The sequence below is a fragment of the Anomaloglossus baeobatrachus genome, chromosome 10 (genome assembly GCF_048569485.1).
Source record: "Anomaloglossus baeobatrachus isolate aAnoBae1 chromosome 10, aAnoBae1.hap1, whole genome shotgun sequence".
In the NCBI taxonomy this organism is placed as follows: Eukaryota; Metazoa; Chordata; class Amphibia; order Anura; family Aromobatidae; genus Anomaloglossus; species Anomaloglossus baeobatrachus.
In genome coordinates, this window is record NC_134362.1 from 169,214,283 (window position 1) to 169,489,929 (window position 275,647).

General features: G+C 47.0%; 5 protein-coding genes across 7 annotated transcripts; 3 read left to right on the forward strand and 2 right to left on the reverse strand.

Annotated features, from left to right (window-relative positions):
- Nucleotides 1–28,609: 28,609 nt before the first annotated feature.
- Nucleotides 28,610–49,178, reverse strand: B3GNT9 (UDP-GlcNAc:betaGal beta-1,3-N-acetylglucosaminyltransferase 9). Its single transcript, XM_075325813.1, has 2 exons — nt 48,811–49,178; nt 28,610–32,708 (listed from the first exon to the last, which is right to left on the reverse strand). The coding sequence occupies exon 2, from the start codon at nt 32,646–32,648 to the stop codon at nt 31,392–31,394; it is 1,257 nt and encodes a 418-aa protein (XP_075181928.1). The 5' UTR covers nt 32,649–32,708; nt 48,811–49,178; the 3' UTR covers nt 28,610–31,391.
- A 10,193-nt stretch (nt 49,179–59,371) lies between these two features.
- TRADD (TNFRSF1A associated via death domain) lies at nt 59,372–81,899 on the reverse strand. The gene is made up of 5 exons (XM_075325814.1): nt 81,834–81,899; nt 70,587–70,725; nt 66,220–66,500; nt 64,551–64,746; nt 59,372–60,188 (listed from the first exon to the last, which is right to left on the reverse strand). Exons 2-5 carry the CDS (start codon nt 70,714–70,716, stop codon nt 59,884–59,886), a joined length of 912 nt encoding a protein of 303 aa, XP_075181929.1. The 5' UTR covers nt 70,717–70,725; nt 81,834–81,899; the 3' UTR covers nt 59,372–59,883.
- A 2,059-nt stretch (nt 81,900–83,958) lies between these two features.
- PDCD2L (programmed cell death 2 like) lies at nt 83,959–128,064 on the forward strand. Of its 2 annotated transcripts, none has more exons than XM_075325816.1 (8): nt 83,959–84,137; nt 91,463–91,585; nt 93,661–93,824; nt 107,031–107,100; nt 107,184–107,506; nt 107,773–107,886; nt 126,555–126,700; nt 126,778–128,064. In XM_075325816.1, exons 2-8 carry the CDS (start codon nt 91,481–91,483, stop codon nt 126,909–126,911), a joined length of 1,056 nt encoding a protein of 351 aa, XP_075181931.1. In that variant the 5' UTR covers nt 83,959–84,137; nt 91,463–91,480; the 3' UTR covers nt 126,912–128,064. The 2 variants fall into 2 exon arrangements, with proteins under 2 accessions (XP_075181931.1, XP_075181930.1); XM_075325815.1 differs by lacking the exon at nt 83,959–84,137 and adding an exon at nt 85,481–85,857.
- A 4,764-nt stretch (nt 128,065–132,828) lies between these two features.
- FBXL8 (F-box and leucine rich repeat protein 8) lies at nt 132,829–160,936 on the forward strand. Of its 2 annotated transcripts, none has more exons than XM_075325817.1 (3): nt 132,829–132,886; nt 146,379–146,550; nt 156,874–160,936. In XM_075325817.1, exons 2-3 carry the CDS (start codon nt 146,399–146,401, stop codon nt 157,880–157,882), a joined length of 1,161 nt encoding a protein of 386 aa, XP_075181932.1. In that variant the 5' UTR covers nt 132,829–132,886; nt 146,379–146,398; the 3' UTR covers nt 157,883–160,936. The 2 variants fall into 2 exon arrangements, with proteins under 2 accessions (XP_075181932.1, XP_075181933.1); XM_075325818.1 differs by lacking the exon at nt 132,829–132,886 and adding an exon at nt 135,026–135,074.
- Nucleotides 160,937–186,397: 25,461 nt separating this feature from the next.
- On the forward strand, nt 186,398–267,639 carry HSF4 (heat shock transcription factor 4). The gene is made up of 13 exons (XM_075326877.1): nt 186,398–186,520; nt 226,097–226,205; nt 229,692–229,819; nt 236,503–236,627; nt 239,721–239,796; nt 245,128–245,192; nt 247,371–247,470; nt 255,038–255,162; nt 261,899–262,123; nt 263,360–263,465; nt 263,563–263,628; nt 266,090–266,177; nt 267,464–267,639. The coding sequence occupies exons 1-13, from the start codon at nt 186,398–186,400 to the stop codon at nt 267,637–267,639; spliced, it is 1,512 nt and encodes a 503-aa protein (XP_075182992.1).
- The last annotated feature ends 8,008 nt before the right edge of the window (nt 267,640–275,647 follow it).

The window sequence follows — 275,647 nt, forward strand, 5'->3', positions numbered from 1 at the left end:
CCCTGTACTGTGACATCACTGTGTGCATTATCCCTGTACTGTGACATCACTGTGTTCATTACCCCTGTACTGTGATATCACTGTGTGTATTACCCCAGTACTGTGACATTACTGTGTGTATTACCCCTGTACTGTGACATCCCTGTGTGTAATATCCCTGTACTGTGACATCACTGTGTGTATTATCCCTGTACTGTGACATTGCTGTGTGTATTACCCCTGTACTGTGATATCGCTGTGTGTATTATCCCTGTACTGTGACATTGCTGTGTGTATTACCCCTGTACTGTGATATCGCTGTGTGTATTATCCCTGTACTGTGACATTGCTGTGTGTATTACCCCTGTACTGTGACATCACTGTGTGTATTATCCCTGTACTGTGACATCGCTGTGTGTATTACCCCTGTACTGTGACATCGCTGTGTGTATTACCCCTGTACTGTGACATCACTGTGTGTATTACCCCTGTACTGTGACATCACTGTGTGTATTATCCCTGTACTGTGACATCACTGTGTGTATTACCCCTGTATTGTGACATCACTGTGTATTATCCCAGTACTGTGACATCACTGTGTGTGTGTTATCCCTGTACTGTGACATCACTGTGTACATTATCCCTGTACTGTGACAAAACTGTGTGCATTATCCCTGTACTGTGACATCACTGTGTGTATTACCCCTGTACTGTGACATCACTGTGTGTATTATCCCTGTACTGTGACATCACTGTTTGTATTATACCAGTAAAGGACATCACTGTGTGTATTATCCCTATACTGTGACATCACTGTGTGCATTATCCCTGTATTGTGACATCACTGGGTGCATTATCCCTGTACTGTGACATCACTGTGTGCATTATCCCTGTACTGTGACATCACTGTGTTCATTACCCCTGTACTGTGATATCACTGTGTGTATTACCCCAGTACTGTGACATTACTGTGTGTATTACCCCTGTACTGTGACATCCCTGTGTGTATTATCCCTGTACTGTGACATCACTGTGTGTATTATCCCTGTACTGTGACATTGCTGTGTGTATTACCCCTGTACTGTGATATCGCTGTGTGTATTATCCCTGTACTGTGACATTGCTGTGTGTATTACCCCTGTACTGTGATATCGCTGTGTGTATTATCCCTGTACTGTGACATTGCTGTGTGTATTATCCCTGTACTGTGACATCGCTGTGTGTATTACCCCTGTACTGTGACATCACTGTGTGTATTATCCCTGTACTGTGACATCACTGTGTGTATTATCCTTGTCCTGGGACATTACTGTGTGTATTATTCCTGTACTGTGACATCACTGTGTGTATTATCCCTATACTGTGACATCACTGTGTGCATTATCCCTATACTGTGACATCACTGTGTGCATTATCCCTGTACTGTGACATCTCTGTGTGCATTATCCCTGTACTGTGACATCACTGGGTGTATTATCCCTGTACTGTGACATCACTGTGTGTATTACCCCTGTACTGTGACATGACTGTGTGTATTACCCCTGTACTGTGACATCACTGTGTGTATTATCCCTGTACTGTGACATCACTGTTTGTATTATACCAGTAAAGGACATCACTGTGTGTATTATCCCTGTACTGTGACATCACTGGGTGTATTATCCCTGTACTGTGACATCACTGTGTGTATTACCCCTGTACTGTGACATGACTGGGTGTATTACCCCTGTACTGTGACATCACTGTGTGTATTACCCCTGTACTGTGACATGACTGTGTGTATTACCTCTGTACTGTGACATCACTGTGTGTATTATCCCTGTACTGTGACATTACTGTGTGTATTATTCCTGTACTGTGACATCACTGTGTGTATTATCCCTATACTGTGACATCACTGTGTGCATTATCCCTGTATTGTGACATCACTGTGTGCATTATCCCTGTTTTGTGACATCACTGTGTGCATTATCCCTGTACTGTGACATCGCTGTGTGTATTACCCCTGTACTGTGACATCGCTGTGTGTATTATCCCTGTACTGTGACATCGCTGTGTGTATTACCCTTGTACTGTGATATCGCTGTGTGTATTATCCCTGTACTGTGACATCGCTGTGTGTATTATCCCTGTACTGTGACATCACTGTGTGTATTATCCCTGTACTGTGACATCACTGTGTGTATTATCCCTGTACTGTGACATCACTGTGTGTATTATCCCTGTACTGTGACATCACTGTGTGTATTACCCCTGTACTGTGACATCACTGTGTGTATTATCCCTGTACTGTGACATCACTGTGTGTATTATCCCTGTACTGTGACATCACTGTGTGCATTATCCCTATACTGTGACATCACTGTGTATTACCCCTGTCCTGTGACATCACTGTGTGTATTACCCCTGTACTGTGACATCACTGTGTGTATTATCCCTGTACTGTGACATCACTGTTTGTATTATACCAGTAAAGGACATCACTGTGTGTATTATCCCTATACTGTGACATCACTGTGTGCATTATCCCTGTATTGTGACATCACTGGGTGCATTATCCCTGTACTGTGACATCACTGTGTTCATTACCCCTGTACTGTGATATCACTGTGTGCATTACCCCAGTACTGTGACATTACTGTGTGTATTATCCCTGTACTGTGACATCACTGTGTGTATTACCCCTGTTGTTACGGGGGGCTGTCTGATAATAACCGAAAGAAGTATCAGACAGTCAGGGTCCACCGTGCAAAGACTTTGCTGCAGACTATGGCAGAGTGCAATACCTCTGTTAACTCACAGAAGGATATAATAAGTAAGTAAAGCAATTCCTCCCTTACTTGGAGGGTGTGTGGAATGATCTCTGTTAACAATCACAGAGACAAAGGCAATGTGTGCGAAATGGCACCTACCTAGGTCCGCTCTTCTAGTGGTGCAAAAGAGACGAACAGCAGCGTAAGCCGCACAAAGCTCCTACCTGCGTTCGCTCCACTAGTGTGCGAGGACACGAACCACTAGATATGGCACCTGCCTAGGTCCGCTCTTCTAGTGGTGCAAAAGAGACGAACAGCAGCGTAAGCCGCACAAAGCTCCTACCTCTGTTCGCTCCCCTAGTGTGCGAGGATACGAACAACTGCCAGACGCAGTATAAGGAACGTTACCCTAGCGGCAACGTCCACCTACGAGTAGAATCACAAGGCCCAGCCAGACCATGTGCCTCAGGCACCTGCCTATGTCCGCTCCCCTAAGAGGTAAGGATACGGACAGCAGCCGAAGCTGTAAGGTATAAGAACGCTACCCTGCCGGTAGCGCTCACCTAGCATAGACAGAGGAATGCCTAGAGGAACGCGCACAGAGCGTCTACTCATATGCATGAACCAAGAGGACTGAGCACCATGCGGCGTGTGTCAGGGTCTTATATAGACTCTGTGCCTCATCCAAGATGGAGGACACCAGAGCCAATCCGCTGCCAGAACGACAGGAGTGACGTCATGCTGGCCTATCACCGAGCAAGACGTCACAAGCACATGACCAGCGACCAATCGGCATAGAAGGTGTCAGAGACATGTGACCTCGTGTCAGCGATGATGTCACCCACACATGTGCAATGGCTCCAAGATTGGACTTAGTCTCCGGCGCTCGCACATGTGCAGTAGCAAGAAATCTGGACTTAGTCTCCAGCGCTCGCACATGTGCAGTAGCACGAAATCTGGACTTAGTCTCCAGCGCTCGCACATGTGCAGTAGCACGAAATCTGGACTTAGTCTCCAGCGCTCGCACATGTGCAGTAGCAAGAAATCTGGACTTAGTCTCCAGCGCTCGCACATGTGCAGTAGCAAGAAATCTGGACATAGTCTCCAGTGCTCGCAGCAACCGTAACAGTACCTCCCCCTCAAGGGCCCCCCTCCCGGCGACGCAGGTAATCGGCAACTAAGTCGGGAGCATGGACAGCCTCCTCAGGCTCCCAAGAGCGATGTTCCGGGCCATAGCCCTCCCAATCTATCAAGAAGAACCTGCGCCCTCTAACCATCTTAGAACCAACTATGGCTCGTACCTCATAGCTAGAGCGAGAGGAATCAGAGGCAGGAGAGTGCACTTCACGAGCGTGAGGTAAAATAGCCGGCTTTAGCAGTGAGACATGGAATTTGTCATGAATCCTAAGATGGACAGGTAACTTCAATTGATAGACTACAGGATTTACCTGTCGAAGAACCTCATAAGGACCCAGGAAGCGAGGAGCAAATTTGACAGAGCTCACTCTAAGTCTCACGTGTTTTGCAGAGAGCCACACAAAGTCCCCTGGAGAAAAGACAGGAGCCGGGCGACGAAACCTATCGGACACCGTCTTCATACGGTCCTTAGCTGCTTGGATCGACTCTTGAGTCCGATCCCAAACCTCTCTGGCATTAGTTGCCCAGTCGGCCACAAGAGGAGGAGGTGCAGCAGCGGGAAACGGTACCGGTACCCTAGGGTGTTGCCCATTATTGAGTACGAACGGTGTCTGCCCAGTGGCCTCAGCCAGCGAATTGTTAAGGGCAAATTCTGCCCAGGGTAGGAGGGAGGACCAGTTATCGTGGTTCTCAGCAACAAAGTGTCGAAGGTATATAATCATAGATTGATTGGTACGTTCAACCAAACCATTAGTCTCCGGATGGTATGCCGAAGAGAGATTCAACTCAATTTGCAGAAGGCTACAAAGATCTCGCCAGAAACGGGAAGTAAATTGCGGGCCTCTATCACAAATGATACGATCTGGCATCCCGTGAAGCCTAAAGACATGCTTGAGGAATAGTTTGGCTAGTACCCTGGAAGATGGGATTCTCGATAACGGTACGAGATGAACCATCCGGGAGAAATGGTCCGTAATGACCCACACAAATCTATGTCCCTGTGAACATGGAAGATCACCCACAAAGTCCATGCCTACCACCTCCCATGGTCTATCTGGCACTGGTAAAGGATGCAAGAGCCCAGCCGGTCTCTGCCGTAATGGACGGTTGCGAGCACACGAGTAGCAGGAACCGACATATCTCTTGACGTGGCTGGCTAAGTGTGGCCACCAATACCACCTCTCCAGTAACTCTCGTGTCCGCCTAATACCAAAATGCCCACCCACCTTTGAGGTGTGGGCCCATGACAGTATATCATTCTGTCGATCAGGCGGAACAAAGGTCTTGCCCGGTGGGATTTGGTCTAACGTCACAGGGGAGAGCGTATGAAAAACCCTGGAGGGAAGGATAAGACGAGGTTCGTCAATCTCTTCCTGGGTAGAAAGCATAGAGCGAGACAGGGCGTCTGCCTTGTTATTCTTACTCCCAGACAGATAGTTGATGGAGAAGTGAAAGCGGGAGAAAAACAAGGACCAGCGGGCTTGGCGAGGATTCAGACGCTGAGCGGTTTGTAAGTACGTCAGATTCTTATGGTCTGTATAGACCTGGAAAGGATGTTTCGCTCCTTCCAGCAAGTGACGCCACTCCTCCAAGGCTAATCTCAAGGCGAGCAGTTCCCTATCCCCAATGGTATAGTTTCTCTCTGCCGGTGAAAAGGTTTTAGCAAAGAAGAAACACGGCCTTTTTCTACCTGCACCGTTCTTTTGATACAAGACCGCACCAGCACCCACTGAAGAGGCATCAACCTCTAAGAGGAAGGGCTTATTCTCATCGGGTCTTTGAAGAACGGGAGCAGTTGAAAAGTGTCTTTTTACTGCCTCAAAAGCCTGAGATGTCTCAGTAGACCAGGCTTTGGGATTAGCACCTTTCTTAGTCAAGGCCACCAAAGGGGCCACCAAAGTAGAAAAATGGGGTATGAACTGCCTGTAATAATTTATGAATCCTAAGAAGCGTTGCACCGCCTTCAAGGAATGAGGTTCGGACCATTGCAGGACAGCAGAGAGCTTCGCAGGATCCATAGCCAGACCCTCTTGTGAGATAATGTAACCCAAAAAAGGCAATGAGGACTGCTCGAATACACATTTCTCGAGTTTAGCAAACAATGAGTGCTCCCTTAAACGGGAAAGGACACGAACGACATCCTGACGATGAGTCTCCAGATCAGGAGAAAAAATCAGGATGTCGTCCAGATACACCACTACTGAGGATAACAGTAAATCCCTGAACACATCGTTTACGAAGTCCTGAAATACTGCGGGTGCATTACATAACCCAAAAGGCATGACGAGGTATTCATAGTGACCGTCTCGGGTGTTAAAAGCGGTCTTCCATTCGTCACCCTTTCGAATTCGTACCAAGTTATACGCACCCCGCAGATCCAACTTCGTAAAAACTTGAGCTCCTCTCAGTCTGTCAAAGAGCTCCGAAATTAAAGGTAATGGGTATTTGTTCTTTATTGTGATTGCGTTGAGACCCCTGTAATCTATGCAGGGACGCAAATCACCCTCTTTCTTCCGAACAAAGAAAAACCCAGCTCCCGCGGGAGAGACAGACTTACGAATGAACCCCTTCTCTAAACTCTCTCTTATATAGGTCGACATGGCCTCCGACTCAGGTATCGACAGGGGGTAAACCCTGTCTTTAGGTGGAACCGAACCTGGGATAAGGTCTATGGCACAGTCATACGGCCTATGGGGTGGAAGAACCTCAGCACCCTGTTTGGAGAACACGTCAGCGAAATCCAAATAGGGTGTAGGTATGGGAGAGAGATCAGTTGATGCAACCGCAACGACCTTAGGTGGTAAGGGAAGACATCGGGACTGACATTTCGAACCCCAACTAATAATGCTGTCAGACTCCCAGTCAATGTGAGGAGCATGAGTCCGAAGCCATGGAAGACCCAGAAGGACGTCGTCTATACCCTCAGGCAAAACAAGAAAAGAAATCTCCTCTATGTGACCCTGAGACAGGGAAAGGCGCAAGGGAACTGTCCTCAATGTAATGGAGTCAGACAACATAGTTCCATTAACAACACGGACAGGAATAGGCGCCTCTAACATGATAGAGGGAATATTGTGTCCCTTTACAAATCCTGAGGACACAAAAATCCCGTCAGCTCCGGAATCCACAAAAGCCATAATAGGCCATGTATTCTCAGATAACGAGAGCTGACCTGGGATACAACACTTAGAGGGTGCAGAAGACGTCTCTAGTAACCCCCCTCTAATGGTTACTAGGCCAGGGAGTTTCCCTGACGACTAGGACACTTGTTGGCATAGTGCCCAGCCTGACGACATACGTAACATATAGGAGGACCAGACTTGCGTAGTCTGGAGAACGTATGACCTAACTCCATAGGAGTGGGAGATGTTTCAGATGCTGAGGAAGATGGTAGTGGACCCTCAACAACTGGAATAGCCCGATGCTTAGGGCGTGAGGAAGAGACCTCGAGTCTACGTTCCTTATGGCGTACATCGATCCTCGTTGCAACTGTGATCAAGTCCTCCAGAGAAGCAGGGACCTCACGAGTAGCAAGGGCATCCTTGACATAGCCTGCCAACCCTCTCCAGAAGATAGGAATCAACACCTTCTCTGGCCAATCTAGTTCTGCCACCAGAGTTCTAAAAGCAATGGCATAAGAACTAGTGGATAACGAACCCTGAGATAGATCTAACAGTCTCAGGGCCGCATCATGGGTAACCTGCGGACCCATGAATACCGCCTTAAGAGCATCAAGAAAGTCTTGATGTCTCAGAGTAACCACATCAGAGCGCTCCCATAGGGGAGTCGCCCATTCTAAGGCTTTGTCCTGAAGTAATGAGATGATAAAGCCTACTCTGGACCTCTCCGTAGAGAAGCGAGAAGAGTTGACCTCTAGGTGTATCTGACACTGACTAATGAAACCACGACATGATCTGGCATCGCCAGAATATCTGTTTGGCAGAGCAAGTCGAGGATCATGTGCAGATGTCACCATGGTCTGAGGTTTATCCTCTATACTCTTGAGCCGTGACTCAAGTACTTGTATGTAACGGTGTAACTGCTGATATTCTGCCATAACTGCCAGACCCTTGGCTCAGTCCTAATGTTACGGGGGGCTGTCTGATAATAACCGAAAGAAGTATCAGACAGTCAGGGTCCACCGTGCAAAGACTTTGCTGCAGACTATGGCAGAGTGCAATACCTCTGTTAACTCACAGAAGGATATAATAAGTAAGTAAAGCAATTCCTCCCTTACTTGGAGGGTGTGTGGAATGATCTCTGTTAACAATCACAGAGACAAAGGCAATGTGTGCGAAATGGCACCTACCTAGGTCCGCTCTTCTAGTGGTGCAAAAGAGACGAACAGCAGCGTAAGCCGCACAAAGCTCCTACCTGCGTTCGCTCCACTAGTGTGCGAGGACACGAACCACTAGATATGGCACCTGCCTAGGTCCGCTCTTCTAGTGGTGCAAAAGAGACGAACAGCAGCGTAAGCCGCACAAAGCTCCTACCTCTGTTCGCTCCCCTAGTGTGCGAGGATACGAACAACTGCCAGACGCAGTATAAGGAACGTTACCCTAGCGGCAACGTCCACCTACGAGTAGAATCACAAGGCCCAGCCAGACCATGTGCCTCAGGCACCTGCCTATGTCCGCTCCCCTAAGAGGTAAGGATACGGACAGCAGCCGAAGCTGTAAGGTATAAGAACGCTACCCTGCCGGTAGCGCTCACCTAGCATAGACAGAGGAATGCCTAGAGGAACGCGCACAGAGCGTCTACTCATATGCATGAACCAAGAGGACTGAGCACCATGCGGCGTGTGTCAGGGTCTTATATAGACTCTGTGCCTCATCCAAGATGGAGGACACCAGAGCCAATCCGCTGCCAGAACGACAGGAGTGACGTCATGCTGGCCTATCACCGAGCAAGACGTCACAAGCACATGACCAGCGACCAATCGGCATAGAAGGTGTCAGAGACATGTGACCTCGTGTCAGCGATGATGTCACCCACACATGTGCAATGGCTCCAAGATTGGACTTAGTCTCCAGCGCTCGCACATGTGCAGTAGCAAGAAATCTGGACTTAGTCTCCAGCGCTCGCACATGTGCAGTAGCAAGAAATCTGGACATAGTCTCCAGTGCTCGCAGCAACCGTAACACCTGTACTGTGATATCGCTGTGTGTATTATCCCTGTACTGTGACATTGCTGTGTGTATTACCCCTGTACTGTGATATCGCTGTGTGTATTATCCCTGTACTGTGACATTGCTGTGTGTATTATCCCTGTACTGTGACATCGCTGTGTGTATTACCCCTGTACTGTGACATCACTGTGTGTATTATCCCTGTACTGTGACATCACTGTGTGTATTATCCTTGTCCTGGGACATTACTGTGTGTATTATTCCTGTACTGTGACATCACTGTGTGTATTATCCCTATACTGTGACATCACTGTGTGCATTATCCCTATACTGTGACATCACTGTGTGCATTATCCCTATACTGTGACATCTCTGTGTGCATTATCACTGTACTGTGACATCACTGGGTGTATTATCCCTGTACTGTGACATCACTGGGTGTATTATCCCTGTACTGTGACATCACTGTGTGTATTACCCCTGTACTGTGACATGACTGGGTGTATTACCCCTGTACTGTGACATGACTGTGTGTATTACCCCTGTACTGTGACATGACTGTGTGTATTACCCCTGTACTGTGACATCACTGTGTGTATTATCCCTGTACTTTGACATCACTGTTTGTATTATACCAGTAAAGGACATCACTGTGTGTATTATCCCTGTACTGTGACATTACTGTGTGTATTATTCCTGTACTGTGACATCACTGTGTGTATTATCCCTGTACTGTGACATCACTGTGTGTATTACCCCTGTACTGTGACATCACTGTGTGTATTATTCCTGTACTGTGACATCACTGTGTGTATTATCCCTATACTGTGACATCACTGTGTGCATTATCCCTGTATTGTGACATCACTGTGTGCATTATCCCTGTTTTGTGACATCACTGTGTGCATTACCCCTGTACTGTGACATCGCTGTGTGTATTACCCCTGTACTGTGACATCGCTGTGTGTATTATCCCTGTACTGTGACATCGCTGTGTGTATTACCCCTGTACTGTGATATCGCTGTGTGTATTATCCCTGTACTGTGACATCGCTGTGTGTATTATCCCTGTACTGTGACATCACTGTGTGTATTATCCCTGTACTGTGACATCACTGTGTGCATTATCCCTGTATTGTGACATCACTGTGTGCATTATCCCTGTTTTGTGACATCACTGTGTGCATTATCCCTGTACTGTGACATCGCTGTGTGTATTACCCCTGTACTGTGACATCGCTGTGTGTATTATCCCTGTACTGTGACATCGCTGTGTGTATTATCCCTGTACTGTGAGATCACTGTGTGTATTATCCCTGTACTGTGACATCACTGTGTGTATTATCCCTGTACTGTGACATCACTGTGTGTATTACCCCTCTACTGTGATATCGCTGTGTGTATTATCCCTGTACTGTGACATCGCTGTGTGTATTATCCCTGTACTGTGACATCACTGTGTGTATTATCCCTGTACTGTGACATCACTGTGTGTATTATCCCTGTACTGTGACATCACTGTGTGTATTATCCCTGTACTGTGACATCACTGTGTGTATTACCCCTGTACTGTGACATCACTGTGTGTATTACCCCTGTACTGTGACATCACTGTGTGTATTACCCCTGTACTGTGACATCACTGTGTGTATTATCCCTGTATTGTGACATCACTGTTTGTATTATCCCTGTACTGTGACATCACTGTGTGTATTACCCCTTTACTTCATGCCCTTCAGTTTCATGCAGTGAAAATGTTAATGCTCTACCACTAGATGGCGCCACAATATAGTAAATAAATATGAGTCTGCACTATAGGACCCATTCGTACAATGCTGCACTATCTGAAAAATAAATAAAAAAATGTATACGTGGGTAAAGAATGTCCGTTCAGCGACTCAGGACAGAACATGGAACATTTGGCCGCATTTGTTACACATTTTGACTTTTTGGAACAACTTGACTTTTTTTTTTTAACAGTCATATAGGAGGGGAAAAAACAGATTTTAACATAATATGTACAACATCCTTCACTAATTTATTTTTTAATATCTATATAGCGATCAGAAGTTCATTTGTTTTTATATACAAGGATGTCAATTTTTACCATAGACTTAGAATAGTCTCTGTCTGCAGCTACCACTAGGGGGAGCTCAAGGTTTGCTGGATGAATTGACAACTGTGTGTTACCATTTCCTCGATGAATAGTGTTGGAGTGGGTGAGATCATACAAGTAACAGCCAATTGTCAATTTATTCACATAAATACACCGCCAGAGTACAACGTTCAGCTTTTTCCAGCAGTACCATAGACAATGAACGGATCAGTGATGCACATGCGCAGCCACCGCTACATTCGGATAAGGAGCTGTGTTCTAGGGAACAATGCCTATTGCAGCTGTCAGATCCTCATGATTTTAAGAAATGAGCAATAGCTGCACATGTGCGTTACGGCTCCATTCATTGTCTATGAGACTGCTGGATAAAAGCCGAGCACTCAGTTATTTCCAGTACTCTGCCAGGTAATGGATGGAGTGGTAATGCGCCTGAGCAGCCATTGACGGCTGCAATCAGCACCGGTTCCTAGAACAGAGCTCCTTGTCCGAATGTAGCTGTGGCTGCGCATGCGCATCACTGCTCCATTCATTGTCTATGATACTGCTGGAAATTGCCGAGCAATATACTATATATATACAGTACAGACCAAAAGTTTGGACACACCTTCTCATTCAAACAGTTTTCTTTATTTTCATGACTCTGAAAATTGTAGATTCACATTGAAGACATCAAAACTATAAATTAACACATGTGGAATGAAATACTTAACAAAAAAGTGTGAAATAACTGAAAATATGTCTTATATTCTAGGTTCTTCAAAGTAGCCACCATTTGCTTTGATTACTGCTTTGCACACTCTTGGCATTCTCTTGATGAGCTTCAAGACGTAGTCACCGGAAATGGTCTCCCAACAATCTCCAATTAGCTCCCAGAGATGCTTATCACTTGTTTGCCTTCACTCTGCGGTCCAGCTCACCCCAAACCATCTCGATTGGGTTCAGGTCTGGTGACTGTGGAGACCAGGTCTTCTGGCGCAGCACCCATCACTCTCTTTCTTAGTCATATAGCTGTTGTCATTGTGCTGTTGAAAAATAAATGATGGTCCATCTAAATGCAAAGCAGATGGAATAGCACGCCGCTGCAAGATGCTGTGGTAGCCATGCTGGTTCAGTATGCCTTCAATTTTGAATAAATCCCCAACAGTGTCACCAGCAAAGCACCCCCACACCATCACACCTCCTCCTCCATGCTGCACGGTGGGAACCAGGCATGTAGAGTCCATCCGTTCACCTTTTCTGCGTCGCACAAAGATACGGTGGTTGGATACAAAGATCTCAAATTTGGACTCATCAGACCAAAGCACAGATTTCCACTGGTCTAATGTCCATTCCTTGTGTTCTTTAGCCCAAACAAGTCTCTTCTGCTTGTTGCCTGTCCTTAGCAGGGGTTTCCTAGCAGCTATTTTACCATGAAGGCTGCTGCACAAAGTCTCCTCTTAACAGTTGTTCTAGAGATGTGTCTGCTGCTAGAACTCTGTGTGGCATTGACCTGGTCTCTAATCTGTGCTGCTGTTAACCTGTGATTTCTGGGGCTGGTGACTCGGATAAACTTATCCTCCGCAGAAGAGGTGACTCTTGGTCTTCCTTTCCTGGGGAGGTCCTCATGTGAGCCAGTTTCTTTGTAGCATTTGATGGTTTTTGCCACTGCACTTGGGGACACTTTCAATGTTTTCCCAATTTTTCAGACTGACTGACTTAATTTCTTAAAAGTAATGATGGCCACTCGTTTTTCTTTACTTAGCTGCTTTTTTCTTGCCATAATACAAATTCTAACAGTCTATTCAGTAGGACTATCAGCTGTGTATCTATCAGACTTCTGCACAACACAACTGATGGTCCCAACCCCATTTATAAGGCAAGAAATCCCATTTATTAAACCTGACAGGGCACACCTGTGAAGTGAAAACCATTTCCGGTGACTGCTTCTTGAAGCTCATCAAGAGAATGCCAAGAGTGTGCAAAGCAGTAATCAAAGCAAAAGGTGGCTACTCTGAAGAACCTAGAATATAAGACATATTTTCAGTTGTTTCACACTTTTTTAAGTATTTCATTCCACATGTGTTAATTCATAGTTTTGATGCCTTCAATGTGAATCTACAATTTTCAGAAGCATGAAAATAAAGAAAACTCTTTGAATGAGAAGGTGTGTCCAAACTTTTAGTCTGTACTGTGTACATAATATATATTATGTGTGTGTGTGTGTGTGTGTATACATTATAGCTGCCATTTCTGCGACTAATCTAAAAAGTGTATCTGTGTAGGTGCAATATTTTGATCCCATATGAAATGACTGTAACACTCAATACCCCATACGGTGACGTCTGAGGCAAGCATGACACTGCCCTCTGGGATGATGACTGCAGTCAGTGCCTAGATAATAGTAATAAAGTGTTGACATAAAAGAACTAGAAATACATCCAGAGCTGAGATGTTACTCCTTAGACCAGAGTCTGTAACCACTCTTCCAGCCAGACTTCGCGCTGATGATGAGCAAAGACGCTGGAACACGTGTCTGCTTTGGCATTTTACCCTAAGCCATGTGGTAAGGCTCGTTAAATGGTCCATGTTGACTTTTAGGATTGCAACTTCTAGTAGATGGTGTGGCGCCCCTGACCTGGTCAGGCACCACTGAGTACTGCACCCATGCTGGGGACAGTACAATACAGGTAATCCAGAAGGCTGACTGGGGTGTGGAACACAGGCGCATAGTGATCAGGTCTCACACATGTACCCATGAGAGGACCCCTGGGGATCCCAGGAGGGAGCAAGCCTTCACCTTCACTGGAATAGTGGAGGGGGTAGAGCCTCCATCTCCTCTCAAGGGGTGTGGTGGAGAGTCTGGTTGCTAGGTGGCGTAGGCAAGAACAGGAGAGGAGGAGCAGTGAGTCAGTTAGAGCAGAACTCCATAGGGCTCAGTGAGGAGCAGACCTGTGGGGCTGTTGCTGTCTAACAGCGCCCGCGCAGTGGCTACAGACGGGGGAGAACGGTCAACTAGGAGTGCTGCCTGAAAGCCAGCTTCAGCTAGAGAGTGCACGGAGTGGGAAGTAAGGAGACTGCTAGAGAGCACCAGGCCCAACCGGGCGGCAGATCCCGAAGCGAGGATAGATTCACCTTTCCCTGCTAAACCTGCCGGTGTGGGGCTCCTACAGCCCACACCACAACACCACAAAAGCCGCAGCCACGTAACCACAAGTTTGGGCCCATAGGTCATAGGAGGCAAGAGGCTGGAGTGGCCTGGTCCGGGGAACAAGCACACGGCAAACAACAAGGGGAGAGAGGCTGCAGCATCTTCCCTGGGTGACCCCCATAGGGACTCAAAGTCGGGGTCACCCCAAACCACCAAGGGCTAAGGAAGGCGAGTCGGTAGTCACCCTCATAAAGTCAGCCTGAAGGATACCTGGTTCCCATCTGGTTCATCCCAGCTACGCCCGGGCTACTCACCCTACCATCAAATGTGAGTAAAGCCCTTGAAAGACATTCCTGCCTGTGTGGTTATTCTGCGACTTGTGGTACTACAAACCTACACAGGGCCCTGGGGCTCGCCTCACTCTCAGGAGGCTCCTACATCTAACTGCACATATCATCAGCCCCAGGCGTCCCCTAACCTGCAGTGGCGGTCCCCACTGACCGCAATACTGAGAGTGGCGTCACGATCAAACAAGAAGATTTCCTACCAGTGACGGAGATCCAGCAACGTGGAGTCCCTGAAGGTAATGCACCGACACCGACACTGCACTTGTGGGGCTTCACATCTGGCGCTGTGAACAGGATAAGGACTAGACCTGTTCAGACAGGTGACCATGTGCCTAGGCGGTCCGCTTGAAAAATTGGAAGCGCCGCCATATTGCCACCATGAAAAGCGCGCTGAAAAACAACAGCAGCCCGCGCTGGAAGAAGTTACCGCCCACGAAGAGGTGTGGCTACCCAGAGATCCCCTGCAGAGTTCTGACCTTGCCAGCTATGAGAGTGGAAGCGTCGAGAAACGGCGGAACAGAAAGGGAGCCACAAGCCTGCTGCTGGGAGAGGAGCTGCTGAAAGAGGCAGAGCAGAAACTGGACAGCTTGTTACAGGAGGCAGCGAAGAGTCCACTGCTGGGAGATCGTGCAGAAGACGGCGCAGAAGAAATGGCGTCTGACCGCAGGAACCCAGAACCAGGCTCCGCTGCCTGGTGGTATCGGGAGCTGGCCCAGTTCTGTGACCGACTGGAGACCCGGGTCATAGAGCAGATCAGAGAAGAACGCACGGAGCTCCTGGAGATGGCTGCGGCGGTGCGGACCTACGAGGAGGGAGCCGCGCGACGCATGTCAGACCGAGCGGCGACGACGCAGACCCCGATGCTGCTACCGGTGGGTGAGTCGAGTGATGCCCCGGCCAGCGCAAGTGCCCCGACCCCTGCTGCCACGCCCGCGGTCCCAGAAGAGGCGCCCGGCGCGGCGACGCTGGACCAGGCCGCAGCCACGCTAGAAGCGGCCCGCCAAATCCAGGCTGCTGCAGCCATGCCCCGCCTGTCCCGCAGGGCTCCGACCACCACGGCAGTGCTCATCCGTGCTGCAGGTGTGACGCTGACCCAGGCTGCCACCCTGCTGAACCCGGTCCGCCAAGACCCCAACGCAGCAGCGACGCTCGTCCGCGCCGCAAGTGATATGCTGAACCAGGCCGCAGCCCCGCCGGGTGCGGCCCGCCAAGCTCCGATCACCGCAGCGACGCCCGACTCAGCCTGCACGGACCCCATCGAGGCTGCGACGCCAAGTGAGACCGCGGCTGCAGTGTCCAGTCCGGCCCGCCAGGAACCGGCCGCGACAGAAACGCCAATTCAGGCCGCCGCCATACAGGGCGCGGCCCGCCAAGACCAGGCCGCCGCCATGCCAGGCGCGGCCCGCCAAGACCAGGCCGCCGCCATACAGGGCGCGGCCCGCCAAGACCAGGCCGCCGCCATACAGGGCGCGGCCCGCCAAGAAAAGACTACCTCAACATTTACCCCGGCCTGTAAGGCCAGAGCAGACACCGCTCCCCGGTCCACAGAGGTTCCTGATAGGCAGCCCACGGTGGGTGAAGACCCTGCATATTGGCAGATGAGGGCTGACCTGGAGGCCAAATTTCCACAATGGTTGGTGAGCCAGTACATACCCCCTCCGCATACCCCAAAGAGTCTCCTGCTAACTCCTGCAGCAGCTACACCAAGGAGTCCCTCACCTGGGCCGGCTGAAGAGCATCCATCCCCGGCACTGCCACAGCCGGAGTGCCAAGAAGCACTAAGGGGGAGAGGAGGCCAGGAAGCAGAAGGGTTGACTCCGACTCCAGTGCCACCCGCAGCAGATGTGTATTCAGAGCCGGAAATGCTGCCATACTCTCGCTGGGATGAGGAAGACCTGACACCGTCTGTTGACGAAGATCAGCCCCAAGACCTCACCTGGGAGTTTGTGAGCTGCCCTCTACAGAACCCAGCCCGCAAGACACGGCGACACAGAACACAGTGTGCTCCAGCCCCACAGTCTCCAGAGCAGAAGGAAGTCACCGCCAGAGACCTACAGGAGAAACGGTCCCTGAGAAGGGCCAAAAGCCAGGCTAGAGGACCCCTGTGTTATGGCGTAGTGGAAGACTTTAATCTGAGAAGCGGCTATGGATTTATTGTAGCACCTGGCATCAAAAAGGGAATATTTGTTAACAGGAGAGATGTAAGCGCACACCTGCCTAGAGGACACCCTGGCAGAAATCTGAAAATGGGAGATTCGGTACAGTTTACCATGCACCAAGGTGAAAGGGGATTGTACGCACTTGATGTAGCCTTACGTACCAGCAAACCCTACAGCCATCCCATGCCACAAGAAAGACAAGAAAGACAAGACAGAGATAAAGAAACAGATACAGAAAAGGAATCAGATGCAGACCAAGAAAGGAAAGACACAGAACCTATAGATGAGGCAACCACAGATGAAGACAGAGACAAAGAGCAGGAAAGTCACAGGTGCCAGTGCCCAACGTGCCCTCGCCCTAGTGAAAAAGAGGAGTAAAGTAAAGTACAGAAAAGAAGTACAGAAGTTAAAGTTTTGAAAGTTTTGTTTGCAACGTTTAAGAAATGCGCCCACAAAAACTATTGTGAGAAATAAACTTTAAGGCTATGAACTTGCTATAGCCACAAACTCTCGCAGTGTAAATAGTTACACCAGTGGCACCACCACCAGGGCCAGCCTGTTTAGGGGCTTGGCTCGTCTGCAACCAGGGGGGCCCGTCCGTAGAAAAGGGCCTTGGCTCACCTGCGACCAGAGAGCACGCCTGTTTATGGGGCCTTGGCTCACCACCACAAAGAGGGTACCTGGCCAGCACCAACTGTGGAGGCCGCCTCTGCATCCTGCCAGAAGAGGCTGACGGCGCGGATCCACCAGGCCAGGTATACCCTGAAACCACCAGCCCATGAAAGCCGCCTCTACATCCTGCCAGAAGTGGCTGAAGTCGCGGCCAACGGGAGAGGAAGATTGGAGGAAAGGTCTGGGGAAACGGATGGCCCAGACCTGGTTACCAACAGGACCGGTGACCTGCCTCCTGAGAGGGTTTTGGGTGGGTTAACGGACTTGTGGGTGGAGGGTGGTGATGTACGATAACTGGTGATCTTAAAATGTTTTACCATGTTTTAATGTTTTATGCATTTTAAAATGTTGTCTTGCAGCCCGAGGACGTGCTGGTGATAACTAAGGGGGAATGTGGCGCCCCTGACCTGGTCAGGCACCACTGAGTACTGCACCCATGCTGGGGACAGTACAATACAGGTAATCCAGAAGGCTGACTGGGGTGTGGAACACAGGCGCATAGTGATCAGGTCTCACACATGTACCCATGAGAGGACCCCTGGGGATCCCAGGAGGGGGCAAGCCTTCACCTTCACTGGAATAGTGGAGGGGGTAGAGCCTCCATCTCCTCTCAAGGGGTGTGGTGGAGAGTCTGGTTGCTAGGTGGCGTAGGCAAGAACAGGAGAGGAGGAGCAGTGAGTCAGTTAGAGCAGAACTCCATAGGGCTCAGTGAGGAGCAGACCTGTGGGGCTGTTGCTGTCTAACAGCGCCCGCGCAGTGGCTACAGACGGGGGAGAACGGTCAACTAGGAGTGCTGCCTGAAAGCCAGCTTCAGCTAGAGAGTGCACGGAGTGGGAAGTAAGGAGACTGCTAGAGAGCACCAGGCCCAACCGGGCGGCAGATCCTGAAGCGAGGATAGATTCACCTTTCCCTGCTAAACCTGCCGGTGTGGGGCTCCTACAGCCCACACCACAACACCACAAAAGCCGCAGCCACGTAACCACAAGTTTGGGCCCATAGGTCATAGGAGGCAAGAGGCTGGAGTGGCCTGGTCCGGGGAACAAGCACACGGCAAACAACAAGGGGAGAGAGGCTGCAGCATCTTCCCTGGGTGACCCCCATAGGGACTCAAAGTCGGGGTCACCCCAAACCACCAAGGGCTAAGGAAGGCGAGTCGGTAGTCACCCTCATAAAGTCAGCCTGAAGGATACCTGGTTCCCATCTGGTTCATCCCAGCTACGCCCGGGCTACTCACCCTACCATCAAATGTGAGTAAAGCCCTTGAAAGACATTCCTGCCTGTGTGGTTATTCTGCGACTTGTGGTACTACAAACCTACACAGGGCCCTGGGGCTCGCCTCACTCTCAGGAGGCTCCTACATCTAACTGCACATATCATCAGCCCCAGGCGTCCCCTAACCTGCAGTGGCGGTCCCCACTGACCGCAATACTGAGAGTGGCGTCACGATCAAACAAGAAGATTTCCTACCAGTGACGGAGATCCAGCAACGTGGAGTCCCTGAAGGTAATGCACCGACACCGACACTGCACTTGTGGGGCTTCACAATGGCACTGGAGCACTTCCTCTCTGATAGGCAATTTGGATAATGCCTCCATGTTTGCAGTGTTCCTTAAAAAAAATATGGGGTCATAAGAGATTATCTAAAATTTACTTTAGTTAGTCGTATATTTGGCATACTAATGTGAAAATCTGGTAAAAAAGGAAAGTTTGAAATGATCTTTGACCAGTGGCATAACTAGAGTTTGATGGGCCCTGGTGCAAAGTTTGGACCTGGTAACCCCCCTCCCTTATGTTGCCTAGATGTATGTATACATTTAGCATTCTAAATCCTCTATAGCCATACGAGTTGCCCCCCCCTCCATTATGTAGTAATCCCCCCCACCCTGTTCTATTGTCCCCCATCCTGGCATGTCCCCTCATCCTGATATATAGGTCTCCCACCCTAGTATATATGATCCCCATTCTAGCCCACATCCTGGTGTATATACAACCCCAGACTGGTATATATGTCCCCATCTTGGGCCCCTCCTGGTACATAATTTTCCCCTCCTGGTATATACTGTCCTCTTCCTGGTATCTACTGTTCCTCTACTGGTATATAGAATAGAATTATATGGTGTGCACTCAGTTATAAATGGATTTGGAGGTGCTAGTGAGTGGACCAAGGTCCAGACTATCTTATACAATATAAACACTGCACTCTCTACTCAAACTGAGGTATATAAAGACCAACAAATTTGTTTTTTCAAAAAAAATTTTTGTATTTTTATTTTTCAGTGATTTTTCAATGCTATAGGCAGACGAAAAAAAGTAATAATAATACATATGGTGAGACGTTTCGGCCTTAACATCGGCCTTCTTCACGCCGTATTACACTGTAGAGAGGGCAAAATAAGATAAAATCAACATACATGAATGAAAAGACTTATTTACATATATTTACATTTATACATTAGAAATAAAAAAAAATTTTTCAGGAAAAAGAAAAAAATTTTTTTGGAAAGAGAGACTTTCTATATCAGGGAAGGAATTTTTCCATGTCTATATTGAAACCTTGGACATATGAAATGCAATGCAACATTATATAGTGAGTTACCGTAGCTGTATCATGTTAAAACAGGACAAGAGCGACAGTAGTAAGGACGAAGGATGTAACACCTACCTCCATAGAAGTGAGGGAACTAGTTTCCAATAGGTTAAAGGAGTGAGTGCGAAAAAGGAGTAGAGTAGAGGGAACACTCTGGGTATTGTTTTTTCTATTGGTCACAGAAAGCAATTCCTGTAAATAAAGGTAAGAGATTGAGTAGGATATAGGTATATGAAACCCATGGCGAAAAGTGAGTACATCTGGATTAGATTACCTGGTGGAAAAAGTATCTCAGGGTGCGTCTGCTCTGAAAAAGTCTAATGGGTATGTCCACAGAACATTTGGGGTTGTGGTCCCTATAGTATAGAATAAAGAGTCGTAATGGGTTTATTCAGAAAGAGTTTAAAATAAGTACCTTATAGGACATGTAGTGGATAAACCAGCTACCTTGTAGTATTGTATATCCTTATTCCGATAATAATGCAAGAAACGTAGAAACCTGTTCTGGATGTGATATTCTTGATTACAATGTCACGTTTTTTGTCCTATAGAACAAGGGACATGTATAATTAGACATTTATTGGAGCTATGGTGAGGGTTATATAGCAGCAGAAATACCTTTTTGGATTCCACAAATAAGGTATAGTTACTTGGATGTCCTGTGGAAATCCTTGCAAAATGTAGTTCCTTAAGGGAAACATGAGTAGAGCATATTTAGGATTATTATACATATATGTGATCATGAATGTACAATGTAGGACGACGGTACCTTGGAGCAGTCTAGATTATTCACCACCACTTGTGTCAGGGAGTAGTTTGCCAACAGAAGCTTGCTATAATCTAGGAGAGGTAGTACGTGTCAGGATTGGGAACAAGTACCAGGTCATATAGTGGAGCTACTCAGCATAGTGTGCATTACCTGTATTGTCCTTGCGTAGGAGGTGTAAATAGGAGAGTGTTAGGTGTCCCTCTATGGGATAAATGAATGAAGTTAGTAGGTTATACAGAAGGTGCTCCCAGATGGAGGGGTGTACTATCGCATCATACCTTTTGGACGCCGTCTTCCCAGACTGTGGCTGCTGCAATGGAGAACTGCGTTCACCGGCTATTTACCTCCGAAAACCGGAAGTCACGTCAGACGCCGGCGCATGCGCAGTAGCGCTATGCGTTCGTATTAGTGTGAATAAGGTACCGTTAGGTATGTAATAGAGGCACCGGCGCCTGCGCAGTTAGTGATTTTTAATACTTAGTAGAATAATTGTACTGGGAGGACGTTTTCCTAGTATGTAGGTGATTGTGTCAGTAGAAAAAGAGGTTAGATGTTAAAGGCTGAGGATAGGGAATCAGTAGTAAGCATTACGCAGAATAGTATGTAAGTATCACACTGCAGATGGCATATATACAATATATAGTACAGAAAACATGAATATATATATATAGACCCAATTTAACCATATTATAGCATGAACAGTGTATCATAATGGTTTAATGCCACATATACGTAATTCATATGACCTAAAAGGGAAAAGTTATTAATGCATATAACATAAGGGTCCCAATATACTACAAGGTGCGTAAATAGTATAGTGTACATAATGCTATGTGGTGGTGTCAGTATATACTTTACCATCTAACAGTGGGTGCGTAGTAGAAGCAGAAATGGTGGAAGAGGTTTTTCTTAATTTTTCTGTAAAGAATTACAAGAGGATTAGTACTCGGATATCCTATAGTTTAAGGTAAATAGATAAACACTTGAAAAAGCTATTCATAAATAATATTAAGTAGGCCAATCAATTTCTCTGTTAAGCCCTTTAGGTGTTAGGGTTTGGAGTTTATATATCCAAAAACTTTCTCGTTTTTTCAAGAGTTCTATGTGGTTACCACCACGTCGAGGCCTGTGTACCCTGTCTATAACTTGGAACCGCAATTGCGCCACACTATGTCTGGCCTCATGGAAATGATGAGGAATAGGAAGCCATAGCTTCCCACATCTAATGGTAGATTTGTGACTAGCAATTCTGTCACCCACATGTTGGATTGTTTCCCCTACATACAGTAGGCCGCAAGGACACTTAATTATATATACTACGAAATTGCTTTCGCAAGTAAAGTGTTCCTTAATATGAAAACTTTTTCCAGATCTGGGGTGCACAAAATGGTCACCCTTTATCACGTTCGAGCAGGAGGCACAACTGAGGCATGGAAAGGTGCCAGTTCGTTTAGGCGCTAGAAATGTTTGAGTATTAGATTTGTCACTTCCCAAATCGGCTTTGACCAGGGAATCTTTTATATTTTTTGGTCTCCTTTTACACATTAGTGGGGGAAGGGTAAATGGTCCCACATCTGGGTAAGCCTTTTTGAGGAGTGGCCAGTGGCGATGAATAATATTATATATTTTGGGCATAGAGGGGTGGTGTGTATGCACAAACGGAATTCTGTCATATTTGATAATCTCATTTTCCGTAGGGGTAGAGAGAAGTGCCCTTTCTTTTTCTGCTCTTAATAAGGTCTCAGGGTAGTTCCGTACGAGGAACCTCTCAGTCATCTCCTCCAGTCTCTGTTCCCTGATGGTGCCATCTGAAACTATGCGAGTAATCCTTTTAAACTGTGACCTTGGTAAGCTGTTCTTTGTGGATTTCGGGTGACAGCTGTTGTATAAAAGCATGCAATTGCGGTCGGTAGGTTTGCGGTAGAGGTCGGATGATAGAAGGCCAGTTACATCTTTTTTAATACACGTATCAAGGAAATTGATTTCCCTTGGGTGATGGTTAAGTGTAAATTTCAACTCCGGCCATATACTATTGATGTAGTTATCGAAGGAAAGAAGGCTTGCAATATCACCTTGCCATATGCAGAAAATATCATCGATGTAACGGACCCATACCAGGGCCAGTTCATCAAACGATGGGTAAGAGTAGATATACCGATTCTCAAAAAAATCCATAAAAAGGTTTGCATACGCGGGGGCTACATTTGATCCCATCGCGGTCCCGTGGCATTGGATATAGAAGTCATCTTTAAACAGGAAGTAATTCTCATTGAGGACTATTTCTAGAAGAGCCATGATAAAGTCGATTGAGTCTTGTTCTAGATTAGTGTCATCTAGTGCTAATTTGGTAGCTTTGATACCTTTTGTATGTGAAATAGAGGTATATAAGCTGGATACGTCCCATGTACAAAGGAGATTGTTGGGGGATACTGCACCTATACTTTTGATTTTTTGGAGAAAGCTATTGGTATCCAATATATAGGACCTGGTCTTTTTGGTAAGGGGGGTAAGAATCTTCTCGAGGTAGATGGATAGGGGTGAAAGAATGGACTCGGTAGAGGCTACAATAGGCCGACCGGGGGGATTTGTGAGTGATTTATGTATTTTGGGTAGTATATAGAAAACAGGTGTTATAGGGTGTGTTTTTGTTAGGAAGGAGCGAGTAGAGGAATCAATAGTGCCTTTGTCCTGATAAATAGTCAGTAGATTCTGAATCTTTTGTTGGATTCTAAATACTGGGTCAAATGATATTTTTTGGTAAGTGGTAGTATCGTCGAGTTGGCGTCTTATTTCTTTTATGTAATCATGTGTGTTCAGAATCACGATTGCCCCTCCTTTATCTGCCGGCTTGAGGGTTATCGTTTTGTTGTTCCTTAATGCGGTTATAGCTAGTCTTTCAGATCTGCTGATATTATTATGTGTCGAAAAGCAATTTCGAAAGCAAAATTTCGTAGTATATATAATTAAGTGTCCTTGCGGCCTACTGTATGTAGGGGAAACAATCCAACATGTGGGTGACAGAATTGCTAGTCACAAATCTACCATTAGATGTGGGAAGCTATGGCTTCCTATTCCTCATCATTTCCATGAGGCCAGACATAGTGTGGCGCAATTGCGGTTCCAAGTTATAGACAGGGTACACAGGCCTCGACGTGGTGGTAACCACATAGAACTCTTGAAAAAACGAGAAAGTTTTTGGATATATAAACTCCAAACCCTAACACCTAAAGGGCTTAACAGAGAAATTGATTGGCCTACTTAATATTATTTATGAATAGCTTTTTCAAGTGTTTATCTATTTACCTTAAACTATAGGATATCCGAGTACTAATCCTCTTGTAATTCTTTACAGAAAAATTAAGAAAAACCTCTTCCACCATTTCTGCTTCTACTACGCACCCACTGTTAGATGGTAAAGTATATACTGACACCACCACATAGCATTATGTACACTATACTATTTACGCACCTTGTAGTATATTGGGACCCTTATGTTATATGCATTAATAACTTTTCCCTTTTAGGTCATATGAATTACGTATATGTGGCATTAAACCATTATGATACACTGTTCATGCTATAATATGGTTAAATTGGGTCTATATATATATATTCATGTTTTTTGTACTATATATTGTATATATGCCATCTGCAGTGTGATACTTACATACTATTCTGCGTAATGCTTACTACTGATTCCCTATCCTCAGCCTTTAACATCTAACCTCTTTTTCTACTGACACAATCACCTACATACTAGGAAAACGTCCTCCCAGTACAATTATTCTACTAAGTATTAAAAATCACTAACTGCGCAGACGCCGGTGCCTCTATTACATACCTAACGGTACCTTATTCACACTAATACGAACGCATAGCGCTACTGCGCATGCGCCGGCGTCTGACGTGACTTCCGGTTTTCGGAGGTAAATAGCCGGTGAACGCAGTTCTCCATTGCAGCAGCCACAGTCTGGGAAGACGGCGTCCAAAAGGTATGATGCGATAGTACACCCCTCCATCTGGGAGCACCTTCTGTATAACCTACTAACTTCATTCATTTATCCCATAGAGGGACACCTAACACTCTCCTATTTACACCTCCTACGCAAGGACAATACAGGTAATGCACACTATGCTGAGTAGCTCCACTATATGACCTGGTACTTGTTCCCAATCCTGACACGTACTACCTCTCCTAGATTATAGCAAGCTTCTGTTGGCAAACTACTCCCTGCAACAAGTGGTGGTGAATAATCTAGACTGCTCCAAGGTACCGTCGTCCTACATTGTACATTCATGATCACATATATGTATAATAATCCTAAATATGCTCTACTCATGTTTCCCTTAAGGAACTACATTTTGCAAGGATTTCCACAGGACATCCAAGTAACTATACCTTATTTGTGGAATCCAAAAAGGTATTTCTGCTGCTATATAACCCTCACCATAGCTCCAATAAATGTCTAATTATACATGTCCCTTGTTCTATAGGACAAAAAACGTGACATTGTAATCAAGAATATCACATCCAGAACAGGTTTCTACGTTTCTTGCATTATTATCGGAATAAGGATATACAATACTACAAGGTAGCTGGTTTATCCACTACATGTCCTATAAGGTACTTATTTTAAACTCTTTCTGAATAAACCCATTACGACTCTTTATTCTATACTATAGGGACCACAACCCCAAATGTTCTGTGGACATACCCATTAGACTTTTTCAGAGCAGACGCACCCTGAGATACTTTTTCCACCAGGTAATCTAATCCAGATGTACTCACTTTTCGCCATGGGTTTCATATACCTATATCCTACTCAATCTCTTACCTTTATTTACAGGAATTGCTTTCTGTGACCAATAGAAAAAACAATACCCAGAGTGTTCCCTCTACTCTACTCCTTTTTCGCACTCACTCCTTTAACCTATTGGAAACTAGTTCCCTCACTTCTATGGAGGTAGGTGTTACATCCTTCGTCCTTACTACTGTCGCTCTTGTCCTGTTTTAACATGATACAGCTACGGTAACTCACTATATAATGTTGCATTGCATTTCATATGTCCAAGGTTTCAATATAGACATGGAAAAATTCCTTCCCTGATATAGAAAGTCTCTCTTTCCAAAAAAAAAATTTTCTTTTTCCTGAAAAAAATTTTTTTATTTCTAATGTATAAATGTAAATATATGTAAATAAGTCTTTTCATTCATGTATGTTGATTTTATCTTATTTTGCCCTCTCTACAGTGTAATACGGCCTCTACTGGTATATACAGTATAGGGTGCTTTACACGTTGCAACATCGCTAACGATATATCGTTGGAGTCACGTCGTTAGTGATGCACATAAGGTGCCGTTAGCGATGTCGCGGGCGGAGGAGGGGACGCTGCGCTCTCCCACTGCTCGGGTCCGGCTGCTGCTGCTGCTCGGTGGTGGCTCAAGCAGTGGGCCGGATCCCGGGGACTCGAGCGGCGTTCCTCACCTGTGAGTGAAAGGGGGTGGTTTGGTTTGGGGATATTGTCCGTGACGCCACCCACGGTTGTGGTGAGGTTGTGACACCACCGCTGCTCTGGATGGGGATCCCGGGAGCGATGACAGGGAGCAGCTTGGATGTTGTTTCTCCCCTCCGTGGGTAGGGGGGTAGGGGGGTTGGTTGTCCCGGGGCCCGGTGAGGGTTAGGGATGGCAGGCGGGTTACGGGGCCTGGTGAGGTGCAGGGTCGCGGGGGCAGCGCGGTGCCGCACGGCATGGTGGTACTCACTCAGCCAGTAATTTACACGGAGTCTCTGGTCAAACAAACGGCTGGATGGACGGGTCCCACAGGCGGCTGCAGTGTATTTCCCCTGACCCCAGGTTGGTAGTGTAAGTCCTTTCCTTCACCTTCTTGTACGCTCCTCCTGTGCTCCGGTTTCCAGCTGGCTCCCCGGTTCGGTACCGGACGGGCCACTACCCTGTCCCGGCTACCTACTGTTCCACCAAGACTGTCTTCCCGCCTCCTGCAGACGGCCACTACCGTCTGCCTCACTGGCTACACGAGGGACCTAGGCTCCAACCTAGGCCCCAGTCTGCGTCTGCCTCTCTGCACACCTCCTCTCTCTTCCTCTGCCTGGACTTGTCTGTTCTAATTTCCTGCCTCAGGCCAGCCAGACTCTTCGGTGGGCGTGCCTATCTGCTTGACTCCGTCCACCTAGTTTGTCTGTCTGAACCCGAGGGAAGGAATCAGGTCTCACTGGGGATGACTGCTGTGAACAGCTGGGGGTGGGGGTGTGTGTGTGTTGTTACCTGTGGCCCCTGGCTTGTCCAGGGCGCCACAGCGACATCGCAGCGTGTGACACCAAGGAGTGACGATCAACGATCACAAAAACGTCCAAAATCGTTGATCGTTGACACGTCGCTCCTTTTCATATTATCGTTGCTGCTGCAGGTACAATGTTGTTCGTCGTTCCTGTGGCATCGCACATCGCTGTGTGTGACACCGCAGGAACGAGGAAAATCTCCTTACCTGCGTCCACCGGCAATGAGGAAGGAAGGAGGTGGGCGGGATCTTCCGCCCGCTCATCTCCGCCCCTCAGTTTCTATTGGACGACTGCCATGTAATGTCGCTGTGACGCCGCACGAACCACCCCCTTATAAAGGAGGCGGTTCGCCGGCTAGAGCAACGTCGCAGGGAAGGTAAGTCCGTGTGATGGGTGTAAGCGATGTTGTGCGCCATGGTTTTGCCCGTGTTGCACAACCGAAGGGGGCGGGTACACTCGCTAGCGATCTCGCTAGCAAGATCGCAGCGTGTAAAGTGCCCTTATGTCCCCATCCTGGTAAATATGTCTCCGTTCTGTCTAATGCATAAAACAATATTGTACTCACCGTCCCTGACTCTCACATGACGCAGCCTCCTCCTGTGTATCCAGCACACAGTGGCCGTCAGCTTTCATCAGTACCGGTGCTATTGCAATGCATGATGTCATTGTCATGCGCGGCCCTCTGTCACTGCGTTATCCTTGAAAGCTGCTGGCATCTGTTTGGCCGACAGCATGTATTGCAGTACAGGTGTTGAGGAGAGCCATTAGATCAAATACTTGATTAACCTCTTGACGGGATTGTGGGAAGTATGTCAATTTGCCTTACATGAACCAGGTTTTGAGAGATAACTAAGATGGGCACCGATGACATCATAGACCATCCCATCAGCATGGATCCACCAGGTGACGACATAGACCCTCCCATCAGCATCACCACAGATCCGTCCAATGACGCCATAGACCTGCCTACGATGACGCCCACCAATCAGCTCCTGGGCTAACACATTGTTCAGCCCACTGACCAATGGACATATCCAAGTATGCCCCCTGTAGGGCTGACCATGCCCCTTTTCCTAGTTTTTTATAAAGGCATGTTCTTGAATAAATCTCTCAGTTTTGGGCCGACCTCCATTGAGGAAAGATGAACATCCGACTGGGTGTCTGATCTCATTTTTCAAGCATGCACTCGATCCACACCAATTAGAATCAGGCAGTAGGCAACATGAGTGAACCCTGGTTAAGTACTCACCCTAACACAGGGACCCAATGGGTCTCTGCACTGGAATGCATTTCAGCTGGATGTGTAGCCTCAGATGCGCATCTAGCTGAAGCTGGGGCCGGTGGGCCCCCTGCAACCCTACGACCGCGATCGTTCTGCCCCTGTCTTTGATGAATTCAGAGATTTTCCACCTACCTTCTTTTACTAAAGATTTTTTCAGCACCTGTTCCAATATGGGATTTGATCCCTGGGAGGGGAAGTTTAGCTGCAACTACCTGCTCCAAAACTATATGAAGGTGGTTACGGGAGTTGTGCATCCTTCTATAGGTCAATAGTGACTGTAAAAATGCTACAAAAAATAAGACAACTTGTGAAGCAGAAGAAAAAACATGTTTCAGTGCATTTATTTTACTGTTCAATGAGACACAAATCCATTATTGAAATTGTTGCGATATATTATGAAGCCTGTGTGTTAAGGGGGCTTTACACGCTGCGACATCGCTAATGCGGAGTCGTTGGTGTCACGGAATTTGTGACGCACATCCGGCCGCATTAGCGATGCCGTTGCATGTGACACCGATGAGCGATTTTGCATCGTTGCAAAAACGTGCAAAATCGCTCATCGGTGACATGGGGGTCCATTCTCGATTATCGTTACTGCAGCAGCAACGATGTAGTTCATCGCTCCTGCGGCAGCACACATCGGTATGTGTGACGCCGCAGGAACGAGGAAGCTCTCCTTACCTGCCTCCCGGCCGCTATGCGGAAGGAAGGAGGTGGGCGGGATGTTACGTCCTGCTCATCTCCACCCCTCCGCTGCTATTGGGCGGCCGCTCAGTGACGTCGCTGTGACGCCGCACGGACCGCCCCGTTAGAAAGGAGGCGGTTCGCCGGTCACAGCGACGTCGCCGGGCAGGTAAGTATGTGTGACGGGTCTGGGGGATGTTGTGCGGCACGGGCAGCGATTTGCCCGTGTCGCGCAACAGATGGGGGCGGCTACCCACACTAGCGATATCGGGATCGATATCGCAGTGTGTAAAGTAGCCTTAAGGCTCGAGCTACACCAAGCCTTTTTTCTTTTCTTTCATAGATTCATCAAAACCTTAACATTTATTTCAATGTACTTTTAGAGGAAATCCCTTTTGCTATTCCTATAGACAGCAACTTTTTTTCTAATGTGGAGACTAAAGGGGGTGTTACACGCAGCGATATCTCTGGTGAAAGCCCCCGCCCCTCGTCGTTTGTGCGTCACGGCAAATCGCTGCCCGTGGCGCACAACATCGTTAGGACCCGTCACACGGACTTACCTTCCCTGCGACGTCGCTATGGCCAGCAAACCGCCTCCTTTCTAAGGGGGCGGATCGTGCGGCGTCACAGCGACGTCATACGGCAGTCGTCCGATAGCGGAGGGGTGGAGATGAGCGGGCGGAATATCCCACCCACCTCCTTCCTTCCTCATTCCCGGTGGACGCAGGTAAGGAGATGTTCATCGTTCTTGCAGTGTCACACATAGCGATGTGTGATGCCGCAGGAACGACGAACAACCAGCGGCATGCACCACCAACGATATTATGAAAAGGAGCGACGTGTCAACGATCAACGATTTTTGCCTCTTTTGCGATCGTTGATCGTCGCTCCTAGCTGTCACACGCTGCGATGTCGCTACCGGCGCCGGATGTGCGTCACTAACAACGTGACCCCCGACGATATATCGTTAGCGATGTCGCAGCGTGTAAAGCACCCTTTAGTCCTCGACTATGCTTAGATGATATTATGATACAGTTTTTGGAACAAGTAAAAAAAAAAGTTTTCAAGTGGAAACGACTTCCCAAAACCTACTTTTTTTTTTGCATGAAGTTTTTCTTTTTCTAAAATTTTTACTGATTCAGTTTTGAAGTTTTTGAAGTGCATTTTTTCTTTGCAGTCTTTTGATTGAACATTGCCAGATTTTGAGCAAATTCCATTAAGAGCTGCATCAAAAAAAAGAAATGCACATATCTGCGAAACAAAACACTCAAAAAACGTCTCATATGAACAGCAAAGTGGCTAAAAAGCTGAAATAAGTAGGACATTTTTCAAGCATTTTTTAGAGCAGATCTGCTCAACAAAAAAATCTTCTGAAATAAATTCTGTGTGCACATAGTCTTAACGTACCTATGCAGAATGCAAACAAGTGTTGGTAATTGCCATACATCAAAGATCTGCACACAAACCCCCCCCCCATGATTTTATCATTAATTGCTGCAAGATCCAATGAGGCACAGGTTTTTCATGTGTTTTGGACCCCCTTCACACTAGTGTTCACCGCGTGCTATCAGTGATAGCACACGGAGATCAGGAACTTTTTTATTCACCTGTCTCCAGTGCTGCTGCCTCCGGCACTACTGCTGCTTCTGGATCTGCGGTGTAGTGAATATTCATGAGCATAATGAGCGGGCGTGACCGCAGCGCCGAAGACAGCAGCGCTGGAGACAGATGAGTATAGAAAATAATTTTATTTCAAAAACACATGTTTTCTCCAGTATGTGTCACACTGATGTCGCACGGATTAAATCAGTATGTGGTCCATGGGACGTCAGTGTTGACGGAGAAAAACGGACTTGTTTCTGGGTGGAACACACGGACACACATCCATGAGAAAACATGGATGTGTGCACAGGCCTATTGATTTTAATGGGTCTCCGCGTGTCCATGTCTGCAGTACGTATGAAAACAGACGTCATACGTACCGGAATCACCGACATTTGAAGGGGGCCTTACTTGTATTTGCTGCAAAACCACTGTACACCCCATTTACTTTTTGCAACATGGTTCTCATTTGCATGGGAATTACCGTGGTTCATCATTCTGTCTATAGGTCCTCATAAAGCTGTAGTAATTGTGTGTGATTATAGATACCTGTTTTTAAAACTAAAAAGTCTTTATTTTTACCCCGGTTCCTTGAGGGCTGAGCTACACTGACATTAAGTGCTATTGAATGATTTTTTTTTTAGATGTTTGCAGTCCAAAAATCGCCCAATAGACCTTGGATGATTTTTGGACAAACACTCATTCACTGTTCCCACTACCGCATACCCATGGTAAACCCAAGAAGATCCTTAACTTTTTCTATATTTCTGCTTTGTCTGGTTACTACTTTTTGTAGTTGATAGTTTTGCCTTCTTTTTTTTCCAATGGAAAGGTTTTTTAATCCTCTGCCTTTGAGAACACGGTGGTTGTTGGCTATGAAGAAGGTTCCACATCAGCCATATCTCTGCCGCCTTCAGGCTGTGCACCACCATTAAATCCCGGTAGAAGCAAGGATCAAAGGTCTGCAAATGGGGAGCAGCGGAGGGTTTCGTAATCCCGAATGTTTTAAACCCAGCATGAAGCACTGGTGTGAGGTTAATCCTTTGCAAGCACATGCCCAGAAACACATCATCTATCGGGAAAAGCTCCACTTCATTGCAGGACTTGGCCAGTTTTTTCATGGTGACACCTGACATTAAGAATCCTCCTCCACCAGCGTACGCCGGATACATTCCTAGCCCATACATTGTCTCGGGTATGTAGTATTTGCTTTTCTTCGATCGTATTGGTTTGGCATTGTTGATAATGTCCCCAACAAACAAGTCCGCGGCGGGGTCCTGAGACTGCAGGAAATTAATAAGATTCTCCACGTTGACAAACACGTCGGCGTCGCCTTTGAAGATAAATTTGACGTTGTTGCAATGCTCCTCTGCCCAGCTAAGGAAGTGGATTTCTTTCAAGGTTAAATTGAAGAAAGTATCAAGAAAATTCCATAGTAAAATATCTTTGTAGTAATGACTTTCCTGCTGCAGAAGAGATTCCCACATAGACACGGCCGTTTTATTCCTCGGGATCCCCAATAGGAAGACTCTTCGTACCCGTGCTCCATTGATGACCCCTTCTCTTCCCCAAGTCTTGCGAACACTTTCACGTCTGTCAAAATCTTCCACAATGGATTTCACAGCGATAAGAAGGAAAGAGTCTCCTGGGGACTTGTTGCATTTATTTGGCTGATTGATCAGCAGGGTGAAGTTGCGGTAATCTTTGTTCTTAAGATACTGCTGAAAGTCAAATGGTGGCACCGTGACCACAGAAGACGTGGAAGGTTTTACCTCTTCACTGGCCTCCTGGGCATTGTAAACATCTGAGATTAGTTTGGCTTTACTAGGATTCTCCTGAGACTCCAAGAAGGTCTTCGGCTTTACAGTCTTTGGTGAGACCTTTGGGTTCTTTGGCTTGGCGGGAGATGTTCTTTGTATTGGCCTCAACAAAGCGTAAAGTAACGTACAAAGGACAGTCAGCAGAAATAAGGTGCAGAAGACATCTCCCTTCAGTCGAACTCTCATCGTTGTCTCACCATCAAACCGTATTAGTTTCTCAGGTCAAGAAAAGTCATGTAAACCCATCTGGAAGAAAAGAAAAAAATATATTATATGGAGGATGATGGCTATGGACATGCAAAGCATTCTGTCTACAGATGTCCCACACATGGAGGGAACACGACTATATATTTTTTTGCCAGCAGAGATCATTCGGTGATCTGGTATGGCTGTTACATTGATGATCTAATTAAGATTTGGGGTACGGAAGTGATCGCTATACCAGACTTTGTAATATGAATGACAACATGCGTAATCTTAGTTTTAGCCATGAGGTCCAGGAGGAAAGAATAGTGTTTTTAGACTTTTATATTCACATCTGATTAAATGTACAATTAACATTACAAACACTACTTTTTGAAAGCCCATTGTTCATTGGTGGTCTGGTATGGCCGTTATATTGACGATCTAATTATGATTTGGAGCACAGACGTGATCGCCATGCCAGAATTCAATAGCTATAGTAATGACAACATGCTTAAACTTAGGTTTCCAAGAGAACAGAATAGTGTTTGAAGACTTTTACATTCACATCTGCCAAAATGTCCAATTATCATAACTAACACTACTTTTTGAAAACCCATAGCTAGGAATATTCTACTCCATGCACGATGTTGTCAACCCAAACATATGAGGATGGTGATACCAATAGGAAAATTGACACAAGCATGGAAAAGCTGTTTGTATAGTTCGTCATCATTCTATTACGTATCACTCAAATTGGTCCGCTCATTCGGATAAATGGACAAAATGGAGCATCATTACTTACTGTGAGATGGAAACAGTAGGTATCAAAATATGACACATTCCATCACTGAGAACTCCTCACTTGTTTTCAGTACACCATATCGCGAAATTACGGTAATATTTTTTGCACTATTTATCAATGTTACGAAGTATTGAGGAAATTCATAGAAATTGAGTAGAGATGACTCCCATTATGGTACCTAATATAATATATATATATATATATTTTTTTTTTTTTTTTGTTATGTAAAAGAAGGGAAGCTAGGCTGGATGCTTGAAATCAGGGGTGGGGAACCTTTTTTCTGCCGGGGGCTATTTGAAAATTTCTACCAACTTTCCGAAAAAAATATCAGCTTGAAATTTATCCTAGTATATTTGGTCAAACAATTAACTCACCCCAACACCCCTACTGTGGTGGTCGGAGCATCGTCTGTTTGGTGCGGCTGTGATGTTCGGTGATATTAATCATGTTGCTTCTCACAACTGATTTTCCAGGTTTGTCTCGGTCTGGACCGCAGGCAACAGATTGGCAAATCATATACATCACATCACATAGGAGACGCGGGGGCACATACATTACAGGAGGGGCTGGGGCACAGACATCACAGGAGATGCTGGGGCATATACATTACACGAGACACTGGGGCACATAAATTACTAGATATGCTGGGGTATATGCATCACAGCAGCGGCTGGGGCTCGGACATCATTGAGGTGGGGGCACAGATAGTACTGCCGGGCACAGTCAGCACTGGCAGCAGCACGAACACCACTGGGTGGCACGGACAGCACTAGAGGGGCACAGACAGTACTGGGGGAGCATAGACCTCACCAAGGGGGCAAGCACAGCACTTGGGTGGATGGCACACAGCACTGGGGGTGGGCACACAGAACTGGTAGGCGTACACAGTGCTAGGTGGGTACACAGCACTGGGTGGAGGGCTCACAACACTGGGTGGAGGCAGGAGTCACACAGTACCGGGAGGCATGTACAGCACTGAGGCCGGTAAACCTGCTACTCCTTTTCTTGTGTGAGACTGGAGCACATCTCACTCTTACCCCGCCCTTAGAGTATGTCCTCAGCTCGCTGGGACAGGCCAGTGTACTGGAGACCTAATGGTATGCTGCGCACACAGCGAATGATGCGTACGTGTCCTTGTATCAAACATTGTGATCTAAAGGCCGCGGCTGCCGCCTGAGCACTGCAGTCCCCGGGATTGTGGGGCCGCATAAAAAGTAATCGCGGGCCGCAAATGGCCTACAGGCTGGAGGTTTCCCACCCCTGAGCTAGGAGTTAGTTTCTCATGATAAACAATAGCAAATAGTTCAATTGTAGAGTTTAGTTGATTCTGTGTGATTACCGGCTCATAGTGATGTAAACTATAATTTTGGTTCAGAAGAGTTTACTTTTTATGCTCATGTATGATATTACAAGTTGGCCGCATCCCCCACAACCTTAAAGCAAACCTGTCAATCAAAATTTGCAACACTTTTTTTTATCCTTTATCCTTCGCAATGGAGATTATTTGGAAAACCAAAGAGTTACCCAGTGATGCCCCCTAGCTGCTAACAATTCAGAAGGAAATCAAGGATATATTTTGTTTTTTTGTTGTTTTTCAGTTATAAATTAATTTTTTCTCGCTCTTGATATCGAAACAAGATGGGACAAAACTCAAGAAGCCACCAGTATAGCAGTGTATAGTCTTTTATATATTTTATACTCATTAAATAAGTTTTAAGATGTTGAAAAATTCTAATAAAAAAACTTAAAAATAATAAGTTTTAAGAAATAATAAAACTTGATTGGTCTCTAAAGGGTGAATGTCTTATTTGACGGTTCTGGCTGAAACAGCTGGGAAGTCTCTCTGGAAGCCGGCCCGGTTATGGAAAGTTGACTTTCTAAGACCTCTAAGAACCTATTGCCAAAAACACAGATTTTGGCAAAGAAAATCTAATTTTCCAATGTTTAATATTTTTCTACAGTTATAAAATTCACAGGTTTCTGGAAAAAATAAATAAATACAGTTTTGGGGGCACAATTCATGGAACGTCAGAGTATTCCATGGTCAATGGAATATGATCTATGTAGAATATAAATTTACAGAAGTACAATGAACACTTATTTTCCAGGTTTCAGGGGATTAAAAACCAAAGTGTGAACTTTATGAATGTCTGAGAGCAGGAAGACATGGAGTCTGCCAATCCCCGCTTGTGTCTCCTGTAACCTGGATATGTATTACGATTGTCATTTCAGACTTGTCTCCTATGCCCAATAGACCTTTTCTATTGGATTTGGGGGGGGGGGGGGGGAAATCACTATAAAAACTGCATGACTGTTTTATGAAGAATTTGGTTATGGAGAAGATTACAATTCTGTGTGACTTTATTTTTTCTCCTGTCAGATGTTTCTCTCATGGGAGTGTCCCTCTCAGTAATACAGGCTGGATGTGAAATCTATGTCCTTCCAGGCTACTGCTGAATTTACTAGCCCTCGTGTATCAATATATTGTCACGGGTGACAGTAACCCTGTCTGTGGCGGCAGAATGTTGCTGTGTTTGGCTGCACAAACTGCTCCTTGATATTCCATACCTTTTTCTGTAGTGTGAATGGAGTTCTATGTATTTTCTCTGTCAGAGTTAACTCTTTCCCTTTTAGGACCCTGCGGATATTTTTACCTTTCAGCTGCTGATCATTATCCCCTCCCTGTGTCTTTATACAGTGTGTCCACCCATATCCTGTCCACCGCCATTAACTTGAGAACGGCGGCAGCTATAGGCATAGAAGTGGTGTCTAGGTATAGTAAAGTAGACATGCGCTATGCAATGAAACCACCTATAGCGCCACCTGGTGGAAAACAACAGAGTTAGCATTTTTATCTCGAAAACGGAACGAGATAGAGAAAAAAAGTGAACTACAAAGTTGTAGGGCATCATCAATTCAATACGAATCGACACCTTGCATACAGAAATGCTATGATATGAAACCCATGACCCCCCCAAAACATTGAATGCTGGTCACGCATATGGCGCTCATTTAACTTTGATGCTCAAAGTGCCCCCCGTCAGCTGCAATGCACATCTGGACTATGGACAGCATACTGTATCTTGCTGCACGTTGTGCAATATGGTAGATGACACGTTTGCACAAGCATCTGTGATACGTTGTCGTAGGTCCTGCAATGTTGGTGGAGGGGTCGCATACACCTGCTGTTTGATGTGACCTCACAGAAAGAAGTCCAATGGGGTCAGGTCAGGTGACCGGAGGCCACTCCACACAGCCACCATACCCAATGACTTGTAGGAAGGTCTCCATGAGGTATCGCTTCACGTCCGCAGCCTTGTGAGTTTTACACATTCTAATCATAGCATTTCTGTATGCAAGGTGTCGATTCGTATTGAATTGATGATGCCCTACAACTTTGTAATTCACTTTTTTTCTCTCTCGTTCCGTTTGAGATAAAAATGCCAACTCCATTGTTTTCCCACCAGGTGGCGCTATAGGTGGTTTCATTGCGTAGCGCATGGCTACTTTACTATACCTAGACACCATTTCTATGCCTATAACTGCCGCCGTTCTCAAGTTAATGGCAGTGGACAGGATATGGGAGGATACACTATATACCTGCATTATTCCTTAGTTGGTTGCTGGTGATAGTTTTCTATACGTTCCAGATTGCAAGCGGTTGGCTTGTAATCTTCAGGAAACACATTGTTCTGTGTTGCTGTCATTCTTCCAATCATCTTGCAAATAAGTTGTTTGTTGCCTTCCCCTGTTTGTTTTCCCTATGTGTACTTTAGGACTTAGTGGGGTTGACTAGTACTCATCCTGTCCAGTGATTACCTAGGGCCCAGTTCAGGGTCAGTCAAGGCCTAGGTATCCTGCTCGGCGCATAGGTGCGGAACCTATCGAGGGACGTCAGAGGAGCCAGGGGCCAGTGGAAGGTATAATCAGGGGTGACCATCTCCCCCTTACCTAGACACAAGGTTCCCCCACCCTTTTCGCCGTTCGCTCAGCATTTCCCCATATCTAGTGTGACACATATCTTCATTAACTTCCGATTTAAATATATTATTTAATTTAGGAGGCAAATGAACAAAAAATAATTTTATATGCAGGTACATACATTTTTTGTGGACATTTAACATCCATTATGGAAAAATTTTTTTCGATAAGGAGCAGTATTCTCATTATAGAAAGTTTTTACTGCAAATATAACCTCTTTGCATTATATTATGGATATATTGTACAGAGATACTTTGCAAAAGGCTTCTCATATATGAACACGACAAGTGCAACAAAACCTACACCCAATTTGCATTGTACTGTCACGGGCAGAGGAGAGAGACTATACTGGCAGTATAGAACAACACACAGGAATGGGGAAGGAATGTCCTATCTCTTTGGAAAGGGGGAAATGGTGACCCCTGACTACAACCTGCAGCTCACCCTCACTGCCCTCACTGACCCTGTACAGGTTCCACACCTGTCGCCAAGCTGGATACCTGGAGCCCTGTCTTTCCATGGCAAATGGACCCTAAGTAAGGATGGCGGGTATGAGAGCTAGTCAACACCACTAATACCAAAGGAAGACATAAGGAAACAATACAGGGGAAACACGACTGCAATCACCAGAGCCCTGGTAGATAGCAAAAGACAACACGTACCTGAGCTGCAGCAACCACAAAAATCTGGAGCAACAGGAGACGACCACTGCAGACAAAAGCCAGGAGAAAACTATAAACCACACCCAAACCACCCCAGGGTAAGGTTAATAAAGGAAGTCAGAGGATGGCAACTGCTGTGAAGGACTGACAGTTCCTCAGGATCATAGAGTCCGCAGCTGCAGAAACAGAGAACTGTCTGATATGAACACATGCTGCCAATCTATGTGATCTTCTAGCACACGCTGCCATTGGATTGTCAGGCAGCCGTAATACCTCCGTGACAGGCCGTGACACATCATTTTATCACAGCTGAGTTTGAATTTTAAAAATTGGACAGATTAGTTTTGATCCACATAAATACATAAAGTATAAAAAGCCACATACGACTTTATTACAGCCTTAAAAAAATATGTTTACCTTTTGGTGTAATTTTTTTTATGTCACTTAAATGTATGTAACTGTATACATACATGCATGGGAGGAGCACAGCAGCAGCTTATCTGTATAGCATGGGAGGAGCGCAGGGGCAGCTTATCTATAGCATGAGAGAAGCACAAGGGCAGCTTATCTATAGCATGGGAGGAGCGCAGGGGCAGCTTATCTATAGCATGGGAGGAGCACAGGGGCAGCTTATCTATAGTATGGGAGGAGCGCAGGGGCAGCTTATCTGTATTGCATGGGAGGAGCGCAGGGGCAGCTTATCTATAGTAGGGGAGGAGTGGAGGGGCAGTTTATCTGTATAGCATGGGAGGAGTGCAGTGGCAGCTTATCTCTATAGTATTGGAGGAGCGCAGGGGCAGCTTATCTATAGTATGGGAGGAGCGCAGGGGCAGTTTATAGCATAGGAGGAGCCCAGTGGCAGCTTATCTGTATAGCATAGGAGAAGCACAGTGGCAGATTATCTGTATAGCATGGGAGGAGCACAGGGGCAGTTTATCTATATAGCATGGGAGGAGCGCAGGGGCAGCTTATCTGTATAGCATGGGAGGAGCGCAGTGGTAGCTTATCTGTATAGCATGGGAGGAGCACAGGGGCAGCTTATCTATAGCATGGGAGGAGCACAGGGGAAGCTTATCTCTATAGCATGGGAGGAGCACAGGGGCAGCTTATCTATAGCATGGGAGGAGCGCAGGGGAAGCTTATCTATAGCATGGGAGGAGCGCAGGGGCAGCTTATCTATAGCATGGGAGAAGCGCAGGGGCAGCTTATCTATAGCATGGGAGGAGCGCAGGGGAAGCTTATCTATAGCATGGGAGGAGCGCAGGGGAAGCTTATCTATAGCATGGGAGGAGCGCAGGGGCACGTTATCTATAGCATGGGAGGAGCGCAGGGGAAGCTTATCTATAGCATGGGAGGAGCGCAGGGGCAGCTTATCTATAGCATGGGAGAAGCGCAGGGGCAGCTTATCTATAGCATGGGAGGAGCGCAGGGGAAGCTTATCTATAGCATGGGAGGAGCGCAGGGGCACGTTATCTATAGCATGGGAGGAGCGCAGGGGCAGCTTATCTATAGCATGGGAGAAGCGCAGGGGCAGCTTATCTATAGCATGGGAGGAGCGCAGGGGAAGCTTATCTATAGCATGGGAGGAGCGCAGGGGCAGCTTATCTATAGCATGGGAGGAGCGCAGGGGAAGCTTATCTATAGCATGGGAGAAGCGCAGGGGCAGCTTATCTATAGCATGGGAGGAGCGCAGGGGCACGTTATCTATAGCATGGGAGGAGCGCAGGGGAAGCTTATCTATAGCATGGGAGAAGCGCAGGGGCAGCTTATCTATAGCATGGGAGGAGCGCAGGGGCAGCTTATCTATAGCATGGGAGAAGCGCAGGGGCAGCTTATCTATAGCATGGGAGGAGCGCAGGGGAAGCTTATCTATAGCATGGGAGGAGCGCAGGGGAAGCTTATCTATAGCATGGGAGGAGCGCAGGGGCAGCTTATCTATAGCATGGGAGGAGCGCAGGGGAAGCTTATCTATAGCATGGGAGAAGCGCAGGGGCAGCTTATCTATAGCATGGGAGGAGCGCAGGGGAAGCTTATCTATAGCATGGGAGAAGCGCAGGGGCAGCTTATCTATAGCATGGGAGGAGCGCAGGGGAAGCTTATCTATAGCATGGGAGGAGCGCAGGGGAAGCTTATCTATAGCATGGGAGGAGCGCAGGGGCACGTTATCTATAGCATGGGAGGAGCGCAGGGGCAGCTTATCTATAGCATGGGAGGAGCGCAGGGGAAGCTTATCTATAGCATGGGAGAAGCGCAGGGGCAGCTTATCTATAGCATGGGAGGAGCGCAGGGGCAGCTTATCTATAGCATGGGAGAAGCGCAGGGGCAGCTTATCTATAGCATGGGAGGAGCGCAGGGGAAGCTTATCTATAGCATGGGAGGAGCGCAGGGGCAGTTTAACTCCACAGTTAAACAAGTTTAAGTGTAGAGTTTTTGCAAGGAATTTGCAATTTTTCCATTTAAGAACTTGAGACAACCTCTTTAAAGCAGATGTCTGTAACCTATGGTGTTCATGTAAATCTATGTCTCCCAGTTTATTAACAGCTGGAGAGCCGCAGGTTGCAAGCTATACCCCTAAGGAATAAGCCTCTGACTCGGGAGGACTGCTATTTCCTGTTGTCTTTTTTTTATATATATCACATATTTTACTAATAAAAGCAGCATCTGTCGGAGCATATCGTCCTTAAAATAGGTCAAGATTAAAAAAATAAAGAAGTGCACTGGAATATTTGTTGGGGTGAATCAGATATACAGAATAAAGGATGTGGCTGTAGATTATTCTTACTAAATAATATAAAAATAATAACTCAATTACTAAGTATTTTTAACATAGCTCTGTGTACGTATATGCATTCATGACCGAAAGTGTTGGCACCCTTGAAATCGTTCCAGAAAGGGAAGTATTTCTCACAGAAAATTAATGCAATTACACATGTTTATGTTTTTTTCTGTATAATGAAAAACACAAAAAAAAGAGAAAAAAAATCAAATTGGACCTAATTTCACAAAAAAAAACAAAATGAGAGACAAAATTGATGCCACCTTTCCAAAATTGTCGGTAAACTGGTTTGATTCAAGCATGTGATAGCTCATTCAAACTTATCTGTGGCAAATAACAGGTGTGGGCAATATGAAAATCACACTTGAAATCAGATTAAAAGGGGAGAAGTTGACTCGATCTTTGCTTTGTGTGTCCGTGTGTGCCACAGTAAGCATGGAGAACAGAAAGAAGAGAAGAGAACTGACTGAGGACTTGACAACCAAAACTGTTCAAAAATATCAAGAATCTCAAGGTTACAATTTCCTCTCCAGAGATCTTGATGTTCCTTTGTCCACGGTGTGCAACATAATCAGGAAGTTTACAACTCATTACATTGTAGCTAATCTCCCTGGACGAGAATAGCGGAGAAAACCTTATGAAAGGTTGCAATGTAGGATAGACCAGATGGTGGATATACAGCCTCAATCAAGTTCCAAAGAAATTCAAGCTGTCTTGCAGGCTCAGGGGGCATCAGTGTCAGTGAGAACTATTTGTCCACATTTGAATTAAGTGAAATATTATGGAGGAGGCCCAGGAGGACCCCACTGCTGACCCAGAGACATCAAAAAGCTTGACTACAGTTTGCCTAAATGTATGTGAGTAACCAAAATCTTTCTAGGAAAGCGTCTTGTGGAGAGATGAGACCAAGATAGACCTTTTTGGTGAAGCAAGTCATTCTACTGTTTACCGAAAACAGATTGAGGCCTTGAAAGAAAAGAACACAGTACCTACAGTTAAATATGGTGGAGGCTCAAAGATGTTTTGGGGTTGTTTTATTGTCTCTGGCACTGGGGTCCTTGACTGTGTGTAAGATATCATGAAATCTGAAGATTACCAAAGGATTTTGGGTGGCAATGTAGTGCCCAGTGTCAGAAAGCTGGGTTGCGTGCTAGGTTATGGGTCTTCCAGCAGGACAATGACCTCAAGCCTACAAGAAACCCCCAGAAATGGATAGAAACAAAACGCTGGACGGGTCTGAAGTGGTAGCAATGAGTCTGGATCTAAATCCCATTGACACCTGTGGAGAGATCTTAAAATTGCTGTTGGGAGAAGATTAGAGTTGAGCGGATCGGCTATCATCCGGGTCCTACGGATCCGGATCGGGTTGACGCCGAAGTCCGGATCCGATCCGGAATCCGCGGCTATGTAAATCAATGGGGTGTCGGATCCGGGAAGAGAAAGAGAGAGAGAGAGAGAAAGAGAGAGAGAAAAAAAAAACCAACGGATCCGGATCGTGCACCCCGGATCCCGGGTACTGGTCGGACTCGGATCGGAACCTCGAACCGTGCGGGTCCGGATTTTTCAGATCCGGGTCCGCTCAACACTAGAGAAGATGCCTTCAAATATGAGAGATCTGGAGCAGTTTAGTCCAAAATTCCAGGTAAGAGGTGGATGGTTATAGGAAGCAACTGATTGCAGGGTGTGCAACCAAATTTTAAGTTGAGTTGACGTGTCCTACGTCATCCACACAGCTGAGCCAGGCTCGATCCTGCGCAGGTATACTCCGCTCTGCTGCTAATGGCACCACAAAGTCCTGTAAGAGGTATTCGCTGGAAAAGGACAAAGCACGCCAATGACCTGGAATTAAAGTCTGCGTGTAAACATTATAGTACTTTGCCTTCAGCTGGGTAGAGCATGGTGCGCCTGCGCAGATCTGTGCAGTTGATGCTCTGGAGCAAGATTGGTGGTGCTGTGTGGATAACAGAGAACACATCATCCATATACCGCAAGGAAAAAGATGGCAATTGTGGGGATAAATGGAGGCACTGAGTAAGATGAGTGTCAGGGAGGGGGTCAGATCACACTGTATGGGGGGATTATATAAAGTATTTTTTTACATGTAAACAGCTTATTTACAGATGTCGGGTAAAAGAGGTGATAAAGGTGGTGGCTTTATTGGGGAAACCTGGTGAAAAAGGTTATAAATGTGACCTGTATCCTCACCCTGAGTTGTTCTAATATTTCACATTTAACATATTTTACCCCATACTAACCAGGATTTTCTGATTTTGATCTCCAAGGCCCCTATTCAAGACTTGCGCAAAAGTTGCAAATGCTTCGAAAAGTTGCCAAATTGCAAACTCTGTCAGAAACCTCACTCCGGTTAAGGACTGGAGTAAGCGGTGGCAAAAAAATATATAAAGAAATGCGAAATTTGGTAAGCATAGCATTTTGTACATCTGGCTAGGTGTGCAAAGATGTTGAAGGAGAAGCAAAAAGACTTAAAAATAAAAACAACTTAAAAAGTGTCGCAAAATGCACCGAGAATAAGGCGCAAATACTAAAAAAAGGAGGAAATTACTCCAGAAAAGTGGAGAGAAAGCAGCGATCTCTCTTGGAAGCGCGAGAAGGGAGATGTCCCCCGGGAGCAAAATGTTCTACTGGTTGACGAGACACAGACGGAGCCTCCAGGACTTTTTGGTAACTTTCCATATGCCGGGATAGTTGTATTAATACCAGCTTCTTTAAAGGGAACCAAACATCAGGATTTTGGTGTATAAGGTGCAGCCAGTGCAGCACTGGCACTATCAGGCACATTGTGTACATATTATTAGGGTGCAGCTCGGGTGTTTAGGCAGTGAAATCCAACTTTATAAAGTTTGAAAATTCAGGCACTTTTTGATTGACGTGTGCACCTCTGCTGCTAATGTCCGGGCGGGTTATGCACGTGTATCCCCACCCCCCCACCTGCCGCCTGTTCCTCCCTCCCTCTGGCCGTATGTAAATTTCTTATCTTCAGTTACACGGCGTCGGATTTAGCGCCTGCGCATAGCGCTCATCTCCGGCGCCATGTTTCTGAAGCCCACAGTATTATGGTGCATGAGAGGGCAGCGCATGCGCCCTTGCTTCTTCAGATCTGCTGTGATCGCGGGTCACAACAGGACTGGAGAACAGCTGATCTTACCAATTAGCTGTAGCAGACGATATCGTAGCAGATGTCTGCTGCAGCTAATCAGGGTAAGATCAGCTGTGACCCAGTCCTGTTGTGACCGCGCGCGCTCTTGCGGTCACAACAGATCTGAAGAAGGGAGAGCGCATGCGCCGCCCTCTCATGCACTGCCCTCTCATGCGCCGCCCTCTCATGCACCATAATACTGTGGGCTTCAGAAACATGGCGCCGGAGATGAGCGCTATGCGCAGGCGCTAACTCTGACGCCGTGTAACTAAAGATTAGAAATTTACATACAGCCAGAGGGTGGGAGGAACAGGCGGCGGAGACGGGTGGGGGGGCGGGAATCCACGTGCATAACCCGCCCGGACATTAGCAGCGGAGGTGCACACGTCAATCAAAAAGTGCATGAATTTTCAAACTTTATAAAGTTGGATTTTGCTGCCTAAACACCCACACTGCCCACTAATGATATGTACACAATGTGTCTCATAGTGCCAGGACTGCACTGGCTGCACCTTATACATGAAAATCCTGATGTTTGGTTCCCTTTAAAGGAAAATTAATGCTTGAAACCATGGCTAAAACTTTTTATAACTTTCTATAACTTTTTACTGTTATATGCAACTTTATTAGCTGTTTGTATTGTTGCACTGCATATAGAAACTATGCCTGTATATATATATATATATATATATATATATATATATATATATCTCCATATTTACTAATAAGTATCATCAAACCCAGAACCTGTGTGCTGTAATCCGACTGTCATGTCCTCTCCCTTCTGTCTTCTAAATCTGGATGACATACACTTGATTAGCAGAGTTAGGTATGTCTGCGGGATCAGACTGCAAGGTTTGATGTTTGTCGTTTGCAACTATGGACACAAAATAGGAGATTTTTCATCTACACTGTTGATATATTGGTGCAATTAAAAGAGTGAACATAATCTGTCACCAGGTTTTTCCCATCTAATCTGAGAACCCCTGATTCTAGCGATGTGTCACCTACTGAGCTGCTTGCTATAGTTTTGATATAATCACAGTTTTATCAGCAGGAGATTATCACTAGTGGACTAGTAAACCTGGTACCAGGTAGTCCAACTCCGCCCCCAACACTGATTGACAGTTTTCTGCTTATGCAAAGTGTACAAAGAAATCTGCCAATCAGTGGTGTGGTTGGGATTATACAGAGCTCAGAGAGTCCTGTGGTGTCTGGCTATAGAAGATCACAGCATTTGACTGTGCAAACTGCTCTCTTACCTTCTATTATTTCTTTTTGGTTTTCATCCTTTTCCCTTTAGGACCCTGCAGAGTTCCTCACCCTTTCAGCTGTTGTTCATCAGCACTTCCCTTGGTATCTTTATACACCCTCATTCCCCCTTACTCTGTGCTGGTGATAGGTCTAATACCCTTAACAAGTCTTCAGTGCAAGCAGTCGGCTTGCATACATCTGGAGAAATGTTGTCATTGTTGTAGTTCCTCTGTCTGAGTCATCTGGAGATAAGTTATTTGTTTACTTCCTCTCTGTTTTCCCTGTGTCTTCTTTAGAGCTTACTGGGATTGACTAAGTGCTCATCCCTTCTGCTCACTACCTAGGGCCTATTTCAGGGTCAGCAAGGGTCAGGTATCTGGCTCGGCGCATAGGTGCGGAACTTATCTAGGGTGGTGAGGCAAGCCAGGGGCAAGCGGTAGGGATACCTAGGGTCAGGTATCCAGCTCGGTGCATAGGTGTGGAACCTATCTAGGGTGGTGAGGGAAGCAAGGGGCAAGCAGTAGGGATACCTAGGGTCAGGTATCCACCTCGGTGCATAGGTGTGGAACGTATCTAGGGTGGTGAAGGAAGCAAGGGGCAAGCGGTAGGGATACCTAGGGTCAAGTATCCTGTTCGGCGCATAGCTGCGGAACCTATCTATGTTGGTGAAGGGAGCCAGGGGCCAGTGGTAGGCTTTGTCAGGGGTCACCATCTCCCCCTTCCCTAGACACAGGGTTTCCCTTCCCTTTCACCGTTCGCTTGGTACTTCCCGTTACCTAGCGTGACATCAGCATTTTGAGCTCTGTACTTGTACCTAGCATGAGATCAGCATTTTGAGCTCTGCTAGATCTGCAGCAGAAAAAACAGAGATTATATCAAAATGAGAGCAAGCAGCTTAGTAAGTGATACATCACCAGAATCAGGGTCTCAGCCCCTACATCATACAGCAAAATCCTGATGATAGATTCCCTTTAAATTCTATTTTTTTGTTAATTAAAATTTGAACATAAAAAGAATGTTGTCTTTTGAACTCCAGATTTGTTTTCCTTCTTTTTAACTGTAGAAAATGATGCAATTTGTATATAGCCGTCTTTCCGCACTGACATCATGGAGCTAATTTGTGACAACCTTCGCATCTGTGGAGCAGATATTCCTTCACAATCAACATGATACATGATATACAAGATACAAAGCCAAAAAAAAGACTTGAGTGAAGTGGAAATGATTCATCTGCTTAGTGAGTATAATAAGACTAAGCGCGGTTCAGGATTTATGCCGGATTTTTGGCAATGATAGAATTCCCTAACAGAAGGGGACACCGCAGTCAATAAAGCGCCCGAACCTGAAGACTTCACTCTGAATTGTTCCCGTCAATTCTCCTTTAGATGAGAGATACCTCGTACCTGGGGAGGACAAGGCACTGTTTGTTTGTTTTTTTTGGCAAAAATGTACTTAGTGCCTTTTTTTGTCGTTTTTGATATAAGGGAAAGATCTAACAATTCTTCAGAGCATTTGATCTTTCAAAAGTTTTGCCAAGTTTTTCTGGCTTGTATAAAGTTTGAGAGATGAAATGTAGAGCAAAAGTTAAAGCGCTTCATCTGGGGGTGCGGTTTTAAAGGGAACCTGTCATGTTAAAAAAATATTATCTCTGATCTGTAGGAAGGATGGTACAGAACAGGAAAGGATGATCAGAGTTATAGACCTTTTAGTGGGAAAAGTTTCATTGATCGTAGGGGCAGAAAAATTAAAATGGCCCCTGATGAACCCCAGTGACTTGTAATGGGGTCCATTTTTCTTAAAGGGGTATTTTTAAGTTTGAAAGTTGGATAGGGGATAACTTTCTGATTTCTGGGGTCTGACTGCTGGGACCCCACTGATATCAAGAATTGGGGCTCTGAAGGTCGATCATGTGCACTACTGCTCCATTCATTCCAATGGGAGTGGTGGAGACAGAGCTCAGCAATCTCTGGTGCTCTCATTGGACCTCCGCTCCATTCATTCCAATGGGAGTGGTGGAGAAAGAGCTCAGCAATCTCAGACACTCTCATTGGACCTCAGCTCTATTCATTCCAATGGGAGTGGTGGAGAAAGAGCTCAGCAATCTCAGACACTCTCATTGGATCGCTGCTCCATTCATTCCAATGGGAATGGTGGAGACAGAGCTCAGCAATCTTTGTCGCTCTTATTGGATCTTGCTCCATTCATTCCAATGGGATTGGATCTCACTCCATTCATTAAATGGGAGAGGTGGAGACAGAGCTCAGCAATCTCCGGTGCTCTCATTGGACCTTGCTCTATTCATTCCAATGGGAGTGGTGGAGACAGAGCTCAGCCATCTCCGGTGCTGTCATTGGACCGCCTCTCCATTCATTCCAATGGTAGTGGTGGAGACGGAGCTCAGCAATCTCTGGTGCTCTCACTAGACCTTGCTCTATTCATTCCAATGGGAGTGGTGGACACAGAGCTCAGCAATCTCCATTGCTCTCATTGGACCTCCGCTCCATTAATTCCAATGGGAGTGGTGGAGACAGAGCTCAGCAATCTCTGGTACTGTCATTGGACCTCCGCTCCATTCATTCCAATGGGATTGGTGGAGACAGAGCTCAGCAATCTCCGGCGCTCTCATTGGACCTCCGCTACATTCATTCCAATGGGACTGGTGGAGACAGAACTCAGCTGTCTCCGGTGCTCTCATTGGACCTCTGCTCCTTTCATTCCAATGGGAGTGGTGGAGACGGAGATCAGCAGTCTTTGTCGCTCTTATTGGATCTCACTCCATTCATTCCAATGGGAGAGGTGGAGACAGAGCTCAGCAATCTCCAGTGCTTTCATTGGAATGAACGGAGCTCCGTTCCATTCAGCCGGCCCTGTTTGGAGATCGTTGGGGGGCCTTAGCTGCTGGACCCCAACGATTAAAAACTTATGGGATAGGGGTTGACATTCAAACTTGAGAATACCCCTTGAAATGCAATATATAACCAGTGCCAATGAGGGTTCTAGAATTAGAAGCGCAGTAAAGATCTTGGGAAGGGTCCCCTTTGCCATCATACATGGTCAGGTTTGGACCGGCCCACCGGAGAGTGGGTAAATTCCCTGGTGGGCCCCTCTGAACAATTGTTGATGAGCAATTTTAATACACTTGATTCATTTACAAATAATCATTCTTTATACAAACTATATTGCTTAAAATTAAATAGACGCATAAGTAAATTTGTTTACAAGGGTAAGATTATTGTTACATGTAGCTGCACAGCGGACCCTTACCACCCCGGTCCGATACTGTATTAACTCTTTATTTTTTAATTATTGATGCCGATAATACCCTGAATTAGTGTTAGTAAGTGGCATAATGTACACCATGACTTACCAGGGAGGGGTAGTTTACTTTTTGCACCTATGGGAAGAATTATAGTGTGAACTCGGTCTTAGGAACTTCAGACTTTACTGACGTATTTGATGTTTGATATTTGATGTTGATGAGGACATATTTCCTCCCTATAGTTTTACCCGCCATCGGATATAGAACTTACCTTCTCACATTTCCCGGATCTTCTGCCAGAAGCTTCATGGACAATTAATACATCCCCAGGCGCTGAATCTTTATCCGTCCTGCACGAGGTTTAGTCTGTGATGTGGCAGAAAGAAGTTCTGTGCACTTTTTTATAGAGAGAAGAAAACTCAGGGTCTGCCGCCGCCGCCGCCCGCTGCCAGATCCCCCACAATGGGTCTGATTATCTGCCAGGCTGGACATGTCAGGGGAGGGGGGTGATGGGGAGGAGATGGGCACTTATGGTGGCAGATGTCCCATTGCTGCTCCATGCAGGACCCTTCTCGGGCTTTTGTTTCCTTTGTGTGAAGCCGTTTTCTCTGCGTTGCCAAATAAGCACATCTGGATTTCCTTCAATCTGTACATTCCGTAAAGCCTCTCCTCCGGAATAAGAGCCGAGGCTGAGCCAGACGGCCAGGGGCAGGACCGGACTTGCAGCCATGTGAGCTGACACTTTACATTTCTCCTATGAGTAGTGGCAGAATACATGACGCGAATTTCTATAGCTATAGGGGGTGCAGACGTAGCATTAGCGTCCTGACATGGGTGCCCATAGACGCCTAAGGTCCCTCTGCCACATAGGACACCAGCAGGGGCATAAACACAATAAGTGCAGGGGCTAAGGGGCCCAAAATCCCCTTGACCTATATAAAAAGACCAAGCTTAGCAAAAATTGGGGGCCCCATTGGAACTTTTGCATTGGGGCCCAGGAGCTTTAAAGGGAACCTGTCACCAGATTTGCCCCTATAAGCTGTGGCCACCACCAGTTTGCCTTTATATACAGCATTCCAGAATACTGTATATAAGAGGCCAGGCTGCTGTGTAGAACGTAAATAACACCTTTATTATATGCACCCGGGGGCGATCAGTTCCAATAGGCGTCACTGGTCTCGGGTCTCGCACCTCCTTCATCTTGTGCAGTCGCCGTCCTCCTTCCCTGCTCCGTGTGGATGACGTGTCCTAAGTCATCCTCACAGAGGCCTCAATGGCGGTCCTGCGCATGTGCACTTTGATTGGGGCAGATCAAAGTATTGTAGTGCGCATGCGCGGGCAGTCTTTGACCTTTTCTTGAGGCTGTGTATTACAGTACTTTGCTGTGGTCTCAGCAGAGCAGAGAGAAGTGCGCATGCACGGGCAGTCTTTGACCTTTCCTTTCTCCTGCGCATGTGCACTTCTCTCTGCCCTGCTGAGACCAGAGCAAAGTACTATGATGCGCAGGCGCGAGGAAAGGTCAAACACTGCCCGTGTATGCGCACTATAATACTTTGATCTGCCCTCAGTGGGACAGATCAAAGTGCTCATGCGCAGAAGCGCCTTTGAGGTCTCTAAGTGGATGCTGTAGAACACGTCATCCATACGGAGCTGAGAAGGAAGATGGCAATGGATGGAAGAGAGGAGGCGCCGGACCTGAGAGCAGCGATGCCCATCGGACCCAACCGCCACCTAGGTGAGAATAATAAAGGTCTTTTTTATGTTATACACAGCGGCCTGGGTTCTTATATACAGTATTCTAGAATGCTGTATATAAGGGGTGACTGGTGGGGGCTGCAGCTTATAAGTGAAAACCTGGTGACAGGTTCCCTTTAAGTTATGCCACTGAACACCAGGATTATAAATGGCACCTGATAGGGAATAACCATATTAAAAATTGTGCATTGGGATGTGGCACTTTAAGGGTTATTCCAGAAATTTAATTTTATCCCCTATCCATGGGATGGGGATAACTAACCGATTTCTGGGAGTCTGACTGCTGGGATCCCAAGACAACCCGAAAACGGGGCTATCTGAAGCTACCATGTTGAACACAGCGGTTGTTGAGCATGAGCGCCTCTGCTCCATCCAACTCCCAGGTTATAGATCCCCGTTCTCAGGATCACAGGAGTTCCCAGCAGTCAGACCCTCAGAGATCAGTTAGTTATCCCCCATATGAAGAATAGGGAATACCTTAGTATTTTGGAAATAATCCTTTAAAGCGCATCTGTCAGTGGATCAACCATTTTAAGCCATCTGTAGATTACAGGAAGTTGAATAAAATGACACCTTGATTCTGCAATCCGATGTCCTATTCCCAGGGAATCCACATTTTCTTAATATGAAAATGAGCTGTTAAGATCTATGGGCTAGACATAGATCTCCATGAGAATCTGCCTCCAAAGATTACTGTAAATGAATGGAGCCGTTACCAGTGTGATACATGTAATGACTGACAGTCTGCTCTCCTGATCTACATGTCTCACACTGGCAACACACCCATTGCTTTATAATATCTGGAGGCAAATATATGGAGCACCATGCAATTGGTACTATGGAGCTGTATGGGGCACCACGTACCAGAGCTATATAGCTGTATGGGGCACCACACATCTATGCTATGGAGCTGTATGGGGCACCATGCACCTGTGCTATGGAGGTATATGGGAAACCACGCACCTGTGCTATGAAGCTGTATGGGGAAACATGCACCTGTGCTATAGAGCTATATGGGGCACTACGCATTGGTGCTATGGAGCTATATGGGGCACTACACACTGGTGCTATGGAGCTATATGGGGCATTACGCACTCGTGCTATAGAGCTATATGGGGCATTACGCACTGGTGCTATAGAGCTATATGGGACACCATGCACTGGTGCTATAGAGCTGTATGGGGCAGCATGAACCTGTGCTATGGAGCTGTATGGGGCTCCACACACAGGTGCTATGGAGCTGTATGGGCTCCACACACTGGTTCTATGGGGCTGCACACACTGGTGCTATGGAGCTGTATGGGGCTCCACACACTGGTTCTATGGCGCTGAACACATCGGTGCTATGGAGCTGTATGGGGTTCCACACACTGGTGCTATGGAACTATATAGGGCTCCACACACTGGTTCTATGGGGCTGCACACACTGGTGCTATGGAGCTGTATGAGCCACCACACACTGGTGCTATGGAGCTGTATGGGGCTCCACACACTGGTGCTATGGAGCTGTATGGGGCTCCACACACTGGTTCTATGGAGCTGTATGGGGCTGCACACACTGGTTCTATGGAGCTGTATGGGGCTGCACACACTGGTTCTATGAAGCTGTATGGGGCTGCACACACTGGTTCTATGGAGCTGTATGGGGCTCCACACACTGGTGCTATGGAGCTGTATGGGGCTCCACACACTGGTGCTATGGAGCTATATGGGGCTGCACACACTGGTTCTATGGAGCTGTATGAGGCACCACACACCTGTGCTATGGAGCTGTATGGGGCTGCACACACTGGTTCTATGGAGCTGTATGAGGCACCACACGCTAGTGCTATAGAGCTGTATGGGGCTCCACACACTGGTGCTATGGAGCTGTATGGGGCTGCACACACTGGTTCTATGGAGCTGTATGGGGCTGCACACACTGGTGCTATGGAGCTGTATGAGGCACCACATACTAGTGCTATGGAGCTGTATGGGGCACACGCACCTGTGCTATGGAGCTGTATGGGGCACTACGCACCTGTGCTATGGAGCTGTATGGGAAGCATGTACTTATGCTGCAGCACATTCGTCTTTAGTACAGATGCCACATTTTACATCTCAAACTTTCGAGATGGGTGTATAAAGTTCCTTTTTCAGGATACTGTTTACGTAGGAAATGTTCCTAGACCGGCATCTACTGACACCTACAATCCGGTGCTCCCGGTAATCAATAATCCTAAATGTACAAGCTGTAAACATTGAAAAAACAATTTTCTAAAATCTTAGAAGGCAATTTTGTCACATGGGGTCACAAAGCAGTTACTTCTAAAGTAAAAGCGGGCCTAAAATCAGCTCCATAAAGTGGAAATGAGTGATATGAAGCAGACCACACACACAAGATCACTGTTGGCCATTTGCTAGTTTGGCTGACATCTATCTTTCCTGACCGTTGCATTCTTGGAGCAGCTGGGCGTCCATGTTTATATTAATGGGGAGAGGGAGACAAGCTGCTGCCAAACACTTTTGGCAAAAGCAAATGTCCAAAGACAACAAAGAATTAGACAAGTTCTTAGTTAAAGGGATCGGGTCCGGACGATTTTAACAACCAAACTAGTGATGCGGTTGTATAGGTCGCAGAACAACAATAAAAATGATACCTGTCTTGTTGTAATCCGATGTGCCATCGCGGAGAAATTAGAGCTTTTATATCACATGCAAAATAGCCTGTGAGAGCAATGTGGGCGTGTCTATTCACAAGAGTCAACACGCCCCCATGCACTTCCTGTTTAATTTGCATGGGACTTCAAAGCTCATTTTCTTCATGATGTAACATCGGATTATTACAAGAGAGGTGTCATTTTAATTGTTGTTCTATCACCTATACAGCCCTGCCACTAGTTTAGTAAAATTGTCCTGACATGTCATGAATTTTATGTATATTGTCACTATGATATTAGGATTAAGACACCGATGGAAAGTGAGAACAAAATCCTTTTTATTAGAAACAATTCTCTATTGAGTAATTCTATAAATTCCAGAAAAAAAAAATGTAATGTTTTCTTACTACAGCACCTTCTGTATACAGAACTGCGTGTATTAATGATACATCAAACATCAGAGGAAGCGTGGAGAACATAGCAGACGTTACTGGCCTTTTTTGTTTACTTTTTTGGGGGGGTTAAACCTTATTAACAGTTGTCAGAAAATTTTAAAAAATATGATACAAATGAAAAAAAAATATAAAAATTTCAGCCATTCACCAATTGACTTCTTTATGTTTGTAAACAAACCAGGATGTAATAGTGAGCTAGTGATACATTGCCATATGCAGAAATCATGAGCACAATACAAATACCCTATAGATGGATGACCCTGGATGTAGCAGCAAGACCACCCATATGGGTTACCAGTGGTCCCGAGTCTTTGTAGAACTACAACCCCCAGAATGTACTAAGAACTTCCTATATACCATCTGTCGCAGGGTACAAATAAGGAACGTGATGGTGTAATACAACATTAAGGACATAAATCAATATATCCACATATCATAAAAAAGAAACAATATGTTTTGATTAAAACTGGCTTCCTCCTTGCATTTGGGAACATATTATAAGGATTCTCCAAAATTTAAAAAAAAAAGTATAAAACAGTGCCACCTTCTATTTACAGGCTGAATGTGGTATTGCAGCTCAGCCCCATTAACCAAACTGTAATACCACACACAGCCCATGATCAGGAGTGGCGCTGTTTCTGTAAGAAGACGGCCATGTTTTTCTACCTGTAGAAAACTTTGTATGACAAAACTTTAATTGCCATTAACAGAATATAAATGCAGATGAAAGAAAAAATATACATACAGTGTGTCCACCCATATCCTGTCCACCGCCATTAACTTGAGAACGGCGGCAGCTATAGGCATAGAAGTGGTGTCTAGGTATAGTAAAGTAGCCATGCGCTGCGCAATGAAACCACCTATAGCACCACCTGGTGGAGAACAACGGAGATATCATTTTTATATCGAAAACGGGACAAGATAGAGAAAAAAAGTGAATTACAAAGTTGTAGGGCATCATCAATTCAATACGAATCGACACGTTGCATACAGTAATGCTAGGATATGAAACCCATGACCCCCCCAAAAACATTGAATGCTGGTCACGCATATAACGCTCATTTAACTTTGATGCTCAAAGTGGCCCCCGTCGGCTGCAATGCACATCTGGCCTCTGCACAGCATACTGTATCTTGCTGCACGTTGTGCAATATGGTAGGTGACACGTTTGCACAAGCATCTGTGATACGTCGTCGTAGGTCCTGCAATGTTGGTGGAGGGGTCGCATACACCTGCTGTTTGATGTGACCTCACAGAAAGAAGTCCAATGGGGTCAGGTCAGGTGAGCGGAGGCCACTCCACACAGCCACCATACCCAATGACTTGTAGGAAGGTCTCCATGAGGTATCGCTTCACGTCCGCAGCCTTGTGAGTTTTACACATTCTAATCATAGCATTTCTGTATGCAAGGTGTCGATTCGTATTGAATTGATGATGCCCTACAACTTTGTAATTCACTTTCTTTCTGTATCTCGTTCCGTTTTTTAAATAAAAATGCTAACTCCGTTATTTTCCACCAGGTGGCGCTATAGGTGGTTTCATCGTGTAGCGCATGGCTACTTTACTATACCTAGACACCACTTCTATGCCTATAGCTGCCGCTGTTCTCAAGTTAATGGCGGTGGACAGGATATGGGTTGACACACTGTATATACATCTGTATAATATATATATGTATATATATATATATATATACATATATATATATATATATATATATAGACACATATATATAGACACATATACTGTATATACATAAACATACACACATATATAGTGGAAACCAGATATGGAATAAATAAGAATAAATGTATATATATATATATATATATATATATATATATTATAGAAATATATATATATATATATATATATATATATATATATATATTTTTTTTTTTTTTTTTTAAATTACTCGATATCTGGATTCCACCTTTTCTTCCGAAAAAAAAAAATACATGGCTCAGAAATCAGACAGAACTGGAAAAAAAACACCTATAGCCGGCATTTTCTCCATTATTAGGATAAAATATGTATTCTACTATACTTCTCCAGTTTCTAAAACACAGTGCCCCCTAGAGGCAAAATTTCATGTAACGAAAAAAAAAAAATCCTTTTTATAACAAATTGCAAATTTGTAAATAAAAATCAAGAGAAATCATGTTTTACTTATATTTTAGATTTGGGACACGATTGTTTTAGTTTAGATCCTATCCAGGTGATTTATTATACTGAAGGCTATTTCTTGTAATAAAAATTAAAGGGAAATCTTAATGGGAGCTATTAAAGGGATTTTCCGGGATTTTATCGAAATTTAGCTAAGAGCAGGGAAGGGGTTAAATAAAAAAGACCATATTTACCTATTAATAGAGGTTTTATCAAAATGCCATCAATAGGGGGCCTAAAGAACATGTCAACCATTATCCCCGTTCCCCAGAATTATATTATTGTGTCATGCTCCACCCCATGAGAACTTTTTTTTTTTTTTTAATGCACAGCGCCTCCCTTTATAAAGTGGCTGTGCTTGGTATTGCAGCCCAATCTCATTTAAAGGGGTATTCTGGCTCCACTCATCAGGGGGTGAACAACATGGCCGGTGACGTCACGTCTTCTGATATCTGCTGAGCCGTAGAATAGCATACCTAACCCCGCCGATATCAGCAGATTGCTCCCTTCCTAATGCTGAAGGAAGAAAAAAAGCCAAAATAAATACCTCTTTAAAGAGTAACTAAACTACTTTCTTTTTATCAATAATTTTGTCCCCATTAGTGAATTCAATAATTACAGAGGAATACAATCTACCAGTTATTGCTGGATGCAGAAGGAGTTAACTGAGGATCCTTCAGTGAGCTCCTTTTGACAAAAACTTTATAACTCTTACCTTTTTCTGAGCTCCTCTCAGCTGGACTATAACCACATCAAACTGTGTGGTCAAAAATCAGCTGAGAGGGGCTCAGAAATAGACTGATAAAAGAGTTAAAGACTCCCTGTCTGAACAGCTCACTGAGTGAATCTCAATTAACTCAGTAGAAAAAAAAATACTAAAAAAAATAATAATTTATCTGCAAAGGTATCCATATCTGTAAATAATAATTGTTAGGAATGTAACAAGTGTAAATAGACGGTATATTTGTATATGGAAATAACAAGTTGTTAGATTGCCTGAGATCAGTTAGAGGATCTATCCATGGGCTCTTGAAAAGTTTTCTGGAATTTGCAAAGATTTATATAGGAACAAAGAATGGGTTAAATAATGATAAAATTATATATATAAATCAGTTCTCTATTGCTGCACCGCACTGGTGGTCCCACACAGTCTCTGCTTAGTTCCCACAGCAAACACATACAGCAGCATATATCATTTATGTGACCGCTGCAGCCAATCACTGGCCTCAGTAGTCACATATCGTACATATCAGCACCACTACAAAGGCTATTATATACATGAAGGGCTGCTGATAAGTCTTTGGCTTTGTGATTTTTTTTGTTTCTATGGTAATGAATGTTACATCACATGAAAGCCTTGTGTCTAATATATGTTTTCAAATTTTTGTGTTTGTTGCTTATGGCAACAGTGTTCTACGCACGCGGGAGAACAAAATGTCAAATTCTAATGCGATATTCACAGCAACTGAGAGCAGAGGAGGGATACAATTCTTGTTTTTGCAAGGAAAGTCCGTGAAGAATATTCATGGTGATATGTCGCAGACATTGGGGGATCAATGCCCTTCATATTCCACTGTTAAGAACTGGGTTGCCAAATTTAAAACGGGCCACTTCATCACCAATGATGAGGAACGCCCCAGACGACCAAGACTGGTTCTTGTTCCGGAGATCATCGATGCTGTGCACAACCTCATACTTGAGAATCCACGAATTTCAGCTAAAGCAATAGCAGACATCATGGGGATTTCCCGTGAACGTGTTTGTGTCATTTTCCATGAACATTTGGACATGAGGCAGCGATCTGCAAAGTGGGTCCCCAAATGTCTGACAACAGATCAGAGAAGCAGCAAGTGACAACTTCCCGGTCCATTTATCAGCGTTTCCGGACTGATAAGAACTTCCTGGATCGACTGGTCACTATGGATGAGACCTGGATTTATTTGTATGACCCTGAAGACAAGGAGCAGTCAAAAGAGTGGAGGCACAGTGGTTCTCCTCGTCCAAAGAAGTTCAGGGTGCAAAAATCAGCCACTAAGGTGATGGCATCTGTGTTCTGGGATAAGGAGCGTGTGCAGCTAGTGGACTACCTTCAAAAGGATTCCACCATCAATGCAAGGTATTACATTGAACTTTTGGACCAATTGAAGGCAGCTGTGAAGGTCAAAGGCCATGTGCGCACGTTGCGTTCAGTAGCTTGCAGAAATGAACGCATCCTCTGGCAGAATTTGTCATTGTCAAAATTGGTTTTGACCATATAAACGCAGGAAATACGCATGCGTTTTTGCCGCGTTTTGACCGCGTTTTATATGGCTTTTCAGTGCTTAAATTGAGATGCGTTTTCAATACAAATACACAACTAAATAAAGTTTGAACATTCAAACAGTAGGAAAAAATATATATATAAAAAAAAATATATAATAAACTTTAATTCATACACTATAATGATAATTTACCGCAAATAATGTGATTTATTAATTATGTTCATAATTAAGTAAAAGTATTGTTTGACTTATTTTTTGGAATTCGGAATGGATGTGAGGGCAAATGGAAACCTCTTGACCTCACTATAATGTCAGAAACGCATGCGTTTAGCATCGAAAAAGCATGTAAAACGCTAGAAATTTCTTTCAGGATGCGTTTTGATGATTCTCATTGACTTCAATGTTAGCAAAATGCTGCAAAAATGGCAAAAACAATTGACACGTTGCTTCTTCAAACGCAGAGGTTTTAAAAGCATCTTGCGCATAACAAAGCCCCTATTTCCCATAGACTTTGTCTGGAAATCAAAAGGCATGCAATTTTGCATTAAAACGCTGCAGCTGAAAACGCTGCAGAAACGCATGAAAAAACGCAACGTGCGCACATGGCCAAAGGAATCTTGTTCCTGCAAGACAATGCTTCCATTCACACTGCACAAGCGACCACTGTAAAACTGGCAGAGCTGGGCTTCAGGCTGGTTGACCACCCACCTTATTCACCAGATCTAGCTCCCTCCGACTATCATCTGTTTTCAAAATTGAAGAAACACCTCAAGGGTACCAAATTTCACACCATTTCTGATGCCATTGCTGCTACGGATGCCTGGTTTGAGGCACAACTTTTCTTTTTTTTCTTCTTTATTTTTTTTTATATAGCGCTAACATATTCCGCAGCGCTCTACATACATTAGGAACGCTGTCCCCATTGGGGCTCACAATCTAAATTCCCTATCTGTATGTCTTTGGAGTGTGGGAAGAAATCAGAGGAAAACCACGCAAACACGGGGAGAACATACAAACTCCTTGCAGATGTTGTCCTTGGTGGGATTCGAACCCAGGACACCAGCGTTGCAAGGCTGCAATGCTAAGCACTGAGCCACCTTGCTGCACAACCAAAATCCTTTCCTTTGCTAGGCTTAAAGAACTGGGAATATCAATGTAAGAAGTGTGTTGTCATCAGTGGAGAGTATGTGGAGTAAATGTAAAGTTTCATCATCCTATCTCGTTTCTTTCTGGGTAAAGCCAAAGACTTAGCAGCAGCCCCTCGTGTATATATATATATATATATATATATATATATATATATATATATATATATATATATATATATATATATATATATATATATATATATATATATATAATATATATATATATATATATATATATATATATATATATTATATATATATATATATAAAATATAAATACAAAAGTATGTATGTATGTATATGTATATATATATATATATATATATATATATATATATATAAAGAAAAAAATAAAATATGAATATATATACCGTATACAGTATATATATATATTTCAAAAAAACAGCTTTTCAGTCTAAAATGACAATATATATGTTATTTTTTTTTCTTTAATAAAAACAACTTTTTTTGAAAACTTTTTTCATTCTTTGTTGTGAATTTCCTTTTAGGGATCACTTGATCAGCTCCTCAGCACCTTAGGCCTCTCCATACCCTGGCAACCATCATGTGTATCATACATTGACAAGGGGTTAACCCACTCCCTGCCCTTGGCATCACTTTATAAATTCCAGAAAACCCCTTTAACCAAAAAAGAATGGTATACCTATAGCCGGTTTAATCAAAGAGTGTTGATGACACCAAAGTAGACTTTCTGAGATACTTTAGATAGATGATCCTGTTACAAGCCGAGAGTCCATTACTTACATTATTGACACCGGTCCTAAGCCCCCTGAACACTGCTAGGTGAGGTATGGCTTGTATTTGAGCAGCCGGTGAAGCCCAGATCTGACTCCAAATCACTAATTTGAAGGCATAAAGTGAATATAGATGATAAAAAAAGTCCTCCCCAACCCGGTTTATTAGTTCAGTCCATTTTCCTGCTCAGCTAGCAGTCTCTCAGCTATGCCGGTCAGTCCATTTTCCACCAGGGCATCCACAAGCCTCTGTAACGTGCCTTTCTTTCCTTCACAATCGATGAAACGTTGGAGCATCTGGTAGGCTTGTTCATACAGACCTTCGCTATGGTATTCGTAGGCCACGGTTTCTATGGCCGGGTCTTGTAAAGCACGGCAGGTCTCCTTCAATGTCCTGCCCACCTTTTTCCAAGATGTTCCTACCAACTTGGCAAAAGTCTGGTGATGCTCGGGGGTCAGGGGCCTGTCAACTGAAAGACACCATTGGATTAGCAAAAAAAGAGAACGGAACATGAAGAAACTCAAACTTCCATACCAATAAACCACTCAAAAGTCTTCTGAATCTAGGTGGTAGTCTTCTCAAACAAGATGGTCTCTTTGGAAAAGTTCCACTGCAATTGGTAAGATTGCAGTGTTCTGTCGTGAAGCTGTGCCTTCTTTTTCTCCCACCCATATCTTAGCTGCCTGTAAGATTATATCCATCAGCGAGCCATGACAAAGAACTCTGACAAGTGAAAGCATGGATCTACACGACCTCTGCAGGTGTTCTGTGGTATCAAGTGCCAAGACGTTAGTGGCAGATTTTTTTAAGTGATCCATGGATCAGACTTTTTTTCTTAGTGATTGGATTGATCTCTGTGGAATTAGGAAGTCAATGTCTTAGGCTATGTGCGCACTAGAAATGTGAAGTTTCTCAAGAAAATTTCTTGAGAAACTTCTGCCAGTGAAAGATTTCCGGACCTGCGGAAAAAATCCGCACCAAATCCGCATGCGGTTTTGCCGCGGATTTGCCGCGGATTTACCGCAGGTTTGTCCCTGCAATAAATAATAAAGATAATCGATAGACAGATAATGGATAGAGGGAAAGATGGATAGATGAATAGATGAATAGATAGATAGAGGGATAGATAGATAGATAGAGGGATAGATAGATAGATAGATAGATAGAGGGATAGATAGAGGGATAGATAGATAGATAGATAGATAGATAGATAGATGAGAAAAACCTATATAATGTTCCACCTCCCTGCATTTTCTAAGCTGGCACCCTTTAGTGACTTTCATGTGGCACTAAAGGGTGCTTAGCCTTGTATTTAGCCATAAAATAAATAAATAATTAAAAAAAAACGATGTGAGGTCCCCCCATTTTTTGTAGCCAGCTAGGGTAAAGCAGACGGCTGCAGCCTGCAGACCACCGCTGGCAGCTTCACCTTGGCTGATAATCCAAAACAGTGGGCACCCCACGCTGTTATTTTAAATTATATAAATAATTTAAAACAAAAAACGTGCGGTCCCCCCCATATTGGATCACCAGCCAAGGTAAAGCGGACAGCTGGGGTCTGATATTCTCAGACTAGGGAGGTCCACTGTTATTGGACACTCCCCAGCCTAAAAATAGCAGGCAGCAGCCGCCCCAGAAGTGGCGCATCCATTAGACGTGCCAATCCTGGCGCTTTGCCCCAGCTCATCCCGTGCCCTGGTGCGTTGGCAAACGGGGTAATATATGGGGTTGATGCCAGTTGTGTAATGTCACCTGGCATCAAGCCCTGGGGTTGGTGAGGTCAGGCGTCTATCAGATACCCAACATCACCAACCCAGTCAGTAATAATTAAAAAATAGACAACAAAAAAAGTTTTATTTCAAAAAACACTCCCCAAAACATTCCCTCTTTAACCAATTTATTGAAAAGAGCACAATCAATTCCACGTCCGGCATAATCCAATAAGGGGGGGGGCACGGCGATCCATACCACAGTCGCTGTCCCAGTCAATGAAGAACAGAATGTTCTCCATTGGCTGGGAGAGCAATGCAGTGACCTGAGCTAACATCAATAGGTCAGCTCAGGTCACTGCAGGGGATGACGAGCGCTGCCATCAGGAGCATAGATGAGATCATTACCTTCTGTGATCATCTCCTGTACTGCTGACGTCAGCGCTGTCACTGACTTCTATGCCCGCCGCGTTGTCAGAAGTATCGCGAGAGCCCGTGACGTCACCGCTAGTGACAGTCCCGGGCCGCTCGCGAGACGGGCATAGACAGCAGTGACCGCGGTGACGTCAGGAGGCAGGAGATCGTCACAGCAGGTAATGATCTCACCTCCTGACAGCAGCGATCGTCATCCCCGCGGCTCCCAGCACTGCAGGGTGTCAGTGTCTGCCTGCGCTGCTGCGTGACAAGCTGCTGACACTGTGGGCAGACACTGACACGCTGCAGGGCAGGCAGCCGCGAGGCTGGAGCAGGACACAGACTGCACGGGCACCTGGAGGTCGCACGGAAGTGCTTTTGTGCGGCGTCCAGGGAGTGTGACGTGTGTTTACTCTGCTCCGCTTCCTCTTCCTGGCATAATGACATCGCTTCCTGCAAAACCGCAGGCAGCGATGAGCATTACCGCAGGTAATTCGCGGCTATTCCGGTGGTATACCGCACATCATTGCTACCTGCGGAATACCCCCGGAATACCGCAGGTACCTGCGGAAATTAATGGACATGCACATTTTCTCAAGAAAGTTTCTCGAGAAAATTTTCTCAAGAAATTTTCTTGAGAAAAATCCGCACAGTGCGCACAGCTATTTTTTTTTCTCATTGAATTTCATGGGAAATGTCTGCACAAAGATTGCAGACATTTCTCAAGAAATTTCTGAGGCAAATCCGCGGGTAAATCCGCAGGTAAAAAGCTCTAGTGCGCACATAGCCTTAAAGTGTTTTTGCAATTTCGGAAAAATTTAGAAAAATCAGAAATGTGAATTGTTAAGTCCCAGAGCTGAGACACTTACACATTTCTAGAATATAGGAACAGAAGTACTCAGAAGTACTAGGGGCTGCTCTTCTCGGAGACCCAAGATGGGCTCAGTAGAAAGGCTACGGAGAGAAATTCAGTCCTTAGCTAAGAGATTCTTCTCATGCATTTTTAGTGATCAGTAAGGGTCTCCACTCCCAGATGCCCACCAATCAAATCTTCTGACATCTCCACAAAATGTCTAAAGGTTTCTGAAACTGCAATGAGACATTTTGCCACATTCCTCAAACCATTCCTGAACATTTATTTGAAGAGACCACTACCAGTAGATCACCTTAAGTGTTTGCTTGGACCCAAAGCTTCTGAGCAGAATATTATTGGCACAATGTGACTGTAGGATAGCAAGGGACAGGGGGCTCCTATACTATTTCTCATGCTAGCGGACCGTAGGCTATCCCTGAAATCCGGATTACTCATAATGTTAGAGATGCCGGAGTCTTGTGCCTGACACTTCTCCTGACCAGAACTAATCTGTTCACCCCCAGAGAAGGAAGGGGCAGGAATGTGATGGCAATACAGATAAAGACAGATAAAGACATAAAGGGAAAAAACAAAAACTCAGAGACACCGCAAACTCACAGGAACAAACAGTAAGAAACTAAGGAGAAAAGCAAGAGAAGTAAGGCAGCAACAAAAGGACAACAAAGGTTAACTCCACAACCACTCACCAATGAATTACTAAAAACAACAGTAAATCTTTATCACAACAGCTCACCAGACCAGTATAGAAAAGCTATAGCTGGCATTAAAGGAAGAGGCCAGCCAGCATGTGATTAAAGAGACTAACAAGCAGCCCAGTAGAAATTAAAGGGCACTTTACATGCTGCTATATCGGTACCGATATTGCTAGCGAGCGTACCCGCCCCCGTCAGTTGTGTGTCACGGGAAAATCGCTGCCCGTGGTGCACAACATTGTTTACACCTGTCACACGGACTTACCTTCCCTGCGACGTCGCTGTGGCCGGTGATCTGCCGCCTTTCTAAGGGGGCGGTTCGTGCGGCGTCACAGCGGCGTCACTAAGCGGCCGCCAATAGCAGAGGAGGGGCGGAGATGAGCGGCCGGAACATGCCGCCCACCTCCTTCCTTCCTCATTGCCGATGGTCGCAGGTAAGGAGATGTTTGTCGTTCCTGCGGTGTCACACACAGCGATGTGTGATGCCGCGGGAACGACGAACAACCAGCGGCATGCACCACCAACGATATTATGAAAAGGAGCGACGTGTCAACGATCAACGATTTTTGCCGTTTTTGCGATCGTTGATCGTTGCTCCTAGCTGTCACACGCTGCGATGTCTCTAACGACGCCGGATGTGCGTCACTAATGACGTGACCCCGACGATATATCGTTAGCGATGTCGCAGCGTGTAAAGCACCCTTAACTCCTGCTCGCCTGCCCATGAGCTACAAGTCTGTTGGTTGATGCTCGAGTCTGCCTGTGCTGATCACAGACATCAGAGAAGTTAGCAGCCAGAGTGCAAGAATCTGTAGTGTCCACAGATCCTGACATGCCATGACAAACGCAAATGAAAACACTGCTAAAATGAACCAAAAATGTGTCAAAAATCCACAAATTTAACCCAACATTTTCCGAGCCAACAATCTGTTTTTGTGATGCAGGAAAAAAATGCCATGTGTGAATGTACCCTTAGGTGTCACCATGGGTGCTCTGGTCTTTCTGCAGCAGCACAGACCCATTTACAGCAACTAGCAATCCTTTGTGTGCTCCAACACCTTTCTATGGTCCAGGGGGGGTTATCCCTTATTTCCCACTTTACACGGTGGATTCACCTACATTTGATGATGGACATAACTTACTAATGTCTTTTCCCTGGAATTTGAAAGTGCTTTCTTCCGATGATATTGTTCGGAGAGTGTGCGGTGGAGATCCCTGCTTAGAGTCCTCTGCAGTCGATGGAGGAGGCGAATTAATGTTTTCCGGAGGTGAAGCCAATGAAACACTCATAAAAAGTCTGTCCAGGTCTGCAAGTTCATCATCCTTCTGATAACAGGGCTAAAGTAGAAGACAAAGTATTACTTACCACCACTTCATAGGAAATGTGCAGGACTTCCCTTTCCCCTAAGAACTGCATTATTAGCAAACATTGGATGAGAAGAAAAACTAAGCACCAAACCCTCTACCCTACATGAAAAAATGGCACCATAATGAGGGGTTCATTTTGATGTTTGCTATTGGACACTACAGGTGACTGTTTGCTGCACTATATATCCCGGGTGTGCTGAGCTGTCATGTTGATTGACAGCTCAGTTGTCCAATCTGGTGCAGGGGCGTGCTGAGCTGTTGAAGTCTTCAGTGACAGCTAAGCCGTCCAATCTGACACTTGTTCCGTTTCATTGCCCAGCTATTTAGCTCAGCAGTCAGTTTCAGAAGACTGCCAGTCTTAAGGCTACTTTACACGCAGCAATATCGGTATCGATATCGCTAGTGAGTGTACCCGCCCCCGTCAGTTGTGCGTCACGGGCAAATCGCTTCCCGTGGTGCACAACATCGCTTACACCCGTCACACTATACTTACCTGCCTAGCGACGTCACTGTGGCCGGCGAACCGCCTCCTTTCTAAGGGGGCGGTTCGTGCGGCGTCACAGTGACGTCATACGGCAGCCGTCCAATAGAAGCGGAGGGGCGGAGATGAGCGGGCGGAATATCCTGCCCACCTCCTTCCTTCCTCATTGCCGGCGGCCACAAGTAAGGTGAGGCTCCTCGTTCCTGCAGTGTCACACATAGCGATGTGAACTGCCACAGGAACGACGAACAACACCGTACACGCAGCAGCAACGATATTCGGGAAAGGAACGACGCGTCAACGATCAACGATTAGGTGAGTAATTTTGATCGTTAACGGTCGTTCCTGCATTTCACACGCAACGACGTCGCTAACGAGGCCAGATGTGCGTCACGAATTCCGGGACTCCAACGACATCTCGTTAGCGATGTCGTTGCGTGTAAAGCGGCCTTTAGTCTTCTGCTCAGTGGTGCTTATTGGACTCTTGTATTTGTGGTCTGGGAATTAATATTTTGCTGCCAGACCTCTGACTTTGTTTGACCTTCCTCTTGCCTTGTCCCTCTGCTCTGATCTACCACCCTCCAGGTATTCTGACTCCGAACCATGATCTGACTACGCCTCTACCTAGCCCCTTAATCTTGACGTGATCTCCTGGTATCTGACCCCGTGACGTTTGACTATCCTGCCTCTCGACTTGCCTGTATAGAGACTAGCCTCATCCTTTGTTCCCTTGCAAAAATTCACTTTGATGTTGTCTGTGGGCATAAATCGGGGGAGTGGAGCTGGAAAAAAGACAGAAACTCTCCCATAGGATTGTCGATAGCCATTGATAGACAAAAAAAACTTCGCAAAACCCAATTGCAAAAATTATATATTTTTTGGCCTAAAATATAGTCATCCTCTTAAAAAAAAAAGCCGAAAAACACAAGTTTACATTTTTTTTAGAAATAAACTGTAGTTACCTTTAAAGAGGAAATATACTTCAAACATTTCTCCTCTTCATCCAGTTCGGGGTCAAGACTCTCCGTGTCCGTCTTAAGCTCAAGACAAACTTCTAGGCACTCCAGATTAAGGCATTGACTGAGTTGATTTTCTAGGTGTCGATGAACCTTCTTCTCCTTGTATCCCTGAAGAAATCTCTCGCAGGCCGACTTTCCATAGAATTTCAGGTGAGGTATTAGTTGGAGGTCACTTTTTACAATTTTGAGGATCTCAATAAAGTTTGAGGATTCTCTGTAAAATTCTGCATGTCATAGAAAGAATAGAAACAAAGGTGACCCTTCAGAGGGATCTTTTAAAGGGAGTCTTAGTGGTTGGACCCCATCGTTTAGTAAATAGCCCCCAATAGCTTGTGCACACTGGCAGAATTTAAGCATCAAATACACTCTATAAAATGTACACCAAAAATGTCACGTGTGAACATACCCCTGGAGTGTCAAGGCTGAAAAACTTTTAAGGGTATTCCTTAGGAGGGTCTTAGAATGTCTTGATAATGATAGCTAGAGTCCTAACTAGAGTTGAGCGGATCGGCAATAATCCGGGTCCGACGGATCCGGATCGGGTTGCCGCCGAAGTCTGGATTCGATCCGGAATCTGCAGCCATGTAAATGGTCAATGGGAAGTCGGATCCGGGACGAGAGAGCGAGCGAGAGCGAGAGCGAGAGAGAGAGAGAGACTCCCGGGTAGTGGTCGGACTCGGATCGAGCCCTCAAACCGTGCGGATCCGGATTTTGCGGATTCGGGTCCGCTCAACCCTAGTCCTAACTGATAATCCCCTCCCCTAAAAGAATAAAAAATTCTGCAGAGTAGCGACAGTCACAGAAGAGCATACCTTCTCCCGACAGCAACAATTATTGTGCCACTTTCAGTATTGCTTTGCCTCCACTGGAGCCCCTTACTGTCCTTTCCCACAACAATATCCCTTTCATGGCCCCCATAGAGTATGATTCCCGCCTCCATAATTATAATATCCCACAATGATTTCCTCTACAATAATTTATCACACGAGTACTTCCATACACAAAATATGAAGACCCAACAAAGCCCTTCACACAGTATAATGTCCCCAAAGCTCCCCTACACACACTATAAGGCTGGAAACACCCCCACATGCTGCTGAAAAAGTATAATGCCCCCACAGGCTTCCTCCAACACAGTAAAAAAAGCTCCCATAGCCCCCCTTAAAGTATGATGACTTTCCCAGCCCTCCCCTACACACACAGTATGATGTCCCTAAAGTTCCCCTACACACATTATGAGGATACCACTGTGAAACCCCACATAGATTGATGGTCCTGAAAGAGTATAATGCCCCCACAGCTCTCCCCCCACACAGTAAAAAGGTCCCACAGCCCCCCATAAAGTATGACGGCTTCTCCAGCTCCCACATACACACAGACTGATGTCCCCAAAGTTCCCCTACACACATTATGAGGCTACCAGAGTGACACCCCCACATAGAATGATGCTCCCAAAAGAGTATACTCTCCCACAAGCCTCCCCCCCACACAGTGAAAAGCTCAGAGTCCCCCATAAAGTATGATGGCTTCCCCCCCCACACACAGTATGATGTTCCCAAAGCTACCCTACACAAATTATGAGGATACCATGGTGACACCCCCACACAGAATGATGCTCCTAAAAGAGTATAATGCACCCATAGCCCTCCCCCACACAGTAAAAAGCTCAAACAGCCCCCCATAATGTATGGTGGCTTAAGAAGTCCCCCCCCCCACACACACACAGGATGGTGCCCTCATAGATCTTCTCTATAAAGTATGAAGCCCCCACTAACCCCTATAATGTATTATAGCCACACTATCCCCACAGAGTATGATACTATTACAAAATATCCTAAACACAGTCCTCCCACAAGGTATGATACCTACACTGTGCCTCACACACAGTATAATGGCCCCAACAAGCATACAGAAGTACTTACTGACCAAAAACTACTCCCCTCACCCCATTCTTCCAATGCACTCCTCAAGTCTGTGCTGTTTATGTGGTGCCCTGGACAAGCCAGGGGCCACAGAGCACAACACCCACACACCCCACACTCCCAGCAGGCACACCAAAGCCAGAACACAAGACCCTTGTTGCCTTCCTCCAGGGGCTGATGTCCACACCAGGGGTGGAGCCAGGCGGTTGGTCCCGCCCACCGAGGAGTTCACAGTCCTGGAGGAGGGAAAACAGTCAGTCTAGTTTGAGAGGTGAAAGTGGAAGGAGGAAAAGTGACAGCTAAGCAGCCTGAAGTTGGTCCGGGTGTGTGGCCCGGACAGATCAGCAAGGTTGGCAGATGGTGGTGACCGTCTGCAGGAGTGGCCAATTGGAGTCTACCGTAAGGACCGTGGACGGGCGGTGGCCCGGCGGTACCAGACCGGTACACAAAGAGGAGCCAGCACCATCTGGCAGGGGCTTTTCGGACCCCGGCAAGGCTAGGAGTCGCCGTGAATTCGCCAAATCCGTTAGTGAAGGGGACCTCCTGGGTTTCCAAACAGTCAAGTCCCGACAGAAGGCAACCGTCCAACCGAGTGAGAGAGACACCGCCACCGCCAAGGCAACCGTTTTTCAGGGCCAGCACCTGCGGGCAAAAGGGGCTCCTCCGGCCCATATCCAAGGCGGGGAGCAGGTTACCGGTGGGAACCCATTGGAACCGTACAGACATCTTAGGTGCAGGGAAAGGCAGTCACCACCAACCTGCCGGGAGCAACAACACCGCAGCCGTCTGTGGGACCTGTCCATCCAGCAGTGTGTTTTACCGAGACTGTGTCTTCATCATTGGGCTGAGTGAGCCCCTGCGACCCTGCTCCTCGCCAGGCCCCGTAGCCCGCCTGCCATCAATCCCTACCCCATCACCGGGCCCCGGGACAACCAACCCCCTACCCACGGAGGGGAGAAATAACAACCAAGCTGCTCCCTGTCACCGCTCCCGGGATCCCCGTCCAGAGCAGCGGTGGTGTCACCATTATCACCACAACCGTGGGTGGCGTCACGGACAATAAATCCCCACAATCAAATCCCCTTTTCACTCACGGGCGAGGAACGCCGCTCGAATCCCCGGGATCCGGCCCACCGCTCGAGCCACCACCGAGCAGCAGCCGCAGAGCAGCAGCACCAGCGGCGGGGCCCGAGCAGTGGGAGAGCGCAGCGTCCCCTCCTCCGCCCGCGACAACTATGTGGACTGAGACTCAGATACGCAGACTGAATGGTAGAAGAGGGAGCCGGCGGCTCTCTGTTCCACCATTATACTCAACTAAATCTGCATGCTCAGGAACGTTGAAAGTAAGACAATGAGTGGGGAATTTTGGCCCCTGGACCTCCCAACTCACGAGTCCCATAGCAGTAGGGTGGTCTGACACTGTTATAGTAACAGGTCTTATTTTCTATCAGAAAAAAAATGTACTAAAGGTATATAGCTCAAATGCAGAGTAACTATTTGTTGATATAAAAGAACTGATCCAGTGCCGGGTACAGCTGCCATGTTAATTTTAGAAAGAAGAGGTTTTTATCCTGGTAACCCTTCCAACAAGCCAAACTTGTTCAGTCATTTTCTTATTGTAATGTCACCAAAATTAACATTTAACAAGGTAACATAGGCCTTTAGTGTCTGAGCTGTAGACCTTTTTTTGTTTGTTTTAATTTCAATGTACATTATAATCTGACCTTGTGGTGATTTGGCTTGGATGTCCACGTCTGGAAAGATTGTCACCTGTTTTAAATGTTTTCCACTTGTGAATAATCAATAATGGACTCCGAATACTTTGGATATGGTCTAAAAACCCTTCCCAGATTGAGGGGCAGCATTCCTTCTCTAAGATCATTTCTGATGCATTTTCTCCATGGCATTGTGTTAACATACACAGAAATGGGTGGCACGGTGGCTCAGTGGTTAGCACTGCAGCCTTGCAGCGCTGGGGTCCTGGGTTCAAATCCTACCAAGGACACCATCTGCAAGGAGTTTGTATGTTCTCCCCGTGTTTGCGTGGGTTTCCTCCGGGCACTCCGGTTTCCTCCCACACTCCAAAGACATACAGATAGGGACTCTAGATTGTGAGCCCCAATGGGGACAGTGTTGCCAATGTATGTAAAGCGCTGTGGAATTAATAGCGCTATATAAATGAATAAAATGAATTATTATTATTAATTATTATTATTAAATGTTCCAGACCAGCAAACTATCAAAACTTCTGCTCTTATAGATCTATTTTTTTTTAATGTCTTATGCGTAAAACTATAAAATTGAAAGAGGGTGTACGTTTTTTCATTAATGTATAAATATGTACCTATACATTTCACTTCTAACAGTGGATATGAACAGGAGTCTTACCTGAAATTACATTCCTGAGTACATTGTACACCAAGGATTTGTGCTTAACGTACAGATCGGGTAAAGAGGTGGGATCTGAGCGGATGAAGAGGTAAACGCTCCCAATCCAATCACTTGGATAGGAATTCATCTTTGGGGTCTGAAAATCAAAAGATCATTGTAGTAAAAAGGTATGGACACCACGATATGGGTTATATACAGATATGAACTACATAAAAAGCTGAGTCGCTTCCATAACTTATCTCGCACTGATCCTATATCCTTTACTGCCTGTGGGATCACGCTCCTCCACACCTGACTTCAGGAGTTTGACACATGCTATTGAGGTCAGCTTGACGTCACCGGCCAGCAGCCCATGTTACTAATCTAACATGGGCTGCTGGGCGGTGAAGTCAGGCTGACTTCAAAAGGACATGGCAAAATCCTATGCCATGCACCATCCATAGGTCAAATTGAGAACTTCCAAGACGCCCTGAATGTTCAGTTCTAAGCGTTTTCTGTGTTGACACATCATCAGCGCTGCAAGTAAAGGGGGCTGGCTGGTTTCAATATCCAAGCCAGCCCCCTTCTGTCTATATACATTAGCCCATCACACACAGCTGCTTACATAGGAACGCACGCTTTTTATTTTGGGTGCACACTGGTTAGTGACCGAATGCTTAATCTGCTTTCTTCAGCAAAAGGTGAAATTTCATAATCGTCCTCTGTAAACTTTGAAAGCTGTTCATTTTTTATCTTATACACTTTATAAAAAAGTAGGTAAAATTTGAGGAAATAGTCGTCCATGCAGCTGACATGGCTTTTTTCGTTAAGGAGCGTAATATGTACTTGCACTGTCTTCTCCTTACACAATACATCAAACATAGCACCACAACAACCAGCCAGCATATTCTTACCAAAAACAAGAATTGTTTCCACACTATTCTGTACCGTGAGAAATACTCATCCGTACTGCCCAAGCATATGGAAAAGGACACTTAATGGACGCAAATTCCAGCAAAACCATGGGTCTGATTCATGGGTTTAGAAATGCACCTGCATTGTGGCTACAAATTCCAGACCAACCATGGGTGCAGACATACACATGCATATTAGTTGCAAATCTCCGCCCAATCTTCTGCTTAGAAATGTACCATCAAATCCCAGTGTAACCATGGGTTTAGAAACGTACCATCAAATCCAGCCCAACAGTGGGTTTAGACATGTACCATCAAATCCCAGTCCAGCCTTGGGATTAGAAAGCTACCATCAAATCCCAACCCAAACATGGGTGTGCTTCATGGGTTTAGAGATGAAACTGTTTTATGCCTGAAAATCCCAGTCCAACCTCGGGCTTAGAAATGTACCATCAAATCCCAGACCAACCTTGGGCTTAATCATATGTACCATGAAAGCCCAGCCCAAACATGGGTCTACTTCCTGGGCTTGGAGATGAACCTGTCTTATGGCTGCAAATCCCAGCCCAACCTTGGACTTAGAAATGTACCATAAAAATCAAGTCTAAATACAGGTTTGCTTCATGGGCTTATAGATGAACCTACATTACAACTTCAAATTCCAGCCTAACCTTGGGCTTAGAAATGTACCATCAAATCCTAGCCCAACCTTGGGCTTAGAAATGTACCATCAAATCCCAGCCCAACCTTGGGCTTAGAAGTGTACCATCAAATCCCAGACCAACCTTGGGCTTAATCATATGTACCATGAAAGCCCAGCCCAAACATGGGTCTACTTCCTGGGCTTGGAGATGAACCTGTCTTATGGCTGCAAATCCCAGCCCAACCTTGGACTTAGAAATGTACCATAAAAATCAAGTCTAAATACAGGTTTGCTTCATGGGCTTATAGATGAACCTACATTACAACTTCAAATTCCAGCCTAACCTTGGGCTTAGAAATGTACCATCAAATCCCAGCCCAACCTTGGGCTTAGAAATGTACCATCAAATCCCAGCCCAACCTTGGGCTTAGAAGTGTACCATCAAATCCCAGCCCAACCTTGGGCTTAGAAATTTGTCATCAAAACCCAGCATAACCTTGCGCTTAGAAATGTACCATCAAATCCCAGCCCAACCTTGGGTTCAAAAATGTACCATCAAACCCCAGCCCAACCTTGGGCTTAGACATATGTACCATCAAATCCCAGACCAACCTTGGGCTTAAACATATGTACCATGAAAGCCCCCAGCCCAAACATGGGTCTACTTCATGGGCTTTGAGATGAACCTGCCTTAAGGCTGCAAATCCCAGCCCAACCTTGGGCTAAGAAATCTACCATCAAATCCCAGCCCAACCTTGGGTTTAAAAATGTACCATAAAAATCCAGCCTAAACACGGGTTTGCTTCATGGGCTTAGAGATGAACCTACCTTACGACTGCAAATCCCAGCCCAACCTTGGGCTTAGAAATGTACCTTCAAAACCTAGCCTAACCTTGGGCTTAGAAATGTACCATCAAATCCCAGAACAACCTAGGGCTTAGAAATGTACCATCAAATCCCAGCCCAACCTTGGGCTTAGAAATGTACCATCAAAACCTAGCCTAACCTTGGGCTTATAAATGTACCATCAAATCCCAGCCCAACCTTGGGCTTAGAAATGTGCCATCAAAACCCAGCATAATATTGGGCTTAGACATGTACCATCAAATCCAGCCCCACCTTGGGCTTAGAAATGTACAATCAAATCCCAACCTAACCTTGGGTTTACAAATGTACCATCAAATCCCAGAACAACCTTGGGCTTAGAAATGTGCCATCAAAACCCAGCATAACCTTGGGCTTAGAAATGTACCATAAAATCCCAACCTAACCTTGAGCTTAGAAATGTACCATCAAATACCAGCCCAAGCTTGGGCTTAGAAATGTAGCATCAAATCCCAGTCAAACATTGGGCTTAGAAATGTTCCAGCAAATCCCAGCCCAATGTTGGGTTTAGGAATGTAGCTTCAAATCCCAGCCCATCCTGGGGCTTAGAAATGTACCACCAAATCCCAGCCCAAACATGGGTCTGCTTCATGGGTTTAGAGATGAACCTACCTTATGTCTGCAAATCTCAGCTCAATCTTGGGCTTAGAAATGTATCATCCAAACCCAGTCTAAACATGGTTTTTCTTCATGGGCTTAGAGATGAACCTTCCTTATGGCCACAAATCCCAGCCTAACAGTGGTTCTGAACCAAGAGGTTAAAAATGCACCTCGATTTTGGCCACAATCCCAGCCATGGGCGCCTCCATTACTTTTTTGTAAAATTTGGCATAGCTCAGCTTTTCGCGGACCGTGAATTTCACAATACTACCCAGAGCTAGCTTCTCTTCCTCCCCTTTCTCTGTCTTGTCCCCAGTATGTCTGTACTCGTTTTCCCTCCTTAAGGGCCGCAGAGTAAAGACGAAACACATTCTTAGCTAAAGAGTGAACCAGTTTTTGCAATTCATTTGTTTGTTGGTAAAGAATGAAAATCTCGTGTCTCTAGATGATCAGGTTTCTTCAGACTCGTTTCTCCTCCGCAGAAGACTGTCTAGAAGTAGAAGATGGTAAATGAGGAGTTAAATTTTGCAGCGAGCGATCACACAAGGAAGTCTCTCCGTTAAATACCTAGAATCGGCCTGTGTCATCTCACGACCTAAATTACCTAGTATTTACCTTGTATTCGCAACCACAGCTACTATTCACCACCGCTACTACACCGGACATGTGGGCCTGACAACATCATATATTAGATAACGACATGACGTGGTAAATATGGCAGAGCAAAAACAAGGGCATCATTATAGATGGGGATTTCGGCACTACTCATCAACTATTGATGTCTACCATGTCTGGTACTAAGCTTTCCCTTCAAAGGAAGCCATGACCATATCTCCAACGTTCATGTTCAGACCTTCACTTGTTGCCTTCTTGATTGTCCAGCTGCACGGAAAAACCATAGTCCAGATATGCTCCTTGATTTCAAGGTTTTTTTAAGGTCCCCCATATACACATCAGATAAAAGTAGGCCAAACCTGCCAATGTCAGAGGGATGCCAGCATCTGACGTGTTTGAGGGCCTCTCAACTCTCCCTTGACAGTAGGAATGTCAACACCTGATCCTTTCTGCTTTCATGGTAGTGTCATGCAGCCTTTTTTTCCCTTTCCCCTTGATTATAAGACATGAGCACTCCCCAAGCTGTTCGCTCAGGTGTATGAAGGAGTTGGGAGAGATAGATTCGTTCAGAAGACACCTAACAGCAATCTCATGTGTATGGTCAACTTAAAGGGCATCCATCATTTGCCATAAATATGTTGTTTCTCTATCAGGTGTAAATTCCCCTTTTCTCCTGAATCCGGCGTTGTTTTTCTTTTGTTCCTATGCCTTTCCGTTCTTGAGATACGACCCCTTCTTTCCTGTATAAATATCCAGTCTTCAAGCCGAGTGGGCGTGGTCATTGAGAAGACTCCTAAAGAGAAGTGTTCACGACCACGCCCCCTTCAATAACAAGTCTAGATTTATATACAGGGAACAAATGCCTATATCTCAGGAACGGAGAGGCGCAGAAACAAAAGAAAAGCAACGCTGAATTCAGGAAAACTGCAGCATTTACATCACGTTAAAAAAAATTATGGATTTGTGGCACATGACGGGTCCTTCTTAAGTCTTTTTTTGTTTCCTTGCCAAGGCTTAAAGGGATATTCTCATCCCCAAGATCCTATCCCAATATATAATAGATATAATAATATTAGGAAATACTTCCAATTAGAAATGTAGTATAGTTCTCCTGAAATAGCCATGTCTCTTACCTCATGTGCAGGGCATTGCAGGACCTTAGGCATCCATGGCTATGACCACAAACAACTAACTGTCAGTATATGAGGGGACGTCCATGGCTATGACCACAAACAACTAACTGTCAGTATGTGAGAGGATGTAACCATGGACACCTAAGCTGCAATGCCCTGCACATGAGGTAAGAGACATAGCTAATCAGGAAAACTATACTGCATTTCTAATTGGAAGTATTTGCTAATATTATTATTATTACACCTACTACATACTGAGTTAGGATGTGAGTGGAAGTAACCATGGATATCTAAGCTGCTGCAATAATGCCCTGTACACGAGGTAAGAGACATGGCTATATCAGAAGAACAATACTACATTTCTAATTGGAGGTATTTGCTATTATTATTATTATTATTATTATATTACACCTACTACATACTGAGTTAGGATGTGAGTGGATGTAACCATGGATACCTAAGCTGCAATGCCCCGCACATGAGGTAAAAGACATAGCTAATCAGGAGAACTATACTACATTTCTAGTTGGAGGTATTTGCTATTATTGTTATTAATACACCTACTACATACTGAGTTAGTATGTGAGTGGGCGTAACCATGGATACCTAAGCTGCTGCAATGCCCCGCACATGAGGTAAGAGACATGGCTATATCAGAAGAACAATACTACATTTCTAATTGAAGGTATTTGCTAATATTATTATTATTATTATTATTATTACACCTACTACATACTGAGTTAGGATGTGAATGGATGTAACCATGGATACCTAAGCTGCTGCAATGTCCTGCACATGAGGTAAGAGACATAGCTAATCAGGAAAACTATACTACATTTCTAATTGGAGGTATTTGCTAATATTATTATTACACCTACTACATACTGAGTTAGGATGTGAGTGGACGTAATCATGAATACCTAAGCTGCTGCAATGCCCTGCACATTAGGTAAGTGACATAGCTATATCAGAAGAACTATATAACATTTCTAATTGGAGGCATTTGCTATTATTAATTATTATTATTATTATTATTATTATTATTATTGCACCTGCTACATACTGAGTTAGGATTTGAGTGGATGTAACCATGGATACCTAAGCTGCTACAATGCCCTGCACATGAGGTTAGAGACATGACTATATCAGGAGAACTATACTACATTTATAATAGGTATTTGCTAATATTATTAGTATTATGCTTACTACATCTTGGGATAGGATCTTGGAGATGGGAATTTCCCTTTAACCTTAACTGAAGGCACAAACTACATGTATTGTGACATATGATATCTTACGGGAAGACGCACCTGTACACAGGGAGTGGTTGTTCTTCTGGGAATCATCCTGATTATTTATGGGAAATGGGAGTAAATTATTAATTATGCAAGGCATGCTGGCTATATATAGTGGGTAGCTGACCATAGGCAAGAGATGATTACCCATGTGTTTTCAATAAGAGGAGAAAGCAGCTACCAGACTCCTCCAACAGCAACTTACCTCCCTGAAAGCGAAAAGATCGGACTCTGAAACTCTTCACTGCCCCAATACCATGTGTTGGTGGAGAGCCGGAAGGGCCTCATAAATCCCATTAAATTATTATTGTCCCTTCACTGCCCCATGTTCTCAGAAATATTTCATTAGAAATCTGTGACCCTTCACTTCTAAAGTCCCTGATTTACTGGTGATTCCGGGATCCTACGGTAGCAATTTATCTATGCTGAAAACAAAAAGATCGGATGCTGAAAGTCCAACTGCCCGATTCTTCACTCCCCAATATCAAGTGTTGGCGGAGAGCCGGAAGGGCCTCATACATGCTTTTAAATTATTACTGGCCCTTCAATGCTGCATGTTCTCAGAAATATTTCATTAGGAATCTGTGGGCCTTCACCTCTAAAGTCCCCAATTTACTGGTGATTCCCGGATCCTCTGGCAGCAACTTATCTACTCTGAAAACAAAAAGATCGGACGCTGAAAGTCCAGCTGCCCAATTCTTCACTGCCTCAATATCAAGTGTTGGCGGAGAGCCGGAAGGGCCTCATACATGCTTTTAAATTATTACTGGCCCTTCAATGCAACATGTTCTCAGATATATTTCATAAGGAATCTGTGGCCCTTCACCTCTAAAGCCACTGATTTACTGATGACCCCGGGATTAGACCTTTTTAAAAATATTTTAGGAAGTATTTGACCCCATTCGTAGTATTATTTATACTACGACCTAGTAAGCCTGCATGAGTCATGCCATGCCTGCAAACGTGAAATTCTTGTAAAATGACTCAGGTGGATATTCAAAGAGTGCGAGGAGCAGATCAAGTAACCGAACACAAAGTGCAAAGTCACAGCACAAACAGCAGCAGTCCAGAGAGAAGGAGGTACAAAAGGAGGAATGCCTTAGGAACACAATGAACAAACTAATACATAAATATATTGATTGTTTTTTGTTTCTCAGCCAGTCCAGAGCAGTCAAGAATTCCCTTATGTGTGTAAACATGATTGATATAGTCTAAAAACAGCGCCACCCCTGCTGACAGGCTGAATGCGGTATTGCAGGCCAGTCCTATGTTTCATGGGAGCAAAGCTGTAATAGCAGACACGACCCGTGGAGAGGTGTGATGTTATAAAAAGAAAGTAGTCTTGTTTTTCCAATCTTGTGCAACCCCTTTAATAAGGTGGGCACGCCCCTTTAATAAATATAAATTATAATGGAAATAAATAAATCGTCAAAAATTAGTCTTGGTATTTTCTTCTTCTGTAAAAGAGTACAGATGATAAATGTATGATCGCGGGGGGGGCAATCCCATGATCACTAGAATGGGGGTCCCTGACACTCCTGTATGTATTCACCTCCTATATGTTCATTGACTACTGGACTGATGGAAATCTCAGTACTATAGTAAAGCTCACGAATGGGCACTATTGCTCCATGGGGGGACTTAGTGATTGTGGGCCTCCTCCTAGTGATTGTGGGCCGCCTCCTAGTGATTGTGGGCCGCCTCCTAGTGATTGTGGGCATCCTCCCGGGCAGAACCCCAGTGATCATACATTGATGACCAGTCCTGTGAATATGTAATAAATATTCTTAATGAGCCAGCCCCGTGATCACTAGAATGAGGGTCTCTGGATGCATGAACCTTCTCTATATTCATTGTCTATTGGACTAGTGGAAATCATAGTACTATAGTAGAGCTTAGAAATGGGCATTATTGCTCCATGCAGGAACTTAGTGATTGTGGGCATCCTCCCAGTTGGACCCCCGGTGATCGTACATCTATGACCAGTCCTGTGAATAAGTAATAAATATTCCTAATGAGCCAGCTCCATGATCATTAGAATAGAGGTCCCCTGGTATATGAACCTTCTCTATATTCATTGTCTATTGGACTGGTGGAAATCACAGTACTATAGTAGAGCTTAGAAATGTACATTATTGCTCCATGCAGGAACTTAGTGATTGTGGGCATTCTCCTAGTGATTTTTGGCATGTCGGACCCGCAGTGATCATACATTTATGACCTGTGCTGTGAATAACCCCGTGATCACTAGAATGGGGGTCTCCGGATGTATGAACCTTCTCTATAATCATTGTCTACTGGACTGGTCGAAATCTCAGTACTATGGTAGAGCTCACGAATGGGGACTATTGCAGGCACTTATTGATTGTGGGCATCCTGCCAGTCGAACTCCCAGTGATCATACATTTATAACCTGTCCGGTAAAAAAAATAATAAATATTCTTAATGAGCCAGCCCCGTGATCATTTAAATGGGAGTCCCCGGGTGTGTGATCCTTCTCTATATTCACTGTCTATAGGACTGGTGGAAATTTCAGTACTATAGTAGAGCTTACAAATGGGTCCTATTGCTCCATGCAAGAAGTTAGTGATTGTGGGTATCCCACTGGTTGGACCCCGGTGATCGTACATTTATGACCTGTCCTGTGAATAAGTAATAAATATTCCTAATGAGCCAGCCCTATGACCATTAGAATGGGGGTCTCCGAGTCTCCTGTGTGCATAAACCTTCTCTATATTCATTGTCTATAGGACTGATGGAAATCTCAGTACTATAGTAGAGCTCACGCAATCACAGATCAAAAAATCCCAAACAAGTGTGCGACTGTGAAACTCACGGACAGCGCACAGACACCTCCACATGCAATATTGTAATGGATAGAAGTAATTATTTCTTTTTCTTGCATATAAGAAAATCATTCAATGTAAAAACAATCACACAGATGACAATCATTCCAGGTTTTTGTTTTTTTTTCATGTATGCGAAAAAGAAAACCTTAGAAGTCTGAATGAGGCCTTAAAGAGGAAAGTCGGCTCTGCTCACTTCCGCATGGGTGGGTGAGTGGGGCCAGTGATGAGATGTCTATAGATTGGGAAAATGGATTGTTAGCAATGATGGGGGTGGGAAATTGGCCCAAGGGTCATTGTAAAGACAATCAGGCATGAAGCTATCAAAGCCGGGCATCTGAAGAGACCAGTTAGAGAATGATTGTAGCAGACGACAGGATCTGGAGCTCTACACAAACCCTGTGCATGAGATCTGTGGGGGTCCCAGTGGTTGGATCCGCAACGTTAGGAATTCATCTATCCACAGGATAATTAATAACGGTGGCTCAGTGGTTAGCACTGTATACGATGGCTCAGTGGTTGGCACTGTACATGGTGGCTCAGTAGTTGGCATTGTACACGGTGGCTCAGTGGTTGTACACAGTGGCTCAGTGGTTAGCACTGTGCACGGTGGCTCAGTGGTTAACACTGTACACAGTGGCTCAGTGGTTAGCACTGTACACGGTGGCTCAGTTGTTAACACTGTACACAGTGGTTAACACTGTACACAGTGGCTCAGTGGTTAACACTGTACACAGTGGCTCAGTGGTTAGCACTGTACACGGTGGCTCAGTTGTTAACACTGTATACAGTGGTTAACACTGTACACAGTGGCTCAGTGGTTAACACTGTACACAGTGGCTCAGTGGTTAACACTGTACATAGTGGCTCAGTTGTTAACACTTTACACAGTGGTTAACACTGTACACAGTGGCTCAGTGGTTAACATTGTACACGGTGGCTCAGTGGTTAGCACTGTACACGGTGGCTCAGTTGTTAACACTGTACACAGTGGTTAACACTCTACACAGTGGCTCAGTGGTTAACACTCTACACAGTGGCTCAGTGGTTAACACTGTACACAGTGGCTCAGTGGTTAGCACTGTACACGGTGTCTCAGTGGTTAGCACTGTACACGGTGGCTCAGTGGTTAGCACTGTACACGGTGGCTCAGTGGTTAGCACTGTACATGGTGGCTCAGTGGTTAGCACTGTACATGGTGGCTCAGTGGTTAACACTACAGTATTGCAACACTGGGGTCCTGGGTTCAAATCCCACTAAGGACAGCAGGAAGGAGTTTGTATGTCCTCCCCGTGTTTGTGCGGGTTTCGTTCTCCAGTTTCCTCCCACACTCTGAAGACATCCTGATAGGGAACTTAGATTGTTGTGAGCCCCAATGGGGACAGTGATGATCACATCTGTAAAGCGCTTCGAAAGCACTACTTTAGTGAGTTAAATAAGTAAATAAATTTGGCCACAACACTTTACAGAGATGCCGTCAGTGCATTATGGGTGTGTAGATAATTGTCCCCCGATAAAAACGATACCTTTTTTCTAGCGCTCCGATGTGCCAGTCATGAGAAATCTAGTGTAGAAGCCATATGTAAATCCGGCTGGAGGTGCACTGGGGGCGTGTCAGAGCGCCTGAAAGCTGCAGCCCAAGTGCTCGGACACGCCCCCAGTGCACCTCCAGCCAGATTTACATATGGCTTCTACACTAGATTTCTCATGACTGACACATCGGATCTCTACAAACAAGGTATCATTTTTATTGGGGAACAGTGCTCTTCACAGGCATACCACTACTGCGATACGTGATCGCTCCCCTTTAAGCTTTAATCCTAAAAATATAAACTGATGGGGGCGAATTACCTTTAATTATTTGTTCTTCTATATATAAGCAGCTATCAGACAAATATCCTCTATATATATCCAGCGAATGCGAGTCTTTCAGTCTGGTCCCCCCCCTTGCGATACTGACAGGCCCGGACTGGCCACAGGAGGACCGGAGAATTCCCCGGTGGGCCCTTCTACGGTAGTATGTCACATCCCAGTATATTATAGAAGAATTGGGAATGGGATATTTGCATGTAGTTGATCAGTGGCCCCCAGAGTTAATATTCCCAGTCTGTCACATATATGGCGGCACTTTTGCTCAGAGTCCATGTTTGGTCCCCGGCATGGCACCTCACAAGTGGAGCCACACAGTAATGGCTTCTCATTACCGTCCCCACGTTCTGTGTCCCCAGTGCAGGTGAATACGCCACGTCTTCAGGTCTCGTCCGCCACACTTAAGACGTTCATACCCCAGAGCTCAATCCAGATCACAAAAAGGACAAAACTTCCATTATTTACCTGTTTTCCCAGCAGAATACCAGCTCTTCCGAAATCTGGTGCAGCTCACACCCCGTCCTGTGACACCACGGCTTCCCCACACCCACTTAACACTTCATCTGCCAAAGGAAACCCGGAAACTGCAAGAAAAAAAATCCGAAACCGAAAATAAACTTTATATATGCGACCAACATTGCGACACCAGAACTCACTGACGTGGGCGCTGAGATTCCTGTTTGGGCTTTTTTTTTTTTTTTTTGCAAAAATAAATAGGAAAAAAAAAATCTGTGTAGTGAAATCCGTAAGGCTCCGTTCACATTATGCTTTTTTTTTTCTCCTATTGCAGTCTACAATGGCGGTCAGGGGGGAGGAAGCAAAACCCATGGAAGTGATCAGGGCTTGTAACTCAACTTTTTTTTATATAGAGGCAATAAAACGGATGTGAACAAAGCTTCGTACACATTGGGGGACTTTTTAAATTATTATTATTATAATATTAATAATAATAATAATAATAATAGTTGTTTAATTATTATTTTATTATTTTTTTATTGTATTATTTTTTTTATCTAAACACATAATCATTTTTTGCAATACTTTTTATTATTATTATTATTATTATTATTATTATTATTGTAAAAATGATTATGTGCTTAGATAAAAAAAATAATAAAATAAAAAAATAATAAAATAATAATTAAACAACTAATAATAATAAGTATTGCAAAAAATGATTATGTGTTTAGATAAAAAAAATAAAAAAATAATAAAATAATGGTTTAATTATTATTTTATTATTTTTTTTTTATCTAAACATAATCATTTTTTTTGCAGTACTTTTTTATTATTATTATTGCAAAAAATGATTATGTGCTTAGATAAAAAAAAATAATAAAATAAAAAATAATATAATAATTAAACAACTACTAATAATAATAATAAGTATTGCAAAAAATGATTATGTGTTTAGATAAAAAAAATAATAAAATAAAAAAATAATAAAATAATAATTAAACTAATAATAATACTTATTATTATTATTAGTTGTTTAATTATTATTTTATTATTTTTTTATTTTATTTATTTTTTTATCTAAACATAATCATTTTTTTTACAATACTTATTATTATTATTATTATTATGTATTGCAAAAAATGATTATGTGTTTAGATAAAAAAAATAAAAAATAAAAAATAATAAAATAATAATTATTATTATATGAATAATATTATATTATATTAATATTATTATTATTAGTTGTTATTATTATTATTGCAAAAAATGATTATGTGCTTACATAAAAAAATAATAAAATAAAAAAATAATAAAATAATAATTAAACAACTAATAATAATAAGTATTGCAAAAAATGAGTATGTGTTTAGATAAAATAATAATAAAATGAAAAAATAATAAAAATAATAATTAAACTAATAATAATACTTATTATTATTAGTTGTTTAATTATTATTATTTTTTTTTTATCTAAACATAATCATTTTTTGCAATACTCATTATTATTATTATTATTTTTTTATTATTATTATTATTATTATGTATTGCAAAAAATGATTGTGTTTAGATAAAAGAAATAAAAAATAATAAAATAATAATTAAACAACTAATAATAATAAGTATTATTATTATTAGTTGTTTAATTATTATTATTATTTTTTTTTAATCTAAACACATAATCATTTTTTGCAATTTGGTACATTTTGCATTTCCAGGCCCTTTTGTTTCACTTCACTTTCAGTTTTAATGTGATCTGTGGTCATAAATCAGAAAAAGAGCCCCAAAAATTACACACTAATCAAATACTGAAAATGAGCTCACTGACAGATTCCCAGTTATTCTGCAGCCAGTGCAAAACAGAGGCTATAAACAAATGGTGCAATATTTTTTAAATGTCCTCAAAGGTCAGGAAGATATCCAGACAGCTATGTCTGTCCAGCAGCAAAAGTGTTAAAGAAACGCCCCGCCTACTTATCTATGTCATTGGTTGGTAGTTTCCCAATAAATCTGATTGGCTGCGGTGCTGTCAGTAAAGGGGTCAGCTGATCCCAGCTGTCAGCGCGGCTAAATTAATGATTGGCTGTTGCGCGCCCAGGCTGTAGCAGGTTAGGTTGTCATGTGTTTGTGTGACTTGCGGCACGCAGCACGTGTTATTATGGCGAGTCCTCGTGTAGTGTCGGTCTGGACGTGAGCTGGGGCAGCGGGTGACCGGATCTCGGGGCCGTCCAGGCCGGACAGGAAGTGAGCCCGTTACAAAACCCCGGAAATAGGGACTTGTAATGTACACAACTGCGTACAGTTCTCTGCAAGGTGATGGTTGTCGTATAACAGCTGAGTTACTAGAAATGGCACTGAATTGGTGAATAGATTTGCGCTGCAGTGTAAAGCATGATGTCCACCATGCTTTACACTGCAGCTTTGCTTGTTTTGATAGATTATTGCATATAAGCACAAGCATAGTGCACTGGAGTCATAATCCACCCCCCCCACACGCACGCACGCACGCGTTTTCCGAGTTTTACATATATTTAATTTTCTTCGGCGCTCTATTGGGAGACCCAGACGATTGGGTGTATAGCACTGCCTCCGGAGGCCACACAAAGTATTACACTAAAAAGTGTAAGGCCCCTCCCCTTCTGGCTATACACCCCCAGTGGGATCACTGGCTCACCAGTAGTGATGGGTAAAATGCGATTTTTTGGTGAGCCGGCTCTTTTGGATCGGCTCACCAAAAAGAGTCGGCTCTTTTGGCTCCGAAAACGGCTCTTCATTTCCTATTACCTTTGGCTTTAAATTTGAAGCCCAATTCTGGTATGTTTTAACCCATGATTGTATACCTTTTAGTAAAAATCTACACATGTGCCAATTTATGACATAAAACAGAATAGTTTCCAGAATAACCAGATTTTATATTATTTGCTGTAAAAACTTTAACAAACACAATGTTTGATAAAAAAAAAATGCAGAAATCAAACAAGTGCAATTCAATTAGCTCAACACTACTGGCAATTGTATGCAAAATCGGATGTGATGTGAGAGGCTGCACTGCCTGGTATAGGACTAGTTCTGTGCATGAAGGTGGTCCCTCAGATTGGCACTGCGATCATGTAACAGGGGCTGCTGGGAGGTCATTCACCAGAAACAACAGAACCATTCCAAGTTGCACTAGCTAATGGTGCATTTACACAGTCGCTGCAGCCCCCGAGCCTGCGATCCAGTGATGCTCAATCCAGCATCGCGGATCATTTGTTCTCTTCCATTCAAGTGAATGGGAGAGAACAAGGGACGCACATTTACATCCGCTGTTTCTCCCTCGCTCAGCGAGGATTTACAAACTGGCGGTAAATAACTATAATCAGGCTAAATCCAGATGTCAGTGCTCCTTTAATAAAGTGCCTGACTGCTGCTTGCTTGTCACAGATTGGAGGGGGCGGGGCTGTGAGTCAGTGCTATGTGCGGCAGCAGGAGGAGCATTCTCAGTCTCCTGGATAAGATCAGAGTGACTACTGCCGGGAGGGAGGGGCCGAGAGCGGCGGGGCAAGAGGGGACTGACTGTGGAACGGAGCTGGCAAAGAGCCGTTTACATTTCAATTGGCTCCCTGCCAGGAGCCGACTCATATGATTCACTATGAAGAGCCGGCTCTTAGAGCCGGCTCGTTCAGGAGCTACCCATCACTACTCACCAGTTTTCTGCTTTGTGCGAAGGAGGTCAGACATCCACGCATAGCTCCACTGTTTGTAGTCAGCAGTAGCTGCTGGCTCTATCGGATGGAAGAAAAGAGGGCCCATATGGGGCCCCCAGCATGCTCCCTTCTCACCCGCGGTGGTGCTTGTAAGGTTGAGGTACCTATTGCTGGTACAGAGGCTGGAGCCCACATGCTGTTTTCCTTCCACATCCCCCTGAGGGGCTCTGTGGAAGTGGGATCTTGCCAGCCCCCAAGCCCTGGGGCCGGGCTCCATCCACAGACCCATAGAACCTGCTGGATTGGGAGCGGGAGTGCCGTTCAGGGACATGGCCCTGCAACTTCAGGTACTCTGTGTCCCCGGCAGGCACGGACACTCTCAGGGCTTGCTGAGCGTTATAGTGCGCCGGGGACAGTGGCGCTGTACGCTGGGGGTTAGGTCACTGCAGCTTTGCTGAGTGACGATTGTGTGTTGGGAACTACTGCGCCGACCGCTCCTGGAGCGGCGGCGCAGCTGCGACTTGTAGTGCGCCGGGGGCTTGGCGCCGACCGCGCTTGTACGGCGGCGGCGTTTTTAACTTTAGCCCCCGGCTTCTGCGGCCTAGCGCCGCTTCGTTCCCGCCCCCACCCTGTCAATCAGGGTAGGGGAGAGACGCTGCTCAATGGCTGCGCCGAGGGCTGGAGCCTTATTTACATGCTCCAGCCCTCTCACTAGGCACAAGGGGAAGCAGACTTCCCGCTCTTCGTCTGTATACGCCCAGGGCCCGCCCCCCCCCCTCTCCACAAGGACGCCGGCAGCCATTACACATGCGATCTGGCTGGGGAGAGGCAGCAGGCTCTGGGAGACCCAGACTAGAGGGATTTCTGGCGACCACACACCGCTCCTAAGCGGGTGGTAAGCTGCACAGTAGTGCAGGCCCCACTAGTGCCTCAGTGATATATTAGTGTACTTCTTTATTGGTACCATATATATATATATATATATATTTATATAGTGCACTGTAAGGTCGCTTCTGGCTGGACACTCTGTACTGCTCTGAGGACGCAGCAACATGTCATCCGCAAAACGCAAGGCTGCCAAGGCACGGGCTGTGTGCACTGTTTGTACTGCATGTGGGGCTAATCTACCAGCAGGCTCCAATGATTCACATTGTGTGCAATGTTCAGTCCCAGTGGCACTTCGCCAGCCAGAGCCTATTGTGGTGGTAGCCCAGGCAGAGACGCCTGTGAACCCTGCCCCGGTGACGGGGACAGACTTTGCAGTGTTTGCTGATAAAATGTCTGAGGCTATGACAAGGGTCCTGGAGACCTTGCAGGCCAGGCCAGTTCCTCAGACTATGGACACTGCTGTGGCTATGCTCACTGGTCCCCCTCAGTTGGAACTAATCCGTACTTCAAGGGGGTCTCAAGCATCACAGGCTGAAGTCTCTGACTCAGATGACAGTCCCAGGCAGCCTAAGCGAGCTCGCTGGGAAAGACCCTCCACGTCATCACACTGCTCAGGGTCTAAGCGAGAAGAGTCTCTCTGTGATGAGACTGAGGACGGTGATCAGGAGTCTAATCCTGAGGCCCCTCTCAATCTGGATGCCCCTGATGGTGACGCCATGGTTAATGACCTTATATCGGCGATTAATAGGCTGTTGGATATTTCTCCCCCAGCCCCTTCTGCAGAGGAGGCAGCTGCACAGCAGGAGAAGTTCCATTTCCTGTATCCCAAGCGTAAATTAAGTGCTTTTTTGGACCACTCTGACTTCAGAGAATCAATCCAAAAGCACGACGCTCATCCAGACAAGCGTTTCTCTAAACGTTCTAAGGATACCCGTTATCCTTTTCCCCCTGAAGTGGCCAAACGCTGGACCCAGTGCCCAAAGGTGGATCCCCCAATTTCCAAGCTGGCGGCTAGATCCATAGTTGCAGTAGAAGATGGCGCTTCACTTAAAGATGCCAACGACAGACAGATGGACCTTTGGTTGAAATCTGTCTATGAAGCTATCGGCGCGTCGTTTGCTCCAGCATTCGCGGCCGTGTGGGCACTACAGGCTATTTCAGCGGGTTTAGCACAGGTGGATGCTATCATGCATCCAGCAGTGCCACAGGTGGCGTCCCTAACTTCGCAAATGTCTGCGTTTGCGACCTATGCTATCAATGCTGTCCTAGAGTCTACGAGCCGTACCTCTATGGCGGCCGCCAATTCTGTGGTTTTGCGCAGAGCCTTATGGTTAAAGGACTGGAAAGCAGATGCTGGTTCCAAAAAATGCTTAACCAGCTTGCCATTATCTAGAGACAGACTGTTTGGTGAGCCATTGGCTGAAATCATAAAACAGTCCAAGGGTAAGGACTCTTCCTTACCACAGCCCAGAGCAAGTAAACCTCAACAGAAAAAGTGGCAGTCGAGGTTTCAGTCCTTTCGAGGCTCGGGCAAGCCCCAATTCTCCTCGTCCAAAGGGACTCAGAAAGGACAAGGGAGCTCAGATTCCTGGCGGGCTCACTCACGCCCCAGGAAAGCAAATGGAGGAACCGCTTCCAAGGCGGCTACCTCATGACTTTCGGCCTCCTCCCTCCGCATCCTCGGTCGGTGGCAGGCTCTCCCGCTTTTGCGACATTTGGCTGTCACAGGTCAAGGACCGGTGGGTAACAGACATTTTGTCTCGCGGGTACAGAATCGAGTTCAGTTCTCGGCCTCCACTTCGGTTCTTCAGAACCTCCCCACACACCAACCGAGCAGATGCCCTGCTGCAGGCGGTGGACTCTCTAAGAGCAGAAGGAGTCGTGATCCCTGTCCCCCCTCTGGAACGGGGCCGAGGATTTTACTCCAACCTCTTTGTGGTTCCAAAAAAGGACGGCTCCTTCCGTCCCGTTCTGGACCTAAAACTGCTCAACAAGCATGTGAACGCCAGGCGGTTCCGGATGGAATCCCTCCGCTCAGTCATTGCCTCAATGTCCCAAGGAGATTTCCTAGCGTCAATAGACATCAAAGATGCTTATCTTCACGTGCCGATTGCTACGGAGCACCAACGCTTTCTGCGCTTCGTGATAGGAGACGAACATCTTCAGTTCGTGGCTCTGCCATTTGGTCTGGCGACAGCCCCCCGGGTGTTCACCAAGATCATGGCGGCAGTGGTAGCAGTCTTGCACTCTCACGGACACTCTGTGATCCCTTACTTGGACGATCTATTGGTCAAGGCACCCTCTCAGGAGGCATGCCAACTCAGCCTGAATTTTGCACTGGAGACTCTCCAGGCGTTCGGGTGGATCATCAACTTCCCAAAGTCAAATCACCCAATCACTAACGTATCTTGGCATGGAGTTTCATACTCTCTCAGCGATAGTGAAGCTTCCGCTGAGCAAGCAGAGGTCACTACAGACGGGGGTGCAGGCTCTCCTTCAGAGTCAGTCGCACTCCTTAAGACGCCTCATGCACTTCCTCGGGAAGATGGTGGCGGCAATGGAGGCGGTTCCGTTTGCGCAGTTTCATCTGCGTCCACTTCAATGGGACATTCTCCGCCAATGGGACGGGAAGTCAAAATCCCTGGACAGGAAAGTCTCCCTTTCCCAGACGGCCAAGGACTCTCTGCAGTGGTGGCTTCTTCCCACCTCATTATCACAGGGAAGATCCTTCCTACCACCGTCCTGGGCGGTGGTCACGACAGACGCGAGTCTGTCAGGGTGGGGAGCAGTGTTTCTTCACCACAGGGCTCAGGGTACGTGGACTCAGCAGGAGTCCAGCCTTCAGATCAATGTTCTGGAAATCAGAGCGGTGTTTCTTGCCCTGCTAGCCTTCCAGCAGTGGCTGGAAGGGAAGCAGATCCGAATTCAATCGGACAACTCCACAGCGGTGGCATACATCAATCACCAGGGCGGGACTCGCAGTCGGCAAGCCTTCCAGGAAGTCCGGCGCATTATGATGTGGGTGGAAGCCACGGCCTCCACCATATCCGCAGTTCACATCCCCGGCGTAGAAAACTGGGAAGCAGACTTCCTCAGTCGCCAGGGCATGGACGCAGGGGAATGGTCCCTTCACCCGGACGTGTTTCAGGAAATCTGTCGCCGATGGGGAAGGCCGGACGTCGATCTAATGGCGTCTCGGCACAACAACAAGGTCCCAACCTTCATGGCACGGTCTCGCGATCAAAGAGCTCTATCAGCAGACGCCCTAGTGCAAGATTGGTCGCAGTTCCGGCTCCCTTATGTGTTTCCACCTCTGGCACTCTTGCCCAGAGTGCTACGCAAGATCAGATCCGACTGCAGCCGCGTCATACTCGTCGCTCCAGACTGGCCGAGGAGGGCGTGGTATCCGGATCTGTGGCATCTCACGGTCGGCCAACCGTGGGCGCTGCCAGACCGACCAGACTTACTGTCCCAAGGGCCGTTTTTCCATCGGAATTCTGCGGCCCTCAACCTGACTGCGTGGCCATTGAGTCCTGGATCCTAGAGTCTTCAGGCTTATCCCAAGGGGTCGTTGCCACCATGAGACAGGCTAGGAAGCCCACGTCTGCTAAGATCTACCACAGAACGTGGAGGATATTCTTATCCTGGTGCTCTGCTCAGGGAGTGTCTCCCTGGCCATTTGCATTACCTATCCTTCTTTCTTTCCTCCAATCTGGGTTAGAAAAAGGTTTGTCGCTCGGCTCCCTTAAAGGGCAAGTCTCGGCGCTATCTGTCTTTTTTCAGAAGCGTCTAGCACGACTTTCCAAGGTGCGCACGTTCCTGCAGGGGGTTTGTCATATCGTACCCCCGTACAAGCGACCGTTAGATCCATGGGATCTGAACAGGGTACTAGTTGCCCTCCAGAAGCCGCCCTTCGAGCCTCTGAGGGAGGTTTCACTTTCTAGGCTTTCACAGAAAGTGGCTTTTCTGGTAGCGATCACATCTCTTCGGAGAGTGTCTGAGCTGGCAGCGCTGTCATCCAAGGCTCCCTTCTTGGTCTTCCACCAGGACAAGGTAGTGCTGCGCCCCATTCAGGAGTTTCTCCCGAAGGTGGTATCCTCTTTTCATCTTAATCAGGATATCTCTTTGCCTTCGTTTTGTCCTCATGCAGTTCATCGGTATGAGAAGGATTTACATTTGTTAGATCTGGTGAGAGCACTCAGAATCTACATTTCCCGCACAGCGCCCCTGCGCCGTTCGGATGCACTCTTTGTCCTTGTCGCTGGTAAGCGCAAGGGGTCGCAGGCTTCTAAGGCCACCCTGGCTCGATGGATCAAAGAACCAATTCTTGAAGCCTACCGTTCTGCGGGGCTTCAGGTTCCGTCAGGGCTAAAGGCCCATTCTACCAGAGCCGTGGGTGCGTCCTGGGCATTGCGACACCAGGCTACGGCTCAACAGGTGTGCCAGGCAGCTACCTGGTCGAGTCTGCACACTTTCACCAAACATTATCAGGTGCATACCTATGCTTCGGCGGACGCCAGCCTAGGTAGAAGAGTCCTGCAGGCGGCAGTTGCCTCCCCGTAGGGGAGGGCTGTCTTGCAGCTCTAACATGAGGTATTTCTTTACCCACCCAGGGACAGCTTTTGGACGTCCCAATCGTCTGGGTCTCCCAATGGAGCGCCGAAGAAGAAGGGAATTTTGTTACTTACCGTAAATTCCTTTTCTTCTAGCTCTTATTGGGAGACCCAGCACCCGCCCTGTTGTCCTTCGGGATTTTTGGTTGTTTTTCGGGTACACATGTTGTTCATGTTGAACGGTTTTCAGTTCTCCGATGTTTCTCGGAGTGAATTTGTTTAAACCAGTTATTGGCTTTCCTCCTTCTTGCTTTAGCACTAAAACTGGTGAGCCAGTGATCCCACTGGGGGTGTATAGCCAGAAGGGGAGGGGCCTTACACTTTTTAGTGTAATTGCTTTGTGTGGCCTCCGGAGGCAGTGCTATACACCCAATCGTCTGGGTCTCCCAATAAGAGCTAGAAGAAAAGGAATTTACGGTAAGTAACAAAATTCCCTTCTTTTTTCCTACAGGTGCTTATATCGAAGGTGATGGCACAGTCTTCTCAAGAGCACCGAGTGCTGTTGGGGTTTAAAGATGCAGCACTGGAAGGCAACGCTGCATGCTGGGATGTCAGCAAGATCGGTGGTCTGCCGGTAAGCTCTGCTGGGGGTTGTAGTGCCAGGAGTATGTCCTAATAGGGAGGGGGGATTTGAGTAGATGAAGTGGGTGTGTCTCAGTGCTGCACAATGTCAGAATTGGAGGATTGAAGACCGAGCATGGTAGTGCCCGCTCATCACTAGTTACGAGTACAGAGCACCCGAGCATGGTAGTGCCCGCTCATCACTAGTTACGAGTACTGAGCACCCGAGCATGGTAGTGCCCGCTCATCACTAGTTACGAGTACTGAGCACCCGAGCATGGTAGTGCCCGCTCATCACTAGTTACGAGTACTGAGCACCCGAGCATGGTAGTGCCCGCTCATCACTAGTTACGAGCACCCGAGCATGGTAGTGCCCGCTCATCACTAGTTACGAGTACTGAGCATGGTAGTGCCCGCTCATCACTAGTTACAAGTACAGAGCACCCGAGCATGGTAGTGCCCGCTCATCACTAGTTACGAGTACCGAGCACCCGAGCATGGTAGTGCCCGCTCATCACTAGTTACGAGTACTGAGCACCTGAGCATGGTAGTGCCCGCTCATCACTAGTTACGAGTACTGAGCACCTGAGCATGGTAGTGCCCGCTCATCACTAGTTACGAGTACTGAGCACCTGAGCATGGTAGTGCCCGCTCATCACTAGTTACGAGTACCGAGCACCCGAGCATGGTAGTGCTTGCTCATCACTAGTTACGAGTACTGAGCACCCGAGCATGGTAGTGCCCGCTCATCACTAGTTACGGGTACTGAGCACCGGAGCATGGTAGTGCCCGCTCATCACTAGTTACGAGTACCGAGCACCTGAGCATGGTAGTGCCCGCTCATCACTAGTTACGAGTACTGAGCACCTGAGCATGGTAGTGCCCGCTCATCACTAGTTACGAGTACCGAGCACCCGAGCATGGTAGTGCTTGCTCATCACTAGTTACGAGTACTGAGCACCCGAGCATGGTAGTGCCCGCTCATCACTAGTTACGGGTACTGAGCACCGGAGCATGGTAGTGCCCGCTCATCACTAGTTACGAGTACCGAGCACCTGAGCATGGTAGTGCCCGCTCATCACTAGTTACGAGTACAGAGCACCTGAGCATGGTAGTGCCCGCTCATCACTAGTTACGAGTACCGAGCACCTGAGCATGGTAGTGCCCGCTCATCACTAGTTACGAGTACCGAGCACCTGAGCATGGTAGTGCCCGCTCATCACTAGTTACGAGTACTGAGCACCCGAGCATGGTAGTGCCCGCTCATCACTAGTTACGAGTACTGAGCACCCGAGCATGGTAGTGCCCGCTCATCACTAGTTACGAGTACTGAGCACCTGAGCATGGTAGTGCCCGCTCATCACTAGTTACCAGTACTGAGCACCTGAGCATGGTAGTGCCCGCTCATCACTAGTTACCAGTACTGAGCACCCGAGCATGGTAGTGCCCGCTCATCACTAGTTACGGGTACCGAGCACCCGAGCATGGTAGTGCCCGCTCATCACTAGTTACAAGTACTGAGCACCCGAGCATGGTAGTGCCCGCTCATTACTAGTTACGAGTACTGAGCACCTGAGCATGGTAGTGCCCGCTCATCACTAGTTACCAGTACTGAGCACCTGAGCATGGTAGTGCCCGCTCATCACTAGTTACCAGTACTGAGCACCCGAGCATGGTAGTGCCCGCTCATCACTAGTTACGGGTACCGAGCACCTGAGCATGGTAGTGCCCGCTCATCACTAGTTACAAGTACTGAGCACCCGAGCATGGTAGTGCTCACTCATCACTAGATACAAGTACTGAGCACCTGAGCATGGTAGTGCCCGCTCATCACTAGTTACTAGTACTGAGCACCCGAGCATGGTAGTGCCCGCTCATCACTAGTTACGGGTACCGAGCACCCGAGCATGGTAGTGCCCGCTCATCACTAGTAATATGCAATTCTTCTTTAACCCTTGAAGGACCCTCGTACTCCACCTTCTTGCCACTATCTTGATATTTCATAACTTTGAAAACCCAACATTGCAGCTGTTTTTGATTCGGTTGATGATCCCTTTCCTGCCGTCACTTCTGTTTTTCTTTTCTCAGGACCCAGTGCCACAGGTGACGCTTTCTTTGCCTTCGTGTCCTGTGTGTTCATCAGTCTTCTGCCATGTTGTCCAGGTGTACTGCCCCCTGGAGGGCTCGCGGTACCATCGCATAATCCATGTGTTTGCGTGCAGTACAAGGTCATGTTGGGGAAAACCTCAAAGGTAATTATTTTTGTTTTCCGCTGTGTCCACGTACGGGCAATCTCCTACATACCGCTGCCCATTGCAGATGAAGCATTTGTCACACTTTAAAATTTGAGGCAATTGGTCTTTAAAGTTGCTCTGTTTGTGCAGAATGGTCCCTTGATGATGATGATGATGATGATTATGAAATTTTCATCATCATCATCATCATCATCAACATCATCATTGCTTGTCACTTCTCAATCTTCTACAGGTCACTGATTAGTCAATGACCTGACTCCGTTCTAAAATTTAGCACCACCGCCATGATTGTGGTGGGCAACGCGTGCATAGTGTGATTCTGCAGGTCTTCAATAAAATGGCGACGGTGCAGACCGAGAATTTGGCTCAATAACTGCTTCATCAGGTCAAAACCTCGATTGGCGCATCCGGTGCCGTTTTATTGACAACTGTCTGTAGAATCGCACTCCAAACGGTATTCAGTGAAATGGCGGTGGCACAGCTCAAGATTTTTGCTTAATAAAGAGGTTGAGCTAAAATCTCGGTCTTTGCATATGCAGTATCCGGCGCCATTTTATTGAAGACCTGCAGAATCTCACGCACGCATTGCCCTCCACAATCATGGCGGAGGTGCGTAATTTCAAAAAGGAGGCCGGTCACTGATTAATCAGTGACCTATAGAAAAAAGAGGACGCAGGTAGGAAAAGACCCCCAGCCCCTCAAATCCCACCCTAATACATGGATGCTGTCATCATCAAACTTTAGCGAAAGTTTTACGTGACCAAACATTGGATTTCTTCTCTGTAGGTATCAATTTATTCCACATTACCGCAATAATATTGGCATGGCGTTACTTGATAGTGCAAAGTCTTGCTTATGGGAGCTCTTTAAGGGGGTTTCCAGAATTGTAACATAACCTATCCACTAGATGGGTGATCAATGTCTCCTCACTGCGGACCTCCACTGATCATGAGGTCTGGGGGTTTGCAGGGTGCGGATCCATTTCTTGGGCTGATGGAGATGGCTGAACACAGTAGTGCTGAGCGTGTGACTTCCCTGTCCCTGCATCACGTTGTCCATCTTTGTGAATATCGCCTCCTGCTGGATTTCTAGAATAATGCTATATTGTGGATTGTGTTACATCTCCTTGATCAAACCTACCGTATTTTTCGACCATAAGGCTACATGCGCACGCTGCTTTTTTTTTTTTTTTTTTTTTTGCTGCTTTTTTGCTGCTTTTTTGGCTGCAGTTTTGTCAGCTGAACTTTCTGACATCTGACTTCCCAGCAAAGTCTATGAGAAGTCAGATTTGTCATGCACACATTGCAGTTTATTTGTCAGCGTTTTTTTTTTTGTCAAAAGTTTGTGACAAAAAAAATGCAGCATGTTCATTCTTCCTGCGTTTTTGTCAACGTTTGTCACCCGTTGAAATCAATGAGGGCATCAAAAACGCAGGAAAAATGCATGCTAATCACAAGTGGTGCATTTTACCTGCCTTTTACCTGCGTTTTTGCTAGCAAAAACGCAGGTAATTTGTCAGGAAGTGAGGTCAGGCAAGTGGTCCCGTCCCGTCCTCCACGTGTTCCCCGAAGTACCGCTGTCCCCAGGGGAGATGATGTGGAGGACGGGGACTATCAGCAGCGGCAGCGAGAGGGGGATGGACGTTGGCAGCTGAAAACATTGATTTTTCCCTCTCGCTGCTGTCGCCGCTGATAGTCCCGTCCTCCACGTGTTCCCCGAAGTACCACTGTCCCCAGCGTGCACGCACAGGGGAGATGATGGACCCCTCTCACCGCCGCCGCCGCTGAAAGTCCCGGGCTCCGCGCTCCTGCCGGCTCCGCGCTCCTGCCGGCTCCGCGCTCCTGCCGGCTCCGCGCTCCTGCCGGCTCCGCGCTCCTGCCGGCTCCACGCAGTAGCGCGATCAGCTGAGCTGTCACTGAGGTTACCCGCGGCCACCGCTGCATCCACCGCTGGATCCAGTGACAGCGGGTAACCTCAGTGACAGCTCAGCTGATTGCGCGGCTGTCTTCATTAGCTGCATGGAGGTGACCGGAGCGGCGGTGTCTGCTGCTTCTCCGGGCACCTCCATGCAGCAGAGCTGGACGCGACGCTGGAGCATGCTGGATTACGCCGGACATGGAGGGCTTTGTCGGGGTTAATAAATTGGTTATGAGGGAATGTGTTTGTGTTTTTTATTTCTTTTTTTTTTTTTATCATAAAAGTTTTTATTGAGTTTTCAGAAAAATACAAACTTCTCATACAACAACATCAAGAACAGGAGCATTGAGTAGCAAGAGGTGGAATAGCCTCGAGCCATTATCAGAATATCAATCTGGGACATTAAATACCCCTTACAACAACAACCTGAACATAGGAGCAGGGAGGGAGGGGGGAAAGAGAGGGGGTGGGGGAAGCAGCTCTACAAGACATTCTTAGGCATAATCAATTTATTTATGGTGTAGGTGTCGGTATCTGGGGGAGGGCCGTTGCATAAAGGGAAGTGGCCCACGGGTGCCATTGTTTAAGTCTCGCCGTTCTCTTCTCTAGGTTGGGGGCCAAGTTGGTTTCGTATAGCCAGTGTAGGTTGATCCTCTCAATTAGATCTCTTTTTGTAGGGGGACTCACCGACCTCCACTTGTATGCCACACAGTACCTGCCAGCTATGAGAATGTGAGAAATGATGTTTTTTAAAAGATCCGGGATCCCATCTAAGCCAATGTGTAGCACCGCTAAGGTTGGGTTTGGAGAAAGGCGGAGACTAGTAACCTCATGGATTAGATTGAACACCTCCTGCCAGAAGTTAGATAACTTAGGGCAAAACCACCACATATGACATAAGGTGCCCCTGTGGTTGCAGCCCCTCCAGCACAGTGGTGACACATGTGGGGAAAAGGAAGCCAGTTTAGTAGGGGAGTTGTACCACCTCAGATGAACCTTTTTTTAATTGCTCTATATGATTGAGACAAGAAGAGAACTTGTGGATCCATTTTGAGGCCGCGAACCATTCTTGCGGCGGAAGCGGAGAAGCTAGATCTTTTTCCCATTTGAGCATATACGGCAATTGTTTGTCCGGTTGTGGGGAGTTTAGCATATTATGGATATATGAAAGGCCTTTGATTTTGCTATTTTGAAAGAATTTTTTAATTGAGGCGTGGTCAGCTGTCGTGGGAGCCGGGAGATGAGGAGCGGACTGAAGAAAGTGACGTATTTGAAAAAACTGGAATAGACTGTGTCGGGGAAGGTTAAATTTATCACACATTTCTGAGTACGGGAGTAGGACGCCTTCTCTATAGAGATCTGCTAGGGTGATTGGACCTCCACGTGTCCAGGCGGCAAGATTCAAGTTCGGAATGAAGGCTTCTAGCGATCTAAGGGGAATGCTGGGACCTAAAGCATGTGACACTGGCTTGCTCCACAAGGACCAAGCTTTCTTTAGAGCTGCTGTGGTGGGTAGAAGATCGCCGGGGGGCGAAGGGGTTAGGAGCAGGGAGTCTATGAATTGTTTAGGGGAGTGGACCTGTGCCCAGGTGTACTCAATCTGTAACCATCTTAAGTCTGAATCATTCCTCCACCAATCTCGAGCCGGTTCCAGGATAGCGGCTCTGTGGTATGTTAGAATATTAGGAATACCCATTCCTCCACCACTTAACGGGGCATGCATGCATCTCAGGGCTATTCTAGGTTTTTTCCCAGCCCATATAAATTTACTCATTAGCGAATGAATTTTGGTGAGATACCGTTGCGGAATTGTTAGGGGCAGGCACCGAAGTAAGTAGATAATTTTTGGGAGGCAGATCATTTTAAAGGTCTGCATTCTCGCCACCCAAGAGAGCGGGAGAAGAGAAAGGCGAGTAAGTTCTCTATCCAGTGAGGTGTGCAGGGTCAGCAGATTTTTCCGGATCACGGAGTGTAGCGGGGCCAGTATAATACCCAGGTAGGGGATACCCTCGTCTTCCCATTTGAAAGGGTAAAGATGAGAAAGAGTGGCTCTAGTTGAGGCGGGCAGGAAGAGCGGAAAAATTAAGGACTTGGTAATATTAAGCTTGTAATACGAGACTTGAGCGAAGGAGGACAGGATCTCCATTACGTGTTTTAGGGACACCTCTACATTAGTGCAGGATAAAATCACATCATCCGCATATAGACTGATCACATGGTTTGTACTCCCCACTCGAATCCCCGAGATCCGAGGGCATTCACGGATAGTCTGCGCCAGAGGCTCTATAGCAAGGGCATAGATGATAGGGGAGAGCGGACACCCCTGGCGTGTCCCATTGGATAATTCAAAACTCCGAGATATAAATCCGGATGCCAGAACTTTGGCGTTAGGGTTAGAGTATAGTGCCATTATGGCGGTAAGTATGGGGCCTTCAAATCCAAACTTGGCCAGTACAGATTTCAGATATCCCCAGTGCACCCTGTCAAACGCCTTCTCTGCGTCCAAGGACAGGAATACACTGGGGATTTTCCTCCCCTCAGCCACCGCAATCAGGTCCAGCATACGTCTCGTCCCATCTTTCGCCTGCCTCCCCGCCACAAACCCCACTTGATCCGGGGAAATCAGTGATGGAAGGACTTTATGTATTCTAGCTGAGATTATTTTGGCGTATAATTTTAAGTCGCAGTTTAGGAGGGATATTGGCCTGAAGTTTCCTGGTGATGTAGGGGGTTTTCCTGGCTTTGGCAGGGTAGTTATAATGGCCTCTAGATTATTTGGTGAAATATCTGCTGTGGTTCGCCAAGAGGAGAAAAGTCTCAGGAGGAAAGGAGACAGGGTTTCAGTGAATTGCCTATAATAGGAGTTAGTGAGGCCGTCTGGGCCTGGAGCTGAATTTCTTTTGGCTGTGATCACCGCCTGGCGAACCTCTTCCAGGGAGAAAGGGGAATTTAGTTGCTCTAGATGTACTGTAGATAACCGAGGAAGATTATATTGTTTAAGAAGGAATTAATTGCCGATTGGGTAGGCTTTGGGGCAGTGGGGTCATTTTTAAGGTTGTAGAGAGACTGATAAAAATCAGCGAATGCATTGGCTATTTCCGTTGGGTTGCGTATTGTGGCATTAGAACCCGTCACGAGGTATTCAATTTTGTTTTGCATTTCTCGTTTTTTAACCCTCCTGGCTAGTAAGGCACCCGCCCTGTCACCCATCATATAGTACCGCTGTTTGAGGGATCTTAAATTTTTCTCATAGTCTACCATCAGCAATTGGCGGAGCTATGTTCTTAGTTTCCTGAGTTCGTCAGATGTTGACATGTTTGGGGCAGATTTATTGTGGGCTTCTAAAAGCGCTATGTGGGACAGTAGAGCTTTGGAAGTTGCCTGACGCCTCCTTTTCTCCCTAGTGGCAATTTTGATGAATGACCCCCTAATAAAGGCCTTGTGTGCAGACCATAGCGTTTCCTCTGTCACCTCCTTGTTGTCATTAAATTTAAAAAACTCTGCGAGGTCGGCCTGCAACTCCTCAGAGAGTTGTCTACAGGCTAGGAGGGAGTCATTCATGCGCCACCGGGTAAAAACGGGCGTGCGGCTTTGCTCCTGGACTGTCAGGTATATGGGGGCATGGTCCGACCAAGCTATAAGTCCAATTTTTGAATCTGAGCAGTCCAAAATAAGTGAGCTTTCAACCAGAAAGTAGTCCAATCTGCTGTATGAGGTGAACCGAGGTGAGAAGAATGTGTAGTCCCTCTCATTTGCATGTTGGTATCTCCATATATCATGGAGATGCCTTTCTGAAATTATTGTGCTCATTTCCTTCCTCTTTACAGCAGTATTGGAGCAATCCAGAGTGCTGGACATTAACATGTTAAAATCCCCGCAGATTATTTGCTTACCCTCTGTAACGGATGAAAGCTTGGAAAGAAACCTCCGCAGAAAGCTGATCTGACCAGAGTTGGGGGCGTAAAGGGTTGCAATAGTATACTTCGATCCATTTATGGAGCAATTAATAATGGCGTATCTACCTTCAGGGTCTAAATGTTGGGAATGTAGTGTGAACGCAACAGTATTTTTTACACAAATGAATACTCCAGCCTTTTTTTTTTTTCCCACAAGCCAGCAGTATGAAAGGAAATTTAGCATTATTTAACCTGTGCGAGTCCCCCTGGAGGAGATGAGACTCTTGACCACAAATCACGTCACATTTGGATTTAACCACTTCCCGCCAAAACATGGATCTCTTGGCCGGCGAGTTCAGGCCCCTAACATTTATAGACATACAGTTCAATACCATTGTACATGAAAAAAAGTCTCTTGCCTAGAGCTGCGGGGGGAGAAAGGAAGGTTAGGCAGGAAAGAGATAACACTGACAACATTAACATCACTAACATTACTGATGTAGGGAGCATCAGTCCACATAGAAAAAAGCCCAAAAAGGGGGCCTGCGGTATGGTGGAAATGTACTGCCATGGGGGCTCAGGGTCCTGGTTGAACAGAACCAGCGGACCTTAAAAGTAGCAACTAAGTCTCAGCCGCGACTCAGACATATACCATAACTCACGCGACGGACCAATCTTCATTCACTTTATCCCTTTGGGATGATCCTGTGGCTCTTGGAGATCTGGCCGGGAGATTTGCCATGTTCCATGAGGATAGGAGCTTTGCCAACTGTTGTGGGGAATGGCAGACGTGGGTGTTTCCTGCACGGAAAAGCAGGATCTTTACAGGGAAACCCCATCTATAGGATATAGCTTCATCCCTGAGAATTTTGGTATAAGGGGCAAATTCCCTCCTTTTTGCCAGGGTTCCTGCAGACAGATCCGGAAAAATGGACAGGTGCTGGAATTGCTCAGACAGAGGCGGCCTCCTTCTCAGGGCTCGCAGCAGGGCTTCTTTGGTCTTTTAAAAGTGCAGGCGAGCCAAAGTGTCCCGGGGGGCATCAGCACTGAGGGATTTAGGCTTAGGGACTCTGTGTATTCTGTCCACCAGGAAATCAGTTGCAGACAGGTCTGGGAGCAGCTCCTGCAGCAAGGAGCCTAGAAAGCTCTGCAGCCCCTTGTCTGGTATGGCCTCTGGAATTCCTCTGATTCTTATGTTGTTTCTGCGGGACCTGTCCTCTAAATCCAAGACCTTGGTATGGAGCTTTTGCACTTGTTCCTCCAGTGCTGCATTGGCATCAATTAGGCTATTGTGTGACTTTGTCAGCTCCTGCATTTTAGTTTCAATGTGTGCTGTGCGACTGCCTATGGCAGTGATATCTCCCCTCAGCTCAGCCACCATATCTTTCCAATCCTGCTGCAGTGATGAGCGGAGGGCACTGAGCAGTTTCTGCATGGTACCTTTGGTAAGCGGTATATCTGCAGCGTCTGTGTCCAAGTCTGGGCCCGCTGTGGATCCCCTCCTGGATGAGCGTGAGGAAGCTGTGGAGGAGGATGCTGCTGCCATTTTCCCTCGTCCCGTGCTGGAGAAGAAGTCTGTAACTTTCGCCGGGGACGGCTTCTTCTGGGACTTTCCCCTTGGCATGCCACGTTCCTGGGTACCTTCCCCCCGTGTGCAGAGAGATTGGTGCCACTGGTGAGCCGCAGTGAGCCGGTTAGGAGTCGAGGTGGCTGGAGCTCAGCAGCTAGGTGACCGGTGCCATTAGCAAGCAGGCCACGCCCCCCGTGTTTTTTATTTCTAATAAAGGATTTTTTCGTGTGTGTGTGTGTGTGTGTGTGTGTGTGTGTGTGTGTGTGTTTATTTACTGTAATTTACAGATTAATCATGGAGGGTGTCTCATAGACGCCTGACATGATTAATCTAGGACTTATTGGCAGCTATGGGCTGCCAATAACTCCTTATTACCCCGATTTGCCAACGCACCAGGGCAAATCGGGAAGAGCCGGGTACAGCCCCAGAACTGTCGCATCTAATGGATGCGGCCATTCTGGGCAGCTGCTGGCTGATATTGTTAGGCTGGGGGGCTCCCCATAACGTTGAGCTCCCCATCCTGAGAATACCAGCCTTCAGCCGTATGGCTTTATCTGGCTGGCATTAAAATTGGGGGGGACCGCACGCCAGTTTTTTTTAATTATTTATTTTTCTTTTTCGCTCCTAATTGGGAGACCCAGACAGTGGGTGTATAGCTACTGCCCTCTGGAGGCCGCACAAAGAACTACACTTAAAAGTGTAAGGCCCCTCCCCTTCTGGCTATACACCCTCCCGTAGGAGTACAGATTCCTCAGTTTTAGCTTTGTGCGCAAGGAGGTCAGACACGCAAAAAAAGGACGGATCGTATCGGCCCGTCCTGGATCTAAAGTTGCTCAACAGACACGTAAAAGTCAGGAGGTTCCGGATGGAATCCCTACGCTCCGTCATAGCCTCAATGTCTCAAGGAGATTTTCTAGCATCAATAGATATCAAAGATGCGTATCTCCACGTGCCGATCGCACCAGAGCATCAGCGTTTCCTACGCTTCGTCATACACGACGAACACCTGCAGTTCGTAGCGTTACCTTTCGGTCTGGCAACAGCCCCCCGGGTCTTCACCAAGGTCATGGCAGCAGTAGTAGCTGTTCTGCACTCGCAGGGTCACTCGGTCATCCCGTATCTAGACGACCTGCTTATAAAGGCACCCTCTCAAGAGGCATGCCAACACAGTCTGAAGGTGGCACTAGACACTCTCCAGAGTTTCGGGTGGATTATCAACTTTCCAAAGTCTCATCTAACCCCGACCCAATCTCTGACTTATCTTGGCATGGAGTTTCATACTCTCTCAGCGATAGTGAAGCTTCCACTGGACAAGCAGTGCTCGCTACGGACTGGAGTGCAATCTCTCCTTCAGAGCCAGTCGCACTCACTGAGGCGCCTCATGCATTTCCTAGGAAAGATGGTAGCAGCAATGGAGGCAGTCCCGTTCGCGCAGTTTCATCTGCGTCCTCTACAATGGGACATTCTACGCCAATGGGACGGGAAATCGACGTCCCTCGACAGGACTGTCTCCCTCTCTCAGACTGCCAAGGACTCTCTGCGTTGGTGGCTTCTCCCCACCTCATTGTCACAGGGAAAGTCGTTCCTTCCCCCGTCCTGGGCAGTGGTCACGACGGATGCGAGCCTATCAGGGTGGGGAGCGGTGTATCTCCACCACAGGGCTCAGGGGATGTGGACTCTGGAAGAGTCCACCCTGCAGATCAATGTTCTGGAAATCAGAGCAATCTATCTTGCCCTGCGAGCCTTCCAACAATGGCTGGAAGGCAAGCAGATTCGGATTCAGTCGGACAATTCCACGGCGGTGGCGTACATCAACCACCAAGGGGGAACACGCAGTCGCCAAGCTTTTCAAGAAGTCCAACGGATTTTGACGTGGGTGGAAAGCAGAGCGTCCACCATATCCGCAGTTCACATCCCAGGCGTGGAAAACTGGGAAGCAGACTTTCTCAGTCGCCAGGGCATGGACGCAGGAGAATGGTCCCTTCACCCGGACGTGTTTCAGCAGATCTGTTGCCGCTGGGGGACGCCGGACGTCGATCTGATGGCGTCACGGCACAACAACAAGGTCCCAGTTTTCATGGCACGGTCTCACGATCACCGAGCACTGGCGGCAGACGCCTTGGTTCAGGATTGGTCGCAATTCCGACTCCCCTATGTGTTCCCACCTCTAGCATTGTTACCCAGAGTTCTCCGGAAAATCAGGTCCGACTGCCATCGAGCCATACTCGTCGCTCCAGATTGGCCAAGAAGGTCGTGGTACCCGGATCTGTGGCATCTCACGGTAGGCCAACCGTGGACACTACCAGACCGTCCAGATTTGCTGTCTCAAGGGCCGTTTTTCCATCTGAATTCTGCGGCCCTGAACCTGACTGTGTGGCCATTGAGTCCTGGATCCTAGCGGCCTCAGGTTTATCTCATGAAGTTGTTGCCACAATGAGACAGGCTAGAAAACCATCCTCAGCTAAGATCTATCACAGAACGTGGAAGATATTCTTAGCGTGGTGCTTGGCTCAAGGGTTTTCTCCCTGGCCATTTGCATTGCCAATTTTTCTTTCCTTCCTGCAGTCTGGGTTGGAAAAAGGTTTGTCGCTTAGCTCTCTTAAGGGTCAAGTCTCCGCGCTATCCGTATTCTTTCAGAAGCGCTTGGCACAGCTTTCTAAAGTACGCACGTTTCTCCAAGGAGTTTGTCATATCGTTCCTCCTTACAGACGGCCATTGGAACCCTGGGATCTGAACAAGGTTCTCATTGCTCTCCAGAAGCCGCCTTTCGAGCCTTTGAAAGAGGTTCCCCTTTCTCGGCTTTCACAAAAGGTAGTTTTTCTTGTGGCGGTCACGTCTCTTCGAAGAGTGTCCGAGCTAGCGGCGTTATCTTGCAAATCTCCCTTCCTGGTGTTTCACCAAGACAAGGTAGTACTGCGTCCAATTCCAGAGTTTTCTCCCAAGGTGGTTTCTTCCTTTCATCTCAATCAGGATATCACTTTACCATCTTTGTGTCCGCATCCAGTTCACCAATTTGAAAAGGGTTTACATCTGTTGGACCTGGTGAGAGCACTCAGGATTTACATTTCTCGCACGGCGGCTCTACGCCGTTCTGATGCGCTCTTTGTCCTAGTCGCTGGTCAGCATAAGGGATCGCAAGCTTCCAAATCCACCCTGGCGCGGTGGATCAAGGAACCAATTCTTCACACATACCGTTCTGCTGGGCTTCCGATTCCATCTGGACTGAAGGCCCATTCTACCAGAGCCGTGGGTGCGTCCTGGGCATTGCGGCATCAGGCTACGGCTCAGCAAGTGTGCCAAGCGGCTACCTGGTCGAGTCTGCACACGTTTACCAAACACTATCAAGTGCATACCTACGCTTCGGCAGATGCCAGCCTAGGTAGACAGGTCCTTCAGGCGGCGGTGGCCCACCTGTAGGAAGAGGCTGTCTGACAGCCCGTTCATGTGGTATCTTTTTACCCACCCAGGGACTGCTTTTGGACGTCCCACTGTCTGGGTCTCCCAATTAGGAGCGAAAAAGAAGAAGGGAATTTTGTTTACTTACCGTAAATTCCTTTTCTTCTAGCTCCAATTGGGAGACCCAGCACCCGCCCTATTTGTTCTTAGGGTTTCGTTTTTCGGGTGCACATGTTGTTCATGTTGTTTCTTAAGTTCTCCGATCGTGTTATCGGATTGAATTTGTTTTTGAAACTGTTATTGGCTTTCCTCCTTCTTGCTTTGGTACTAAAACTGAGGAATCTGTACTCCTACGGGAGGGTGTATAGCCAGAAGGGGAGGGGCCTTACACTTTTAAGTGTAGTTCTTTGTGCGGCCTCCAGAGGGCAGTAGCTATACACCCACTGTCTGGGTCTCCCAATTGGAGCTAGAAGAAAAGGAATTTACGGTAAGTAAACAAAATTCCCTTCATTTCTAATTTTTTTTTTTTTCAATTCAACAAGCTTTATGGGCTTGTTTGAACTGAAAAATACATGAAACAATTGTTGACAAAACTGCAGCCAAAAAACGCACCAAAAAAGCAGCAAAAATGCACCAAAAAAGCACCTTCATTTTTTGTGACATTTCCAGGCTCTCTGACAAGGTGCAGTTTTGGCTGCAGTTTGTGAACACGAAAAAGAAGCAGCGTGCGCATGTAGCCTCAGACGCACTTTTTTTTTTTCCCCTCGAATGTTGGGGGAAAGTGGGGGGGGGGGTGCGTGTTTATAGTCTGAATGTAAGGCTGCGGGGAATGAGGGTGCTGCAGTGGAGCGGGTCATCGGGGGCATGAGCAGGCTGTAGCAGCACCTGCCGTGACCACGTGGCCCCGCTCATTTCATATGCACGCCCATCCTCCCACCTATCATCCCTCAGCGCTGAAGCCGGCGCTGACAGGTGGGCGGGAAGATGGGTGGGGGTGCACGTATAATTAACAGCCGGCCCGCATGATCACCCCTGGCAACTACAACCTGGAGTGATCATGTGCGGCTGCATTCACTGCCCCCCGCGCATCATCATCATCATCATCATCAGTGCGGGGGACAGTGAATAAGTATACGCACCCGTCACTGTTTTCTGCAGCATCGCGATGTCTCCCTGTCTGCCGGCCGCTGATCTGTGTAGAGAGCGGTGAGCACAGGTATGACGCCATCCCTGTGCGCACCGCTCGTCTCCACACAGGTCAGCTGACAGGCAGACAGGAGGAGATTGTGGTGCTGCAGACAACGGTGACTGCTCCACACAGATCAGCGGCGCTGCTGCCGACACTTACAGGAGGAAAGGTGAGTATAAACGTTTATTTTTATTGTGTGCCACAAGATGCAGACCATAGGGCAGGATGGATGGGGGGGCATAGGGCAGGATGGATGGGGGGCATAGGGCAGGATGGATGGGGGGCATAGGGCAGGATGGATGGGGGGCATAGGGCAGGATGGATGGGGGCCCATACAAGGATGGCGGTATATAGCAGGATGGGGGCTATACCAGGACGGCGGTATATAGCAGGATGGGGGCTATACCAGGATGAGGAACATGTATACAAGGATGGGGATCATACAAAAGGCAGGAGGATCAGTACCAGGATGGGGTACCTTTTTTAGTAGAGAATTTGGGGACATTAGTCCCATAACAGTGTCAGCAACATATCCTCGCCCCATAAGTGTGTCATGATCACATTTTTTTTGCTTAAAATTTTATTTTCCTATTTTCCTCCTCTAAAACCAGGGTGCGTCTTATAGTCCGATGCGTCTTATAGTCCGAAAAATACGGTATATAGTGACTCTATGGATAAGGTTAAGGCCATGTTCCCATTACATCCACTTTGCTTGAACTGTTAAATACAGCAAATTTTCTGCACCAAAATTACAGCAGGCAAAAATCAGCGTGTACACCATGTAGGTACATGGCCTAAAACCAAAAGCGATCAGCTCTTAACCCTATGTGTCCCAACCAGGACTTTAGATGTCGGCGCAGGGCGTGTGATGTAATTGGGCATCTCTCCGCTTCCGTTTTGGCCTAATATTCATGTTGGCCCTTGGTTGGGGTCTTTACCGCGTTACCCTGTGCATTAACGGAACCCTCTACAGGCAATACATGGGTATCCCTGCATAATATTATGTATGTATTTGCATAATATTGATAATTTATATAAATCATTTAAACGATTAGATATAATTATTAAAATATATCAAAATATATGTAAGTTTTTAATTTGAATCTATAGGTTGTTTTTTTTTAAAACATTATATTTAAATTTATTAATAAAATATAATTTTAATAAAATTATTATTTTTTTTTTTTTTTTTTTTTTTTTGCTGTTGTGTGATTTAATTTGTGTCTCTTGTACAGTTGGGTGGCGTTGCGATCGCAGTGCCTGGAGACCCATCACCCAGCGGTCACACAGGCCATACCGAAACAGGTATATAAACAGCTCTTCATCTATATCCGTTGCATGACATTCCCACGAGTCCACCGTTGTTAATTTGTTTTTTTTCTACACAGGAAGACAAGATGGCAGCTGCAGACTGGTGTGAAAATGCTGATGATTGGGGGTTTGATGAGGAAGAAGTAAAATGTCCCCCTAATGAGTCTCAGGCTTCCTGCTGCCCGGTGGTCCCAGTGCCCACAGACTGGACGGCACAGCTCCAGAACCTCTCCCTCGCTGACCCGGCAGAGACATTACAGCCTGGTGACTCCATCTTCAGACCTTATTACATAGCCGTAGCTGAGGAGGAGGATTGTGCCTGGGACGTGGATCTGCATCATGCACGTCGCCTCCTTAAAGATTACGAGAAACAAGAGGCTGTAATGGCGGACCTGGAGAGGTGAGAAGAAATTATAGGCACCATAATCCAATCCTCCCTAACAGTGAGCGTGTCTGTCTTTACAGATCTGAGGAATGGGAGCTATATTGGCGGCCATCTTGGTTGTCATGGTCACAGGACACCTCACCATGTCTATACAGTATACTCCTTATTTGTTAATTTCCTTAATAAAACCCAACACTTGAGGAATTTTCTTTGCTGTGGCGTGTCTATAGATGTGTCTAGAGTTTATACATTTATCTAAGACAAATCCTTTTCTTTTCCAGCTGTGACGGAGGAGGAGAAGGCGAAAAATATGAGAAGTGTGACCGGCTGAGGCAAGACATTGTGTTTCACAAGTTTTTGAAGAAGATCTCGCAGTGCCACCAGCAAATCCTTAGGTTGGTAAACTCCGTTTATATTGAAAAGAATTTTTTTGCTTTAAATATTTTTTTTTTTTTCCTTTCTTTTGTCGGGGGGGGGGGACCAAGGAAAAAAAATTGATGTGTGCTTCCAGCCTAAGGGGAATGTTGTCTTTGGACGATCCTCTTTTGTAGCAAATAATAATAAAATGCATTAATAATAATATTATTAATATAATATTTATTATTATTATATTTTATTTTCTGTCCATGACCCTCTGTGCTCTATCAATCTCCATTTTTCTGCAGCGCCTCCACAGGGGAAATGAAGCATTACATCTATACAATTCTAATCTATAGGCTGTCTGTGTAATGCATGGCCATGGAGGTTTGTTCAGAGGGGGATGCGCTCTATGGAGTTGCGCTGCTCAGCTCCATTCAGTGTGTAGAGGCCACTGCCTGCTGCTGCAGAACCTCTTGTAAAGGTGCTGATCCACAGTACTCTGCAGCGTCTGCTACACATTGAGCAGTGCAGTTTAATGTAATGTGTTTTTAGATCTGACCACCAACGTAGCCTAGAAAAAGTACCCGGTTTTTCCAAAAATAAGCCCCCCCCCCCTCCCCCCCAAAAAAAAAGCACTAGCAGGAATTTTCAGCATTTACGATGTAAGTCTTAAATATAAGCCCTAATATGAACCCCAAAAATAATCCCTAGTCGTGGTTCAATAATGAAGTGTCGGTGCCTTCATTAAAGAAACCAGATACCCCTAAAAGAGAGAAGACAACACCCCGCAATCATACTCACCAGATGCTGAATAGGAGTACTTGCAGTAGAACGCACAGCCACACACAGCAGATCGCACACACCACATCCTGCAATACCGATTGCTTCTGACCGGCAGGGGAAGATGGGACACGGTGAGATGAAACGCATCGCGAACCTGCAGTGGAACGCATCAATGCATTCCACCGTAGAGTCTGTGTGCTCCACTGCACTGCGTCCCATCTTACCCTACTGACCGGAAGTGTGTGTGTGTGTGTGTGTGTGTGTGTGTGTGTCCAAAGAAAACTCCTAAAATCAATATTTATTAATATACAATATTAAAAATACTTTTTATCATAAACGCATAATAACTTTTAAATAACTAGATTGTAGACTGGTCACATGAGGCGAGTGTGAAGAAATGGTAGAGCCAACTAGTGAAAAGGAGTGCTGATTGTCTCTACACTCTGGGTAAAGCAACTATAGTCGTTGTAGTTTTTACCAGGTAGTTGCCCTATAATTATAGGGAAAGAATATTCTGTCCCTCCCTTTCACCTACCTACCAACGGAGGTGCACCGTAAGGTATTGGGTACCCCCCGCTCCACGTCGGCTCTCCCTATTCTATCCCTGCGACCCGTAAGTCACAAGGAAAGCACCCACCACCAAGAAATAGGTTAGTGCAAGTAGTCACAGGTCATTACCATGATCTGGCTGCCATAAAAATGACACCCAAAATATAACCGCGCAGTTATGTATTTTCCTGCACAGTCAAAAGAAAAATGATGCTTATTAATATAATCACATCAGACCTGGAAATACATAGATAGTAAATCTTTACTAGAGTCTGGTTGTCATAAATATGACAGCCGTGATGAAACTGTACGTATGTATGTTCCTGCACAGTCATACGCAAAGTGATATTAATTAACATGGACTCTAACATAGATAATAGTAGAGAATCCCAGCATGGATGACTTATCTGCTAGGATCAACCAATAGCAAGTCCCGACGCGTTTCCCCCCTATATTTATCTTAGGGGTTCATCAGGGGAAGAACTAAAGATTTCATGTCCGATCCATCAGATTTCTTTCTTAGTTAATTTAGCATTCCTAGTGACATCAGAGCGACATCAGTGGCCTTTAGTAGGGGGCAAGTCGTCTGACATGCGATGACCGCTGGCGGTACAGGCACAGTGACCCCAAAGCACCATCTACAGAGCGGTACCTGTATTATCTATCTTAGATTCCATGTTATTATACTAACTAATATCACCTTGTGTATGACTGTGCAGGAACATACATATGTACAGTTTCATCATGGCTGTCATATTTATGACAACCAGACTCTAGTAAAGATTTACTATCCATTTATTTCCAGGTCTGATGTGATTATATTAATAAGCATCATTTTTTGTATGTCTGTGCAGGAAAATATATACCGTATATACTGGCGTATAAGACGACTTTTTACCCCCTTAAAATAACGGCTACAGTGGGGGGTCGTCTTATACGCCGGATATACATTCCCCGAAAGTAGGACCCCCCCGAAAGTAAGGCAGGGTGGGGGTTTCGCCAATGTAGGGCACCCCCCGATTGTAAGGCAGGGTAGCGGGGAGGCCCGGGGAATGTAAGGCCGCATATGAGTGGGGTCACTGGGGACAGTATGGCCGCATATGGGTGGGGTCCCTGGGGAAAGTACAGGAACTTACCGCTGCCGCTGTTCCCTCGCTCCATCAACGCTCTTCCTGCTCGATGCTGATTGGCCGATCAGCCTGTTCGTCACAGGCTCCCTGCTGGCCATCAGCTCGAGCTGTGATTGGCCAGTCAGCCGGCTCGCAGCTGATTGGCCGAATCAGCCGCGACGTCACCGCCTGCAGGCTCGCTCCGATTGGTCCAGCGTCCCCGGCATCTGAATCGTCAGCCCGGCACCGCAGAGGAGATCGAAACAGAAGGAAAGTAACGGTAAGTTCCGAAACTCTGTGTGTGTGTGTGTGTGTGTACGGTATGTGTACGGTATGTGTATGGGTGCCGTATGGGGCTGTATGTGTCAGTGTGTGTGTGTGTGTGTGTGTGTGTGTGTGTGTGTGTGTGTGTACGGTACCGGTACGATATGTGTGTGGGTGCCGTGTGGGGCTGTACCGGTACCATATGTGTCAGTGTGTGTGGTGGCAGAGTGGGGGGCAGAACCACTGTATGGGGAGGCTGCAGGGGGGAGGATGGGGTGGATGCCGGACTGTGAAACAATGGGGAGGCTGCAGGGGGGAGGATGGGGTGGATGCCGGACTGTGAAACAATAGGGAGGCTGCAGGGGGGAGGATGGGGTGGATGCCGGACTGTGAAACAATGGGGAGGCTGCAGGGGATGTTGTTGAAATTTTTTTTTTCTCCAATGTAAGGCCTCCCCCGAAAGTAAGGCAGGGTGGGACTTTGGAGCGGGGTAGTCTTATACAGTGAGTTTATCCCAAATTCTATATTTTTAGGGCAGAAGTTGGGGGTCGTCTTATACGCCCAGTCGTCTTATACGCCGGCATATACGGTAATTGTACGGTTACATTTTGGGTGCCATTTTCTATGGCAGCCAGATCTTGGTAATGACCTGTGACTACTTGCACTAATCTATTTCTTTTTCGCTCCTAATTGGGAGACCCAGACAGTGGGTGTATAGCTACTGCCCTCTGGAGGCCGCACAAAGAACTACACTTAAAAGTGTAAGGCCCCTCCCCTTCTGGCTATACACCCTCCCGTAGGAGTACGGATTCCTCAGTTTTAGCTTTGTGCGCAAGGAGGTCAGACACGCACGCATAGCTCCATTGTTTTTAGTCAGCAGCAGCTGCTGACTATGTCGGATGGAAGAAAAGAGGGCCCATACAGGGCTCCCAGCATGCTCCCTTCTCACCCCACTGTATGTCGGAGGTGTTTGTAAGGTTGAGGTACCCATTGCGGGTACGGCGGCAGGAGCCCACATGCTGATTCCTTCCCCATCCCTTTTTACAGGGCTCTGGGTGAAGTGGGATTTACTGGTCTCCAGGCACTGAGACCGTGCTCCATCTACAGCCCCTGGAGAAGATGCTGGATGGAGCGGAGTACATCAGGGACATGGCCCTGCTTCCTCAAGGTACTCTGTGTCCCCGTGCATTTGGCGCTCACACCGCAGCATGCTGGGTGTTGTAGTGCGCCGGGGGACATCAGCGCTACGGCGCTTGTGCCATGGCCTCATTCAGCTTCGCCGAAGCAGGCACACTTCTAGGAATCGGTCGCGCCGGCCGCTGGGACTGCGGCGCGGCTGGCACTTGTGGTGCGCCGGGGACTTCAGCGCGGCCCGCGCTTTTACGGCGGCCGCGCTGATAACTCGAGTCCCCGGCTTTTGCGGCCTGCTTCCGTTCGTTCCCGCCCCCGGACCTGCCAGTCAGGAGAGGGGCGGGACGCTGGCCACGTCTAGGAATCGGTCATGCCGGCCGCTGGGACTGCGGCGCGGCTGGCACTTGTGGTGCGCCGGGGACTTCAGCGCGGCCCGCGCTTTTACGGCGGCCGCGCTGATAACTCGAGTCCCCGGCTTTTGCGGCCTGCTTCCGTTCGTTCCCGCCCCCAGACCTGCCAGTCAGGAGAGGGGCGGGACGCTGGCCAGTGCATCAGCGCTGAGGGCTGGAGTCGTTTTTACATACTCCAGCCCTCACAATCGGCACAGAGGGGACACTGTTTCCCGCACTTTTGTTTGGGAACTCCCACGGACCGCCCCTCTCCACAGACGCCGGCAGCCATTCCTGCTGACACGCTGAGCTGCAGAGGGGAGCCGGGGAGACCCAGACAAGGAATTCTGCAGCCTCTTACCCGCTATTCAGCGGGCGGTAAGCAGCCCTCAGGGCTCACCCCCTCTTGTGCCAGTAGTATTCTTAGTATTTTGTTTCTACAAATACTTTGTATTGCATAGCGCTGGTCGCCCTTTGGCTATAGACTCTCTCACATTGCAGAGAGCCAGCAGCATGTCGTCCGTAAAACGCAAGGGTGCCAAGGCACAGACATTATATGCTTCCTGCACCGCATGTGGGACTTTTCTACCGGCAGGCTCCACGGACCCCCATTGTGTGCAGTGCTCGGCCCCTGCGGCGCTTGCACAGTCGGGACCTCTGCTGGACGTGACCCAGGGTGTACCACCTGTGAATGCTGTCCAGGTGACAGGAACTGAGTTTGCAGCTTTTGCTGACAGAATGTCTCTCACTATGTCACAAATTCTTGACACATTGCGAGCTAGGCCTGTACTTCAGGCCACGGACACTGTGCAATCATTGCCCCCTGGTCCCCCTCAGCTCCAAGCTCCGGGACGGGCATATACACCTCAGGGTGAAGACTCTGACTCGGACGATGGCCCCGGGCAGCCTAAGCGGGCTCGCTATGACGGGCCTTCACATTCATCTCAATGGTCAGGATCCCAGCGAGATGAATCTATGGGTGATGAGGCGGACGTAACTGATCAGGATTCTGATCCTGGGACCGCTCTCAATCTAGATACACCAGATGGTGACGCCATAGTTAATGATCTTATATTTAACATCAATAAGATGTTAAATATTTCCCCACCAGCTCCTCTTGTGGAGGAGTCAGCTTCGCAGCACGAGAGAATCCATTTCAGATACCCTAAGCGTACTTTAAGCACTTTTCTGGACCACGCTGACTTTAGAGACGCAATCCAGAAACCCCACGCTTATCCTGAAAGGCGTTTTCCTAAACGGCTTAAAGATACACGCTATCCTTTTCCCCCTGAGGTGGTCAAGGGTTGGACCCAGTGTCCAAAAGTGGATCCTCCAATTTCCAGGCTTGCAGCTAGATCCTTGGTTGCAGTTGAAGATGGAGCGGCACTTAAAGATGCCACTGACAGGCAGATGGAGCTCTGGCTGAAATCCATCTATGAAGCGATTGGAGCGTCATTAGCGCCTTCTTTTGCAGCCGTATGGGCACTCCAAGCTATCTCAGCCGGGCTTGCGCGAGTTGACTCCGTCACACGTGCATTTGCCCCGCAGGTAGCACCATTGACCTCGCAAATGGCGGCATTCGCGTCGTACGCGATTAATGCTGTTCTTGACGCTACAAGCCGCACGGCAGTGGCGTCAGCCAACTCCGTTGTTTTGCGTAGGGCCCTGTGGTTGAGACATTGGAAAGCAGATTCTCATTCCAAGAAGTGCTTAACCAATTTGCCTTTTTCTCGTGACCGATTGTTTGGAGAGCGTTTGGATGAAATCATCAAACACTCCAAGGGTAAGGACTCATCCTTACCGCAACACAGACAAAACAGACCCCAACAGAGGAAGGGTCAGTCTGGTTATCGGTCCTTTCGAGGACCGGGCAGGTCCCAATTCGCCTCGTCAAAAAAGACTCAAAAAGACCAGAGACGCTCAGATTCTTGGAGGTCTCAGTCACGCCCAAAAAGGACAGCCGGAGGAACCGTTGCCAAGACGGCGTCCTCCTGACTTGCGGTCTCCGATTCCCACACCCGCGGTCGGTGGGAGGCTTTCCCACTTTGGCGACATCTGGCTGTCACACGTCAAAGACCGTTGGGTGAGGGATATTCTGTCTCACGGGTACAGGATAGAGTTCAGTTCTCGTCCGCCAACTCGTTTCTTCAGAACTTCTCCACCACCAGACCGAGCCGATGCTCTGTTGCAGGCGGTGGCCGCTCTAAAGGCGGAAGGAGTGGTGACCTCCGTCCCTCTTCAGGAACAAGGTCACGGTTTTTACTCCAATCTGTTTGTGGTCCCAAAAAAAGGACGGATCGTATCGGCCCGTCCTGGATCTAAAGTTGCTCAACAGACACGTAAAAGTCAGGAGGTTCCGGATGGAATCCCTACGCTCCGTCATAGCCTCAATGTCTCAAGGAGATTTTCTAGCATCAATAGATATCAAAGATGCGTATCTCCACGTGCCGATCGCACCAGAGCATCAGCGTTTCCTACGCTTCGTCATACACGACGAACACCTGCAGTTCGTAGCGTTACCTTTCGGTCTGGCAACAGCCCCCCGGGTCTTCACCAAGGTCATGGCAGCAGTAGTAGCTGTTCTGCACTCGCAGGGTCACTCGGTCATCCCGTATCTAGACGACCTGCTTATAAAGGCACCCTCTCAAGAGGCATGCCAACACAGTCTGAAGGTGGCACTAGACACTCTCCAGAGTTTCGGGTGGATTATCAACTTTCCAAAGTCTCATCTAACCTCGACCCAATCTCTGACTTATCTTGGCATGGAGTTTCATACTCTCTCAGCGATAGTGAAGCTTCCACTGGACAAGCAGTGCTCGCTACGGACTGGAGTGCAATCTCTCCTTCAGAGCCAGTCGCACTCACTGAGGCGCCTCATGCATTTCCTAGGAAAGATGGTAGCAGCAATGGAGGCAGTCCCGTTCGCGCAGTTTCATCTGCGCCCTCTACAATGGGACATTCTACGCCAATGGGACGGGAAATCGACGTCCCTCGACAGGACTGTCTCCCTCTCTCAGACTGCCAAGGACTCTCTGCGTTGGTGGCTTCTCCCCACCTCATTGTCACAGGGAAAGTCGTTCCTTCCCCCGTCCTGGGCAGTGGTCACGACGGATGCGAGCCTATCAGGGTGGGGAGCGGTGTATCTCCACCACAGGGCTCAGGGGATGTGGACTCTGGAAGAGTCCACCCTGCAGATCAATGTTCTGGAAATCAGAGCAATCTATCTTGCCCTGCGAGCCTTCCAACAATGGCTGGAAGGCAAGCAGATTCGGATTCAGTCGGACAATTCCACGGCGGTGGCGTACATCAACCACCAAGGGGGAACACGCAGTCGCCAAGCTTTTCAAGAAGTCCAACGGATTTTGACGTGGGTGGAAAGCAGAGCGTCCACCATATCCGCAGTTCACATCCCAGGCGTGGAAAACTGGGAAGCAGACTTTCTCAGTCGCCAGGGCATGGACGCAGGAGAATGGTCCCTTCACCCGGACGTGTTTCAGCAGATCTGTTGCCGCTGGGGGACGCCGGACGTCGATCTGATGGCGTCACGGCACAACAACAAGGTCCCAGTTTTCATGGCACGGTCTCACGATCACCGAGCACTGGCGGCAGACGCCTTGGTTCAGGATTGGTCGCAATTCCGACTCCCCTATGTGTTCCCACCTCTAGCATTGTTACCCAGAGTTCTCCGGAAAATCAGGTCCGACTGCCATCGAGCCATACTCGTCGCTCCAGATTGGCCAAGAAGGTCGTGGTACCCGGATCTGTGGCATCTCACGGTAGGCCAACCGTGGACACTACCAGACCGTCCAGATTTGCTGTCTCAAGGGCCGTTTTTCCATCTGAATTCTGCGGCCCTGAACCTGACTGTGTGGCCATTGAGTCCTGGATCCTAGCGGCCTCAGGTTTATCTCATGAAGTTGTTGCCACAATGAGACAGGCTAGAAAACCATCCTCAGCTAAGATCTATCACAGAACGTGGAAGATATTCTTAGCGTGGTGCTTGGCTCAAGGGTTTTCTCCCTGGCCATTTGCATTGCCAATTTTTCTTTCCTTCCTGCAGTCTGGGTTGGAAAAAGGTTTGTCGCTTAGCTCTCTTAAGGGTCAAGTCTCCGCGCTATCCGTATTCTTTCAGAAGCGCTTGGCACAGCTTTCTAAAGTACGCACGTTTCTCCAAGGAGTTTGTCATATCGTTCCTCCTTACAGACGGCCATTGGAACCCTGGGATCTGAACAAGGTTCTCATTGCTCTCCAGAAGCCGCCTTTCGAGCCTTTGAAAGAGGTTCCCCTTTCTCGGCTTTCACAAAAGGTAGTTTTTCTTGTGGCGGTCACGTCTCTTCGAAGAGTGTCCGAGCTAGCGGCGTTATCTTGCAAATCTCCCTTCCTGGTGTTTCACCAAGACAAGGTAGTACTGCGTCCAATTCCAGAGTTTTCTCCCAAGGTGGTTTCTTCCTTTCATCTCAATCAGGATATCACTTTACCATCTTTGTGTCCGCATCCAGTTCACCAATTTGAAAAGGGTTTACATCTGTTGGACCTGGTGAGAGCACTCAGGATTTACATTTCTCGCACGGCGGCTCTACGCCGTTCTGATGCGCTCTTTGTCCTAGTCGCTGGTCAGCATAAGGGATCGCAAGCTTCCAAATCCACCCTGGCGCGGTGGATCAAGGAACCAATTCTTCACACATACCGTTCTGCTGGGCTTCCGATTCCATCTGGACTGAAGGCCCATTCTACCAGAGCCGTGGGTGCGTCCTGGGCATTGCGGCATCAGGCTACGGCTCAGCAAGTGTGCCAAGCGGCTACCTGGTCGAGTCTGCACACGTTTACCAAACACTATCAAGTGCATACCTACGCTTCGGCAGATGCCAGCCTTGGTAGACAGGTCCTTCAGGCGGCGGTGGCCCACCTGTAGGAAGAGGCTGTCTGACAGCCCGTTCATGTGGTATCTTTTTACCCACCCAGGGACTGCTTTTGGACGTCCCACTGTCTGGGTCTCCCAATTAGGAGCGAAAAAGAAGAAGGGAATTTTGTTTACTTACCGTAAATTCCTTTTCTTCTAGCTCCAATTGGGAGACCCAGCACCCGCCCTATTTGTTCTTAGGGTTTCGTTTTTCGGGTGCACATGTTGTTCATGTTGTTTCTTAAGTTCTCCGATCGTGTTATCGGATTGAATTTGTTTTTGAAACTGTTATTGGCTTTCCTCCTTCTTGCTTTGGTACTAAAACTGAGGAATCTGTACTCCTACGGGAGGGTGTATAGCCAGAAGGGGAGGGGCCTTACACTTTTAAGTGTAGTTCTTTGTGCGGCCTCCAGAGGGCAGTAGCTATACACCCACTGTCTGGGTCTCCCAATTGGAGCTAGAAGAAAAGGAATTTACGGTAAGTAAACAAAATTCCCTTCTTCTTGGTGGTGGGTGCTTTCCTTGCGACTTACGGGTCGCAGGGATAGAATAGGGAGAGCCAACGTGGAGCGGGGGTACCCAATACCTTACGGTGCACCTCCGTTGGTAGGTAGGTGAAAGGGAGGGACAGAATATTCTTTCCCTATATTCCCCATAATTATAGGGCAACTACCTGGTAAAAATCACAACGACTAAAGTTGCTTTACCCAGAGTGTAGAGACAATCAGCACTCCTTTTCACTAGTCGGCTCTACCATTTCTTCACACTCTCCTCACGTGACCAGTCTAAAATCTAGTTATTTAAAAGTTATTATGCTTTTATGATAAGTATTTTTAATATTGCACATGAATAAATATTGATTTTAGGAGTTTTTCTTTGGTTTTCTGCACTAGTACTCCTATTTTTCTAGTGTGTGTGTGTGTGTGTGTGTGTGTGTGTGTGTGTGTCAAAGATCACAGGAGGTCCTGGGAGAGGGGGGGAAGGGGGTTACCTGCTTTTTTTGGGGGGGGGGGTGTAAACTTACCCTCAACCGTGTTTCCTTAAAACTAAAGGGGGCCGTACACGCAACAACACTGCTAACGAGATGTCGTTGGGGGTCACGGAATTCGTGACGCACATCCGGCCTCGTTAGTGACGTTGTTGCGTGTGAAACGTACGAACGACCGCTAACTATCAAGAATACTCACTTGATTGTTGACACGTCGTTCTAATACCAAATATCGTTGCTCATGCAGGACGCAGGTTGTTCGTTGTTCCTGAGGCAGCACACATCGCTATGTGTGACACACCAGGAACGAGGAACATCACCGTACCTGCCTCCTCTGGCAAAGAGGTGGGTGTGTCTTTCCTTCGGCTGGTCTCCGCCCCTCCGCTTCTATTGGCCGCCTGCCGTGTGACATTGCTGTGACGCTGCACGAACCGCCCCCTTAGAGAAGAGGCGGTTCGCCGGCCACAGCGACGTCGCTAGGCAGGTAAGTCCATGTCACGGGGGACTAATGATGTTGTGCGCCATGGGCAACGATTTGCCTGTGACGCACAAACGATGGGTGCGGGTGCTTTCACCAGCGACATCGATAGCGATGTCGTTGCGTATAAAGCAGCCTTTAGATGTTCTTGAAAATAAGCCCTAGCTCTTTTTTTGGGGGCAAAAAGGGGTGTAAGACAGTGTCTTATTTTTGGGGAAAAAAAACAAATTCTTCTTCCTCCTTTTTTCTTCCTCCTTTTTTTCTTCCTCCTTTTTTTCTTCCTCCTTTTTTTCTTCCTCCTTTTTTTCTTCCTCCTTTTTTTCTTCCTCCTTTTTTTTCTTCCTCCTTTTTTTTTCTTCCTCCTTTTTTTTCTTCCTCCTTTTTTTTCTTCCTCCTTTTTTTTCTTCCTCCTTTTTTTTCTTCCTCCTTTTTTTTCTTCCTCCTTTTTTTCTTCCTCCTTTTTTTCTTCCTCCTTTTTTTCTTCCTCCTTTTTTTCTTCCTCCTTTTTTTCTTCCTCCTTTTTTTCTTCCTCCTTTTTTTCTTCCTCCTTTTTTTCTTCCTCCTTTTTTTCTTCCTCCTTTTTTTCTTCCTCCTTTTTTTCTTCCTCCTTTTTTTCTTCCTCCTTTTTTTCTTCCTCCTTTTTTTCTTCCTCCTTTTTTTCTTCCTCCTTTTTTTCTTCCTCCTTTTTTTCTTCCTCCTTTTTTTCTTCCTCCTTTTTTTCTTCCTCCTTTTTTTCTTCCTCCTTTTTTTCTTCCTCCTTTTTTTCTTCCTCCTTTTTTTCTTCCTCCTTTTCTTTTTCGCTCCTAATTGGGAGACCCAGACAGTGGGTGTATAGCTACTGCCCTCTGGAGGCCGCACAAAGAACTACACTTAAAAGTGTAAGGCCCCTCCCCTTCTGGCTATACACCCTCCCGTAGGAGTACAGATTCCTCAGTTTTAGCTTTGTGCGCAAGGAGGTCAGACACGCACGCATAGCTCCATTGTTTTTAGTCAGCAGCAGCTGCTGACTATGTCGGATGGAAGAAAAGAGGACACATATAGTGTCCCCAGCATGCTCCCTTCTCACCCCACTGTATGTCGGAGGTGTTTGTAAGGTTGAGGTACCCATTGCGGGTACGGCGGCAGGAGCCCACATGCTGATTCCTTCCCCATCCCTTTTTACAGGGCTCTGGGTGAAGTGGGATTTACTGGTCTCCAGGCACTGAGACCGGGCTCCATCTACAGCCCCTGGAGAAGATGCTGGATGGAGCGGAGTACATCAGGGACATGGCCCTGCTTCCTCAAGGTACTCTGTGTCCCCGTGCATTTGGCGCTCACACCGCAGCATGCTGGGTGTTGTAGTGCGCCGGGGGACATCTGCGCTACGGCGCTTGTGCCATGGCCTCATTCAGCTTAGCTGAAGCAGGCACACTTCCAGGAATCGGTCGCGCCGGCCGCTGGGACTGCGGCGCGGCTGGCACTTGTGGTGCGCCGGGGACTTCAGCGCGGCCCGCGCTTTTACGGCGGCCGCGCTGATAACTCGAGTCCCCGGCTTTTGCGGCCTGCTTCCGTTCGTTCCCGCCCCCGGACCTGCCAGTCAGGAGAGGGGCGGGACGCTGGCCACGTTTAGGAATCGGTCATGCCGGCCGCTGGGACTGCGGCGCGGCTGGCACTTGTGGTGCGCCGGGGACTTCAGCGCGGCCCGCGCTTTTACGGCGGCCGCGCTGATAACTCGAGTCCCCGGCTTTTGCGGCCTGCTTCCGTCCGTTCCCGCCCCCAGACCTGCCAGTCAGGAGAGGGGCGGGACGCTGGCCAGTGCATCAGCGCTGAGGGCTGGAGTCGTTTTTACATACTCCAGCCCTCCCAATCGGCACAGAGGGGACACTGTTTCCCGCACTTTTGTTTGGGAACTCCCACGGACCGCCCCTCTCCACAGTCGCCGGCAGCCATTCCTGCTGACACGCTGAGCTGCAGAGGGGAGCCGGGGAGACCCAGACAAGGAATTCTGCAGCCTCTTACCCGCTATTCAGCGGGCGGTAAGCAGCCCTCAGGGCTCACCCCCTCTTGTGCCAGTACTATTCTTAGTATTTTGTTGCTACAAATACTTTGTATTGCATAGCGCTGGTCGCCCTTTGGCTATAGACTCTCTCACATTGCAGAGAGCCAGCAGCATGTCGTCCGCAAAACGCAAGGGTGCCAAAGCACAGACATTATATGCTTCCTGCACCGCATGTGGGACTTTTCTACCGGCAGGCTCCACGGACCCCCATTGTGTGCAGTGCTCGGCCCCTGCGGCGCTTGCACAGTCGGGACCTCTGCTGGACGTGACCCAGGGTGTACCACCTGTGAATGCTGTCCAGGTGACAGGAACTGAGTTTGCAGCTTTTGCTGACAGAATGTCTCTCACTATGTCACAAATTCTTGACACATTGCGAGCTAGGCCTGTACTTCAGGCCACGGACACTGTGCAATCATTGCCCCCTGGTCCCCCTCAGCTCCAAGCTCCGGGACGGGCATATACACCTCAGGGTGAAGACTCTGACTCGGACGATGGCCCCGGGCAGCCTAAGCGGGCTCGCTATGACGGGCCTTCACATTCATCTCAATGGTCAGGATCCCAGCGAGATGAATCTATGGGTGATGAGGCGGACGTAACTGATCAGGATTCTGATCCTGGGACCGCTCTCAATCTAGATACACCAGATGGTGACGCCATAGTTAATGATCTTATATTTAACATCAATAAGATGTTAAATATTTCCCCACCAGCTCCTCTTGTGGAGGAGTCAGCTTCGCAGCACGAGAGAATCCATTTCAGATACCCTAAGCGTACTTTAAGCACTTTTCTGGACCACGCTGACTTTAGAGACGCAATCCAGAAACCCCACGCTTATCCTGAAAGGCGTTTTCCTAAACGGCTTAAAGATACACGCTATCCTTTTCCCCCTGAGGTGGTCAAGGGTTGGACCCAGTGTCCAAAAGTGGATCCTCCAATTTCCAGGCTTGCAGCTAGATCCTTGGTTGCAGTTGAAGATGGAGCGGCACTTAAAGATGCCACTGACAGGCAGATGGAGCTCTGGCTGAAATCCATCTATGAAGCGATTGGAGCGTCATTGGCGCCTTCTTTTGCAGCCGTATGGGCACTCCAAGCTATCTCAGCCGGGCTTGCGCGAGTTGACTCCGTCACACGGGCATTTGCCCCGCAGGTAGCACCATTGACCTCGCAAATGGCGGCATTCGCGTCGTACGCGATTAATGCTGTTCTTGACGCTACAAGCCGCACGGCAGTGGCGTCAGCCAACTCCGTTGTTTTGCGTAGGGCCCTGTGGTTGAGACATTGGAAAGCAGATTCTCATTCCAAGAAGTGCTTAACCAATTTGCCTTTTTCTCGTGACCGATTGTTTGGAGAGCGTTTGGATGAAATCATCAAACACTCCAAGGGTAAGGACTCATCCTTACCGCAACACAGACAAAACAGACCCCAACAGAGGAAGGGTCAGTCTGGTTATCGGTCCTTTCGAGGACCGGGCAGGTCCCAATTCACCTCGTCAAAAAAGACTCAAAAGGACCAGAGACGCTCAGATTCTTGGAGGTCTCAGTCACGCCCAAAAAGGGCAGCCGGAGGAACCGTTGCCAAGACGGCGTCCTCCTGACTTGAGGTCTCCGATTCCCGCACCCGCGGTCGGTGGGAGGCTTTCCCACTTTGGCGACATCTGGCTGTCACACGTCAAAGACCGTTGGGTGAGGGATATTCTGTCTCACGGGTACAGGATAGAGTTCAGTTCTCGTCCGCCAACTCGTTTCTTCAGAACTTCTCCCCCACCAGACCGAGCCGATGCTCTGTTGCAGGCGGTGGCCGCTCTAAAAGCGGAAGGAGTGGTGACCTCCGTCCCTCTTCAGGAACAAGGTCACGGTTTTTACTCCAATCTGTTTGTGGTCCCAAAAAAGGACGGATCGTATCGGCCCGTCCTGGATCTAAAGTTGCTCAACAGACACGTAAAAGTCAGGAGGTTCCGGATGGAATCCCTACGCTCCGTCATAGCCTCAATGTCTCAAGGAGATTTTCTAGCATCAATAGATATCAAAGATGCGTATCTCCACGTGCCGATCGCACCAGAGCATCAGCGTTTCCTACGCTTCGTCATACACGACGAACACCTGCAGTTCGTAGCGTTACCTTTCGGTCTGGCAACAGCCCCCCGGGTCTTCACCAAGGTCATGGCAGCAGTAGTAGCTGTTCTGCACTCGCAGGGTCACTCGGTCATCCCGTATCTAGACGACCTGCTTATAAAGGCACCCTCTCAAGAGGCATGCCAACACAGTCTGAAGGTGGCACTAGACACTCTCCAGAGTTTCGGGTGGATTATCAACTTTCCAAAGTCTCATCTAACCCCGACCCAATCTCTGACTTATCTTGGCATGGAGTTTCATACTCTCTCAGCGATAGTGAAGCTTCCACTGGACAAGCAGTGCTCGCTACGGACTGGAGTGCAATCTCTCCTTCAGAGCCAGTCGCACTCACTGAGGCGCCTCATGCATTTCCTAGGAAAGATGGTAGCAGCAATGGAGGCAGTCCCGTTCGCGCAGTTTCATCTGCGCCCTCTACAATGGGACATTCTATGCCAATGGGACGGGAAATCGACGTCCCTCGACAGGACTGTCTCCCTCTCTCAGACTGCCAAGGACTCTCTGCGTTGGTGGCTTCTCCCCACCTCATTGTCACAGGGAAAGTCATTCCTTCCCCCGTCCTGGGCAGTGGTCACGACGGATGCGAGCCTATCAGGGTGGGGAGCGGTGTATCTCCACCACAGGGCTCAGGGGATGTGGACTCTGGAAGAGTCCACCCTGCAGATCAATGTTCTGGAAATCAGAGCAATCTATCTTGCCCTGCGAGCCTTCCAACAATGGCTGGAAGGCAAGCAGATTCGGATTCAGTCGGACAACTCCACGGCGGTGGCGTACATCAACCACCAAGGGGGAACACGCAGTCGCCAAGCGTTTCAAGAAGTCCATCGGATTTTGACGTGGGTGGAAAGCAGAGCGTCCACCATATCCGCAGTTCACATCCCAGGCGTGGAAAACTGGGAAGCAGACTTTCTCAGTCGCCAGGGCATGGACGCAGGAGAATGGTCCCTTCACCCGGACGTGTTTCAGCAGATCTGTTGCCGCTGGGGGACGCCGGACGTCGATCTGATGGCGTCACGGCACAACAACAAGGTCCCAGTTTTCATAGCACGGTCTCACGATCACCGAGCACTGGCGGCAGACGCCTTGGTTCAGGATTGGTCGCAATTCCGACTCCCCTATGTGTTCCCACCTCTAGCATTGTTACCCAGAGTGCTCCGGAAAATCAGGTCCGACTGCCATCGAGCCATACTCGTCGCTCCAGATTGGCCAAGAAGGTCGTGGTACCCGGATCTGTCGCATCTCACGGTAGGCCAACCGTGGACACTACCAAACCGTCCAGATTTGCTGTCTCAAGGGCCGTTTTTCCATCTGAATTCTGCGGCCCTGAACCTGACTGTGTGGCCATTGAGTCCTGGATCCTAGCGGCCTCAGGTTTATCTCATGAAGTTGTTGCCACAATGAGACAGGCTAGAAAACCATCCTCAGCTAAGATCTATCACAGAACGTGGAAGATATTCTTAGCGTGGTGCGTGGCTCAAGGGGTTTCTCCCTGGCCATTTGCATTGCCAACTTTTCTTTCCTTCCTGCAGTCTGGGTTGGAAAAAGGTTTGTCGCTTAGCTCTCTTAAGGGTCAAGTCTCCGCGCTATCCGTATTCTTTCAGAAGCGCTTGGCACAGCTTTCTAAAGTACGCACGTTTCTCCAAGGAGTTTGTCATATTGTTCCTCCTTACAGACGGCCATTGGAACCCTGGGATCTGAACAAGGTTCTCATTGCTCTCCAGAAGCCGCCTTTCGAGCCTTTGAAAGAGGTTCCCCTTTCTCGGCTTTCACAAAAGGTAGTTTTTCTTGTGGCGGTCACGTCTCTTCGAAGAGTGTCCGAGCTAGCGGCGTTATCTTGCAAATCTCCCTTCCTGGTGTTTCACCAAGACAAGGTAGTACTGCGTCCAATTCCAGAGTTTTCTCCCAAGGTGGTTTCTTCCTTTCATCTCAATCAGGATATCACTTTACCATCTTTGTGTCCGCATCCAGTTCACCAATTTGAAAAGGGTTTACATCTGTTGGACCTGGTGAGAGCACTCAGGATTTACATTTCTCGCACGGCGGCTCTACGCCGTTCTGATGCGCTCTTTGTCCTAGTCGCTGGTCAGCATAAGGGATCGCAAGCTTCCAAATCCACCCTGGCGCGGTGGATCAAGGAACCAATTCTTCACACATACCGTTCTGCTGGGCTTCCGATTCCATCTGGACTGAAGGCCCATTCTACCAGAGCCGTGGGTGCGTCCTGGGCATTGCGGCATCAGGCTACGGCTCAGCAAGTGTGCCAGGCGGCTACCTGGTCGAGTCTGCACACGTTTACCAAACACTATCAAGTGCATACCTACGCTTCGGCAGATGCCAGCCTAGGTAGACAGGTCCTTCAGGCGGCGGTGGCCCACCTGTAGGAAGAGGCTGTCTGACAGCCCGTTCATGTGGTATCTTTTTACCCACCCAGGGACTGCTTTTGGACGTCCCACTGTCTGGGTCTCCCAATTAGGAGCGAAAAAGAAGAAGGGAATTTTGTTTACTTACCGTAAATTCCTTTTCTTCTAGCTCCAATTGGGAGACCCAGCACCCGCCCTATTTGTTCTTAGGGTTTCGTTTTTCGGGTGCACATGTTGTTCATGTTGTTTCTTAAGTTCTCCGATCATGTTATCGGATTGAATTTGTTTTTGAAACTGTTATTGGCTTTCCTCCTTCTTGCTTTGGTACTAAAACTGAGGAATCTGTACTCCTACGGGAGGGTGTATAGCCAGAAGGGGAGGGGCCTTACACTTTTAAGTGTAGTTCTTTGTGCGGCCTCCAGAGGGCAGTAGCTATACACCCACTGTCTGGGTCTCCCAATTGGAGCTAGAAGAAAAGGAATTTACGGTAAGTAAACAAAATTCCCTTCTTTTTCTTCCTCCTTTTTTTCTTCCTCCTTTTTTTCTTCCTCCTTTTTTTCTTCCTCCTTTTTTTCTTCCTCCTTTTTTTCTTCCTCCTTTTTTTTCTTCCTCCTTTTTTTTCTTCCTCCTTTTTTTTCTTCCTCCTTTTTTTTCTTCCTCCTTTTTTTTCTTCCTCCTTTTTTTTCTTCCTCCTTTTTTTTCTTCCTCCTTTTTTTTCTTCCTCCTTTTTTTTCTTCCTCCTTTTTTTTCTTCCTCCTTTTTTTTCTTCCTCCTTTTTTTTCTTCCTCCTTTTTTTTCTTCCTCCTTTTTTTTCTTCCTCCTTTTTTTTCTTCCTCCTTTTTTTTCTTCCTCCTTTTTTTTCTTCCTCCTTTTTTTTCTTCCTCCTTTTTTTTCTTCCTCCTTTTTTTTCTTCCTCCTTTTTTTTCTTCCTCCTTTTTTTTCTTCCTCCTTTTTTTTCTTCCTCCTTTTTTTTCTTCCTCCTTTTTTTTCTTCCTCCTTTTTTTTCTTCCTCCTTTTTTTTTCTTCCTCCTTTTTTTTCTTCCTCCTTTTTTTCTTCCTGAGGAAAAGCACCATAATTGTCAGCAATCACAGCTTCAGGTCTCCCTGGTTCATACTCCAAGAACCGCTGGCAGGGTGTGTACGGAGACTGCTGCTAGTACACCAGATGGGGAGCCACAGGTTCCTGGTAGGTGATGTCTGCTCTTGCAGGCACAGAACTGCTTCCTTGCTTGCATGCATGGCATGTCCTTTAGTGTGCCCAACCGCAGAACCAACTGCTTCGCTGGCCGTTGTAGTTCGGGTTGTCTAGGTGCACCAGTCCGGGTTGTCTAGGTGCTGCTGCTGCCGGTCTGACGGCAGAAGCAGCAGGTGCTACAGGGGCAGGAGGGCATGGTGCCGGCGGCTGAGCAGGCCTCATCACAGGTGTCCGGCTGCCAGGTGGGGTCATCGGAGAAGTTCGGCTACGCCTCCCTCTTGGCATGGCTGTGGCCTCTGGTTCTCTCCATGTCCTTCACTGTGACTGCTGTGCTTTCAGTGTGTCCTGTAGCTTTTTCTGAGGTTTTCTTTATTGTCCTCACCCCCACAGATACTCCTGGAATGGTAACCCGCTTTACATGAGCTCTCCAGATGCGGCGTCTCGAGCTCCTTCATGTCCACTGTGTGGAGCAGCGAGAGTTTTTGAGTTCCAGCTCATGCCCGCTCTTGTCACCATGCTGCAAGGATCCAAATCTGGTAAGACAATCTGTTAATCTCTGGAATTGGTGTAAGCTTCTGACTTATTTATATATGAGGTATCTTTTATATTGCAGAAATGTCATTGGAGTTTGGGACTGTTCTCATTTTCACCTGCGAGAGGAGCTGTTGGGAGGACGGCGCACAGACCCCAGTACAGGAATACTGCATTGTGCAGGAAGACCCAGACCAAAAATACTTCAATGAGTGAAAAGGACATTGTACTTATTTATTCTTATGACCATTGCTGATGTACAACAAGTCTGCTGGAGGGACAGTTGTCATCAGTATCATATTAGTGGTTTTCCCCTATAGAAATGGCATATTGGGGCTCTCCTGCTCAGGTGGATTCAATAATCTGCAGGTTAGGGTGAACACATGATCCAAGGCACTCGCACCGCAGGCTGGATTGCAGATGGCACAAGAAAAAGTGGGGATCTGAACAACGGGTAAGCCCCCAAGTGGAGCATGTCACACCGAAAGCCACAGAACATGACATTTAAAACACCAATCAAACCAGAAATTGAAAAAATATCAATAGATCTTTATAATAAACGAATGGACTGACCCAAGTGACGGATGGAACTGATATAGGGGATCCGGTACTAATACTATAATAAAGGACTCACAATACATAAGCTGTTTACATTGATGTAGGTTGTAACATTTAATCAATAGGACATACGTCATATATTCACTAGTGTGAGATCCTATGTAGGCAGCATTAAAGCGTCATAGAAGCATAGATGGTAATATAATTACCAACATACAATGGTCCAAGTAAGGTGGCGGTGTGGCGTCTCCCCACACTGACGCGTGTTTCGCAACAACCGAGAAGCACTGTATAGGAATTGTCTGGTACTGCAGCTAAGTCACTTGTACTTTAACGTAAATGAGCTGTATTACCAGATGCAGGCGTTCTGGTGGGGGAAAAAAAATATGTGCACATAACGTCTTTTTCGGGTGGTGACCCTACCGCGTTTTTCATAGGGAAGACTGTCCAATAAATATCACCGCCTTTTTCTGAAACATCCTTTAAGTTGTTTCACAAAAAAATCTTCTACATTTGCTATTTTAGCATTTTTGTGGCTTTTTTTTTTTTTATTTAAATAATTATAAAACTCCATTAAACATTGAAGAATTTACTTGTGGTTTTTCAAGCAAAAATGCTCAAATAGTCACCCGGGGATCTTTTGAATCTTCCCGTTGACTTATATCCTAAAAATACTGAGCATCTTCAGAGCGGAAAACAGCCTGGCGAATGGTACGCTCACTTCTTTTAACCCCTTTTTGCCTGTGGTAACCTGAAGCTGTTATTTAAAAAATAAATTAAAAAAATGAACCTGTGAACACCAAGTTGTTTGTTTTACAGAGAGATGCATATGAGAGTTTAGTTTAAAGCTTTTTCAGGCGATTCTTAAAGATGAATGCACCTGAAAAAGCTGTAGTGTGCACATAAGTTAAGGATGAATTCCCACAGTGGAGGATTTTTGCTGCACCTGAAAATTGATTCCATTAATCTAGATGGGGTTATTAATGATAGATGAGTCAGTTTAACGCCTGCTGGAGTTGAGGCGGCGAGCGGAAGAGGACCCACTGGACCAGAGGAAAACCTGGGCTTACCCTGATGTGCGAGGGGCTTAACTAAGTGGCCCACCAGCTTATACGCCAAAGCCTCAGATGGTGATGTTGGGCTTGTCTCTCGGTAGACGCCAGGTGCCACTCCCAGGGCAGTGTCCGGGACTGTGCAGCTGACCCCCCCCCCCCCCCCCAGTGCAGGGATGGGCTCAGGTACAGGCAGATACAGTCTTTAGTGACAGCGATTACAGGCACGATGGCTGATGCAGACAACACGGTAGAAACTGACAGCTTTGGGAAGGAGGGGACAGGTAACAGGCGCAGGTACGGGACAAGTTCCCGTACCAGCATCCGTTACTTGTCCCTGCTAGCTAGTGGTCAAGTCCTATACATGCGCCCATTATTTGACCTTGCTAGTGAGTTGTCAGGTCCCGTTGTTGTCCTGTACCTACCTCCCTTACCTGTCCCTGTAACCGCCTTTTCAGATCTGTCAGTATCTGCCTGTTCCTGCCCTGGGGAGCAGCTGCCACAGTCCTAGACACTGCCCTGGGAGTGGCAACTGGCATCTATCGGCAGCCAAGCCCATCATCACCATCTGAGGCTTTGGCATATACATGGTGGGTGCTTAGTTAAGCCCCTCCCACGTTAGGCTAAGCCCAGGTTCCCCCTGTGGTCTAGCGGGTGCACTCCTGCTCGCCGCCTCAACACAAGCGGGTGTTAAAGACCGTATACTAAAAGATAGTGATTTGTTCCCCTTACACCGGAATGACCGACTCGGAGTGTGCCTCTGTGTTTAATATGGGGGAGATGCTTCCAGACTTTGTACAAAGAGATTGTCCAGATGACTTTCCCTTCTCAACAAAATCTGTCAGGGGTAGGGGAGTGTTGGAAGGCTCCCATACACATTGGCCTTTTGACCGATTGTTGCAAAAAAGGCAGATTTTGTCAATGTTGGTCTAATGTGTATACATTTAGCCATTCCAACTGTGGACCTTGAACATGAATGATTGTTCGTGCCATCATTCTGCATGTATAGGATATCACCATAATTGGCACAACACCTGTTTTGCATGAGTTGAATTGCTCGATTCTTAGGTGATTGCCAACCTCTTTAGGCGACCGCTTTTGGGGGACCAATTGTATTGTATGCCGCTTTAAATTTCCAACACCCTGTTATCAGGCTAATGTAGAAATGTCATGTTTGCTCATGACGCTGAGTCCTGGTAATATAAATCAGATCGTAGTCTAAATGAATTGGAGATGGAATATGGCCAAACGGAAGGTCGTGGGTAGGACAACTGTTCACTTCTGATGGAGGAAGACGTCCAGATACTACTGACTAAGGGCAAACAATAGTAAAATCTCTTACACACCTGTGAGACTGGATTAAATGGCATGTACAATTTTACTGCTAGGAACAGAGTAATATATATATATATATATATATATATATATATATATATATATATATATATATATATATATAATGGTAAGTTTATTATATCTTCTGCCCTAAGGAGCGCACCGTTCCCCTGCCTCCCAGTTTCCTGCCAGTCAAGAAGCGGTATACTCATGATTGACCGTTCGGACCAACTGCATGGTTGTACCCTTGGCCCAAACTGTGCGCTCTCTGATGCTGTAAGCAGAGGCAGCTTTGTGCTGTCATTTCAATTTTTCTTGGTGTAAACTACTTTTTAAATGTGGTACACTGACACTTGAAGTATGAAAAATACCGTACTGCTTAATTTTTAGGCATGTGTAAAAAAATAACGCAAAGTAAGAATAGGTTCAAAAATAGAAGCGGCAATAGTTTATCAATAGGGATGATCGAATACCTCAAATATTCGGCTTCGCAAATATCCAACGAATAGGTCGCCGCTAATCGAATATTCGATGCGCAATGTAAGTCTCGGGGAAGCTCGAATAGTTCCGAATAGTTATTCAGGTTTCCCATAGACTTACATTGCGCATCGAATATTCGCGAATAGCGGCGATTTATTCGGCAAATATTCACGAAGCCGAATATTTGAGGTATTCGATTATCCCTATTTATCAATTTTTTTAACAAAATGCAAAGTGAATGAGCAACAGAGAAATCTAAATCAATATTAGCAGTGACCGCCCTTTGGCTTCATCACTTCTTCTATATACACTTGTCACTAGCACACAGTATTTGAAGGAACTCAACAGGGAGGTTTTTCCAAACATCTTGGAGAGCCAACCACAGATCTTCTGACTCTTCAAGTAATCCCAGACAGACTGGATGATGATGAGATCATGGCTCTGTGGGGGCCGGATCAACACTGCCAGGACAACTTTTTATTCTTTATGGTGAAGATAGTCCCTAATGACATTGGCTGGATGGTTTGGGGGGGGGGATTCTGATGCAGAGTAAATTTAAAACCTATCAGAGTCCTCCTTGATGAGCATGGAGGGCATCATTAATCCTGACCAAATTCCCAACTCCACTTGGAGAAGTGCAGCCCAAAACTTTCAGGAACCCTCTACCAAGCTTCACTGTTCCTACAGTCATTATTATGCTACTCTCCAGTCCTTCAGCAAACTGCCTTCTGTTACAGCCAAATATTTCATGTTTTGACTCAAGAAGCCAGAGCACCTCCTCCCATTTTTCTACATACTTATTCCTATGTTTTCATGCCAAGTTAAATTGCTTGGCCTTGTTTTTATGTCAAAGGTATGGATTTTCATCTTCAATTAGTCTATGAGGACCACTTCTGGCCAGATTTCCCTGAACTGTAAATTAGTGTCACTGATTTGCTGCCAGTTCTGAGCAGATGGCACTGTTGGACATCTTCTGATTTCAAATGGAAGTAAGCCTTATTTCTTCTAGGTTTGCTTGCCTGACCACTGTGTCTACGATCCTTAACGTTGCCCATTTCTTGGTTGTTCTTCAAAAGTGTTTGCACAACACATCGTAAAACCCCAGTCTGCTTTGAAATATTTGCCTGGGAGACACCTTGCTGATTCAGTATAACTACCTTGTGTCTTATTGCTGTGTCTAGTATTGCCATGATGTATGACCCTTTGACTTGACACTGTCTTATTCAACCTCACCTTTTGTAGCAGAATTTGACTGTTCCTCATCTAGCTTAAAACTTCCTTCACAACTGTTTCTGTTTCAGTTAATGTAGGCGTGTAATTCTACAACATCCCTCACTTTGTGCAAGTGTACCCAGAATAATGCTAGAAGAAGGATTCCAGAAGAAGGATATTTCATAAAATCCAAAAAGTTTGACAAAAAAATACAAAAAGAAAACACCAACATCCACTTCACTAATAAAAAGTTAATGAAAAGCCAGGCAGATGCATTTGTTATGCTCGTGGGGGGAGCACGGTATTAGTCGGTCCACTGGAATGAAAGAGACCAGCCCCTGGGGATGTGTGGTACCTCAGCAGTTGGCCTCACGGATAATACTATACAGTTTCTGATAGCAGCAGCAGCGACTGGGGTTGTGGATTAAGACAGTATGGTGTATGCAGTAGCTATAGCCGATGAGGATACTTGCTGCAGCAGGTATCGTGGTAGGTGGCCGGCGTGGATACTTGCAGCAGCGGATATTGTGGTAGGCGGCCGGAGTGGATGGTTGCAGCAGACTGGCAATGCACTGTAACAGAGACGAATCAGCAGCAGGACACAGCACAATGAGATCTGAGAACTAGCAAAGTTAAGGACTTGTTGCCCAGGCTCCTCCCTAAAGGGGAAGGTGCCTTAAATACCTGAAACCTCTCAGCTGACCTGAGAGGCACTTCTGGGTCAGGAGGCACTGGTCCTTTAAGAAAAGTGGCATTGCTGCGCACACCATACAGGCATTCCCACGAGGCCTGTCTGGTATGTGCAGGCTCCAGGAGACAGCAACATGAACCGAAGGTGGCAACCACTGCAGGACAGCTGGGCAGGTGAGAAAACAGACGTCTCCACTGGGGAGAGGGGGGCAGGACCGCACACAGACGCCGGTCTGGGCGTTACACGTTTCAGACGCATGTCCTTACTCATTACACGATATAAAAATAAAATTGTATAGTACAATGTTTAAGGAAGTGCCCGAAACGCGTCTGCCTGGCATTTTATTAACTGTTGTATTAGTGTAGGTTGGTGTTTTTCTTTTTGTATTTTTTTTATCACAATAAACTCGATTATTGTTCTCTGATGCACGGCAGTCACCTCCCATGGGATTTGCATTAAGATGAGCTGACAACAGGAGTTTTTAGTCTATTTTTATTAGAATTAATGCTTATTTTCAAGAACAAGGGATGTGATTTAGATTTCTCTTTTGTTCATTCATTCGTTCGTTAAATAAACTGCTAACAATTCTAATTTTTGAATCTTTCTTAATTTGCATCATTTTTTCCGCACCTGCCTAAAACTTTTGCACCAGACTATATCACAGGCAGGAAACAATAGCAGCTGCATTCACTTTTATCTTGCTCTGACATCCCTGCACTGAATTAGAAGCCTCAGAGTTGTCGCTGGCTGCTCTCGGACTCTCCTTATTGGCTGCCTTGTGTCATCTGACAGTAGTTCCCCAATGGCGGATGATGGGAGGGCTGCAGATCTGGTTTCAGGAAGCGTTGTCAGTGTGCTCGGTGGTGAGTATTATTGGGTGGGAACCAGTGGCTGCAATACAAGAAAATGCCATTTATGTCATAGGTCTGATACTGATGTCACCCTGCAGTTGTGTGCTCCAGAGTCTCAGGGAAGCAAAAATAATCACACCCTGAACTGTTATTCTCCCTCTTGGGTCTAACACTGCTGCTCGTGTTTTGATACTCTAGTGACTGTGTACAGGCTGCAGCGGTGACATCACCCAGAACCCACTGCTGACAATCATTGAGCTCAACATCTCGTACTGTCTAGATTGGCAGTGATGCTTAGTGCAATGAACGGTAGCAGCGTTTTCTACGTGACGCCACCGCTGCAGCCAATCACTGAGCTCAACATTTCGTGAGGTCTACATTGGCAGGGATGTTGAGCACAGTGAATGGCAGCAATGTTTTATAGGTGACGTCACCGCTGCAGCCAATCACTGAGCTCAACATCTCGTGAGGTCTACATTGGCAGGGATGCTGAGCACAGTGATTGGCAGCAGCGTTTTCTAGGTGATGTTACCACTGCAGCCAATCACTGAGCTCAACATCTCGTGATGTCTACATTGGAAGGGATGCTAAGCCCAGTGATTGGCATAAAGCGTTATCTATGTGATGTCACCGTTGCAGCCAATCACTGAGCTCAACATCTTGTGCTGTCTACATTGGCAGCGATGCTGAGCACAGTGAATGGCAGCAGTGTTTTCTATGTGATGTTACCACTGCAATCACTGGGCTCAGCATCCCTGCCAATGTAGACAGCATGAGATGTTGAGCTCAGTGATTGGCTGCAGTCGAGACATCACCTAGAAAACGCTGCTGGGATCAGCATCCCTGCCAATGTAGACAGCATGAAATGTTGAGCTCAGTGATGGGCTGCAGCACTGTCAGCATGACAACTCTGCAACTGTTGAGCTCATGATGGGCTCCAGTGGTCAGTGGTGACGTCACCTAGAAAACGCTGCTGACATTCACTACACTAGACAGCACAAGATGTTGAGCTCAGTGATTGGCTGCAGCAGGGACATCACTTAGATAATACTGCTGCCCATCACTAGGTTCAGCATCCCTGCCAATGTAGACAGCATGTGATGTTGAGCTCAACGATTGACTGCAGCACTGTCACCATGACAACTCCGCTACTGTTGAGCTCATGATGGGCTGCAGTGGTCAGTGGTGACGTCACCTAGAAAATGCTGCTGACATTCACTACACTAGACAGCACAAGATGTTGAGCTCAGTGATTGGCTGCAGCAGGGACGTCACTTAGATAATACTGCTGCCCATCACTAGGTTCAGCATCCCTGCCAATGTAGACACCATGAGATGTTGAGCTCAACGATTGACTGCAGCACTGTCACCATGACAACTCCGCTACTGTTGAGCTCATGATGGGCTGCAGTGGTCAGTGGTGACGTCACCTAGAAAATGCTGCTGACATTCACTACACTAGACAGCACAAGATGTTGAGCTCAGTGATTGGCTGCAGCAGGGACGTCACTTAGATAATACTGCTGCCCATCACTAGGTTCAGCATCCCTGCCAATGTAGACACCATGAGATGTTGAGCTCAACGATTGACTGCAGCACTGTCACCATGACAACTCCGCTACTGTTGAGCTCATGATGGGCTGCAGTGGTCAGTGGTGACGTCACCTAGAAAATGCTGCTGACATTCACTACACTAGACAGCACAAGATGTTGAGCTCAGTGATTGGCTGCAGCAGGGACGTCACTTAGATAATACTGCTGCCCATCACTAGGTTCAGCATCCCTGCCAATGTAGACACCATGAGATGTTGAGCTCAACGATTGACTGCAGCACTGTCACCATGACAACTCTGCTGTAGCCTGTACACAGTTAACATCTTGTGCTGTCTACATTGGCAGGGATACTGAGCACAGTGATTGGCAGCAGCGTTTTCTAGGTGATGTTACCACTGAAATCACTGGGCTCAGCATCCCTGCCAGTGTAGACACCACGAGATGTTGAGCTCAGTGATTGGCTGCAGTCGAGACGTCACCTAGAAAACGCTGCTGCTATTCACTGCTCTCAGCATCCCTGCCGATGTAGACAGCATGAGATGTTGAGCTCAACGATTGACTGCAGCACTGTCACCATGACAACTCAACTGCAGCCTGTACACAGTCACCAGAGCAGCAGTTAAAGGCAGCACTGGACTCAAGGAGGGTGAGTAACATAACAGCTCAAGTATTTTTTTTAGTATTCTTAAAAGAGATCCCCTTTAAGTTAGCAGAGCCTTTTGGTTACCCCTTTTTACTTTTTACACCTCTAAAAGTTTTGCTGCTATTTTTAATTTCATAAGAATGTCTATCTACTTTCTGGCGCATCCTGTGTTTTTCTTTCTTTAAAGGGATTGGCCAAACTTGGGGCTAAAGCATGTGACTGTAGACTGAATCCTTACAGTATGCTCTGTGCGGATTCGCCTACGCCAGGCGATCGAGTGACCACAAGTATATAACTTGCATACTGCCAGCCACTGTCCAACTAGACTTGTCCATCCTCACTCTATTCACTTGTATTAAGCATGTCTAGTTGGCATGTGACCGCATGCATGCAAATCGCATACTTGCAGTCAAACGTTTGGCACCGGAGAATCCTGACAGCGCGCACTGTGTGTGCAGTGGGGATTAACAAATCTGCAAACACACTTTGAAAAGACAGTTTAGAAGGACCATGCATTTGGGATGGCTAGTCCAATGCTGGTCACCAGTGGCTTCTCCCTTCCTTGCTATCTTTTTGAGTGACTGGTTTCTAGTGAGCAAGCAAGGGAGTGGGGCAGAGATAAGCCGCCAGGGGCTTGCTTTTTTGACTTTTTGTCCATTACTGGATATAGAATGGGTTAACAGGGAACTATCAGTGAGCCAGCTACAAGTGCATCTCAATAAATTAGAATATCATCAAAAAGTTAATTTATTTCAATAATTCAATACAAAAAGAGAAACGCATATATTATATAGAGTCATTACACACATAGGGATCTATTTCTAGATATTATATAGAGTCATTACACACAGAGGGATCTATTTCTAGATATTATATAGAGTCATTACACACAGAGGGATCTATTCCCATTTATTATATAGAGTCATTACACACAGAGGGATCTATTCCCATTTATTATATAGAGTCATTACACACAGAGGGATCTATTCCCATTTATTATATAGAGTCATTACACACAGAGTGCTCTATTTCTATATATTATATAGAGTCATTACACACAGAGGGATGATCTATTTCTAGATAATATATAGAGTCATTACACACAGAGGGATCTATTTCTAGATATTATATAGAGTCATTACACACAGATGGATCTATTCCCATATATTATATAGAGTCATTACACACAGAGGGATCTATTCCCATTTATTATATAGAGTCATTACACACAGAGGGATCTATTCCCATTTATTATATAGAGTCATTACACACAGAGGGATCTATTCCTATATATTATATAGAGTCATTATACACAGAGGGATCTATTCCTATATATTATATAGAGTCATTACACACAGAGTGATCTATTCCTATATATTATATAGAATCATTATACACAGAGGGATCTATTCCTATATATTATATAGTGTCATTACACACAGAGGATCTATTCCCATATATTATATAGAGTCATTACACACAGAGGGATCTATTCCCATATATTATATAGAGTCATTACACACAGAGGGATCTATTCCCATATATTATATAGAGTCATTACACACAGAGGGATCTATTCCCATATATTATATAGAGTCATTACACACAGAGGGATCTATTCCCATATATTATATAGAGTCATTACACACAGAGGGATCTATTCCCATATATTATATAGAGTCATTACACACAGAGGGATCTATTCCCATATATTATATAGAGTCATTACACACAGCGGGATCTATTCCCATTTATTATATAGAGTCATTACACACAGAGGGATCTATTCCTATAAATTATATAGTCATTACACACAGAGGGATCTATTCCCATTTATTATATAGAGTCATTACACACAGAGGGATCTATTCCCATATATTATATAGAGTCCTTACACACAGAGTGATCTATTTCTATATATTATATAGAGTAATTACACACAGAAGGATCTATTAATATATTATATAGAGTCATTACACACAGAGGGATCTAGTCCTATATATTATATAGTCATTACACACAGAGGGATCTAGTCCTATATATTATATAGAATCATTATACACAGGGGGATCTATTCCTATATATTATATAGAGTCATTACACACAGAGGGATCTATTCCTATATATTATATAGAATCATTACACACAGAGGGATCTATTCCTATATATTATATAGAGTCATTACACACAGAGGGATCTATTCCTATATATTATATAGAGTCATTACACACAGGGGGATCTATTCCTATATATTATATAGAGTGATTATACACAGGGGGATCTATTCCTATATATTATATAGAATCATTACACACAGAGGGATCTATTCCTATATATTATATAGAGTCATTACACACAGAGGGATCTATTCCTATATATTATATAGAGTCATTACACACAGAGGGATCTATTCCTATATATTATATAGAATCATTATACACAGAGTGAATAATGGGGAGGAGGGGTGCACAGCCTGGAGTGATCATATGAGTGGTGCCCTATGTGTGAAAACAGAATTGTACACAAAGGAGAAAAAGGCACACATAACCCGGGCGCACATCAAGAATAATAATAAAGAATTTTCATAATGTATAATAATATTTTATTGGGTCAATGAAGAAACACACAATTTAAAATCACTTAAAACAGACAATACATCACAAAAAGGCCTCAAGTCGTAATACAATAGCTCCGGGATAATATACCAATTGATACAGATCTAAAAAAATTTTTTGCTAATGAATAGATCCAAAATATCCACGAAATGTATCAAAGAATTCTGTTATATTTATGCGCAGGGGATTAAATATATTTTGGACCATGTGATTATTTTGACTAATGAATACCTGCACACTTATATTAGTTCTGTGTGCTTTATTTTACGTACTGACCTGTTCATACCTTCAGGCACGTGACCGCATACTTTGGATCATATAACTGCTCTGGGTGATGAATGCCTGTGCCCGTCTACTTGTTATGTGTGTTCAATTTTACATCTTGGTTTTCCCATATTTCCTAATAAGGTTATCACAGCTGCCTTTGTTTGCTACTGTGGTGCTCGCAACCACGGACGGTTTAATTAGTAACTAATTATCCAATCTTCTGCACGTGTATATACACCACCTTTGGGTCATATCCCTTACCTGCCCTGACGAAGCTGCCTGTCAGCGTAATGCGTGGGGCTCGCTCCACGGCCTCCTTTCACGGCCTCCTCCACGGCCTCCTCCACGGCCTCCTCCACGGGACACTTGCTTTTCAGCTCCTTCATTCTCCCTTTGTTGCTTGTAGACTTTTGGCCACACCGGGCCCGGTGGGTAACTATGCTTTCTGATCATTTTTTGATCTGATATCCAGCACTTATGTGCCTTTGATATAGCGATTCTGATCCACCTCTTTGCAGCTATGACACCATGGCTATCGCATGATTTCCCTGAGTCTGGCTATTCTGGATCATTTATTTGGCTTTCACCTGCACCTTTTGATATATGTATTGCTACTTTGTAAGGCTGCTTTCAGACCTCCGGTTTCTGCAATGCGGCACAATCCGGCACTTTGCAGGAAAACCGCAACCGTTTTTTTTTGCTGCCGGTTGCGTTTTTCCTGCATAGACTTTAATTAGTGCCGCATTGTGCCGCATGGGCTTGCGTTCGGTCCGGTTTTTGCCGCATGCGGCAGATTTAGCCGATGCGGCGGCCGGATGGAACGTTCCCTGGCACGTTTTTTGCTCCGGCAAAAAAAAACGCATCGCGCCGCATCCGGCCGATGCGGCGCTTTTCCCAATGCATCCCTATGGATGTCGGATGCGGCGCGATGCGGCAAAAACCGGACCGGCCGCATGTAAAAAAACTTATGCAAAGATGCGGTGTTTTCGCCGCATCCGTTGCATAGGCTTCACAGCCGGATTGAGCCGCAGAGCTCAAACCGGATGTGTGAAAGCAGCCTTACACTCACATAGCTTCTATTAGCATTGTAATTGTGTTTAAGGGGTTCTTTTTATTACATGATCTCAAACATTGTGATGATCATATATCTCTAGTTGCTGGCTATTTGATCTATGCCATATGCACCATGGCGCTGAGATATACTATCATGTTGTGCAATTTCAATGACCATGGTTATGATTTCATGTGCTAAATCCTTAATGTATTAAAACACTTGTCAGTGCTGGTCCCCACCCTCCCCCCCCCCTTTTTTTTTTCTTCCCTGCCTTGCTGGGAATTAACCCTAAGGTGCCGACTGCACATTATTGTCCGAACTCATCTTTGCATGCCACTAAACATTCAGCGTTTGCTTTGATACGAGATGTGAAAAAGCCAGATGTGAGAATGGAACACATGTAGCAGATATACGTGCACGGGCATTCATTACCCAGAATGGTTATATGATCAAACATGTATGGTCACGTGTATGGAGGTATGGACAAGCCAATACATAACAAGAGGCGCACATAATCAATAAAGATGTGCAGGCATTCATTGATCAGTGATTACACAGAGAGGGATCTATTTCTATATATTATATAGAGTCATTACACACAGAGGGATCTATTTCTATATATTATATAGAGTAATTACACACAGAAGGATCTATTAATAGATTATATAGAGTCATTATACACAGAGGGATCTATTCGTATATATTATGTAGAGTCATTACTCACAGAGGGATCTATTCCCATACATAGAGTCATTACACACATAGGAATCTATTTCTATATATTATATAGAGTCATTACACACAGAGGGATCTATTCCCATACATAGAGTCATTACACACATAGGAATCTATTTCTATATATTATATAGAGTCATTACACACAGAGAGATCTATTTCTATATACAGTAGAATAGAGAGTGATTACACACAGAGGGACTTATTGCTATATGGTATATAGAGTGATTACACACAGCGATTTATTCCTATATGGTATATAGAGTCATTACACACAGAGGGATCTATTCCTATATATTATATAGAGTTATTACACAGAGAGGGATCTATTTCTATATATTATATAGAGTCATTACACACAGAGTGATCTATTCCCATATATTATATAGAGTCATTACACACGTAAGAATCTATTTCTATATATTATATAGAGTCATTACACACAGAGGGATCTATTTCTATATACGGTAGAATATAGAGTGATTACACACAGAGGGACTTATTGCTATATGGTATATAGAGTGATTACACACAGCGATTTATTCCTATATGGTATATAGAGTCATTACACACAGAGGGATCTATTCCTATATATTATATAGAGTTATTACACAGAGAGGGATCTATTTCTATATATTATATAGAGTCATTACACACAGAGTGATCTATTCCCATATATTATATAGAGTCATTACACACGTAAGAATCTATTTCTATATATTATATAGAGTCATTACACACAGAGGGATCTATTTCTATATACGGTAGAATATAGAGTGATTACACACAGAGGGACTTATTGCTATATGGTATATAGAGTCATTACACACAGAGCGATTTATTCCTATATGGTATATAGAGTCATTACACACAGAGGGATCAATTCCTATATATTATATAGAGTGATTACACAGAGAGGGATCTATTTTTATATATTATATAGCGTCATTACACACAGAGTGATCTATTCCCATATATTATATAGAGTCATTACACACAGAAGGATCTATTCCTATATATTATATAGAGTCATTACACACAGAGGGATCTATTTCTATATATTATATAGTCATGACACAGAGGGAGATATTTATATATATTATTTAGAGTCATTACACACAGAGTGATCTATTTCAAGTGTTTATTTCTGTTACTGTTGATGATTATGGCTTACAGCCAATGAAAACCCAAAAGTCATTATCTCAGAAAATTAGAATATTATATAAGACCAACTTAAGAAATGATTTTACACTCAGAAATGTTGGCGCCTCCTGAAAAGTCTGTACAGTAAATGCCTTAATACTTGGTAGGGCTCCTTTTGCATGACTTACTGCATTTATGCAGCAATGTGGCATGGAGGCGATCAGCCTGTGGCACTGCTGAGGTGTTATGGAAGTCAAGGTTGCTTTGACAGCAGCCTTCGGCTCGTCTGTATTGTTGGCTCTGGTGTCTCTCATCTTGCTCTTGACAATACTCCATAGATTCTCTATGGGGTTTAGGTCAGGCGAGTTTGCTGGCCAATCAAGCACAGTGATACTGTGGTTAGTAAACCAGGTATTGGTACTTTTGGCAATGTGGACAGGTTGCAAGTCCTGCTGGAAAATGACATTTCCATCTCCAAAAAGCTTGTCAGCAGAGGGAAGCATGAAGTGCTCTGAAATTTCATGGTAGACGGTTGTGCTGATTTTGGTCTTGATAAAACACAGTGGAGCTACACCAGCAGATGACATGGCTCCCAAACCATCACTGATTGTGGAAACTTCACACTAGACCTCAGCAGCTTGGGTTGTGGCCTCCACTCTTCCTCCAGACTCTGGGACCGCGATTTCCAAGTGAAACGCAAAATGTACTTTCATCTGAAAACACCTTGGACACTGAGAACAGCCAAGATCTTTTTCTCCTTGCCCCAGGTAAGACGCTTCTGGCATTGTTTATTGGTCATGAGTGGCTTCACACAAGGAATGCGACACTTGTAGCCCATGTCCTGGATACGTCTGTGTGTGGTGGCTTTTGAAGCACTGACTCCAGCAGCAGACCACTCCTTGTGAATCTCCCCTAAATTTTTGAATGGCCTTTTCTTAACAATCCTATCAAGGCTGCAGTTATCCCAGTTGCTTGTGCACCTTTTTCTACCACACTTTTTCCTTCCACTCAACTTTCCATTAATATGCTTGTATACAACACTCTGAACAGCCAGCTTCCTTATCAATGACCTTTTGTGGCTTACCCTCCTTGTGGAGTGTGTCAGTGACTGCCTTATGGACATCTGTCAAGTCAGCAGTCTTCCCCGTGATTGTGTAGCTTACTGAACCAGACTAAAGGGGGCTTTACACTCTGCGATATCGCTAACGATTTATTGTCGGGGTCACGGTGTTTGTGACGCACATCCGGCGTTGTTAGAGACATCGCAGTGTGTAACACGTACGAGCGACCTTAAACGATTGCAAAAGAGACAAAAATCATTGGTTTTGGAGAGGTCGTCCAAACACCAAAAATCGTTGTCTCATACGTAGCGATGTTGTTCATCGTTCCTGCGGTAGCACACATCGCTGTGTGTGACACCTCTGGAGCGACGAACATCTCCTTACCAGCCTCCACCGCCAATGCGGAAGGAAGGAGGTGGGCAGGATGTTATGTCCCGCTCATCTCCGCTTCTATTGGACGGCTGCCATGTGACGTCGCTGTGACGCCGCACAACACTCCCCCTTAGAAAGGAGGCAGATCGCCTGCCAGAGCGACATCGCTAGGCAGGTAAGTAGTGTGAGGGGTATTAGCGATGTTGTGCGCCACGGGCAGCGATTTGCGACGAGGTACCGATATCGCAGCGTGTAAAGTACCCTTAAGGGACAATTTTAAATGCTTAGGAAGCCTTTGCAGGTGTTTTGTGCTAATTCTAATTTTCTGAGATAATGACTTTTGGGTTTTCATTGGCTGTAAGCCATAATCATCAATAATAGATCCCTCTGTGTGTAATGACTCTATAGAATATATAGGAATAGATCACTCTGTGTGTAATGACTCTATATAATATATAGGAATAGATCCCTTTGTGTGTAATGACTCTATATAATATATAAGAATAGATCCCTCTGTGTGTAATGACTCTATCTATATATATAATTGCCTTATTCTGTCTGTCTGTCTGTCTGTCTGTCTGTCTGTCTGTCTGTCTGTCATGCTCCAAAATTGTGTTCTTACGGTGACACAAAGCTGATTGGCCGCTGGGCTCACCATGGCCCCGCCCCCCCACACGGATTGGCCGCTCGCCCAGGCTGCGCCCTCACACGGATTGGCCAGCCGCTCGCCCAGGCTCCGCCCCCCCCACAGATTGGCCTCTCGCCCCGGCACCCTGCAGGCATTGGCAATTCAGCCACGCCACGCCCCGCCCCCCTCACGCAATGCACGTTAGCTCTGGCCCCACCCCCTCCCTCCCCCCGCGCATTTCTCTAACTGACACGGCTGTCACGGAGGTGAGTACGGTACTCCCTATCCCCCCCCCAACCCCCCCCCCCCCGGCCCCCGCTCCCAAAGGGGTGGTGTGGATACTCGCATGGTTACAAGCGCTGTCACGGAGGTGAGTACTGTACTCCCTCCCCCTCCCCCGGCCCCCGCTCCCACGGCAGTGGTGGGAGTGGTGTGGATACGTTGGTAACCATGCTCGCATGGTTACAAGCCCATCAAGGTCCTGCTGCGCCGGAAGGTCCACACGCACACACACAAACATACACACACATCAGATCACACTCACACTCACTCTCATACACACCTCACACACACCTCACATCGCATCCACATACTCACGACATCCTGGGATATCGCTTGCTTCTCGGCGGCGAAAATGTGCTGTTGTGATCTTCCAGGACCTGACGGAGGATCACATGGCCAGAAGCATGTGATATCCCCGGATGTTGTGAGTATGACCGCGTAAGTGCGATATCGTCAGTGTCTGTGTGTGTGAGTGGATGCGATCGGGTGTGTGTGAGTGGATGCGATCGGGTGTGTGTGAGTGGATGCGATCGGGTGTGTGTGAGTGGATGCGATCGGGTGTGTGTGAGTGGATGCGATCGGGTGTGTGTGTGAGTGGATGCGATCGGGTGTGTGTGTGAGTGGATGCGATCGGGTGTGTGTGTGAGTGGATGCGATCGGGTGTGTGTGTGAGTGGATGCGATCGGGTGTGTGTGTGAGTGGATGCGATCGGGTGTGTGTGTGAGTGGATGCGATCGGGTGTGTGTGTGAGTGCATGCGATCGGGTGTGTGAGTGTCGGCAGAGGAGCAGGGCGTGCTGGAGGAGGCTGGGAGCAGAGAGGCTGATCATGGGGAAGAGGGAAATGCTGATGCTGAAGGAGGCTGGGATGGGAAGGCTGGGAAGAAGGAGGCTGGGAGGAGAGAGGCTGATCCTAGGGAAGGCTGGGGAGAGGAGGCTGATGCTGAGAGAGGCTGGAAAGAGAGAGGCTGATGCTGAGGGAGGCTGGGACGAGGGAGGCTGATGCTTAGGGAAGCTGATGCTGGACGAGGCTGGAAGAACAGAGGCTGATGCTGGTGGAGGCTGATGCTTGGGGAGGCTGATGCTGAGAGAGACTGGGAGACGAAGGCTGATGCTGAGGGAGGCTGGGAGGAAGGAGGCTGGGAGGAGAGAGGCTGATCCTTGGGAAGGCTGAGAAAGGGAGGCTGATGCTGAGGGAGGCTGGAAAGAGAGAGCCTGATGCTAGGGACAGAGACGCTGATGCTGGGACGAGAGAGGCTGATGCTGCGGGCAGAGAGGCTGATGATGCGGGTAGAGAGGCTGATGCTGGCGCAGCATGGCGGATGGAGCACGTTTGGTAATGCGCAGCATGGCGGATGGAGCACGTTTGGGAGTGCGCAGCATGGCGGATGGAGTACGTTTGGGAGTGCGCAGCATGGCGGATGGAGCACGTTTGGGAGTGCGCAGCATGGCGGATGGAGCACGTTTGGGAGTGCGCAGCATGGCGGATGCAGCACGATGGCGAGTGCGGAGTATGGCGGATGGAGCATGTTTGGGAGTGCGCAGCATAGCGGATGGACCACGTTTGGGAGTGCGCAGCATGGCGGATGGAGCACGTTTGAGAGTGCGCAGCATGGGAGATGGAGTACGATGGGGGGTGCGCAGCATAGGGGATGGAGCACGATAGGGAGTGCACTGCATGGGGGATGGAGCACGATGGGGAGTGCCCAGCATGGCGGATGGAGCACGTTTGGGAGTGCGCAGCATGGCGGATGGAGCACGATGGGGAGTGCCCAGCATGGCGGATGGAGCACGTTTGGGAGTGCGCAGCATGGATGATGGAGCACGATGGGGGGTGCGCAGCATAAGGGATAGAGCACGATGGGGGGTGCGCTGCATGGGGCATGGAGCACGATGGAGAGTGTGGAGTATGGCGGATGGAGCACGTTTGGGAGTGCGCAGCATGGTGGATGGAGCACATTTGGGAGTGCGCAGCATGGCGGATGGAGCACGTTTAGGAGTGCGCAGCATGGGAGATGGAGCACGATGGGGAGTGCGCAGCGTGGCGGATGGAGCACGATGGGGAGTGCGCAGCATGGGGAATGGAGCACGATGGGGAGTGCGCAGCATGGCGGATGGAGCACGTTTAGGAGTGCGCAGCATGGCGGATGGAGCACGTTTGGGAGTGCGCAGGATAGGAGATGTAGCACGATGGGGGGTGCGCAGCATAGGGAATGGAGCACGATGGAGAGTGCACACCTCCCCCCAACACACACACACACGCGCGCGCGCGCGCACTGCACAACACACCACACACACACACTGGAAACCACAAACAACTGCCCTACACAGACAGCCACACACAGACAACGCTGCACACACAAATATACGCACATACCGCACATATATATAACAAAAATCATACATAAACTACACAATACGTAAATTCTAGAATACCCGATGCGTAGAATCGGGCCACCTTCTAGTATAATATATAAGAATAGATCCCTCTGTGTGTAATGACTATATAATATATAGAAATAGATTCCTCTGTGTGTAATGACTCTATATAATTTATGCGTTTCCCTTTTTATATTGAATTACTGAAATAAATTAACTTTTTTGATGATATTCTAGTTTATTGAGAAGCAGTTGTGTGTATGTGTGTCTGATGAGAACGTGTTCCCCTTTCGTCTCTTTGGAAATTCCTCTTCGCTGGTTTATTCTCACAGACCACATCCAATTTGAATGTGCCGAGACATCAAGAGCCTGTAAAAGCCAAATAGTGCAATATTGTTAATGAACCCAAATTGCAAAAATTAATTTTATCCCCAAATACGTGCATTATAGTAAAAAAAAAATGCCTCAAATCTGGATAACCCCATTAACTTTGTCTGAACTTCTGCATCAGTTTATCTGTGGGCTGCACGCATCCGGTGTGACGGCACAATGTTGTATATATAGGTTATCATACACCTACTCACACCGAGCCCGTCTATGGTTGTGCAATGCAGGTCATGTGAAGCCACTCCTTAAGACAGTCTCATCTTACACCTGTCTTTTATGAGGAAGAGCTAAAACCCGTTGCGATCATTGCTCCCATAGCTGACAGAGGAAGAGCTATAATCCTGTACAAGGAGCACTTCTTATATAACTTTTACTTTTATACCAAGGTTCACCTGATCGAGACACAATGGAGCAACAATGGGACTACATGCCGCAGGAGATTCTGGCCCAAATCTTTTACTACTTACCCCTTACAGATCGGAGAGCTGTATCCCGGGTGTGCCAGTCCTGGGCAATGGCAGTGGCATCCAGCTCCGTCTGGCACTACACAGAAATCAGGTGGGCACTTCAGTAAAATTGGTTTAAGCGTTACACGAGTTTTTGGACTATTGTGGGTTATAAGACTTAGGTTCGTAACATTTAACTGAGGAAAACCCAAAAATAAGTCCAAACGTGGTGGATAATTTCCATAGCGGAACTTTCTCCAAATCTGCAGCAAATGTTGTGTGTGTTAAATGTAAATTTTGCTTAGGAATTTCATATTTTTGATTCGGCACTCCGCATGTTAAAAAAATATTGGATGTACTATTCTGCCGTATGGAATCCTAGGTTTAGCCTTCAGTCACACATTTTGTATTAAGTTAAGTATTACATTTTTGTTCGTGTGTGTGTGTGTGTGTAATATATATAGTATATATTCATTATGTGTATGCATATATATGTGTATATATATATATAATATATGTATGTGTGTGTGTGTATATAATATATAGTGTGTGTATGTATATACAGTATGTGTATATATATATATATAAAGTGTGTGTGTGTGTATATATATATATATATATATATATATATATATATATATATATATATATACAGTTAGGTCCAGAAATATTTGGACAGTGACACAATTTTCGCGAGTTGGGCTCTGCATGCCACCACATTGGATTTGAAATGAAACCTCTACAACAGAATTCAAGTGCAGATTGTAACGTTTAATTTGAAGGTTTGAACAAAAAAATCTGATAGAAATTGTAGGAATTGTCACATTTCTTTACAAACACTCCACATTTTAGGAGGTCAAAAGTAATTGGACAAATAAACCAAACCCAAACAAAATATTTTTTTTTCAATATTTTGTTGCGAATCCTTTGGAGGCAATCACTGCCTTAAGTCTGGAACCCATGGACATCACCAAACGCTGGGTTTCCTCCTTCTTAATGCTTTGCCAGGCCTTTACAGCCGCAGCCTTCAGGTCTTGCTTGTTTGTGGGTCTTTCCGTCTTAAGTCTGGATTTGAGTAAGTGAAATGCATGCTCAATTGGGTTAAGATCTGGTGATTGACTTGGCCATTGCAGAATGTTCCACTTTTTTGCACTCATGAACTCCTGGGTAGCTTTGGCTGTATGCTTGGGGTCATTGTCCATCTGTACTATGAAGCGCCGTCCGATCAACTTTGTGGCATTTGGCTGAATCTGGGCTGAAAGTATATCCCGGTACACTTCAGAATTCATCCGGCTACTCTTGTCTGCTGTTATGTCATCAATAAACACAAGTAACCCAGTGCCATTGAAAGCCATGCATGCCCATGCCATCACGTTGCCTCCACCATGTTTTACAGAGGATGTGGTGTGCCTTGGATCATGTGCCGTTCCCTTTCTTCTCCAAACTTTTTTCTTCCCATCATTCTGGTACAGGTTGATCTTGGTCTCATCTGTCCATAGAATACTTTTCCAGAACTGAGCTGGCTTCATGAGGTGTTTTTCAGCAAATGTAACTCTGGCCTGTCTATTTTTGGAATTGATGAATGGTTTGCATCTAGATGTGAACCCTTTGTATTTACTTTCATGGAGTCTTCTCTTTACTGTTGACTTAGAGACAGATACACCTACTTCACTGAGAGTGTTCTGGACTTCAGTTGATGTTGTGAACGGGTTCTTCTTCACCAAAGAAAGTATGCGGCGATCATCCACCACTGTTGTCATCTGTGGACGCCCAGGCCTTTTTGAGTTCCCAAGCTCACCAGTCAATTCCTTTTTTCTCAGAATGTACCCGACTGTTGATTTTGCTACTCCAAGCATGTCTGCTATCTCTCTGATTGATTTTTTCTTTTTCTTCAGCCTCAGGATGTTCTGCTTCACCTCAATTGAGAGTTCCTTAGACCGCATGTTGTCTGGTCACAGCAACAGCTTCCAAATGCAAAACCACACACCTGTAATCAACCCCAGACCTTTTAACTACTTCATTGATTACAGGTTAACGAGGGAGACGCCTTCAGAGTTAATTGCAGCCCTTAAAGTCCCTTGTCCAATTACTTTTGGTCCCTTGAAAAAGAGGAGGCTATGCATTACAGAGCTATGATTCCCAAACCCTTTCTCCAATTTGGATGTGAAAACTCTCATATTGCAGCTGGGAGTGTGCACTTTCAGCCCATATAATATATATAATTGTATTTCTGAACATGTTTTTGTAAACAGCTAAAATAACAAAACTTGTGTCACTGTCCAAATATTTCTGGACCTAACTGTATATATATATATATATATATATATATATATATATATATATATATATATATATATATAATATATATATATATATATATATATATATATATAAAAGAGTGAGAGGTCTACTATGGGACAACTAAATGTGTAAGCTCCTGGTTCACATCTGTGATCATGTGCAGTTCCTCTCAAGTTCTTTACTGGTTAAAATTGTGTGTGTGTGTGTATGTATGTATATACTGTGGAGACCAGGTCATCTGGCGTAGCACCCCATCACCAGCAAAGCCCCCCCACACCATCACACCTCCTCCTCCATGCTTCACGGTGGGAACCAGCCATGTAGAGTCCATCCATTCACCTTTTCTACAAATGTAACGGGGGCAGGGGGCGCCTCAGGGGGTGTAGTCGGGTCCCCTCGCCTTGTGGGCCGCAGGCTGAACCCCGGCCCGGCCGTTACTTGCAAAACAGGTGTGTTGTTGGGGCAGAGTGTGGATGCATGGGGCCCATTCATGACAGCGTTCTTTCTCAGCTCTCCAGCTCCTTCTTCACTTTCAGGAAAGAGACAATTGCAGGCAGCAGATAAACCAAACACCGATTTATTAAACAAAGCTTCCATCTTTCTGTTTGCAGCAGGCTTACTTTAGTACGTTACAAGTTACAGGTCCTTTTCTACAAAAACGGTTTCCTTTTTCTCTACGGGCACTTTCCTTTGCCTGCAGGGGCCAATTGTTATCCCCCTAGCAGTGGTACTCCTATCCCGATTTTAGTCCAGCCCTTTCCCAGGGATTTGTATTGAACTAGGGGACAGCTCCAGTACTCACTACCGGCTCCGGATTAGCTCCAACTTCTTCGCTCCACTGCCACAGCACCCACTCCTGCACTCTGCCCCGGCACTTCTCCTCAGCTCTCTCCCATGTTACATCTCACAGCACACTGCCCTGCATTCAGAGCCCAACCCCCCTTCTCTTCCCTCCTAGGCTGCCCTGCCCCTTCCTTCCCTGTCACTGTTACCAGGGGAACCACTCACTACACTGGCACCTAGGGGGGGAGAACCGTACATAACACACAACATTGTACAATGTGCCACCATACTCCTGTGGCATCTTCAGGGGGGGAAAAATGTCTTCTCCACACTAGGGGTCCGTCCACCCCTTACACAAAGACACGGTGGTTGGATCCAAAGATCTCAAATTTGGACTCATCAGACCAAAGCACAGATTTCCACTGGTCTAATGTCCATTCCTTGTGTTCTTGAGCCCAAACAAGTCTCTTCTGCTTGTTGCCTGTCCTTAGCAGGGGTTTCCTAGCAGCTATTTTACCATGAAGGCCTGCTGCACAAAGTCTCCTCTTAACAGTTGTTCTAGAGATGTTTCTGCTGCTAGAACTCTGTGTGGCATTGACCTGGTCTCTAATCTGTTAACCTGCGATTTCTGAGGCTGGTGACTCGGATAAACTTATACTCCGCAGCAGAGGTGACTCTTGGTCTTCCTTTCCTGGGGCGGTCCTCATGTGAGCCAGTTTCTTTGTAGCGTTTGATGGTTTTTGCCACTGCACTTGGGGACACTTTCAAAGTTCTGCCAATTTTTTGGACTGACTTCAGTTTATATATATATATATATATCTATATATGAACAACAGCAGAGCAGAGTCCAGCAATCACGTGAGCAATCCAGGATGCTGTTAAAAAAAAATGTCTTTCTTTTTATTCATAAATTCATTAAAATATAATGGTCCAAGCAATTCAGAACAGCATTATCGCAGGAAAGTAGCGCAGATAGGACTACGCGTTTCAGCGGTAAAATCCGCCTTCTTCACGGTCCAGAATCTGATCTGCTTTTCAAACATGGAACCTTATATACATCTCACTCCCATCAGGGTAATTACAAACATATGTGAGAGATTTAAAAACATGAGCTAGAGAAGCAAATCAAACATGTAAGCTATCCGCATATTAATCAATATACAACATGCATGAAAATGATAAGGAAAGGATTCAGCATTTTGGAGAGAAATACAATCAGAAAATCCAATAACCTGACCATAAAATGTTTTAAATGATACAAAAACATAACACAGTAATAATAGCCAGCAACATATAATGCAACAATGTATCAATAGTGCATAATGATATCCATGCGATTGTTAAAGCCCTGTGGCATGCGAGTCCCCAGCTCAAATATCCACCTACTCTCTCTTGCAAGCACTTTTTTATGAAAATCTCCTCCTCTCAATGGTTTTTTTACATGCTCTATGCCCATAAAAGAGAAACCGCGTAAATCCCCATTGTGTTTTTTTGAAAAATGTCGGGATACTACTGATGCACCAACCATTGGCAAATTACTAGCATCTGATAGATGTTTGCGGATTCTGGTTTTAAGGGGGTTCATCGTGCAGCCTACATATTGCATGCGGCATATATTGCAATTAATTAGATAAACTACATTCTCCGTATTACAGTTTATAAAAGAACGAACATTAAACTGTTTTTCATTGGAAATAGATGTAAATATTTTAGACTTATTAGCAAAACCGCAGCACTTACAAATATTAGCACCGCATTTAAAAAATCCTGTTGTTTTTAACCAGTTGCTAGGGGAGATTTTGTCTGGATCTTTGAACATGCTAGGTGATAATAATGTAGCTAAAGTTGGGGCTCTTTTTGCCACAAAGGCAATATCATTATTTTCCACAATGTTTTTCAGAATATCATTCTGAGACAACAAAGGAAGATATTTTCTGATAATTTTGACAATAGAATTAAACTGAGGACTATAATTGGTGCTGAAACCTACCCCAGATTTTTTAGAGTCAAACTGTCTTTTTTTCTTGGTAGAATCCAACAGCTTAACCCTATCCATGCCTGCTATTATTTTCTTGGCTCTCTCCAAAGACCAATTAGGATACCCCCTTTTTTTAAAATTATTACAAGTTATTTCAATTTCTTCCTCCAATTTATCACTAGATGTGATATTCCTTTTTAGTCTAATAAGCTCCCCCACGGGAATATTCTGAATGACATGTTTGGGATGATTAGAGGAAGCCATTAAAATACTATTGCATGCAGTGGGTTTTTTATAAGGAGATATCAAAACCTTATTACTATCCAAATCTGCGGTCAGTTTTAAGTCCAAGAAGTTTGTTGATACCTCATGACCACTACTCGTAAATTTTAGATTGAAGTCATTCACATCCAAATAAGAAAAAAAACTTTTCGCAGACGAGAGACTACCCCTCCAGACAAATATCAGATCATCAATAAATCTCCCCAGCCAAACAATATTATCCTTGTATGGGTTATCAGTGTTAAAAATGTAATTTTCCTCCCACACGGACATAACCAAGTTAGCTAGGGAAGGTGAAAACTTAGCGCCCATGCTCACGCCTTGTGTCTGGAGGAAGTATCTCTCATCAAACGAAAAATAGTTATGACTTAAAAGAAACTGAATTGAAGAGACTTGTTGTCCAGGCGGACAAGGGGGGCGCTGTTGTAGCTCTCAATGCTGGTTTATACAGGAAGGTGAACTTGTTGGATCTGGAAAATAGTAGCACCTATGTTGAATTGCCATCAAATCCAACTAATTCATTTAATTCTGAATTATTACATCTGTTACAGGAGGGGATCAGTATGGGTGCTATTTCAGACAGAATTAAGAAGTTCATTTTTTGTGAAACACCGATTGTCCCAATATACCACTCACTCCCTAAAGTTCATAAAGAGGTTTTTCCTCCCCCTCTCAGACCTATTGTGTCTGGGATTGGGTCATTTAGTGAGAAACTAGGGGAGTGGGTGGATTTTTATCTGCAACCCCTAGTGCCATTAACACCAAGTCACCTTAAAGATTCCAGAAGTATGATACAGATTATGGAAAAATTTCATTGGCAATCGACTATATGTGGCTATCTTGCGATGTGGTGGGGTTATATCCCTCTATCCCCCATCACGTCGCGATACGATGTATCACATATTATTTGTCCAGATACAGTAATTATGATGATTCCATTCAGACGTTTATTGTTTCTTCAATTCAGTTTCTTTTAAGTCATAACTATTTTTCGTTTGATGAGAGATACTTCCTCCAGACACAAGGCGTGAGCATGGGCGCTAAGTTTTCACCTTCCCTAGCTAACCTGGTTATGTCCGTGTGGGAGGAAAATTATATTTTTAACACTGATAACCCATACAAGGATAATATTGTTTGGCTGGGGAGATTTATTGATGATCTGATATTTGTCTGGAGGGGTAGTCTCTCGTCTGCGAAAAGTTTTTTTTCTTATTTGGATGTGAATGACTTCAATCTAAAATTTACGAGTAGTGGTCATGAGGTATCAACAAACTTCTTGGACTTAAAACTGACCGCAGATTTGGATAGTAATAAGGTTTTGATATCTCCTTATAAAAAACCCACTGCATGCAATAGTATTTTAATGGCTTCCTCTAATCATCCCAAACATGTCATTCAGAATATTCCCGTGGGGGAGCTTATTAGACTAAAAAGGAATACCACATCTAGTGATAAATTGGAGGAAGAACTTGAAATAACTTGTAATAATTTGAAAAAAAAGGGGGTATCCTAATTGGTCTTTGGAGAGAGCCAAGAAAATAATAGCAGGCATGGATAGGGTTAAGCTGTTGGATTCTACCAAGAAAAAAAGACAGTTTGACTCTAAAAAATCTGGGGTAGTTTTCAGCACCAATTATAGTCCTCAGTTTAATTCTATTGTCAAAATTATCAGAAAATATCTTCCTTTGTTGTCTTAGAATGATATTCTGAAAAACATTGTGGAAAATAATGATATTGCCTTTGTGGCAAAAAGAGCCCCAACTTTAGCTACATTATTATCACCGAGCATGTTCAAAGATCCAGACAAAATCTCCCCTAGCAACTGGTTAAAAACAACAGGATTTTTTAAATGCGGTGCTAATATTTGTAAGTGCTGCGGTTTTGCTAATAAGTCTAAAATATTTACATCTATTTCCAATGAAAAACAGTTTAATGTTCGTTCTTTTATAAACTGTAATACGGAGAATGTAGTTTATCTAATTAATTGCAATATATGCCGCATGTAATATGTGGGCCGCACGATGAACCCCCTTAAAACCAGAATCCGCAAACATCTATCAGATGCTAGTAATTTGCCAATGGTTGGTGCATCAGTAGTATCCCGACATTTTTCAAAAAAACACAATGGGGATTTACGCGGTTTTTCTTTTATGGGCATAGAGCATGTAAAAAAACCATTGAGAGGGGGAGATTTTCATAAAAAAGTGCTTGCAAGAGAGAGTAGGTGGATATTTGAGCTGGGGACCCGCATGCCACAGGGCTTTAACAATCGCATGGATATCATTATGCACTATTGATACATTGTTGCATTATATGTTGCTGGCTATTATTACTGTGTTATGTTTTTGTATCATTTAAAAAAATTTTATGGTCAGGTTATCAGATTTTCTGATTGTATTTCTCTCCAAAATGCTGAATCCTTTCCTTATAATTTTCATGCATGTTGTATATTGATTAATATGCAGATAGCTTACATGTTTGATTTGCTTCTCTAGCTCATGTTTTTAAATCTCTCACATATGTTTGTAATTACCCTGATGGGAGTGAGATGTATATAAGGTTCCATGTTTGGAAAGCAGATCAGATTCTGGACCGTGAAGAAGGCGGATTTTACCGCTGAAACGCGTAGTCCTATCTGCGCTATTTTCCTGCGATAATGCTGTTCTGAATTGCTTGGACCATTATATTTTAATGAATTTATGAATAAAAAGAAAGAAATTTTTTTTTAACAGCATCCTGGATTGCTCACGTTATTGCTGGACTCTGCTCTGCTGTTGTTCACATTTGTATGGATGGACTCCTACGTCCTGATCCGGGCACAACGGAGTTAACCAGGTCAGCTGAGGTTCCAGGTGATTCACAGGAGTGAGCTGGTCTACATTGTTGGATATATATATATATATATATATATATATATATATATATAGTAAAAGAGTGGGAGGTCTACTAATGGACAACTAAAGTGCAAGCTCTTGGTTCACATCTGTGATCATGTACAGTTCCTCTCAAGTTCTTTACTGGTTAAAATTACAATGTGCTTGTGAAAACAAGCAGTTTTCAAGTCATTAAAAACTGTCCCCTTTCTTATGAATGGGGAGGTTTTTCCAATTTTTTTTTACTGCTCGTTGACTAGGTTACTGGCCACCCCTGCAGTGTGACAGAGGTTTTCGGACTCTAAGCAAGGAGCACAGCGCTAACAAGCTCTTTTTGGATCTGGCCAGTTCCTGTGCAGCTTACCCCTCTGAACTGTGGAAGTAAAGTTGCCTCTGTTTGAAGGATCAGGGAATATACACTTTGGGATAGTGGCACAGCCATGCAGCTGGTTGGAACTGTCAATCAATCAGGAAGGCACCGGCTCCCGAGCAACAGGCAGAGAAGCAGTGCACTCCTGTGAGAACATGGGACAGCCATTTTGCTACATAAGGCTAGAGTCACACCAGCATGCATATTCCCTCATCCAAGTAAACCGGGTCAATTATGGAATTACACTCTGATCTCATCGCACTGATCAGAATGTGATCTAATTTTCTTGGATGAGAAGATGGAAAAAAAATGTCTCCATCTTCCCCATTCTGTACGTCCATGAAAATCGGACTGCACTCAGATGTCATCGAATGAATCAGTTCCAACTCACACATGTTGCCATTTTTTTTTCCCTTGTACTGGATCCGAGAAAAAAATAAGACGTGCACAGCCCCATAGATTAACAATGGTCCAAATGCAATCTGATGTTTTGTCAGATTGCACTTAGATCGAAAATACAGTGATGTGAGCAAGCCCTAAGGGGTACTTTGCACGCTGCGACATCGCAAGCCGATGCTGCGATGCCGAGCGTGATAGTCCCCGCCCCCGTCACAGCTGCGATATCCTTGTGATAGCTGCCGTAGAGAACATTATCGCTACGGCAGCTTCACATGGACTCACCTGTCCTGCGACGTCGCTCTGGCCGGCGACCCGCCTCCTTATTAAGGCGACGTCACATGGCAGGCGGCCAATAGGAGCGGAGGGGCGGAGATGAGTGGGATGTAAACATCCCGCCCACCTCCTTCCTTCCGCATATCCTACGGAAGCCGCGGTGACGCCGGTAGGAGATGTTCCTCGCTCCTGCGACTTCACACACAGCGATGTGTGCTGCCGCAGTAGCGAGGAACAACATTGGACCGTCGCGTCAGCGTACTTATGGATTACGCCGACGCTGCACCGATGATACGATTACGACACTTTTGCGCTCGTTAATCGTATCATCGAATCTTTACACACTACGATGTCGCATGCGATGCCGGAAGTACGTCATTTTCAATTTGACCCCACCGACATCGCACCTGCGATGTCGTAGTGTGCAAAGCCCGCCTTAGTCTCATACATTTTTAGCAGTACTGGTCTCTTTAGCAGGCAGATGGACCTTTTTGATTTTCTCAGACCACAGGGCCTCTGAGTGGCTTCAATCTCTGTACCCCTATAGTTTTACCCATGTGCTTCTGATAGTCTGTTGAAAGAATACAAATTATCCAACATGGCAGCTACGTATTTTTGCAGAATAGAGCGGTTATGGTAGCTCTTTGTAAGCATGGATGTGATAATAATGGTGAGTGTGTGATATACACGCACCTATGTGCAGGACGGCCGCACTGGATCCTTTCTGTTCAGTCCTCCGAGCAGATTATGGGGATTAGAAAGCTGGGCTGCAGGAATATCCTCACCACAACGTTCACTACATGAACATAGTATCAAACTGTAGAAATCTGATTATTACAAACTCAGATTTTACCGCCAAATCGGCAATTTAAACCCGTGCACAACTCTTCTTCTGTATACGCACCTGATGAAGGCCCCAGTCCAGAGCCAAAACCTGGTATGTATCTAAAGAATCTGAAAATAAAGGTATTACTTTTTGCAACCTTCTAGAAGACTTCTTGATATAGTGGACTATTACATCCATGCAGCTCAGCTTTCTAATACACCAACCTATTTAGGTTCTGTTGAAAAACCATCGTAATAATTGATGTCCTTAGAGGTGCTCAAACATCAGCCATGAAAAAAGGGATGGAATGTATATTATTTCTTTCTAACTATATATTTCCATTTTTTAAGCTGGGTATCTGAAGAGTCTCTATCCATCGATGGTCTGCAGGATTTTATTGGGCAAATAAGACATCTGAACATTATATTTGACCAAGCCAAAGAAGCAGCGCGAGAAAATGTGGTCCAAATTCTAGTCTGTTTGGCCAAACAGAGCAAAAAGCTGAAGACTTTGAACATTACATGTTGTGGGGTGAACCCATTGTTCTACTCTGGACCTGAGATTTTGGACAGTATCATGGAGCTGTGTCGGAAAGAAAGTCAAATAGATCTCCACCACCTTGACTTAAGGAAGCTGCCCTTTACCCTTAGTGATGGCTTCACAAGACTAATCGCTTCCGGGAGTCCGAACCTTCGTAGTTTGTATATCAACAACAGAACGTTAGTTTGCAAAGTACCTCCTGACACTCTGATACATGTTTTAAAATTATGTCCTAACCTGACCGCTTTAGGGGCCTTCTACGCTAGTCTTTCTGAAGATGTATTTCGAGAACTGATGAAGCCGGAAAGACCACCCTTTCGCCAACTAGATATTTTGTGTAAACATCTTGACAAGTACACTGTTGTGATTTCTGATGAGGTTTGGGGGGAGCTCTGTCAACGTTGTCCTTTCTCTGTGGATCTAGAATTTGACCACACTATTCCAGCCTGGAAAATTCCAAGAATCTTAAAGCCAAATATGCCCATGGCCACCCTACAACTCAACACTTACAATGAAATGACGAATCAACTGAGATTTGTCTGTAATCACTATACTCGAACTCTGAGGAAACTTGTCGTACAGACCACATCTTCAAGTGCTCTTAACGAAAATCTTATTGAAGTGGCCGAGAAATGTACTAAATTGGAGGAAATTCATTGCTACTGTGTGGTGGATCCAGATGTTATTCAGGCTTTCAAGGAGAACTGTCCGCTTCTGAAGAAGTATACCCTTAAAATTGTTAAAGAGAGTCATCCTTGGAAGGCAACCTATCATCAATCGGGTTCAAATTCATCCAAGTCCTACTTTGGTCTCCCATAATCACAACAATCTAACACCAAACATATTTAGCCCTTCCAAATAATCTCACCGACAAAAGCCTTTGTAGGATGAAAGCACTCCAAGAGTATATGCCACTGTACCTCCTCCATACTCCAATTTAGGTCGCAATACTATGACTCTCTAGACCCCAGACATTACCTGTAGAAGGACCTTCCGAGTTGGGTATGGAGGCATTTTTTAAATTTAGATGTCCCTTTGTGACAGATCTTATAAATTAATCTTTCATTCTTTCATTAGAAATAATTAGCTGGGAAGCGAAGTTCCTCCAAGATCATCAGAAGATGCCTTCTATAACCATGTCTACCCATTCTTATATAATCCGAAAACAGATGTGTTCAACCTTAGATGGGCTGTTTGGTGAAAACAAGTTTTCGGTAGTGGGCTGATTGCTGGGACGCACATCAATATAGGAGAAAGGGTAATCTTGAACCCTGACGAGGCAATTTTACTCTTTTATTCTTGTCACAAAATGGGGCAACAAGTCAAAAACTCGACCGATTCTCCAGTAATTCTCCATGGGGCTCCTGGGAAAAGCCGAGCAAATCGTTCAGCATCCACATATGGAGCGGAAGTCGAGCATATGCAATGCTGCTCCATCGCCTCATTTTGCATATTTGTGTAGGTACCAGCAGCGTAGATCTCGACCAATCAATCAGTTACCATCTGTCCTTTGTTTTCACCAGACATCGCCTTTAATCTGTCCACAGGATTTCACCCCCCACCCAAATATTTATATACACATGTAACTCTTTCAAAGACAAGTCCAGCAATACCTTTACTTGACCAGTTAATTCCACCATTACTGGGAAATTTGTGTTTGAATTGATATGCAAATAAGGGTGAAGATCTGAAGCCTCCGTCACTCTAGCTCTAAAGCCCACCAAGGCGCCACTTCCTCCTTCCTGACTGATGGCTCCTTTGCCTGAGTTCACAAATAACATTGACTGTTGGTCAAGCAGGAAGATGCGGTTCTGGGTGGGGAATAGAACTGGAGTGACGGAGGCATTAGATTGTCATCCTTATTGGCATAACAGTTCAAATGCTGATTTATCCATAATGAAGGAATGCAGTCAGCCATTTTGCCTTATTCTGAGGACCAGGAAGATATTAAAAAATATCCAAAACGATTATACTCCTCTCCTTTTGGCCCTTCCCATACTTGTCCCACCATAGCCCCGTTCTCTAATCAATCCTTTTCGGCCTTCTCGCTCTGTATCAATTGATTTGTGTCTCGCCCCATGTTACTGTGTGCGGCCTTGTTAACAGTAGAATCACGAAGGCCTGAAAGTGACCATCAGGAAAGTAGGCCGAAAAAGAGCACTGGACGGTGGTGCGACTGGTGGGGAGGGCCAAGGAGAGGTTAAAATAAGAGTTTAATATGAATTGAATACCCCCTCCCCCCCATCAAACCACCATTTTCCTCCGCAATGAGCAAATCTGCCTGAATTAAATTTTGTGAGGTCCGCACAACTCTGGTTGAGGCATATGTTGGATGTTCATGTGCTTCTTATGATGTTAGATCCCATAGGAGCACTTTTTAAGAGATTTATTGAAACTGTATAAATCACCATAGAAACCACAGCTCTTAGTTTCTGTAGGCCCTAATTAGTTGCTATGGGCCACACTTTTATGCCCAACCTAATCATGTTGACTAAGGTAGACAATAACTAGAATTTCTGCCCACACAAGCCGAAGGCCTTCTGGTTTCCAATACCACAGCAGTAATCTGACTGGTTGCTATGGGCAACACCGCCATGTTTTTTTTTCTGCCATCAATTTGGTAAATGAGACTCAAAGTATGAAACTCAACGTAACCGTCTGCTATTCAATCTCCACCCATAAACCATCACAGGTTACATCACTACACCCTGCTGGTATATTTGGGGTATCCTACTATAATTGTTTACAAGAGGCACTCTGCTGGCATTATTGCTTATAAGCACTGTAATTGCACTGGTAACGGGCAATCTGACTATAATTCTAGGAGTTATTAGTGTATTGTATAATATCAATATTTATATGCACAGTATGGCGGCATTATTTATGTGTACTATATGGCGCCATTATCTAGATACCCTGACAAGTGTGATTATTTACTTATTAATCTGACAAGTTGGAGTGCAGCTTTTTGTACGTACCCATGAACCATTCAGCACAATCCGATATATACTCCTGAGTAATATCTATTTGACGAGAACACTTTTGCCTGTGTTCTACGTCCCAAAGACTTTCAAAATGAATGCACATGTAGAAACCATAGGGGCACTGATTTGCACATTTACTGAAAGAGAACCCGTCACCAAGACAACAGCGGCCAGTTTTTGTTCTTATATATATAAACTTATAGCCGGCGCTGGTTCACTGGAAGTGTCAGCTTTTAAGGCATCCAGGGGCCGGAAGTGAGGCCCGAGAGAAGGCTCCGCCCCCTAGCCATGTGGATAGGGAGGCGAATCATGACATATATATATATATATATATATATATATATATATATATATATATATATTATAAACCCGACATACGGTTGCAGAGATATGGGCCTTTTTATTCACCAAGGGGGTGTGGCTCATAAGGTAATAACATAAAGCTGCCTTAAGACACACCCACAGGAAGTCTGTGAGCCACACCCCCTTGGCAAAAAAAGTTCACGAAATAAAAAGACCCATGTCTGGATTTAAGAAGAAAAACACAAAAGGCTACATAATGAGAGAGCAAACACTGGACCCCTCTTGATCTGGTAACAGGTCCTCAAGAACCAGTTTTGCACTATATTTATAACCATTTCTCAGGCCGCTTTCACACTGCATTCCGATTTCCATTCAGTGGTCCCGTCGGGGCTTCTAGCTGAACCCCCCGCGAAACGGGTTTCGGACTTATGCGCCGACCGGGCCACTGACTATAATGGTGCAGACTTAGTCACCGTGCACCCTGTCGTGCACCATTTTCGAGGGTATACCCCTATTGGAGGCATACACCTAGACGTAGTAGACTGCATCTGGGTGTCCGCCTCCAGTAAGTGTATACTTCTGAAAATGGTGCATGATATAGCGCACAGTGACTAAATCTGCAGCATTATAGTGAGTGGCCCCGCCAGTGCATGCATCTGAAACCTGTTTTGCAGGGTGTTCGGACAGAAGCCCTGACAGGACCATTGAATGGAGATCGGAACGCAGTATGAAAGGCCCCTAAGTCTGTTAAGTATGCCATATTGTTTCTGTGCCTTACTGTATAATCTTTTTACATATGCCAATTGTCCGAAATTAAATCTTTTGTGAATTAATTTGATGTTTTTGGAAAGTGTAACTTTGATAGTAACAGTAGTAATTGTTGATAGTAACCGGGTGTCTTTTATCGCACTATGGCTCCGTCCTGTCCGTTACCTGACCCCGGTCCAGCTGTCTTTCTGCTCTGCTCAGCTGCTACATTCTCTGGGAGTAGTACCTGGATTTCTGCCTCGCGTTGGGCTCTTAAGCCCGCTTTACACGCTGCAATGTATCTTACAATGTGTCGGCGGGGTCACGTCGTAAGTGACGCACATCCGGCATCGTAAGTTACATTGCAGTGTGTGACAGGTACGTGTGATTGCGATTGAACGGTTAAACGTTCATCGCATACACATCGTACCTTTCTCTAGAATTGCACGTCAGGTTGTTCATCGTACCCGGGGTAGCGCACATCGCAGTGTGTGACACCCCGGGAACGATGAACAGATCTTACCAGCGTCCTGCGGCTCCCGGCCCACAATGCGGAAGGAAGGAGGTGGGCGGGATATTTACGTCCCGCTCAGCTCCGCCCCTCCGCTTCTATTGGCCGGCTGCCGCGTGACGTCGCTGTGACGCCGCACGTCCCTCCCACTCCAGGAAGTGGACATTCGCCGCCCACATCGAGGTCATATGAACGGGTAAGTACGTGTGACCGGGGTTAATCGTTTGTGCAGCACGTTCAACAAATTGAATGTGCTGCACATACGATGGGGGCGTTGAAAATCGCATACGATACCGTATGCGAAATTGCAACGTGTAAAGCAGGCTTGTGTCAAGCCTCTCTAACTTAAAGGTAAGTCTGGGTTCCCCTTGTGGTCCAGTGGGTCCACTCCCTGCAGTGAGCATTACAGTGGGGCCATAATCTGGAAGAGGAAAGAACATAAATTAACCATAAACTAGCCATGACCAGGTGCTGCCCGCAAGATTTCAGATAGAGGAGTGAAAAGAATTATCAGAAGAGCTGGGCCAAGATACAGGACAACCTGCGGAGAGCCACAGAAAGACCTGGATTCAGCAGGTATAATTGTTTCAAAGAAAACAATAAATAATAACCTCCCCCTTCATGGCCTGTATGCACGCTCACCACTCACGACTCCATTGCTGAACATAAAGTGTAAAGGCCCTGTCACATACAGAGATAAATCTGTGGCAGATTTGTGGTTGCAGTGAAATTGTGGACAATCAGTGGCAGGTTTGTGGCTGTGTACAAATGGAACAATATGTCCATGATTTCACTGCAACCACAGATCTGCCAAAGATTTATCTCTGTGTGTGATAAGGCTGGGCCGCCCCAGACCTGCAAATCCACTGTATATGAAATGCAATGATGTAATGTGTTTAAAAGTCCACTAGGTGGCCACAGTGGGTAAGCTGCTTCCCTGGTGCTCTCGGGCTAAGGCTTCATGCGCACGCTGCTTTTTTTGCTGCTTTTTTGGCTGCAGTTTTGTCAGCAGAACTTTCTGACATCTGACTTCCCAGCAAAGTCTATGAGAAGTCAGATTTGTCATACGCACACTGCAGTTTATTTGTCAGCATTTTTTTTGTCAAAAGTTTGTGACAAAAAAAATGCAGCATGTTCATTCTTCCTGCGTTTTTGTCAACATTTGTCACCCATTGAAATCAATGAGGGCATCAAAAACGCAGGAAAAATGCATGCCAATCACAAGTGGTGCATTTTACCTGCCTTTTACCTGCGTTTTTGGTACCAAAAACGCAGGTGATTTGTCAGGAAGTGAGGTCAGGCAAGTGGTCCCGTCCCGTCCTCCACGTGTTCCCCGAAGTACCGCTGTCCCCAGGGGAGATGATGTGGAGGACGGGACTATCAGCAGCGGCGGCAACGAGAGGGAAAAATCAATGTTTTCAGCTGCCAATGTCCATCCCCCTCTCGCCGCCGCTGCTGATAGTCCCGTCCTCCACGTGGTCCCCGAAGTACCGCTGTCCCCAGCGTGCACGCACAGGGGAGATGATGTGGAGGACGGGACTATCAGCGGCGGCGGCAGCGAGAGGGGGATGGACATTGGCAGCTGAAAACATTGATTTTTCCCTCTCGCTGCCGCTGATAGTCCCATCCTCCACGTGTTCCCCGAAGTACCACTGTCCCCAGCATGCTGCACACACAGGGGAGATGATGTGGAGGACGGGACTATCAGCGGCAGCGAGAGGGGAAAAATCAATGTTTTCAGCTGCTGTGAAGCCCCTCAAGTATTGTGTCGGTGCATTACCTTCAGGGACTCCACTCGGCTGGATCCTGTCACAGGTAGGAAATCTTCTATCTAGGATTGTCGTGACGCCACTCTCAGAATTGCGGTCAGTGGGGACCGCCACTGCAGATTAAGGGATGCCTGGGGCTGATGGTGGGTGCAGTCAGTTGTAACAGCCTCCTGAGAGTGAGGCAAGCCCCAGGGCCCTGTGTAGGTGTGTAGAACCACAAGGCGCAGAATAACTCCACACAAGCAAAATGTCTTTCAGGGGTTTTACTCACAGAAGGTGGCAGAGTGAGTAACCCGGGCGTAGCTGGGATGAACCAGGCTGGAACCAGGTGTCCTTCAGGCTGACTGATGAGGGTGACTACCGACTCGCCTTCCTTAGCCCTTTGCGTTTTGGGGTAACCCCGACTTTTAGTCCCTATGGGGGTCACCCAGGGAAGTTGCTGAAGCCTCTCTCCCCTTCGTTTTGGCCCGTTTGCTTGTAGCCTGGACCAGGACACTCCGGCTGCTTGCCTCCTGTGAACTATGGGCCCTAACTGTGGCGACGTGGCTGCGGACTCTGTAGTGTGGTCTTGTGGGTATGAAGTGCCCCCTCATGCAGGTTTGGCAAGGAAAGGTGCATCTATCCCTGCACTGGGACCTGCTACCCGTTTGGGCCTGGTAACTCCCTAGCAGTCTCCTTACTTCCCACTCCGTTGCTCTCTCTTTAGCTGAAGATGGATTTCGGGTAGCACTACTAGGTGACCGTTCTCCCCCGTCGGTAGTCACTGCGCGGACGCTGTTAGACTGTCACAGCCCCAGGGGTCTGCTCCTGACGTCTGCTCTCCCTGGACTGCACACTAAACCGGCTCACTCGTGGGACCTGCACTGCTGCTCCTGTCTGAGCTCCACTTCCATGCTCCTCACTCCTCCACACTCTGCTTCAGACTGCTCTTCTCCTCCTCCTTCCTCTTTTTCCTTTTGTGCCTGCCTACGCCACCTAGCAACCAGGCTCTCTACCACACCCCTTGAGTGGAGATGGAGGCTTCGCCCCCTCCACCCCTCGGGTGGAGGTGGAGGCTTCGCCCCCTCCTGGGATCCCCAGGGGTCCTCTCAAAGGTACATGTGTGAGACCTGATCACTATGCGCCTGTGTAGTCACACCTCGGTCAGCCTTCTGGATTACCTGTTTGTACTGTCCCCAGCATGGGTGCAGTACTCAGTGGTGCCTGACCAGGTCAGGGGCGCCACATTCCCCCTTAGTTATCACCAGCACGTCCTCGGGCTGCAAGACAACATTTTAAAATGCATAAAACATTAAAACATGGTAAAACTTTTAAAACCACCAGGTACCATACATCACCACCCTCCACCCACAAGTCCGTTAACCCACCCTAAACCCTCTCACGTTGGCCGCGCCTTCAGCCACTTCTGGCAGGATGTAGAGGCGGCTTTCATGGTCTAGTGGTCTTCAGGGCATACCTGGCCTGGTGAAGCCGCGCCTTCAGCCACTTCTGGCAGGATCCAGAGGCGGCCTTCACAGTTGGTGCTGACCAGGTACCCTCTTTGTGGTGGAGAGCCAGGCCCCATAAACAGGCGTGCTCCCTGGTTGCAGGTGAGCCAGGCCCCATAAACAGGCGTGCTCCCTGGTTGCAGGCGAGCCAAGCCCCTAAACAGGCTGGCTCTGGTGGTGGTACCTCTGGGGTAACTATTTACACTGCGAGAGTTTGTGGCTATAGCCAGTTCATAGCCTTAAGGTTCATGGGTTTCTCACATTAGTTCATATGGGCACATTTCTTAAACATTAACGTTGCAAAACTTTTCAAAACTTTAACTTGCTGTACTTCTTTCTTTACTTTACGCAGATTCCTCCTCACCAGGGCTTGGGCCTGTAGGGCTGCGGCACCTGTTGCTTTCTCCATCTCTGTCATCATCTGTAGTGGTCTCATCAATGGGTTCTTTGTCTTTTCTTTCCTCTTCTTCTTTGTTTCTGTAGGGATTTCTGGGACATGGTGTAACATCTAGGGCATACCATCCTCTTTCTCCTTGGTGCTTGGTAAACTCCACTGAATCTCCCATCTGCAAGTTTCTTCCTGGATGTCCTCTAGGTAAATGTGCTCTAACGTCCCTTCTGTTCACAAAGATGCCTTCTTTCATGCCAGGTGCAACTATGAAACCGTATCCAGATTTTAAACTAAATTCCTCTACAATTCCACGACAAAGTGGGCCTCTGACCTGGGATTTAGCTCTCCTTAAAGACCGTTTCTCTTCCAAGTCTCTGGCTGTTACTTCATCCTTCTTCTCTGGAGATTGCTGTGCAGGTGGATCCCTTGTCCTGCTGCGGCGCCGTGTCCTGCAGGCTGGGTCCTGCCTGGCTGCTATCTCACCGCTTGCAGGCTCCCAGGTGATGTATCTGGACAAATCTTCCTCAGCGGAGGGTGTCGGGCTCTCTTCATCCCAGCGGGAGTACGGCAGCATCTCTGGCTCTTGGACTGGTGCTGCATCCGCTGCTGACGGCTCTGGGGTCAGCTTCTCAGCTTTCTGGCCTCCCCTCCCCCTTAGTTCTTCTGAGCACTCCTGTTGTGGCAGCGCTGGGGATGGGTGTTCATCAGCAGGCCCGGGCGGGGGACTCTTTGGCGTGGTTGCTGCAGGAGTCGCCTTGGGGGTGTGCGGAGGGAGCAGATACCGGTCCACCATCTCCTGTGGGAACTGGGCCTCTGGATCAGCCTTCAGCTTCCAGTATGGTGCTCTATAAATAAACAATAATAATAATAATAATATGCGGGGTCCTCTCCTATCAGGGACTTCCTAGCAGGGACTTCCTTAGACTGGGGAGCGGTGTCTGCTCTGGCCTTGCAGGCCGGGGTAAACAGTGGTACATTCTTGTCTTGGCGGGCCGCGCCCTGCATGGCGGCGGCCTGAATCAGCGTCGCTGTCGCAGTCTCACTCAGGGTCGCAGCTGGAGTCTTAGCGGGCATCGCTACCGTGGCCGGTTCTTGGCGGGCCGGGCAGGGCATCGCTGCGGCGGCCTGAATTGGCGTCGCAGCTGCGATGGGATCTGTGCAGGCTGGGCTGGGCGTCGCTGCAGCGATCTGGGCTTGGCGGGCCGCACCTGACGTGGCTGCGGCCTGGTTCAGCACCTCACTTGCGGCGCGGACGAGCGTCGCTGCTGCGGTGGGGTCTTGGCGGGCCGGGCCTAGCATGGCGGCGGCCTGGGTCAGCGTCACACCTGCGGCGTGGATGAGGGTCGCGGCGGCAGCCGGATCTTTGCGGGCCGGGCAGGGCATCTCTGCGGCGGCCTGGGCTTGGCGGGCCGCACCTGGCGTGGCTGCGGCCTGGTTCAGCGTCGCCGCGCCGGGCGCCTCTTCAGGGACCGCGGGCGTGGCAGCAGGGGTCGGGGCATTCGCGCTGGCAGGGGCAACACTGGACTCACCCATCGGTGGTATCATCGGGGTGTGAGTCGTCCGGTCTGGCACTCGTCGCGTGGCTCTCCCCTCGTAGGCCTGAACCGCTGCAGCCATCTCCAGAAGCTCCGTGCGTCCCTCTCTGATCTGCCTTACGACCCTGGCCTCCAGTTGGTCGCATAGCTGGGCAAGCTCCCGACACCACCAGGCAGCGGAGCCTGGTTCTGGATCTCTGTGTTCAGACGCCATTTCCTCTGCGTCTCCTTCTTTTAACAGCAGGCTTCTGGCTCCCTTTCTGTCCCGCCGTCTCTGAACGCCTCCGCTCTCATCACTTGCGAGGTCAGGACTCTGCAGGGGATCTCTGGGTAGCCACACCTCTTCGTGGGCGGTAACTTCTCCCAGCGCGGGCTGCTGTTGTTTTTCAGCGCGCTTTTCATGGTGGCAATATGGCGGCGCTTCCAATTTTCCAAGCGGACCGCCCAGGCACATGGTCACCTGTCTGAACAGGTCTAGTCCTTATCCTGTTCGTGACGCCAGATGTGAAGCCCCTCAAGTATTGTGTTGGTGCATTACCTTCAGGGACTCCACTCGGCTGGATCCTGTCACAGGTAGGAAATCTTCTATCTAGGATTGTCGTGACGCCACTCTCAGAATTGCGGTCAGTGGGGACCGCCACTGCAGATTAAGGGATGCCTGGGGCTGATGGTGGGTGCAGTCAGTTGTAACAGCCTCCTGAGAGTGAGGCAAGCCCCAGGGCCCTGTGTAGGTGTGTAGAACCACAAGGCGCAGAATAACTCCACACAAGCAAAATGTCTTTCAGGGGTTTTACTCACAGAAGGTGGCAGAGTGAGTAACCCGGGCGTAGCTCGGATGAACCAAGCTGGAACCAGGTGTCCTTCAGGCTGACTGATGAGGGTGACTACCGACTCGCCTTCCTTAGCCCTTTGCGTTTTGGGGTAACCCCGACTTTTAGTCCCTATGGGGGTCACCCAGGGAAGTTGCTGAAGCCTCTCTCCCCTTCGTTTTGGCCCGTTTGCTTGTAGCCTGGACCAGGACACTCCGGCTGCTTGCCTCCTGTGAACTATGGGCCCTAACTGTGGCGACGTGGCTGCGGACTCTGTAGTGTGGTCTTGGGGGTATGAAGTGCCCCCTCATGCAGGTTTGGCAAGGAAAGGTGCATCTATCCCTGCACTGGGACCTGCTACCCGTTTGGGCCTGGTAACTCCCTAGCAGTCTCCTTACTTCCCACTCCGTTGCTCTCTCTTTAGCTGAAGATGGATTTCGGGTAGCACTACTAGGTGACCGTTCTCCCCCGTCGGTAGTCACTGCGCGGACGCTGTTAGACTGTCACAGCCCCAGGGGTCTGCTCCTGACGTCTGCTCTCCCTGGACTGCACACTAAACCGGCTCACTCGTGGGACCTGCACTGCTGCTCCTGTCTGAGCTCCACTTCCATGCTCCTCACTCCTCCACACTCTGCTTCAGACTGCTCTTCTCCTCCTCCTTCCTCTTTTTCCTTTTGTGCCTGCCTACGCCACCTAGCAACCAGGCTCTCTACCACACCCCTTGAGTGGAGATGGAGGCTTCGCCCCCTCCACCCCTCGGGTGGAGGTGGAGGCTTCGCCCCCTCCTGGGATCCCCAGGGGTCCTCTCAAAGGTACATGTGTGAGACCTGATCACTATGCGCCTGTGTAGTCACACCTCGGTCAGCCTTCTGGATTACCTGTTTGTACTGTCCCCAGCATGGGTGCAGTACTCAGTGGTGCCTGACCAGGTCAGGGGCGCCACACTGCCAATGTCCATCCCCCTCTCGCTGCCGCCGCTGATAGTCCCGTCCTCCACGTGTTCCCCGAAGTACCGCTGTCCCCGCACAGGGGAGATGATGGACCCCTCTCACTGCCACCGCCACCGCTGAAAGTCCCGTCCTCCACGCTCCTGTCAGCTCCACGCAGTAGTGCGATCAGCTGAGCTGTCGCTGTGGTTACTCGCGGCCACCGCTGGATTCAGCGGTGGCCGCGGGTAACCTCAGTGACAGCTCAGCTGATCGCGCGGCTGTCTTCAGTTGCTGCGTGGAGCTGACCGGAGCGGCGGTGTCTGCTGCTTCTCCGGTCACCTCCATGCAGCAGAGCTGGAAGCGACGCTGGACCATCCTGGATTACACCGGACATGGAGGGCTTTGTCGGGGTTAATAAATTGGTAATGAGGGAATGTGTTTGTGTTTTTTATTTCTAATAAAGGATTTTTCGGGTGTGTGTGTTTATTTACTGTAATTTACAGATTAATCATGGAGGGTGTCTCATAGACGCCTGACATGATTAATCTAGGACTTATTGTCAGCTATGGGCTGCCAATAACTCCTTATTACCCCGATTTGCCAACGCACCAGGGCAAATCAGGAAGAGCCGGGTACAGTCCCAGAACTGTCGCATCTAATGGATGCGGCCATTCTGGGCGGCTGTTGGCTGATATTGTTAGGGTGGGGGGCTCCCCATAACGTGGAGCTCCCCATCCTGAGAATACCAGCCTTCAGCCGTATGGCTTTATCTGGCTAACATTAAAATTGGGGGGGGACCGCACGCCAGTTTTTTTTAATTTATTTATTTCTAATTTATTTTTTTTTTCAATTCAACAAGCTTTATGGGCTTGTTTGAACTGAAAAATACATGAAACAATTGTTGACAAAACTGCAGCCAAAAACGCACCAAAAAAGCAGCAAAAACACACCAAAAAAGCACCTACATTTTTTGTGACATTTCCAGGCTCTCTCTGACAAGGTGCAGTTTTGGCTGCAGTTTGTCAACACGAAAAAGAAGCAGCGTGCGCATGTAGCCTAAAAAGAGTTAGTGAAGGGGAAGTGCTTAGTTTGAAAAAGAGCGGTTAGGCTTTGTGCGCACTAGAAATGTGAAGTTTCTCAAGAAAATTTCTAGAGAAACTTCTGGGAGTGGAAGATTTCCAGACCTCCAGAAAAAATCCGCACCAAATCCGCAGTAAATCCGCATGCGGTTGTTCCCTGCGGATTTTGCAGGCTGTACTGCAGAAATCCGCAGGTACCTGCGGAAAAGAATTGACATGCTCATTTTCTCAAGAAATTTTCTCAAGAAAATCTTCTCAAGGAAATTTCTTGAGAAAAATCCGCAGTGTGCGCACAGCTATTTTTTTTTCTCATAGGATTTGCTGGGAAATGTCTGCACAAAGATTGCAGACATTTCTCAAGAAATTTCCGCAGCAAATCCATGGCTAAATCCGCGGGTAAAACGGCCTAGTGAGCACATAGCCTTAGTAAGTCAGTTAGTGTGAGGAGAGTCCCTGAGGGAGAGGAGCAGACGGTGTCTGTGAGAGACGTGGTGAAGGAAAACCCCAATAACTTTAATTTGGCATGACCTTGGGGGTCGAATCTGGGTGTCGGACACGTAGTGTGACCCGGGTGGTGGCCATTCCCTGGCGGATACCTAACAAATTCCCTCAGTCAGGTGGGCAGTGGGCTCTTAAGAAGAGAGTAGTGTGACGCCTTGGCAAAACCAGGTAGTCACAGAAGTAGTCCACCCTCCTTGATTCCAACACAAAAACCCACACCCAGGTAGAACGCACAGCCATTAACCCTTTCACGACCGGCCGATTTTTCGCTTTCCGTTTTTTTTTTTCGCCATTCTTTTTCTGAGAGACGTAACTTTTTTATTTTTCAGTCAATATGGTCATGTGAGGGCTCATTTTTTGCGGAACGAGCTGTACTTTTAAATGAAACCATCAGTTTTACCATATTGTGTACTAGAAAATGGCAAAAAAATTCCAAATGCTGAAAAATTGCAAAAAAAGTGCGATAGCACTATGGTTTTTGAGATATTTTATTCACTGTGTTCACTATATGGTAAAACTGATGTGTGGGTGTGATGCCTCAGGTCAGTGCGAGTTCGTAGACACCAAACATGTATAGGTTTACTTTTATATAAGGGGTTAAAAAAAAATCGGAAGTTTGTCCGAAAAAAGTGGCGCACGTTTTACGCCATATTCCGTGACCCGTAGCGTTCTCATTTTTCGGGATCTTAGGCTCAATGACGGCTTATTTTTTGCGTCTCGAGCTGACGTTTTTAACGGTACCATTTTTGCGCAGATGCTACGTTTTGATCGCCTCTTATTGCATTTTGCGCAAAAGTTGTGGCGACAAAAAAACGTCGTTTTGGCGTTTGGAATTTTTTTGCCGCTACGCCGTTTACTGATCAGATTAATTGATTTTATATTTTGATAGATCGGGCGTTTCTGAACGCGGCGATACCAAATGTGTGTATATTTTTTATTTTTTTAACCCTTTAATTTTCAATGGGGCGAATGGGGGGTGATTTGAACTTTTAGGTTTTTTTGTTTTTTTTTAATTTTTTAAAACTTATTTTTTTACTTTTTTTTTTTATTTTACTAGTCCCCCTAGGGGGCTATTGCGATCAGCATTCCGATCGCTCTGCAGTATCTGCTGATCACAGCTGGAAGGCTGTAAACAGCAGATACGCTGTCTTTCTCTTTTGCTGTGCCCCGGGCACAGCGAAAGTGAAACCAATTCATGTGTAGTACAGGAGTCATCACATGACCCTGTACTACCATGACAACTATCGGGAGTCACGTGATCGCGTCACGTGACTTCCGGTTTCGGCGGTAAGTAAAAACTTTACCGCGATTGCGCTTATAATGGCGCTGTCATGTATTGACAGCGCCATATAAGGGGTTAATCGGCACGAGCAGATAACGATTCTGCTCGTGCCTAGCAGGCACACATCTCAGCTGTGAAAATCAGCTGAGATGTGTGCCGATCGCGGCATGCTGCCGCCGGAGGACCGCGGGCAGTAAGATTATGTCATTTAGGACGTAATTTTACGGCCCGCGGTCGTTAAGGGGTTAAAGCCTAGTCACCCCCTCATGATAATAAGGACACACCAGTGGGCGGGACCAGGTGGAAGAGAACGCCCACCTGGGGGTCCTAAGGTGTCAGCGGCGGGAACACAACAGTGAGAGGTGACAGTTGACAGTGGAGGAGTGTGGAAATGCAGTGGAGTCGGGGGTTGGGGCCCCTGGACTACCAGACTAGGTGGCAGACGGCAAGCAGGACCATAGGCGACGGAGATCCGTTTGCGGGAGACCTTAAGTGGACCAGGGCAGGGTTGTAGCCCGCCGGTGCCGACAGCGGGAATCCGGTCCGGAGGCCGTGCACAGTCTGGGTACCTGGACCCTAGGACGAGGACGGTTGCAAGCCCCCTTGTTAATTGACCAGCCGGGGACAAAGTTTCAGGCCTTGTTCCACAGAAGCCCAGAGAGTGAAACAGAAACCCAACGCGGGGGATAGCGTGTCCGTCAGAACCCACAGAAATCCCAAGGGTCAGATTTCGCAGACCATAGCTCCCAACATACACAGTACCAGAAGTGGACTTCCTTGTTCCAGGCGGAGTTATCCCACAGAAGACACAGACACTGAGTGCAGGAGGAAGCTACCCCCTAGTGTGGGACCCGAATACACCCACCAAAGGCGACAGGTCACTGGCAACTTGGTTTACCACTGGACTTGTGTGTGATTCTTTGAACAGGAGTACACCATTGACCCTCGGTCCAACCCGACACGCCACCTCCAGCAGCCATCACTCCCGTGTACCAGGGCCCCGGGACTACGCCTCCCCTACCAGTGGAGGGGATCCCATCTTGCTGCCCCGCTCCATCAGCCCCGGGCGCCCCATCACCAGGCAGCGGCGGTGTCACCATCCTTCACCGCAACCCACGGGTGGCGTCACCGACACATCAATCCCCTGTAAATATCCCCTTCCGACGGTTGTGAGGACGGACGGACGTGCTAGCCCCACTCGAGCCGCAGCAGTGAACCCGGATCCGAGCGGCCCCAGAAGCGGCAGCGGCAGCGGCCCCCGCCCGCAACAGTAGGACCTGACTGGCCGGAAAGACTATTGTTTCTGCCGTGAACAATGAAGCTGAAGGGGAGGATGAGGAGCTTAGGGACCTCAACGGGAGCCCGAGTACCAGGGAACCGTTCGGACGGCAAACTGTAGAAATTATTCGTTGCTAATGGTAACCCCTTTGGGCAGCAAGACTGTGTCCACCTCAGGCGAGATCAGAAACTGTATTGGAAGGTGACAAGTAAAGACGTTTAGTTGAAGGAACCCCTGACAGTATCAGTGCTTGTGACGCATGAAGAAAAAGTCTGCTTATTACTGTATGGCACTAAAGTGTTGGTTGGGGTGCGCAGGAAGAACACCGGGCTGCCGAACAGCAGGCTCTGCCACGACTAACAAGGTCCCAGACCCCTTTAACAAAAGCATGTTCAAAATTGTTTAAACTTTGCTCCACAAAATGTAGACAAGGTTGTCAATTATTGGGAGAATATAGTCTGGTCAGATCAGGAACATTGATCACTTTGGATGCCATAATACACATGGGAACATCATGGTGTGGGCCCTTTATCAGCATACGGCACTGGCAAACTTCAAGAAGGTTGACATTCTCTGCTACCATCTACCAGGATGATGAAGAAGAACAAGGTTGGACATTTCATCAAGACAATGATCCCAAACACACAGCCAAGGAAATTCTCAATTGGTTTCAAAGAAAGAAAAGCTGCTAGAACGGTCGAGCGGTCACCAGACCTGAACCTAATAGAAAATATATGGAAAGAACTAAAGCTCAGAGTTCATAGAAAGAGCCGACGGGACTTTCAGGATGTGAAGAGTGTTTGTGTAGAAGAATGGCCCAAAATCACACCTGAGCAATGCAGGCAAGTAGTTTGTCCATACAGTAAGTGTGTTCAATACTTTTTCCTTGGGTCAATTCTCATTATTACACATAGTTCATGGATATCTATTGTTTGATTTCTCTGCCTGTGTGGATTGGATGGGTTGTTACTGACATCTGGTGAAAAATTCAAGTCAAAAAGCACCTTTAGCAATATATTTACTTAGAAAATTGGTTCAATATTTATTTCACCCTCTAGATAGATAGAGAGATGGATGGATGGATGGATGGATGGATGGATGGATAGAGGGATAGAGAGATAGATAGATAGAGGGATAGATAGATATATATATAGAGGGATAGATAGATAGAGGGATAGAGGGATAGATAGATAGATAGATAGATAGATAGATAGATAGATAGATAGAGGGATAGATAGATAGATAGATAGATAGAGGGATAGATAGATAGATAGATAGATAGAGGGATAGATAGAGGGATAGATAGATAGATAGATATATAGAGGGATAGATAGATAGATAGATAGATAGATAGATAGATGGATAGATAGATAGATAGATAGATAGATAGAGGGATAGATAGATAGATAGATAGATAGATAGATAGATAGAGGGATAGATAGATAGATAGATAGAGGGATAGATAGATAGATAGATAGAGGGATAGATAGATAGATAGATAGATAGATAGATAGAGGGATAGATGGATAGAGGGATAGATAGATAGATAGATAGATAGATAGATAGATAGAGGGATAGATAGAGGGATAGATAGATAGATAGATAGAGGGATAGAGGGATAGATAGATAGATAGATAGATAAAGGGATAGATAGATAGATAGATAGAGCGATAGATAGAGGGATAGATAGATAGATGGATAGAGGGATAGATAGATAGATAGATAGAGGGATAGATAGATAGATAGATAGATAGATAGATAGAGGGTGTTAGGACCAGGAGGACGGGTAGGCCCAGGAGGTGGATCCACTGGGCTGAACACCTCACCGAGGGCAAGGTGCCCGGTAGCCGGAGCACTACGGATAGCAGGACAGTCCGTTCAGAGGAGTGGAGTGAAGAAGTCCCTGGGACCACGGAGTCTCTGAAGGTAGTCCGGGTGACGGAGCTCAGGTTCGGAGGCCGAGATGATGTCAGGCAGGATCCGGAAGCAACGGAGCGAGGAGGTGGGTCACCACACAGATCCAGGGATCGGAGATGGTAGGGACTGACGGCATGGCGGACAGTCACCGTTCGTGGTTCAGGAATCGTCAGGACCGGTTGGCGAGACAGGAACGACTCTACAAGAGAGATATGTGAGTACGAGGCAAAGCACAGGGAGACCTGACTCTTAGCTTAGCAAACACGAAGAACAGGCCCCGTCCACTTGGAAAGGAACCCCCTATATACCCTGCACCTGAATCTTCAATATCCTGTTGGAGGATGCTGGCCCTTTAAGAGAGGGTCAATTACCGCGCGCGCGCCCTAATGCGCATGCGCGAGGCCCGGGTGCCAGAAGCCAGAGCAGGGAGCGGTGCACAGGAGGCAGGAGCGCTCAGCATCGCAGATGGGCGCCGGGACCGAGGATCGGGTTGCCTGGAGGACGCAGGTGAGGATGCATGGAGGCCGTGGAGCGGGGGACGCCTTGCAAAGGAGCCGGGGAGCGTGGCAGGGGAGCCGGGGAGCATGGCAGGGGAGCCGGGGAGCGCGGCAGGGGAGCCGGGGAGCGTGGAAGGGGAGTCGGGGAGCGTGGAAGGGGAGCCGGGGAGCGTGACAGTACCCCCTCCCCTACGCCCCCCTCCCCGCAGCCGGGACAGGAAGGCACGTATCAGGGGAGTGCCCACATTCTCCCGGGGTTCCCAGGACCTATCCTCAGGACCATACCCAGCCCAGTCCACCAGGAAGAACTGTCGGCCCCACACGGTTTTCATGGCCACGATATCCCTTACCGCATAGATGTCATCATCAGCAATAGGAGGAGGAGCAGAACTGGCAGCAGCGGAGAAGGGACCAAGGACAACCGGCTTGGGCAGGGAGACGTGGAAGGAGTTGGGGATTCTCATCGTGGCCGGGAGCTGCAGCTTGTAGGAGACCTCATTAATCTTGCTGATGACCTTAAACGGCCCGATGTAGCGAGGACCCAGCTTGTACGATGGTAGCTTCAAACGAACGTACTTGGAAGCAAGCCAGACCAGATCTCCTGGAGAGAAACACGGAGGATCCAGACGCCTCTTGTCTGCGTGTCTCTTCATCCGCAGGGAAGCACGTCCAAGGGACGTCTTGACAGAGTCCCAAATTGTTGTAAAGTCACGGACTACAGCATCAGCAGCAGGGACATCCGAGGAAGAGGATACAGGTAATGGGACGGAAGGCTGAAGTCCGTAAACGACATGGAAGGGAGAGCTGGAGGAGGACTCACTGACGTGGTGGTTATGGGAAAATTCAGCCCAAGGAAGAAGCGTGGACCAGTCATCGTGATGGGCATTAACGTAGTGACGTAAGAAGGAGGTCAGGATCTGATTGACTCGTTCCACTTGGCCATTCGACTGAGGATGGTAGGCTGAAGAAAAGTCCAGAGCCACTCCCAGATGTTTGCAGAGAGCCCTCCAGAAGCGGGAGGTAAACTGAATTCCTCTGTCGGACACAATGTGAGATGGAAAGCCATGCAACCGGAAAATGTGCTGTATGTAGGCGTCAGCGAGCTCCTGGGCAGAGGGCAGTCCAGCCATAGGGATGAAATGAGCCATTTTGGAGAAACGGTCCACCACGACCCATATGACCGTATGTCCGGAGGACAAGGGCAAGTCTGTAATAAAGTCCATTGCAATGTGTTCCCACGGAACGGAGGGAATTGGCAGCGGCAGAAGACGACCATATGGCAGGTGTTTGGGTGTCTTGTTCCGGGCACAAGAGGAGCAGGCTGAGACAAAAGAAGCGACGTCCGTGCGAAGGGATGGCCATCAATAGTGACGTACAATTGTATTCCATGTTTTCTTCTGACCGGCATGGCCGGCTATTTTCGAGGCATGGCCCCAGTGCAACACTTTTTGTCTGTCAGGTTCTGAGACATAGGTCTTCCCGGGCGGTATCTGGGCCAGAGAGACAGGAGCCACCGGAATGATTTTGGTTGGGCAGATGATGGGTTGGGATGTCTCCTCCTCCTGCTCCATGGGCATGAATGACCTGAACAAGGCATCTGCTCGCACATTCTTATCCGCCGGGGAGCGTGGCAGGGGAGCCGGGGAGCGTGGCAGGGGAGCCGGGGAGCGTGGCAGGGGAGCCGGGGAGCGTGACAGAGGGATAGATAGATAGATAGAGGGATAGATAGATAGATAGATAGAGGGATAGATAGATAGATAGATGAATAGAGGGATAGATAGATAGATAGATAGATAGATAGATAGATAGATAGATAGATAGATAGATAGATAGAGGGATAGAGGGATAGATAGATGGATAGAGAGATAGATAGATAGATAGATAGATAGAGGGATAGATATATAGATAGATAGATAGATGGATAGATGGATAGATAGATAGATAGATAGATAGAGGGATAGATAGATAGATAGATGGATAGAGGGATAGATAGATACATGGATAGATAGATAGATAGATAGATAGATAGATAGATAGATAGATAGAGGGATAGATAGATAGATAGATAGATAGAGGGATAGAGAGATAGATAGAGGGATAGAGAGATAGATAGAGGGATAGATAGATACATGGATAGATAGATAGATAGATAGATAGAGGGATAGATAGATAGAGGGATAGATAGATAGATAGAGGGATAGATAGATAGATAGATAGAGGGATAGATAGATAGATAGATAGATAGAGGGATAGATAGATAGAGGGATAGATAGATAGAGGGATAGATAGATAGATAGATAGAGGGATAGATAGATAGATAGATAGTCTTTAAAATTTGGATGTAGATGTCACGGCTTGATGTATGCAGAAACAGCACAACACTAGCATTTATTCTTCATATGTGGAATAAACTGCATAAAGGAAGGAACAACATTTGCCACTTTTGTAGAACCCTTGTAGTACCAGTAAATTGGATACCCCATACAAGTAAGTACATATATGACTTATATCCCTGAGCAGAGGGTTTCTTTTAAATTATTTTCCTATTAGATTATTTTTCTATATAATACACCAGGCTTAATTGAGTACAGACCATAACATAAAAGTTCAAAAATTTTATTTCTTTTTGCAGACAGATATAGATGTTTAAAATAAATTAAAACCAAATGGAGATGAGTTGGTGCTCAGGTTATAAAGAACATAGGCATGTAATACATTAATCTAGCCACTGGATGGCAGTATTGCGTCACAAACGCCACAAAATGAGAATTTGAATGACTTTACAAAACAAATTAAAGGGACTGTCCAAGTAATGGACAGCCCCCTCATAAATGAAGCAGTGTCCCATGTAAAATATAGATGAGAAACTGTGGAAAGAAAAGCGCAATAGGGTCTTACCCCAAAAAAGGGGAGGAAGATATGTAATAAAAACACACTCACCTATAATGGTTGTGCCAGTCACAACCACTATACAGGCATATATAAGATCCAGGTCCAGGCAGCAGTCCCAAAGTTGGCTGATAACAGAGAGTGATAGAAGAAGGGTCTTAATTCCGCGCCAAGGACTCAAAGGATCCAGGAAGAGATTAATGCTTCTTTAATAACATGCACAAGTCTATGCATTTCTGGAGAATAAGGATTTTAGGTACTAAACGTCTTGATGACATCAAAGAGAAATTGCTTCATAAAGTCATTATGTCAGTCAGGTAATCAGAGCAGTCTCGTTATGGCTGTAGGTACCAGGCACCTGTAAGACTATTAGTAGGTATATAGTCGGGCCACGGCCCTATGATTAGAGGTCATAAGATGCCTGAGGTGAGGTCGGGTCAAACAGTATGGGAGCAAAGGGAGAAGTCCCTCACGGGTATATTGCAAGGTAAACGTGTGTGCACAGGGGAACGCTCCGTGGGACTTCTCCCTTTGCCCCCATACTGTACCTAAAATCCTTATTAAGTCTCCTTTGGCAATACAGGACATGGTCTACTTAGACCTTCTGCATGGTGTTGTATGTTCAATGAGCACGTCTTAACAAATAGTTGAGCCTTATACAGTAGATCCGCTTTGGAGGATCCAAGTTCAAGTCTGCATCTCCATTCGTATACTGGGTAATCACACAATTCTATGAGATAAGTCCCATCAGAAGACCAAAACAGGTCGAAATGTTTTATTTGTGTGGACTTTTTTTCCTTGAAATAAAATTTCCAAATTGATTACTACATACTTTTGACTTCCTTTATTGGGGTAGTGTGCCAGAGTTCTCCTTCTCCTCATCAGTGTGTAGAGACTGCAGTCACTGCCACAGCCCCTGCCCCCTCCCTGAAATGAAGCGTCATCAGTGTGTAGAGACTGCAGTTACTGCCACAGCCCCTGCCCCCTCCCTGAAATGAAGCTTCATCAGTGTGTAGAGACTGCAGTCACTGCCACAGCCCCTGCCCCCTCCCTGAAATGAAGCATCATCAGTGTGTAGAGACTGCAATCACTGCCACAGCCCCTGCCCCCTCCCTGAAATGAAGCATCATCAGTGTGTAGAGACTGCAATCACTGCCACAGCCCCTGCCCCCTCCCGGAAATGAAGCAACATCAGTGTGTAGAGACTGCAGTCACTGCTACAGCCCCTGCCGCCTCCCTGAAATGAAGCAACATCAGTGTGTAGAGACTGCAGTCACTGCCACAGCCCCTGCCCGCTCCCTGAAATGAAGCGTCATCAGTGTGTAGAGACTACAGTCACTGCTACAGCCCCTGCCCCCTCCCTGAAATGAAGCGTCATCAGTGTGTAGAGACTGCAGTCACTGCTACAGCCCCTGCCCCCTCCCTGAAGTGAAGCATCATCAGTGTGTAGGGACTGCAGTCACTGCTACAGCCCCTGCCCCCTCCCTGAAATGAAGAGTCATCAGTGTGTAGAGACTGCAGTCACTGCTACAGCCTCTGCCCCCTCCCTGAAATGAAGCAACATCAGTGTGTAGAGACTGCAGTCACTGCCACAGCCCCTGCCCCCTCCCTGAAATGAAGCGTCATCAGTGTGTAGAGACTGCAGTCACTGCCACAGCCCCTGCCCCCTCCCTGAAATGAAGCGTCATCAGTGTGTAGAGACTGCAGTCACTGCTACAGCCCCTGCCCCCTCCCTGAAATGAAGCATCATCAGTGTGTAGAGACTGCAGTCCCTGCCACAGCCCCTCCCCGCTCCCTGAAATGAAGCATCATCAGTGTGTAAAGACTGCAGTCACTGACACAGCCCCTGCCCCCTCCCTGAAATGAAGCGTCATCAGTGTGTAGAGACTGCAGTCACTGCCACAGCCCCTGCCCCCTCCCTGAAATGAAGCGTCATCAGTGTGTAGAGACTGCAGTCACTGCCACAGCCCCTGCCCCCTCCCTGAAATGAAGCGTCATCAGTGTGTAGAGACTGCAGTCACTGCCACAGCCCCTGCCCCCTCCCTGAAATAAAGCATCATTAGGTCACTGCCACAGCTTTTACTCCTTCCCTGGCATGAAGCACCATCAGTGACGCTCGCTTCAGGGACTAGTCAGGCCCCTTCGTGATGTGCACTGTGCAAAATTGACAGCATGCTCTCTATTGCCAGCTTACATCAGTAGTAACGAGCCAGCTACAGAGCAGGGTCAGAATATCTTGGGTTCAGAGACCAGCACAAATGATATCAATGGTCTGTACTCTGGGTATTCTAACACCACCCTCCTGCTGACTGATTACTACTGATCTGAGCTGGAAAGTTATGTAGTTAAATTGTGTGGCTAGGGAAGCAAGGGAATTTTTAATGCAAGTAGATTACAAAATAGTTTAGATTATGGCACTAAATAGATATAGGAGAATTTAGGAGGAAAATTACTTTAGACTTCGGATCACCCCTTTAACCCATTAGATGCACCTGCCATTAGTGACAGCAGCATTTAAGCAGTTAGACCACCCCTAAATAATGTTCAGGTTACTTCTTTTAACTGCTTAGGTACATTAAAATCCTGAAGAAGCTAAAAAATGCTCGAAAGCTTGAATATATGAAACGTGAGCCATTTTTGCATAAAAATGTTAATGCTTTTGAGTGTTTTTTTCAGACTGATTTCAGGTGGAATTCACTCCAGGCAGTTTTCTAAACCTTTTCAGGAAAATAAAAAAAAATGTACAAATAAAACTCCTCATGTGATTTCTTATAGAAATGAATAGGAAGAATTTTCAAAGTGGATTTAAAGAAAATTTTAGAGCTGATCCGCTAAAAAGAAAAAGTCCTCAAAATACTCAATGTGAACACAGCCTTAGAGCTGTTTCAGACGTCAGTGATTCTGGTACGCATGTGCTAGTTTTTATACGTACTAGAATCACTGACATACGCAGACCCATTATAATCAATGGGTCTGCACACACATCAGTGATTTTTCACTGACCGTGTCTCTGTGTGGCATACACGTGTGTCCGTGATTGCCGCACGGAGACATGTCAATTTTTTTCTGGCATCACTGATGTCCTACGGACCACACTATGGTGTCATCCATGAAACATGTACCAGAAAAACAAGGGCATTGAAAATAAAAAAGCATTGTATACTTGTGACGCCCTGGACTAGCCAGGTAGTCACAGACATACTAACATACACACCCCCCACCCTAGGCAGCAACAACAGTCAATCAAAAATCCTTGTTGCCTCCCTCCAAGGTCTGATGTCCACACCAGGTGGGGCGGAGCCAGGTGGTTGGCCCCACCCACCGAGGAGTTCACAGGCCTGGAGGCGGGAAAATGACAGTTTAGTGTTGTAGGTGGAAGTGAGAGGAGTAAACACTTCAGGTGTCTGGGTAGGAGCCCAGGCACTGACAGCAAGGTTGGCAGACGGTGGTGGCCGTCTGCAGGAGTTGGTGGAACTCCGCAGAGCCGTAAGGATCGGAGTCGGGTGTCAGCCCGCCGGTACCGGACCGGGGAACGGAGTGAAGCTAAGCACACAGGCAGGGCCATCAGACCCGGACCAGGCTTGGAGCCGCCATCAAAAGTCAAATCCAAATGTGACAGGAACCCCAGGGGTTTCCTAACAACCAAGTCCCGATTGAAGGCAACAGTCCACCCAGAGAGGATATACAGCCACCACCACAGGCTAAAGATCCAAGGGCCAGCGCCTGCAGGCAAAACGGGCTCCTACGGCACCTAGCACCTATACGCCGGGGAGCGGGATACCGATGGGCAACCACAGGAGTCAAAAACATCTTCACAGGTCCAGGGAAAGACAGCCACCATGAGCCGTCCGGGGAGAGCACAACAACAACAACACTGCAGCCGGCTGCGGGACCCATCCATCCGGCCATTCTTGGTTTACCAACGACTCTGTCAGTGATTTTCTGAGTGAGTACACCAGTGCCGTCCGGCACCGCGCCACGCAGTCCCTGCACCCCAGCCATCCGGCCTCCCCGTTACTACCACCGGGCCCTGGGATCACCAACCCCCTACCCACGGAGGGGACAACATCCTAGCTGCTCCCTACCATCTCTCCTGGGATCCCCGTTACCAGCAGCGGTGGTGCCATCATCACCACGTCCCGTGGGTGGCATCACGAACAATCTCCCTAAACATACCAGCCCCTTTTCACTCACGGGTGAGGAGCGCTGCTCGAGTCCCCGGGTCCGGTCCACTGCTCGAGCCACTGAGTAGCAGCAGCAGAAGCCTGGAACCCGAGTGTGGCGAGCGCGTCCCCTCGGCCCGCGACATACTCACCCGTCTCCAGCGATGCTGTGTTCTGCCTCTGCTCTCTGCTGCTTCCTGGCCTGCTCATTACTGTCGTGCATATTCATGAATGCACGACACAGCCGACCCGGAAGTAGCTGCAAAGGTCAGAGAGAGCGATGGCTGGAGGAAGTGTCGCGGGATTCTTCAGCACCATGGAAAGCGGGATCGGGGACAGGTGAGTTGATCGCCATGTGCAATCACGGAGCCCGGATCACGTACACGGATTGAACATGGACAACCCACGTGTGCCGTGAATCATGGCACTTGGAGGGACATATGCGTGTTTAACACGTCAGTGAAGAACGTCTGTGTTTTTCACTGATGTGTGAAACAGGGCTTCATATTCCCCCATAGTTATGTTTTTGGAATCTTAATTGCTTTATAGAAAAAATGTCAGTTAACTACAACCTAACAGTAAGTTCATACGTCGCGTTTTTGAAGCATTAATTTTCTGCACTATAAGAGTAGGAATAATTGCAGAATACAAATACGCACATTTTTGCATTATTACTTGTTTTTTTATGCACTCATCTGAAAGAATTAACGTGCTGTAGATTTGTGAAAAAAACGCATTAATGCTGAAGATATTTTTTTTAAATGCAGTGTGGGAACATACCCTCTTTTGTGGCTTCTTAGGTACTACTACTCCTTATGAATTTATTGGGTATTTTTTTCTATTTATTATCATTGGGTTTTTTTTTTGTTTTTTGACAAATATTTTGATGGAGTGTAACTAAAATAATATAGTTTGATAACTAAACTATGAGTCAAAGTTTAGCAATTTACTGGAAGTCTGTACCAATCACATATACTCTTTTGTGGCTTTTTAGGCAATTGTACTCCTAATGAATTTATTGTTTATTTTTTTCATTTTTATTTTTTACTAGCTGTAGCACCCAGGCGTTGCCCGGGATTGTAACTGTCTCTCTCCCAGTCTCCTTCTGTGTGTCTCTGTCTGTCTCTCTGTCTATGTCTCTGTTTGTCTGTCTCTGTCTCTGTCTGTTTCTATCTCTGTCTGTATTTGTATCAGTCTATCTGTCTCCATCTCTGTGTCTGTCTGTCTCTCTCTATCTCTGTGTCTGTCTCTATATGTGTGTCTGTCTGTCTCTCTCTTTACCCGTCTGTCTATTTCCCCATCTGTCTTTGTCTGTCTCTTTCCCCTTCTGTCTTTTTCTCCGTCTGTCTCTTTCCCGGTCTTTCTAGACTGCCCTTCCCGTGGTTGTTCCTTCCCGGTGAAAGACCTGGCTAGTTTTCTGGCAGCGCTGAGAAACACGTGATGGTGTCTCCGCGGCTTTCTTATTTGCATACTTCCCAGGGGGCGTTGCTCTAGAATCACTGCGTTGAGAAACACGTGATGGTGTCTCCGCAGTGGATATGTTGATCTCCCTAAGGTCAACAATGCTTGCTTCTATATGTGTGTCTGTCTGTCTCTCTCTTTACCCGTCTGTCTATTTCCCCATCTGTCTTTGTCTGTCTCTTTCCCCTTCTGTCTTTTTCCCCGTCTGTCTCTTTCCCCGTCTGTCTCTTTCCCGGTCTGTCTCTTTGCCGGTCTGTCTCTTTGCCGGTTTTTCTCTTTGCCGGTCTTTCTCTTTGCCCGTCTGTCTCTTTGCCCGTCTGTCTCTTTCCAGGGCTGTCTCTTTCCAGGGCGGTCTCTCTCTTTCCCGGTCTCTCTCTTTCCCGGTCTCTCTCTTTCCCGGTCTGTCTCTTTCCCCCTCTGTCTCTTTCCCCCTCTCTTTCTTTCCCCCTCTGTCTCTTTCCCGTTCTGTCTCTTTCCCGGTCTGTCTCTTTCCCGGTCTGTCTCTTTCCTGGTCTGTCTCTTTTCAGGGCTGTTTCTTTCCAGGGCTGTTTCTTTCCAGGTCTGTCTCTTTGCCTGTCTGTGTCTTTCCCTGTCTGTCTCTTTCCCCATCTGTCTCTTTCCCCGTCTGTCTCTTTCCCCGTCTGTCTCTTTCCAGGGCTGTCTCTTTCCAGGGTTGCCTCTTTCCAGGGCTGTCTCTTTCCACGTCTGTCTCTGTCTGTGTCTCTCTCTGTCTGTCTCTGTCTGTCTCTCTCTTTCTATCCGTCTCTCCACCAACATCATATTACCTCACACATGCTTCTTATACTAATAGTTTATTTTGTTCCTATAGCTCCCACCTCCATTCAGTTTAATGGAAGCAGGATTTTGGAGATTAACTGTAAAGCACGGGATTACATTTTCCCGTCGAAACATAGTTTATGACGTTCCCTGGGTCACATGAGGCGTCTGTGCAAAATTTTGTGATTGTAAATGCGACGGTGCGGATTCCTTTAGCGGACATACACACATACACACACATACACACACATAGACATACACACATACACACACACACACATACACACACATAGACATACACACATACACACACACACACACGTACACATACACATACACGTACACATACACACACACATAGACGTACACACACATACACACACACATAGACATACACATACACACAAACGCACACATACATAGACACACAGACATACACACATACACACACATACACACACACACACACACACACACACATACACACACACACACACATACACACACACACATAGACATACACACATACACACACACATACACACACATACACTCACACACTCACACACATACTCACACACATACACACAGACATACACACAGACATACACACACACACACACACACAGACATACACACACATACACACACACACACACATACACACACACATACACACACACACACACATACACACACAGACATATACACACACACACATACACACACACATACACACACATACACACACACATACACACACACACACATACACACACACACATAGACATACACACATACACACACACATACACACACATACACTCACACACTCACACACATACTCACACACATACACACAGACATACACACAGACATACACACACACACACACAGACATACACACACATACACACACACACACATACACACACACATACACACACACACACATACACACACACATATACACACACACACATACACACACACATACACACACATACACACACACAGACATACACACACACACACATATACACACACACAGACACACTCACACATAGACATACACACAGATACACACACATACACACACACACACACATACACACACATACACACACACACACACACACACACATAGACATACACATACACATACACACACACATAGACATACAGACACACACACACACATAGACATACACACACACACTCTCACACACACACACACACACACACACACTGAGCTTTATAGATTACGAGCATTTTCATGGAGTGTAACTAAAATAATATAGTTTGATAACTAAACTAAGACAGATTTGAGCAATTTACTGGAAGTCTGTGCCAATCACATATATTCTTTTTTTTGGCTTTTTATTTACTTTTACTCCTTTTTTGTATTTTTGACTGTATTGGGGTTTTTTTGGTTTTTTTTACAAGCCTTTTGATGACTTGTACTAAAATAATACAGTTTCATAACTGAGTTATGAGTTTGGTTTGAGCAATTTACTGCAAGTCTTTGCCAATCACATACTCTGTTGTGACTTTGTAGGCAATTCTACGCCTTATAATTTATTTGTTTGTTTTTTGTTTACAAACATTTTGTTAAAATGTAACTAAAATAATAGAGTTTGATAACTGAATTATGGTCAGATTTGAGCAGTTTACTGGAAGTATGTGCCAATCACAGCCATAATGATTTGCCTCCGCTAGGTACTGTGATTCAGGGGGCATTAAATGGGCTCTGTGTGATCTCTTTCCATGATGTTGCATGTTTGTTCAGAGCATTGTGGTCAAAGTGAGAACACGGCATCGCTGGGCATTGTTCTGTAGTTGGGGAGGGGGGTCAGTGCCAGCAAATTAGTGCTGAGTGTCTATCAGTGTGACCTGGTGGTGTGAATCAGCTGCAGCCCCTCTCTTTTGTGACACGGTGACCTCAGTCCATGGGTCCCTCTCGGCTTTCTCCATCGCTGTACCTTCTCATAGGCATGGAGTGTGAGTAACGCATATCTATCACCATGCAGGAATCTGCTAACTCCCTGGCAATGGATGGGTACTGTAGCAATGTGCCAGCCTTCCTCACCAAGCTGTGGACTCTGGTGGAAGACCCGGACACCAACCACCTTATTTGCTGGAGTGTGGTAGGTACTGGATGCAGGGCCGTATTTACCATTAGGCACCCGTGGTCCGGTGCCTGGGGCGCTGCGTTGCGGGGGGGCGGCACCTTCTGGCTGCAAAAAAAAAAAAAATTGTCTGGATGGGGGCTTTGATTTAGGAAAGAGAGGAACAATGTTATAACATATATTCTGTATTATATTCTAACTTTTATACTTATTGAAAAAGGGTAAAAAACTATATTACAAGTATATGTCTCGAGCTATATTCACACGATCAGTATACATCAATAAAACTAGTAGTGACCAATCAGGGAAAAAGTATAATAGAAAGACGGGCGCCAATTTTGCATTTATCACCCACTCTTGTTTTTCTTCTTCCAAATACTGATGTAATATACTCACCAAATACTGAACATGTGCACGGTTTATATTGCAGATCCCAAATGTCACTTACTAATAAAAAGTTATTCTGCTAATATATAGCTGCAACACTTACTCAACCTTCAGTGCAAATTTGGCTTATTGGCTACATTTACAATCTTGACAAAAATTTGCAAACAATTTTTATATATATATATATATATATACATATATATATATATATATATATATATATATATATATATATATATATCATATATATACAGTGTATATATATATATTTATCTCTCACTCTCTCTCTCTCTCTCTCTCTCTCTCTCTATATATATATATATATATATATATATATATATATATACAGTACAGACCAAAAGTTTGGATACATCTCATTCAAAGGGTTTTCTTTATTTTCATGACTGAAAATTGTAGATTCACATTGAAGGCATCAAATCTATGAATTATCACATGTGGAATGAAATACTTAACAAAAAAGTGTGAAACAACTGAAAATATGTCTTATATTCTAGGTTCTTCAAAGTAGCCACCTTTTGCTTTGATTACTGCTTTGCACACTCTTGGCATTCTCTTGATGAGCTTCAAGAGGTAGTCACCGGAAATGGTCTCACTTCACAGGTGTGCCCTGTCAGGTTTAATAAGTGGGATTTCTTGCCTTATAAATGGGGTTGGGATCATCAGTTGTGGTGTGCAGAAGTCTGGTGGATACACAGCTGATAGTCCTACTGAATACACTGTTAGAATTTGTATTATGGCAAGAAAAAAGCAGCTGAGTAAAGAAAAACGAGTGGCCATCATTACATTAAGAACTGAAGTCAGTCCGAAAAATTGGGAAAACTTTGAAAGTGTCCCTAAGTGCAGTGGCAAAAACCATCAAACGCTACAAAGAAACTGGCTCACATGAGGACCACCCCAGGAAAGGACGACCAACAGTCACCTCTGCTGCGGAGGATAAGTTTATCCGAGTCACCAGCCTCAGAAATCGCAGGTTAACAGCAGCTCAGATTAATGACCAGGTCAATGCCACACAGAGTTCTAGCAGCAGACACATCTCTAGAACAACTGTTAAGAGGAGACTTTTTGCAGCAGCCTTCATGGTAAAATAGCTGCTAGGAAACCACTGCTAAGGACAGGCAACAAGGAGAAGAGACTTGTTTGGGCTAAAGAACACAAGGAATGGACATTAGACCAGTGGAAATCTCTGCTTTGGTCTGATGAGTCCAAATTTGAGATCTTTGGATCCAACCACCGTGTCTTTGTGCGATGCAGAAAAGGTGAACGGATGAACTCTACAGACCTCATTCCCACCGTGAAGCATGGAGGAGGAGGTGTGATGGTGTGGGGGTGCTTTGCTGGTGACACTGTTGGGGATTTATTCAAAATTGAAGGTATACTGAACCAGCATGCCTACCACAGCATCTTGCAGCGGCATGCTATTCCATCTGGTTTGCATTTAGTTGTACCATCATTTAATTTTCAACAGGACAATGACCCCAAACACACCTCCAGGCTGTGTAAGGGCTATTTGACTAAGAAAGAGAGCGCTGGGGTGCTATGCCAGATCACCAGGTCTCCACAGTCACCAGACCTGAACCCAATCGAGATGGTTTGGGGTGAGCTGGACCGCAAAAGTGAAGGCAAAAGGGCCAACAAGTGCTAAGCATCTCTTGGAACTCCTTCAAGACTGTTGGAAGACCATTTCCGGTGACTGCCTCTTGAAGCTCATCAAGAGAATGCCAAGAGTGTGCAAAGCAGTAATCAAAGCAAAAGGTGGTTACTTTGAAGAACCTAGAATATAAGACATATTTTCAGTTGTTTCACACTTTTTTGTTAAGTATTTCATTCCACATGTGTTAATTCATAGTTTTGATGCCTTCAATGTGAATCTACAATTTTCACAGTCATGAAAATAAAGAAAACTCTTTGCATGAGAAGGTGTGTCCAAACCTTTGGTCTGTACTGTATATGTACATATAAAATTATATATATATATATATATATATATATATATATATGTGTGTGTATGTGTATATATATATATATATATATATATATATATATATATATATACACATATATACTGTATATATAATAAAATATAAAATTAAATGGCTCAGTACAACTGCATATTATATATTTGACAAGGGTTTTGTCAAAATTCATCAGACTTTTAATGACTACTTTAATGTGAGAATTATTCGCTCCTTCCTCTTTAATACATAGATCCTATCTGGCTTTTACGACCTGCTTTAAACATGATGCATAGCCAGGGACCAGCTTCTCGCAGCGTTCCTCTGGAATCTTAGCTCAGTCCTCATGAATAATGACCTTCAGTTCACTATTATTCTTGGGTTGAAAGTAGCCCAAAAAGTTAGGAGAAGAGATCACTGTCTTGCACAATCAAAGAAAAGGATACAAAACTATACAAATGCATTGAATGTATTAGAGATACAGCTGGGAGCATAGTTTAAGGAATCTGATGTGGCAGAAGTATGAAGCTATTACCAGCTTCCACCAAATTCCTGCGGAGGCCAGGGGTAAGAAACCTTCAAGGGACTGCAAAAGACCTGCAGGAAGATAGTGATAGCGGGTATTATGGTTTAAGTTTGCACGTTAAAGTATATACTAAACACTAGAGGTCTACCTGTCTGAAACCTCTGCTTATCCAAAGTCACTAGAAAAGTCATCTCTAATATGTTCAAAACCATATGAATAAGTCACAGAAGCTTTGGATTCTGTTCTATGGAGTGATGAAACAAAACTACAACTTTAGGGGCCTATAGATCAGCTATATGTCTGGAAGTGGAAGAATGAATGAATAATCTGATAAAATAAACACCCTGCCTACAGTGATGCATGATAGTGGCTCAGGGATGCCTACAGTGAAGCATTGCAGTGGCTGAGTGATGCCTACAGTCAAGCATTGTGGTGGAATGGTGAAGCATGTCAGTGGATTGGTGATGCCTAAAATGAATCATGTTGATGGGTCAGGTAATGCCTACAGTGAAGTATGGTGGTGGATTGGTGAAATATGGCAGAGGTTTGATGATTCCTACTATGAATCATGTTGTTTGATTAGTGATGCCTACAGTGAAGCATGGGAGAGGATTGTTGAAGCATGGCGATAGTTTGATGTCTACTGAGAAGAATGTCGTTGGCTCAGTGATGCCTACAGTGAAGCTTGCCGATGGCTTGGTGAAGCATATCAATGGCTTGGTGATGCCTACAGTAAGTCCTATTGATTGCTCATTTGATGCCTATAGTGAAGCATTGCAGAGAATTTGTGAAGCATGGTGATGGTTTGATGATGCCTACTGAGAAGCATATCAGTGGCTTGGTGATGCCTGCAGTGAAGCAAGGTGGTGACTTGGTGAAGCATGGCAGTGGCTTGGTGATGCTTACAGTAAATCATATTGATGGCTCATTGATGCCTACAGTGAAGCATGGCAGAGAATTTGTGAAGCATAGTGATAGTTTTATGATGCCTACTGAAAAGATTGTTGTTGACTGGGTGATGCCTACAGTGAAGCATGGTGGTGGCTTGGTGAAGCATGGCAGTGGCTTGGTGATGCCTACAGTGAAGCATGGGCGTAGCTTGGTGAAACATGGCAGTAGTTTGTTGATTCCTACAGTAAATCATATTGATGACTCATTGATGCCTACAGTGAAGCATGGCAGAACATTTGTGAAGCATAGTGATAGTTTTATGATGCCTACTGAAAAGCATGTTGTTGACTGGGTGATGCCTACAGTGAAGCATGGTGGTGGCTTAGTGAAGCATGGTGGTGGTTTATTGGTGCCTACTGTGAAGCATGTCTGTGACTCTGATGCTTATAGTGGAGCATGGCAAGGACTTACTGATGCACTTGGGCTGCTTTGCTTCTGGGCACTTGAAACCTCCAAAGTGTGGAGGACTAGATTGATTTAATCAAGCATAAGGAAATCCATGGAAATGCCCTGTCCTCTCTGAGGAAGCTGAAGCTTAGGCGTCCTAGGAACTTCCAACAGACAATGATGTTAAGCATACTTCACAGTCCATCAAGACTTGGTTTAAGGATAAGACCAGGAAGATTCTGGAGGGTCTGTCTGAGTCACCTGACTTGACCCCCATTGAAAATCCTTGGTGGGATTTGAAGAAGGCAGTTGTGTTGCAACAAACCCAAGAATATTAGTGACTGGGAGGCCATACATCATTAGGAATGGGCCAAGATTCCCCAGAAACTCTGCCAGAACCCGGTGTCTGGCTATGTATGATGTGAAGCCCCACAAGTGCAGTGTCGGTGCATTACCTTCAGGGACTCCACTCGGCTGGATCCTGTCACAGGTAGGAAATCTTCTATTTGTCGTGACGCCACTCTCAGAATTGCGGTCAGTGGGGACCGCCACTGCAGATTAAGGGATGCCTGGGGCTGATGGTGGGTGCAGTCAGTTGTAATAGCCTCCTGAGAGTAAGGCAAGCCCCAGGGCCCTGTGTAGGTATGTAGAACTACAAGGCGCAGAATAACTCCACACAAGCAGAATGTCTTTCAGGGGTTTTACTCACAGTTGATGGCAGGGTGAGTAACCCGGGCATAGCTGGGATGAACCAGGCTGGAACCAGGTGTCCTTCAGGCTGACTGATGAGGGTGACTACCGACTCGCCTTCCTTAGCCCTTTGCGTTTTGGGGTAACCCCGACTTTTAGTCCCTATGGGGGTCACCCAGGGAAGTTGCTGAAGCCTCTCTCCCCTTCGTTTTGTCCGTTTGCTTGTAGCCTGGACCAGGACACTCCGGCTGCTTGCCTCCTGTGAACTATGGGCCCTAACTGTGGCGACGTGGCTGCGGACTTTGTAGTGTGATCTTGGGGGTGTGAAGTGCCCCCTCAAGCAGGTTTGGCAAGGAAAGGTGGATCTATCCCTGCACTGGGACCTACTACCCGTTTGGGCCTGGTAACTCCCTAGCAGTCTCCTTACTTCCCACTCCGTTGCTCTCTCTTTAGCTGAAGATGGATTTCGGGTAGCACTACTAGGTGACCGTTCTCCCCCGTCGGTAGCCACTGCGCGGACGCTGTCAGACTGCAACAGCCCCAGGGGTCTGCTCCTGACGTCTGCTCTCCCTGGACTGCACACTGAACCGGCTCACTGCTCCTCCTCTCCTGTTCTTGCCTACGCCACCTAGCAACCAGGCTCTCTACCACACCCCTTGAGTGGAGATGGAGGCTTTACCCCCTCCACTATTCCAGTGGAGGTGAAGGCTTTTGCCCCCTCCTGGGATCCCCAGGGGTCCTCTCAAAGGTACATGTGTGAGACCTGATCACTATGCGCCTGTGTAGTCACACCTCGGTCAGCCTTCTGGATTACCTGTATTGTACTGTCCCCAGCATGGGTGCAGTACTCAGTGGTGCCTGACCAGGTCAGGGGCGCCACATTCCCCCTTAGTTATCACCAGCACGTCCTCGGGCTGCAAGACAACATTTTAAAATGCATAAAACATTAAAACATGGTAAAACGTTTTAAAACCACCAGGTACCATACATCACCACCCTCCACCCACAAGTCCGTTAACCCACCCAAAACCCTCTCACGTTGGCCGTGCCTTCAGCCACTTCTGGCAGGATGTAGAGGCGGCTTTCATGGGCTGGTGGTTTCAGGGTATACCTGGCCTGGTGGATCCGCGCCTTCAGCCTCTTCTGGCAGGATCCAGAGGCGGCCTCCACAGTTGGTGCTGACCAGGTACCCTCTTTGTGGTGGAGAGCCAGGCCCCATAAACAGGCATGCTCTCTGGTTGCAGGTAAGCCAAGGCCCCATAATGGACGTGCTCCCTGGTTGCAGACGAGCCAAGCCCCTAAACAGGCTGGCTCTGGTGGTGGTACCCTCTGGTGTAACTATTTACACTGCGAGAGTTTGTGGCTATAGCCAGTTCATAGCCTTAAGGTTCATTTCTCACATTAGTTTATGTGGGCACATCTCTTAAACAGTAACGTTGCAAAACTTCAAACTGGTCAAAACAGGAACTTGTCGTACTTTACTTTTCTTGCTTTACGTGGATTCCTCCTCACCAGGGCTTGGGCCTGTAGGGCTGCGGCACCTGTTGGTTTCTCGATCTTTTTCATCATCCGTGGTGGTCTCATCAGTGGGTTCTTTGTCTGTTCTTTCTCTAGCTCTGTCTTTCCTTTCTTCTTTAGGACATGGTGTAACATCTAGTGCATACCAGCCTCTTTCTCCTTGATGCATTGTAAACTCCACTGTGTCTCCCATCCGTAGGTTTCTTCCAGGATGTCCTGTGGGCAAATGGGCTCTCACGTCTCTTCTATTGACAAAGATGCCGACCTTCATACCAGGTGCAACTATAAAGCCGTATCCTGATTTTAGGCTGAAATCTTCTACTACTCCTCGACAAAGGGGTCCTCTGACCTGGGCTTTGGCCCTTCTCAGGAACCGTTTCTCCTCCAAGTCTCTGGCCGTTATTTCATCTTTCTGCTCTGGAGACTGTGGTGCAGGGGTGAACTTGGATCTGCTACGGCGCCGTGTCTTGCGGACTGGATTCTGCGGGGTACAGCTTACAAGCTCCCAGGTGAGGCTTTTGGGCAGATCTTCTTCAGCGGAGGGTATCGGGTCTTCTTCGTCCCAGCGGGAGTATGGCAACATCTCTGGCTCGGGGTATGAATCCACTGCTGATGGCTCCGGAGTCAGCTCCTCAGCCTTCTGGCCTCCCCTCCCCCTTAGTTCTTCTGAACACTCCTGTCGTGGCAGTGCTGGGGATGGACTTTCATCAGCAGGCCCGGGCGGGGGACTCTTTGGCGTGGTTGCTGCAGGAGTCGCCTTGGGGGTGTGCGGAGGGAGCAGATACCGGTCCACCATCTCCTGTGGGAACTTGGCCTCCAGGTCAGCCTTCAGTCTCCAGTATTCGGGGTCCGCACCTATCAGGGACTTCCTAGCAGGGACTTCCTTGGACTGGGGAGCGGTGTCTGCTCTGGCCTTGCGGGCCGTGGTAAACAGAGGTACCTTCTTGTCTTGGCGGGCCGCGCCTGACATGGCGGCGGCCTGGTCTTGGCGGGCCGTGCCCGACATGGCGGCGGCCTGGTCTTGGCGGGCCGCGCCCTGCATGGCGGCGGCCTGGTCTTGGCGGGCCGCGCCCGACATGGCGGCGGCCTGGTCTTGGCGGGCCGCGCCTGGCATGGCGGCGGCCTGGATCAGCGTCGCTGTTGCAGCTGGCGTCTTAGCGGGCATCGCTACTATGGCCGGTTCTTGGCGGGCCGGGCTGGGCGTTGCTGCCGTGGTCTGGGCTTGGCGGGCCGGGCCTAGCATGGCGGCGGCCTGGGTCAGCGTCACACCTGCGGCGTGGATAAGGGTCGCGGCGGCAGCCGGATCTTTGCGGGCCGGACTGGGCGTTGCTGCAGGGACCGGGTCTCGGTGGGCCGAGCAGGGCATCGCTGCGGCGGCCTGGGCTTGGCGGGCTGCACCTGGCGTGGCTGCGGCCTGCTCCAGCGTCGCCGCGCCAGACGCCTCTTCAGGGACCGCGGGCATGGCAGCAGGGGTCGGGGCACTCGCGCTGGCAGGGGCAACACTGGACTCACCCATCGTTGGCAGCATCGGGGTCTGAGTCGTCACCGCCCGGTCTGGCACTCGGCGCGCGGCTCTCCCCTCATAGGCCTGAACCGCCGCGGTCATTTCCAGAAACTCCGTACGTCCCTCCCTGATCTGCCTTCCGACCCTGGCCTCCAGTTGATCGCAGAACTCGGCAAGCTCCCGACACCACCAGGCAGCGGAGCCTGGCTCTGGGTCTCTGTGTTCAGACGCCATTTCCTCTAACAGCAGGCTTCTGGCTCCCTTTCTGTCCCGACGTCTCTGAACGCCTTCGCTCCCTTCACTTGCGAGGTCAGGACTCTGCAGGGGATCTCTGGGTAGCCACACCTCTTCGTGGGCGGTAACTTCTCCCAGCGCGGGCTGCTGTTGTTTTTCAGCGCGCTTTTCATGGTGGCAATATGGCGGCGCTTCCAATTTTCCAAGCGGACCGCCCAGGCACATGGTCACCTGTCTGAACAGGTCTAGTCCTTATCCTGTTCGTGACGCCAGATGTGAAGCCCCACAAGTGCAGTGTCGGTGCATTACCTTCAGGGACTCCACTCGGCTGGATCCTGTCACAGGTAGGAAATCTTCTATTTGTCGTGACGCCACTCTCAGAATTGCGGTCAGTGGGGACCGCCACTGCAGATTAAGGGATGCCTGGGGCTGATGGTGGGTGCAGTCAGTTGTAATAGCCTCCTGAGAGTAAGGCAAGCCCCAGGGCCCTGTGTAGGTATGTAGAACTACAAGGCGCAGAATAACTCCACACAAGCAGAATGTCTTTCAGGGGTTTTACTCACAGTTGATGGCAGGGTGAGTAACCCGGGCATAGCTGGGATGAACCAGGCTGGAACCAGGTGTCCTTCAGGCTGACTGATGAGGGTGACTACCGACTCGCCTTCCTTAGCCCTTTGCGTTTTGGGGTAACCCCGACTTTTAGTCCCTATGGGGGTCACCCAGGGAAGTTGCTGAAGCCTCTCTCCCCTTCGTTTTGTCCGTTTGCTTGTAGCCTGGACCAGGACACTCCGGCTGCTTGCCTCCTGTGAACTATGGGCCCTAACTGTGGCGACGTGGCTGCGGACTTTGTAGTGTGATCTTGGGGGTGTGAAGTGCCCCCTCAAGCAGGTTTGGCAAGGAAAGGTGGATCTATCCCTGCACTGGGACCTACTACCCGTTTGGGCCTGGTAACTCCCTAGCAGTCTCCTTACTTCCCACTCCGTTGCTCTCTCTTTAGCTGAAGATGGATTTCGGGTAGCACTACTAGGTGACCGTTCTCCCCCGTCGGTAGCCACTGCGCGGACGCTGTCAGACTGCAACAGCCCCAGGGGTCTGCTCCTGACGTCTGCTCTCCCTGGACTGCACACTGAACCGGCTCACTGCTCCTCCTCTCCTGTTCTTGCCTACGCCACCTAGCAACCAGGCTCTCTACCACACCCCTTGAGTGGAGATGGAGGCTTTACCCCCTCCACTATTCCAATGGAGGTGAAGGCTTTTGCCCCCTCCTGGGATCCCCAGGGGTCCTCTCAAAGGTACATGTGTGAGACCTGATCACTATGCGCCTGTGTAGTCACACCTCGGTCAGCCTTCTGGATTACCTGTATTGTACTGTCCCCAGCATGGGTGCAGTACTCAGTGGTGCCTGACCAGGTCAGGGGCGCCACAATAATGTTTCCAGAAAGTCACAAGAGCCAGAAGGAAGTCTACTAAGCACTAAAGATGTTTTTCATGAAGAGGCGAATCATTTTGAAACTACAGTAGCCAGTAAAAGCTGTATTTTCTGTTGAATATGGTGAAGCTACTTGTTATGATAGTTGTGTTGAGCTATTTACATTGTTTTCTTTTATTATGCTTTTGTCGTGACCGGGCTGCTCAGATCCGGACGGGCTGTGGCTGAAGGGGTCCCGGATCCGGGGGCACCGTCCACCAGTTTTAAATGAAAAGGAAAAGAATTAAATAAGACTACGCCACTCGCGGTGTGCGGGCAGGAATGGTAGGGCCGCCACTGCTGGTTCCCGCTGGGGATGATGGATGGGGGCAGCGTGGATGGTGGAGCCCTCCGCGAGCAGGGCTTTCGCCAGGGGTAGGTGAAGGGTTAACGTGGAGACGCAGGGCAATAAATCAGTCCAGACAGAGAGTGCAGTTTGGTTGTCTTTACTTACTGGGTTCGCACCCTGGAGACGTGCTGGATCCCAGGTGCGCACCCTGGAGACGTGCTGGATCCCAGGTGCGCCTTGGTCCTTTATAGCTGTGCCAGCCAATCTGGTGCCACTCTCCCACCGATGCACTCTGGTGTATTTGTCGGTTCTCCCTGACATGGAACTTCTGGAGGTCCATCTGGTGTCTGGGTCCTGCCGCAGGCAGCTTGGACTGTTTAAGTGAATATGTCCCGGTCCTCTCTTTGTTGCTGTTGCCTTGGACGTTAGTGGTGGCAGATGAGTCCTGGAAACCAACAAGCCCGGCAGAGTTAACAGATGGCTTGAAGTTCTGTCTGTTCTGGGATCTGCACCCCGTGCGTGCAAAGTACTGTGAGCCCTGGATGTCCACCACACCGGATCCCTCTGTCCTTGGAGCTTGTTCTCTCGCTCTCCAGCTACTTTCTCCTCTGAGTGGCTGATCTTTCTGTGCCGCCCTCGTGCCAGCAGCCGGCGCTGCTCAGGTCCGGGCCTTCTGAGGTGGTGGCTCGAGGGTCTCCGGACCCAGGGGTCTCGCGGACACACCGAATAAATGGGGGGACCTAGATGTATGGGCTAGGCCGTAGCAAGTTCGTGACGCCACCCACGGTGTGTGGTGAGGTGGGACACCACCGCTGTAGTTATGGGGCACCCAGGGGAGATGTTGTGCAGCAAGTTGTTAACCCCTCCGTGGGTAGGGATGGGGGTCCCGGGACCTGGTGGCTCAGTGCAGGGGATAGCAACCGCAGGGGGTGCTGGAGTACTTACGATTAGTAACACCCACGTCTCTGGTAAACCAAGATGGTGGTGGCCGGTGCCGCGGTCTGTTGCGTTCGGGGTCCCCCACCCGGCTGGTGGTCTCTATCCTTTTCCTGCACCTTTTGTGTAAAGTGGACTTTCCCGGTATAGAACTCGGGAGTCCGCTCCCGGCTGGATGTGGCCTAAGGATCCGTGCTCGCAGATGCTGGCCCGTGGGATCTCTGTGCCTTGGCGGTGACCTCTTATCCCTATCGGTGGGCTGTTTTCTCTATGAGGGACTTTGGGTGGGACAGGACCTCTAGTCCTGGCCTCAATCGGTTAATTAACCAGTTCCAGTAGGTTCTGGTGCTGGCTTCAGGGTCCGAGTACCCCCCCTTTGTGAACGGTTTCCAGTCGGGTCCCCGGTGTAGGTACCGGCGGGCTACAACCCTGTCCCGGTCCAACTCGGTTCTGTCGAGCCGTCTTCCTGTCTCCTGCTGACGGAGACCACCGTCTGCCTCCTAGCCAGTGGCACCAGGGCTCCGACCCTGGCACCGTTCAACTTGAACTTCACTGCTGGAGCTACACCTAGCTCCAGCCCACACTCCTCTCCAAACTGAACTCTAAGCAGAACTAACTGTATTTCCCGCCCTGTGCTGTCTAGAACCCTGGGTGTGCATGTTCCAACCGCCTGGTCACACCCACTGGTGTGTCTATCTGTCCCTGGGTGGGGTGACTAGGGTTTCTGGTCGGCTGTATGTTTCCTTGTGAGGGAAGGTGTTATGCAGGGGCCTACCTGTGATTACCTGGCTTTGCCAGGGCGTCACATTTTTACGGGGTCTTGCTACTTTCACTGTGTCTCAAGATTCTGTTGTCTGTCTTGACACCTGGCCTTTTACTACCGCTTACTTTTCACTCCTCAGTCTCTTCTCAACTCCTTTCTCGCTCACTGTCTTCGGCAGACTAACTACACTTCCCAGGTCACTCTCTCTTCCCCAGGTCTGGTCCCTCCCTTCCCAGTTGGCTGCTGTCACCTGGTTCTAAGAGGGGTCTCCTGCCCTGGTTGTGAGTGTAAGTGTCCTGGTGTGCTAGTGTGTGTGTACTGACTGGCACAGTCATGTAGGACCCGAGCTGTTACTGTGATGTTACCTTATTTTGTGACACCTGGTTACCGCAGGGGCGTCACACTTTGCTTGTATAGCGCTTTGATATTCCGCAGAGTTTATTGTTCTTTTCTCATTGTTGTATGCAGAAATTTTGTGAATGTTGCTAATAAACCGAATTTGGAATGGGGGCTGAATACGTTTTTAATGGTGACTTCTGATGGATGTGACTCGCCCACCCCAGGGCTATGGGACACCCGGTGCCGGGCTGGACTAGTCCGGTGGTAGTCAGTGGTGGCTGGGCCCGGCTCCGTGGCCCTGGTGGGTGTCAGTAGAATATGTGGCTTGCTTGTTAATGGTTGTGCTCGTGACGCCACCTGTGGTATGCGGCTAATAAGCCGCCGCTGCTGTGTGAGGCCTCCGGGATGATATTATGGCAGCTATGATGGTACTGCTCCCCACAGGTGGAGCAATGCCCGGGGCACAGTTGGTGCTTGTGAAAGTCTATGGTGCTGTGTGACTAACACGGTGCAGGGCCGACAGGCGAGGAAAGAACCAGGCACAAACAACAGTCTCTTTACCTTTTCCTCTTTTACTCTGGGAACAGTCCAGTCCTGGGAGACCGTTACAGGTGGTGATGGGGATCCGGTCGGCCTGGAAGTACTTGGGGTGATCTTTCTGGCCAGCTGAGTATGAGGCCTACTCCTGTACCTTTCTTGGTGATGATAGGACCCTGCTTCTCTGAATCCAGCAATGGCCCTCTTCGCTGCTGGGACCAATAGCACGTCCCTTCCCTCTGTAGGTGGCTGCGCAGGCCCACTCCCTGATGCTTCTCCGCTGGGGTCCACACCGGGCCCTGATGCTGCAGCTGTACCTTGGATGTGTCTGGGCCAGGGGCTTGCAGCTCCCCTGCCCTTCGGATTCGGCTACCAGGGACGGATTTTATACCCTGGCAACCACAGACTCCGATGTCCGAGTCTCTCTGCTGCCTCTCAGCTACTCCTGCTTCTCTGGGCCAAACTGCTTCAGCTCTAGGCCCCAGATTCACAGGACAGCTCACTCTGTGTCTGTTCACTTCTGCTGCTCCCTACAGACTAACTAACTCCTCCCCCAGGTCAGGCTTAAGGAAGCTCCCTGAAACTTCAGGTTCAGAGCTCCCCCTACTGGCCTGAGGGAGAAACTGCGGTGGATGTTAACTTACTGGCCAGTAGATTTCCCCATTACCTCCAGGCTCAGCATTAACCCTCAGGAGGGCAATGCCGTTGTGGCGACCAGGTCCTAGGGCGCCACACTCCCCCTTAGTTAAATTCAGTACTCCCGGACTGTAGAAACAAAACATAACATGTCATACATTTCATCCCAATATGGGAGGCACATTCTCTTTAACGTTACAATCTTAAACATTTCTATAAGAGTCCAGTGTGGCTCCCTGCCGGGTGTCCATTACACTGCTCCATGGGGGACCCGCCGCGATCAAACCCCCAACGTAGGCTCTGGGCGTGCGTCAGAGCATTGATGACCCCACTCTATGCACGCCGGACGGGTTTTTCTTCAGGGGTGTTTGAGCACACTGGTGCTAACTATGAACAATTTAGGTGTTGGCCACCCATAGTCCAGTGGCCCAATTGTCCATTTTCGCAATCAAAGAAAAAGAAAACATTTTGTGCACAACATGACAGACATTTTGCATAACTATTTACACTCTAATAAGTACTCTTTACTTTATACAGTAGACTCCCTATACCTTAGAGGGGGTTGTCCCCGAGTGCTGCGCTGGGACCTACGTAGCTCTGGTGTTTGCCCCTGACTACGTGGTACGTCTTCTATCTCAGCACTACAGGTGGGCCTAACCCCAATAGGTAAGCGTGATGGTTGCCTTTGTGGTCCAGGAGTCGCCAAGGGTATGACAGGTTCACCACTGACAGGGGGTTGATCCTCCTGTTCCACTGCTGGCGTGTCATCTCGTGCTGGAGCGGACGATTCTTTAGGTGGATCCGGAACCTTTTCTGTTTCTGGCTCGACCAACTGCGGAAACGCCAAAACTGGTACCACTATGGCATTGTTGATTCGGGTCCAAGTTTTGGGGAACTTCCCAAGGATGGTTTGAATCATCTCCCCTTCTTTCTCTTGACTTTGGGGACTTCCTTGTACTCCTTCCATTTCTCTTTGGATTCGGCACCGTTCAGGGCACGCTTTCAGGCGGTCTCGGGAAATTGCTTGACAGGTCTTGCCTTCATCTTTGCTTATGAGGCATACCTTACTATTGTCAAAGTTGGAGGGGATAATGGTGTAGGGCTCGTTTTCCCACTGATCATCCAACTTATGCGTCTTCCGCTTCTTCTTGAGGACTTGTTCTCCAGGTGCTAAGGGAGTTGCTGGGGCTGTTTGATTGTAATGCTGTTCTTGTCTCGTTCTTGCTTGAGACAGGCTCCTTTCCACGCACTCCTGGACCTTACGGTACCGCTGCTGCCGTTCTGCATCCCAATCCTCTATTTCTTGAACCGCCTCAGGCGACACAGTCCCCATCTCAAAGTCTACAGGCAACTTGCCTGGTCTGGCTCGCATCAGGTAAGCGGGGCTGCAGTTGGTCGAATTCACTGGGATGTGGTTGTACAAGTCTACCAGATCTGGCAACTTTTCTGGCCATTGGTTCCTCTCTTCCAGCGGTAGGGTCTTCAGCATATCAATAACCACATGGTTCATTTTCTCGCACAGTCCATTGGTCTGGGGGTGGTACGGTGTGGTTCGAATTTTCTTACAACCGTACATGTTACAGAACTCTTGGAACACTTCAGCCTCGAATGCAGGACCCTGATCCGTCAGTACCCTTTCCGGATAGCCGTGCGGTCGACAAAAGGATGCCTGGAACGCTCTAGCTGCCGTCCTGGCTGTCTGGTCCTTCACAGGCACTACTACCAGGAAACGAGAGTAATGGTCCACAATGGTGAGGGCGTACACATAGCCTGACCGGCTTGGTGTTAACTTCACGTGGTCCAGGGCCACCAACTCCAGGGGCTGCTTTGTGACAATTGGCTGTAGGGGAGACCTTTGGCTGGCATCATCCTTCCGCCTCAAGTTACACGGGCCACAGTCTCGGCACCATTTCTCGATCATCTTTCTCATGTGCACCCAGTAGAACCGATCACGGAGTAAGGCCTCCAACTTCTTCCACCCGAAGTGCCCGGCGTTATCATGATACGCTGCTAGGACCATTGGAGCATCCCTCTGCGGAACCACTATCTGCCAGACAAGTTCATTTGTTCGATAGTTGACATATCTCTTGCAGAGCTTGCCCTGGTAGGTGAACAGTCGTCCCCTCTCCTTCCACAGCTGCTGGGCTTCCTCTGGAGCGTCTGGGCCAAGATGGGTCTCAGCTTGCGCTAGCTTCTCTTTGACCAATCGCACGGCCGGGTCACCATTCTGTGTTTCTTCCCAATTATGGTGGAGTAATGGATTGACCGAGACCTCGTGCTGGTTTAAGCGCTTCACTCCCACAGCATGCTCACACTGTGAAACACCCTGGTGATGGAAAGCCGGTAACTCTATCTCTTCGAGTTCATCCAGGTCTTCTCCAGACTCGGGTAAGTGAGGCATTCTGGACAGCGCATCAGCATTGTTATTCTTCTTGCCAGCCCGATACTTGATGGTAAAGTCAAAGTTAGACAGCCGGGCCATCCATCGCTGTTCCATCGCACCTAACTTGGCTGTTGCCAGGTGTGTCAACGGATTGTTGTCCGTGAAGATGGTAAACTTGGCCGATGCCAGATAGTGCTTGAAGCGTTAAGTCACTGCCCACACAATAGCGAGGAACTCCAGCTTGAAGGAACTGTAGTTTTCTGGATTCTTTTCCGTGGGCCGAAGCTTCCTACTGGCGTACGCTATTACCCTCTCTCTGCCTCCCTGTACCTGGGACAGAACTGCTCCCAGTCCCACGTTGCTGGCGTCTGTGTACAGTATAAACGGTTGGCTGTAGTCAGGGTAGGCCAGAATTTCTTCTCCCGTGAGAGCCCCTTTCAGCCGGACAAAGGATGTTTCCAGTTGGCTGCCCCATTCAAATGGAGGGCTCTGCTTCTTAGCCTGCTTCGGCTGGCCCACCAGGAGATCTTGAAGGGGCGCTGCTATCTTGGTGAACCCATCAATGAACCTTCGGTAGTAGCCCACCAGTCCAAGGAACTGCCGCACCTCCTTCACCGTGGTGGGTCTTGGCCAGTCCTTAATTACCGTGACTTTCTCCGGATCAGGTGCCACGCCTTCTGCGCTGACCACATGACCCAGGTACTGTACCTTTGGCTTCAAGAGGTGACATTTGGACGGCTTGATCTTCAGGCCATATTTCGACAAGGACTCAAACACTTCTGCTAAGTGCTTCAGGTGGTCCTCATAAGTCTTGGAGTAGACTATTACGTCATCCAGGTACAGCAGCACGGTTTCGAAGTTGTGGTGGCCCAAGCAGCACTCCATCAACCTTTGGAATGTCCCTGGGGCGTTGCAGAGCCCGAATGGCATACAATTGAACTCACAGAGACCCATTGGTGTCGTGAATGCAGTCTTCTCCTTGTCCGCCTCTGCCACGGGAACCTGCCAATACCCACTGGTGAGATCCAAGGTGGAGAAATAGTTAGCTGACTTTAAGGCTGTTAGTGACTCCTCTATTCTGGGTAGTGGATAGGCATCTTTATGTGTAATGCGGTTAATTTGCCTGTAATCTACACACATTCTCATTGTACCATCTTTTTTCTTTACGAGCACTAGTGGAGCTGCCCAGGGGCTACAACTATCTCTGATAACCCCAGCCTCCTTCATTTCCCGTAACATTTCCTTGGCACACTGATACTGTGCGGGGGGTACAGGGCGGTATCTTTCTTTAATGGGATGATGATCACCCGTGGGGATTTGATGTTGAACCCCTTTCACCTGCCCAAAATCTAGGGGGTGTTTGCTGAAGACCCGCTCGTACTCCTGTACCACCCGGTAAACCCCATGCTTTTGGTGTGAGGGGGTGGAGTCGGTGCCCACATGTAATTTTTGGCACCAGTCCTCCGGCTGCCCCTTGGAGCCATTGTCTTCCGCCTGGTCGGACGGGATCAAGGGTTCCACTGCTTTAATGGTATTGTTGCTGACAGTGTACAATTTTGCCACAGTGGCATACCGGGGCAATTTGGCCTCCTCCTCCCCACAATTCAGGACACGGACGGGCACTCTCCCCTTGCGGACGTCCGCTACCCCTCTGGCTATCAGGACTCCAGGCCTACTGTCTGAATACATTGGTTCTACCAAGGCATGGTAATCCTGACCCTTGAGGCCTATTGCTGCCCGACACCATATCAACATTTCACTTCTTGGGGGTATTACAATGGGGAGGGGGTCACTTACCCTCACACTGCCAATTTCTCCTCCGGCCAGCTCTACCTGCTGCCTCCTCATCAGGGCTCGGATCTCCCTCTGTAGGGCACGCTGTTGCCCGGAGCTGGCAGTTTCAGACGCCTGCTGTAACAAAATTATCACTTCGGCAATACAATTTTCTATCACATTTGTACCAAGAGTTAGCAGTGGGTCAGATTCTTTGCGATCAATATCTACAATTATCATCCCCTGACATGGCAATTCCACCCGCCCCACTTTAATGGTTACTTCTTTGTACCCAAGCTGAGGTAAGGGCTGACCATTACTGGCCACAATTGTTAAATCATCATCTGGGCCATGGTCAATGTCTGAATCGGCCCAATATCTTTTGTACAGTTTGTGGGGGATGGTTGTTACCTGGGACCCCGTATCCAGGAGGGCATTCAAAGGGATTCCATCCAGCACAATAGGAAGGACCGGTCGTCCTCCCACATACTTGCTGCGGCTGGGGGTTGAGCCGGGCTTCCTTACACCTGGGGGTCGGCTCCTGGCCCCAGGCTCGGCCCATTTAAAGGACAGCGTCGTGCAATGTGGCCCGCCTGGTTGCAGTTGCGGCAGATCGGTTGTCCTGTTGAATCGTACCGGTCTGTGTCTCTGCCTCGGGTCGGCGGAATCCTTCTCTGTCGCATCCATGGGACGTCCTCTGGGCTGGAGGCCAACTCGATTTTCGCAGGCGAGGGGGTCATTTGTAGAGACTGCACGGTCTTGGCAAGGGCAGCCACAGTCTTGGTCAGCTCCTGGACCTGTTGTCTGAGCTCCGCAGTGGGATCCTTATCCAGGGACTGCGCCTCAGCCCCTGCAGTGGCTCGTGTTGCAGGCACCACCCCGGGGTACGTGATAGCAGGAGGCCGGAGGGGTACTGGGTCATTCGGCGTAGATTCTCTCAGTACCCTGATGGCCTGGTCCTTAAACTTGGCAAAGTCCAGAGCAGGGTTCTGCAGGACCATGATACGCAGCTGGGTCCTGTGGGCATCTGACAGGAGCCCCTCTATGAACTGCTCAGTTAGGAGTTTGTCTTCTTCACGTACACTCTCTGGGTCCACCTGTTTAACTGCTTTCAGGGCCTCTTGCAGGTTTAGGGCATAGTCCCTTATGCTGTCTGTGGCCCGCTGCTTGCACCCAAAGAATCTCATCTTTATCTCTGCTGCGGTGCGAGTGTCAAACGTACTCTTTAGCTTGGCCAGTATCTGGGCTGCTGTCCCTTTATCTGTATCAGGCCATGACTTCGCTTCACGCTGGGCTGCGCCGGCTAGCTGTCCCATTAATATGCCCACCTTCTGGCTCTCAGTCAGCGGATACACCCGGAATAAGCTGTGCAGGCTTTCTCTGAAGTCACTCAAGGTATGGGACTCCCCGGAGTACTGCGGCAGCCACTCCGCTCCCGGGATGTATGGCATTGTGATCGGCATTACTGGCGCTACAGTGGGGGCCGGGGCGACGGCGACTGGGATTGCTTCTGCTGGTGCTGCGGCGTCTCGGGCTATGGCAGCCACCTGCCCTCCCTCTGAGTCGGACATCTTCCTCCCCCTTAGTGAACCTTACCAGGCTCCGTTCACTTTTCAAATTTTCTTCCGGGTCGCGCGGGGTTAACAGCGCTCTGCTCTGATGGCGCGCTCCCTTCGCGCTCTTTGTCAGGCACGCCCCCCTTCTTCCTGCGCTCGGCGAGGCTAATGGCGGCGGTGGTCTGCAGCCAGTACACAATCTTTTAAGCACAATTCCGGCAGGCGCACAGTACCCGGTGGGACCGGGCACGAAATCCTGTTCGTGACGCCAAAAGTTGACTCGCCCACCCCAGGGCTATGGGACACCCGGTGCCGGGCTGGACTAGTCCGGTGGTAGTCAGTGGTGGCTGGGCCCGGCTCCGTGGCCCTGGTGGGTGTCAGTAGAATATGTGGCTTGCTTGTTAATGGTTGTGCTCGTGACGCCACCTGTGGTATGCGGCTAATAAGCCGCCGCTGCTGTGTGAGGCCTCCGGGATGATATTATGGCAGCTATGATGGTACTGCTCCCCACAGGTGGAGCAATGCCCGGGGCACAGTTGGTGCTTGTGAAAGTCTATGGTGCTGTGTGACTAACACGGTGCAGGGCCGACAGGCGAGGAAAGAACCAGGCACAAACAACAGTCTCTTTACCTTTTCCTCTTTTACTCTGGGAACAGTCCAGTCCTGGGAGACCGTTACAGGTGGTGATGGGGATCCGGTCGGCCTGGAAGTACTTGGGGTGATCTTTCTGGCCAGCTGAGTATGAGGCCTACTCCTGTACCTTTCTTGGTGATGATAGGACCCTGCTTCTCTGAATCCAGCAATGGCCCTCTTCGCTGCTGGGACCAATAGCACGTCCCTTCCCTCTGTAGGTGGCTGCGCAGGCCCACTCCCTGATGCTTCTCCGCTGGGGTCCACACCGGGCCCTGATGCTGCAGCTGTACCTTGGATGTGTCTGGGCCAGGGGCTTGCAGCTCCCCTGCCCTTCGGATTCGGCTACCAGGGACGGATTTTATACCCTGGCAACCACAGACTCCGATGTCCGAGTCTCTCTGCTGCCTCTCAGCTACTCCTGCTTCTCTGGGCCAAACTGCTTCAGCTCTAGGCCCCAGATTCACAGGACAGCTCACTCTGTGTCTGTTCACTTCTGCTGCTCCCTACAGACTAACTAACTCCTCCCCCAGGTCAGGCTTAAGGAAGCTCCCTGAAACTTCAGGTTCAGAGCTCCCCCTACTGGCCTGAGGGAGAAACTGCGGTGGATGTTAACTTACTGGCCAGTAGATTTCCCCATTACCTCCAGGCTCAGCATTAACCCTCAGGAGGGCAATGCCGTTGTGGCGACCAGGTCCTAGGGCGCCACAGATGTGTCCGATAACGTGACTATTGTGGCCACAGTGGCGATTCTGGCATAGTTTTGAAGCTGCGATCCAGACATTTAAATGGCCATTAGTAGCCATATCTCATACGTCCTTCGTTGTTGGATTGCCACTCTGTAACTATGTATGAGCTACATCCTTGGCAGTGTACCGCCCCGCGGGCTCGGCTGCGACCGCCGAGCCGCTCAGATCCGTGCTCGCACTGCGGGTGGTGGCTCGAGCCTCTCACGGACCCGGGGGTCGCGTCGCTCTGCAAGGGAGATGGCGCTACACGCGGGGATTTGGGTGTTTGGTTTGAAATGATAGTTTGTGATGCCACCCACGGGTTGTGGTGATTGTGGACACCACCGCTGCGGTGCAGGTGCGGGGACCCCCGGGAGCAGTGTAGTAGCGCAGCTAGGTGTTGACCCCTCCGTGGGTAGGGGATGTTGGTCCCGGGGTCCGGCGGGCTGGGGCCCGGGTGCAGGGTGCAGTGTTGCGTTGCAGCGCGGCGCGGTGCCTGATGGCACTGGTGGACTCACTCTGACACAAGACACTGGAATCACTGGTAAACCAAACGGAGTGATGAAAGGGGCCCGCAGCCAGCTGCAGCTTTTCCTGTCAGGTTGGTAGTGTCTGCCTTTCTCCTGCACCTGTGTGTGAATCTTGACTCCTGTGCCTAGACACCGTTAGTCCGCTCCCCAACGTGTATCTGTCGTAGGAGCCCGTTTGCCCGCAGACGCTAGACCTTTGGATCTCTTGCCCTTGGCGGTGGCACTTATCCGGAATGGTTGGGCTTTTGCCTTCAATCGGGACTTAGGTGGGAATGAACCCCTGAGGTCCAGACCGCAATCAGTTAATTTGACTATGTTGGTGGCTTCTAGCCTAGTTTGGGGTCTGAGTACCCTGCCTGGTGCTCCAATATCCAGTTGGCTCCCCGGTTCGGTTCCGGCGGGCCACTACCCTGTCCCGGTCCCTTACGGTTCCACCGGTCGTTTTCCCGGTCTCCTGCAGGCGGCCACTATCGTCTGCCTCCTTGCCAGTGGTGACTGGGCCACGACCCAGCCACCTGGTAGTCTCTGGGCAGCCTGGACACCGGACTGCCCGTGAACTTGTCTGCTCTACACTCCACTTGAACTTCACTCTTCCAGAGCCTGAGCTAGACTACTTGGGTTCCCGCCTCCAGGCCTGTGAACTCCTCGGTGGGTGGAGCCAACCACTTGGCTCCACCCCCCCTGGTGTGGACATCAAACCTGGAGGGTGGTGACAAGGCTTTTTAGTTTGACTGATGTTACCTAACTGGGAGAGGGGTGTGGTGTTGTGTGTGACTACCTGGGACGACCTGACTAGTCCAGGGCATCACAGCAGGCTTAGGGTTAAGGGTTTAACAGCAGCAATCTGAGCTAGCTCTGGTTGCTGCTGCTAATTGGCAGGTGCTGGCTGTATAACACAGACAGCACTCACTGTGTGTGAAACGGACTCAGCTCCTGAACCCACTCCATACATCTGCACCTGGTGTACTAATAAAGGGATGATCCAAATCTAACATTAATTTTCATTGTGAACATCTGTCTGTTTAATAAAATAATCAAATCTCTTTTCTAATATACTTTAATTAAAAAGTCACTATTGTCTCCTCATTTTTTTATACCTACTTCCTGTTTGATGACTACTCATTTGAGAACCCCAAGTGCATGCTGGGCTATTCAAACAATATGTCATCAGGGGCAGAGACTGTGTTCACTGCCGCAGCCTATGCACCCATCCCTGAAACAAAACGTCATCAGTGATGTCAATTTCAGGGGCTGGTCTATACCCTGCTGTGTTGAGCATGCGCTGGTTGTCAATTCTAGTGTACGCTCAGTATGTGCTCTCTTGTCACTATGTGATATTGCTTTTAATGCACAGTGACAGTGCTCTCCCTCGCTTGCTCTGATGAGACGTGACTAGCCAGCATAAGAGTGCATTGTCAGTGCGTGCGCATTATGAGAAAAGAATGCGCGGAACAGGTAAAGCAGAGACGTCACTTTTGGAACAGGACTGGTTTCTGCTTATCCTGCTCGCGGGGTTCTGTCCTTGACAAAGCACACTGACAGTGCACTCTCTTACCAGCTTATCACTTCTCATTATAGCCAGCAAGTGAGCGAACTGTCACAGTGAAAAGGGAGCTCTACTGAGCAAACATAGGACTCGACAATTGACACATGCTCTGTAAAGAAGGGACTATCCCAGCCCTAAAGCAGACTTCACTAATGATGCTTTGTTTCAAGCTGGGACAGAGTTTGTGGCAGTGACTGCAGCCTCTGAGACATTATGATGTCTTGTATGCACTGGGGATTCTCAAATGAAACGTCATCAAACATGAAGTAGCTGCAAAAAAATAAAAATAAGTGAGGGGACAGTAGGGACTTTTTAATTTAAGTATATTACAAAAGAGATTAGATTATTATTTTTGGCTTTAAAAGTGATCTTCAAGTAATTCAACTAAGAAGTGGTGAAAAGCACGAGCTACTGTAATAAACTTGGTGAATTTTGAGACGCTATAAAAATGATTGTGGATTTGCTGCATTTTTAGATGGCAGTGAATGCTATAGAGATAGATACAGTCATATGAAAAAGTTTGGGCACCCCTATTAATGTTAACCTTTTTTCTTGATAACAATTTGGGTTTTTGCAACAGCTATTTCAGTTTCATATATCTAATAACTTATGGACTCAGTAATATTTCTGGATTGAAATGAGGTTAATTGTAGTAACAGAAAATGTGCAATCCGCATTTAAACAAAATTTGACTGATGCAAAAGTATGGGCACCTCAACATAAAAGTGACATTAATATTTTGTAGATCCTCCTTTTGCAAAAATAACAGCCTCTAGTCGCTTCCTGTAGCTTTTAATGAGTTCCTGGATCCTGGATGAAGGTAGATTTGATCATTCCTGTTTACAAAACAATTCCAGTTCAGTTAAGTTTGATGGTCGCCGAGCATGGACAGCCGCTTCAAATCATCCCACAGATTTTCAATGATATTCAGGTCTGGGGACTGGGATGGCCATTGATGAAATATCCATCCCCTGCGTAACTTCAACTTCGTCACTGATTCTTGCACATTATTGTCAAGAATCTGCTGATACTGAGTTGAATCCATGCGACCCTCATCTTTAACAAGATTCCCGGTGCCGGCATTGGCCACACAGCCCCAAAGCATGATGGAACCTCCACCAAATTTTACTGTGGGTAGCAAGTGCTTTTCTTGGAATGCCGTGTTTTTTTGCCTCCATGCATAACGCCTTTTTGTATGACCAAACAACTCAATCTTTGTTTCATCAGTCCACAGGACCTTTTTCCAAAATGTAACTGGCTTGTCCAAATGTGCTTTTGCATACCTCAGGCGACTCTGTTTGTGGCGTGCTTGCAGAAACGGCTTCTTTCGCATCACTCTCCCATACAGCTTCTCCTTGTGCAACGTGCGCTGTATTGTTGACCGATGCACATTGACACCATCTGCAGCAAGATGATGCTGCAGGTCTTTGGAAGTGGTCTGTGGATTGTCCTTGACTGTTCTCACCATTCTTCTTCTCTGCCTTTCTGATATTTTTCTTGGCCTGCCACTTCTGGGCTTAACAATAACTGTACCTGTGTTCTTCCATTTCCTTACTATGTTCCTCACAGTGGAAACTGACAGTTTAAATCTCTGAGACAACTTTTTGTATCCTTCCCCTGAACAACTATGTTGAATACTCTTTGTTTTCAGATCATTTGAGAGTTGTTTTTAGAAGCCCATGATGCCACTCTTCATAGGAGATTCAAGTAGGATAACAACTTGCAAGTGGCCACCTTAAATACCTTTTCTCATGATTGGATACACCTGCCTATGAAGTTCAAAGCTCAATGAGGATACAAAACCAATTTAGTGCTTTAGTAAGTCAGTAAAAAGTAGTTAGGAGTGTTGAAATCAAGAAATTGATAAGGGTGCCCATACTTTTGCACCGGTCAAATTTTGTTTAAATGCGGATTGCACATTTTCTGTTAGTACAATAAACCTCATTTCAATCCAGAAATATTACTCAGTCCATCAGTTATTAGATATATGAAACTGAAATAGCTGTTGCAAAAACCCAAATTGTTATAAAGAAAAAAGGTAAACATTAATAGGGGTGCCCAAACTTTTTCATATGACTGTAATAAAAACCTATTTGGCCTTAGTGTCAATATGAGGGTGAAATACCCCCTTGGCATCTCTGGGGCACATTAATATAGTAACTATTCTCCTGTATTGGTTACAGGTAATATAAACATTTTATAATGGTTATGTGTGCTTGTGATTTGATTTTGCACCTTAGTCTGGTCATTTGTTTGCACTGGCTTAGTTCTCCCTTTGTGAGACTCCCATACTTTCACACCTTGGAGCAATTATTCTCACACACCCTGTTTACTTTTTTTGTCTTTATCTATACATGTTTATTTACCCTATTGCATCACACTGCCATCTGTTATTTAAATGTTATTTATATTCCATGTGTGTACACCTTTCCATCTCATATCTGCAACCAATGTGGTTTTTTGGTTCAGACAACAATGTTTTTATTTTGCGTCCTGGATCTATTTTTTGTATCCTACACAGTCCCCTATTTCCACTGGTTTTAATATATATATCCCTTTAAATTTATGTACCAATAAAGCATTTTAACATTAATCATTGGAGAAGAGTCTCTTTACTATTTCAATTTAATTATCTGAATTGTAAAGTGCTGCGGCATATGTTGACGCTATAGAAAGATTATTATTATTTATTTCGGTTGGATCTATAGAGATAGATAATAGCTAGAAATAGATTGACAGTCAGAGCGACAGACATATAATAAAATTACACCCTGTGCAGCTTTTTGGACAGCTTTTTATGATTAAATAAACAAAAATAAATGATAAAAGGATCTGTGGTACCCCCAATTGTTCTAAGCAGCAAAGGTAAAGCAGACAGCTGGGGGCTGCTATTATCAGCCTGGCAAGGTCCAAGGTTATTGAGCCCTTCCCAACCTGAAAATAGCAGCTCGCAGCCACCACAGAAGTGGCACATCATATTACACGTGCCAGCTCTGGTGTTTTGTCTCGGCTCTTCACGATTTCCCTGGTATGTTGGTAATCTGGGTAAAATTTTTTGGGGGGGTTGAAGACTTTCCTATTACTGAGATAGGAGATGGCAAATGTTATTGATGTTTTTATGACGGAAGAGTTAGAGGCAGAGCACCAACTTGCATTTCCTATCTCAGTAATGGGAAAGTCTTCACAGAATACAGATTTTACCAAAAATTGAGAATTTTGATAATGACTGATCCATTCTGGCAGAAAAAGAAGCAAATTTGCCTGATAAGAAATATTACAAAGTTCCTTTTTTAATGTGTATTATTGATTTCTGAAATATAAATTAAAACGACGGCTACACTTTCAATAGACATCCCTTGACTTTTTTCCTGGTTCACCATTTTACTAAAAAAAAACCAAAACACCAAAACTCATGCACGTCCAACGTTCACAATATGGAAGCCTGAAAGACCTAAAAAGAGAGAAATAAAAATAAGACACTGTCCCTCGTTCACCAATGTATTAGAAAGCAAAGGTCCCAGGTCCACGTAGTCGTGCGGTTCCCACGATTGCCTGGATAATAGTCTATGGAGCCTCAGAACAAGGCTCCATAGACTTTGAGCAGCAGCCAGTCCTGGATCACGCGTTCCCTGAGATTTGGCTACACTGGTGAGGTATGATGTCAGGAACCTCACTGCTCATCATTTCACTTACCTCAACTAGTTTGCAAATTTTTATTACAAATTCAACCAAAAGGGGGTTTCTGGCAGCAGCACCGACATCCAGTCCACAGGGCTACAGTCAATCAGTGAACATCTGAGCTCACTGATTGATGCAGCGCTGACTTTATGTGTATAACAACAATACGACAATAACAGACCCTGGGAGCAGCGGCAGAGACTTAAAGGTTTAATTACTCATTAAATATCAACTGGATAGGTGATAAATGTTAGATTAGTAGAATTGGAGACTCTGTTCTCCCTGTTGGCACAACAGCAGCAAGGAGCCCGTTGAATAGAGGGCCATTCGAGCATATGCACTGTTATTCCATTTTGTAAATTTTTGGTACTGTTGTTGAAAAGGCATCAGATCCATATGTATTTGTTACAACTGAACTCTACACTCTCATGGGAATGGACAAACCAGGATATATAAAACCAGAAATCCACAGGTCCCAATACAGACTACTACTTACCCTAGACCTGACCCTAATTTGTCCCTGTCTGACTGGAGGTTTCCAATGCTGGAGAGGAGAAGGGGTTAATGCCGCGCTGTCGCGAAAAAGGATGAAAGAAATTGTTGATTTAGTAATAAATATTTTATTCCATAGGTCACGTTTCAAGGTTCAAGACCTCTTCTTCAGGACCAAAAAAGAAAAATCAAGAATACAATACAATGGTGTATTGTTGATTTTTCTTCTTTTTTTCTTCTTTTTTGGTCCTGAAGAAGAGGTCTTGAACCTTGAAACCTATTGAATAAAATATTTATTACTAAATCAACAATTTTTTTCATCCTTTTTGGCGACAGTGCGGCATTAACCCATTCTCCTCTCCAGCATTGAAGACTCATCCACGTGGGGCTGTGTGCTATCTTTGGTGATTGTGACCCTCACAACCCCATAAGGTGAGTGTACATTATTACACACGTCTCTTTTAATATCTGGTAAGACCCTATTTGCGCTCTCTTTCCCCAGCCTTTGACAGCGGAGGTTGGCACCCTAAGATCACGTAACGGTGCCCTCACTCGTTGACGGCTGACCCTTAGTGTCCTTAACTGCACCCTATGCTAAAAACCAAATGTGACATAAAAACAACAATAAACATAAATGAAGTGCACACAGAGTATGAGAATGTGGAAATACAGTCATGCAGGAATGATGGAATGCAAGAAACCAAAAAGAATAACAGAATACAGGGAAACCTCCCAAACCTAAATTAAACAAAAAAGGAGAAAACTGGGAAGGGAATCACACAAACAAACTGCCAAGAATAGCAATAGCAATGTCTCGGTAAGAAAACCTTAACTGAGGAGCTAGAACTCCAGACAACCATCTGTCCATAAATATAGTCAGCATTGACGCATGTAAGTAGTGAGTATAAATTGCCCCTCCCAAAATGTGATTGGGCAAACCAAACGAGTAAGTGCACACACCTGAATATAAGTGAAACAAGAAAGCAGAGAATAAGAGAGAAAACAGGCAGTGGTCCAACCAAGAGTGAAACCAACCAACAACCTGAAATCACCAGTTGGAATCCCAGAGTGATTTGGGATTTATACATACATTTTCATAACCTGTTACTCCCATTGTGCCACACCGCTGACATTGGAGGGAAGCGCGTTGGTGTTGGGGTATGTTCTAATGTAGGAAATGTATTAAAATAACAAAATATCTATGTAATCCCTTCCACTACGGTGCTGCCCATCATGGTGGTTGCCACACATCTTGCAGTAATGACGTCACTTACATCATTCACTTGACCGATGCAAAATGCAAGACAACAACTTCAATTCACTTTGGTGATTGTACTAGCTCAGAAGTATTTTCTTTGGCAGAGGCACGTAGAAAACGATGGAGAAGTTGCTGTATATAGTGCTACAGGGCCTCCTTAGTGTATATTGGGCAAAAACACCAGTGTACATGTAAAAGAGGGTGAGACAGGGGTAGTCGTGGTCTATGTCATTGAAAAACGAAGAACAGTGCAAATGGATCTTAGCAGCAGTGAAAGGCAACGACTTCTGGGGACATACATATACACAAAGAAAATGGAAGTCTTTCCAAAGTAGCCACATACCTCAATCGGAAACGATAAATAGTCATAGGCACAAGTGTGCAGATAAAAAATATTTTTATTAATCAGACAATAGTGTAATACGAGGCATGAGTAGTATAATAAATATAAGGATGGTTACAAAGACATAGAGGGTGAAAGATTCCCCACATGTGGCTGCATGCAAAGAAGTTCCCTAATAGTTAGCAGTAGCTCACTGGTATGGTCAGTGCTGGAAGGGGTTAATACACATCATGGTGCAAACCTAAGGGTAACAGCTGAAACAATCGGCATACCAGTTAAAGGGGGGTACACAAAACACACAGCACAAACCAAAACCCAGTATTGAGCTTACCAGAACAGCGTAAAAGGGCATGCAGGCACACACGGGGATAGTCCCAACACGTGTTTCGTGTGGTGACTTCTTCAGGGGACTGTGGACAACAGGGGAACAAGTGAGCTTAATATACCTGCCGTGCTCATATGGAATTAGCAGCACATGTCGCGATTCCGTGGGGCAGGGAGGCGCGGCGTCAGCTGTTACCCTTAGGTTTGCACCATGATGTGTATTAACCCCTTCCAGCACTGACCATACCAGTGAGCTACTGCTAACTATTAGGGAACTTCTTTGCATGCAGCCACATGTGGGGAATCTTTCACCCGCTATGTCTTTGTAACCATCCTTATATTTATTATACTACTCATGCCTCGTATTACACTATTGTCTGATTAATAAAAATATTTTTTATCTGCACACTTGTGCCTATGACTATTTATCGTTTCCGATTGAGGTATGTGGCTACTTTGGCAAAATGAAAGACTTCCGTGGTCTATATCATGTCTGGCTGTAACCCCCTGGCCCTGCTACAGGCAGATCGTAGGGCCCGTGATCATCTGGGCTTCGTCCACTTACTTGCCACTGGGGATGTTTCGGTTCCTTCTCTTCTCTGGATAGATTCAAGCGAGGAGACGACAAAAATCAGGGTTTCTTTTCTCAACCCCTTAACAATCGCGAGCAGTAAAGTTACGTCCTAGCGGTCATAGTGTTAATCCCCACCTGCTGCTGCGGGCTGCAGGCGGGGATCCGCGCACATGTAAGCTGATTTATACAGCTGACATGTGTGCCTAAAAGGTACGAGTGGAATTGCTATCCACCCATACCTGTAAACCCCTTAAATGGCGCTGTCAAGATGTGACAGCACCATTATAATCGCGGTTGGTGCTAAAACTTTACTCACAGGCCGATACCGGAAGTCACTTTCCTTGATCACGTGGATCCGGTGGTTTGTCATGGTAGCACAGGGTCATGTGATGACTCCTGTAGTTCACATGACTAAGATCCTGTAAGAAGCAGCTGAGTTCTGCAGCATACAGTAGATGACCATTTCTTCCGGTCTGAGTGGTGATGCTCTGATTGTGAGAGAGGAACAAGCGATCAGACTCAAAAAGTTTTGAAAAATGAAAAACAAAAACAACCTAAAAGTTCAAATCACCCCCCTTTCACCCTATTGAAAATTAAAGGGTTAAAAAATTTTAAAAATATACACACATTTGGTATTGCCGGGTTCAGAAATGCCCAATCTATCAAAATATAAAATCAATTAACCTGATCAATAAACAGCATAGCAATAAAAAAATTCCAAACACCAAAACTATGTTTCTTGGTCGCCGCAGATTTTGCGCAAAATGCAATAACAGGCGATCAAAATGTAGCATCAGTGCATAAATGGTACCGTTAAAAACGTCAGCTCGAGACGCAAAAAATAAGCTGTCACTGAGCTATAGAGCCTGAAAAATGAGAACGCTACGGGTTGCGGAAAATGGCACAAAACGTACACCACTTTTTCCGGACAAACTTCTGATTTTTTTAACCCCTTAGATAAAAGTAAAACTATACATGTTTGGTGTCTACGAACTCACAAAGACCTCAGGCATCACACTGACACATCAGTTTTACCATATAGTGAACACAGTGAATAAAATATTCCCAAAACAATTGTGCAATCGCACTTTTTTTGCAATTTTTCCGCATTTGGAATTTTTTGGCATTTTCCAGTACACTCTATGGTAAAACTCTTGGTTTCATTTAAAAGTACAGCTTGTTCCGCAAAAATTCAAGCCCTCACATGACCATATTGACTGAAAAATAAAAAAGTTACATCTCTCCAAAGAAGAATGGCGAAAAAAAACCCCGGAAAGTGCAATATCGACCGGTTGTTAATGGGTTAAACACAACTTTACTTGTTCTTCAGCAGGGTTTTCTCATTCAGGTTACTGTCACATTGTTCCTTGTACCTTGTTCCTTTCAGTCTGTTCCTCTCTTTCCGTGCCCTCCTGCACTATACTGAACTTCTATTGGCTGCGTTGTGTCACAGCAAACTGGTCCAACCCTGACCGATGCCTAGGGTCCCAGCTTTGCTCTGTTCTGTATTCTGAGGGTCCCATGTGCCCCTATGTTCGCCCAGCAGGCCCGCCGATAACAGAACCTGCTCATAGGGGGACCGTCCGACCCTGACGCAACTCGCACCCTGCTCCTCAGGCAGCCATCTTCTCCCTGTACTTTTCCTTGTCCAAGGAACTTACTTCCCCAGGTCCTCAAAGGGGCTAAACCTTTCCTTAACCCTTGGTGCTGTTGCTGTGGAATGTGGCCGAGGTGCCCGGCTCTTTGCACCCCAGCCACCACCTTTCTACCTCTGCTACATATTCTCTACTACCCGCTGATCCTGCATCTAACATTGCTAAAACCTTATCTTAAACAGTCTTACACTTTGCACAATATATATTACAATAACTTAGCATTCAATAAGACACTGTACCCTTTCGGCCACTTGATGGCGCCGGCCAAACTTACAACAATACCAGCATAAAATGTAAGGAAACATCATGGACATTAGGTCTTCAGGGGGAAGATCTTCAAGTTGTTGGTATGCCGACCACCTCTTTACATACAGTCACTATGATGGATACCTGTGGGCTATAGGCAGAAGCAAAGTAATGGGGATCCTGAGTGGAGTAGTCCAGCATCTTTCCATAAATTTACCATAGAACTGGCGCTGTACCAGATTCAGAGACCAATTGTTGTTGTTTAGTGAAAAGGCGCAGCGTCAAAAATGCAAGTAAGACTCATCATGGGAATGTACCCTACAGTCTCACAATTATTCAACCCTTTTTCGTAACAAGCGCCTTAGTACTTAGTAGGATCTCTCTGGCTCTTATGACCTGCTACACACGATGCAAACCAAAAACCGAATAGGATATCAAGGTAATTATATTAATCCATAAACCAAAAAAGACTAAATTACCTAAAAAACCATTTTTATTCACATATATGCCACAAACAAGGTACACATATTAAAATAAGTGATGAGAAGAAAGGTGGGAATCAATACACTCTACTCCTCACCCTTCCTGTCATACAGGGGTCGGCGTCCTAAAGTTTACTGACGCCCCCGTTCCTCGTCGGCTTGAGTCCTATAAAAGCCCTCCACTCACACTAGGAGAATACCATGTGTCCTAATTTAGAAGTGGGTAAGGTGAAACACCCAAAATCAGACCCATAAGGACAGTATGTGACATTAGTTTAGTCAAGATAGTAAATTACTGTCATAAATAATGTTATTTATCCATTATTACTGGTTGTAGCTGTGATTTAAATGTCAAGGATCTATGCTGCCATACCCCTGATGAGCCCTATTGACTTGATAAGAGGGCGAAACGCGTAGGGTGCATCCTGGACAAATGCAACAACAGTTTTTTATGAATCTCTTTTCCTCTTGACTGTTAGTCGACTGAGAACCTCCCCCATAATTTATGACATCTATTGACAGTAATTTACTATCTTGACTAAACTAATGTCACATACTGTCCTTATGGGTCTGATTTTGGGTGTTTCACCTTACCCACTTCTAAATTAGGACACATGGTATTCTCCTAGTGTGAGTGGAGGGCTTTTATAGGACTCAAGCCGACGAGGAACGGGGGCGTCAGTAAACTTTAGGACGCCGACCCCTGTATGACAGGAAGGGTGAGGAGTAGAGTGTATTGATTCCCACCTTTCTTCTCATCACTTATTTTAATATGTGTACCTTGTTTGTGGCATATATGTGAATAAAAATGTTTTTTTAGGTAATTTAGTCTTTTTTGGTTTATGTATACACACGATGCAAAGCCAGACATCAGCTCTTGGCAGAGTTACTGTGGAATCTTAGCCCGGTCCTCATGGATAACGGCCTCCAGGTTACTAATATTCTTGGGTTTGTTGAACCCACATCCTTCAAATCCCACCAAAGCTTTGCTGCTGGATTTAAATCAAGAGACTGTGATTGCCTCTCCAGGTTTTCCAGGGCTTCTGAAATCGGTGTTCATTTATCAGCGCAGGCTTATTCTTGATGAATTTCTTTTGAAAATGCAATTCTTTGCTGTTTGTTTGAGATCATTGTCTTGATGGAAGGTCCTATGAATTTCTGATACATGAACCCATCTTGCCCTCTACATGCTGCTGGTTTCTAGTGCTAGAGGAAGAAAAACAGCACCAGAGGATTACTGAGGCACCACCATACTCCACTTTGGGCATCACACTGCCACCACCATACCCCACTTTGGGCATCACACTGCCATCATCATACTCCACTTCAGGCATCACACTGCTATCATCATACTCCACTTTAGGTATCACACTGCCACCACCACACTCCACTTCAGGCATCACATCGCCACTACCATACTTCACTTTGGGCATCACACTGGCATCATCATACTCCACTTTAAGTATCACACTGCCACCATCAAACTCCACTTCAGGCATCACACTGCCACCACCATACTCCACTTTAGGTGTAAAACTTCCATCACCATACTCCACTCTGGACATCACACTGCCATCATCATACTCCACTTTAGGTATCACACTGCCAACATTATACTCCACTCTGGACATCACACTGCCATCATCATACTCCACTTTAGGTATCACACTGCCAACATTATACTCCACTTCAGGCATCACACTGCCACCACCATACTTCACTTTGGGCATCACACTGGCATCATCATACTCCACTTTAGGTATCACACTGACACCACCATACTCCACTTCAGGCATTATACTGCCACCACCATACCTCACTTCAGGCATTACACTGCCACCACCATATTTCATTTCAGGCATTACACTGCCACCACCATACTTCACTGTAGGTGTCAAACTTCCACCACCATACTCCGCTTCAAGCATCACACTGCCACCACCATGCTCCACTTTAGGCATCACTGAGTCACCACCATGCCCCACTTTAGGCATCAATGAGCTACCACCATGCTTCACTTTAGGCTGGGTGTCCTTTTCAGCGTATGCTTTATTCTTCCACATTCAGACATACTGCTGATTCATAGGCCTAAAAGTTCCAGTTTTGTTTCAACGCTCCACAGAACAGAGTCACTAAACTACTGTGTCTTATTTGAGACTTTTCTTCTACTTCCAAATTAGTAGAGGTTACACCATGTAGTTTGGCAGACCTTCAGCATTTAGTGTTTACTGCCACCAAATCTTGATGCAGGTCATTTGCAGTTACTGGAAGGTTGTGGACCACTGGCCTACTCAGGAATCTCTAGTAACATTCAATAACTTGCTATCTTTTTGTATATTTTTTCCTTGTTTGTGTGAGACAGTGATGTCTTCCATTTACTTTTTTGGACCACTCTCTTGACATAGCCATATTTTCAACTTGCAATAAAAAATCAGAGACAGAAAACCCCTAACAAATTAATTTATGTGATGCCTTTTAGCTCAAGCAACCCTAAGGCCGGATTCACACTTGCGAGAGACTCGCGCGAGTCTTGCATCGCATCACCCGGCACGGCTGCACACTCTCCGGATAGGAGCGGGCCAGCTGTATAGAAATACATGCAGCCGATCCGCTCCTGTCATGAGAGTGTGCGGCCGTGCCGGGCGATGGGATGCGAGACTCACGCGAGTCTCTCACAAGTGTGAATCCGGCCTAACACAACTAATGTACCTTGCCTAAAGCACAGCTGATACAACCCTTGATTATTGCGTCAGGTGTACTGGAGAAAGCACGTAGTTTGCAAATGTATACTCTTAGGGCGGCTTCTCACTTGCGAGTTTCTCGCAGTATTGTGTCGCGGGCGGGGGGTGCGCTGCTCGACCGCGCTTGTGGCTCGGGTCCAGCTGCTGCTGCTTCTGCTCGGTAGCTCGAGCGGTGGGCCGGATCCGGGGACTCGAGCGGCGCTCCTCGCCCGTGAGTGAAAGGGGTGGTCTGTTGGGGTTTGGGATGTCGGTTTGTGACGCCACCCACGGTGTGTGGTGAGGTTGGGGGCACCACCGCTGCTCTGTAAGGGGATCCCGGGAGCGATGACAGGGAGCAGCTGGGATGTTTTCTCTCCCCTCCGTGGGTAGGGGGATATTGGTAGTCCCGGGGCCCGGAGTTGTTGGCTGTAAGGTGGATGGCGGGGTGCAGGGTCGCAGGGGCAGCGCAGTGCCAGACGGCACGGTGGTACTTACTCAGCCAATAACGTATACGGAGTCTCTGGTAAAACAAACGGCTGGATGGACGGGTCCCGCAGCCGGCTGCTGTAGTTTCTCCCCTGACTCCAGGCTAATAGTGTGCGTCCTTCCCTGCACTTTCTTTATATGCTCCTCCTGTGCTCCGGTTTCCAGCTGGCTCCCCGGTTCGGTACCGGACGGGCCACCACCCTGTCCCGGCTACCTACGGTTCCACCAGGACTGTCTTTCCGGCCCCTGCAGACGGCCACTACCGTCTGCCTGACTGACTACAAGAGGGTCCTAGGCTCCAACCTAGGCCCCCGTCTGCTTCTGCCACTCTGCACACCTCCTCTCCCTTCCTCTGCCTGGACTTGTCTCTGTTGTTTCCTGCCTCAGACCAGCTAGACTCCTCGGTGGGCGTGTCCATCTGCCTGACTCCGCCCACCTGGTGTGTCTGTCTGAACCCGAGGGAGGAAATCAGGTCTCACTGGAGATGACTGCTGTGACCTGCTGGGGGTGGTGGTGTGTGTTGTTACCTGTGGCCCCTGGCTAGTCCAGGGCGCCACAGCAGGAGCCAAGTGTCATGCGAGCGTGCCTGCGTCTGAGGTCCGACCCTGCGAGCGGACCTCAGCTGCGGGGGGCGGACCAGCACTGCGGAGGGGCGGGCCGGCACGGAGGAGGGGAGGGAGGGATTTCTCTCCCTCTCCTCCATAGCCGGCTATTGTGATTCTCGCACTGCACGCGCACAAGTGCAGTGCGATTTTTCTCTCACCCCATTCACTTGAATGGGTGCGAGAGAAAAGGGACTCGCCTTACAATCGCAGCATGCTGCGATTGTTTTCTCGGTCCGATTAGGGCTGAGAAAATAATCACTCATGTGCACAGACACACAGGCTAGAATTGGTCCGAGGGGAATGCGATGTTTTATCGCACTCCACTCGCACCGATTTTCTCGCCGTGCGGCTTAGGCCTTAGGGGTACTTTACACGCTGCGACATCGCTACCGATATATCGTCGGGGTCACGTCGTTAGTGATGCACATCCGGCGCCGGTAGCGACATCGCAGCGTGTAACACTAATGAGTGACGATCAACGATCACAAACTCGTTCCAAAACGGTGATTGTTAATACGTCGTTCATTTCCTTAATATAGCTGCTGCCACCGGTACGATGTTGTTCGTCGTTCCTGCGGCATCACACATTGCTATGTGTGACACCACAGGAGCGACGAACATCTCCTAACCTGCGTCCAACGGGAATACGGAAGGAAGGAGGTGGGCGGGATGTTATGTCCTGCTTTTCTCCGCCCCTCCGCTTCTATTGGCCGGCCACTTAGTGTTGCCGCAGTGACGTCGCTATGACGCCGAATGCACGTCCCCCTTGAGGGAGGGATTGTTCGGTGGTCACAGCAACGTCGCTGACCAGGTATGTGCGTGTGACGCTGCCCTAGCGATAATGTTCACTACGGCAGCGAGCACCAAATGTCGCACGAACGACGGGGGCGGGTGCTATCGCTCTCGACATCGCTAGCAATCGCTAGGGATGTCGCAGCGTGTAAAGCACCCTTAAGGCCCTGTGTGCACGCTGCATTTTGAAACATTGTAACAAAACTATATGATTTTGGCAAAAAAAAAGGCAATATGCCTTTAACATATGAACACAGTCTTATTGGGGATTGTATTCAGCAGGTTGAATAACTGAGACTGCAGTAGTTATTAAAAGTGACATTTTCTGTGATATTGTGTACTATTTAAATTGTTGTTGTTTCATTGGTCTATTGCAAACAGTAGACGTTTGTAAATTTAGCAAAAAAAAAACAAACCAAAACATTTACAATGGGGGATGAATGATTTTGCATTATTAACTTCTCAAATAATAGACTGTGACTCAATTGTGCAGTAAACACAAGTATATGCTTTTTTTTAAAGGGGTTGCAAAATCAAAACAATTAGCAATTTAGCACTCAGGGGCGTAACGACCACGGTCGCAGAGATCGCGACTGCGACCAGGTCTGGGGGTGCAGGGGGCCCACCTGCCCTAGCCCCTGATTCAGATGGCTATGTGTCCAAGGGCACGCATCCAGCTGAAATACATCGCAGCACAGAGACTCGTTGGGTCGGTCCCTGCCCTGCGATGTGCCAATCGCCAATGGAGGCTATGAATATTCATTGCTCCGCACACACACAATCCTGGCCACAGGGAGCAGAGAATATGCTTACAGCTGCCAGTGCTGTAAGTGACCGCTCATGACACAGATGTCATCCGCTGTGCCGTTTACAGGCTGGTCAGTTGGCAACATGCTAGCATCTCAGGACGACACTTGGGGAAGCACAGGGTAAGTGAGAACAATCTTTTTTTTTTTTAACTGTGTGCGATGCGGTGAGGGGCTATATATCAGCATGAGGGGGTTATATACCAGGATGAGGGACTATATGCCAGGATGGGGGGCAATATACCATAATGGGGGCTATATACCAGGATGAGGGGGGCTATATACCAGGAAGAAGGAGTTATATACCAGGATGAAGGGGCTATATACCAGGATGAAGGGGCTATATACCATAATGGGGGCTATATACTATGATGGGGGCTATACACCAGGATGGTAGGGGCTATATACCAGGATAAGGGGGCTATATACCAGGATGAGGGGACTATATACCAGAATGAGGGAGCTAAATACCAGGATGAGGGGGCTAAATACCAGGATGAGCGGGCTAAATACCAGGATGATGGGGCTATATACCAGGATGAGGGGGCTATATACCAGGATGGAGGGCTATATACCAAGATGGAGGGCTATATACCAGGATGGGGGCTATATAACAGGATAGGGGGCTATACACCAGGATGGGAGGATATATATATATCAGAATGAGGCCATGATGGGGCCATAGATACCAGGATGGGGCAGTATATAGTAGGATGGAGCCATGATGGGGCCATATATACCAGGATGGGCCATGATGGCGGCCATATATACCAGGATGGGTCATGATGGGGCCATATATACCAGGATGGGGCCATATATACCAGGCCATATCCATGATCGGGGTCATACACTAGGATGGGGCCATGGGGCAGGCTCTATGCTTTGCAGCCTGCTTGCAGCACTCTAAAACTGGCCGGATTGCTGGATCCGACCAGCTTCAGTCATTGTCCACTTTTGCTATGCCGTCGAGGCAAAGCTGCCTCTTCTAACAGGCTGGGGTGGAGCACAGTTAAGAATAGCAACCACTGGGTCACACTGTCAATCTTCAGGAGCATACTACGCTCAGCATGTTGCTTCAGGAGCGATGTGCTCCTGAAGATACATCATAAGATGATCATTTTCGTTTCAGTACCTCAGGGTATTGAATCTGTCTTCTGGCCTTTACACCAACAAGCAAATGGGTAACAATGTTTTGTTCTTTTGACTTTCAGGCTCCATATCTCACCATCCACTACAGCTTTAAGCATCAGATTACCTTCATTTTATAGACAATCATCTTGGCTATCTCATACATATAATTGACTTGCAACTATTTAGCATATGATTAGTTATGCAGATTCTTGTCATGTCACAGCATTGTTACTGTTTTGCTACTAAAAAAATACATTTTAATTTTTATTTTGTTAGTATTTTGTAAATCTCCTTTTGGCTTTCAAGCTACATAGCCTTTTTGCCTGCTGCGGGAGTTTTCATCCTGTTTTTGGACATTTTTCCGGGTGTCTGTCCTCTGTACCAGAGGAAGAAATATTTGCTTCACATTTTATTAAGGTATGAAGGGAGGGTAAAAAAAAAAGTCTTAGTAAACTTGTGACCGGCCAAGAGAACTGTGAACCGCAGACATAGGAGGTCTCCTGCCTTTTTGTTAGAAGAATTTGTTTGGTTATCTTCCAAAAAATCTACTCCTTAAACTACCATCTAGCAAATGTGCTTCCAAATTTGTTGGTCTGGACTGGAGTTGGGGAACCCTGGTATAAGGTACGGTAATTAAAATCTTCAATCCTGTGCCGATTAAACCCCAACTCCCGGTGACATCAAGGATCAATTATTCCTTCCATTTCTCTCTCCTTAAAAGGTCTGAGGGTACACCTGATACTTGGGAAATAATTGAGGTGAATTTGGAGGAGGATCGAGAGTATGAGGTGGAGTGAGTACTGGGTGCCCAATGTGACAGATGCTGGATGCAGTATCTTGTTAAATGGAAGTGTTTTCATCCGGAGGATAACTCCTAGGTTAATGCAGAAGATCTGTATGCTGATCGTCTGGTAAAAGAGTTTTAGCAGCGACGTTGGAGGATAGGTATTTTGGAGGTTCCAGTAGTTCTGTGTGGAGGGGGGGGCGTTCATCCTTCAGAATTGATCTGGCTGTTGTCCATTTTCCTCTCCACTGAGCCACAGTCAGGTTCATTTGCTGTCCTGGTTCTGAACACTTTGTTTGTGTGTTCATTGTTTTTCTGCAAACAAGTGTTACCAATACTGTAATTCAGTCTGCCCTATCACCCAGGTGGTGTAACTAATGTTATCCCAGACTTCCATTCCCCACCGGTGATATATAGGAAGTGGACCCTCCTTAGAATTACAGTCTGTCTGCCAAGTGTTTCTTCTGCCAGATTGTTACTTTTGGTTTTCCTTAGTTTTACTCTGTACCTTCCCCCAGATTCTTAAGGAGGTACGTGAAACCCTCGATGGCCGCTTAGAAAGCAAAGGTCCATGTGGTCATCTGAGTCTTCCAGTTAGGGTTGTTTCAGTCTGGGCAAGGACCTTTTGGGACCTTTAGACTGTATGAGAACTCAGGTGTAGCAGTTTTAAGTTAGACTTTATTTTTATGTTTTTACATTATTTTCCATGTGTGCACTTTATAGTGTGCATAAGAGCATCTCCAGGATGAGCTGGAAAGTCCATTTCATGGATGTCTACTGCTTACTAGACATAATGGATTTGTCAGATCGCCCCAGACACCCTCAGAGAGGTCTTGTAGACTCTGGGTGGTTTTGACTGCACAGTGCGTTGCTTTTTAATCTTGTAAATGTTTGGTCTTTTTGATCATTTTTTTCTTTCTTGTTTTTTTTGCAGAATGGAACCAGTTTCCACGTCTTTGACCAAGGCAGGTTTGCCAAAGAAGTCCTGCCCAAGTACTTCAAGCACAATAACATGGCCAGTTTTGTGAGGCAGCTAAATATGTGTAAGTATAATAACTGTCATTGCATTGCTTTTATCTTCCACCATTGAATAGATGGGTAATTATTACTCCCGCATGAGAGAAAATAAGAATTGCTGTCTCACCCATGGAGGGTGGGACAAGGTTTGTGCCTCACTTTTTACGGCTACATATACCAACAACCAAAAAAGTGTAGCTAGAAATGAAAGGCAATGATCGCAGTCAACTTTCAATACGGTGAGTAAAAGGACAGTCTTACTATATATCAGGTCCTTTATATGTTAGGTCCATTATACCAGATGGATACATTTGCAAAGGTTGGCATTTATTTTAAAAACTAACATACATTCTCAAATATAAGCTGAATTTTTCAGTCCATTTTTTATGCTGAAAACATCCCCCTCGGCTTATGCTAGAGTGAGGGTTCCACACAAAAAATTATTCTCACCTGTCCTCCGTTCCTGCAGTGTCCTCTTACCTGCTTCTTGCGACCCACAGACACACAGACCCCTCAGTGATTGTAGCCGCCGCAGGGGCCACCGCTTTTGTCAGCGCTTTACTTCACTTGAATGATTTACGACACCGCAAAGCATTCAACTGAAGTAAAAGCATAAATGACAACAGTGGCAGCCCCAGCACCAGCCGCGATCACTGAGGGGTCTGTGTGCCTGTGTGGCGCCCTGGACTAGCCAGGTCGTCACAGGTATTACAACATGCACTCCCACCCCAAGATAGGCACATCAGTCAGACACAAATCCTTGTTGCCTCCCTCCAGGGGCTGATGTCCACACCAGGTGGGGTGGAGCCAGGCGGTTGGCCCCACCCACTGAGGAGTTCACAGGCCTGGAGGCGGGAAAGGAAGTCAGTTCAGTGCGAGTTGAGATCTGAGTAGGAGTCAGGAGAGGAGTGAAGTGGTAGTAGAGGAGCAAACTGACCGTGTCCGGGTACGTGGCCCGGGCACCAAGAGCAAGGTTGGCAGACGGTGGTGGCCGTCTGCAGGAGAGGCAGATCGACGCGGAACCGTAGGACCGGGGACGGGCGGTGGCCCGCCGGTACCGAACCAGGGAGCGAAGTGAAGCCAGCACAAACCGGCAGGGCCTGCGGACCCCGAGCAGGCTTGCAGTCGCCGTTAAATAGGTCAAATCCATTAGTGACCGGAACCCCAGGGGTTTCCAAACAGCCAAGACCCGATTGAAGGCAACCGTCCAAACAGCACAAGGGAAATACAGCTACCGCCACAGCTAGAGTTCCCAGGGTCAGAGCCTACACGCTGGGGAGCGGGTTACCGCTGGGAAGCCATCGGGACCGAACACACACAAAAGGTGCAGGGAAAGGCAGCCACCACCAACCGTCCGGGAGAAACCACAGCAACCGGCTGCGGGACCCGTCCATCCAGCCGTTTGTTTTACCAGAGACTTGCATCCATTTGTGGCTGAGTGAGTACTACCGTGCTGTCCGGCACCGCGCTGCGCAGTTCCAGCGCCCCCTGCACCTTGCCCAGCCCTGCTTCCCCGTCACCTCAACCGGGCGCCGGGACCACCAACCCCCTACCCACGGAGGGGGGAAAACATCTCAGCTGCTCCCTAACAATGCTCCTGGGATCCCCGTCAACAGCAGCGGTGGTGCCCAACCTTACCACAACCCGTGGGTGGCGTCACAGACCAAATCCCCAAACCAAACGTCTCCCCTTTCACTCACGGGCGAGGAGCGTCGCTCGAGTCCCCGGATCCAACCCACCGCTCGAGCCACCGAGCAGCAGCAGCAGCGCCGGACCCGAGCGTGGTGAGCGCAGCGCCCTCCCCGCCCGCAACACCTGCGGTCCACAAGAAGCAGGTAAGAGGACACCGCGGGAATGGAGGACAGGTGAGAATATTTTTTTTTGTGTGTATGTAAGCATCGGCATAATAGGGAACAAGAAGGGGACTGGAATGAGGACATTACTAAAGGATGGGCACATTACTAGAGGGTTCATTACGACAGGAGACAATATTGGCACATTACTACAGGAGACAATATGTGCACATTACTACAGGGGACAATATGGGCACATTACTACAGGGGACAATATGGGCACATTACTACAGGGGACAATATGGGCACATTACTACAGGGGACAATATGGGCACATTACTACAGGGGACAATATGGGCACATTACTACAGAGGACAATGTGGCCACATTATTACAGGGGTCAATATGGGTACATTATTACAGGACACAATAAGGCCACATTACTACAGGGGACAATATGGCTACATTACTACAGGAGACAATGTTGCCACATTACTACAGAGGACAATGTGGGCACAGTGCTACAGGGGACAATATGGGCACATTACTACAGGGGATAATATGGCCACATTACTACAGGGGACAATATGGCCACATTACTTCAGGGGACAATATGGGCACATTACTACAGGGGACAATATGGCCACATTACTTCAGGGGACAATATGGGCACATTACTACAGGGGACAATATGGGCACATTACTACAGGGGACAATATGGGCACATTACTACAGAGGACAATGTGGCCACATTATTACAGGGGTCAATATGGGCACATTATTACAGGACACAATAAGGCCACATTACTACAGGGGACAATATGGCTACATTACTACAGGAGACAATGTTGCCACATTACTACAGAGGACAATGTGGGCACAGTGCTACAGGGGACAATATGGGCACATTACTACAGGGGATAATATGGCCACATTACTACAGGGGACAATATGGCCACATTACTTCAGGGGACAATATGGGCACATTACTACAGGGGACAATATGGCCACATTACTACAGGGGACAAGGATGGCTACATTACTACAGGAGACAATATGGGCACATTACTACAGAGGACAATATGGGCACATTACTACAGGGGACAATATGGGTACATTACTACAGGGGACAATATGGCCACATTACTACAGGAGACAATATGGGCACATTACTACAGAGGACAATATGGGCACATTACTACAGAGGACAATGTGGCCACATTATTACAGGGGTCAATATAGGCACATTATTACAGGACACAATAAGGCCACATTACTACAGGGGACAATATGGGCACATTACTACAGGGGACAATATGGGCACATTACTACAGGGGACAATATGGGCACATTACTACCAGTAGCTGATGCATTTCCCACCCTAAGCTTATACTCGACTCAATAAATCTTCCCAGTTTTTTTGTGGTAAAATTAGGTGCCTTGGCTTATACTCGGGTCGGCTTATACTCGAGTATATACGGTAGATATATAAAATGGATGCCATACATCTGAATTTATCCTTATGCTAAGTTTCATTTTTTTTTCTTAAATCACATAAAGGGATGACACACTGATGACAAAACAGACACATGATTTAAAAGTGTATGATAATCAGATCCAGCACACTGAATGATAATCAGTCTGGGGTTTTTTCGTGTACACAAAAAATACCTGACCTGTGAATTCCTAATATTTAATCCATTATATTTTTATCTTTAGATGGATTTCGAAAAGTGGTGAATATTGAACAAGGAGGACTGGTGAAGCCAGAGAGGGACGACACAGAGTTTCAACATCTGTACTTCCTTCAGGGGCATGAACATTTGCTGGAGCATATCAAGAGAAAGGTAAGATGCAACTTTGCTTTTGTATACAGTAAAGGCCCTAATACACAATGGACTAATATTGCTGGCATTTCACAGATGATATACTTTGGTCTGGGCCGAAACCATAACCGGAGACCAGACCCAGTGCTACTAGGGGTAGAGGACAGATCTCTCACGACCTGTCAATCACGTGAAAGATCACTGGGAGGGGCTGGTCAGGGGGGTGCCAGACTTCTTTGATCTTTGGCTCTAGTCCCTGGCTGAATCTTTAAAGTATTTTTTCCCTGAAACGCTGCAGCAATTGTGCAGCCAGGCTCTGATTCAAGCTGCTTGTGGTTTGGGCTGCATGAATCAGGTGACAAGTTCTCTTTAAAGAGGTTGTCCACTACTTTTACATTGATGGTCTATCCTTAGGATTGGTCATCAATATCTGATCAGCCGAGGTCCGACACCCCGCACCCTCACCAATCAGCTGTTCCCGGTGCCAGTGGCATCATCGTGTGGCTGGAAATGCTCAGTTCTGCAGCTGTCCAGTCTTCTGATTGTGGCTGCGGCCTGGTACTGCAAATCTGCCTCCTATTGATTTGAAAGAGAGGTGGATGTGCAGTACCCAGCCACTATCAGTTGACGGGGCAGCTCCAGAACTGAGCTTTTCCGGCTGCCTGCTGCCGCCGGCACCAAGAGCAGCTGATCAGCAGGGGTATAAAATGTATACAGCTGCACACTTAAAAGCCAAAAATGTGTAAGCCAAAATATGGTACTGCATTACTGCAAAAGAGAGATATTTAGTTTATGTATTGGCCAATGCATGTAAGCCCAGACACCAACGGCAAGGTAATCTCTGTAATGCGGGAACCTAATAGTGATAGTGGCATTTAAGTTAGGTTCCCGGATTACACAGACTACCTTGCCGTTGTTTTCTGGGATTACATGCATTGGCCAATACATTACCTAATCTGTGTAATCCGGGAACCTAACTTAAATGCCACTATCACTATTAGGTTCCCGCATTACAGAGATTACCTTGCCGTTTGTTTCCAGGATTACATGCATTGGCCAATACATAAACTAAATATCTTTCTTTTGCACTAATATATTTTCCCTTGTACATTTTTGGCTTTTCAGTGTGCAGCTGTATGCATTTTATAGTTACTATGTTTTTTCAGCTAGCACCTGTTTACATTTGTTGGATGTGTGGGTCAGTTTTTTGGATATTTGATCAGCAGGGGTGCCGGGTGTCACACCCCGGCCAATCAGACATTGATGACCTTTCCTAATGCAAAAGTAGTGGACAATCCCTTAGGGGTGCTTCACACATAGCGAGCTCGCTGCCGAGATCGCTGCTGAGTCACGCTTTTTGTGACGCAGCAGTGACCTCATTAGCGATCTCGCTGTGTGTGACACTGAGCAGCGATCTGGCCCCTGCTGCGAGATCGCTGCTCGTTACACACAGCCCTGGTTCGTTTTCTTCAAAGCCGCTCTCCCGCTGTGACACACAGATCGCTGTGTGTGACAGCGAGAGAGCGACAAATGAAGCGAGCAGGGAGCAGGAGCCGGCGTCTGACAGCTGAGGTAAGCTTGTAACCAAGATAAACATCGGGTAACCAAGGTGGTTACCCGATATTTACCTTAGTTACCAGCCTCCGCAGCTCTCACGCTGCCTGTGCTGCCGGCTCCGGCTCTCTGCACATGTAGCTGCTGTACACATCGGGTTAATTAACCCGATGTGTAATGCAGCTAGGAGAGCAAGGAGCCAGCGCTCAGTGTGCGCGGCTCCCTGCTCTCTGCACACAGCGCTGGTAACTAATGTAAACATTGGGTAACCATACCCGATGTTTACCTTAGTTACCAGTCTCCGCAGCTTCCAGACGGCGGCTCCGTGCAAGCGCAGCGTCGCTTGCACGTCGCTGCTGGCTGGGGGCTGTTCACTGGTCGCTGGTGAGATCTGCCTGTTTGACAGCTCACCAGCGACCATGTAGCGATGCAGCAGCGATCCTGACCAGGTCAGATCGCTGGTCGGATCGCTGCTGCATCGCTAAGTGTGAAGGTACCCCTAATGTCTTCAGGACTGCCAAATCTCACAGTCAGGGTGTGGAAGCTTTCACGAAAACACACTGGAATAAAGAACTGTTGAGGGACGTGACTAAGCTGAGTAGATACAGGCATTGTCTTTTACTAATTATGCAGGTATAATTCTATTTGCTATCGTGTAAGAACCCCGTAAATTTATGTACAGAATGCCTATACTAATGAAGGGTATTAAGTATAAGGACGCTGCGACATGGCCCTGGTGATGATTGAAAATCAGAAGCTGTGGATTTTTATTCTCATCAGCCATGAAACTTCTAAGTTCGAGCAGAGTCTACTGTAACAATTTTGGAGGCACCGCTGAGATTGACACTTAGGATCTCCTGTACACACCTTAAGGCTAAACTCACACGACCATTTAAAAAAAAATAAAAAAAATCGACCCATTTTTATCCAGAAAAGAACTGATGACTTTTTATCTGTATTGCCATGCATATGATATTAATCTTTATTCATCAGTGTAAATCATTAAAGTTTTTGGAGGTGTCTGTGAGAATAACATTCAGACGAGCATTTGTGAGGTCAGACACTGATGCTGGGGGAGAGGATCGGGGTCACAATCTCTGTTCTAGCTCATCCCAAAGGTTTTGGATAGGGTTGAAATCGGGCTCTATGTGGCCAGTCATGTTCTTGAACACCAAACTCTCCCAACCATGTCTTTATGGACCTTGCTTTGTGCACAGTCATGAGGGATAGAAAAATGCCTTCACCAAATTGTTCACCAAAGATAGAAGTATTGTGCAAATTCCTTAGCATTATCCCTCCTTCTGTAAACTTTAAAGCGGGCACAATGCAGTCAGGCGGGTAATGTTCTCCTGGCATTCACCAAACCTAGACTCATCAATCACATGCCAAATAGAGTAGTGTGATCCGTCACTGCACAGAACATGTTTCTTCCAGAGCCCAGTGGTGATGGCTTTACACCGCTTCACGCTCAGCATTGTGCTTGGTGATGTACGGCTCAGCATTGTGCTTGGTGATGTATGGCTCAGCATTGTGCTTGGTGATGTACGGCTCAGTATTGTGCTTGGTGATGTGTGGCTCAGCATTGTGCTTGGTGATGTACGGCTCCGCATTGTGCTTGGTGATGTACGGCTCCGTATTGTGCTTGGTGATGTACGGCTCCGCATTGTGCTTGGTGATGTATGGTTCCGCATTGTGCTTGGTGATGTACGGCTCCGCAGTGTGCTTGGTGATGTACGGCTCGGTATTGTGCTTGGTGATGGAGGGCTCGGCATTGTGCTTGGTGAGATATGGCTCAGCATTGTGCTTGGTGATGTATGGCTCAGCTCTGTGCTTGGAGATGTACGGCTGGGCATTGTGCTTGATGATGTATGGCTCAGCATTGTGCTTGGTGATGTACGGCTCGGCATTGTGCTTGGTGATGTACGGCTCGGCATTGTGCTTGGTGATGTATGGCTCAGCATTGTGCTTGGTGATGTATGGCTCAGCATTGTGCTTGGTGATGTATGGCTCAGCATTGTGCTTGGTGATGTACGGCTCGGCATTGTGCTTGGTGATGTATGGCTCAGCATTGTGCTTGGTGATGTATGGCTCAGCATTGTGCTTGGTGATGTACGGCTCAGCATTGTGCTTGGTGATGTACAGCTCGGCATTGTGCTTGGTGATGTGTGGCTCAGCATTGTGCTAGGTGATGTATGGCTCCGCATTGTGCTTGGTTATGTACGGCTCCGTATTGTGCTTGGTGATGTACGGCTCCACATTGTGCTTGGTGATGTACGGCACCGCATTGTGCTTGGTGATGTACGGCTCCGTATTGTGCTTGGTGATGTACGGCTCCACATTGTGCTTGGTGATGTACGGCTCCACATTGTGCTTGGTGATGTACGGTGCCGCATTGTGCTTGGTGATGTACGGCACCGCATTGTGCTTGGTGATGTACGGCTCGGTATTGTGCTTGGTGATGTACGGCTCGGCATTGTGCTTGGTGAGATATGGCTCAGCATTGTGCTTGGTGATGTATGGTTCAGCTCTGTGCTTGGAGATGTACAGCTGGGCATTGTGCTTGATAATGTATGGCTCAGCATTGTGCTTGGTGATGTACGGCTCGGCATTGTGCTTGGTGATGTACGGCTCGGCATTGTGCTTGGTAATGTACGGCTCAGCATTGTGCTCGGTGATGTACGGCTCGGCATTGTGCTTGATGATGTACAGCTCGGCATTGTGCTTGGTGATGTACGGCTCGGCATTGTGCTTGGTGATGCATGGCTCAGCATTGTGCTTGGTGATGTACGGCTCGGCATTGTGATTGCTGATGTACGGCTCAGCATTGTGCTTGATGATGTATGGCTCAGCATTGTGCTTGGTGATGTATGGCTCAGCATTGTGCTTGGTGATGTACAGCTCGGCATTGTGCTTGGTGATGTATGGCTCAGCATTGTGCTTGGTGATGTACGGCTCAGCATTGTGCTTGGTGATGTACGGCTTGGCATTGTGCTTGGTGATGGACGGCTCAGCATTGTGCTTGGTGATGTACGGCTCAGCATTGTGCTTGGTGATGTACGGCTCAGCATTGTGCTTGGTGATGTACAGCTCAGCATTGTGCTTGGTGATGTAAGGCTAGGCATTGTGCTTGGTGATGCATGGCTCGGCATTGTGCTTGGTGATGTACGGCTCGGCATTGTGATTGCTGATGTACGGCTCAGCATTGTGCTTGATGATGTACAGCTCGGCATTGTGCTTGGTGATGTATGGCTCAGCATTGTGCTTGGTGATGTACGGCTCGGCATTGTGATTGCTGATGTACGGCTCGGCATTGTGATTGCTGATGTACGGCTCAGCATTGTGCTTGATGATGTACAGCTCGGCATTGTGCTTGGTGATGGACGGCTCAGCATAGTGCTTGGTGATGTATGGCTCAGCATTGTGCTTGGTGATGTACGGCTCAGCATTGTGCTTGGTGATGTACAGCTCGGCATTGTGCTTGGTGATGTACGGCTCGGCATTGTGCTTGGTGATGTATGGCTCCGCATTGTGCTAGGTGATGTATGGCTCCGCATTGTGCTTGGTGATGTACGGCTCCGTATTGTGCTTGGTGATGTACGGCTCCACATTGTGCTTGGTGATGTACGGTTCCGCATTGTGCTTGGTGATGTACGGCTCCGCATTGTGCTTGGTGATGTACGGCTCGGTATTGTGCTTGGTGATGTACGGCTCGGCATTGTGCTTGGTGATGTACGGCTCGGCATTGTGCTTGGTAATGTACGGCTCAGCATTGTGCTCGGTGATGTACGGCTCGGCATTGTGCTTGGTGATGTACGGCTCGGCATTGTGCTTGGTGATGTATGGCTCGGCATTGTGCTTGGTGATGTACGGCTCGGCATTGTGATTGCTGATGTACGGCTCAGCATTGTGCTTGGTGATGTATGGCTCAGCATTGTGCTTGGTGATGTACGGCTCGGCATTGTGCTTGGTGATGTACGGCTCAGCATTGTGCTTGGTGATGTAAGGCTCAGCATTGTGCTTGATGATGTACAGCTCGGCATTGTGCTTGGTGATGTATGGCTCAGCATTGTGCTTGGTGATGTATGGCTCAGCATTGTGCTTGATGATGTACAGCTCGGCATTGTGCTTGGTGATGTATGGCTCAGCATTGTGCTTGGTGATGTATGGCTCAGCATTGTGCTTGGTGATGTACAGCTCGGCATTGTGCTTGGTGATGTACGGCTCGGCATTGTGCTTGGTGATGGACGGCTCGGCATTGTGCTTGGTGATGGACGGCTCGGCATTGTGCTTGGTGATGTATGGCTCGGCATTGTGCTTGGTGATGCATGGCTCAGCATTGTGCTTGGTGATGTATGGCTCAGCATTGTGCTTGGTGATGTACGGCTCAGCATTGTGCTTGGTGATGTATGGCTCAGCATTGTGCTTGATGATGTACAGCTCGGCATTGTGCTTGGTGATGTATGGCTCAGCATTGTGCTTGGTGATGTATGGCTCAGCATTGTGCTTGGTGATGTACAGCTCGGCATTGTGCTTGGTGATGTACGGCTCGGCATTGTGCTTGGTGATGGACGGCTCGGCATTGTGCTTGGTGATGTACGGCTGCAGCTGCTCGGCCATGAAATTCCAAGCGGGAGCAGTGTTTGTGCTGATGTTCCCAGAGGAGGTCTATATTCTGCAGTTATGGGGTCAGCAGAGCGTTAGTGACTTGTCTACCCTCTGCTCCTCAGCACTCAGCCCCCGCTCTGTAACATTACGGGGTCTCCACTTCATGACTGAGTTCCTGCAGTTCCTTCCACTTGTCAGTAATATCACTCACAGGTGATGGGGAAGACTCAGAAGGGAAATGTCCTGACCACCGGCCATTCTGTCACATGGCAGTAAAAGCAGGCGGCATGGTGGGGGCTAGAGACTATACACTGGGGCGATTAAACTGACTAAAAATCCTGAATTCAGTGATAGAAAGGTGCGTCAAATACTTTTGCCTATGTGGCATATTACAATGTTCTATAACCTTCATTGTTATGGCGCATCATTTAAGCATCAGTACGGTATGTGAACAAAGGAAGCTGAGACTGGAGGACCTTCAATCTGGGGAAAATCAGAAAACCCAATTCTTAAACTCTGCACATAATTTGTGTCATTCTGTGCAGGTGTCTGTTGTGAAAAGCGAAGAGACAAAACTACGACATGAGGATGTGAGCAGACTGCTGTATGAGGTGCAGAGCCTGCGGAGCCAGCAGGAAAACACCGAGTGCCAGATGCAAGACATGAAGCAGTGAGTAGTATAGTGCCCACAGGGATGTGACAGATTGCTCCGACTCAGGTCATATCCACTCTCAGGTCACACACACACTCTCAGGGCATACCCACTCTGAGGTCATACCCACTCTCAGGGCATAACCACTCTCAGGGCATACCCACTCTCAGGGCATACCCACTCTCAGGGCATACCCACTCTCAGGTCATATCCACTCTCAGGTCATACTCACTCTCAGGGCATACCCACTCTCAGGTCATATCCACTCTCAGGTCATATCCACTCTCAGGTCATACTCACTCTCAGGTCATACTCACTCTCAGGTCATACCCACTCTCAGGTCATATCCACTCTCAGGTCATATCCACTCTCAGGTCATACCCACTCTCAGGTCATATCCACTCTCAGGTCATATCCACTCTCAGGTCATACTCACTCTCAGGTCATACTCACTCTCAGGTCATACCCAATCTCAGATCATACCCAATCTCAGATCATACCCAATCTCAGGTCATACCCACTCTCAGGTCATACCCACTCTCAGGTCATACCCACTCTCAGGTCATACCCACTCTCCGGTCATACTCACTCTCAGGTCATACCCACTCTCAGGTCATACCCACTCTCCGGTCATACTCACTCTCAGGTCATACCCACTCTCAGGGCATACCCACTCTCAGGGCATACCCATTCTCAGGTCATATCCACTCTCAGGTCATATCCACTCTCAGGTCATACTCACTCTCAGGTCATACTCACTCTCAGGTCATACCCACTCTCAGGTCATATCCACTCTCAGGTCATATCCACTCTCAGGTCATACCCACTCTCAGGTCATATCCACTCTCAGGTCATATCCACTCTCAGGTCATACTCACTTTCAGGTCATACTCACTCTCAGGTCATACCCAATCTCAGATCATACCCAATCTCAGATCATACCCAATCTCAGGTCATACCCACTCTCAGGTCAAACCCACTCTCAGGTCATACCCACTCTCCGGTCATACTCACTCTCAGGTCATACCCACTCTCAGGGCATACCCACTCTCAGGGCATACCCAATCTCAGGTCATACCCAATCTCAGGTCATACCCACTCTCAGCACATACCCACTCTCAGGTCATATCCACTCTCAGGTCATATCCACTCTCAGGTCATACCCACTCTCAGGTCATACCTACTCTCAGGTCATACCCAATCTCAGATCGTACCCACTCTCAGGGCATACCCACTCTCAGGTCATACTCACTCTCAGGTCATACTCACTCTCAGGTCATACCCAATCTCAGATCATACCCAATCTCAGATCATACCCACTCTCAGATCATACCCACTCTCAGGGCATACCCACTCTCAGGTCATACCTACTCTCAGGTCATACTCACTCTCAGGTCATACTTACTCTCATGTCATACCCACTCTCATGTCATACCCACTCTCAGGTCATACCCATTCTCAGGTCATACCCACTCTCAGTTCATACCCACTCTCAAAGACAATAAAATCTGTCTGCCTGATCTGAGATTCCTCAAATCACAGTCCAATTTTTATTAATCCAGCATAAATTTGATATAACTGTTGGGTGAAGCATAATTCGGGCTGCAATTATTTGCTGACTCCTCCATACACAGTCATGCTCGCCGTCTATGAGAGAGCCGCTCCCAGACTCATCTGGCAACAGCTGAGCAAAAGGATGGGTAGCCCAAAATCATACCATGCCAGATCCTTACAGTATCTCCCCGAAATTATGTTAGTGGGCAGTGGGGAGGCCCCATACACATTTGACTGTTGGCCAAACCCGGCCGTATCAGTGGGCTCAGCCGAAGTTGGTCTAACGTGTATTGGCGCTTTTACAATATACTTTGTAGGAATAGATTTGCCAAGATTCTGATTCACAGCGGCATATTTCACCTCATATTAAGGTGGTTGTCCACTACTTTTACATTGATGGCCTTAGGATAGATCAGCCGAGGTCCAACACCACCGAGGTGCCAGCGGTCACAGTAGGAGGCTGTAAATGCTCAGTTCCGGAGCTGCCCCGTCTTCTGATAGCAGCCGCGGCCGGGTACTGCACATCCGCCGCCTATTGATTTGAATGGGAGGCAGATGTGTAGTTTTCGGTCGCGGCCGCTATCAGTCGACGGAGCAGCTCCGGAACTAAGAATTTCCAGCCGCCATCGCCAGCACCGACAACAGCAGCTGATTGGTTGGGGTCTGACACCCCGCACCTCGGCCAATCAGACATTCCTGACCTATTCTAAAAATAGGCCATCAATGTAAAAGTAGTGGACAATCCCTTTAATTCACATATTAATTGTCTCACCTCTGAATGCTGGGGTGCCAACAGGTTATTTACTACACAATTGCACTGCTGCATCCTATAATCTGTAGGATTATGGCTGAATTTGCAACAAAAGAAGTGTATAAAACTTTTTATAAAATTCTCTGATCACACAACTAATTGTTAAAAAAAACCCACTCATTCTGTTTTAATTGCATTACTATGTCGTTTTTACCACTTAAAGGGAACATCTCATCTGACTCATGCTGCCCAAACCACAGGGAGCATGAATCAGATACTGGTTCCTCTATTGCAAACAGGTATATTTTTTTCTGAAATACTCTGGTGATTCAGAGAAAATAAACTTTTAAGGTCCAGCCGACTCTTCCCAGCGCTGCTGCAGGTGATTGAATGGTTACTCCCTATGTGCATACGAGTGAACAACCTGTCAATAACCTGCAGCAGCGCTGGGAACAGCCGATCGTGCCTTATAGTTTGTTAGAAGCATATAAATGGCTTCAATCATGCAGTCAGGCTCTGATTCAAGAAGCCCGCGGTTTGGGCAGCATGATTCAAATGACAGAGTCCCTTTAAACCAAGAACACCAGAAAAGCCATGGAAAGGGCAGGCTGCACCATTGTGCATATCTGTATAATGTACTGCATATATTATGCTCTACACTTAAATCACACTTTGTTCACTGCTGAATAAATTCGTCTCATAATGGCAATGTTTAGATGCAGTTTCAACACAAGGCAGGTAGTGGTTATTAGTTACTGATAACAGTATTATGGTTACTACTAACACTGTCCCTTTCCTTTTGCTAGGCAGAATGAAGTCCTGTGGCGAGAGGTAGTCTCTTTAAGGCAAAACCATTCTCAACAGCAAAAGATTATTAACAAGGTGAGTGTCTAAGTCCTTATATTTGGCATGCAAATGCCTGTAATATTAATTATCTCCAACATTAGTACAGATAGATGGGGTGGACTGCAGTTTGAGCAGCCTATTCTTACTTCAAAACCCCTGGTATATCCAGTATTAGATCAGATAGACAGGATAGACAGCGGTGTGAGCAGTGTCTTCTTACCTCAGAACCCTGGTATCTCTAGTATTAGATCAGATCGATAGGGTAGACAGCAGTGTGAGCAGCGTCTCCTTACCTCAGCACCCTGGTATCTCCAGTATTAGATCAGATAGGGTAGACAGCAGTGTGAGCAGCGTCTCCTTACCTCAGCACCCTGGTATCTCCAGTATTAGATCAGACAGGGTTGACAGCAGTGTGAGCAGCGTCTCCTTACCTCAGCACATCTGATATTACCAGTATTATATCAGATAGACAGGGTGGACAGCAGTGTGATCAGCCTCTTCTTACCTCAGCACTCTAGTATCACCTCTCAAAGGATGCCCCTCTAGGCACTCTTTATCTGCCAGTTGCCACTGGAGCCTTCCTGCTGTAGTTCCACTGTTCCTGGTTTCATAATGCGTAATGCAGTCTCTCTCAGCTGGCTTTCTGCATTGCTCTGCTTTCACCTCTGACATAAAGTGTTTCTACCTTTAGAATATGCTCTGCTCCTATGCTCTGTATGCTGCTGTATAGTACCCTGCCTTAGCGACATTATCGTCTGCTATCTATATCAGTAAAGCTGCCTATGTATCATTATTTGCTGGTTTCTAGCAGAGTTCAACTCCTCCACTCCTCTACAACAGAGCATATAATTACTAGGCGGGACAGAGTTGTGCTGTTTGTTGCCTGCTGCTGACAAATCAGTGATATGTAACTCTCTATGCTGCACTGTTGATGCATATTGCAGAAGATAATCTTTTGCCAAATGCTTCAACAGAGCAGCACTGCAGATCAGAGTCAGTTGACGACCTGTCACCAGGTCAAATATAGTTGGTTTAAGCTCTCATTTTATTCTTGCTGCTCCTAAGTATTTATGTTCTGTTTTTAAATCTGCCATTTTTATGGTCTTTACCAAGGTGGTGTTATTCTAATAGGGTGGCCTAAAGTTACACCCCCTTCGTAAATATATATATACTAGAAGGTGGCCCGATTCTACGCATCGGGTATTCTAGAATTTACGTATTGTGTAGTTCATGTATGATTTTTGTTATATATATATATATATATATATATATATATATTATAGATGTTGTTGTGTGTAGTTACCAAGTGTTTGTGTAGGGCGCTGTACATGTTCTGGGTGTTGTCTGGGTGTGACGGGGGGTGAGAGTGTTGTATGTGTGTTGCGTTGTTTGTGGAGCGCTGTGTGTCTGTCGCGTTGTGTGTGTGTTGCGCGGTTTGTGTGGGTGTGGTGTATTTTGGGGGGAGGTATGTTTTGTGCAATGTGTGTGTTGTGCGGTATGTGCGTATATTTATGTATGCCGCGGTGTTTGTGTGTTGGGTGTTGTGTGTGTGCAGCGTTGTCTGTGTCTGTGTATGGCGGTGTTTGTGGTTCCCTGTGTGTGTGTATGTGTGTGTTGGGGGAGGTGTGCACCTCCCATCGTGCTCCATCCCCCATGCTACGCACCCCCCATCGTGCTACATCCCCCATGCTGCGCACTCTCCATCGTGCTACATCCCCCATGCTGCGCACTCCCCATCGTGCTTCATCCCCCATGCTGCGCACTCCCCATCGTGCTACATCCCCCATGCTGCGCACTCCCCATCGTGCTACATCCCCCATGCTGCGCACCCCCCATCGTGCTACATCCCCCATTGTGCTACATCCCCCATCGTGCTACATCCCCCATGCTGCGCACTCCCCATCGTGCTACATCCCCCATGCTGCGCACCCACTTTCGTGCTCCATCCGCCATGCTGCGCACTCCCCATCGTGATACATCCGCCATGCTGCGCACTCCCCATCGTGCTACATCCCCCATGCTGCGCACTCCCCATCATGCTACATCCCCCATGCTGCGCACTCCCCATCATGCTACATCCCCCATGCTGCGCACTCCCCATCGTGCTACATCCTTCATGCTGCGCACCCCCCATCGTGCTACATCCCCCATCGTGCTACATCCCCCATCGTGCTACATCCCCCATGCTGCGCACTCCCCATCGTGCTACATCCCCCATGCTGCGCACCCGCCATCGTGCTCCATCCGCCATGCTGCGCACTCCCCATCGTGCTACATCCGCCATGCTGCGCACTCCCCATCGTGCTACATCCCCCATGCTGCGCACTCCCCATCATGCTACATCCCCCATGCTGCGCACTCCCCATCGTGCTACATCCCCCATGCTGCGCACTCCCCATCGTGCTACATCCCCCATGCTGCGCACTCCCCATCGTGCTACATCCCCCATGCTGCGCACTCCCCATCGTGCTACATCCCCCATGCTGTGCACTTCCCATCGTGCTACATCCCCCATGCTGCGCACCCCCCATCGTGCTACATCCCCCATCGTGCTACATCCCCCATGCTATAATAGTTCTCCTATTATACTCATAGAGGAGTATAATAGGAGGACTGTAATAGGAGGAGTAGTCCTGGGGGGAGAGGAGTATAATGCCGGCTCCCTGCACATGTGTACCGGGAGCCGGTGTACACTGGTAACTATGATACACATTGGGTAACTAAGGGACCTTAGTTACCCGATGTGTATAATGGTTACCAGCGTTCACCGGCTCCGTCAAGATCCCAGCATCGCAAGGTTATGTCTGGCGCTGCTGGGATCGTGACGGAGCCGGTGTAGACTGGTAACTATGATACACATCGGGTAACTAAGGGACCTTAGTTACCCGATGTGTATAATGGTTACCAGCGTTCACGGGCTCCGTCAAGATCCCAGCATCGCAAGGTTATGTCTGGCGCTGCTGGGATCGTGACGGAGCTGGTGTAGAAGCAAGCGATATCCCAGGATGTTGTGAGTGTGTGGATGTGATGTGTGAGAGTGAGTGTGATCTGATGTGTGTGTGTGTGTGTGTGTGTACTCACCTGGGAGTCGGAGCTCCGTGTCAGTTGGGCCAGAGCAAGCGTGCATTGCATGAGGGGGGCGGGGCCTGCAGAGAGCCGGGGCGAGAGGCCAATCCGTGGGGGGGCGGGGCCATGGTGAGCCCAGCGGCCAATCAGCTGTGTGTCACCGTAAGGACACAATTTTGGAGCATGACAGACAGACAGACAGACAGAATAAGGCAATTATATATATAGATATTATATATATATATATATATATATATATATATATACAGTACAGACCAAACGTTTGGACACACCTTCTCATTCAAAGAGTTTTCTTTATTTTCAGGACTTTGAAAATTGTACATTCACATTGAAGGCATCAAAACTATGAATTATCACATGTGGAATGAAATACTTAACAAAAAAGTGTGAAACAACTGAAAATATGTCTTATATTCTAGGTTCTTCAGAGTAGCCACCTTTTGCTTTGATTACTGCTTTGCACACTCTTGGCATTCTCTTGATGAGTTTCAAGAGGTAGTCACCGGAAATGGTTCTCACTTCACAGGTGTGCCCTGTCAGGTTTAATAAGTGGGATTTCTTGCCTTATAAATGGGGTTGGGACCATCAGTTGTGTTGTGCAGAAGTCTGGTGGATACACAGCTGATAGTCCTACTGAATAGACTGTTAGAATTTGTATTATGGCAAGAAAAAAGCAGCTAAGTAAAGAAAAACGAGTGGCCATCATTACTTTAAGAAATGAAGGTCAGTCAGTCCCAAAAATTGAGAAAACTTTGAAAGTGTTCCCAAGTGCAGTGGCAAAAACCATCAAACGCTACAAAGAAACTGGCTAACATGTGGACCGCCCCAGGAAAGGAAGACCAAGAGTCACCTCTACTGCGGAGGATAAGTTTATCCGTGTCACCAGCCTCAGAAATCGCAGCTCAGATTAGAGACCAGGTCAATGCCACAAAGAGTTCTAGCAGCAGACACATCTCTAGAACAACTGTTAAGAGAAGACTTTGTGCAGCAGGCCTTCATGGTAAAATAGCTGCTAGGAAACCACTGCTAAGGACAGGCAACAAGGAGAAGAGACTTGTTTGGGCTAAAGAACACAAGGAATGGACATTAGACCAGTGGAAATCTGTGCTTTGGTCTGTTGAGTCCGAATTTCAGCTCTTTGGATCCAACCACCGTGTCTTTGTGCGATGCAGAAAAGGTGAACGGATGGACTCTACATGGCTGGTTCCCACCGTGAAGCATGGAGGAGGAGGTGTGATGGTGTGGGGGGGCTTTGCTGGTGACACTGTTGGGGATTTATTCAAAATTGAAGGCATACTGAACCAGCATGGCTACCACAGCATCTTGCAGCGGCATGCTATTCCATCCGGTTTGCGTTTAGTTGGACCATCATTTTTCAACAGGACAATGACCCCAAACACACCTCCAGGCTGTGTAAGGGCTATTTGACTAAGAAGGAGAGTGATGGGGTGCTACGCCAGATGACCTGGCCTCCACAGTCACCAGACCTGAACCCAATCGAGAAGGTTTGGGGTGAGCTGGACCGCAGAGCGAAGGCAAAAGGGCCAACAAGTGCTAAACATCTCTGGCAACTCCTTCAAGACTGTTGGAAAACCATTTCCGGTGACTACCTCTTGAAGCTCATCAAGAGAATGCCAAGAGTGTGCAAAGCAGTAATCATAAGGAAAAGGTGGCTACTCTGAAGAACCTAGAATATAAGACAGATTTTCAGTTGTTTCACACTTTTTTAAGTATTTCATTCCACATGTGATAATTTATAGTTTTGATGCCTTCAATGTGAATCTACAATTTTCAGTCATGAAAATAAAGAAAACTCTTTGAGAACGTGTGTCCAAAGTTTTGGTCTGTACTGTATATATATACAGTATGTAAGTAGTGGTGTAGCTATGCTAGAGCCATACCGAAAGGCTAGTCATGGAAAATCTAAAATATATCGTAGAAACCATATGCAAATCAGGCTGTAAGTGCTCTGTGGGCGTGTCCGAGAACTTGGACTGCTTCATCCCAGTGCATTTCTAGTCTGATTTGCCTTTGGCTTAGATTTTTCACGACTGGCCCATCGGACTTCTGCGAATGAAGAATAAAAGTTAAAGGTGTTGTTTCGTATGTTAACCCCTTCACGACACGTGACGTAAACTTACGTCATATAACGTATTGCATTAGTGTCGCCTTATAAAGTGATGTGCGGATATTACAATTAGTTGTTATCGGTGCATATAAAGGGTTAAAGGTCAATGACTTCTGTAACTAACACCTGATTTTTGTGCTTTTTCATGACAGTTAATCCAGTTTCTATTCGGACAACTGCCTCCCGGCCCCTCCAGTGCCGGGATAAAGAGAAAGATGTGAGTGCCTGCAGGAGATCACCCCCACCCGCAAAATCACAAGCTCAGCGAGGCCCCGAGTGTGGGTCACCTGACCCGCTCACCCTAGTGCTGGGCGCTGAATGGTCCTGCTGAGTCAGATCTGCTGACCACTGGCTTTCAATATTCTGTGTACAAAGTGCCCTCTCAGCTCCTGGGACTATTGTGGGGGCAGAAAGAAAGGGAAAAGCATCCAAAAATAGGCAGATAAGCATAATAACCCAATATCGGTAACACAGGATGGAGAGATGCAAAAGCATTAGTAAAATGATGCAAAACTTTAAAGGTTTTTCTCAAAATAGCAAGGTATCATCTATGCATGAAATAGGGAACAACTTGTTGATCTCTAAGGGGTCCAATTGCAATCCCAAGAATAGGCTTCGATACCCTGAGAATGGCTCCAATGTGATGTTCTCATGCTCAACCTCTATTCCAGTCCTTGTCTATGGGACTGTCAGGAATAGTAGAGTGCTCTGCTTAGCTTTCTCCACAGTCCCATGAACAATTATTGGAGAACAGGTATATTATTATTATTATTATTATTATTATTATTATTATAGCGCCATCAATTCCATGGCGCTTTACATGTGAAAGGGGTATACATAATAGGGCAAGTACAATAATCATAAACAATACAAGACACAGACTGGTACAGGAGGATAGAGGTCCCTGCCCACGAGGGCTCACAGTCTACAAGGGATAGGTGAGGATACAGTAGGTGAGGGGTATAGTCCCGTTCTCAGGATTGCTGGAGGTCCAATTGCGATCCCAAGTACGGCCTTTAATACCTTGGGAACAGAGCCCATCTTGAATGATTCACATGTGCTCATGTTCAACCTCTGCTCCATTTGTTGCCTATGGGACTGTTCAGGAATAGTAGAGTGCTGTGTTCGGCTCAAAAACAATTATAGGAGAACAGGTACAGCCCTGTTCTCAAGATTGCTGAAGTCCAATTGCGATCCCAAGAATGGGCTTTGATACCCTGAGGACAGAGCTCGTTTTGAATGGCTAAAGTGTGCTCATGCTCAACCTCTGTTACATTTATTGTCTTTGGGACTGTCAAAAATAGTAGAGCGCCATGCTCGGCTTTCTCCACAGTCCCATATACAATTATTGAAGAACAGGTACGGCCCCGTTCTCAGGATCGCTGGGGGTCCAACTGTGATCTCAAGAACGGGTTATGATACCCTGAGAACACAGCCTGTCTTGACTGGCTCGCAGTGCTCATGCTCAACCTCTGCTCCATTCATTGTCTATGGGACTATAAAGAATAGTAGAGTACTGTGCTCGGCTTTCCACGCAGAATCAAAAACAATTATTGGAGAAAAGGTACAGCCCCGTTCTTAGGATCACTGGGGGTCCTGCTGGTGACACCATCAGAGGTGGTGGTCCTAGAGGTCTCACTTTCTGCAGTGGGGATACTAGTGGTCACACTATCAGTGGGGGGATCCTAGTGGTCGCACCATCAGCAGTGGGGGTCCTAGTGGTCTCACCATCAGCGGTGGGGGTCCTAGTGGTCACACCATCAGCGGTGGGGGTCCTAGTGGTCGCATCATCAGCGGTGGGGGTTCTAGTGGTCACACCATCAGCGGTGAGGGTCCTAGTGGTCTCACTTTCAGTGGTGGGAGTCCTAGTGATCGCACCTTCAGTGGTCAGTACATTATCCCCTATTCCAGGGACGTATTGTGGTTCAACGGGAGGTGTAATAGGAGCACTCACAACCGGGTGCTGGTTACTGACTGGGCTCCTGGGAAACCTAAGGTAACAGTAGTATTAAAATTGCGCCCTGCTATGGATTTTGCATCCTGGCACAGGAGCTTCGAGTTACGTCTCGCTATGTAACTATGCAATGAATGTGTGACTATGGTACGTGATTGGAAGGGGCTAGAGGAAGAGCAGAAATATAATTTTAGGCATGCCTATCATGTTCATAGAGCGATTTCCTCCTTTTTACACCTGTAGCTTAACTTTTAGGGTTGCCAAAAGATAGCGATCCAGAGTACAATGTGGAAAACCAGTTAAACAAGATGAAGCCTTGACACGAAAATCACTATATGCAGAATTTAAAGGGCAGTTGCTGATTTTCCTTTGTCCTCATGTCATTCAGATTTGTGATGTTGCATCGATATATCATTTCTGATATTGCCTTGTCTATTTTAGACCTCTTATGTTGGATGATGGAAACTCTGCCCTACCGGTGTCCAAATTTAGTAGACTTCTTCCTGTAGATTCACTGCATGACCCCTATTACATTCAGTCGGTGAGTTTTCCTACTATTTTTTTGCTTGGCAGTATGCTTGTATTACACCAATGTGTATCTAGACAAAAGAATTAAAGGGGTTATCAAGACCCTTTAAAATAATGGCCTATCATAATATTAAATGAATGGGGGCACTACTTTGGGCATCCCTACTGTATGGCTATTTGTCTACTGATATATTAACCAGACCTCATATATAGAATTCCCTCTTGAAGCGGAGGTCTCTCCTTTTTACAGAAGTGTCCTGAGAATTGGCAAGAATAGACATGATAGCCAAGATATTTGAGCAATGAGTCTTTTTTATGCCTTCTTCAATACATGATTTAACACACAGTGAGTCACAAAAGATACTCCATAACATGGTCCGTATTTTAAATGAGAACCTGGGTAAGAATAAGAGGTCACCAAAATATAAAACTGTTTTCAAATATTATAATTAGGAAAAGTAAAAAAAAAAAACGGTCCTCTCGAATTTAGTATATAATTAAAGTTTTGGCCCAGAAGAAGACTGGAATTGACTGACGTTGGGCTCTTTACTGTCTCACTATTTTGACAGCTTTGTGAGACTTCCTACTTTGAGCTGTTAGATTCCACCATGTGGCATAGACCATGTGCAGCATGTAAACACATGAGGGATGTGTATTTCTGTCTTTGTGCCATATTTAGTTTTATATGTGGCGCTGTAAAAGATATTGTCAAGAGGAGTAGGATAGAAGAATTAGACATAGGAGTAAATACTGTCAGTCTTCTCTTAATTGTAGTTACTAAGTGATGAATATATGTAAGAAGAGACTCAGATCAAGCCTTTACAAGCAAGTATGTATTCTAATAGCTTAACCTTTACAAGCAGCTATGTCCGCCTCTGGTAGATAAACCTTTTAGAAGGAGCTATGTCCTCCTCTGGTAGATAAACCTGTTAGAAGGAGCTATGTCCTCCTCTGGTAGATTAAACTTTTAGAAGGAGCTATGTCCTCCTCTGGTAGATTAAACTTTTAGAAGGAGCTATGTCCTCCTCTGTTAGATTAAACTTTTAGAAGGAGCTATGTCTGCCACTGGTAGATTAAACTTTTACAAGCTGCTATGTCCTCCTTTGGTAGATTAACCTTTTACAATCAGTTATGTCCTTATCTGGTAAATTAAACATTTAGAAGCTGCCCTATACTGCTTCTTTATCTTGGCTGTATAATATACAGGATCATCCCATTACATGATTTCAATATTATTCTATAGTTAGTAAAGTACAAGCTCCAAGTTGAGAGCCAAAGAATTATTTTTTTTTATTTGCGTCATGTTGATTTGCTGCTTATTTGGATACATTGATGAATTCATCAGGTTTACAACTCTGCAAAACAATGACGTAAACAAATTGGTAATCTTGCCCGATCTTAGCATAAAGTTGTATCTAGCATTCAGATGCTGTATAAAACCAACTTCCCCTTCTCTCTCCTGAATGAACTGTTAGTATCTCATAGAGCATAGACTCTCACGAGATCTTTGCGCTCACTCTCAGGAAAGACTTGGGACGATCCCCTACACATTAGATGGGCCCTAGTGCAAGATTTGGATCTGTCCCTCCCCCATTCCCCCTTCTTGGATGTTGATCAGATTTATGGGCCCTTGTAGCTGTCTAAATCCTGTAAAGACATGTCTTGCTCGTCATTACTCTATGTCCCCTGTTGTGAATGTCAGTTATGCTTTGGCTGCTGGGAGGCTCCCTCTTGTGGCCAGGAATGGTTTGGACATAGACCAGGTGTGTTGAGCAATGGGTGTTTCCATTGCTAACTCTCTGCTTATTTAAATACTGGTCTGATAGCAGGCTATGCCGGATGTCAGTTGTTCTTTGTTCACCAGCCTGCTTCATTCTGCTCCACACCACATATACCCCAGATAAGTGCTTTGCTCTTTATTTGTTGTTTGGTTCTTTTACTCTTATCTGAGTTTTGTCATTTGCTGTGGTTGTTTTCAGTTTATTGGCATGCAGGGATCTTCCCTCTCAGTTGCTTAGCTGGGAAACTCCCTGCAGTTATGTTTGGAGTATAGCTCCTATAAGTCCATGTGTTTGTGGCTTTTTGAATTTGTAATGATTCTTGTTTTCTGTTCATTGGTATGACAAGAGCGCCTGGTATAGGACGGAGTGCAGATCGTGCGATCTGAGGGCCTTTTTGTACTATCAGGAATTTTGAATTTTGCAGGGTTTTTCTCTGGCCACCATCAGCCCCTTTCCTGTTCTTTCCTATTTTAGTCAGTGGAGGCCTCACTTTGCTAATCCTATCATCTATCTGTGTATTGTGTTTTCCTATATCACCGCAGTCTTTGAATGTGTGGGGCTTGCTATTCTTTATCTATTTTCTGAGGCAGAGAGCTATTCATCTTTCCTACCTTTAGGATAGCTAGTTCTCCGGCTGGGTTCGCGGTGCACAGGATGTTAGTTCACCCCTCGGCTACTTCTAGTTGTGATGGTTAGTAAGGGGATGGTGGCCAGATTAGTTGCCAATGCTCTTGTCACCTTTTACCAATGATTTATGGTGGTCTTCCATGGTTCCGGATCATAACATTCCCCATATTGGTATATATGTTCCCCATCCTAGCCCCATCCTGGTATATATGTCCCCCATCCTGGTATATGTCTCCCATTCTGGTGTATATGTCTACCATCCTGGTATATATGGCTCGTTTCCTGGTATATATGTCCCCCATCCCGAGACCATCCTGGTATATATGTTTGCCATCCTGGTATATATGACCCGTTTCCTGGTATACAAGTCCCCCATCCTGGTATATTCTGTATGTCCCCCATCCTGGTATATGTTTGCCATCCTGTTATATATGGCCCATTTCCTGGTATATGCTGTTCTACATCCTGGGACCATCCTGGTATATACTGTATGTCCCCCATCCTGGTATAGATGTCTCTCATCCTGGTATATATGTGGACCATCCTTGTATATATGTCCCCCATTCTGGTATATATGTCTCCCATCCTGGGACCATCCTGGCATACATGTGGACCATCCTTGTATATATGTTGCCAATATATTCTGCCAATCCTTTTATATACAAGGGGTTGGACAAAATAATGGAAACACCTGGAAACATCAACAAAAGTTAGTTTAATATGGTGTAGGTCCACCTTTAGCGGCGATTACAGCCTCAATTCTCCGAGGTATGGATTCATACAAAGTGTGAATTGTTTCCAAAGGAATTTTAGCCCATTCTGTAGTTAAAACACCCTCCAGTTCTTTAAGTGACAATTGTGGTGGAAATCGACATCTAACTTGAATCTCTAAAATCGACCATAAATGCTCAATAATGTTGAGGTCTGGGGATTGTGGGGCCAGATGAGATGCTCAACTTCATTAGAATGTTCCTCGTGCCATGCTGTAACGATTCTAGCTGTATGAATTGGTGCATTATCATCCTGAAAGATGGCATTCCCCTCCGGAAACAGTGCTTGAACCATGGGATGCACTTGGTCACCCAAAATGCCTATATAATCTCGGCTGTTAATTCTTCCATGAAGGGATATCATTGGCCCGGCGGATCTCCACGAAATAGCACCCCAGATCATCACAGAACCTCCGCCATGTTTTACGGTTGGGAGAAGGCAGTCTGGATGGAATGCTTCTTTCAGCTGTCTCCAAACTTACACTCGGCCGGAGGTCGGTAATAGGGTAAACGATGATTCGTCTGACAATATCACATGTTTCCACTGCTCGAGGGACCAATTCTGGAGGTTTCTACACCACTAAACACTACGACACATTTGTCATTGAGAGCAGCTGTTTTCTAATTGCAGCTCTTCCATGGAATCCAGATTTGTGCAGCTCCCGACGAACAGTTTTCGTGGAAACTGGGTTCTGTAGGTGTTCATTGAGTTCAGCAGTGATTTTCAGGGCCGTGGTCTTAGGATGCTCTCTCACAATTCGCTTTAGAGTCCAACGGTCTCTTTCAGTCAACTTCGACTTTCAGCCAGACCTGTGCTTTGCTGCGGACATTTTTCCTTCTCTTTCAAACGCAGTCATTACTTTGGAGACAGTACCTCTTGACACGCCAAGCATTCGGGCACTTTCTGTTACACTAGCGCTAATTACTCAGCCAGGGAGATGGATAATTGGGAATCTGGTAAATGGTCTTCTGGGGAAACAATAACTGGGCTTACCAGAGTGATGATAGATCCAATGTCTCGAAGTCCCTGAGCCTGTATATCACCGACCTTGACCGTCTGGATGTGGGGATGGAGGTTGGCTGGTGTACGGTGTCCGGCCTGCCGTAGGGTGTGGACTGGATAAACCACTTCCTCAGCTATTGGTGTTTCTTGGGAGTAGCATTCCTCAGGTCTCGTTGGTTCATCTCGGCATATGTTGACTGGTTGGAGTGGCAGGCGGGCTGCAAGCATGCGGCCTCTTTGTTTTGGTGCAGCTTCTGCTGGGTAGCGGGACCATCCTTCTCGAGCGGCTGGTGCTAGCAGTACGGCAGCTGGAATCCCATAAACATATTCCAGAACCCAAGCCCTCTCTTCTCTTGAGGATCTAGGCCCCAAATGCATCCAACAACGCTGTGGCTTGGGCCATTTTGGACAAAGTTGATTCCCGATTGTCACTAGATCCATGATGTGGCACATAGTTTAAATCCTCTGGGTCAATATCGGCGGGATCCTCATCGTCCTCTGCATCATTCTGGGCATCCCAACGGGCTAATTTCTGGATCAAGTCCGACCGAGTTTCAGCGTTCCAGTAGATAATCTTTCGCCTCTGGCACAGATCCTGTAGCATCCATTTACTGCTGTGGTCGTAACTCCTCTCTGGTCCTTGTCCCATGGCTGAGCTGGTGGGGTTGGACATGGCAGCGTCCGAAACCTGAATGCCTCCCCTATGGCCTGCTGGGTATGCTTATGTGCCTCCATGGTTGTTGAGCCCTGGACGGTGTCCACGAACACCAGTCCACTGCAGCTCCCCTGGATAACCCAGGCTGAGTAGTGTCCCACTGCTGCCACCAATTGTGGAGACACAGGGCTCAGTGGGTGCTCTCGTACGCTAAAACCCGCCGTCTTTATAAAGACAGTGTGGCTCGCTCAGGGCTCATCCCAACTGAACGCCGGCCTCCTTAACCGTGGGAGTAACACTACTCAGACAACACAGGATGAGGGAATCACAATAATTAGACTTTATTGGATCCTCAAACAATTAACGGCACATAACACATAACCAGCAAAACACAAATGTAACAGGCAACAGAGTCTCAACCTTCCACTGGCTCACCAGGGCTTTAGAATGTCCATGCCTCAGATGTTCCAGAGCTAATTACTCCAATCCAGCAGCACCCCGCTTTTGGCGGGCACCCACCGAGAAAGGAATAATGCCAGATTTAGGAAGCTGTCTGAGGTCTGCAAAGTCTGTAACAGGTGACTAAACTGTTCCAACCTGAGTGTCCTCCTTAGGTAGTCCTGGTATGATGATACAATCCTGGCAGCCGAAGTCGAAATCCCTAGACTGTGAATATGGTCTCCAACCGGAACCGGAGTCCCTAGATTGAAGCCATAAGGTATCCTGATCCTCTAGTCAGCTTCTAAGAGCTTAGACTGGATCCATCAGCATCCATCAACAACCTGTTGGCTTAAAGAAGTCCTTTTTATAGCCACAGCCTTCCACTTTGATACACTGCGTCCTCATCGGATTGGTTGGACAAGATTGCTTCTCCCATTGGATGAATTTCAAGCTGCATGGATAATGTTCATTTAAATGGTGTGCATAGAAAGACTGAGGATATCTACATGAAGTCTGCAAGTCACAGACTAGACCATGGTTACTAAGGTAATCACATTATACAATACACAACTACATTACAATGGTTACTGGAAGGGTCTGGAGAAACAATAGCTAAGCAAACATGAGGTAATACACAATAGAACAATACGTCTGGCTGAATGTTAAGAAACTTTAACCCATGAGAGGCATTGGGTGTCCATGTCGTCACAACGAGCACCAACAATTTAGCCTCTTTGAAAATCCGAGAGGTCTGCCATTGTATCAGGTTCTCATCAATATTCTTACAATTCTACAAAACAGTTAATTTACATACACATATCACATAACACAAATGATCAACTACAAAACATTAACATATGTCACGGTTTGCATGTTTATAACATGTTCAAAAATTATGATGTAAAAACGTTAGGTGTTTTCATTATTTTCTCCAACCCCTGTATGTCCCCCATTCTGGTATATATGTCTCCCATCCTGGGACCATCCTGGCATACATGTGGACCATCCTTGTATATATGTCGCCAATCCTTTTATATATGTCTCCCATCTACTCATATATATGTGTGCCATCCTGATACATATGTCATAAAAAGTATAAAAGTAAAAATAGAGAATGGAAGAATTTGGCGTCTAAAAAACGTCTATGAACACAAGACAAAAAAAGGAAAGCAACCTTGCCAAAATGCAAATGATGAATCGGGCCCTTTATTTTTGTCTTTATTTTTTTTTTTTTAACTTTTTAGCACAAAAAGTCACATGTTCAGACAAAAACTTGCAAAATTTGCACAAAATATGTCAGATGTACGAAAACTAGTCACCACTTCAGTGGAGCACTGATTGAGTTTCTACAGATCTGAAATTTTTGGGCAACAGTTTGAACTTTTTAGCTGAACCTGAGCAAACATTTTGTGACTTTTTAAAAGTCGCAATTTAGGAATCAGCTGAAAACATAGCAAAAAACACGCAAAAAACACGCAAACATATAGAAACAGAGGAGAACACATAAAATAGAGTTTACAAAAAAGGTGCGGCTTAAAAGAAGACTAAATCACAAATGAAAAAGAGGCAAAAAATAGGTGCAAATGCAATAAAAAATCGGAACCGATGTGTTTAAAAATGAAGAATCCTTTGTTTGATGCATTAATATCCGGTTTTGCTGGTATTCCATTTCAGTCATTCGGTTCTATATGGCAAATGTCAATAAATATGTTCCTTTCAACAAAGCCAAACCCCGAGGGCATGAACTAAGTAAATAATGTGATGAGCCACTCTTGTTCAATCAGATGATGAGCGCTGAGTCACTAGGAAAAAGTATTGCATATGTTTGGTGGCCTGAGCTCTTTTGTTCTGTAGTAAAAACACAAGGCTTTAAAAAGAACATTTTTGGAATGGGATGTTCCGATAATCATCATGTTTGATCACATGCAATGCTCCCTCAGGGGTTTTCCAGGAGATAAAAAAAGGCTCAGTCTGGTTAAAAAGACAACGATCCCCTGCAGCTCCTGTTCCGGCACTAACCCAGTTCATGCTGGCCTCTGCTTTCAGGTCCCTTCTTGACTGCTCAGCCAATCAGTGGCCAAGATGGGGTCACGGCGGTGACCAGTGATTGGCTGAGCCGTCATATTCACCCATTTCTGGGGTGTCAAGAAGGGACCTGGAAACAAAGGCTATCATGGACTTTTTAGGGTGACAGGACAAGGACCTAGATGTCAAAGGACTCAGATTGCATGAAAACGGATCTGCTTTTTACTCTGTGATCGTCATACTAGCTTTGGAGGGACTCATACTAATTTTCTATGTAGCCTCCAACAGATCCAGCGTCATCATTAAGCAGCCCTGCTGTCAGTGCTGGGCCCGTGATATCGGACGTGACAGAGACTCTACCCAGCAACGCCATGACGGCACAGCCCAATGCTGAGGGGGAAAGGTAAAGATCCATGCAAGATTTAGCATAATGTGCATGTATGACAACACATAATGTGCATGTGTGACCATCTGGTAGTGTGCATGTGTGACCACCACATAGTGTGCATATGTGACCACCAGGTAGTGTGCATGTGTCACCACCAGGTAGTGTGCATGTGTGACCACTGGGTAGTGTGCATGTGTGACTGTACCGCCCTGAGAGGGGCCCGGCCGCTTCTCCGCGGCTCGGGTCGAGCCGCTCGAGGTCCAGGCTCGGGTTGTCGGTGGCACGAGCGCCTCCGGACCGGGGGCCACGTCGCTCTGTTAAAGGGGAGGCAGTGGGGTGGTGGTGGTGTGGGACGAGGCGCGCAGCCGGGGAGGGCCGCGTTGTCGTCCTACGGGTCGTGGTGACGGGATGCACCACCGCTGCGGCTGGAGTGAAGCCGTTGAGCTGCCGGAGGAGCCCTCGGTTGCCCGCAGGCGCTGGCCCGTCGGATGTTTGGCCCTTGGCGGTGGCTCTCACCCGGTATAGGTGGGCTTTTGCCTTCTTTCAGGACTTTGGATGTGGATGAACCCGTGAGGTCCAGCCAGCAATCAGTCAATTTGTCTAAACTCAGTGGCTTCTAAGCTAGGACGGGGTCTGAGTACCCGGTTTCTGGTGCTCCGGTACATGGTTGACTCCCCGGTTCAGGGCCGCTGGGCTCCAACCCTGGCCCGGTCCCTACGGTTCCGCCGGTTGCTGTATCGGTACTCCTGCAGACGGCCACCACCGTCTGCTTGCCTGAAGTTTCAAGGGTCCCAGGCTCCTACCCGGGTCCCTGACAGCTCTGCAACTCCACTCCTCTCACTGTCACTCTACCACTCAACTTAAACTGACTGTATTTCGTGCCTCAGGACAGTAATCTCCTCGGTGGGCGTGCCCTACTGGCCCTTAGGGAGGCATCAGGTCTCCCTTTCGGGTGACGGGTGTGTCCTCACAGGGGATGGGGGTGTGTGTGTAATGTGGTAGGTGGTGTTACCTGTGACCCCTGGGGTCCAGGGTGTCACATACCCTCTTGGTTTAATGTAGACTGCCCGCGGGCTGCCCGACCAACTCCGGTTTATTTTTCTTTTTAACTGTAAAAACGGTAAAAAACGGGAAACATTTACAATTATAATAACATTTGTACAAACTATGGTTACTGAAGGTCTTCCCATAACAGGAGGCATTTTGCTTTAACGTTTCATAACTTTATTAAATGGAACGGGTTCATGTCCTTCCGCCTTTCCCACCCAAACAACCTAGCCTTGATGCTGCCCCTAAGAAATGGGTAGCACCCCTTTTCCCCAGTCCAGAAACAGGAACATGGCCAGATCACCCAGGCGGGAACGGGTACAGTGCGGCGCACCCGGCAGTTGTCAAAGGGCTCCCCGGAGGATGGTCACCGGTCCTGGTGGCGACCGGACCCCAGCCTGCTCTGCTGCGGGTCCTACATCCCATCTGCCTCTCCGGCGGTTAACGGAACGGGAAGGCATGTTAAAAGGGGCAGATAGGGAAATATTTACAAGCCCAAAAGTTTTTGGGTGGCCGGCAAGTCCACGGCCTTGTTCATAAGCAGTCACTCACGCAACAGGGTGTAAAACGGGGGTTGCACATAAGTCCCAACGGGGACGGCTCATTTTTATAGCCAACGGGCTACCAGCTTACTCCAGATCTTCCTCCGACACAGATTCAACCTCCGCCTCAAACATTTCCAACATGCAACAGGCATGGTGGGAAAGGGCCATCCGGTATCCATTTCCACCGCTGCGTGGGATATAGGTGGCCGCCACGGCACTGCCGTTGAGGAGACTCTCATCAGCCTCCTCCGACCCTGAGACCGGCTCTGTATCGGGACTGAAGTTGTTGCTATCGGTCCCCGCTCGGCTGGGCCTCACTTCCCTCTGGGCCGGGCGGACTGCCGGGGCCATCTCTTTCTCTGCGTCCAGCGGGTTGTCGCCAGCTGCCGTAACCTCCAGGCCGGCTGCACCTTCAGCCACCCCGACCTTCGGACCTTCTGGAATCGGTGCTTCGGGTCCCGCCGCCATGGCAGGGGGCAGCTGGCCGGGCAGATCTGCAGTGGCGGTTCCCACGGGCGACGGCGGAGACCGTATAAGGGCCAGGGGTAGACCGGGTCTCTGAGCCACAGCAGCCGGTCCCTGCGGGACATAGAGGCGTGGGTAACTCACCAGCTCCTCCAACTCGGCCTCCATCTCGTGCACCCGGGCGATCGCAGCCAGCGCCTCCACCTCTGCGGTCCACTGCTCCATCAAGAGGCGTATCTGAATCCAGTGGCGCTGACAAATCTCCACCGTCCTGGCTCTCATCCACGTCGTGGTTCCGGGCATGGGCTCTGAACCCTCGGGCTGCTCGGACGGGGTGGACATGCTGCTTCTACACCGACGGGGTCCAGGAACAGAACGGATGCAGGGTCCTGGAGTCCCTGCCTTTTTATCTTCTCGGTTACATCAGGCAGCCTTCTCGCCCACCTCCCCCTTGGTTTTCTCTTAGCACTCCTCCTTCGGGGGCTTCACTTTCGCGCCTTTACTGCTCGGGGAAGACAACTCGAGCGGGAAACTTTCGCGCCAAGATGGCGGGACTTCAACTTTTTCGGCAGGACGCCGCTGACGGATACTTCTAAGGCGCACTTCCACAGGTAAGTGGACTAAGTGAATCCTGTTCGTGACGCCAGAAGAGTCAATGTGTACCGCCCTGAGAGGGGCCCGGCCGCTTCTCCGCTGCTCGAGCCGAGCCGCTCGAGGTCCGGGCTCGGGTTGTCGGTAAATGCCATGATGGCAGCCCCCATACAGCGGTGGATTCCACGTCTGACAGCCCACACAGCGTGTTCCCTCACACATGTGCTACTGAGGAAGGTCCACATAGGACCGAAAACGTTTTTGTTACGCACATGAATAAATTTTTCTTCAAATCATCTTGGGAGTGCCTTGTATACTTCTCACGGGATCGGTGTTGCGGCCGCAGCTTAGATGTTAGCCCCTCCGTGGGTAGGGGCGGTGTGTCCCGGGCCCGGTGGGGAAGGACTGGCGACGGTGTTATTGCCGGATGCAGGGTGCCGTGCTGCGGTGCAGTGTCGTGCCCGGATGGCACTGGTGTACTCACGATTAATTCACACTCAGAGTCATTGGTAAACCAAAGTTTGGGTATGGTCGGGTCCCGCAGCCGGCTGCTTGTGTCCCCTGTGAGGCTGATGGTGGCCTCTTTCCCTTGCACCTCTTGTTGTGGTTTTTCGGCTCCCCTGCCTGGACAGTGGTAGCTCGCTCCCCGGCGTTGAGCTGCCGGAGGAGCCCTCGGTTACCCGCAGGCGCTGGCCCGTCGGATGTTTGGCCCTTTGTGGTGGCTCTCACCCGGTATAGGTGGGCTTTTGCCTTCTTTCGGGACTTTGGGTGTGGATGAACCTGTGAGGTCCAGCCAGCAATCAGTCAATTTGCCTAAACTCAGTGGCTTCTAAGCTAGGACGGGGTCTGAGTACCCGGTTTCTGGTGCTCCGGTATACGGGTTGACTCCCCGGTTCAGGGCCGGCGGGTTTCCAACCCTGGCCCCGGTCCCTACAAGTTCCGCCGGTTGCTGTACCGGTACTCCCTGCAGACGGCCACCACCGTCTGCCTGCCTGACGTTTCAAGGGTCCCAGGCTCCTACCCGGGTCCCTGACAGCTCTGCAACTCCACTCCTCTCACTGTCACTCTACCACTCAACTTAAACTGACTGTATTTCCTGCCTCAGGACAGTAGTCTCCTCGGTGGGTGTGCCCTACTGGCCCTAAGGGAGGCATCAGGTCTCCCTTTCGGGTGACGGGTGTGTCCTCACAGGGGATGGGGGGTTGTGTGTAATGTGAAAGGTGTTGTTACCTGTGACTCCTGGGGTCCAGGGTGTCACATGACCACCAGGTAGTGTGCATGGGTGACCACCAGGTAGTCTGCATGTGTGACCACCAGGTAGTGTGCATGTGTGACCACTAGGTAGTGTGCATGTGTGACCGCCGGGTAGTGTGCCCATTGCTTTTACATTGCAACTGCGGAGTAGGGATGTACCACTGAGCGTACCTATACAGTCAGGGCCAGAAATATTTGGACAGTGACACAAGTTTTGTTATTTTAGCTGTTTACAAAAACATGTTCAGAAATACAATTATATATAATATGGGCTGAAAGTGCACACTCCCAGCTGCAATATGAGAGTTTTCACATCCAAATCGGAGAAAGGGTTTAGGAATCATAGCTCTGTAATGCATAGCCTCCTCTTTTTTCAAGGGACCAAAAGTAATTGGACAAGGGACTCTAAGGGCTGCAATTAACTCTGAAGGCGTCTCCCTCGTTAACCTGTAATCAATGAAGTAGTTAAAAGGTCTGGGGTTGATTACAGGTGTGTGGTTTTGCATTTGGAAGCTGTTGCTGTGACCAGACAACATGCGGTCTAAGGAACTCTCAATTGAGGTGAAGCAGAACATCGTGAGGCTGAAAAAAAAAGAAAAAATCCATCAGAGAGATAGCAGACATGCTTGGAGTAGCAAAATCAACAGTCGGGTACATTCTGAGAAAAAAGGAATTGACTGATGAGCTTGGGAACTCAAAAAGGCCTGGGCGTCAACGGATGACAACAGTGGTGGATGATCGCCGCATACTTTCTTTGGTGAAGAAGAACCCATTCACAACATCAACTGAAGTCCAGAACACTCTCAGTGAAGTAGGTGTATCTGTCTCTAAGTCAACAGTAAAGAGAAGACTCCATGAAAGTAAATACAAAGGGTTCACATCTAGATGCAAACCATTCATCAATTCCAAAAATAGACAGGCCAGAGTTAAATTTGCTGAAAAACACCTCATGAAGCCGGCTCAGTTCTGGAAAAGTATTTTATGGACAGATGAGACAAAGATCAACCTGTACCAGAATGATGGGAAGAAAAAAGTTTGGAGAAGAAAGGGAACGGCACATGATCCAAGGCACACCACATCCTCTGTAAAACATGGTGGAGGCAACGTGATGGCATGGGCATGCATGGCTTTCAATGGCACTGGGTCACTTGTGTTTATTGATGACATAACAGCAGACAAGAGTAGCCGGATGAATTCTGAAGTGTACCGGGATATACTTTCAGCCCAGATTCAGCCAAATGCCGCAAAGTTGATCGGACGGCGCTTCATAGTACAGATGGACAATGACCCCAAGCATACAGCCAAAGCTACCCAGGAGTTCATGAGTGCAAAAAAGTGGAACATTCTGCAATGGCCAAGTCAATCACCAGATCTTAACCCAATTGAGCATGCATTTCACTTGCTCAAATCCAGACTTAAGACGGAAAGACCCACAAACAAGCAAGACCTGAAGGCTGCGGCTGTAAAGGCCTGGCAAAGCATTAAGAAGGAGGAAACCCAGCGTTTGGTGATGTCCATGGGTTCCAGACTTAAGGCAGTGATTGCCTCCAAAGGATTCGCAACAAAATATTGAAAATAAAAATATTTTGTTTGGGTTTGGTTTATTTGTCCAATTACTTTTGACCTCCTAAAATGTGGAGTGTTTGTAAAGTAATGTGTACAATTTCTACAATTTCTATCAGATATTTTTGTTCAAACCTTCAAATTAAACATTACAATCTGCACTTGAATTCTGTTGTAGAGGTTTGATTTCAAATCCAATGTGGTGGCATACAGAGCCCAACTCGCGAAAATTGTGTCACTGTCCAAATATTTCTGGACCTAACTGTAGGCCCCTATACACAAGAGATAGGTGACAGTCATCTTCCCCAGCTCCTACGACTCGGCGATGCGCTCCTGTATGCTCTATGAAAGGGACACTACCAGGCTCCTCTGGCAGCAGCTTATTCCCTGGGGAACAAAAGGATTGGCCATGGAAAATCCAACCGGCCAGATCGTTCTCTGCCCCGACATCATCTGTAAGTCTAAAGTGTACTGGGGCCACCTAACTCTCCCATGTAAGCTACCGTGTTTCCCCGAAAGTAAGACCCTGTCTTACATTAATTTTACCCCAAAAAGTATTTTTACCCCACCCTGTCTTACTTTCGGGGGAGGTCTTACATTAGCTGGGCCGGCGGTGACGTGGGGAGCAGGGGCGGCCAATTACAGCCCGAGCTGCTGGGCCAATCAGCGCTGGAGCCGGGGGCCCGCGGTAACGTGGGGAGCAGGGGCGGCCAATTACAGCCCGAGCTGCTGGGCCAATCAGCGCTCGAGCCGGGGGCCGGCGGTGACGTGGGGAGCAGGGGCGGCCAATGAGCTGTTGAGCTGGGCGGATTGCGGGGTTAACACGGCGAGTTAACCCCATGAGCGCTGGACCCGCCCAGCTGCACCTGAGGACACCTCTGGAGCCTGGGGACCCAATGGAGGACAGCGGCGGCCCAAAGGTAAGGGCCTTACATTTCACAGCGGCCCCCCAACCCTGCCTTACATTCGGGGGAGGCCTTACATTGAAGGACCCCCCCGTAACCCCCACCCTGTCTTACTTTCGGGGGGGTCCTACTTTCGGGGAAACACGAATCAGTCAATTTGCCTAAACTTGATAGTGGGTTTGGACAATTTTAGTCTAATGTGTATGGGGGGGTCTTCACTTAAGGACGGCAGATTATTTTGGACCCAAATTAATTGACTCATTTGTCTCTTCTTTCTGTGATCTCCTAAATGAGGTTATAAGTGGAATTACCTGTGATGTCTACATAAAATCCTTTATATATGTCAACATCCTTGTTCATTGTGCTTGCTTTTACTTGTAGGGGTAAATGTCTCCTACTGATTAAAGAGGAGCCGATCAGTCCAGCAGTAAAGGGATCCTTGGAGGCAGATGTCTCCCTGAGTGGCTGCACTGCCTGCTCTGACCCACCAGTGTTGCCAGTTGCAATGGTTCAATCTATACTGGAAGGAAAAGAAAGTTGTAGCCCACCCCAGCCCTCAGGATCCCAGCAGCTGGAGGCACGAGGACGGAGGAATCCCTTGGAGAGGTTTTGATATTTCTTTCTCTTAGGCCCCCTTTGCACGTCCATGATTCTGGTACATAATGACGTCCGTTTTCATACGTACCGGAGACACGGACATACGCAGACCCATTAAAATCAAAGGGTCTACGCACATGTCCCTGTTCTCTTGCTTCTAGGCACGCTCATTATGCTCATCAATATTCACTACACCACGGCCCCAGAAGCAGCAGCGCTGTAGACAGCAACATCGGGGACAGGTGAGTAAAATGTTCCTGATGTCTGTGTGCTATCATGGATAGCACATAGAGAACACACGTGTGCCAAAATAGCAGCACACGGACGGCCATACGCATCTTTAAGACGATCCATGCAAATTGTGTGAAAGAGACCTTCGACATCCTTTGTCTCCTATATCTTGGTACCCAATCTTTTTCCTATATTCAAAATGTGGCCTTACAAGGAATTTATAGAGGCGTAATGTTACACTGGGATCTCTCTTATATTACTCCCTAGGCCCCCATCACACATCCGTGATAAAAACACATGTTTTTTCACAGTCCGTGGTGTGGGTGCATATGTGTGTGCATGTTCCGTGTGTGCTGCTAGTGTGCTCTCTGTGTGCTATCTGTGATAGCACACGTACAGCAGAGAATTCTATGCTCGCCTGTCCCTGATGCTGCTGTCTCCGGCACTGTTGTTGCTTCTGGGTCCGCGGTGAATATGCATGAGCTTAATAAGCGGGCACGGAAGCAAGTGACAGCAGCGCTGAAGACAGCAGCACTAGAGACAGGTTAGTATAAAAAATAATTTTATTTCAAAGACGTATTTTCACCGGTATATGTCACACGGATTACATCAGTGTGTGGTCCATGTGACACCCATGCTACCGGAGAAAAATGGACATGTCGCTGTGTCCTTGAGAAAACAGGGATGTGTTTGCAGACTCATTGATTTTAATGGGTCTGTGTATGTCCATGTCTCCGGTATGTATGAATACGGACGTCCTTCATACCGGAATCACAGACATGTGAAGGGGGCCTAAAATCTTGCTTGCTTTTGCAGCTGCAGCCTGACATTGAGCACTGTTGCTCAGTTTACTTGTAAGAAGAATACTTAAGTCCTTCTTCAGTTTGTTCCATGTCTTGTATAAGCAGTACCAGTATTATTGCAGCCTTTACGCCCTGTAGCAGTGTCTGCGCTCACACATGTACATGTATTCTATGAAATGCATGAGTAACATAAATCAATTAATCATCCTAGACCAGAGCTGCCGGACTCTCTTGACAGTACTGACGTCAGTCTGGAAGGTCTACAGTTGCTACTCAGAAGTCAGCATTACAGTCTGGATTCTGCGACTGTTCTGGATGTAAGCATTAAATAGTATAAATATATAGCTGTTTAATTGTCATGAGCCGCCTAGAAGTACAGGGCTATGTTCCTATCTATATTTCTTCTTTTTGCAGGTTTTTAGCACCGGCCTTTGTGTAGGTGAATGGAGTCTTCCTGCCATGGATCCCAATCTGTCACCGGTGAGAATACTTACATTATTGTGAATGTTGTGACTAAATCCGCTGATCACATCTGTCCAATCACAGATGTCTGAAGGTGACCATATGGTGGCCCATGGCTGGTGCATCTCACAGCTATGTCTCACAACCACCCGATACATAGGCATTTATGGAGTCTCCCTCTAAATCCAAAGGTATTAATATGGAATTGCTCCTTTTGCAGCTATAACAGATTCCACTCTTTTAGGTCAGTTTTATATATGATTTTGGAGGCATCTATGGGAATTTTTGCCTATTCACTCAGAGGAGCATTTTTGAGGTTAGACCCTAAAGTTGGGGAGAGGCTTGGCTCCCAATATCTGATCCAATACAACCCAAAGGTGTTGAATGTAGATGAGGTTTGGGCTTTGTACCGCCATCAGGTTCTTCCAAGCCAAACTCCACCAACCATGTATTTGTGGACTTTTTACACTGGGTACAGTGATAGGGAACAGAAAAGGGTCTTCCCCAAACTGTCCACACAAAGCTGGAAGCTACAATTGTCTAAAACATCTAAAGTATAACGATTTACCTTTAATTGAACTAATGGGCCGAGTCCGATCCCTGAAAAACAAGCCTATAGTATTATCCTCCTCCATCAAACTAGACAATGCAGTCAGCAGGGTAACGCTCTCCTGACATTCACCAAACCCAGTCTCAAGCATCACAGCAGTGTGATCCGTCACTGCACAGAACACGTTTCCTCGAGAGTCCGGTGGTGGCAGCTTTACACCTCTCCATCCAATGGTTGGCATTGTGCTTGGTGATGTACAGTTCTTCATTGTGCTTAGTGATGTACGGCTCTTCATTGTGCTTGTGTCACACACAGAGATGTCCTTATGTACCGCATCACACGTGTTCAGACCGACGGGTGTCTGACGCACTACAAAAACACCACAACAAAAAGGGGGGGAACACAGGGGACACGATACAACGGAGGTCCCTGCCTCCAGGGAGATGGGCCACATCCTGGACTCACCTAAAGCTGACTCCTGAGCTCCCTATAGAGATTCTTTTTATCTGTCGGCGAGCAGGATACCAAGGTCCCTCAGCTGACCCTAAACTCACCCTGAGGCCAATGAGTTCACTAGACTTACCACTACACTAATAAACACGGAGGGAAAGGAAAGACAAATGGGGTGATAGACAGAAAAATACTAACACCAAACTTCACAACAGCAGACTCCAAAATAGCAGATGGATGAGCACAGGACAATTCCTCAGCAGCTCCTTCCACCAGGCTGGCCAGAGTAGAATTAATTCTAACAGCAGCAGGGACTGCTGGATAAGCTCCAGTATTAAACCTACTGTAAATGGGCGTATGCTCAAAGCAGCTACAGTTGACCTGCACTGCTGTGAACTGCTGGCAACAAAACGGCAATTAACTCATGAGACACCGAAGGAAACGTTTAAATGAGGAGTCTAGATGGAGATTGGAGGCTCCAGTCAGGAGTCACTAGTCTCAAAACAGCAGGGAGACTGTCATGACACCTTGGTGATGTACAGCTTGGCATTGCATTCAGTGCTGTACAGCTCTTCATTGTGCTTGGTGATGTACGGCTGCTGCAGCTGCTCGGCCATGTAGCTCAAGACAGGCGCAGTGTTTGGGCTGATGTTACCAGGGGAGGTCTGGACTCTGCAGTTATGGAATCAGTAGAGCGGTGGTGACTTTTCTGTCCTCAGAACTCGCCCCCCCGCTCGAAAGTTATGGGGTCTCCTCTTTGTGGCTGATTTGCTGCAGTTCCTTTCTTCTCAATAATATCACTCACAGGTGATAGAGGAAGATTTAGGCTATGTGTCCACGGGAGAATGTAGCTGCGGATTTTTCTGCATCAAAATCCGCCGCTTTCCCCCGGAATCTGCACCTTTTCAAAGGTGTGGATTTGCCGCGGATTTGATGCGGATTTTGGTGCGGATTTTTTATTTTTTTTCCCCAATTTTAAAGCCAAAATCCGGATAAAAATCCGCAACAATAATTGACATGTTGCAGATTTTTCTGGATCAAAATCCGCACCAAATCCGCTGCAGAAAAATCCGCAGCGTGGGCACAGCATTTCCAAAATGCCATAGAAATGGCTGGGAAGTGCTTGAGCTGCAGATTTTCGGGAAATCCGCGGCTTTTCCGCGAGAAATCCGTGTCAAAATCCGCGCATTTTCCGCAGCGTGGGCACATAGCCTTAGAATGAAGAAATGTCATGATCGGACTTGTTACCCCGGTGGCTTCTATTACAGGACTACACTGGTATCAGTGAGCTCTGCACCACCGGCCGCTCTGTCACATGTTACTAAAGGCAGATGGCATGGCGAGGGACCGGAGGTTATACTATATATAGAGGGTGAGGGGGCCAGATGATATACCCCGGGGTCAATGGGACTAATGAGAAACCGGTAGATGAGTGTCCTTACTTTGTATTTAATCTATTTCACTATATTTTATACTCAGATACAACAGCTCTCAGTGGACCTGGAGAGGAATGTAACCGAAATGCCTCCTAAAGTGTTGAATCCACAGTTCAACTCTCCTTGCTCAGGTAAGGCGAATGCATGAAAGGATAAAGGAGGAGACGCTGGACAAGATCTTATGCACAAAGGGTGCCAGAAATGTAACGAGTGGTAGACAATATTGGGGGAGGTACCTGTGTTTCAAGTACAAGGTAAAGGATGTCTAGTCCTTTCCCAAAAATGTAGTCTCACTGTGGATTTCCCTGAGTGAAATCTGCGACAAATCCACATCCGATAGTGACAAATGTAAGTGACTAAAGGCCCCGTCACACTCAACTACTCATCTAACGATATATCGCCGGGGTCACGGATTCCGTGACACACATCCGGCATTGTTAGCGACGTCGTTGCGTGTGACACCACCGAGCGACCGTTAACGATCAAAAATACTCACCTTATCATCCATCATTGACACGTCGTTCATTTTCAAAAAATCGTTGATTGTTGAGGTCGCAGGTTGTTCGTCGTTCCCGAGGCAGCACACATCGCTACGTTTGTCATCTCGGGAATGACGAACTACAGCTTACCTGCGGCCGCCGACAATGATGAAGGAAGGAGGTGGGTGGGATGTTACGTCCGCTCATCTTCGCCCCTCCACTTCTATTGGACGGTTGCTTAGTGACGCCGCACGAACCGCCACCTTAGAAAGGAGGCAGTTCACCGGCAACAGCAACGTCGCTAGGCAGATAAGTCCGTGTGACGGCTCCGAACGATATTGTGCGCCACAGGCATCGATTTGCCCGTGACGTACAAACGACAGGGGCAGGTACGCTCGCAAGCAATATCGCTAGCGATATTGCTGCGTGTGACGGGGCCTTTAGGCCCTGATTTCTAACTGCTTCTTCTCCACTTTTCTGGAACAATTGGAGTGGCCTTCATGTTTGTGCCCTATTTTTGATACTTTTGATGCCACTTTTCACATCATCTTTCTTTTTTAAGTCTTTTTTTTAATTTTTCCTCAACATCTTTGATTACCCAGATATGATTCATGAAATGCGACTTTTACCAAATGTTTCATTTCTTTGGGGGGGCGTATATCACTCCAGGTTACCCCTCTCTAAAGTTTCTGAAAGAATTTTCGATTTGGCGCATTCTTATGACTTTTTTTAAAGGATTTGTAATTTTTCAGGTTAAAATGTCACAAAAAAGCAGGTTCCAGGTATAAAAAGAGTGAATTTTTAGTTTTCCCCCAAATTCACGAAGCAAGTGTGTTATTTTAAGAATTTGCAAAAAAGTCACCGAATAACATGAGGAGCTGAGTTCACGTATTTCTCTAATTTTTAAGGATCTGTAAAAGATTTGTCATATTTTACAGGAAAAGAACCAAATATGGAGAATGCAGTGCCTTTCCTGACAGAAGATATGGTGAACCTGGCGGCATCCTCGTCACTCTTTGGTGCAGATGACAGTGTGGCATCGTATCTCTCCAGTGGGGTCCTGCAAGGCGATGGTGCCCTTAGACTGCCCCCTCCAGAGGAGAGGAATGAGTGACCCATACGTGCAATATATAGAGTGCCACTTTACTGATACACTGTACATTTAATGAATGAAAAGTTATAAAATGGACCTTCTGTGCTGTATACAGTATCTCTCCTAGCACTAGGAGCCATATTATATTTTTCCAATCTAAGGTGCCGAAACCCGGGCCCATATGAAAATATAACGTCCTATATTATCGCCATTCTTTATGGTCACAATATGGAAGGATAATGGTTTTAGTGTCAAATTGAATGTATTTTTCTTCTGTCAATTTCTTAAAAAATGAATATTAATGTCTTCCTGTTCTTTATAGCTGAACAGTTTTACTAGGGTACCCTATTACTGTACTGTATATTGCAGAAGGTTCATTTTCAGCAGGTGAGACAGAGGTGGATTTGGGGTGTTGGTAAAAAGCACACCCAGGCTTGAATGTATGAAAAGCAACGGGATCCAGGAGCAAAGTAGAAAACCTCTTCAAAGTCATTAATGCTGTGCACATGGATAGTACATTTCTCCTGGCTTTTAAGGGTTGTTATTATTATTATGAATATAATTAATAATAATTATATTAATAATAATAAACATATATATAGATATATATACTGATGTATGTAAAGTGCTATGGAATTAATGGTGCTATATAAGTGAATAAATATTTTAGCTATATATATATATATATATATATATAGCTAAAATATTATAAATATATATATATATATATATATATATATATATATAAAATAACATTAAATGAATAACAATTTTATATATACGTGTATATATATACTTACATATATAATTCATTTATCACTATAGCGCCATGGAATAAATGACACCATGATAATAAATAATTTTATATATATAAAATTATTTTATACATATATATAAAAACTATTTGTCATGATTGACACTGATCCCATTAGACCCCACTCTTCCTTTGCTTTGCTCCAGTAAGGTAATTAATGGGGTTTTGGTGAATGTAAGGAGTTACCTGCCGTGAGCCCACTAAGGATTCTGGAAAGGGTTGGGTTTGTTTTTTTGGGGGGAGAGAAGTTTTTTGTTTTTTTAAAATCATATTTTTAACAAAGTTGAGCTTTGTTCTATATGCAGATATATATGGATACAGTAGATAGATATTCATATGTAGATATATATCTCCAGGTTAAATAATATATACTTGTGCTTACATTTAAAGTATTTTGTTTGTACATGACAACTTTAAAGGGAACCTTCTATGCACCCGTACTATTTATATGTCTGTGGAACCCTTTAAAAGATAAGCAAGTTGATTTTTTACGACCTCAAAGTGATGCTCCAGCAGCGAGAAGTTGGGTCTTGAAGTTCTGGATGTATGTGATGTTCCCCAAAAAATGAGCCCTAACCCGAAAATAAGCCCTGGCAGGATTTTTCTTACTTTTTGGAGAATATAAGTCCTAGTTTTATTTTCGGGGAAACACTGGTATGTGTGTCTGTAAGTTTATTAGGGGGTGACGATGCACTTCCAGCTCTTCAGCCTCACGCTGTATTTCTTGTTGAGTATCGGAGCCGGTTACCAAAAAAAACCAAACCCCTAAGTTTTGGCGCCAACGATCTGTTAATCAACCAGAGGAGATTGACGCTAGGCAGTGAATACAGCGTGAGACTGAGGAGCTGTAAGTGTAGTGTGAGACTGAGGATCTGTAAGTGCAGTGTGAGACTGAGGAGCTGTAAGTGTAGTGTGTGTGAGACTGATGAGCTGTAAGTGTAGTGTGTGTGAGACTGAGGAGCTGTAAGTGCAGTGTGAGACTGAGGAGCTGTAAGTGCAGTGTGAGACTTAGGAGCTATAAGTGCAGTGTGAGACTTAGGAGCTGTAAGTGCAGTGTGAGACTGAGGAGCTGTAAGTGCAGTGTGAGACTGAGAAGCTGTAAGTGCAGTGTGAGACTGAGGAGCTGTAAGTGCAGTGTGAGACTGAGGAGCTGTAAGTGCAGTGTGAGACTGAGGAGCTGTAAGTGCAGTGTGAGACTGAGAAGCTGTAAGTGCAGTGTGAGACTGAGGAGCTGTAAGTGCACCGTCACCCTCTAATGCACTTTAAGATACACATAAATACACAACTTCAAAACGTGATTTCTCGCTGACAGGTTCCCTTTAACTTATTCTTTTAATATATTTCTGGCTTTCCTTGTAACTTGACGGCTTTCTGTATGTCAGCCCCTTTAATACCAGAGCACCCTTTGTACTGTTAAGGGTTCATTTGCTGCTTTGCCATCTACTCCCCTGCCATACTGCTTCCTAAACCGTTTTTTTTTCATTACTGACATGGGGTGTGTAGATGTATAATGGTCACAAACTAAATTGAACTCTTAATTTTGTGGGATTATCAAAATGAGTGGAACACTTTACTAACCATCAGGGCTTAGATTTTATTTTACAGGAAACATGGAACATTGATTCTGCTTTTGTCGAGGGCCATATTGCAAGCAAAGTATGAGACAATTACCCATAGCACCCAAATTTGGCTTTAATTATCAGCAGCGCAGTGGCCAATTCTGTAATAGCGGGAAATCCGAGGCTGAGAGCAGGTAAAGAAGCTACTTCAGGTGTATAAGTCTTGAAAGGAAAAGAAATGTGTGTTCCTCCTCGATGCCGTGAATGACCAAGTGTAATGATGTAACGTAGCCAGGGGCAGTAGTCGTGGGCGAGAGCTACAGTCATTGACCCGCCTTGGTACTATACAGACACGGGGGCAGAGTGGCTAGTGCAGTGGGTATGGAGGTGTTACAGGGAGCAGTAAATGTTTCTGGACTGCAAGACGGCTTCTTGAGGTCTGGTTCACAATCTGCGAGTCTGTGTGCAGAGTTACTTGAGACATCTTGACACCGTTTTAAAAAAGAACAAATTTTACTGGCAACAACTTCAGCACATTATTGCACTCTTCTTACAATGTGGTTCACATTCAATGCTACATCAGGCATTTTCTTATCTACACATTACGTTTACAGTCAGAATCCCACCGGCTATCAGAGGGTTTAGCGCTTTGCTGTTAAGAGCTGTGCTGTCCCCCGAGTGACTACGCTACTTTCTCAGGATAACTCATGGAGTCATCTTCCTGCGGTGTCAGTGGTCCTGTCAGTCAACACCGACTCCAACAACTGTCTATAGTGGGCCTGCTCATGAACAGTTGGGTGCTGTAGTTTCCTGCCATGACCACAGCGGGACCGGTGGCACTGGCCAGTGGGGAAGGTGGTCGGGATGGACCAACGGCAATATCCCAGGTGGTCTTGGTACCTTGCTCCCTGGTCAGGCTGGTTCCAGCCTCTCGGGGGACCATTTTTTCTGCTGCTTTCGGCTTTCCCTTCTTGACGACAGTGGCCGCCATGGCACAGCGTCATCTCTTCTCTAGTCATCTGCCTTATGCTCCTATTGCTGGACCTCGTCAGGAGTGGCTGGATGCATTACACCCACTGCATACCATCCTTTCTTACAATACAGTTTTTTGAACATTACCCCTTCCCCGAGGTGTAGGGTAGTGTGTGTCTTTTGACCCTCAGTGCAGTAATCCAGAAATTCAGTCGTGTTCAGTCCGGCCAACCACTCCCAGGCTAAGGCGTCCATCCACATTCTTTCTTCCACCGCACTCATCCCACTCTTAGCAGGAGCCCAGGGTTAGTCTCGGCCTCCCAGGGATGCAGGAACCCATTTGGTCCACTTCTCCACCTCACTGCTAGGGGGTCTCATAGGGGCAGGGGCCTGGGGCACCGGCACTGGGCAGGATACTGGAGTACTTAGCTGGGCTACGGGTTGGGGCATCGCCAGGCCTACCTCCTCCTCTGAACCATCATAGACAGCGGCAGGAGTTCAGGTGACAGTATGCGACCATCCGTAGTCACTCCTGCTGCCGCCTCCATCAGTTCACTATGATCTCCTGCCCGCTCCGCTCCGGTGTTTTCTGCAGCTTTGACCCGAACCCATCTCTGCACCCGGAACTCGTGACAAACGAGACCCAGTTCTGGCTATGGGGTCGCAGTCTGTGTCAGGTAGACAGGACCAGCCAGCAACAGGCGCTGCTGGCGTACGCGCGCAGCACCTGGGGTCGTCAGTCTCTGTATTCTGCAATGCATGCTTTCTGGAAGTCCGCTCTCTCCAACTTCTTCTCACAAGATGGTGTCGGTCGGCTTGGTGACGTGCACTTCCTCCGTTATTTGGCTCTCCTCTTCTGACGCCAGAGCCCTGTTACGTCACCTGTCTGTCTTGTCGCCACAGCCACACCTCTCGTACACGCTAGTCTACACTCACCAGCATGTGTTTCTTCGGCTGTTAGGCCCTCCTTTTGCGGGTGCCTTCTCTGCTAGGCAGGACCTTCATCCTACACCGGACTCCTTTTTGGTTGAATCCTCCCATCTCAGGCCGGACATTTTCTTCATCGCCTCCCCTTTTCATGGCCGACACACCTTCGGGATAGGTACATTTTTGTGCGCTCAGGCGCCATCTCCTCCCACAATTGTCAGGGTCACTTTCCTTCAAGTCGCATGCCGCCTCCATCTTAGGAGCCATGCTGTAGTCTGCCATTTTAGTCACCATTTTCTCAGCATCACAACTTTCTGTCACACAATTAATTTATAGCACCACTGCAGGTTGCTTGACTTCAGGTGCTACATCTTCTGTGCCAGGGATCACGTTCTCCCCGGTTTTCTGCAGGAGGTCTGCATCCTGCCAACTACGCCAAATGTAATGTAGCCAGGGGCGGTAATCCGGTAATCGTGGGCAAGGGCTGCAGTCCTCAACCCATCCCGGTACTCTACAGACATGGGGCAGAGTGGATAATGGAGTGGGTGTGGAGGTGTTACCTGAGAGTGGCAGTGCATCTGGACTGCAAGACGTCTTCATGAGGTCTGTTTCACAATCTACGATTCTGTGTGCAGAGTTACTTGAGATGTCTTAACACCGTTTAAAAAAAGAACAAATTTTACTTGCGACACCTTCAGCACACAGTAAGCGCTTTTCTTACAATGTGGTTCACGTTCAATGTTACATCAGGCATTTTCTTATCTACACATTCTGGCTCTCTCATTACGGCTGCAGTCAGAGCCCCACTGGCTATCAAAGAGGATGAGAGTTTAACGCACAGCACTCGCATTACACTGGTGTAATGCGAGTGCAGAGCGAGAATGGCAATAGCTAGCAACGGAGGAGAGAGGGAGATAAATCCCCCCTCCCCTCCTCAGTGTCGGCCCGCCCCCCGCAGCTGTGGTCCGATCGCACGATCGGATCTCAGTCGCAATGACACTTGCATGACACTCGGCTCCCGCTGTGCTGCCAGCGTGAGCCGAGTGTCATGGATCACAGTAGTCCCCGTGTGGCCCTGGCCTAACTCGTAGAGTCGTCTTTATGCAGTGTCAGTGGCCCTGTCAGTCAACACTGACTCAGCCGATAGTCAGCACTGTCCATAATAGCCCACTTGAGGAGGGGGCCCTTTCTGATCCCTCGTTCCACCTCACTGAAGCCTTCCTACTGCCAGCTGTATTTCTAGTCACCTGGTTTCTCCCTCCCACTCAGTCTTCTGCCTGTTGCTTCCTGTCACAAGTAAGGCTGCTACCCAGGGACAGGGGACTACTCTGACCCTGTACTCTAGAGTTCCCTGACTTGCCCTCAAGCCATGGGTACGCTTGAAGGTAGCAAGGCGTGACTCTCCGACCTGTCCTTGGCTCCTACCCGGACCCTGGTCTAGAGACCCCCTACCTGTTCAGCGGGATGCCTCCAGGGGATAACACCAAAAATAAAATAGAAATAACAAAACTACAATCGCTTCTGCAAACTACTCCTTGTTTGCAGAAGGATACTGGAACTGGGATATGGTACGACCACACAGACAGGCTGTCTCTGTAAACTGAGGAGAGAAAATAACCAGCCCTGTGTGAAGGATGCTGGGACCAGAGGAGACAGGTACACTCAGACCACCCTGCTTCCTGGGACCTAAGGGAAACAAATCCCCTGGAGACTAAACGGAGCAGCGCGCACCGGGAAAACTCGGCATAGGGACCTTACATTCAGGTAGGCGGACAGGAGCCTGATGAGTGGGAAACTTTCCACCTCTGCGTCCCGGAGGGGAAGCAGCCGGGAGAGAGGGAAAGACGGAAGACAAACACACTCCTTGGACGCAATCCTCCACACGACCAGGAGGGGGCGGTCTGCAAACCAGGGGAACACTGGACAAAACCGGCCTGGGAACCACACTTTCGGGGAGGCTGACCTCACCCCGAGAAGTGGGACCACTAACCCTACTCCGCCCCGGTGGGGAATGAACCGAGAGCGAGGGGAGCACGGAGGACAAGAGGATGCCCTGGTCGCTACCTCCCACATGACCAGGGGGACAAAGCTCTCTAGATAGTAACAGGGCAGCGATGGCACGACAGGACCCGATGTAATGCCCACAGCTCCTACAGAAGAAACAAACTCCCAACCCACGCTGGACTGCAGGTTGAGTACGACGAGAGGACATCCGCCCCAACTGCATGGGTTCGTCCTCCTCCACCTGCGGGGCCTCCTCCATAGGCAGTGCGGGCAACAGGGAATGGGTCCGACGCTCCCTAAAGCACCTGTCAATCCGGATGGCAAGCGACATAGTGGCCTCCAATGACTCTGGGATGGAGTACTGCGCCATGGAGTCTTGAAGCCTACCAGACAATCCACGGCAGAAATGACTCCTCAACGACGGGTCATTCCACTGGGTGTCTGTGGCCCATCTCCAGAACTCAGAGAAGTACTCCTCCGCTAGTCGCGTTCCCTGGTGGAGTTGGCGGACCTTGGACTCCGCCAAAGAGACGCCATCCGGATCACCATACACCAACCCCAGAGCCGTGAAAAACTCCTCTATCGATCGAAAAGCCGGGGAATCGGCCGGCAGAGAGAAAGCCCAGGTTTGGGGATCCCCTTGCAACAGAGAGACTATCACCCCAATCTGCTGGACTTCACTCCCTGACGATCGGGGACGGAGTCTAAAATAAAATTTACAAGACTCCCGGAACAATAAAAATTTGTCCCAACCCCAGGGAGTGCCATCTGGGGCTTGACTACTAAGAGCCCCGAGATGTGCTGCATTTGCTGCACGAATGCTGTGCGCAGGGAGCTCACCACCCGCACAAGTTCAGCAAAGGCAGGTGCAACAGGATCCATAATGGAACTGAGGAAAAAAAATGGTGGGTTGGTTATTATGTCACGAGTAAGGCTGCTACCCAGGGACAGGGGACTACTCTGACCCTGTATGCTAGAGTTCCCTGACTTGCCCTCAAGCCACAAGTATGCTTGAAGGTAGCAAGGCGTGACCCTCCGACCTGTCCTTGGCTCCTACTCGGACCCTGGTCTAGAGACCCCCCTACCTGTTTAGCGGGATGCCTCCAGGGGACAACACCAAAAATAAAATAGAAATAACAAAACTACAATTGCTTCTGCAAACTACTCCTTGTTTGCAGAAGGCTACTGGAACTGGGATATGGTACGACCACACACAGACAGGCTGTCTCTGTAAACTGAGGACAGAAAATAACCAGCCCTGTGTGAAGGATGCTGGGACCTTTTAAAGGCCCAGCCTAATTAGTACCTTAGAGCACCTGAGGGAATGCCTCCAAGCAAACTTGCAAAAGAAGCATTAACCCCTCAGATGCTAAAAGGAAAAAACGTCCATTTAAATGAGGACAAGTCTCGCTGGATAGACCAGCATGACACTTCCTCTCCACACCACAATCTCTACTCTGCTACATCTACTTCATCATTCTCTACTTACTTTTCCCTATCTCAGTAAAACCAGGAAATGCCTTCCATTATATCTCTTTACTGTGGGCTGGGCTCTATATGACTAACTCTTTCAGTCCTGTCATGATATCTCCTGCCTGACCTTTCCTTCCCAGCTAAGAAGCCCAGGACCAATGATACCTTGTGGTAGCTGACAGTAGTGCGACATAACCACATCTCACAGGGCATTTTGACATTTCTACATTACACCTAACACACCCAAATAAACATTTCACCAAATCACACATATATATGT

Excerpts from the sequence above, each read along its gene's own strand:
- B3GNT9 (XM_075325813.1), bottom strand. The coding sequence starts at position 32,648 with ATGAGAGTTCGACTGAAGGGAGATGTCTTCTGCACCTTATTTCTGCTG.
- TRADD (XM_075325814.1), bottom strand. The coding sequence starts at position 70,716 with ATGAATTCCTATCCAAGTGATTGGATTGGGAGCGTTTACCTCTTCATC. Across the intron at positions 64,747-66,219 it reads AGTATATTTCCTCTTTAAAG|CCCTGTTATCAGAAGGATGA; the intron begins GTAACTACAGTT and ends CTTCTACTTTAG. Across the intron at positions 60,189-64,550 it reads ATTCCAGGGAAAAGACATTA|TTGACAGGCCCCTGACCCCC; the intron begins GTAAGTTATGTC and ends GGTGTCTTTCAG.
- FBXL8 (XM_075325817.1), top strand. The coding sequence starts at position 146,399 with ATGGAGCAACAATGGGACTACATGCCGCAGGAGATTCTGGCCCAAATC. Across the intron at positions 146,551-156,873 it reads TGGCACTACACAGAAATCAG|CTGGGTATCTGAAGAGTCTC; the intron begins GTGGGCACTTCA and ends CCATTTTTTAAG.
- PDCD2L (XM_075325815.1), top strand. Across the intron at positions 91,586-93,660 it reads GCAAGATCGGTGGTCTGCCG|GACCCAGTGCCACAGGTGAC; the intron begins GTAAGCTCTGCT and ends TTCTTTTCTCAG. Across the intron at positions 126,701-126,777 it reads GCTGCAAGGATCCAAATCTG|AAATGTCATTGGAGTTTGGG; the intron begins GTAAGACAATCT and ends TTTATATTGCAG.
- HSF4 (XM_075326877.1), top strand. The coding sequence starts at position 186,398 with ATGCAGGAATCTGCTAACTCCCTGGCAATGGATGGGTACTGTAGCAAT. Across the intron at positions 226,206-229,691 it reads TGTGAGGCAGCTAAATATGT|ATGGATTTCGAAAAGTGGTG; the intron begins GTAAGTATAATA and ends TTTTATCTTTAG. Across the intron at positions 239,797-245,127 it reads AGCAAAAGATTATTAACAAG|TTAATCCAGTTTCTATTCGG; the intron begins GTGAGTGTCTAA and ends TTTTCATGACAG.